Source organism: Salvelinus namaycush, chromosome 2 (assembly GCF_016432855.1).
Source record: "Salvelinus namaycush isolate Seneca chromosome 2, SaNama_1.0, whole genome shotgun sequence".
Taxonomy (NCBI): domain Eukaryota; kingdom Metazoa; phylum Chordata; class Actinopteri; order Salmoniformes; family Salmonidae; genus Salvelinus; species Salvelinus namaycush.
The window spans coordinates 29,216,563-29,504,920 of record NC_052308.1 but is presented as its reverse complement, the minus strand read 5'-3'; the positions used below and the strand labels follow the sequence as shown (position 1 = coordinate 29,504,920).

Sequence of the window (288,358 nt, the reverse complement as noted above, 5' to 3'; positions counted from 1 at the left end):
GCTGCAGCTGGTGAGCACACATACAGTACACACACACACACACACACACACACACACACACACACACACACACACACACACACACACACACACACACACACACACACACACACACACACACACACACACACACACACACACACACACACACACACTTTATCCAATTACCTCCCCCCTCACTCTCCTTTAGTTTCTGACCAAATGTAACCTTTCAGTGAAAAGGGTGGGATCCATCCTCTGTAACATGAACTGGTCCTAGATCAGTGACCCTCTAGTCAGTAGGAGCTAGTCAAATGCCAGGGTTCACTGGATTTAATGGGCTTCAGAATGATAGGCTGGGATTTCACCTCCCTCCTTTCCTCCTCTTCCCTTCCTCCTTCCCTTCCCCTTGGTCTCTCTCCTTCTCGCTCTCTCTCTCTCTCTCTCTCTCACACACACTATTCCTGAACCACAATCTCTCTCATCCCTCTCTGCCTATAACCCACATCCTGTCCTTCTCTACTTCCTCCTCCATCTCTCCCCCTTATTTAGCCCAACTGAATGTGTTCTGTTGGCATGTTGTCTCGTCTCAGGGTGGCACTGTGATTGGCAGTGCCCGCTGTATGGACTTCAAAGAGAAGTGGGGGCGTCTGAAGGCCGCCTGCAACTTGGTCAAACTGGGCATCACCAACCTGTGTGTGATCGGTGGTGACGGTAGCTTGACTGGTGCTAACCAGTTCCGTACAGAGTGGAGCGAGCTGCTGGCTGACCTGACCAAACAGGGTGAGATACCTAGGCCACCAACAAGACTACATTACCCAGTACCCTTCACTCCAAAGCACCCAACTTCCAGAAAACATAATGTAACCCACTACACTTATGTAACCCTCCCAGTCACTTTTTAGATTATCCTAAGAGGGGGGATTAGGTCATTATTCATTATGATCTTAAGGCCAAAAATGATCCTAGATCAGCACTACTACTCCAAGACAATTTGTGAATACAGGCCCAAGCATCTGTATGGTCTTTGAAATATGTGACTCCTTACACTGTACTTTAATGCCTCCTTGTGGACCCAAGTCATATAGGCAAAGTAATTTATCCAAAGCAACTTAGTGCTTGCATACAGTTTGATATGTCTGGCCCCAGCAGGAATTGAACCCACAACCCCAGCGTTGCAAGGGCCATGCTCTATCAACTGAGTCACATAGGACTACAAGTAGTGCATTAAATGTGAGAGCTGACTGCTAGTTTGTGTGTCCACCACCAGGTAAGATCACGGCGGAGGAGGCTAAGCGTTCTTCTCACCTCAACATCGTGGGCATGGTGGGCTCTATAGACAACGACTTCTGTGGCACTGACATGACCATTGGCACTGACTCCGCCCTGCACCGCATCATAGAGGTGGTGGACGCCATAACGACTACTGCACAGAGGTACACACACACAGACATACACACACCAATATTAAGTCATTTGTAAGCATCAGTAAATCCTGATTTTTGGGGGGTTTCTTCAGTTTTTCACATATTTCTGTTGACAGTCACCAGAGGACCTTTATCCTGGAGGTGATGGGCAGACACTGCGGGTGAGTGCCTGACTGTGTGTGTGTGCATGCATCTGTGCGCACGTGTGTCTGTGCGTGCTTGTGTATGTATTAACATTGCTGTCTGTCCTCACAGCTACCTGGCCCTGGTGACTGCTCTGGCCTGCGGTGCTGACTGGGTGTTCATCCCAGAGATGCCCCCAGAGGACAACTGGGAGGAACATCTGTGCAAAAGACTGATTGCGGTACCACACCTCCTCTCCTGCTCCCTCTATCCCTCCATCCTTCTATCCCTTCTCCACCTCTTCTGATTGAGCCTCTCTATCTCTTTGTCCCTCTCCCTGGTTTTCTCTCTCTCTTCCTCATATAATAACACACGAAACAACGTTCTCTCCCCGTCTCTCTCTCAGCAAAGGGAGCGTGGTTCCCGTCTGAACGTCATCATCATGGCAGAGGGAGCCCAGGACCGTAAGCAGAAACCCATCACCTGTGACCAAGTCAAAAATGTGAGCGATGGCATTACACAGTCAATAGAAGTTGTCCCTAACCACTGAAACAGGCAGTGTCCCAAACGGCACCCTATTCCCCCAGCCAGAGTCCGATATGTTTCATCCCCCTAATGTTAAAGGTTATAAGGGGCTAGGGTAATATCACATTTGATCAATCGTCTAGCTCTGATCCGACAGAGGACTGATGCTGTAATCTCTCTGTGTCACTCTGTACAGCTGGTATCCAAGAAACTTGGCTTTGACACCCGTTCCACCATCCTGGGACACGTACAGAGAGGTGGCACCCCCTCTGCTTTCGACAGGATCTTGGTAATCCATCTGTCTGTCACCACTTTGTGTCTGTCAATCCGTCTGTCTGTGGCTGGTATTGTTTTTACTCTGTTGTCTACTCTTTCTTGACCTTCAGGGTCATTTACATAACGCCTATAATGTTCCTGCTATGATAATCGATCCTTCATTCATTCATTCATTCATTCTCTCCCTCCATACCCCAGGGTAGCAGGATGGGTGTGGAGGCTGTGATGGCTCTGTTGGAGGCCACCCCAGAAACCCCAGCCTGTGTTGTCAGTCTTTCTGGGAACATGGCCATCAGGCTGCCGCTCATGGAGTGTGTCCAAGTTGTGAGCTATACACCTATGCCACATCAAACTGCATTATTTCCTCTCTTATTGCTGAGAAAGCATATTATCGACATCGTCTTTTAAAATGTCTTCCTCTCTCTATTTTCCCCCCCTCTCTCACTCACTCTCTCAGACTAAAGATGTGACCTTAGCCATGGCTGAGGGGAGATTTGAAGATGCTGTGAATCTCAGGGGAAAGTGAGCCTTTATTTTGCCTATTTTTTTTCCTTCTTCATTTGGACTAAGTAGTGATATGAAAACCATTGGTCATTTTCTTGTTTGTAGGAGCTTTCAGAATAACTGGAACACATACAAAATGCTGGCTCACGTGACCCCTCCAGAAGTGAAGGTGAGTAACTGTATCATTTTCATCAGGTTATTTTTCTTGGTCTGATATTTGGGCAACCTGGTTGCACATTTGAAGGTGTTCTAGGGTTGCACCCAAAATACATCCTCTCTCTGTCTTGTTCTCCCCCTCTCAGAGCAACATCAATATTGCCATTGTAAATGTGGGCGCCCCCTGTGCTGGGATGAATGCAGCAGTGCGTTCAGCTGTCAGGGCTGGTCTCATCCAGGGACACCAGATGCTGGCTATATACGATGGCTTTGATGGCCTGGCTAACGGACAGGTGGGACATTCCACCAGGAAAGATGCCCCTGAGGATTTCTTGTAGTGGACAACTTGTATGTTATTTTACATCTGATCAGATGAATGGCATCATCAGGAGCATCAGTTCATTGCCAAGTTGAGCTCCATCTGCACAGCTCAACACAAATAACACACACACACACCATACTAATCTCTCTTTCCTCTTCCCCAGATTGAGCCTATCACTTGGGCTCAAGTGGGTGGATGGACTGGGAAGGGAGGGTCCAATCTCGGTACCAAGAGGTGAGACATCTCCACGGAGCACACGCACCAATGCTTAGGGCCAGGGAAAGCTCACAGTCGTGTGTTTAGGAGGAACCCAGGGTCCTACTAAGAACAAGAGAAACCTCTATTGACATTTAACTCTCAATGTTTCTCCTCTCTGGTGTGTAGACACCTGCCAGGTAAAAACATTGAGCAAATCAGCCTGAACATTGCCAAGTTCAACATCCATTCTCTGATCATCATCGGAGGCTTTGAGGTGAGGATCGAGGGGTTGGATCAGAGAGTATTCGGATGGTTCACTGGTCCACATATTAATTGAACATAAGCACAACAGTTGAAAAACAAGTATCATGAATATTGTCTTGTCTGTTGATGCCTAGTCCAGATATACATGGTATTGTGTGTCTCCTTGTCAGGCGTATCTGGGTGGTCTGGAGCTGGTAACAGCCAGGGAGAAGTACGAGGAGCTGTGTATCCCCATGGTGGTCATTCCCGCCACCGTCTCCAACAATGTTCCCGGATCAGACTTCAGCATCGGCGCTGACACCGCCCTCAACACCATCACCACGGTAAGACAAACACACATGCTGTACCCCACACACACACACACACACATTTTAAATACTTTATTTGAATCCACAAATGACATTACAGTCGAGAAGGATTCAAACATTTCAAAGGACAAAGATGTCTGGGTGGATATAAAAAGCACCTTCTCCATACAGCAAGGCTGGCCATGACCGCTGAAACAGAGCATTACCTTAGCTACTTTACCTTTGTCCTATGCAAGCCTGCATTCTGAAGGCCACGTCCAGTCAGCCTATGTACATGGGCGAGACTCCCAAATATCAGCACCACAAGTTTGCACTGATAACTAAGGCTGTTCAGGCGTGACACATGGAGATGGTATTTCAGCAACTTAGCAACAAAAGGTCTGCTCCATGTAGGAGTCAAAAGAGCAACCCACTTCCAAAATATGCACCTCCCTCCGGCCTTCCCCACAACAACAATATCTGGCATATTTGGGATACAAGAAAACGTCTCATTATCAAACTAGACCGCTCTGAAAGGAGAAAGTTTGTGGGATACACACACTTTTATCTTTTAGTAGACACTCTTATCCAGAGCAATTAGGGTTAAGTGCCTTTCTCAAGGACACATTAACAGATTTTTTACCAAGTCGCTCTGGGATTCGAACCAGTGACCTTTTTGTTACTAGCCCAACACTCTTAACTGCTATGCTAACTGCTAGGCTACCTGCCTAACATATGACAATACCCAGACACACATCCCTCCTCATACTAGCCTTTCTTTCTGTCAGACTTGCGACAGGATCAAGCAGTCTGCTGCTGGCACCAAGAGGAGAGTGTTCATCATTGAGACCATGGGGGGATACTGCGGCTACCTGGCAACCATGGCTGGCTTGTCATCTGGGGCTGACGCTGCCTACATTTATGAAGAGCCTTTCCATATCCGTGACCTGGAGGTCAGGGGGCACACTGACAGAATAACAAAGATGGATGGATTCTGTGTTATATTTCAAGCACCATAAATATGGACATTGGGATGTTGAATCATTTGTTGTATTGTTTTGTTGCAGCTGAACGTGGTGCATCTGATAGAAAAGATGAGGACCTCAGTGAAGAGAGGTCTCATTCTCAGGTAGATGTGCTCTCCTCAAAAACACATCCTGTCTGATATCCCTCAGACATTATTGTTCTCTTGTTTCTCTTGTTACCGCAAATCCTCCTCCTGCCCACAGGAACTCTAATGCCAACGACAACTACACCACACAGTTCCTCTACAACCTGTACTCAGAGGAGGGCAAGGGCACGTTCGACTGCAGGATGAACATCCTGGGACACATGCAGCAGGTCTGATGGACACTTCTTCTAACTGTTTAATGGGCTTAACTCTAAACCTGTAGTAATATGAGGAATCAATTCATCTATATATTCATATGGAAATACATCTCTCTAACTATCTCTCTTTCTCTTTGCTCACCACCAGGGTGGAACCCCCACTCCCTTCGACAGGAATTTTGGCACCAAGATGGGAGCCAAGTCTGTCCTGTGGCTGACTGACAAACTGAAGGAGTGCTACAGACACGGTGAGGATCATTTGGTATTTTATTAGGATCCCCATTGCAAAAGCAGCAGCTACTCTTCCTTGGGTCCACACAAAACATGAAACATGACATAATACAGAACACTAATAGACAAGAACAGCTCAAGGACATAACTACATCAATTAAAAAATAAAGGCACATATAGCCTACATATCAATACCAAAACATACACACAAACTCTTTAGGTCTAATAGAGGAGAGGCGTTGTGCCCTGAGGTGTTGCTTTATCTGTTTTTTGAAACCAGGTTTGCTGTTCAATTGAGCAATATGAGATTAAACGGATTTCCATGCAATAATGGCTACATATAATACTGTACGCTTTCTTGAATTTGTTTTGGATTTGGGGGACTGTGAAAAGACCCCTGGTGGCATGTCTGGTGGGGTGAGTGTGTGTGTCAGAGCTGTGTGTATGTTGACTATGCAAACAATTTGGGATTTTCAACACATTCATGTTTCTTATAAAAAGAAGTGATGCAGTCAGTCTCTCCTCAACTCTTAGCCAAGAGAGACTGGCATGCATAGTATTTATATCAGCCCTCTGATTACAATGAAGAGCAAGACGTGCCACTCTGTTCTGGGCCAGCTGCAGCTTAACTAGGTCTTTCCTTGCAGCACTCGACCACACAACTGGACAATAATCAAGATAAGACAAAACTAGAGCCTGCATCTCCCCATCTTTACAACCATTGAATCTATATGTTTTGACCATGACCGTTTACAATCTAAGGTAACGCCAAGTAATTTAGTCTTCTCAACTTGTTCAGCAGACACACCATTCATAACCAAATTCAGCTGAGGTCTAGAACTTAGGGAATGCTTTGTACAAAATACAATGCTCTTAATTTTAGAGATGTTCAGGACCAGTTTATGACTGGCCACCCATTTCAAAACAGACTGCAACTCTTTGTTAAGGTTTTCAGTGACTTCATTAGCTATGGTTGCTGATGCGTATATGGTTGAATCAGCATCATACATGGACACACATGCTTTGTTTAATGCCAGTGGTAGGTCATTGGTAAAAATAGAAAAAAGTAGCGGGCCGAGAGAGCTGCCCTGCGGTACACCACCGTTTACGTGTTTGACATTAGAGAAGCTTCCATTAAAGAAAACCCTTTGAGTTCTATTATATAGATAGCTTTGAATCCACGATAAGGTAGAGGTTGAAAAGCCATAACACATACGTTTTTTCAACAACAGGCTATGGTCAATAATATCAAAGGCTCCACTGAAATCTAACAGTCCAGCTCCCACAATCTTCTCATTATCAATTTCTTTCAATCATCAGTCATTTGTGTCAGTGCAGTACATGTTGAGTGCCTTCTTTTATAAGCATGCTGAAAGTCTGTTGGTAATTTGTTTACAGATAGCATTGTATTTGGTCAAACACAGTTCTTTCCAACAGTTTGCTAAGAGCTGGCAGCAAGCTTATAGGTCTGCTGTTAGAACCAGTAAAGGCCACTTTACCACTCTTGGGTAGCGGAATTAATTTGGAGGACAAATACTTTCCTCTAGGCTCAGATTAAAGATATGACAGATAGGAGTGGCTATAGAGTCAGCTACCATCCTCAGTAGCTATCCATCTAAGTTGTCAATGCCAGGAGGTTTGTCATTATTGATCGTTTCCAATAATTTTCCACCTCTCCCGCACTAACTTTACAAAATTAATGTTTATCAATAATTGGAAGAAGTAATTTAATAAATGCATCAAGTGCAGCGTCTGGATGCTCCTTATTAATCACATCAGACAAACAAATATTTTTAACATCATCCACATAAGAGTCACAGTAAAATATTTTGTATGATCTCTTGTACACTATTTTCAAATCAAATCAAAGTTTATTTGTCACGTGCGCTGAATACAACAGGTGTAGACCTTACAGTGAAATGCTTACTTACAGGCTCTAACCAATAGTGCAAAAAAGGAGTTAGGTGAACAATAGGTAAGTAAAGAAATAAAACAACAGTAAAAAGACAGGCTATATACAGTAGCGAGGCAATAAAAGTAGCGAGGCTACATACAGACACCGGTTAGTCAGGCTGATTGAGGTAGTATGTACATGTAGATATGGTTAAAGTGACTATGCATATATGATGAACAGAGAGTAGCAGTAGCGTAAAAGAGGGGTTGGTGGGTAGCGGGACACAATGCAGATAGCCCGGTTAGCCAATGTGCGGGAGCACTGGTCGGTCGGCCCAATTGAGGTAGTATGTACATGAATGTATAGTTAAAGTGACTGCATATATGATAAACAGAGAGTAGCAGCAGCGTAAAAATAGGGGTTGGGAGCGACACACAATGCAAATAGTCCGGGTAGCCATTTGATTACCTGTTCAGGAGTCTTATGGCTTGGGGGTAAAAACTGTTGAGAATCCTTTTTGTCCTAGACTTGGCACTCCGGTACGGCTTGCCATGCAGTAGTAGAGAGAACAGTCTATGACTGGGGTGGCTGGGGTCTTTGACAATTTTTAGGGCCTTCCTCTGACACCGCCTGGTGTAGAGGTCCTGGATGGCAGGCAGCTTAGCCCCAGTGATGTCTTGGGCTGTACGCATTACCCTCTGTAGTGCCTTGCGGTCGGAGGCCAAGCAATTGCCGTACCAGGCAGTGATGCAACCAGTCAGGATGCTCTCGATGTTGCAGCTGTAGAACCTTTTGAGGATCTGAGGACCCATGCCAAATCTTTTTAGTTTCCCGAGGCGGAATAGGCTTTGTCGTGCCCTCTTCACGACCGTGTTGGTGTGTTTGGACCACATGTTGTTGATGTGGACACCAAGGAACTTGAAGCTCTCAACCTGCTCCACTGCAGCCCCGTCGATGAGAATGGGGGCGTGCTCGGTCTTCCTTTTCCTGTCGTCCATAATCATCTCCTTAGTCTTGGTTACGTTGAGGGATAGGTTGTTATTCTGGCACCACCCGGCCAGGTCTCTGACCTCCTCCTTATAGGCTGTCTCGTCGTTGTCGGTGATCAGGTCTACCACTGTTGTGTCGTCTGCAAACTTATTGATGGTGTTGGAGTCGTGCCTGGCCATGCAGTTGTGGGTGAACAGGGAGTACAGGAGGGGACTGAGCACGCACCCCTGTGGAGCTCCAGTGTTGAGGATCAGCGTGGCAGATGTATTGCTACCTACTCTCACCACCTGGGGGCGGCCCGTCAGGAAGTCCAGGATCCAGTTGCAGAGGGAGGTGTTTAGTCCCAGGATCCTTAGCTTGGTGATGAGCTTTGAGGGTACTATGGTGTTGAACGCTGAGCTGTAGCCAATGAATAGCATTCTCACATAAGTGTTCCTTTTGTCCAGGTGGGAAAGGGCAGTGTGGAGTGGAACAGAGATTGCATCATCTGTGGATCTGTTTGGGCGGTATGCAAATTGGACTGGGTCTAGGGTTTCTAGGATAATGGTGTTGTGAACCATTACCAACCTTTCAAAGCACTTCATTGCTAGGCCCAGCTTTTGGAACTTTGGCTTTCCTGGATATAGCCACAATTTTGTGATCACTGTATCCAATGGGTACAGCTTTAGAACAAAGTTCTACAGTATTAGTAAAAATGTGATCGATACATGTGGATGATCTTGTCCCTGTAGTGTTTGTAAAACGCACTGGTAGGCTTATTACTAACCTGAACCAGATTACAGGCACTGATTACAGTGAGAAGCTTCCTCTTGAGCGGACAGCTTGATGAAAACCAATGAATATTCAGGTCCCAACAAACTTTTCAAAACAACAAACCAAGCTCTCCCTTGTTCAACATGAAGTGGTTCCACACTCCGTCTGGAACCAAATGTCTTTAAGCTGATGGAAATTACTTAATTCCTTCAATCACCTCGAGCAAATTACTGTCTCCGGGGGATGATGATGTAGACAATTACATTGATGGAAGCCACAATATATCTGCAATATTAAAGCTGATCTAACCCCTAAAAATACATTTTTCAAAAAGCGAATAACTCTTCCTTGCTCTCATCAACAAGCACAATGTCTTCATAACTTGCTCTCTATAATGCATCTACATGGATTCATGACCTTCTGTGCCCACTACCCTTGGCCTGGTCCTTGATAGGTGTTTTATCTAACTCCTCTGACTATTGTTGTCCTGCTATAAGAGATGAGCTGGATAAAGTCCATACAGACAGGTCTAGGACCAGCCAGGCTACTGCCCTCCTATGTTGATGCTAGCCCTCTTTGTGTCCCCAGGTCGTATCTTTGCTAACACATCAGATTCTGCCTGTGTGCTGGGCATGAAAAGGAGATCCCTGATCTTCCAACCCCTGGAGTCCCTCAAGGAAGACACTGACTTTGAGTAAGTCCTAATCCTCCCTCTGTTTCCACACCTCCTTCTCTTTCTCTCCTCCTCTCTTTCTCTCCTTCTCTCTTGTTTGTGACTCTTCATCGTATGTTCCACATTGAGTTCAACTGTGTTTTAATGATGAGCAGTGGTAGGTAAGTGCTGTTGTTTGTATGTGTCAATCCAATCAGAACCATTGAACCAGCCCAGGTTCCTTCTATCATTTATCTTATTATTCTTCCTCTGTTTCCTGTTTTCTTTCTCTGATCCCACTCTTATGCTCCTCCTCCTTCACACTCCCCCCTTCTACCACCCTTTCCCACTCCATCCTTCTCTCCTCCCTCCACAGGCACCGTATCCCAAAGACTGAGTGGTGGCTGAAGCTGAGGCCCATTCTGAAGATCCTGGCCAGGTATGAAGCTGTGGAAATAGACACCTCTGAGGCGGCTGCCATGGAGCACATCATCAAGAAGACAGGCGAAATCAAGGGGGGCAAAATGTAAACAAACCAAATAAACACACACAACCTCACATAAACACATACATACACACCCTTAGTCTTGCACCTAGACCCGCCCGCACCTATGAGAAGAAAGGAACCTGAGGATCTGTCTTTTTCAGCCATCTATTTCCTGTGTTTGAGGGGTGCAAAATCCACTTGTCACTTAAATCTGGCTGGATTGATTGCTTTCATTTTAATCCTGTGACTCTTTCATACTCTTGCTTGTGCCAGTCGTTTTTACCCGTTAACGTTACGCCCGTGGAAATGTTTGTAATGACCTGTCAAACACATCCCGGTAATGGCTGAAAGGGGCTCAATGGAAAACATTGTATTTCCATTGTATCTATAAGAACGCTAAACTTTGTCTGAGATTAAACGCATAGTCTCGACACTTGCATCACAAGAAAGAGAAGAAAGATAACTTTATTCTGATGGGTGTACATTTTGTGCGGCGCTGAACAAAGTTATAATTTAATAGATTTGAAAAGTTTACAAAAGAGATGCGCTAAAATGAAAGCAATTTCCGAAAAGGAACACTCGGATTATAGTAATACTATGTCTGATCTCGCAAACTATGTAAAGTATTTATAGATAGGTGTAATCTGTTCTAAGACATATTGAAATTTGACAATAAATGTAATACCTGAATTCCCACCAAAATCCCTGAACTCCATTATTTGTCCTTGCCAGTAAAATGTTTTATGTGCTATAATTCAGTCAATATATAATGGATACATTTTCTTCAAAAAGTTTGGAGTATCTTCAACCATTGTCCAACTGTTGCATTTATTGGAATTGTTTTTAAAACCTTTTAACAATTTTGTTAGTAACTAGTAGTTAGTTGCTAGGAACAGTCAACCATTCAGTCAACTGATGGGTGTAATATATCAGTACAGTACCAGTGGTTATGAGGAAAAGACTGTACATACAGTTTGTTGTGTGGAGCTTTGAACTATTCTACATCACAGAAGTTATTCTACATCATTCTGCAGCTGGCAACCCTTAAACAATACTGTGCAGATCTCTCAGCAAAGTCAGAGTCTAACACTTATCTGAAAACCACAAACACCCACAGTGTTCTGTTTCCTGTGTCTGGTGTATTGCCTTCTCCCCTGTTTGTATGGCAGAACAGTTTAGACATTAATACTTCTTTCTTCCATTGAAACTAAACTAGGACATGTAATAAAACGTTCTGTTTAGTTTTCTGGACTATTTAAGATTTGACGTGATGAAAGATCATTTTGAAATGTACTATGTTTATTGAAAATAAAAATATTGACTGTTTAGTGTTAAAAGGGTATCAACGTATTGCAAAGAAAATGTAACTCATTTTGTGGTGCTTTTTACAACAATAACTTCATTATCGTTTTTTAAATTATGCCTAATAGGCTGACTATGTATAGCCTACCCCAATAATAAAGTTGTTATGCATTTAGTAATTTAACAAATACAAAATGTAAAAAATGATTCACGGCTAGATGGTCCTACGCTGATTGGAAACAGATGATGACTGACAGAAGAAATGAAGATTGTAAGTCGCTCTGGATAAGAGCCTCTGCTAAATTACTCAATTGTAAAATGTCAAAATGTAGACCGTGGCACCTACTGCAAGTTCCCCTGGTTTCTGTTGTATGAATCATGACAGCTCAACCATGACCATTTCCCTATTTACTCTTTCTCCCTTAGTTACAAATGTTGCTGAGTGTACCAAAGGAGTGTGTGTACACAATAGTATGCCCTCTTTGGGGGGAATTCAGACCAGAGTTACACGCACGTAAATGGAAATAAATTCCTTTTTATACCTCTTTTCTTTCTAGGGGAGAGTGGGGTCTGTTGAGCCATTTTTTACATTCAGCATCACTCTGTCAAGGGAAATATGGTATTCTTTCTAACAAAGATATCTGCATATATTGCAGGATGTTGTGTATCCCTGGAAATAATCAGAATTGATGTAAACATTACAGTTTTGAAAACATAGCTTGTCCAAAAAAAGTGGTCTCTTGGCGCAACTTACCCTGGGTAAATTGATCCTCAGGACAAGGTGAGTTAAGCCACCTACAAATTTCTGTGCTGAATGAAATATTACCACTACCTTTTTAAAACTATCTTTATTTCCCACACACTATTCAACACAATCGCTGTCTTTTAATCATTTTAAGCACATTTTAGCACAGCACCAATGACATTATCTCTCCACCCAAACTAAAATCAAAATGGTGCATATAGCTATATCTGCAGTAACACCTAAAAAACACTACTTTTTTAAAGACTTTATAATGGGCCACGCTGTGTTGCTACATCATATCCCAGCAATAATGCTTTGCATTACGCCTGGGAAGAAAACATTTACATTTGCTTAACTTACCCCAAGGCAAACATTTTGACTATATTAGCCCACACAGCTACAAGGATGCACTTTCATGCTAGGTTTAGGACATTGAAGCTTATAGAGACACCAGCTGTTAAAATTATCTACTTTGGTTTAGATACAAGCATCATGAAACCTCTAACACAATAGATTATTTTACTCGGGCCTAACTTCCTTACCACTCTTCAGACTCCATGAAATTATGACCTCTTCCTAAATATTTGGTCAAATGATACATTTTGTGTATGGTTTGCTAGAAACAAGGGTGGCTCAACATACCCCAGTCTCCCATATGCATATTCTGACCTTGAATTTGAAGGGGGGCTGAACTTCCTGATTTAGCCTCAGTTTCAATTCTCCTCATTACGAAATGCAACTGAGAATGATTTGGGTTTTGGAGGCGTGCTTTGGTGTGGGTGTCTCTTGTGTGTGTTTGAATGTGGGAAGTGTTTGTACTTTCACTCTGCCAAAACAGTACACAGTTACAGTCTAACCAGGTTTTGTGTCTGGAAGTAGCCTAGACTAGCAAGCTAGCCAACTTCTTTTGCCAATTAGCTTCAGCTGGTTGGTGTGAGACTGTGGAAAAATTGGTTTGACTTTGGATAAGCCTATGTGTGGGGCTAGTTACAGTTTTTCTCAATTGCTAAAACACAATTTCTGAAACCTTGTGCCATTTCCTGAAAACATTAAACACAAAACCTCATCTTCAAGCACTATTTACATAACCTCTGACTCCTCTCGCAAAAGGAAACATTCGCCTTAAAACAGTTTTACCTGTGTTCAAAATCAAACACTGCTCTCAAATCATAAACAAAGTGATCAAAATGATATACACTCTCAAGCAGTCAGTAAACAATACACCGAAAAATTGAAAACAAATTGTTCAAAACATACAATTCTCAGGGAGAAGTACATTTTTTATCTAAAAAAATATTCATATTTTTCCGTCATTGTCTTTTGATGAACGAAAACATGTTCTATCATAGTAGCTCAAAATTTATCAGAAATTACTACTCTGCTTTGCTCTTTGCAATTTTGTTTTTTGTTCTTCCTCCTCCTTGTACCCCTATTTTTACAGTACTGTACCCTGCATCTCACAAACGTGTCCTTTGTCTCTGTGATACTGTAATTCTTGTTCTTTGTTGATATGAACCTGCAACCAGTCAAAATCTATTGAGCAGTCAGTACTGTTAATAAATGGAAAGCACAATGTTCAGGGCCATACAATTTGTCCATTGTACAGTATACAGCCTACAATGCACTGTACTACAGTATACAATGCTAAAAGGGACACAAATCAAAGGAGTAAACATGTGATCGATGTGCTTCTTCTTGTCTTTGGGCTGGGTCAGGCCAGAGCACATCGTCGACATCACAAGCAATATTGTCCCTCCAGAGGCAACGGGGGAAGAAGCCTCTTGTGTGCCGTATCCAGCCCTGACATGATTCCTCACCTATATCACCACAAGCTAAATCCATGGCTTGCAGCAGATTTACTCTGGTGTAGGGTTGTCTATCATACACTTTCCATCTCCAAGAGGAGAAAAACTCCTCAATCGGATTCAGGAAAGGCGAGTATGGAGGGAGGTACAAGTTCATAAACTGCCCATTGATGTTAAACCATTCCCTTACCTGAGCAGCTCGGTGGAAACTGACATTGTCCCACACTATCACATAGGTGGGAATGGGATTCTCATTTAGCTCTTGACCCTGCTGCTCTTGAACCTGCTGCTCAAATAAAATATCTCTTAGATTGGCAATAAATCTTAGAAGGTGCTAGGTGTTATATGGCCCGAGTGTAACATGGTGATGTAGAACACCATGGTGGCTGATAGCAGCACAGATTGTGACATTGCCACCTCATTGACCAGGGACTTCAACAATGGCCCGCTGTCCAATCATGTTTCGGCCTCTCCTTCTCCTCTTTGTTAGATTGAAGCCTGCTTCATCGACAAAGATGAACTCATGGGGTCTGTCCAAGGATTCCAAGTCAAATACCGTCTGTGTAGAAATACAATATACTGTATGTAGGATTTTTTAAGTCGTACAGAGACAGTGCTATACTGTAGAGTACAATTAGGCTTCTGATTCACATACATTGTATGTACTGAAGAGTAATGTCATTCACATAGTATGTGTTAGTACTGTAGACAATCTGGATTACAGTAAATGTTTCTGAATGTACACTTACTTGCACATACTGAGCTCGCAGTTCTTTCACCCTTGGTGAGTTGCGCTCAAAAGGTACTCTGTATACTTGTTTCATTCGCATCCTGTTACGATGGAGGACACGGTCAAATGTGAAATGCTCACACTGTCGATTCCCTGGAAGTGTGTGTTGTCTTGTATCACTCGTTCCTGGATTTCTCTGAGGCGTATTGCATTATCTTGAAGGACCATGCCAACTATAACGGCCTCTTGCTCCCGAGTGAATATAGCTGTCCTTCCACCTGCATGTGGCAGCCTTGCAATTCTACAAAAAGTAGTTGTGCAGTTACAAAACATATTCATGCAGTACAATACATAGTGATTAACTTTACAAATGTCTATTGAAACATCTGCATATAGTGTAGTACAGTAAATTTGCAATTACAAAAATACAGTAGTATACTGTACCTGTTCTCTTCTCTGAATGTCCTTACTATGGTGGACACAGAAAATCAGCTCAAATTGGGTTGCACTCTAAGTCCTGCTTCCCTCATTGTCAGTCCATGGACAAGAACATGGTCTATAACTGTTGCTCGAATTTCATCAGATATTCCCACTCTTTGTCTTCCTCGCATACGCACTCGTCCTCTCACATTGTTTCTTCTATCCATTCTCAGACTTTCTCCTTCCCACCCTCAACAACCTGTTTGCTCTCTGAACTGGCTTATATTGGTTGTGTCGCATCATTTGAAACAGGTTAAATCAATTTTGAGTGGTTGTGTTCAATCAATGACATGTGTTCTCTATTTGTATTTGATTGTTGCCACTTGTGTTTACCAGTATGGATGAGATGTGCATTAGAGTGCAGAATGTGTTTTGAGAATGAGAATGTGTTTAGAGTTTTGCTGAAAAGTCTAAGTGAGGTCTGCAAATTGTGTTTAACCATGTGAAATGGTTTAAGGTATTGACAACAGACTGCATAATTAGCTAAATGAGTCCAGGCAACTGAGAACTGAGCCAATGGGTTTTAGTGTTTTAGCAATTGAGAAAAACTGTAAAAAATTACACAATGTAAATGTGACAATATTTTCATGTTGCACACCTTTTAGTTGTCTCATTAAATGCTTTTAATATGTGTACATGCATTTCTAAAATGTATGGTTGGTTTGAGGTTTTTAAGTAATTGAAATGTGGAGCTATTGACATTTTAAAATTATATTGTGTAATTTACTGATGGTTCCTAACTAGCCCCATAGAGAAATCGAATGTCAAACCAAATTGACCGTGGGCATTATGATCTGGTCGCATGCAGCTGCGCTCTGGATTGATGATTACTTGGGTGCTGCCAGCTGTGGGCAGGCTTGAAAACCCAGAAAACTGTTACAATACCCTTCATTCCATGACATACACATTTTTCATAATTATCACCAAATCTCTGTTTTGGACCAGACTGACTTTATGACCAAAATGATACTATTTACACTTTGTAGTACATGTTGACACTAAAATAAATGTTTGTGACTCATATCGATGCCACATAGACTGTTTTCAAAACAAGAAGTTGCTTATTACGTTCAGTTGCTCTTAAAGCATGGGAAAACGCCAGTGCCAGCCAAATACACGTTTGGGATGGAGACTTAGCCACAGGAAGTGGGGGTGCTGAGGGTGCTGCACCCCCTTAAAAATCGGAATAAATGTATTTAAATATCTATAATTTTATTTGAGGATTTTTTTATTTTTTTTACAAAAGTAGTGCACTGAGCCTTTACTATACCTGTATTAACAGACCGATATAGCCTTCTGTAGCTTGGGCAAAACATTTTACAGATTTTTTTCAGTAATTATCAGTTGGAGGGACGTTCAGGCGCACATTTCCTAAGGTCACAAAGGGGCCGTAAAGTCTGAATCGGCCCCTTTGTGACCAAAGGCTGTCACCCAGCCAGTCAGACTGTCACGTTCCTGACCTGTTTTCTGTTGTTTGGTATGTGTTTAATTGGTCAGGGCGTGAGTTTTGGGTGGGTAGTCTATGTTATGTGTTTTCTATGTTGGGTTAATGGGTTGCCTGGTATGGCTCTCAATTAGAGGCAGGTGTTTGGCGTTTCCTCTGATTGAGAGTCATATTAAGGTAGGTTGTTTCACATTGTTTGTTGTGGGTGGTTGTCTCCTGTGTCTGTGTTATGTTACGCCACATGGGACTGTTTCGGTTTTGTTTGTTCGGTTTATGTAGTCTGTTCCTGTTTTCATGCGTTATACGTAAGTTCTTATGTTCAGGTGCGTCTACGTCGTTTGTAGTTAATCAAGTATAGTTCGTTTTGTGTCTTGTTTAAATAAATAATATGTCATCATACCTCGCTGCACATTGGTCTTCCGATCCCTCTCTCCTCTCCTCGTCCGAGGAGGAGGAAGAGCTAGAAAGCCGTTACACAGACAAGCTGCAATATTTGATCTGCGGTCTGTAGTTTGTGTTAATCAACGCCTGACCCATTTCAGACACCAGCCAACTTCCTTCCCAGAACATCTGCAGCGTGTTTATGAGAGAGAGAGAGAGAGAGAGAGAGAGAGAGAGAGAGAGAGAGAGAGAGAGAGAGAGAGAGAGAGAGAGAGAGAGAGAGAGAGAGAGAGAGAGAGAGAGAATATCTTTAATGAAGCCCTAAAGACAAGTTCTAAGCAGGCCTTGAAATGTATGTGTAATGTATGTACAGTAGCTGGATGAACATTGGGTGTACAGTAGCTGGATGAACATTGGGTGTACAGTAGCTGGATGAACGTTGGGTGTACAGTAGCTATGGATGAGAAAGCAAGTGTTTGTAAGCGTAAGAGTGATATTCAAATCACTACAATTACTTATTGAGATCATAACAATATTAGAAGCTCCAGGGAACGTTTCTCAATTAGAAATAAGGTTTGGTTTAGCTTTGAGTTTCATTTCTCACATTAAGGAGACGGGAGAAAGCCTCTGGTTTCAAACCAGTGGCTCAAAATTAGTTAGTGATTATTTTTCTCGTTTTCAAGAGGATCGACTTAGAAAACATGAGACAATGAACATTGTGGGGTGTGTGGTTGACAACGTGTGAGAACTCAAGGGGAAGTGGCCTGTCTGCTGTGTTCTGTGCTCGCCTCCTGCTCCCTGTCTTCTCACGACGCTCTCTTGACTTTCTCTTTCTAGAAGAAGACCCTCATTCACTCTGTCTATCGCTCACTCCGTTTATATCCTCAGGCAATGGTTGGGATCTTTATATTAGGGACCTTTCTCTTGTACTGTGTGGGACAGAACCAAATTCAAGGTAAGTGCATTCCCATCTACAACTACTAGTCAAGAACCAAATTCAAGGTAAGTGCATTCCCATCTACAACTACTAGTCAGGGTTGGGCGTATCTCATTTTAATAGAGGAATTGACTTGAAATTCTTATTCAATAATTAGAAAGTGTAATTTATTTCCAATGGTGATTTTGAAATCGTTGAGTAAGAATTCACTTCTGGAATTGACAAGCATTGACCCCAACCCTGGTACTGGTACCTGGCACAAGGCAGACATGGGTAATGGCAGGTCCGTTATGAGAGCAGTATTTCCCCTATATTAATTTAGCAAACCAAAGGCGAAATTGCCACGGGGAACAGGCCCTTGCTTTAACGGTCGACTTTGGGCACGAAAACAGTCCAACTTTCAAACAGAAATGGGTTGGGCCTTTGGTGGTTCATCAATGTGTCTTTCTGGTCATGCACGCCACAACCAACGTAGCTAGTTCGTTAGCTAAGATAGCCACTTGTAGCTAGCCAGTAACTCCTCCAGTATGTGTTGACGTCATTTCACAGGATTGGTTTTTGGACGGAAGCTGTAGAGATTGTTAAGAAACACAGGAGGTTGGTGGCACTAATTGGGGTGAACGGGCTTGTGGTAATGACTGGAGCGGAATTAGTGGAATGGTAACAAAAAAAATTGGGGGGGGGCCTTCCACTTATACTTCCATTTATACTTTCAAAATCCCCCTCTACATCCACCTCAACATACCCCTCAAGAGAGGCATAATAGAACTGCAGGAAATGTGTTTTAAAATGTCAAAAAAAAAATCCGGAGGGGGTACCACCTGGATCCACCGTCTACTGTTCATCCCCCCCAATATGTACGCCACAATTTCGTCCTTGTAGCAGACCCTCCTAGACCTCTGCTGTGAATTTCTGCCTGAGAGAGTCAGGGATCATTACTAATGTCACTGTTGTGTTTGATGTGTCAGGGGTCCCCCAAGGATGTGTGTCCCAGCCCTCATGTTCAGCTTGCCTGAGGAGCCCTGGATGTGCCTGGTGCAAACACAAGGTCAGCTTTATCATGCATCATCTGGCTTGCTGCTGCTGCCTCATTTCTTTGTTTCAAACTGTTGCATGTTTTATCCTTGAGTGTTGCTATACTTTGGACTTGATTGCTTTGTGAGTTGGCTTCTCTGTGGACAACACGTGGGACGACGGCATTAGGCCATTCACACTGTAGGAGCTACTTACAACAATAGGATCAAATACAATTATTTGTCACATGCGTCGTAAACAACAGGTGTAGACTAACAGTGAAATGCTTACTTACGGGTTCTTCCCAACAATACAGAGAGGAAAAAAAGAGAAATAGAAACTCTCATCTACGGGCTTCATTAAAGATGTGCTCGCTCTGTCTCTCTCTCTCTCTCTCTCTCGCTCTCTCTCTCTCTTTCTCACATAAACACGCTGCAGATGTTCTGGGAAGGAAGTTGGCTGGTGTCTGAAATGGGTCAGACGTTGATTAACACAAACTACAGACCGCAGATCAAATATTGCAGCTTGTCTGACTGGCTGGGTGACAGCCTTTGGTCACAAAGGGGCCGATTCAGACTTTACGGCCCCTTTGTGACCTTAGGAAATGTGCGCCTGAATGTCCCTCCAACTGATAATTACTGAAAAAAATCTGTAAAATGTTTTGCCCAAGCTACAGAAGGCTATATCGGTCCGCTAATACAGGTATAGTAAAGGCTCAGTGCACTACTTTTGTAAAAAAATAAAAATAAAATCCTCAAATAAAATTATAGATATTTAAATACATTTATTCCGATTTTTAAGGGGGTGCAGCACCCTCAGCACCCCCACTTCCTGTGGCTAAGTCTCCATCCCAAACGTGTATTTGGCTGGCACTGGCGTTTTCCCATGCTTTAAGAGCAACTGAACGTAATAAGCAACTTCTTGTTTTGAAAACAGTCTATGTGGCATCGATATGAGTCACAAACATTTATTTTAGTGTCAACATGTACTACAAAGTGTAAATAGTATCATTCTGGTCCAAAATAGAGATTTGGTGATAATTAGGAAAAATGTGTATGTCATGGAATGAAGGGTATTGTAACAGTTTTCTGGGTTTTCAAGCCTGCCCACAGCTGGCAGCACCCAAGTAATCATCAATCCAGAGCGCAGCTGCATGCGACCAGATCATAATGCCCACGGTCAATTTGGTTTGACATTCGATTTCTCTATGGGGCTAGTTAGGAACCATCAGTAAATTACACAATATAATTTTAAAATGTCAATAGCTCCACATTTCAATTACTTAACCTCAAACCAACCATACATTTTAGAAATGCATGTACACATATTGAAAGCATTTAATGAGACAACTAAAAGGTGTGCAACATGAAAATATTGTCACATTTACATTGTGTAATTTATTACAGTTTTTCTCAATTGCTAAAACACTAAAACCCATTGGCTCAGTTCTCAGTTGCCTGGACTCATTTAGCTAATTATGCAGTCTGTTGTCAGTACCTTAAACCATTTCACATGGTAAAACACAATCTGCAGATCTCACTTAGACTTTTCAGCAAAACTCTAAACACATTCTCATTCTCAAAACACATTCTGCACTCTAATGCACATGTCATCCATATTGGTAAACACAAGTGGCAACAATCAAATACAAATAGAGAACACATGTCATTGATAGAACACAACCACTCAAAATTGATTTAACCTGTTTCAAATGATGCGACACAACCAATATAAGCCAGTTCAGAGAGCAAACAGGTTGAGGGTGGGAAGGAGAAAGTCTGAGAATGGATAGAAGAAACAATGTGAGAGGACGAGTGCGTATGCGAGGTGGGCGACGAGGAGGAGGAAGAGGAAGACAAAGAGTTTCAATTTCTCTTTTTTTCCCTCTCTAACAAGCTAGCTAGCTAACGAACAAGCTAGCTAACTAACAAGCTAGCTAGCTAACAAGCTTGTGTGTGCAGTGCGGCACCATAATTAAAATAAAAACACGTCTTAGCTTTTTGTAGTTAATAAATCCATTGTGAAATGTGAAAACTATAGTATCCTTAACTAGCATTGAAAATATAATCTATCGTTCTCTAATTAAAAATCTCTCTCCCTAATTTCTGAATCACACCTGTAATGTCAGTAGTTACAGTAGACTATGCCCTCGGAGGGAGGGGAGGGACAGGTAGCCTACACACACACGCACTGGGAAAGATTTTCAGCTGGCAGGCAGACACTGGAATAAGTTTATGAGTGACAGTGAGGTCTTTGTGTAGGCAATTTGTTGCATATTTTGTGGGACTATAAAAAAATGACCGGAACGTAAAATTACTTTTCTGATCCAGAACAGTATATATCACTTTTGTTTTCATTTCTGATTCTATTCCTACAAAAATGTCATAATTTTCAGGTTTTCTTTCTGTTCCCTGAACTGGCTCCAACCCCTGGCTATAACTGTTAGAATATCTTTTGTTTCTAGATCCTCAACCATTTATACTAGTGTCAAATTACAGACGTATGGCACTGCATAGGTTCTTCACCATAGCACTACTCATTAAACAAAGTGTAGTGGCTAGGTTCTAAGATACCAAAAGGCCACTTCTATAGACCAGACCTGGGTTCAAATACTATTTCAAATATCTCAATTACTTTCACATACCTTTTGAAGTAAATATTCAGATATTTTTTATTTGAAAAAACAAGTAGTTGAATATTATAATGTATTTGGAAATACACTTGGAAAGTTTTTGAAAATACTCAAATACACTGACTCAAATACACTCCCATGCATTTAACCCAGGTTTTTGAAAATAGAATTTGAAATAAGTATTTGAAAATACTCTCAATTACAATTTGGTAGACTATTTGTTTTTTACAAATAATCATTCCAAATACTCAAATAAAAGTACTTGTTGTGGGTTGTGTATTTGAACATTCTCAGTGTTTTTATATACATACAGTGGCAAGAAAAAGTATGTGAACCCTTTGGAATTACCTGGATTTCTGCATAAATTGGTCATCAAATTTGATCTGATCTTCATCGAAGTCACAACAGTAGACAAACATAGTGTGCTTAAACTAATAACACACAAATTATTGTATTTTTATTGTCTATATTGAATACATCATTTAAACATTCACAGTGGTGGTTGGAAAAAGTATGTGAACACCTAGGCTAATGACTTCTCCAAAAGCTAATTGGAGTCAGGAGTCAGCTAACCTGGAGTCCAATCAATGAGACGAGATTGGAGATGTTGGTTAGAGTTGCCTTGCCCTATAAAAAACACACACAAAAGTTTGCTATTCACAAGAATCGTTGCCTGATGTGAACCATGCCTCAAACAAAAGAGATCTCAGAAGACCTAAGATTAAGAATTGTTGACTTGCATAAAGCTGGAAAGGGTTACAAAAGTATCTCTAAAAGCCTTGATGTTCATCAGTCCACGGTAAGACAAATTGTCTATAAATGGAGAAAGTTCAGCACTGTTGCTACTCTCCCTAGGGGTGGCCGTCCAGCAAAGATGACTGCAAGAGCACAGTGCAGAATGTTCAATGAGGTTAAGAACAATCCTAGAGTGTCAGCTAAAGACTTACAGAAATCTCTGGAACATGCTAACATCTCTGTTGACAAGTCTACGATACGTAAAACACTCAACAAGAATGGTGTTCATGGGAGGACACAAAAAAAAACATTCCTGAACATCTGAAGTTTGCAAAAGTGCACCTGGCTGTTCCACAGTGCTACTGGCAACATATTATGTGGACAGATGAAACTATAGTTGAGTTGTTTTGGAAGGAACACACAACACTGTGTGGAGAAAAAAAGGCTCAGCACATCAACATCAAAATCTCATCCCAACTGTAAAGTATGGTGGAGGGAGCATCACTGTTTGGGGCTGCTTTGCTGCCTCAGGGCCTGGACAGCTTGCTATCATCGACGGAAAAATTAATTCCCAAGTTTATCAAGACGTTTTGCAGGAGAATGCTAATTCTATCTGTCCGCCAATTGAAGCTCAACAGAAGTTGGGTGATGCAACAGGACAACGACCCAAAACACAGAAGTAAATCAATTACAGAATGGCTTCAACAGAAGAAAATACACCTTCTGGAGTGGCCCAGTCAGAGTCCTGACCTCAACCCAATTAAGGTGCTGTGACATGACCTCAAGAGAGCAGTTCACACCAGACATCCCAAGAATATTGCTGAACTGAAACAGTTTTGTAAAGAGGAATGGTCCAACATTCCTCCTGACTGTTGTGCAGGTCTGATCCGCAACTACAGAAAACGTTTATTTGAGGTTATTGCTGCCAAAGGAGGGTCAACCAGTTACTAAAGGGTTCACATACTTTTCCCACCCTGCACTGTGAATGTTTACACGGTGTGTTCAATAAAGACATGAAATGTATTATTGTTTGTGTGTTATTAGTTGAAGCAGACTGTGTTTGTCTATTGTTGTGACATAGATGAAGATCAGATCAAATTTGATGACCAATTAATGCAGAAATCCAGGTATTTCCAAAGGGTTCACATACTTTTTCTTGCCACTGTATATATATTTTTTTATGATTAGATTATATAATTTAAAAGTATGCATTACGGTGTCTGTAATAGAATAAATGTGTCATTAACTAATGTAGAGATTAATAAATGCATTTCTATAACTTCCCCCAAAAGAATTACAATGGAGGAAGAGTACCAAGATGGCTGCACGGTGGCTTCAATGCATAATTGATTTGAACCCAGGTCTGCTATAGCTGCTTTTAAAAAGACTGGTTCCAACACGTTTTCCCCATTTAAAGACTTAAGAGAGTTATTGTTCTAGTTGCAATTAAAATGTAATTTATTACTCACCAAAAGGTCCAGGTTTGTCAAACAGATTCCAGTTGATGAATGGTAAAACAAAGCAATAGATTCTGGGTGTTCTAAACAGATTCCAGATGATATTGATGAAGTCAAAAATGTATAATGCACAAAGGTAAAAAGGATGAAAAAAAGATATACATGAATGATTAAGTAAATGGTTCCAACGGTTGAAAACGGTATGTCTTTTGCGTCTTCTATACAGATTTGTAACAACTTTTCCAATTAAAAAATACTAATCTCAAAACTAGACATTTAGCAGATATAGTCTGCAAGGCTTTATAGTCTCAAGGCCTTGATTATACATATCATAGGTTCTGGTCCTCTTTTTAAATCATTTTGATTTTTTTTCACCACTTTTTCAGAAGAATTGCCATAACATAAGCTTTTTTTATGGTATACACAAATAAATACAGGTGCCTTAAAGTGTTGGTCCCGTGTTTCATGAGCTGAAATAAAAGATCCCAGAAATTTTCCATACTCACAAAAATATTTTTTATCTCATAATTGGTGCACAAATGTGTTTACATCCCTATTAGTGATCATTTATTCTTTGCCAAGATAGTCCATCCACCTGACAGGTGTGGCATATCAAGAAGCTAATTAAATAGCATGATCATTACACAGGTGCACCTTGTGCTGGGGACAATAAAAGCTCACACTCAAATGTGCAGTTTTGTCACAATGCCACGAGGTCTCACATTTTGATGGATTGTGCAATTTCTGACTGCATGCTGACTGCAGGAATATCCACCAGAGCTCTTGCCAGATAATTTTATGTTAATTTCTCTACCATAAGCCACCTTCAATGTTATTTTAGAGAATTTATCAGTACGTCCAACCGGCCTCATAACCGCAGACCCCGTGTATAGAGTCGTGTGGGTGAGCGGTTTGCTGATGTCAACATTGTGAACAGAGTGCCCCATGGTGGCGGTGGGGTTATGGTGTGGTTAGGCATAGGCTACGGAAAACCAACACAATTGCATTTTATCAATGGCAATTTGAATGCACAGAGATACCATGATGAAATCCTGAGGCCCATTGTCGCGCCATTCATCCGCCGCCATCACCTCATGTTTCAGCATGATAATGCACAGCTCCATATCACAATACTTGGAAGCTGAAAATGTCCCAGTTCTTCCATAGCCTGCATACTTACCAGACATGTCCCCCATTGAGCATGTTTGGAATGCTCTGGATCGACATGTACGACAGCATGTTCCAGTTCCCGCCAATATCCAGCAACTTCGCACAGCCATTGAAACCGAACATTCCACAGACCACAATCAACAGCCTGATCAACTCTATGTGAAGGAAATGTGTCGCGCTGCATGAGGCAAATGGTTGTCACACCAGATACTGACTTATTTTCTGATCCATGCCCCTACTTTTTAGTAGGGGCATGGAGGTATCTGTGACCAACAGATGCATATCTGTATTCCAAGTCATGTGAAATCTGTAGATTAAGGCCTGATGAACTGATTTCAATCGACTGATTTCCTTATATGAACTGTAACACTGTAAAATCCTTGAAATTGTTGCATGTTGGATTTATATTTTGGTTCAGTGTACATACAGTGCATTTGGAAAGTATTCAGACCCCTTGACTTTTTCCACATTTTGTTACGTTACCGCCTTATTCTAAAATTGATTAAATTATTTGTTTCCCTCATCAATCTACACACAATGCCCTATAATGACAAAGCAAAAACCAGTTTTTTAGACATTTCTGCAAATGTACGGTATAAAAATAAAAAATAAAAAAATATCACATTTACATAAATATTCAGACCCTTTACTCAGTGCTTTGTTGAAGCACCTTTGGCAGTGATTACAGCCTCGAGTCTTCTTGGGTATGACCCTGCAAGCTTTGCACACCTGTATTTGAGCAGTTTCTCCCATTCTTCTCTGCAGACCCTCTCAAGCTCTATTAGGTTGGATGGGGAGCATCGCTGCACAGCTTTCTGTACTTTGCTCCATTCGTCTTTCCCTCGATCCTGATTAGTCTCCCAGTCCCTGCCGCTGAAAAACATCCCCACAACATGATGCTGCCACCACCTTGCTTCACTGCAGGAATGGTGCCAGGTTTCCTCCAGACGTGACGCTTGGCATTCAGGCCAAAGTGTTCAGTCTTGGTTTCATCAGACCAGAGAATCTTGTTTATCATGGTCTGAGAGTCCTATAGGTGCCTTTTGACAAACTCCAAGTGGGCTGTCATTCGTCTTTTACTGGAGTGGCTTCCGTCTGGCCACTCTACCATAAAGGCCTGATAGGTGGGGTGCTGCAGAGATGGTTGTCCTTCTGGAATGTTCTCCCATCTCCACAGAGGAACTCTGGAACTCTGTCAGAGTGACCATCGGGTTCTTGGTCACCTCCCTGACCAATGCCCTTCTCCCCCGATTGCTCAGTTTGGCCGGGCGTCCAGCTCTAGGAAGAGTTTTGGTGGTTCCAATCTTCTTCCATTTAAGAATGAAGGAGGCCGCTGTGGTCTTGGGGACCTTCAATGCTGCAGAAAAGGTTTGGTACCCTTCCCCAGATCTGTGCCTCGACACAATCCTGTCTCAGAGCTCTATGGACAATTCCTTCTACCTCATAGCTTGGTTTTTTCTCTGACATGCAGTGTCAACTGTGGGACCTTATATAGACAGCTGTGTGCCTTTCCAAATCATGTCCAGTCAATTGAATTTACAAAAGGTGGACTCTAATCAAGTTGTAGAAACAGCTCAAGTATGATCAATGGAAACAGGATGCACCTGAGCTCAATTTCTAGTCTCATAGCAAAGGGTCTGAATACTTGTGTAAATAAGGTATTTCTGTTTTTATTTTTAATAAATTAGCAAACATATCTAAAAACCTGTTTTCACTTTGTCAGTATGGGGTATTGTGTGTAGATTAATGAGGGGGAAAAAGGTAATTAATCAATTTTAGAATAAGGCTGTAACGTATCAAAATGTGGATAAGGGAAGGGGTCTGAGTACTGTATACCAACATGAAAACCTCCATGGAAGAGGTATTTCACACAAAAATTCCAAACTTGCCACATTTTATTGATAGCTATCAAGTAGTTTACTGACTTTGGGTGTCATAGACCAGAAAAAATATGTCAGTTTACTCATCCAGAGCTAAGCTTTAACAACATTGCTTGGTATCCATAGGATATAGTGTATTTTTCATTTCAGAGAACTATCGCTTTAACAAATGTGTGATGAACATGAATTAATATATTTGATGTGTTTAGAAAGAAGGAAGGGTATTCTCTTTATTTAATCATTAAATGTCTGTACTTAGCTATTGAAATTGAAATAATTTGAACATTCTGTGATAGAACCTTATGTCTGAACCCAGATTGACATTTCAGAGCCATAAGGTTCTATCTGCGATTGCACGGCCTAAAAAAACGTATGTCCAAATGTCTTAAGATTTTGATACTCTGTACTTTTGGTACCTAAAGGTAAGGACCTTAATGGGTTATGAAAGAAGAATTCACTCCAAAACCTCTGAGATCTGGGATATCAAAGCTCAATATCTCAGAACTATGCTTTGCGCAGTCAGAACCTTATAGTCCCATGGTCTCGAATCATCAATCATGTATCACTATCATTGATCCTTCATTTGACATCAGAAAGTATGACAGACTTTATCTCACGCTTATGTTGCTTAGATTTTTGAAAATTATCAGTGAGGCTCTTGCTCACAATTAAAAACGGTTTTATTGATTCAAGCTAATATTTCAAGTCAGCTATCAAATCCCACTGGGCACAGGTGTCAGTTCATCATCTATTTCACGTTGTTTCACGTAATTTCATTGAAATGAATGGAAACAACATTGAATCAACCAGTGTGTGCCCAGTGGATTGTCTTAATCAGAATCAGTAAACACACTGTCTTGCTTGGGTGCTCATGTCTTACACAACATGTGTGTGTTCTCTATCCTGCTCTCAGTTTGGGGTTGATAATTGAATGGTGTATTGTGCTGTTGCAGCGCTTTGTGGTTTCCTAAGCTAGTCGTGCTACTGATGTCAGACTCACTTCCGTCTTTCTATTCTATTTCCACATGCATTTCCTGTTAATTTCTGTGGTATATTTTTTGGGTCAAGATATTAGTGATACCTTCAAATGTTTGTTGGCTTTGACTTTAACTCTGTCATTTCTCCCTGCAACCAAACCCCTCTTCCCCAAAGCAACAGTCTAATCTATAGGTCCTATCTATAATAATGACATGTCCTATGTATCTTTAAAGATAATAATTATACAGAGATATACCCCAACATGTTGGATTGACAGCAGGCAGTCCCACATGATAATCTCGCACCCCACGTGTGAGTCAGTGTTTTATTTTCTCTATCCTTAGTCCGACACACTGAACTAAGACCATAATACACATCCTCCTGACAGGACTTCCTGAAGTCTGGAGAGTCCAGTGAGCGGAGGTGTGACACTGCTGAGTCTCTGAGGACCAGGCGTTGTGAGCAGATGGACATCATCAACCCCCGATTAGATCCAGTCTTTCTGAAGAATAATGATCTCAGCAGCAACCCAGGCAATGTGGTCCAGCTTAAGCCACAAAACCTCCTCTTCAAACTCAGAGTTGGTGAGAGTTATATACTCTTCCTAAAAGGAAGTATTTCTCAGAATACAAACAGGGACAGGTCTGAAATCTGAAATTCAAACAGGCACAGGTGTGAAATCTGAAATACAAACAGGGACAGGTCTGAAATCTGAAATACAAACAGGGACAGGTCTGAAATCTGAAATTCAAACAGGGACAGGTCTGAAATCTGAAATACAAACAGGGACTGGTCTGAAATCTGAAATACAAACAGGCACAGGTCTGAAATCTGAAATTCAAATAGGGACAGGTCTGAAATCTGAAATACAAATAGGGACAGGTTTGAAATCTGAAATTCAAACAGGAACAGATCTGAAATCTGAAATACAAATAGGGACAGGTTTGAAATCTGAAATTCAAACAGGGACAGGTCTGAAATCTGAAATTCAAACAGGGACAGGTCTGAAATCTGAAATACAAATAGGGACAGGTCTGAAATCTGAAATACAAATAGGGACAGGTTTGAAATCTGAAATTCAAACAGGGACTGGTCTGAAATCTGACATTTGTGGTGGTGCTTTATAGATTATTTTTGAAGCCGTGCAAAGTAATAGAAGTAACGACGTCATGTAAAGTATTGTAGTGATGCATGTATTTGCAGTTGATAACTGTTCTAGCTGACCCGTTTGTTTCAGGAGTCCCTCAGACCTTCAATGTGTCATTCAAGAGAGCCGAGGGCTACCCCATAGACCTGTACTACCTGATGGACCTGTCCTTCTCCATGAAGGACGACCTGGACACCATCAAGAACCTAGGCCAGGACATCCTCTCTGCGCTGAAAAAAGTCACCCAGAAGGTCCGCATAGGTGAGTGCTGAGGAGACAGACTTATGCAGAAGATAGGATTTCATGTCAGGATTTCAATCAACTGTGTGTAGTCATCCGACTGTGCCACCTCTCCTCATCCTGTCCATCTCTATCCCTCTCCTCTCTCCGCTGTCAGGCTTCGGCTCATTTGTAGACAAGGTGGCTCTGCCATACGTCAGCCAGGTGAAAGCCAAGAAGAATAACCCCTGTCCCAACCGCCTGAACATCTGTCAACCTGCCTTCAGCTTCCAAAATGTTCTGAGACTCACAGAAGACGTGGACAAGTTCAAGACCAGGGTCAGCGACCAGATCATCTCTGGAAACCTGGACTCCCCCGAGGCAGGCTTTGACGCAATCATGCAGGCAGCTGTCTGCCAGGTAGTGTCATACATAACCAAACACAGTCACCTCCACTTTATAGATTGGAGGCAAGGATGTCTAGAACATCCATATTTCTTTTTCTATGGGTTTTTCCTTCTTTCTCTCTCTCTTTACTCTCCCTCTCTTACTTGCCTCACACCATCTCTGTCACTCTGTGTCTCTCTTTTTCCTTCCAGAGTGTGATTGGTTGGAACAATGTCACCCGGATCCTGGTCTACACGTCAGATGACACCTTCCACATTGCCGGGGATGGCAGGCTGGCTGGTATATTCGAGCCTCATGACGGCATGTGCCATCTCAATGACACTGGCTTCTACGATGGCACTAAATATGTGAGTTATCAAGAGAGGAGAAGGGTGATCAACACTTAGAAGACGTGAGTTTGTTTCAGTGATAGAGGCTAACATTTATTGCAGGAGAACTGGTGTACTACAACATCTTTCTGTGGTTATTTACTCCACTTCCTGTATGTGTCTCAGGACTACCCGTCGGTTGGCCAGCTTGCCAGCGTCCTGGCAACCAATAACATCCAGCTCATCTTTGCTGTCACCGAGGACAGTGTTGCTGCCTACAAGGTCAGAACTGACAGGAGAGGTTGTTTGTAAGAGCAGATCACAAAATGTCACAAAATGTTTAAAGGCCCAATGCAGGCAAAAACATGATTTCTCTGTGTTTCTATATATTTCCACCCTATGAGGTTGGAATAATACTGTGAAAATGATAATAATACCCTTTTAGTGTAAGAGCTGTTTTAAAGACCATCTGAAATTTCAGGCTGTTTTGGTGGGATGAAGTTTTGGCCTGCCTGGTGACATGAGTTAATAGACCAATAAGAAAGAGAGTTCCAAACCTTTCTGCCAATAACAGCTAGTTTTAATTTTTCCATTCCCCACTAAGACCACTTCCACAGTCCCAGCAAAATTCTTGCTTGAGAAACTTCTGTTTGCTAAGAAGTTATTTTTGTTTCTTTTTTACCATTTTAATTGAAAACATTCACAGTATGGTACCAAGAAATGCTTTGATATTCAGATAAAAACAGCTGCCTTGGACCTTCAACCTCAGTATTTATACCTCCTCCCATCTCTCTCTATTGTGCCCATACCTAAACACACACACACACACACACACACACACACACACACACACACACACACACACACACACACACACACACACACACACACACACACACACACACACACACACACACACACACACACACACACACACACTTCTCTAGGCATTGAGTAAACTAATCCCTCAGTCAGTGGTGGGAGTCCTGAAGAACGACTCCAGCAACGTGGTCCTGCTCATTTCAGAGGCCTACAGTGTGAGTATCTCAAGCTTAGAATACAGTTAACAAGCTACTGCAAAATGGCGAATGGCTGCAATGACCAAAAAAGAGGACAGCTTTATTTGAAACAGAGATACTGAAGCTGGAAATAAAAGCATGTCTGTGGTTATGCTCATGAGTCACACTGCAGACTAAAAGGGTAGAACTAGCTCTCATACGTATTTTCATTGGAAACCATGGCATCATGATTACCTACTGATGTATATAGTGTGTGCTGTGCTCTCACAGGTCTAAAAATAGGCTGTGGCAAATTATGTCTAAATCTTCCTAGTGGGGACTTCAAAGGTTTCATACATGATAGACCTACATTTCTCTAGATAGGAGTATGTTAAAAGTAGAGAAATATATATTACTTTTGCAAATGCATTACTTACAATCAAAAGTGGCTTTGCAATGAAATGCCATTTATTAGACACATAGACGTACATGTAACATCATCAGCTGTTCTATCTAGTAATGCATATCTATTCACAGAACCTGTCCTCCACCATCTTACTGGAGCACCATGAAGCTCCCTCAGGTCTGGACGTGACCTACAGATCCCACTGCACCCCTGAAAAAGGGGACAACACCCCGTGGCAGAGGAGGGGCGAGTGCATGAACGTCAAGCTCAACCAGCAGGTCTGGCACAAAGCAGGGGCGGGGGAAGAGATCATAATGTGAATAAGAACAGCAAAGCTCATGTCTTCAAAGGATTTAGTCATGTAACTTGGACTTATAGAACAATTTGTTGTGTATTATCCCCTCCCTTGCTCCCAGGTCAACTTCACGGTAAGCCTGAACATCTCAACATGTCTGAAGGAGAAGCAGACGTTTTCCCTAAAACTGCAGGGCATCAGCGAGACTCTGAAGGTCTCTGTGGAAACCCTGTGTGACTGTGACTGCCAAGACAGAGAAGAGCAGTCCTCACACTGCAATGAAATTGGAACGCTCACCTGCGGCATCTGCAGGCAAGTCCTAAAATTCTGACTAGAACTCACAGCACCTCCTGTTTGGTGAGATAGAGAACTGTGCTTACAAACTGCACAGAGTAAGGGAAACAGCTGCTGTCTGCAGTCTGACTGTTACCACAGAGCAGTAAACTAGTTTCTGTAGTCAAAGAAATGTATCAAAGATATACTGTATGTTATCAAAACTTCAGGGGATTCAACCCAATTGTTCTCCAGAGAAAGTGAATACAGAGAAAGTGATTAAAGTGTTGTTTAGATACTGATGAGTAGGAATAGGAGTCTTCCCTGATCACGTAACCTGACCAGAAACAACTCCTGGCCCAAAATAGGCTATAAGTATCAGAATTTCCCCTGTTTTTTTGTTGTTTTTCCCTGGCTTTTCATAGTTTTTGTAAAATACTATGCCCTTTAGCTGTGATGAGGGTCACCTGGGTCAGAGGTGTGAGTGTGAGCGGCCTAAGGACATGACCTCTGCCGACTCTATGGCCGCAACATGTCGCCAAGACAACTCCTCGCAGCTGTGCAGCGGGCATGGGAGCTGTGAGTGTGGCATGTGTACGTGTCAGGGCATCCACCGCGGCAATTTTTGCCAATGTGATGACAACAGCTGTGCCCGCCACAACAACATGCTCTGCGGTGGTGAGTAAACTCAAACAGTTAGTTCCTGCCATGCATTTTGATTGGCTGAAGAATGTGTTCCTTAGTTGTATTTTATTGCAGCCCATTTTTCAGCCGTGTAATGTCTTCTGCAGGTAATGGGCAGTGTGACTGTGGAACATGTAAGTGTAATGACAACTACACAGGCTCTGCATGTGACTGTTCCAAACTCACCGACCAGTGCAGGACTGTTGGGAAGCTGTGCAATGGCCAGGGAACATGCCAGTGTAACCAGTGCCAGTGCAACAAACACTTCTTTGGCATAAACTGCTCAAAGATTGCCAACGCATGCCCAAAATTCCTGTGAGTACAAGACAATAACTTAAAGTGAGTTTGGATTGAGCTTCCAGGTTGACAAAGCTTAGGTCTTAAATAGTGACCGTACAGCAACAGTTTACTTTTGCTACAATAATGCAGTGTGTGTGGGGGGTTGGTTCTTCTATCCTTGTGGGGACCTAAAATCCCCAAAGTCCCCACAAGGATAGTAAAACAAGGAAAATTCTCCCTCGTGGGGATATTTCCCACATCCACGTGAGGACAAAGGCTATTTTAAGATCAGGGGTTAGGGTTAGGATTAGAATTAGGGTTTGGGTTAGGGTAAGGGTTAGGAGTTAGGTTTAGGATTTGGGTTAGGGTTACGGGTTAAGGTTAGGTTTGGGGTTTAAGGTCAAGGTTATGGTAAGGGTAAGGATTAGGGTTAGGTTTCGGGTTAGGGGTTAGGGAAAACATTATTTTGAATATAAATTAATTTTAGGTCCCCACGAGGATAGAACAACAAAAGTTGTGTGTGTACCTTCAGTATGTCTGTTAACCTGTCTTTATGTTCAGGGACTGTGTGACATGTGAATTGGAGAAAAAGAAGAGTAGCAGCCTAAAGAGTAACTGCAGCCAACTCTGTGGCTCAGTCAAGCTCACTTGGATGAAGGGACCCCAGGAGTTCCCCTGCAGTAAAGACACCATCTCCTACAAAGTGGAGCTGTTGCCTGATGGCAACATCCTGATCTTCTACGCAGATCTGCCTCGTGAGACCTTCAATTTATCTCTAATCGTCATCCTTTATTTTCATTTTATGTCCTAATGTTTTCACTTCTTCGGATCTCAATGCTCATTGTAGCAATTTATAATATTACTAGCGTTTAGGCTCACCTAAAAAAGACTATTCCTATGACGTATTTGTTCTGCCCTATACTGCTATAGTTGTTTGATAAAATGTTGTTAACATTAGACAAAAAGTTTGTTCAATATTTGAAGCTGGGGCCCAGTCAGGTCACATGTTCTACTACAAACGCTTCCTCTCCACATTCCTGGCAGGCTCTATTGACAAGACTTACGTGATCATCGGCAGCTCTGTGTCCAGCATCATCTTCATTGGCATCGCAGTGATCCTCATCAGCAGGCTTATGCTAGAGCTCCACTACCGGAGAGAGTATGACAGCTTCCTCAAAGCAAAGGAGGCCGAAGTCTGGCAAGATGTGAGAGAAAGATCAGCACACACATGACAATGAATCACCATGACGTGAGATAGGCTAAATGTCCCTGCAATAACTGGTTGCTTGTCATAACCAAATAACTTTCTATTATTCTGTTTCATAGTTTTTTATATGAATTTCATCATTATTTGTGTGAATGTGTTTGGTCTTCTTATGGTTGTTTTGTATTGATTTTAAAGAAAATAATCAACTTAATGAGTCTTTAATGCAAGATTTATAAGGTTAGGTGTTGAAATTGATTGTAGATAACATGATGCTCCCTCTGTACTAAACTTCTCTCTTGTTTGGTTCTTTTGTGTTTCAGACAAAAAATCCCTTGTTCCAGGATGCCACGACCGTGGTTATGAACCCCATGCACATTCAAGAGGACTGATCCAAACCATTAGACTCTAAAGCCAACAAACACTTCACTTCCAGAAAACCTGTGATCTACTGTAATAAGTGAAAGCCAGACCATACTGTATGCCGATCATAACTTCAGGGAACCGCAAGAACCGTCTGTTGCTAAGAGGATCAAAGACTTTGTCATGAGAACATTACATTCTATTTCCCTGTATTTCAAGGCCAATACGTATTTCAGATATGATTCGCAGCACGTTTATTCCCATACTCACTTATTGGTTCTCCTCAATTTGATTGCTTCCTCTTGTTGTACAGAAGTAGTAGTGAGACCACTCCACTCTCTCTCAACTTTCAGTCTTTTTCTCATGATGAAGTCCCCCATCTCCTTATGTCCTCCTTCTCCTCTGCATTTGTCTGTTTATTTAAACATTTGATTGTTAAAATGTTCTGAAGTTGGTATGAATTATTAAGTCTTGTGAAGGGTCATTCCTTTTTAGTCTGTGTTTATAGTTTGTGTTGCATCATATTCCGTTTTTCTTAATGAATTATTTTCGAATTATTATCAGCTGAATTATATTTCAAATGATTTTCTGTACAGTGTATTAATTAAGTAGGCCTATGTGAGCACTGTGTGATTGAAATGATATAGTACCGTTTTTAATAATATCAATTATGATAAAGTAATTTGTAGTGTAATAAAGGAGGAAAAAACATGAACCAGACGGATGTCAAAATTATTATTTAACTAAGATTAGTCTCTTGTCAGACTCTACACCGTCTATGAGAAAAAAGTGTTAAAGCACTGTGCTGGACAATTGGCTGGTGTTTTTACAGACATTTTCCAATCCTCACTCGACCAGCAACACGTGCCAGTATTGTGGAAAAACTCAATAATTATACCCATTCCTAAAGCATCTAATCCCTCTGTGCTGAATGACTACCGCCCTGTCGCCTTGACATCCTTAGTAATGAAATGCTTTGAGAAAGTTGTGAAAGTCATATTCTCAGTGTCACCCAGAAGCTTCTCGACCCATTTCAGTTTGCCTATCAGCCTAGCACAGGAGTTGATGATGCCATTCGTACCCTCCTTAACATGGTCTATAGACATCTAGAGGGTGCCAAATCCCACGTCAGGGTTCAGTTTGTTGACTTTTCTTCTGCCTTCAACACAATCCAGCCTTACATTCTGGCACAGAGACTCATTCGGGACTTCTCCTTAGATGGGGGGCTGGTTGGACTTCCTGAGCCAACGCTCACAGCGAGTCAAAATAGGTCCCCACGTGTCGGATACACGCAATACCAACACAGGCTCTCCTCAGGGATGTGTTTTGTCCCCACTCCTGTACATCTTGTACACTAATAGTTGTACTAGTTCCCATACTGACAGACACCTCGTTAAGTTCGCTGATGACACTGCCTTGATCAGCCTGTTGCATGATGACGAGGAACATCATGGCCCGGTCCTAGATGACTTTGTAGAGTTGTGTGAGGAATCACACTTGGTCCTCAATACCAACAAGACGAAAGAGATGTGCATAGACTTCAGAAAGCGTACAACACCTACCTCTGCAACATCAATCAGAGGTCAGAATATAGAAATTGTAGAGGAATACAAATATCTGGGTGTCAGGTATGCGTAAATGGCTGTAAGGGAGTCAGGTGCAGGAGAGCAGATGTTGGGTAGCCAACGGAGCTTTTTATTTAGGCGAACCAAAAGCACACGGCAAAGTGAACACGAAATAACAATACTGGTTAACATAACCCAGCGCAACAGACTAATGTGCGCATAACATGAAACAGAATAATCAATACCACACAAAGACATGGGGGGAAACAGACAATACACAACACATAATGAGGTTAATGAGAACCAGGTGTGTGGGAAAACAAGACAAGACAAATGGAAAATGAAAAATGGATCGGCGATGGCTAGAAGAACGGCGACGTCGACCGCCAAGCACCGCCCGAACAAGGAGAGGCATCGACTTCGGCAGAAGTCGTGACACTGGGTGTCCTTTTGGACAATAAGCTTCAGTAGAGTAAATGTACAGACCTGATCTACAAAAAGAGCCAACAGAGACTGTACTTTCTCAAAAAGCTGGGATCTTTTAATGTAGACTGTACTATATTGACTCTGTTTTACAAATCTTTTATTGAGAGTATTTTAACTTTTTGTATTGTTTGTTGGTTTGGCAATGCCACTGTCAGCCAGAGAAATATGTTGAGAAGGATTATTACCACAGCAAGCAAGGTACTTGGAGTCAAACAGTTAGCCCTGGATGAGATCTTTAAGGTCAGGGCCCTCCGTAAGGCTCACAAAATCCTTTTAGACCCAAGCCACCCCCTGTACCTGGACTTTGAACTACTCCCCTCTGGGCGCAGGTATAGGGCACCCCTCAGCAGGAAAAACAGAACTAGACAATCATTTGTGCCAGGTGTGATATCCCTCCTAAATAGCTCAGGCTAATGTTCCTATCGACTCCGTAAGGCCAGCAGGCTAGTCTTTTTTTTTTAAAGTGTTTTATTTCTTTCTTTATTATTATTATTATTTTTTTTTATGTTTTATTGTTATGTAACTTATATGAAAGTTGTATTGTCAATTTTGTTTTGTATTTAAACGCCACTTTAAATGTGTACATATCATTGCAACAAAATTTCCCCATGGGGACAATAAAGTCAGTAAGTAAGTAAGTAAGTATGAGAATGATCTAAACAATTGATCGCTGTGTTACATAAAGGAGGAAAAAACATGAACCAGACAGATGTCAACATTTTTATTAAACTAAGATTAGTCTCTCGTCAGACTCCACAGCGCGTATGAGAATGACCTAAACAATTTATCTGTCTGTTACATAGACTGTATACAGTATTTAAAATTCTGCTGCTACTGCTGGGTATTTTGGACATGAAAATACATTTCTATATGAACTATATATATATGAACTCTATATGAAGATTTCTATATGAACTCTGTCGCTACCTTGCTCTCCAACCACTGTGCATGAATTGTGAAGAAGTTCAGCAACTTGTGTGCAGTTGAAGTTGCTAAAATATTTTTCGGCCCTCATCCACTGAGGTATATGAACGCCCTCGTCAGGATTTATGAAGGAGGCTTTTATAATGAGGGAGTTTGAATGTTAATCTGTGCTGCTCGGTCTTATTGTCAACAACGCAGCATGGTGCATCATTCAGAAACATACAACTCTTTTCCATAAAGTATACTGTATGTTCACATTTTCAAAATAGGTTTCTTTGGAAAGGCAGATAAAGCGTGTACATGTACAATATAACATTTTGTTTTACAATTGTTTCTTTTTTGGGGGACATTGTGTGTGTGTGTGAGCACACTTAGGGAGAAGGGTGGAGAATTGGGACGTAGCCCACGTGTGCTCTCTCAACCACCTCTACGCCCAGATCTATACTGAAGGCTACAGCAATATTACAATATAACGACTATTCCACGGCATGAATTAAAATGGAATTATATTCATATTGTAGTCCCATCCTCCCCCACTGAGTTCTTGTATGTGACATTTTGTTTGCTGCAAGTCAAGCTTTTGTTTACATACCAGTAAATATTGTGTATTGTCAACAGTGGGGACAGTGGGGACAGTACCAGAGACTCCGAAAGGGAGCTGATCTATGATATGGACTGGAATAAGTCTAATTTATTTTCATTTTCCTGTCGTGATATTTGAAGTTTACAAACGTTATTTTTTGGAAGAAAATACTTTTCTATATAAGTTAATTTGCTCCAGACCTGACAGTGTGCCTTTCAACTAATCTATTTTGTGTTCCAACCCTCAGGAAACGATGAGAAGGTAGTGGTTCCGCTGACCACCGGCATTGTTGTGTGCGGGCAGCCCCAGCATCTTCTCTAGCAGATGCTGCTCCCTCCTGTCTTTCAGCTGCTGCTGACCAAGCTACCCACCATCAAACATGTGACGATTCTCTCCCATGGGTGCAAGGTTCCATTTAAGGACCATTGACCCCTATTGTTTTCACTATATATTCTACCTCTTGGTGATGTCATTCGGACAGACAATGTCAACTTTCACTGCTATGCAGACGACAAAAAGCTGTACATTTTGATGAAACATGGTAAATTCCCAAAAAGCCCGTGTTTCAGACAATAGGAAGTGGATGGCGACAAATGTTTAACTTTTAAACTAACATAAAACAGAGATGCTAGTTTTAAGTCCCAAGAAACAAAGAGATCTGCTGTTTGATCTGACAATATATCTTGATGGTTGTACAGTCGTCTCAAATAAAACTGTGAAGGATCTCGGCGTTACTCTGGACCCTGATCTCTCTTTTGACGAACATATCATGAATATTTCAAGGGCAGCTTTTTTCCATCTTCGTAACATTGCAAAAATCTGAAACGTTTTGTACAAAAATTATGCAGAAAAGTTCATCCATGCTTCTAGTCACTTCTAGATTAGACTACCACAATGCTCTACTCTCCGGCTACCTGGATAAACTACTAAATAAACTTCAGTTAGTGCTAAATACAGCTGCTAGAATCTTGACTAGAACCCCCAAAAGAAATCATATTACTCCAGTGCTAGCTACTCTACACTCTAGGGTTCTTTTCAAGGTTTTTCTGCTAACCTACAAAGCATTACATGGACTCGCTCCTACCTATCTCTCTGATTTGTTCCTGCCGTACATACCTACACGTACGCTACGGTCACAAGAGGCAGGCCTCCTTTTTGTTCAGTAGAATTTCTAAGCAACCAGCTGGAGGCAGGGCTTTCTCCTATAGAGAAACATTTTTATGGAATGATCTGCCTATCCATGTGAGAGACGTAGACTCGGTCTCTTCAGTAGGTCCTATGATTGAGTGTAGTCTGGCCCAGGGGTGTGAAGATGAATGGCAAGGCACTGGAGTGACAAACCGCCCTTGCTATCTCTGCCTGGCCAGCTCCCCTCTCTCCACTGGGATTCTCTGCCTCTGACCCTATTATTGGGGCTGAGTCACTGGCTTACTAGTGCTCTTTCATGCCGTTCCTAGGAGGGGTGCATCACGTTGTGCCAGGCTTTTTTCGTTATACTCGACTTGAGTGGGTTGAGTCACTGACGTGATCTTCCTATCCGGTCGGGCGGAGGAAATCTTCGTGGGCTATAGTCGGCCTTGTCTCAGGGTAGTAAATTGGTGGTCTGTTGATATCCCTCTAGTGATGTGGGGGCTGTGCTTTGGCAAAGTGGGTGGGGTTATATCCTGCCTGGTTGGCCCTGTCCGGGGGTATTGTCGGACAGAGCCACAGAGCCATAGGCAACATGGGCAGCCGCCTTGGGCGGCATCTTGCCGGGGGCAGCACGGGGTGCCCGCACAAAAAAAAATTGGAATGGTGATAATTGCGTGATTGTTTTTTTATCACTCATTTGCACGTCACGTCAATGATATCATGTCACCGCGTGGGACTGTGAGTCAATTAACCTAGTCGGAGTGGGCGCCCTGATTCTAGTTTGTGAGCTAGGCAGGCTACTGCCTGGGATGGTCTCCCACTCAGAAGTACGAGATGGGGAGGGGGCCGGGGGTAGGATGACCTCAGGTCTCCCCACTGGAAGCCCGAGATAGGGGGAGCAGGGGAATCTATCAAAAAGCGCACCTCTAACTTTGTACAGTACTAATGCAATTAGTAAAATCAGTCACACTACGAAATGCTACCAATAAAACACAGTTCATTCATAGTACTGTGAATATATAGTTCCACAGACATATTGTTGCATTTTTTTCTAGTTTATGCGAAATCGTGAAGAATAATATAAACTATTGGTTGACAGTGTTGGGGGACGAGTAATGTATTGATGCTCCAGTGCCAAATCAACACAAATTTGTTTCTATTTGTCTTTGTTAATTCTTTTTGATATTTATGAGTCTTATTTTTGTATATATTATTATATTTATATAGTTTAAAATGTTCTGATTATTTATTTGTGTTGTTCCAAATGTCTGAATAAAAATGACAGTTAGTGCAGAATGGTGCTAACTCTGGCGGGGGTTCACCCAGGGAGCCATACAAGCTAGAACCATCACTGGCCGGGGGGCTAGGGTCAGTCTTTCCTATCTGGTGAAATTCTCCTGTCTTATCTGGTGTCCTGTGGGAACTTTACTATGCTTCCTCTAATTCTCCGATCTCTCTCTCAATCCCCCCCCCCCCCCCCTTCTCCTGGAAGACCTGAGCCAGAGGACAATACCTCAGGACTACCTGGCCTGATGACTCCTGGCTGTCCCCATCCCCAGTTTCCTCTGTTTTGCCCTTGGCTATGGAACCCTGATCTGTTCACCAGACATGCTACCTTGTCATGCTGCGGCTCCAGTTTCAACTGTTCTGCCTGCGGCTATGGAACCCTGACCTGCTCACCGGACGTGATACCTTGTCCCGGCCCTGCTGTTTTCGACCCTCTCCCTCTCTCTTTCTCTATCTCTCTCTTCCTCCCTCTTTCTCTCGCTACCCACCTGCTGTCTCAACCTCTGAATGCTCGGCTATGAAAAGCCAAATTACTTTTACTCCTGAGGTGCTGACCTGTTACACCCCTCTACAACCATTGTGATTATTATTTTACTCTACTGGTCATCTATGAACGTTTGAACATCTTTGCCACGCCCTGGCCTTAGTATTCTTTGTTTTCTTTATGTTTTTTAGTTAGGTCAGGGTGTGACATGGGGAATGTATGTGTTTTGTAGTGTCTATGGGGTGTTGTATGTGTATGGGGCAGAGTAGAGTATAGTTGTCTAGTTATGTCTATGGCTGCCTAGATTGGTTCTCAATCAGAGACAGCTGTCATTCATTGTCTCTGATTGGGAGCCATATTTAAGGCAGCCATAGGCAGTAGGCTTTTGTGGGTAGTTGTCTATGTCTATGTTCTATGTTGCATGTGTGCACTTAGTTCAGGTTTAGCTTCACGATCGTTTATTTTGTTCATTTTGTAAGTGGTTGTTTTTCCCTTCATTAAAGAAGATGTATTTTTCACGCACTGCGCCTTGGTCCTCTCTTTCTCAAGAAGACGATCGTGACAATCTTGAAGAACGATCTGGCCTTAATGGCCATGTACTCTTATAATCTCCACCCCGCACAGCCAGAAGAGGACTATTTTATTTCAGTTGATCTTTCACTCTACTTTGGCAAAATCCCCCCAAAAAATCAAGCACTGTATCCTATTTTTCTGTTGTACCGAAATGTTTGGTTGCACAGTTGTCACCCCTCAGAACATGGTTCCTCTCTAGGTTTCTTCCTAGGTTCCTGCCTTTCATGGGAGTTTTTCCTAGCCACCATACATCTACATCTGCATTGCTGCTGTTTTGGGGTTTTAGGATGGGTTTCTGTATAAGGACTTTGTGACATCTGCTGAAAAAGCCTTTATAGATGCATTTGATTTGATTTTGATTTGGACTTGCACCAAAATGGCTGAAAAATGCATTGGTGCTGTGATGGAAAATGCTATATTGGTGCTTTTCTATTTTATACATCTGTGTGTTCTATGTTTGTGCTTTTCTAATAACAGTTTTCTGTGTTCATGGAAGTGACTGATTGAATGAATCCTCTCTATCAGTGTCTGTAATTTTGCAGTACGCACAGAACCTTTTTTGTTCACCTTCATTTAACCAGGTAAGCTAGTTGAGAACATGTTCTCATTTACAACTGCGACCTGGCCAAGATAAAGCAAAACAGTGTGACACAAACAACAACACAGAGTTACACATGGAATAAACAAGCGTACAGTCAATAACACTGTCACGATCGTCGTATGGTGGAAGAGAGGAGGACCAAAGCGCAGCGTGGTTAGAATACATTCTTCTATTTATTGAAGACGAAAACGAAGAACACTAAACAAACTAATCAAAACAATAAACGACAAACGTGAAGCTATATAAACAATGTGCAAACATGCAACATAGACATAGACAATAACCCACCAACTACCCAATGAATATGGCTGCCTAAATATGGTTCCCAATCAGAGACAACGATAGACAGCTGTCTCTAATTGAGAACCAATCCAGGCAACCATAGACATACATACACCTAGACTAGACACTGCCCCATAAACATACAAAACCCCTAGACAATACAAAACACATACATCCCCCATGTCACACCCTGACCTAACTAAAATAATAAAGAAAACAAAGATAACTAAGGCCAGGGCGTGACAAACACATTAGAAAAAAAGAAAGTCTATATACAGTGTGTGCAAATGGTGTGAGGAGGTAAGGCAATAAATAGGCCATAGTAGCAAGTAATTACAATTTATCAGACCTTGTTTAGAGAAAAGGATAACTCAGTTTCAAGGTCTCAGCTTAGAGAGAAGAAGCCCCGTGAGGTATTGGTCTGTCACATGCATATGAAGCAAACGTTAATGATGAATTCATTATGAATATGCTAAATCATGCAAATATGACTTGTCTGCAGTATATAAGAGAACTAAACAGGACTGCCCCGTTAGAGCTTCTGATAGACGTTCACTATGGTGCATTAAGTTTGTTTGAACCTCTCTAGCGCGCTGACAATAAACAATGATTCATTTAAGATTGACTTTGAGTGTCCCTGTGTAAGAATTTCCATGACAATGCCCTAAACTGGGGGCGGCAGGTAGCCTAGAGGTTAGAACGTTGGGCCAGTAACCGAAAGTTGCTGGATCGAATCCCCGAGCCGGCAAGGTAAAAATCTGTCATTCTGCCCCTGAGCACATGTTCCCCAGGTGCCGAAGACATGGATGTCGATTATGGCAGCCCCCCGCACCTCTCTGATTCAGAGGGGTTGGGTTAAATGTGGAAGACACATTTCAGTTGAATGCATTCAGTTGTACAACTAACTAGGTATACTTCTTTCCTTAAACCCTTTCATTGACTTAAGAGCAATGGTATAATCATGGCTGGAGGCAGTTCCACCATATTCCTTACACCATCAGTCCATTCATTTTAATATTTTTAAGCCCATGAGAGTGATTGTATGAGAGCTTACTTCGACTTAGGGCTCAAGGCATTAGACTGACCTCTTCTGGAATAGCTGTGCCAATAGTGTTTAGTCTAGTTCAGGATTTCCCAAACTCAGTCCTGCCTGTCTAGTTCAGTGTTCCTAATTCTTGGTCCTAATGGGAAACAGTGTGTTAATTGTCATCCCAACCTGTGCTCTAACTACTTAATAAGTGAATTAATGCTTGGAGCGTACAGTTATTGCAAACAATAAAAAAGTAGGGTATTTGAATTGTGACTAGTGCAATTGACACAAGCTGTACATAATCAGTTTTAGGCTTCCACACATGTTAACCATTGCATAATATGCACTACTTTTTCGCAGGTGGTTCCAGCTGATGACCTGTCTCCATAGCTGAGAGAAACTGAGGAGGAATAACACTTTGTCCCCAATACTGCTACTAATGTTTCTAACTAAATGTTTCTACTGATGAAGAAGAAAAGGGCAGACTTATCCCTTGTTGCTAAACTATGTTCAGTCAAATTGACAGTGCCACTTTGTTACCAGAAACTAGTCACATGTTCAATAAGGTATTCTGCAAATAGAATTACAATACAAAAATGTTCTTGCTCCTCAGTGAAGTTCTGCCAATCGTATGTTGGAAACCATTATCAAGGAAACCTAGTGGAATACTTTGTGTGAATTGTAACATGTTTCTTGAACACCAGTGATTCTAAGGACAAGTATAACTGTATGGCAATGTCTCTATCACAGGTCGCTAATAAAATAATGTGTTAATTGTGCAGACTGATTGCTATGGCATGGGCATGACAAATCAATGAACTAATTAAACACTGTTAATGACTATTATGCCTCAACTTCCAGTCGTCATTGGCAAGGAAGAAGTCAATATGCAGTATAGCAATACCTATGGCTAGCAGCTTTCACAGTATTGAGTCAAGCAACAGCTTTACTGTTTCAGAAAATATGATGTCACAGTGCTGGAGGGCCAAGCAGGAAGGTGGCCTTCCTATCTCCTGATCCCCTGCCGATGCACACTGGCAGAGATGACAACCAACACTATTTGTAAAGACTGTCTCACCAAGGATGAATACTAAGACTGTAAAGGCCAAAGGTGTCCTTCTCCCTCTCTCACACACACACAAAATCACTGTGTGCAAAAAAAAGTATTTTAATGTGTTCAACCAGAATGATTGCAGTAGGTTATGTCCATCTTCTCAAAACAAATGCAATCAACACATACCCAGAGCATTAATATAACTCCCTCATTTAAACTACAGTACCTCCTATGGATTCAGGCAGTTACCACAGCCCCGAAGTCAACATTTGCAATATTGTAAAAATGTATTAAAACAAAAAAGTGATTTAAAGAGGATAAATTGAAGAAATGGGCGGGGTTTATGCCTTTGTGGCTGTGGTAACTAGTCAGGTAGGGACCAATCACAATGGGAATGCAAAGCTTAATGTGATTGGTCAATGACAAATCTGTAGACGTTATACTGAATTTACATTCATTGAACTACATTACCCAGCGAGACTTCCGTAAGTATGCGGATGTGCAATCTGATTGGCTAGATACTTATTTTAAAATACAGTGCGCGAGTTTTCGCCTTTAAGTGTTGTGGTTGTCATTTGACTTTTTTTTAAAAACTTTTTGAGATAAATGTTATATGTAATATTTTAGCCACTCGTTAGAGCTGTCAAAGCAAAGGAAGTAGTACAAGACAAGAGGATAAATTGTCGGTTTAACGTGGTAAGTAGCTAACGTTAGCTAGCTTGCTAACGTTACGGTTAACTGAGCTGCAAAACTAGCTAACGTTATTCACTAGCGAAAATATGCATTCATTTGTTTTGCAGATATGAAAATGAAGTGCTTAAAGGTTGACGAATACATCAAACGGACAGCTTGTCCAAAAGAGACAAGAGTTCTACATGAAGAATTAGAGGTGAGTGTGTTTTAGCTAACGTTAGGACAAGTGGCAAACTAGCTAACGTTAACTGTTAATTTTAGCTAGTTTACTAACCACTGTAGCTAGTTAATCTTTGCAGATGACCTTGCCCTGTAGTGTGGCTACTAGCTAGCGCCTGCTTGGTCTCAGTGGACTCCGTCATGATCCGTAATCTCTCATCAGTTAAATTTAGTTAGTTTGGTAGGTGTAAAATATCCACCTAGCAATGTTCTGACTATGGATAATAAATGCCTCGTTTGTGGCCAAAAGTTTTATTACATAATTTGTCCTGTATTTCCTACAGATTTACATGAGAAATGGACCTGGGCCACAAGGTCGAACATTGTATGACCGAGTTATCAGGGCCTGTAACCACCAACTTGGAGTTGGTTCCCCGAACAGTGACCATATTGCTGGACTCATAAAGCTGGTGGAGCTTGCACTCAGAGGGTATGACATCTCAGGGGAGCTCGGTGTGCAAAGCACCCCTTTGTATATGGAGAAAATCACCTTTCACGTACTCAAGAAACTGGCCTCCTTGGGAGTGTACCATCCATGTAACTACTTGGGAAGCCTACTCTACCAGAGGTTGGCTCCAGCTCCACAGGTAAAGGATGGATGATAGAGTATTAGTACATTACTTCCTATTATAGTAACTGTAGTCTGCTGTGTTTACATCATCTGTGATTGTCTTCTCAATTTCTTGTTGAATGTGTCTCCCTTCCTCTTGTGTGCCCCATAGACAGAAGACTACTGTGTGCTTGTACGCAGCTGCTTTGCTGTACTGTGGAATGGACTGTCTGCAGCACAAGACGGCACCTGCCTAAACCCCAGGGACAAATTCTGCTGCCAGTTGCAAGCCCTGAGCTTCCTGCTGCTGCTGGACAGGGAGAGAACCTCACCCCCCTCCTGCTTCAAAACCCCCATATACTTGGAAGACGCCCTGACTGAGTTTGAGAAGGGCTGTGGGACCCTGACTAAGGAGGATGCCTCCTTGATCTTGGAGGAGACCCATCGTCATCTCCTGTCCCCCTGGGCTGGGGGACGGGGTGGGGATGGGCAGCCTTCGGGCCGGCCCTGCCTCTCTACACTCTGTGAGGTGGTGCTGATCACCTCAAAGCTTCTGTCTAAGGCAGGTTTCTGGAGCCTGGCTGCAGGGCTGGCGGGTGGAGCCCTGGGAAAGATCAGGAACTCTACAGACGGCCTCAGCCCAGCTCTGGTGCTTGGCAGGCTGGCAGTAGACATCCACCGTTCCATGAGCTCCGGAGAGGAGAGTGCACAGGCTTTTACAGAGTGTGCCCGGACCCTCCGGTCTCTCCCTAACACCCTTGGGGACCGGGAGGCCCATGTGATCCTAGAGGGGTGCAGTCTGGTGGTATGGGCAGTGGAGGCAGGGCAGAGCAAGGGGCTAAGTGGAGCTGTGCTCCTGGCCTGGTTCTCATTTCTGGAAGAGCATCAGGAACTTATGCAGAAGAGATTACAGAAGGTTAGTGTCATTCACTCATCATTGACCAGAAAAAACATTAGGGAACATCTTTGCTGTCAATTATGTTTGACAAATGTTACAGTGTGTGTGTCACCCCGGACAGGACTTGGGATCACAGTCTGAGGAGAGCCGACTTCAGCAGTCCCTATGCTTCAGCATGTACCAAGGCTTTGTGTTTTCTTATGAGAGCATGCTGGCCTCACAGGTAAGGAGGGTTTCACCCCAAACTATTTTTTTCCTGAAGTTACAGAGAAGTGTTGTTTCAGTAGCTGCTAGTCATTGGGTGTTCACATTTAACTCGGGTCTCGGGTTTAGCCCTCGTCTGTCAGTGTAGCTAGTAAAGATATTTAGATTTGACATGTGCATTATTTGACTGTTAACACAATATATTAAATAATGTATTGTAGCTGGAAAATACTGAGACACTGGACAGAGTACTGCTGTACTGCCAGGCAACAGCTGGCCGGATGATGAATGAGCTACGCAAGCTGCCCAGTGACAACATCCTCATTAAAGCAGGTATACTAACTGATAGCTCTGATTTCTCATTTTTACAGGCTTCTCACCAGAGTGCACTGCAAACGTTGTGTTAACCATTAATTGCTCACCATATCGTTGTATGCTCTTGTGAGTTTGTGCCTTTGACATTAAATCTACGTTATCGATTATTATTATAATATTCTCCCTCTTGCTTCCCTATCTCACTTTGTGTCCCTTCATCTCCGCAGTGACCGCGGTCAGTAACCTGGTGTGTGGTCTTTATAACCGTCGGCTATACGACCAAGCCTTCACCCTGGTGGAGATCCTGTGCCAGGAGCTATGCAAGAACTGCCCCCCCTCTCTGTCTGTGGACAGGGTAAGATACCCACCCGCTATCTAATTGGTTCACTGTGTGTGTAAAGTGTTGGTCCCATGTTTCGTGAGCTGAAATAAAAGATCCCAGAAATGTTCCATGCAAACAAAAGGATTATTTCTCTCAAATTTTGTACACAAATTTGATTACGTCCCTGTTAGTGAGCATTTTTCCTTTGCCAAGATAATCCATCCACCTGACAGGTGTGTTATATCAAGAAGCTGATTAAACCGCATGATCATTACACAGGTGCACCTTGTGCTGGGGACAATAAAAGCCCACTCTAAAATGTGCAGTTGTCACCCAACACAATGCCACAGATGTCTCACGTTTGAGTGAGTGTGCGATTGGCATGTTGCCTGCAGGAATGTCCACCAGAGCAGTTACCAGAGAATGTAATGTACATTTCTCTACCATAAGCCACCTACATTGTTTTAGAGAATTTTGCAGTACGTCCAACCAGCCTCACAGACCACGTGTAACCACGCCAGCCCAGGACCTCCACATCTGGCTTCTTAACCTGCGGGATCGTCTGAGACCAGCCACCCGGACAGCTGTTAAATCTGAGGAGTTTTTCTGTCTGGAATAAAGCCCTTTTGTCGGGGAAAAACTCATTCAGATTGTCTGGCTCCCAAGTGGGTGGGCCTATGCCGACCCAGGGCTACACCCCTGCCCAGTCATGTGAAATCCATAGATTAGGGCCTAATATATTTTATTTCAATTGACAGATTTTCCTTATATGAACTAACTCAGTAAAATAGTTGAAACTGTTGTGTTTTTGTTCAGTATAGTTTTTGGTGAGTGGATGGCTTTCATGTAAAGCAGCTTGGAGAATTGCAAAAAGTGCTATAAAAAGCACTAATTATTACAAATGTAATTTGTTTCTATTATGTAATCTGAATAGTCATCTATTTTCCCTTTAGTTGAGCCGGGCCTTCATGCTGGCGGTGCAGAGCTCGAGGCGTGGTAGTCATCTGGAGCGGGCGCTGGACTGGGTCATCCTGTGGCTGCAGACCCTGGGGCCGGGGGAGCGGCTCACTCAGCACATGACTGAACCTGTGTCCCTGTGGGTCAGGACCAAGGCTGACGCTGCCCGGGCTGGTCAGGAGGACACACGCCTCAGGTAGGCGACACTCGGAGACGTGACCGAGCCATAAGCTCTCGTCTTCACATCAGAATTTCCTCATCCTTCACGGGGCTGCTGCTAAATAGCATAACCGCTTTTGCATTTTCTATGCATATATGAGCTTAAGTTGAAGGCTTTTTCTGCCATTGCCACACAATTTAAAAACAAATATTATTTGTCTTACTTAAAAACATGCATTTTCCTCTTTCTGGGTACTCTGACAAGGATGGATATATATATCTCTCTCAAACTACCGGTCAAAAGTTTTAGAACCTGCTCATTCAAGGGTTTTTCTTTATTTTTACTATTTTCTACATTGTAGAATAATAGTAAAGATGTCAAAACTATGAAATAAGATATGGAATCATGTAGCAACCATAAGTATTAAACAAATCAAAATATATTTTAGATTCTTCAAAGTAGCCACCCTTTGCCTTGACAGCTTTGCACACTCTTGGCATTCTCTCAACCAGCTTCACCTGGAATGCTTTTCCAACAGTCTTGGAGTTCCCAGATGCTGAGCACTTGTTGGCTGCTTTTCCTTCACTATGCAGTCCAACTCATCCCAAACCTTCTCAATTCGTTTGAGGTCAGGTGATTTTTGGAGGCCAGGTCATCTGATGCAACACTCCATCAGCCTCCTTCTTGGTAGCCCTTACACAGCCTGGAGGTGTGTTGGGTCATTGTCCTGTTGAAAAACAAATGATGGTCCCACTAAGCGCAAACAAGATGGGATGGCATATAGCTGCAGAATGCTGTGGTAGCCATGCTGATTAAGTGTGCTTTGAATTCTAAGTAAATCAGACAGTGTCATCAGCAAAGCACTGTCACACCTCCATGTTTCACGGTGGGAACCACACATGCGGAGATCATCCTTTCACTTACTGCATCTTACAAGGACACGGTGGTTAGAACCAAAAATCTCAAATTTACCTGTCTATTTATGGAAAAATCACCCTGATTTAACTCTTTAGTCATATCACAGTTTACCTATTTGCTTATGGGTTTGCCTACACCTAGTGACCTGCTTTTTAAATTATATGAACAAAAAATATTCAATTTTATTTGGAACTGCAAGCCAGAGACAATTAAGGGCCTATTCATATAACGAATATGAATTCGGAGGGCAGAAATTATTAAAGCGTTAGACCTCTCACTAAAGGCATCAGTCATACAAAAGGTATACTTAAATCCAAACTGGTTCTCTAGTAAATTGGTAGGAATGTCTCATCCTATGTTCAAGAATGGCCCTTTCCCTTTATTCAGATTACACCTGCTCACTTTCGGTTGTTTTGGAAAGGAAATAATCTCCAAAATATCGATATTTTTTTAAACAAGCCTTAGAAAGTTGGTTGCAATTTCAGTTTAATCCACCTGAAAAGACTGAACAAATAATATAACAAATATTGTGGTTAAACTCAAATATACTAATATATATATATTTTTTTCTTATTTTTCAAAAAAATGTTTAAAACGGTATAATCTTAGTGAATGATATCATAAATCGGAATTGGTGGTGTTATGTCACATGCAGCTAACGCCGACATATGGAAATGTCTGCTCTACTCAAAATTACAACCAATTAATTGCAGCATTACCACAAAAATGGAAGAGGCAAGTAGAAGGGGGGAAAAGTCTGTCGGCCCAGTATTAAAGGACATAAATGGTTAAATAAAAGTGTGATAAATAAAAACATACCAATTTCATTTAAGGACCAAAAAACTGACAGCTGTGTCATATAAATTGCAAAATAGTTGGGAAGAGATTTTCGATGTACCCATTCCATGGCACATGGTTTATGAATTGATACGCAAAACAACGTCAGATTCAAAACTTAGAATTACAATTTTCAATTTCCTATACAGAATTCTTGCAACCAATAGAATGTGTTATATATATATATATATATATATCTGCAGATTTTGCTGTGAGGCAGAGTCATTGGATCATTTATTTTGGTATTGTCCATATGTAGCTTGTTTTTGGTCACAGGTCTAGGAATGGCTGAAGAATTGCAACATTTGCATAGAACTAACGCTGCAGATAGCAATACTGGGTGATTTGAAAAGCCATAGTCAATAAATCAATAATATAATAATTATTTTGTTTTGCTAATCTATTTTTAATTTACAATCTGTAGAAGCTATGAGAATAGAAAGGTTTAGTACTTTTGTGAAGCATCACAGCACAGTTAAATATATATATGGCAAATAGAAATCCAAAATGGATGATGAGAGAGAGGTGGAAGAGGTTGAATGGAGCTGAAGGGTGGGACTAATAACAAGATAACCAATGTAAAACATACGGGGTCTGTAAAATGTATATAGGTTCAGAAATTTTGTGAAATAGCACAGTTACAAATAGAAATCAAACTGGATGGACATCAGAAATAGAGGAAGGACTAAAAATAAACAAAATATAACTATTTTAAAATAGCTTGTGTCTGTAAAATGTGTATAAGATGTAGAAGCCTAAGTGTTTATTAGTTTTACTCCAATTGGGGGAAGGGTGGTAGGGTTTGCGGGGAATAATAAAGGTATATTCTTAAAGTATGTATATTTATATAGGTATGTGTGTGAATGTATGGATATACACTGCTCAAAAAATAAAGGGAACACTAAAATAACACATCCTAGATCTGAATGAATGAAATATTCTTATTAAATACTTTTTTCTTTACATTGTTGAATGTGCTGACAACAAAATCACACAAAAATTATCAGTGGAAATCAAATTTATCAACCCATGGAGGTCTGGATTTGGAGTCACACTCAAAATTAAAGTGGAAAACCACACTACAGGCTGATCCAACTTTGATGTAATGTCCTTAAAACAAGTCAAAATGAGGCTCAGTAGTGTGTGTGGCCTCCACGTGCCTGTATGACCTCCCTACAACGCCTGGGCATGCTCCTGATGAGGTGGCGGATGGTCTCCTGAGGGATCTCCTCCCAGACCTGGACTAAAGCATCCGCCAACTCCTGGACAGTCTGGTGCAACGTGGCGTTGGTGGATGGAGCGAGACATGATGTCCCAGATGTGCTCAATTGGATTCAGGTCTGGGGAACGGGCGGGCCAGTCCATAGCATCAATGCCTTCCTCTTGCAGGAACTGCTGACACACTCCAGCCACATGAGGTCTAGCATTGTCTTGCATTAGGAGGAACCCAGGGCCAACCGCACCAGCATATGGTCTCACAAGGGGTCTGAGGATCTCATCTCGGTACCTAATGGCAGTCAGGCTACCTCTGGCGAGCACATGGAGGGCTGTGCGGCCCCCCAAAGAAATGCCACCCCACACCATGACTGACCCACCGCCAAACCGGTCATGCTGGAGGATGTTGCAGGCAGCAGAACGTTCTCCACGGCGTCTCCAGACTCTGTCACGTCTGTCACATGTGCGTGTGAACCTGCTTTCATCTGTGAAGAGCACAGGGCGCCAGTGGCGAATTTGCCAATCTTGGTGTTCTCTGGCAAATGCCAAACGTCCTGCACGGTGTTGGGCTGTAAGCACAACCCCCACCTGTGGACGTCGGGCCCTCATACCACCCTCATGGAGTCTGTTTCTGACCGTTTGAGCAGACACATGCACATTTGTGGCCTGCTGGAGGTCATTTTGCAGGGCTCTGGCAGTGCTCCTCCTGCTCCTCCTTGCACAAAGGCAATGTGAAGTTTCAGTTTTTTTAATTTAATACATTTGCCCAAAATTATTACCTGTTTTCGCTTTGACCTTTATGTGGTATTGTGTATAGATTGTGAGAAACAAAACTATTTAGTCAATTTTAGATTAAGGCTGTAACGTAATGAAATAGTCAAGGGGCCTGAATACTTTCCGAATGCGCTGTATACCGGTACACGCTTTCAGACTCCAAAACAATTTCTACACAATGTTTTCAGCTTAGGGAAGCCTGATGAGGATAATTTACTTGCGAATGTTTGATAAACTCCTCTTTACCCCTTAAGAGACCCCATTAGAGTATGACTGTCCCTGTGCTGTTGTGTTGTCAGAACCCTGCGTGATGGCTTTGGGCCTGACGTCCCTGACGAGGGGGTGATGCTGTACCTGTTGGAGGAGGAGCTGCGTGCCTACAGGGAGGTGGCAGGGGACAGCACTCAGGAGCGCTACAACACCCTGTGTGACTTGCTGGACATCTGCCACGAGGACAGCCACCACTCACACCTGCGTGCCGTCTACCTGTGTGAGATGGCCCAAGTGGTGTGCTTCCAGGACTTCAGTGAACAGACAGACTGGTAGGACAATGGACGCTCTACTGTGGAATGGCAATACTACCGTAACTTATTCTGATTCAGATGGATTGATAGGAAACAAATACTACTCAACTGTGGAATGCCAATGCTATTAATATAACTTATACTGACGTGCTTTAGTAGTTCTTCAGCAGTTTATTTTTATTGCGTTGCCGTGGCAGCTCTGCCGTTGATTTTACCCACGAGGCCCTGAGACTGCTGGAGGAGGAGTCAGAGACGGAGGAGAATGCTGATAGGCTGAAGGACGACAAGGCCCATGCCTCTCTGTGGCTGTATGTCTGCACCCTGGAGAAGAACCTGCAGGAGGTGGGTGGTAATGTGTTTGAAGAGATTTCATTTCTCATTATAATTGGCATCTAGATTTCACCCCTTTACATTTTAATCTTAAATTTGACATTGAAATTGCTAGCCTTTGTTTCTTGTATATTCTCAGTTAAACAGATTACTTGTGGTTCTAGATGTTTTGATAGCCTGTGTATTGATTCGCTGCCATTTTTATATGAACCACTCTTCCCTTGACCAGGCCATAGATAAGGAGAAGAGGCTGCAGAATGTGCGGCAGCAGGCAGGGGGCGACACCAACCCTGTGGAGACCAATGACCTAGATTACGAGGAGAAGCAGCAGGACAGCAACCTGGTGTACGAGGGCCTGCGTTTCAATCTTGCTGCTGAGAGCAGTAAGGACCTTCTTTCACTTCCCAATCATCCTTGTCCAGTAGAGCTCATTTAGATTGACGTTCACTGTATTCTTTATATTGAAAGTATTTGGCTCATACAACCTGCAGTTAGAATCCACCACATGTGCGTATGGTGGATTCCACTTCCCATAGTTGTCATTGTATCAGTCTATATGGTGGGTTGACCACTGCTGTTTCCCTCCATTCCTTTTTCTCACTCGGTAACGAGTGAATAACTGAGTGTGTTTATGTGTGTGTGTTTCTCTACTCAGAGTTGAGCCAACCTCTTGACAAGGCTCTGGGGGAGTGGGCCTCTCTACTGCAGAGGAATGAGCTGCCCTCTGTAAAGAACCCTAAACAGACCTGCACCTCCATCGCCCTCACTGCTGCCCTCTACAAACTCATGGGCAAGGTAACACTAACACCTGAAGCTTCTACACACTAGTTCTTGACAGGGCTAGTATTTACTTCCTAGTATCTACTTCCTATTCCAGCCCATATGACTGGCCCTACATATATCCATCTTCCAGTGTTTTCCATTAACGCCAGCCGTCGGCTAATCAGCCTGTTACATACTCATTTTCAGCTGGCTACTTTTTCCACTTCATATTAACTAGGCTACCTCCCTCCCTCAGAACAACCTGGCCATGGCTTCTACTAAGCGTTCCACAGTGATGCTGGCCCATGTTGACTCCAATGCTGGCTGGATGTCCTTTTGGTGGTAGACCATTCTTGATACACATTGAAAACTGTTGAGTGTGAAAAACCCAGTGGTGTTGCGGTTCTTGACACACTCAAACCGGTGCGCTTGCCACCTACTGCCATACTGTTTAAAGGAACTTAAATATTTTGTCTTGCCCATTCACCCTCTGAATGGCACACATACACAATCCATGTCTCAAGGCTTACAAATCCTTCTTTAACCTGTCTCATTCCCTTCATCTACACTGATTTTGAAGTGGATTTAATGAGTGACATCAATAAGGGATCATAGCTTTCACCTGGTCAGTCTGTCACGGAAAGAGTAGGTGTTCCTAATGTTTTGTGCACTGTGTAATACTTCAGTCTGATATCATTTGAAATGTTTTCAGTTCAACATTGAATTTACTTTTCAAGATAATGTAGGCTATTTGTCATTTTTTCCGGTTTTAATATGTAATTTGAAGAACACATGTGGCAGTTCATATCTTGAAGTAAACTGTAAATAAGACTTTAATCTCACGAGAAAGGTTTGTCATCTCACTATGAAAATCATCCTGATCATATAGGCCTAGACCCAGAAGCCACCAAAATAGAGCTCCTTCGGCCAAATAGGTTTACCTCTGGGGGCGCCTGGCTGGCTACTTTTTCTATTTGACTGGCTACTCTATGTAATTGTGGAAAACACTTATCTTCCTCTCCTAGCCTCTGCAGGCCCTGGAGGCCTACCAGTTGGCTTCTGGCCTTTCCCGTCGCCTTGGTGATGCTCAAGGCCATGCCTCCTCCCTGTGCCACTCTGCCAGGCTGCTGCTGGAGCTGGGTGCCCCTGAAATGGCACAGGTAACCCACCTGCTGATTACATGTTTACGTTTGAAATTGTAAGCAGTCAGGAACGTCATGTAGTGAATGTTACCCTTAGATACTGTGCTCCTTTGTAATGTGTATGTTTGTTGTTTTTAACATTTCAATACTGTGTGTTTTAGGCCCAGCTGGAGGAAGCAGAGAATTGTCTGACCCCCGATCCCAACACTGGGGGCACCTCCCTTCTCTCTGTGCTGGCCAAACTGCTGAGGGCTCAGCTCTGCTACAGCAAAGGACAGGTAACACACACAGTATTAGCCACATTGCAGAGGGAGCTCACAAAGCGACAGCACAAGTGTTGCTACCATCTGAGTCTACCCTAACCCTTTTTTGTCATGAGTCATCCGTTAACTCTATCCCCTTCTCTCTATCTCCACAGGTGGCACAGGGTGTGCCTTACCTATGTGAGGTTCTGAAAGAGGTGGGAGAGCAAAGGCACTCTAAGAGCTGGTACCTGCTGCGTGCCCGGGCACTACAGACCAGTAGTGCCTACCTGAGCCTGGACACAGCCGCACTGCCACCGGCACTGCGCCAACGCATCACCCAACATGGTCTGCACCCTTTACTACTCTAGACCCTTCAAACTCTGGACCTCAAAGCCAGTTCCACTGCATTTGTTCATTGTTCCCTTCTAATCAGGGCTGATTTAGACCTGGGACACCAGATGTGTGTGCAATTATCACGTAAAACAAAAAACAGCAGGCTCTGGACCTCGTAGCGTCTAGACTGATAGATGTCATGTTTCATTTGTAAATGTCACAGTTCTTTGTGTGTTATTGAAGTATTTCCTTGATAAATGTAAGGCTAAGGGCACTATGTTTAGCCGTTTGTCATGTTAGTGTGTGACCCCGCACATTGACTCGGTACCGGAACCCCTTGTATATAGCCTCGTTATTATGTCATTTTATTGTTGCTTTATATTTTCTTAACTCTATTTCTCAAACTGCATTTTTGGTTAAGGGCTTGTAAGTAAACATTTCACGGTAAGGTCTACCTACACCTGTTGTATTTGGCGCCTGTGACAAATATAATAGGATTGGATTTGACTGTGTTGCAGGGCTGAAGACCCCAGACACTGCCCTGTATGAGAGCCTGAAGCTTCTGTGTAGTCTGCTGGTGACTCTGGTGGGAAACGGCCTGTATGGAGCCTGCAGCAGCACTGACACACGCTTCATAGACCAAGGTACTGTACGGCTGGCCGCTTCCACTTGTTCTGAAGGGTTAAATATATTTTTCAGTGGGCCTCGAGCTTTTGATAGTTGCCTAGATTTAATGTTTTTAATGGTGAACGAGCGTTGCGCTTTTTCAAAGATTATCACATTTTTGGGGGGTTGCACCTTGACTTGCGTTGATTGTGTTCCCTCCACTTCTTGCCATCAGTGGCCTTATAGCCGTTTTGGTGTCAAATCAACATGACCCAGATAAAGCTGTAAGACTGGTCTACTCGTGTCTTTGTACTTTTCCCACACGCCCACCATAACCTACCATGTCAGCCCCCATCTGAGGTAGATGCTATTCTATCATCTTTGACCTTCGACCCTCCCCTCCTAGGTGATAATCTGGTGTTGAAGTGGCAGCTGCTGTCTGAGCTGCTGGGCTGTTCTGTGAGAATGGTGTCGGTGAGGAGCAGCAGTGGAGCCGTCCACGAGGCCAAGCTCCAGTGTCTGGAGGCCCTCAAACTGGCCACCAAGCTGCAAACCCTCAGCCAGTAAGTGTCTGTCTCTGCTTCCTCCACTACAGGAGGAGTTCCCAAAAGTTCTAAGAAATAATTTTGAGGCCTATCCATGTTGTCATTTTATTTTTAAATCATCACTGTATGTCTAATAAATCAATGTTTGTTTATTTAGTGTCAATAACTCTAAAATGTTTTTTTAGTAATTTATTTCCCTGAGCCTCCAATATTGATCGTGTAGGCGTTAGGAAACAAATCTGAAGATATTTCCATACTCAGCCCTAATTGGTTTATAAGATGGTGTAGAGCCCACCGCCTTACCCAGACAAACAGTCATTGATCTATTATCAGATCATGATGTGGGCCATATGTTCCATCCCACCTGAACAGGCTAAAATTCCAGGAATTTTTTCAAACAGCTCTTACACAAAAAGGCATTATTGTCATTTTCATAATTTCAGTGTTATTTTGACCTCTTGTATGTGCATAATATACAATACATTTTGGGTGTTTCAGAAACTCATATTGTGTGTGTTTGTAGGTGTGCCGAGCTGCTGGTGATAAAGGCTGAGCTGGAGCTGATGAAGGGGGAGAGGGAGGAGTGTGGCTTTGACTTGGACAAAGTCAGGAACCTGCTGGAACTCTGCACCGGTACAACTTTACTTACATATTCCAATGACTGGATTATACATAATGTTGGTTGAAGCATTTGAGTCTTGCTGCCATTCTTTGTAACAATACCACTGTCAACCCTCTTCTGGACTCCTCTAGACTTTACTAATGGGGCGCAGAAGGCGGAGGTGAGGATCCAACCGAGGAAAGGTCGTCCGGCTCCGAAGCCAGAGTCTCCCCTTCCCAGTGGTGAGGAGGACTGTAAGGCCTTCCTGAGCACCCGCTGGTTCCCCAAGGAGCCCATCGAGCGGGACCTGGCGAGCTCCCCTCCACTCAAAGCCAGGACCCAGCGCTGGCTCTCTTCCCTGGGCCATGTGGCCGACTGCCAATGCCCCTGCTGCTCCGAGCCCAGCCTGGGTCGGGTGACTGCTCGTTGGGCCACCACACAGGCCGACCTGGCCCTCCAGCTAAGCCCCACTGAGGTTCGAGCCAGTCGTAACCTCCACCTGGCCGCTCTGGCCCGCTGCAAGAGCATCACTGTCAAGATGGCCACCAAACTGACCAAGCTCTTTCCCCTCAAGACCCTCCCACCCAAACCCTGTTTGCTCCAGGACCTGGTGGCACGGGTGTACCTGCGCATTGCCATGTCGGGTCTGGAGCTAAGGATGGGGAAGGCTGCAGGTACCTGGAAAGTCCTAGAGGCTGGTTTGGCGTTCGTGGCCTCCAAGCCCTCTCCGGAGCTGGGGCCCTTGAGGGCCAGGCTGCTGGGAGCCAAAGCCCAGGTCTCCTGTCTGGCCCTGGCCACCCAGAGAGACTGCCCACCTGAGGAGCTTTTTTCTGCAGCCTGGGCCTGGAACCCTCCACCCAAAGGAGCTGTGGAGGTGGACCACAAGCCTAAAACACTACCCCCACCTCCAACCCCGCTTAAGAAGTCCAAAGACCCAGTGGTCACAGCTGCTAAAGCTAAAGACACCAAGAAGACCAAAGACCACATCCCCAAGATCAAAGTGAGTTTCTCCTCCACCCAGGGCCAAATGTCTCTGGTCCCCAAAACACCTGTGGTGGTCAAACAATCCAGGGCCAAGTCGTCTGTGGGGGAGCTCAAATCATTTGATTTCAACACAGAGGTGCCCACAGTGGCATGCACTCCCGTCCAGAGGGTCAAGGCTCCCTCTGCCAGGCGAGGAGCAGCCAAGGTCGCCGCTAATCTGCCCTTCCAGGTCTATGAGGAGCTGTCACCGTCTCAGGATAAACCACAGCCTGTACCTGCAGCCCCCAAACGCACCAAGAAGTCTCGCTTTAAGGTACAAATAGGGGACAGGCTGCAAGACCAGATTATTCGTATCTATAGTTATAATGAATGGATTGTATGCACGGATGAAAATTGGTATGGTGATTTACTTATTAGTGTGGGTGTTGGCCATAGATGGTGCAGCCAGGTAATAATTTTTGTCTCCTGGTATAGGTGGAGTTCAGTGATGAGAGTGACACTGAATCCAACCCCAAAGTGGAGCTCAAAGAGAAACCTGTGGTCTCCAAAAAGCGCATCACCTCCACCAGGGCACTCCGTGCCCCAAAAGAAGTCTCAGCCCCTGACCCCCTTGCAGAGAAGGCCCCTCCTAAGAGGGGCAGGAAGAAGGGCACTGCCGTCCCCCTCTCCTGCACCTCCTCTGAGGACGAGCTGGTCGCCTCTGTGTCGTCCTCCTCCCAGTCTGCCCCGGCCAGGAGAGGCAGACCCAGAAGACAACAGCCTGGGACAGGGGGACACAGTGAGGTGCCAGAGAGGATGAGGACCATTGAAGAGGAGATGGATGGACTTAATATGGACTCCAGTATCGAGGAGCTAAGGGCGTCAGACACTGAGACTGAGGAGACTGGTGCAGCCAGTAAGAGTATTTCATGTTGCTCGTATAGTCCATAGACTAGAACTGCCTGCCTTCGCATGCAGTGGGCATCCAGGTCAAGCTCTAAGGAATGGGGTCTTGTATTATACTGTAATTCAATAACTTTTTAACCAATGGTATTTTGCTTATTCTCTGTCTACAGGCATGGTGTTGGACGGCCCAGACACAGACTTTGAGGTCCTGAGGAGAGACTTGTGTGGTGATAGAGAGCGAGACTGTCTGTCTGAGCTGAGGCGTGAGGGTCACCCAGGGGGGGCCCTGCAAGCCCAGGCCCACCTCCCTCACTCCAACACTGGGCCTGGTGAGGCTGCTGGCAGCACCTTCTACAGTGACAATTAACATGGTTTTAGGGTGAATAGGAGTGCTCAGTTTGAACCTAACCCACTTTCCCTCGTTCTCCTCTCTCTGTTCTCTCCATAGACGGTCTCTCTGTGGAGGCAGTGCAGTCTTTGCTTCGCTCTGCCTGGTTGGCCCTGCAGCATTTCCCCCCGCCCACCCTCTACCCCAGCCTCTGTGGCCTGCTGGCCCTGTCGCTGGGGCAAAAGGATTCTGTCACCACGGCGATGCTCCACGTCCAATCCCTGGGTGTGACCTCCCGCCATCACATGACACGGCACCTGGCCAATCGCCTCAAGTAAGTCATCATACTTTCTCTGGGTCAGGCTGAAAACAACCCCTTGGTTACCCCTACTAAATTCACAGATCTGAATGAACTGGATACATGTAGGTCTAAACCTATAGGAGGCTAGGTGGAGAAATCAACATGTTGCTTACATCATTCTGTCTCCCCCCCTTCAATCCTGTGTGCTTAAAGATGAAATGATTCCTTTGCTGTGTCCCTCCTGTAGAAAGCTGAAGAAGAGTTCGTCTGAGCTGGCAGACAGACTGGGTTCTCTGAGTCTAGAGGAGCCCTCGAGCCAGACTGGGAGCCCTATAGAACAGAGGCTGTCCCAGCTGGAGAAAATCTTCTCCTTCCCCACAGCTGAGCCCTCTGTCTTTCCACAGCAACACTGCCAACAGTTCATCACACAACTGCAAGACCTCCCCACCGGTACCACTGGCAGATTTCAATGTTTTATTGTGTCAAGAAAAATATATAGTTAATTTATTTCAGTTAACCCTGATAACCAATGTTATTTAACTCAGGATTTTGTGATGGAAATTAAATTGTATTTTGAAAAGTGGCAATATAATCCCCATTAGGATTTTTTCATGCTGGAAGAGTAAATGTAATTGACCATAACCCTGAAGTCCACAGCCTGTGGATTAGGTGGACTGCAATGGATGTATGGTGTTTTTCTAGTGGCAACAGTGATGTGGTGATACTTTCTGTCCCCTCTTTAGGGGTGACTGTGTGTGTGCTGTCTGTGCTGGGGGTGCACCCAGGGGAAATTGGGGACACCGTCCTGCTGTCCCGGCTGGAGAGGGACTCCGATCCCGTCACCGTCCGCATCCCCACGGCCCAGCGAGAGGTTGGGTACCCGCCCACCCCCCAAGCACACATATTTCTATTATCCTTGTATTCTCTCGCACTCTATTTCTCTCTCTCTCCTCTCGCTCTCTAAACCTTTTCTAATTTTCTCAACCTGGGTTCCTACACAGTATATTTAAACGCATGCATTGTGAGTGACTTCTGTCTTCCCTGTGTATCATCAGCACCCTATGAGCTGGCTGGTGCAGGAGATGGACAGTGTTCAGAAGGAGCAGAAGGCTGTGAGCTGTGTGTCGGAGAAGGCCAAGTGGTGGGAGGGGAGGAGGGCCCTGGACGCACGCATGGAAGTAAGACTGGTGGGAAGGAAAGTACATCTGGGTTTGGGTGAAAAGAGATCACGTAAAATGAGAGGTTATGTTGCTGCAAGAAGCATATTCATTCCAAAACATATGTTGAAGGAAAGCTTATACTGTAGGTAAGATTGAAGGTGGTTATGATAAATAAAGTAAATGCAAAATGGTGTGGTATTGATTACAACATCTCTTTATGGTAATGAGAGTATTTTGGTATGTCCCTAAACATCCCTTTTTGTCACTCTCCCTCACTTTCTCTCGCTTTCCTCAGAGGCTGCTGGAGGAGATGGAGGGGTTGCTGGGCTGCTGGCGGGGGCTCCTCCTACCCTTGACCTCTGACCCTGAGCTGTCTGTCCAGGCCAAGCACCTCCAGAAAACCCTCACTGCCTGGGGGGCACAGACCTCGGAGGAGATGCTGAAGGTGCTGCTTCAAAATGCCTTCCCATGTATATCATAGATATCACATTTGTCTATAAAGCCCTTTTTATAACAGCAGTTGTCACATTGCTTTTACCATAACCAGGCCATGACTCCAAAGAGCATACAGAGGCACATTGGCCAGGAAGTACAAAAATAACTTATTTTAACCCTGTGTGTTCCAGGCTGTGCTGTCTGCCTCTCCTCTGCTTTCCCAGTCCCAGCTGCAGTGGTTTGCCCAGGGAGTGTGTGTAGATCAGGGGAAGCAGTGTGTGGACCTTCTGCAGACCGCTGCGGCTGTACTGGCAGAGAGGCCCGAGCCCGAAGGCCACGTGGTGCTCATCTTGGACAAGGTTGGTTTCTCTCGCACTAGTCTTGCACACAAACACTTTCTCCCCACTCTATCCAACACTCAAATCGACTCTAGTGTGCCTAGCAAGATCAACGTACAAAGCAAAACAATGCACACTCTTTGTGTAGAGGAGGATTGGGGAGAGTCTTGCATAACGTGAACACATTGCCTGTGAGTGTGACTATTGTGGTAAAGCCAGGTGTAATGTCGGTCTTGTCCCCTCCTGCAGTACCTCCAGAAGTTGCCATGGGAGAGCATCTCCTGCCTCAGGCCTTGCTCTGTCACCCGCATGCCCTCTCTACACTCACTCATGGGCCATTGTGCTCTAAAAGAGGTCAGACCACAAACCCATTTGGCCCAAATTTATTCCACAAAGATTAGTTGTTAAAGTTTAATACTGATGTCTGCATGTCTCTCCTGGCCCTCAGTCTGACCCGGGTTGTGTCCTGAATGGAGGTGTGGACCCTAAGCAGGTGTTCTACGTGCTTAACCCTGACGCCAACCTGGGAGACACAGAGGAGCGTTTCAAACAGTCGTTCACCAGGTGAGTGCAGCACCAACAGCACTGTTTGAGGGCTTTAATTGTCTTCCTCATCTGGCCTTTAGAATTTGATGAATCTCTGACTCTCGCTCTGTCTGTCCTAAGTGAACAACATTGGCAGGGTGTGTGCGGTGTGGCTCCTGACCCAGATCAACTGCAGGATGCAGTAACTGCCAAAGACCTCTACATGTGAGTCTAGAAGGAAGTGAAGTGTCCTGTTACGGAGAAGAGATATTAGTTATCGTTCACCTGTATGACAGCCAAGCATACCCTACCAACATGCCTTTAGGCTTAGTTGTCAATGAATTGCCTTATTACACAAACAAATGTAGTTTAACATGAAGCTTGACTGTCTTTAGTGTGTGTTGTCCACTTGTCTTGCATTATGCTAGCTGTGAGATGCTTTGAATTGGTGTCACAATTCACCAGATCTTACTTCACTTGTTTCTGATTACTTGGGTGCTGAGGAGTCTGGCTCACATGCCTCTCACTGTCTCTGTAGTTATGTGGGTCATGGGGCGGGAGCGCGGTTCCTGGATGGGCAGAGGATCCTGAAGAAGGAGATGAGAGCTGCCTCCCTGCTCTTTGGTTGCAGCAGCGCTGCTCTGGCTGTACGAGGGGAGCTGGAGGGGACAGGAATCATCCTCAACTACCTCATGGCTGGCTGGTAAGACTGGTGCACATACCTGTAAAGATTGAGACACCATGCTTTCATCTTTTTCTTTCTTCAGAAATCAATGCAAATGTTAGATGCTGTAAGGGCATTTCATGTGTTCTGTTTTACTGCCATACATTGACTAAAAGTCCTAGATTAACTTGCCTGTCTGTTTGATTTTTGCCTGTGTGATTTTGACATGTATATCATGCCTATCTGTCTCTTCTCTGGCCTACAGCCCATTGATTCTGGGGAATCTGTGGGATGTGACAGACCGGGACATTGACCGCTTCACCAAGGCTCTGCTGGAGTCCTGGCTCTCTGCAGGTCCTGGGGCTTCACTCCTGGACCACATGGCCCTGTCCCGCCAGGCCACACACCTCAAACACCTCATAGGGGCAGCACCCGTGGTCTACGGCCTCCCCATCCATCTGCGCTAGGATAAGAGGACATCTCGCCTAACACACACAAAGCCATTGATCCCCAACACATGAGTTGGATATGATTTTAAACTTGTCTGTATTATCTGCTTCACAGGGCTGCTGCCTTAAATGTCAACTAATGTTGGTGGTCCTTTGTTTTTTTTAATATATTTTGGATATGGTGAATCGTTTTAGATATATATTAATTAATGCATTGTGTACATGAATGTATTAAGTCATGCTTGTCAATAAAATTAAGTATTTGCCAAACAATCCCTGTGCTTTGGTGTTGAACGGAATTGCATTTCTGCTCCCGCTCAGTAGGGGGCAGTATGTCACATCTGCGCCTTTGCAATGGAAAGGGCGTTTTCTCAACCTGGAAATACTTGTACTGGAAGGGTCATTTCTCACATTTTCTAACATGGCGGTGAATCTGACAGAGCTTTCTCTTCCTCAGTTGGAGGGACTAAAGACTCAACTTGAGCAGGTAACACGGTGATAATGATTCTTTCTAGTCGTAGTTGAAATGTAACCTCAAACTGGGGACATTTTCTATTAGCCCAAGTGTTTGCTTGTCCCAGCCCAGCTGATTAGCTTCCTAGCTAACCAGTCATGCCATCTGAGTTACGTTCGCGGTTCCATATGTAGCTTTTTTGTCGTGCTTAATTTGAGCAGGATCCGGCATCTCTCCGTTTTGGACTGTTTTGTACGTCTCACTTTTTGCAATGTAAGAATTATAATGCGATCAAAGTTAATTCGAGTACGTTATTTGTTAATTATCCTGCACCAACTAAAAAACGTACAATTTCATCTCGGGCCTAATATTCTGAGAGTTGATTCGGTTTGGGCCGGCCCGGGTTTCTGGTTTGCGCAACATTGTAACCTATGTTTGAGACCAACGCGTGGCTGTGTGAGAAGCGCGCCAGTATAACATAACTAGAGTTTGATTTTTTTTTAAATATATGTATATATATCTGCACTGATGGACATGAGTTGCACTTCATTTACAGTGAAATCGGAAAGTATTCACGTTACAGCCTTATTATAAAATGGATCAAATAAAAGCTAACTCAATCTACACACAATACCCCATAATGACAATGCGAAAAAGTTTAGGGAAAAAAAGAAACCTTATTTACATAAAGCATTCAGACCCTTTGCTAACTCGGGTGTATCCTATTTCCATTGATCATCCTTGAACTGTTTCTACAACTTGTTTGGAGTCCACATGTGGTATATTCAATTGATTGGACATGATTCGGAAAGGCACACATGTCTATATAGGGTCCCACAGTTGACAGTGCATGTTAGCGCAGAAACCAAGCCATGAGGATGAAGGAATTGTCCGTAGAGCTCCAAGACAGGATTGTGTCAAGGCACAGATCTGGGGACGGGTACCAAAACATTTCAACATTGAAGGTCCCCAAGAACACACTGGCCTCCATCGTTCTTAAATGGAAGAAGTTTGGAACCACCAAGACTCTTCCTAGAGCTGACCAAACTGAGCAATCGGGGGAGAAGGGCCTTGGTCCGGGAGGTGACCTAGATCCCAATGTTCACTCATCTGGTCTGATAAAACCAAGATTGAACTCTGGCCTGGATGCCAAGTGTGACATCTGGCAGAAACCTGGAACCATCCCTACGTGAAGCATGGCGGTGGCAGCATAATGCTGTGGGGATGTTTTTCAGCAGCAGGGATTGGGAGACTAGTCAGGATTGAGGGAAAGATGAACAGAGCAAAGTACAGAGATCCTTTATGAAAACCTGCTCCAGAGTGCTCAGGAACTTAGTCTGGAGCGAAGGTTCACCTTCCAACAGGACAACGACCCTAAGCACACAGCCAAGACAACGCAGGGGTGGCTTCGGGACAAGTCTCTGAATGTCCTTGAGCCAGAGCCCGGACTTGAATCCGATCAAATACAGGTAAGCCAAGCTTGTAGCATCATACTTGAGTCTGTAATCGCTGCCAAAGGTGCATCAACAAAGTACTGAGTAAAGGGTCTGAATACTTATGTAAATGTTTTATTTAAATTTTTTATATTTTTATACATTTGCACACATTTCTAGAAACCTGTTTTTGCTTCGGCGTTATGGGGTATTGTGTGTAAATGAGTGGGGGGAAAAAACAATTTAAACTTCTTAGGGCTGCAATCCCGTTAACGGGATCGATATGACAACAGCCAGTGAAAGTGCAGGGTGCCAAATTCAAACAGAAATCTCATAATTAAAATACCACAAGCATACAAGTATTTCACACCATTTTAAAGATACTTCTTGTTAATCCCACCACAGTGTCCGATTTCAAAAAGGCTTTACAGCGAAAGCACCACAAACGATTATGTTAGGTCACTGCAAAATCACAGAAAAACACCGCCATTTTTCCAGCCAAAGACAGGAGTCGCAGAAATAGAGATAAAATTAATCACTAACCTTTGATGATTTTCATCAGATGACACTCATAGGACTTCATGTTACACAATACATATATGTTTTGTAAGATAAAGTTCATATTTATATCCAAAAACCTCAGTTTACATTGGCGCCATGTTCAGAAATGCCTCCAAAATATCCTGAGAAATTGCAGAGAGCCACATCAAATAACATAAATACTCATCATAAATTTTGATGAAAGATACATGTTTTACATAGAATTAAAGATACACTTGTTCTTAATGCAACCGCTGTGTCAGATTTCAAAAAAGCTTTACGGCAAAAGCACAATATTCAATAATCTGAGAACAGCGTTCAGCCACAAAAGGAAGCCATACAGTTAGTTACCTGCCAAATTGTGGAGTCAACAAAAGTTATAAATAGCATTATAAATCTTCACTTACCTTTGCTGATCTTCGTCGGAATGCATTCCCATGACTCCCACTTCCACAAGAAATTTTCGTTTTGTTCGGTAATGTCCATCATTTATGTCCAAATAGCTATTTTTGTTAGCGTGTTTGGTAAACAAATCCAAAGTCAGGAAGCGCGTTCACTAAAAGCAGACGAAATGTCAAGAAGTTCTGTAACAGTCAGTAGAAACATGTCAAACGATGTATTGAATCAATCTAGGATGTTTAACATAAATCTTCAATAAAGTTCCAACCGGAGAATTCCATTGTCTTCAGAAGTGCGATGGAACAGAGCTCCCTCTCATGTGAACACGCATGGTCAGGTCATGGTAGACCTTACTCATTCCCGTCTCCTTCGGCCCCACTTCACAGTAGAAGCATCAGACAAGGTTCTACAGACTGTTGACATCTAGTAGAAGCCGTAGGAAGTGCAAACTGACCCATATCCCACTGTGTATTCGATAGGTGATGAGTTGAAAACCTACAAACCTCAGATTTCCCACTTCCTGGTTGGATTTTTTTCTCATGTTTTTGCCTGCCATATGAGTTATGTTATACTCACAGACATCATTCAAACAGTTTTAGAAACTTCAGAGTGTTTTCTATCCAATACTAATAATAATATGCATATATTAGCAACTGGGACTGAGGAGCAGGCAGTTTACTCTGGGCACCTTTTCATCCAAGCTACTCAATACTGCCCCTGCAGCCACAAGAAGTTAATCAATTTTCGAATAAGGCTGTAACGTAACAAAATGTGGAAAAAGTCAAGGGGCCTGGATACTTTGCGTATACACTGTATTTTCTTATAGTATCATACCCGCGCAAAGAGTCCTGGAGGAGCTGCAACACCCTTGATTAATTGAAATACATTTGCCAAGTTATAGGCTACTGCTGTGTTCAGAAATAAATAAAATAATTCAGAATAGCCTACTATACCATGAGAAGGCCTATAATTTAGCCACAAAGGATCAATAGCTTCTTTTAAAAAAATAGCCTAGTTGTGAATTGTAGCCCAATAACAAGGTATAGCCTACAGTCAGGAACGCGTGGCAAATCTGTCAGTGAAAAAAAAAACATGCATACAACAGGCCTTTCGCAGTATTTCAAATACAATCAAGGGGGAAAATGTTGGAAAGTAAATGGCTCCTGCAGAAAAGAGAAGACCATCCATGTTGTAGGCTACCAAAATATTTGATCAACTTCCAAATATTGTTTTACAAAAGAGGGAGGCTTTTGGCACCAAGGTATCGGCCATCACCAGCAAGTGAGCTGCGCATCATTGGGCGAGTCAGTGAAACTGGAAAGCATTTTTAGGACTAATTTCCTCCTTACATCGTAGCCTACAATATGTCTCCACACACCTAGACCAAGGCTATTGATGGATTCAAGACACGGTAGTTTTTATTGATCTCATTTTGTCAGTGTCAAAGTAGCCTGCCATTTCAATTATTTGTGTGGTATTAAAAAAGATTATACCAAAGTCTCCAGTCATGTAAAATGACGTAAAATTGCTTGAAATGTGTTTATAAAAAAGCTAGATTTTTCCTGGACCCTAGCCTACTTAAAATGTTCCCAATGTGTGTAAATTCTGTAAGTGCCTCTGCTCTATGCCACTACGCAAATGCGATGATATGCATGCAATACTTTATTATAGGTCTTATCTTAAGGTCTTATTTTTTTCGTGCGTTCCGGTACTTCAGAACTCCCCCAGGTCACCCCCCTCTCTCGCTCACTTTTTGTTCCGGTACGTCCCGATTTACAAATTAAGCACTGCCTACTAGCAAATACTAGCCTGCCTTTCCATTGGTTTTATGTAGTGCCTGCCACATTTTACGAGAAGTGTTCATAATGTAAATAAGTTGTCTCCATTTATTGCCAGCATGCTTGCTACTCTGGTAGCCAGTTTGCAGCACAACGCTTGCTAATAATCATGTTTTGGAACGCTGTCAACTAGTGTCCATTCATTAGGAAACAAACTTAGCATGATCTCAGCTTCCACATTTTGGTCGTTTATTTCAGGCCAGTATTCGTATAAGCATTCAATGCAATATATTTGGGCCAGGCATACTTAGTTCATCAATGGTCATTAACAAAATTACTGCAAAGAATATGTCTGGTGTCTGTCTGATAAGTTGGATCATCAACTGGTTCTTCCATGTTTTTCAGGAGACAGAGTTTTTGACCTCCTCTATAGGTCAGCTCAAAGTTGTCCAGACGAAATATGTAGAAGCTAAGGACAGTTTAAGTGTCCTCAACAAAAACAATGCAGGTGAGCTGCTCAAACTACCTTGGTTTGTAATGGACTTTTTTTGTACCTTTATATGCATTGTATGCTTTTGTTTTGTATGGAAGCTTTTACAGATACAAAAATAAATTGATTGGAATTATCTTTGCAGATCTCACGCCACATTAGTGTTTGAAAGTATGATACACTTAAATTAACTTACATTTTACCTTTATTTTTTCCGTTCCTCCTTTTAGGAAAAGAATTGCTGGTGCCCCTCACAAGCTCTGTATCCTTATGTTACTGATCGGAGATGCCAAAAAACAAGGGTTTCATTAGACTTTTTCATTACTCTACAAACATACCAGGAAACACATTTTCTCACATTCAACATACTTGATGACTAATTTGATTGATTGATTGTGCATTGTTAAATACAGTATTTAATGTAAATGGGACCACAGCACCTTCTCTGCCATTATATTGTTGCAACCTTAACACAGTGTTTCTTAATCCTAGTCCTGGGGACCTGAATGTGGTGCATATTTTAGTTTTTTCTTTAACACTACACACCTGATTCAAATAAAAATCTTATTATCAAGTCATTGGTACTGGGTCTGAGTGGAATCAGGTGTATATTGTATCATTTGAACCCCTTTGGTTCCCCAGGACCAGGATTAAGAAACTGCACTTAACCCACTACCTAGTCCCGCTGTGGCGATGCTTTCCATTAACTGTAAAGCATAGCCCGATACATTTACATAGAAAAAAAACTAGAAGTCCCTTGTCTGTCACAAATGTTGAATAAAATTATATTTGAACTTACTCTGCCGACTGTCCGTGGGGTTGATCCTTCAGTGGGCTGAAATGTTTGTCAAAATATCCACAGGAAAATATTATTAAACAGACTTCAAAACGTGGGTCTCTGTGTGTGGCAATCAAGATTTGTTTGCTCGTGATCGTGACCTAAAGCACGTGCACAAGACGAAAGTACATGCATGCGATGCATGCAAGCTAACCGAAGTCTTGCAGGTGTTTACATGGTTTTGCTCATGTGCCAGGTGATGGATATTTTAACGGCAGTACCAGCACTCTAAAAAGTTGGGTAAATAATACTTTCCTGTGAAAATTGTATACAATTTGGACCCACTGAAACCAACCACACAGACAACCAGTAGAGTAAGTTCAAATGTAATTTTATTTAACATTCTGGCTTGTAAAGAACTTTAACTGTATACCATGAGTTGGTATCACCGTCTGACTTTTCTTAGGAAACCCAATACCAAACGACCTCGTCAAGATGTTTGGGACCTCTTGGTGTAACAGTTAAGGTGTTGACTTGACAGTCGCTGGAACCAGGTCCCGTTCGTGGCTACGCTCCGAATTCACTACATTTGTGTCAGAAGTGGGATGGTGCCTGTGAGGCCATTGGGGAGACGTGTATACATGAGGGACTTGGTATAGAGAAGCGTGTGGACATGCTCTCCTGAAGTTTGGGGGTAGTGTAGCGACCTTAACCCAACACTTAATGACCTCGTCAAGAGGTTTTGATTTCTTGGCATAGCTGTTAAGGTGTTGGCTTGACAGTTTCTGGACCAGTGTTCGAGTCTTTGGGGGGTGCCTACCCCCAGAATTCGCTATAATATCTTCAGTATGCTTTAATTTAATAGTATTGTTGTTGAAGTTTCCTGTTGTGTTCTTTAACATCACTTGCTATTAGATGTACGTCCCTGGAACACTTAATGACGTGGAACATGTCTTAGTGGATGTGGGGACAGGATACTACGTTGAAAAGGTGGGCAGAAAAGTAATTGATAACAAATTGATAATATCCTTCATTGTACAGTCGACTCATGATTTGCACTTTGGGTATGTATTCCGTTTATAGTTTTCCAGTCCCAATTCAATTTTGTTCCATTTAATTGCTCTGTCTGGGCAAGGTTATCTTCCAACTTAGTGTACGCTGACATGTCCCAACCCTTTGCATTTATCAGGGTTGTGTTCATGAAGGCACACTGTAGCAATGGAAAATGAAAACAATAATTTCTTATTGAGCAAATTCTGAATGATACTACCTAAAGTTTCGCTCTGTTTTGTGCTGTTTTTTTCTCTCTCAGTTTTCGCACCTACTGAACACAACCCATTAGTCAGTCGACTATTTGATTAAACACTTCTGTTCCATATACAGTAGATTCAGTGGTGGAAAAAGTACTCAATTGTCATAAAAGTCAAAAGTATTGGGTTTTAAATATATTTAAGTATCAAAAGTAAATATAATGGATAAAATATACTTAAGTATTAAAAGTATAAATAATTTCAAATTCCTTATATTAAGCAAACCAGACGGCACCATTTTCTTATTTTTTAAATTTACGGATAGTCAGGGGCACACCAACACTTAGACATCATTTTTTAAATTAAGCATTTGTGTTAAGCGAGTCTGCTAGATCAGAGGCAGTAGGGATGACCAGGGATGTTATCTTGATAAGTGTGTGAATTGGATCCTTGTCCTGCTAAGCATTCAAAATATAATGAGTACTTTTGAGTGTCATGGAAAATGTATGGAGTATAAAGTACATTATTTTCTTTAGGAATGTAGTGAAGTAAAAGTTGTCAAATCGTAAAGTACAGATGCCAAAAAAAACTACTTAAGTAGTATTTTTACTTAAGTACTTAACACCACTAAGTACATTTTAATTGCATGTTAGTACAAATATTTGGAAATCTCTGAGTTTGAGCCTTATTTGAAATATCTCTGCAGAATGTCAATGATACAAAGGAGTTTTTCAAGCGCAAAATAGACTTCCTCACCAAGCAGATAGAGAAGATTCAGCCGGCTCTGCAGGAGAAATATGGCATGAAACAAGGTAACACACACAAGTTTGTATTATATTAAGTATTTATGTTAAATGCAATAAAACCGCTTGTATAGTTTATGTTGGTAATTCCTTCCTGTCTTTGTTCTGTTTTCTAGCTGTGATTGAGGTGATGAACATTAAGATCCAACAGCTTCAGAGTCAACAGGCGTCACAGTCAGGGACCACCAAAGCCTAATCAGTTGAAGATGGGGCTTACACCAGTCTGCTTTGGTTCTTCATGATTGGGGGGGTTGAGTTACTGAAAACAAATTCTGCATGAACTGTTAATGGGTTGAGCCGAGATAAAACTGGGCGAAAGACAAAAATGTACTCTATAACGCAGAACCTAAATTTGTGCCAACACTACAATGGTGAAAGGCAGCCAATGTTAATGTTGTAACAAACTCCTGGAAAATTTGAGTCTTTATTTTGATTCAGTTTATGTTCATTAGCCGGGTTGCTTAATATAACTGAAATGTAGGTATTTATTTGTGTACCTTATGTTCTGTGTAGTGGTTTTTGATGCTTGTGTTGCTATAACAATAGTGCATTTGAATAATAAAATAGGCTCCTCTGGTAATTTTCTCAGATTATAATTTCTGATGACATGAAGTCTGCAACAGATGTTTTGAATGGAGAAGAATATTTGTGCCCTCTTATATTACACACGTGTCTTTCAGATTTTGCTCAATGACTGGTTTACTGAAACCGTGCTTAATTTGCAACGCATGAGCTTTTTTTGAACCTTTATTATAAAGCATTGAAGGCATATCATCGCATTTGCGTTGTGTCATAGAGCAGTAGAGTAGAGGCACTTACAGAAGTTGCGAAAATTGTAGCCTAGGGTCCGGGAAAAATCTTGGCTTTTATAAACTAATTTCATGCAATTCTACATCATTTTACACGAATGAAGATGTGTAATTTTTTTTTAATACCACACAAATAATTGAAATGCCAGGCTACTTTGACACTGAGAATCTGAGATCAATAAAAACGACCTTGTCTTGAATCCGTCAATAGCCTAGGTGTGTGGAGACATATTGTAGGCTACGATGTAAGGAGGAAATTATAGTCCTAAAAATGATTTCCAGTTTCATTGACTCGCACAATGATGCGCAGCTCACCCGCTGGTGATGGCCGATAGGCTTTTGGCACAAAGGTATCTCTTTTGTAAAACAATATTTGGAAGTTGATCAAATATTTTGGTAGCCTATAGCATAGTCATCTCTTCAGCAGGAGCCATTTGCTTTCCAACCTGTGTTTTCTCGATTGTATTTGAAAAATTGTGAAAGGCCTGTTTTGTCTGCATGCAGATTTGCACTGACAGATTTGTATCAATTATAGGCCTTCGCATGGTGTAATATGATATTCTGAATGATTTCATTTATTTCTGAACAGACAGCAGTAATTCTATAACTTTGGGAAATGTATTTCAATTTACCATGGGTGCTGCAGCTCCTCCAGAACCCTTCGAGTGGCTATGCAACGCTGGAGAGATGAGAGTTGCAGGCTCATGTCGATCAGAGCGGGTAGAGACATTTTTTATGATATCTCATTCTACTGTGAGAGATACTGGCGCGCTTCTCACACAGCCACCACCAAGCACTGGTCTCAAACAAAGGTTACAATGTTGCGCTAACCATAAACCCGGGCCGGCCCGACCCGAATCAACTTTTAGAATATCAGGACCGGGCTGAAAATCTACTTTTTCACATTACGTTTTTTTGTGGGGGCAGGAGATTTAACGAGGAAGCAACTCGAATTAACTTTGATCGCTTTTATTGTAATTTTTACATTGCAAAAAGTTACAATTATTTTTCATGCCTCGAGAGGTACCGGATAGGGGGTGTAATTTAACAATAGGTTCTAGAACAAAACAGTCCAAAAACAGGTGCTGGATCCAGTTCCGGCATGATCCTGCTCAAATTAAGCAGTATACACCTCAGTGGGGGTCCCATGCAGCTGGAGGTTTTGGCACACCATGGGATTGTTGTATGGTCGTTTTTTAAATGCATTTCATTTTAGGATTTGAGCAAATAGTAAAGATACGTTTCATGTTCCAGCAGTGTACTGTAAAATGGAACCTGGTGCGCGTTCTGCAAGACGCACCGTTTTAGAACGTTCAGATGGAAAGAGGCTATGTAGAACAAACATGCCTCTGACGTCGAATAATAACGAATCACATTCGGCTCTGTTCGTGGTTTTATCTGAAACGTTTCGTAACTGAACATTGCCCTGGAAGCGGAAGTGTGTGGTCCACGTGGTGCTGTTTTTGAGTTAATTCATTTCTGGCATGAACAATGGAGCAATGAAAAATAATATAAATCAAGATTAGAAGTTAAAAACCTAGTCTAACCTAAATCAGGTAGCTAGTTTATTAGTCCGTGTTTTCTTGACTATACATTTATTGTATAAAATATCAAATAATTTGCATTACAAACACTTAGCTACGCTAGCTTGAGTGAATCGACTCAGAGTTGCCTGCATGAAAAGTACAGTAAATACCAATATGATCAAGGAAAACAGATGGAACATACCCCCAAATGCCCCTGCGTGCATGGAGAAGCATTTGGACTCGGTGCAGTACAGGGAAGGTAAGCAAAGTCACAGCTAGTGAGTGATGCCTGCCTTGTGTGATAACGTAGGTCCAGACACCTGGCATGTAGAAAGAGCTAGCTAGGTACCGTAGCACGTGGTGGTGTCGCGGGAATACTGTTGTATAAACCAGATATTAGATAGCTTATCACATACGTCTGAGTATATATGGAGCTTGCATCATTAACAGCAAAAATTACTGTGCCCCTGGCCCTAGCCTGATAAGATAGCTAGCTGCTAAAACGAACTTGTCACTTCGAAGAGATGTTGCCCGTGTCCTTTAGCTAGCTATCTAGCTAGCCACCTAAAGTATAATCTAACAATTGGAGCTAGCTATGCGTTGATTGTAAAATTACCTGTCAAAAGACACACCATGGCGTTAAGCAAGTTAGAATGGTAGATTCCCTAAAAAGAGAAGAGCAAGCTAGTCACCTAGCTAGCTAACTTGGCTACAACTGTCAATTAAGACGTCACTGGCTTCCAGGATACAGGCCGTGTTTCTGCAGGGACTCAAAAATGTTATTTTCTGGGACCCAATCATATGGCACTTTAGCACAAGACCTCAGATGATTCAGCTATTGACATTTCTCTATTTTCTTCCCCTAGATGGCACCCTGTTGCTGGGGGCCTCCAGTTTGACGGGCAGATGCTGGCTTGGCTCCATCTGGGTCTACAGTGACCCCAAGCAGTCTCCCAACGAGGGCTTCTGCAAGGCTGGTGTGCAGACAGAGGCTGGGGTCACAGAGGCAAAGTGGGCTTCAGAGAGGGGCGTCCTAGTTGCATCTGACTCTGGTAAATAGGAATGACCGTTGTCGTTACTCATGTATATCATATTCAGCTGTAAATAAGGCTGTTCAACCACAGAGGGAAATATCTGTTAAAGCACAATGATTACATTTAATTCAGGCCACATTATCACTTAGATTACTTGGTATACAACAGTGTGGGTGCAATGGGGTTTGACTGGTGTCTTGGTGTTGTAGGTGCTATTGAGCTGTGGGAGCTAGCGGAGGATGAGAGTCTGCTGGTGAATCGGTTCACTAAACTCGAACATGATCACATCGTCACCAGCGTGAGCCCTGCTGGGTCAAACCACGCCGTCAGCGGCAGTATGGACTGCCGGTCAGTGGGGGGCATTCTCTGATTGTGTTTGTGTGTGTCACGCACATCTTGTATTTTGGATTTGATGACATAACAGACCCTAGGCCCTCAGTGTGACCAGCCTGGCTGTGAGTCTGTTTTAACAGCTGCAGGTTATGGAGTGTTTTGCAGCCTAGTATACATTTCTTAGTAAAGATTTAATATAATTTTGTATGCTGTGAACGGCCTATGTCTTGCTCAGTTCTTTCTCTTTTCTACATGCTGCAGAATCAAAGTCTGGGACCTTAGTCAGGGGGAAGTGGTCAGCACGTATAACGGTAAGGAAACTCTATATCTCTATCTTGAGCTGCACAGTGACTCCACTCTTAAAGTGTCAGTTGCAGTGTTTCTCATGTTTTACATAGCCTGTCTAGTTAATCGTTAGTGCAAACAATTGCAGAAGGTTTTGTAACTAAAACAAGTTTCTATTGGACAAATTCAGGTAGGTCCCTAGGTTCCGTTTTAAGAAACGTTTTGCTCCAGAATCGGTATAATTCATACATTCCTGATCTGTCTCATGTTCCACAGCTCACTCTAAGCCAGTCACTTGTGTGTCCTGCAATCCATCCGATGACTCCCTCTTCCTCTCATGTGGCCAGGTAAGAGCCAAGACTGATTGGAGGGTTGTCTGTTTTAATCACTTGTTCAGATTGGAATGTGTGGCTTGTATATTGTGTGCTGTGCTATATGAAGCTAGATACAGTAGTAGGTTGTAACTTACTGTACAAAGGAGAACCTTGTAACAGTATGAAACTGTTAGTACACAGTCTCTAATTTCTCCATTCCCCTTCCCTCAGGATGGCCGTCTGTTGCTTTGGGACAGGAGGAAACCCACCAAACCAGCTTCTAGATTAGGTGAGTAGAACCGGTCTGAACTGCACAGCCAGCGAGGCAGAAGGGTTTTTCTAAGCCAAGATGCATGGACTTTTCAGTTGCCAATTGATTGACACCTGTGATGTTAATCTTGGATTGTCAGTGGGTCTTGTAGTTTTTCAGTATTGGCTAACGAGTGTCGTTTTTAAGGCTGTCTTTGATTCTGTTGTTGAAGTGTACGTCCACGAGTAAAGCAATATTATACAATTAAATTCTGATATCCGCATGTCAGGTCACTGCAGTAGAAACTCATTAACATGTCCTTGATAATCAATGAGGCTTGTTTCTATATTTCCTAAGAAACTTTTCCAGCAATCCTAGTCATTTTAATAAAGCTGTGTTAAGACAATAATTGTGTACATTTTGTAAACATCCACACCTCAAACGTTTCCTGACTTCTGCAGCACACCAAAGTACCCATTCACTCTGTTCAAAGTACACATGCATTGCATGTGAATAGTCTATTTTTGAAAGCATGTACATAGTCAGGTGTGGACAACCATGTTGTTCAGTCAGTGCATGTTGCTCTGCTAGGTGCTTTCCCAGCTAACTTTGGAGATTTGATCTTGTCTCAGAGGTAGAGCCCAGCTGTTGCCCTACCTCAGTGGCCTGGCATCCCCACCACAGTACCACAATTGCCTACGGTAAGGACTAGCACTACATTTACTGTAATACATAGTGGTCCAACCACGTCATTGTTCTAAAAGATCAATCTTCCAGGCTTCAATGATCGATATTTGTTGATGATTGTGTTGGGTCAGGTGACGAGCTAGGACGCGTGACTCTGAAAGATTTTCAGGGCACAGAGCCTGCCCAGACGCAGAGCACCCACAGCCGTAGGGTCTCCAGCCTAGCCTTCTCCTCACACAGGTAAGCACCTGCTCACCTCACACACATCTATAACAGTAAGTGGTTTGTCAGACTGAGCTAACACAATGATCTCTTACCTTCCACCACAGTGCCCCCTTGCTAGCCTCCATCAGTGATGACTGCTCCGTTGCTGTGATGAACTCGGAGCTTAAGGAAACGTGAGTCTCAATATCTATGGGCTTTTGTTCACAATCTCCCTAGCTGATCCTTTTGGCTTGTCAACTCAGTCCTATTAAATAAAATAGTCCACCATTCACCACTTAATAAGGTGGCTCTGCTCTTCCTGTCCAGGTTGAGAGACAGGAGGCACCAGGACTTTGTTCGGGGTGTCTGCTGGGCCCCTGGTGGTTCTGACACACTGACCACCGTGGGCTGGGACCACCAGGTCCTCCACCACATCACGGGACAGGATGGACCCGCCACTGGTGACTCCACGTCCCCACCGTAGACCCACCACCCAGCCTGGGTCAGGGGATAGGGGAAAAGTGGTTGTGGAAGTATGGGGTTTTGTTGGAGGGGGGGAGGATTTAATGGGTTGGCATGAGGGTAGAAGTTGTCAATACCCACCACACTGGAACAGAGAACAGGGCAGTGTACTGATGGTTTCCCCCAATCCTAGTCTCAAAGTACCCATGTTCATGCAGGTTTTCTTTCCAACAGATTTATAAATCAATTCTGTGTTAAGGTAGAGTCAGCAATGTACCAAGTCAATCAGGACATTTTCTGCCACCAACTAAGAGTAAAGCTAAACATTTCAGCTTTTTTCGTCCTGCAGCTATCACGTTGAGGCAGCACATGCGCATTTGTCTTGTGGCAGCAAAGTCTTGCGCTGCAGACTTGTGGTTCATCCTGTTGCTCGTAGCGATGTCATACGCTGAGTCTCAGTTCTAGGTGTATTAGCCACTTGTAGGACATTACCTGTGGTGTACAGTTGTTTGTTCTTGGGGAAATTAACTAAGAGATGGATTGGGGTAGTTATCATGTGGGTTACTTGAAGACTTGGGTTTGGGAATGCTGCCAAAGGAAATGGGAATCTTTAATCTAACGAACTCATCTGATCACGTTTATAGTCCAACCCCATGTAACCTTTGTTTACCCACCTAGGGTGCTGTATTACGTGGCATGTAAGCCAGTCTGAGAAGTGTGAGCCACTGGCTCTTTGGATAACAAGATTATGTGGGTGAATTGGATTTACTAGTCAATTATACTGTGGCGCATTCTGATATAACACTGGTCTGGAGTAACCTGGTTCAAGTTGTGACCACACAATCAATGGCATGAGCAATTTGTTTTCCAAATGAATGAAGAATTTATGTACATTTGAAAAGTCTGTAAATCTTCACTGCAGGGCTTGTTTGTACCAGTGCTTCCATTCCATATTCTCCCTCGTCCTTGGCAGTTTCTTTTGTTTAATGTTCTCATTTCTCTCACATGTGTACCAGAAACAGAAAGCACTGTCCTTAACGGTTTTCGTCCACACAAAGGCGTTCCTTGGATTGTATGTACAGTACATGTCTGGTGGTGCTTTTTGGAAGTCGGAGGAGTACAACTTAACTGACATAATCAACTTTTTCCATTCTTCAATAAAGTTTGTGTCTGAATACTGTATATTCACGAGTTGATTTTGCTTTTCCAAACACATGAATCTCACTACTTTTAGTGTTCAGTAGGACATTTTTCTCAGACAATTTGGTGGAAACAATTCATGACTTTAAAAATAGATTTTATTACATAACCCAAAAAAATAACCAAAGGAGTGGTCTGTGCCCTGGTATATTTTGCATAATTTTATGTTACAATGAGAAATCCAACAGACCACCACATAAGACAATCCAGGGTAATTATAGTTTCAATCGTTAATGAATGTGGTGTTTTTTTTTTTGCTAAAACATTCTAAAAGAACATGACAACGTTACCAAAATTAGGTGGCCATGTCCACTTACACTCCAGTCAGGAGACATGAACACTATTCTTCCTCTAATGTCATTTACCAACCCTGAAGTTTTCTTCACATCCAGTATTTGACGCATCATGGTTTTAATTAGATTACATTTGGATGGAGATATAATGAGCAGCTTTAATAATGACTGACGCAATAGCTAGACTTCAGCACAAATGTAAAAGTACATTTTTAATGTCCTTATGTGGCAAATGCCTGACAACTGTTTTGCTTTTATTTAGTGATCCATTGTATGGAACAAGTTTAGTACAGTCAACTATATACAGTATGTGTCTTCTAAATGTATTCTAGTAGGCTACATTTCAATTCCGTTTATGCTGTTAACATATACAGTATGTACAGGTACTGTGGCACTCACAACCTATAAGCAAAACAATTTCTACATCCTTTTATAGTAACGTCAAGACATTTATATAAACATCCTTTTGATGCACGCATTCTGTATATGTTAAGACCGGCAATTTACAGCTGCTAGTTTGAAAGCAGATGTTTTTAAATCTATTAGGTCAGCCTAAGATAAAATAAGGCAATGTATACTATCACACACTGATTAAACTGCAGCAGTCAAAGATACTGTTGAACAGGGTACTCAAAATCATTGGAGAAAGCCAGGAACCCCTCAGTGACGTCTATAAATAAATATAAAATCGTGAGGAAGAAGTGGGAACAAATAGCCTTGGACATTACGCACACACTCAATGACCAGTATAGCCACCAGACATAGATCTCTGGCATATAAATCTAAGAGGGCAGCTTCTAGTTTTGTGCCAACATCCATAAAACTCCTCAACTCTTGTAGTTCTTGTTTTTATTTGTATCTACAGTACCAGTCAAATGTTTGGACACCTATTCATTCCAGGGTCTTTATTTGTACTATTTTCTACATTGTAGAATAATAGTGAAGACAAAACTATGAAATAACACATGGAATCATGTAGTAACCAAAAACGTGTTCAACAAATCATAATATACTTAATTGCATTCCAGGTGACTACCTCATGAAGCTGGTTGAGAGAATGCCAAGAGTGTGCAAAGCTGTCATCAAGGAAAAGGCTGGCTACTTTGAAGAATCTAAAATATATTTTGATTTGTTTAACACTTCTTTGGTTACTACATGATTCTATATGTGTTATTTCATAGTTTTGATGCCTTCACTATTATTCTACAATGTAGAAAATAGTCAAATAAATAAACTCTTGAATGAGTAGGTGTCCAAACTTTTGACTGGTACTGTATGTGTATATATGCCTGTGATTGCATAGATTGCTCCTAATCTATTACACTGTACATGTTTTTGTGTTCTATTTTGCTATTTTGTTATTTGTCTTGTACAGACCCGTCACCACACATATAGTTCCCTCTCAGGAAATAAAAGTTATTTTAATTGATTTGAATGAAATTGTATGTGTGGTATAATTTGGAGTTGGCTTCTCATGATGAGACCCCTTTGCTGACAACAGTTATTGGTTGTTTGGTTCCGGGTCGTACCATGAAAGTCATGCCATACGCCTGCTTTGACTGTGGCCCATTGCTAGAAAGTAGAGGAAGAAAAAATGATTAGTTAAACACTTATCATGTTGTTCTTGTCACATTCATCAATACTTTTTAATACATCTAGCTAGCATCATTCTTTACTGTGAGTCAAAACATGCAATTAGAGACACTCCTAGATAAAACAAAATTATACCAAACTAGTCACAACACCCTAAGCTTAAACAATAAAGTTGTACAATTTTGTGAAAAACTCTAACAGATAAAGTAAAGAGAGCAAGGCCTACCTGATGGGTACTTTTGATGGAGCTGACAAACCCTGAGAATTCATGGCCATTTTAGTCTCCAGCTCCTTCATGTCCAGGCCTTGTGTTTTGGCTGACAGGGTGGCATTCTTGCTCTTCGCGGTGATAACAGGGGTCTTCGGGGTGACCCTGGGAACAACAGGGACCATGGTCTCCTCCGACAAGGGAGAACCCCAGTCATCAGAGTCTGTCTTCATGGCCAGCATTTTGTTGTCCATTTTGTGGTCCATTTCCAGCATCTTCTTCTGCAGGATGGTCAGGAGCGTGGCCTGGCTGGCTGAGAGGGAGGAGGGCGCCTGGGTGGGAGGTGGCTTGGGTGTGGTCTGAACAGGTAGCTTGGGTTTGACCTCCATGACGGGAGACAGGAGTTTGGGAGGGCTTGGGGGTTTGGGTTTTGGAGGAGGGGGGGGCGCAGGGGAGGGAGTTTTGACAGGAATGATAAGGCCGGCAGTGGGGGGCAGGACTGGAAGGACACGGGTGGGAATGGGGTCCAGGACCTTCTTCGGGGGAGGGTCAGGTGGAGGCGAGCTGGGGGGAGACTCCACGACATCATCATGGTCATCGAATTCGGGAGGGGGAGGGAGTAATGGCAAGCATAGGTCCTCCCTGTTCTCTTCATTCCTGACAAGGCTAAAGGGGGAAGGAATCCTCTGCTCTCCACTTTGTTTCTCCACAGCCAGGAGCCCCTGAAATACTGGATTTACAATTGGCCTCTTTTCCACCACTGACTCAATGATCTGGGGTTTTGCTGGAGTCTGGATCACCACTGGGGGCTGCACTGGGACCACAGACTGTGGATTATCTTGTGAGGTCACAGAAGTGAATGAGGTGTACCTGGGGACGATGGTGAAAGAATTGGGATTGGATTCGCTGTGCTGGATGCTGGTGGATGGCTCATTACTCTTTGTGCTGTTTTCGTGTGACAAAGTGGACCTGTGCTTCTCTCGCTCTTTAGCCGCCATGAGAAGAGCCAGGGGGGAAGTGGCAGGACCCTCCCTCGTCCCAGTGACCGCACTGAACTTTAGGTTGCGCAGTTTACGATCCAGCATAGGACTGAACTTGCGACTCCGGTTTGGAGACACTTCGTGTTTGACCTGGCTAGCCTCTATGGTTACAGGGGCAGTGATCACCTGAAGCGTTGGTGATGCTTTAGTGGGGGTTTTGGCAGGTTTGTTGATAGCCTGCTGTGCTAATAAAGGCAACGGCTCCACTTTCACTTCCTCCCGAGTCTCAGGTGGGGTGGGTTGGCCTTGAAGGGTGGCTTGAAAATTATCCTTTAACTCCTTCAGGTCTTGCTCCAGCAGCATACCCGAGCTGTTTCTCCGGGCTGGCTTAACTGGCGGTGCCACAGAGGGGGCTGTCCCATTGACCTGGACATGGATGGAGTCAGTAGACCCAGGGTCATGCAGCATTAGGATCTGCTTGTGCCTATTTTCACCTTCCACCTGCCTATCTAGAATGCCGGTCTTAGGAACACTGTAGAGCTTAGCTGTGTTCTGGGGGTTGAAGCTGGAGGGTCTAGGGTTCTGTACAGGGGGTGCTGGGGCTAGAACCTGGGGGAGTTCACACATAATGGGGATGGAGGACAGCCTCATTGGCTTTGTAGGCGGTGTCTTCAGGGCTTTCAGAGCAGCTTGCCTCATGTCTGTAGGGGGCTGTGGAGGGGCAAACTTTGGGGGCTCTGTGATATCAGGGACAGTGGTTGGTGGTGGTGTAGAACTGGACAAAGAGGAACTAGAAGCACTGGAGGAAGTTGACGGGGGCTTCGGAGGGGCCATAGGTGGAAGTTTCATGGAGGTGAAAACATTCTTGTCCCCTTCAGAGGGGGCAACTGATGGTGGTTTTGATGGTGGTTTTGATGGGGGTTTTGGAGGGGGCATGGAGGGAGGCAGAATGGAGTCGAGGTCACCCAAGAAATCTGGTGGGGGAGGGTTGAATATGGGTGGAGGGGGTGGGGGGGCCATCGAAGGTGGAGGTGGAATAAATATCTCTCCATCCACCAAATCAGGTACAGATATAGCAGATCCATTGGACAACCGTTCGCCGTTTACTATAAAGAGAGAACAACCATCAGAGACACAAGTACAACTATACTGAACAAAAATAAAAACGCAACATGCACAAACTTCAAAGATTTTACTGTTACAGTTCATATAAGGCAATCAGTCAATGAAAATAAATGCATTAGGCCCTAATCTATGGATTTCACATGACTGGGCAGGGGTGCAGCCATGGGTGGGCCTGGGAGGGCATATGCCCACCCACTTGGCAGCCAGGCCCACCCACTGGGGAGACCTGGCTGCCAAGGCCCAGCCAATCAGAATGAGTTTTTCCCCACAAAAGGGCTTTATTACAGACATAAATACTCCTCAGTATGGAAGATTTCTGGGATTTTTTTATTTCAGCTCATGAAACATGGGAACAACACTTTACATGTTGCGTTCATATTTTTGTTCAGTGTATTTTATTATTGTTATAACTTATTGTTGAAGTAAATTATTTAACTTTTAGTTATGGTGAAACTGATTAAATTACATCTGATCTGTACCCTCCCGCTCTGCAAACATGTTTGTGAATGGCTGCTTGGATGCTTTCTAAAGTGTTATTGTCCAAGACCTTAGACAAACATTTACCTGCTCTATATATTTCAGCCTTTACGAAAACAGAGTTGCTTTGAATTTGTGATGAACTGTGATCAACTAGATCTGTCTAAAACCAGCACGAAGGCTTAAATTCACAGGAGTGTAAATGATTTAGCTACACAGCTTAACTCCGGTATACACAGGACAGAGACCCTCACCTGCCCCGTTGATCTTTGGTCTGTTGAAAGGGGGGAGGACAGGAACTTTGGGCGTTGGTACATTAAACCCTTGTACAACATCAGAGGAGGACTGTGGGAAATAATGACAAAAGACATCAGACTGTTGACGTTTCACTCTGATGTCAGGCTGTAGAGATTGTAAGTGGAACTGAATGTGAAAGAAAGGGAATGGATTGGAGAGCAGAGATATCCCACTGGGCAAAAACTGGTTGAATCAACGTTGTTTCCACATCATTTCAACCCAACAATTCTATGTGATGACGTTGAATCAACGTGGAAAACTGATTGGATTTGCAAAAAGTCATCAATGTAAGGGAATTTAGGTTAGAAGTTGGGTGAAAGAAAGTCCAATGACAGGGTGAAATCTTTGGTTGATTTCACATTGAATTGACGTTCGTTGACAACTCAACTAAATGTAAATCTAACACTCAGGAAACAAACTGGTACGTCAGTGTACGCAAGTGGTGTCAACTGCCAAAGACAGAGGAATGCCAGGCACATTCAATCTGAAGGGCTTTTCATAAAACAAATGTTTTTACTCTAATCATAGTCTGGGCTTCCCAGCAAATGGTGTCCTTTTCTATAATGGAAAAATCCTCATTGTGCAGATTGAGGCTACAGGATCTCTTACATAGTCTCATAGCCCACTGAGCACCCCCACCTGTAATGATTCAACAATAATGTCCTCCATTGGTATACTGTATCTAACCCCTTTCCAGACACTAGCTGCAGCTTACTGGCCCAGTTTGGGCCATTTTCAGAACATTGCTGCCACTGTCATGCCTCATCCAAAGACAGGGTGTAGTGTGGGCAAGGCACAGGCAACACTCCCATCTCTTCATTGTCATGGCTCATCCAAAGACAGGGTGTAGTGTGGGCAAGGCACATGCAACACTCCCATCTCTTCATTGTCATGGCTCATCCACAGGCAGGGCGTAGTGTGGGCAAGGCACATGCAACACTCCCATCGTTTCACCTAAGCAAACATTAAGTGGGTATGACTACCTCTGAGAAAAAGGGCTGTGCCGTCATGTTGCTGCCTGCTTGTGTGACTGACTGTTCTCATCACAGCCTAAACACCTCTAGACATAAACACAGACTGTTTTGACACAACACAAGCCCTACAGACAGAACAGAGAAATGCCCTTCCAAAGCTGATAGACTGGTCAGAATCACCCTACATACAGTAGGGACTGAAAGTCACTCCTTAGGACCTAACCACACCTTGACCAGTGTAATTACCCAATACTGGGCCTGAGGGCCTCCAATCTAGCAAAACAATCCAAAGTAAGGTTCACCCATGTAACTATAAACTGTAATCAACTTACTGCCCTTGGCCTTATGGTCAGGCCACAATCACTTGGTTTGTTTATATAGAACTTTCACATGGTACACGCTATATCCAAAATACAGAGGACACATCAATAACTTTCATTCAGCTGTGGGAATATTAAGTCATTCGTGGAAAAGGTTCAGGTGTGGTCCATTCTCAAGAACCCTCAGTTACACTGTATCTTTAAAACAGCTAATGTGAACGGAATGCCTGCCTTATTTAATGCCTTAAATATGTCATGAATGCAGACTTCATAGGGGCAGGCAGCTCCTTGCAACGGCACAAACATTTTACAAGAAGCGAAGGGTGTGGCATTCAATGCGGTTTCTGATCCGCCTTCATTTCTTCTTTCTTTCCGTGACTCACTGGTGAAAGTCAAAGCAGTCAATCCGAGCAGTCAGTCAGAGCAGTCCAACCCCGTGCTGCTGGGTGTGCCACATCTAATACATGCCAGAGGAGCAGTCACATAGGACACTCCCCTTTCTGAGGTAGGCTTTCATACCTACAACAAAATGACAACGTAAAAAATTCAGATACGGCTGGTCTTTTCTGGATCTACTACAGGGACACCATCTTGAATAGAAGGCAAATGAGCTTGGCGCCATATGCCAGGTCCCAGACTGTACAATACCCAAGATTGTGTAAACCAAAGGTGACATTCTTATAGTAACTGTGTCCCCATGAGAATGTCTAAGTAAATAGGGTGTGAATTTCTGAGGACAAACTCTACAGAAATGACTTGAGAGGACTGGGTAAACACCCAAACAAATTGCATGCATCCATGTCACATGGATAGCCTACTTGCAAATACATATGGGTTACTCCTTCTGTTATACATATGAATAGCCTGTGCAAGTGAAACCTGCCGGTTAGAAAAATATGCTTTCAAAGTGACAGGGTGTGAGTGATGGATGGGTCTGACTCTGCAGTGGTCACACAGAGATTAATGATTACAGGAACACCCTTCATGAGGCAATGCAGATTCTCTTTCAGGCACTACAAAGACCTTTTTAAGAAAGAATTCACAATTTAGCAGACAGTTATGCAAATGTAGAGATGTAATATGGGGCCTTCTGCATTCGCAAGAAGACAAGCCCGGAAACAAGTTCCATGTGATAATCATCTTGAAGTGTTAGAGAACAACAACTAGAAGATTGACAAAGCTTGATCAGTCTCAACAAAAGATGCAACACCGTCTTGAGTGTTGGAATGTAGATTTGAAAGCTATTAATATTTCCGCACATCATGCAGAGTTACTGGAACTTACCGTGAAGTGCTTTACTGTGGGTCTGTTCCTTACTTTGGCAGTGCCTGATTCAGGAATGGCTGATGAATCCAACACCAGCTCAACATTGTCTGGGAAAAAAACAAACACACAACCCACCACTTTAGTCTACAGTATAGATAAAAAACCAACCAGTCTACCATTCAGCTGATCAGCACAGCTCTGGAAGGAGATGCAGTCTGGTGACTGCAGAGTTTAGTAATTTGGCATGTGCATAATAACAGGTTAAGGCATTTTGTCTGCAGTTCTCAGAATTACTGACAAACTATTATGTAATGCTATGCTGTTTACTCTGTCGAGGGGATTTCTCTTGTTGACAGCAAAATAGCATTTAGGTTACAACTATTCAAGCTTACAACTATTCAAAGCAGTTAAATGATTGATTCTAATCAACAGAAGAGGTTGTCACCTTATTGCTCAAACACTGAAGCCTAAAATCATGTAGTTCCATAGAGTACAGAATACAGTGCTTCTCACATCATCCATGAATCCCTATTTACCAATGGAATGTCAGGTAGGACATAGAAGTGTGGTGCAACATTCATAACAATCCCAGGGGTCATGAGTCATGAGTGTTTACAGTTCATCAACACTGACCTCAGGTTATTCAAGATATGGTAATTGGGCAGAGGTGGGATTGAGGCATATAGAATGGGTCTATATAAAAGATTACGTGTGAAACACACTCATTTGGACATTAGGCCACTCACCACCTGATTGATTTTCAAGTGAAATGTGACTTTGCCAGAGATGGTCTATATTGTTTGTAGATAAAGGAAAAAACATATCTGTATCTACACAAAACACATTAGCGGTAAATGGGTTTGTGTGGAGTAACTCTTGTGATTCTGTATGGCTCAGTCAGCCATTCCAATGTTAGGCATGTCACTGTCAAATAACTAACTGATGAGAGAAATGTCATAAAGCGACTGCAGTCAGTGAGACACTGGTCATGCTCTGCTCTCACTTCAAGCACTGAGACTCAGACTGATATGACTATGAACAAAACATTATACAGCCCTTCAAAACAAGTATGGAAACAACAGCCAGTGTATAAAGTGTTTTGGCATCTACAGTTACATTTCCCAATGGGGCATAATAGGCATTTTCCTATTGAACACCTGCATAATGTAAAAATACAAATATCCCATCCAGTGGCATGTTTGCACTTCGCAACCAACCACCTCTCCATTGTTAGAGGTCTCATATGAACAGATCAGCAAAGTTTTCAGAACTCTATGGGGTTTATTCATATTTATGTTTTAATTAGTCCCAACTCCCCAAAGCCTGGGAAACCCTTATGTCAGGCAGTCGTGTTCTCCTTTGAGTATAACGACTCTGGCTCAAAATGATACGGTATTTGATCAGGGACCAGTCTGTTTTAACATCTCAATAGCATACCTACTGGTAATAATATGTATAATGTTGTAATAATTTTTGATACAGACATGTTTTAAAATAATCGCAAGGAAAAAACGTAATTCCTATTCATGTGTGCATTTAGGACACATCTTTTCACCCACTTATCTGTCACAATAACAATTGCAAAGATCGGGACAGTCGTCAAAGAAAGACTGTTGATCACATGATAAATTAATAATTAAATTGTTAGTTTTATATAATTGCTTAATATATGACAATAAACACTTACCCATCTCCTTGACTTTAATATTGGTGTCGAAAAGAGATTGGTTCTTTCGACCCAAAAAAAACGTTGACTTTTTCATTTTGATGTCCTATTGGTCGGCCTATTATCCAAAAGAATCGTTAACACATGATGTTAAGCAGGAGCTTCCATAGACAGGCGTAAAAAACGTATTAATATATTAATTCGGCTTAACGACAGGTGTATTACTGAATCCTCAATGATTCTGTGAAAACTTCGAGGGAGAGAAAATGGCCACCGCCCCCTCTCCTATGCCTCCCTATTTTGTAAACCGACAGGTAAGGCAGAGAGAGAACAAACACATCATGCCCCAACCCTGTGCCTCCCAGCCAGCACGCCAACAATGTTTGACAGCAACATTCCAATGTCATACAAATCTTTCCAACTGTCCTCTCACTTCCCCCTGTTATGTCTCATTGTGGGTGTTGATGTGCTTGTTCGATTTAGAAATAGTATGATTATTACTGTTAAAAGAACAGTGTGAGTCAGTTGCCCTCTTCAAGCCAAGGGCTGGTCATGATGAGCAGGTGTAAACCCCCATAGAGATACAGTTGGCTGTGTAACAAGGACCATGCTCTTCATTATAATCAAATTCGATTTATGCTGGCCATTAGCAGCCAAAACCCAACGTGTTTTACAATGGTGAGAGGCGAGTGTGTGAATTGAGGGCCAGAATTAGTGTAATGCAAGGGGTTTTCCTTGACCTGATCCTGTTGGTTTCCTGCTTAACTCCGTAGAACAGGTTCTGTCAGTTACTAATATTTTTTATTTTTTTTGTCCATGATTTGATTTCCCTCCCTTGGCCCATTGCTGAATCAGAGTAGTACGTGATTGGTCATGGTTTGGTCTCTTGGTAACACTGCCACAACACACAGTTGTTTTGCAGCCAGAGGAGGATGATGAACCAATGGAGGATGGCCCCCCCTCTGTCTGGTTCCTCTCAAGGTTTCTTTCTTCCAGGAATACTTTTTTTGGAAAGTTGGCACTGTGCTGCTGCTACACCCCATGGCACAAAAGCGTTGCTACATTTGTCCTCAGATATATGGTATAACATAGTCCAGGGGTTCTCAAACATTTTGGGGCCCAGGACCCCTTTTGTGATAGCAAATTCATCAGGGACCCGCTCATAATCAGAACAAACTCGAGTGTTACGTGGGGCGGAGCAGGTGAACCCAAGTGCAGACAGACGAGGAGACAGGGATAAAGTAACTAAGGTATTTATTGAAAAGCAGGGGGAGTTGGGGTGCAGGCCTGAGGCTGAGGCAAGGGGAGTAGGGGCAGGGTAAGCAGGTCTGGAGCAGAATCCAAGGAAGCAGTAGAGCGGGTTCCAGGGCAGGGAAGCAGGACTGACGAGACGAGGGACTGGAGACAGGGACCAGAGTCAGAGCAGACGGAACTGTAGCAGAGAGAAAAGCAGCGTCAGGCTAGGGTAAAAACAGGCACAACAGGATAACAACAGGACTTGACCCAAAGACTGACTGAGCAGAGGCTACGAACTGGCAGTGTGGAAGTGGCAGGGCTGAGTATTTGTAGAGGCCTTGATTGTGGAACAGGTTGCAGCTGGTGGGGATCTGCTCTGCCTCCAGCACACCTGTCTCCACTCACACAATCACATACACACAGAGATAGCGGGAGAGAGCACTGGGGGAGTGGCAGCAGGTTAGGAAGAGTTTTACTATGACTTTGCAGTGCATAGCCAGCCTGCCCTGGAAAGGAACATTTGAAAGGCCTACCTCTTGGCATCAGAAATAACATTTAGCAGTTTACAAGCTAATTTCCTGCAATTTTACACATTTTGTCATGGGACAGAGATATTTTTTGTTGTTGCAGCTTTAAAGCTAATATCTTGCAATTCTACACATTTTGACATGAGGCAGAGAGAAAAGGTTGCAGTTTTAAAGCTCAAGGGTAAACCCATTTGAATTCAATAACTTTTTGACAGCATCCCTTCTATTTTAAACAAAATTTCCCATACATGTTTGCCCATAGAAGAAGTGGTCAGAAAAGTAACTTTTTGGACCTGAATGTTTTTTCTCTCTGGTATGGTGGGGAATGCAAAATATGTTAACTTTTAACACCTTTATCAGGTGATAAAAGTGCTTAAAGTTGACCCATTTTGCAGACCAGAGACATCCATGCATTCGTCACTGTCACAATCGCCTAGAGTGGTGGGTGCAGAGTCAAATGCAGAGAGCAGAGGATACTGGGGGAAACCGACTTTATTAGGATTCCCAAAACGAACGCCCAAAACAACAGGCGAAAAACAAAATAAGAGACAGGTGCAACCAATAAGACCAAACAAACAGAAAAGGAAAAGGGGATCGGTGGTGGCTAGTAGGCCGGCGACGACGACCGCCGAGCGCCACCCGAACAGGCAGGGGAGCCACCTTCGGTGGGGGTCGTGACAGTACCCCCCTGACGCGCGGCTCCCGCAGCACACCGCCACCGGCCTCGAGGGCGACCCGGGGGGCGAGGCGCAGGGTGATCCGGGTGGAGGCGGTGGAAGTCCCTCAGTAGTGATGGGTCCAAAATGTCCCCCCACCGGTACCCAGCACCTCTCCTCCGGACCGTACCCCTCCCAGTCCACGAGGTACTGTAGGCTCCTCACCCGGCGTCTAGAGTCCAGAATAGAACGTACAGTGTACGCCGGGGACCCCTCGATGTCCAGAGGGGGCGGAGGGACCTCCTTCCTGCAGGGGACCAGACACCACCGGCCTAAGGAGAGACACATGAAACGAGGGGTTAATACGATAGTAAGGAGGAAGCTGTAACCTATAACACACCTCGTTTATCCTCCTCAGGACTTTAAATGGCACCACACACTGCGGCCCCAGCTTCCGGCAGGGCAGGCGGAGGGGCAGGTTTCGGGTCGAGAGCCAGACCCGGTCCCCCGGTGCGAACACGGGGGCCTCACTGCGGTGCTGGTCAGCGCTCCTCTTCCTCTTCTGCCACTAGCCACTAGTTTCAATGATTTCTGGACGGCTCTCCAGGTGTCCTTCGAGCGCTGCACCCATTCCTCCACCGCAGGAGCTTCGGTCTGGCTCTGATGCCATGGAGCCAGGACCGGCTGGTAGCCCAACACGCACTGGAACTTTGACATGTTAGTGGAGGAGTGGCGGAGGGAATTCTGAGCCACCTCCGCCCATGGGACGTACCTCGCCCATTCACCAGGCCCGTTCCGGCAATACGACCGCAGAAACCTACCCACATCCTGGTTCACTCTCTCCACCTGCCCATTACTCTCAGGGTGAAAACCCGAGGTCAGGCTGATTGAGACCCCCAGCCGTTCCATGAACGCCCTCCAAAATCTGGACGTGAACTGGGGACCCCGATCAGAAACGATGTCCTCAGGCACCCCGTAGTGCTGGAAGACATGGGTAAACAGAGCCTCCGCAGTCTGTAGGGCCGTAGGGAGACCGGGCAACGGGATGAGACGGCAGGACCAGGATCGTGGTGTTTCCCTGAGACGGGGGAAGGTCGGTGAGAAAATCCACCGACAAATGTGACCACGGCCGTTGTGGAACGGGGAGGGGCTGTAACTTCCCTCTAGGCAGGTGTCAATGAGACTTGCTCTGAGCGCACACCGAGCAGGAGGAGACATAAAACCTCACGTCCTTGACCAAAGAGGGCCACCAGTACCTCCCCCTAAGACTCTGCACTGTCCTCTCGATACCAGGATGACCCGAAGAGGGTAGTGTATGGGCCCATCGAATCAAACGATCACGGACACCAAGCGGCACGTACTGAATACCCGCTGGACACTGAGGGGGTGCAGGTTCCAACCGTAACGCCTGCTCGACCTCCGCGTCCACCTCCCATACCACCGGTGCTACCAGACATGAAGCTGGAAGGATGGGAGTAGGATCGAAGGACCGCTCCTCGGTGTCATAGAGACGGGACAGCGCGTCGGCCTTCGTATTAAGGGAGCCTGACCTATAGGAGATCTTGAAACGAAATCGGGTAAACAAAACATGGCCCACCTGGCCTGACGCGGATTCAATCTCCTCGCTGCCCGGATATACTCGAGATTACGATGGTCAGTCCAGATGAGGAAAGGGTGCTTGGCCCCCTCAAGCCAATGTCTCCACACCTTCAGAGCCTTGACCACAGCTAACAACTCCCGGTCCCCCACGTCATAGTTCCGCTCCGCCGGACCGAGCTTCCTCGAGAAGAAAGCGCAGGGGCGGAGCTTCGGTGGCGTGCCCGAGCGCTGTGATATGACGGCTCCCACCCCAGCCTCGGACGCGTCCACCTCCACTATGAACGCCAAAGAGGGGTCCGGATGAGCCAGCACGGGAGCGTCGGTGAACAGCTCCTTCAGGCGACTGAAGGCTCTGCCCGCCTCCGCTGACCAGCACAAGCGCACCGGCCCCCCCTTCAGCAGTGAGGTAATGGGAGCAGCCACCTGACCAAAACCCCGGATAAACCTCCGGTAGTAATTGGCAAACCCTAAAAACCGCTGCACCTTTACCGTGGTCGGAGTTGGCCAATTACGCACGGCTGTAACGTGGCCACACTCCATCACCACCCCAGAGGTGGAAATGCGATAACCCAGGAAGGAAACGGCTTGTTTGGAGAACACACATTTCTCAGCCTTGACGTACAGGTCATGCTCCAGCAGTCACCCAAGTACCCTACGCACCAGAGACACGTGCGCGGCGCGTGTGGCAGAGTAGATCAGTATATCATCGATATACACCACCACACCCTGCCCGTGCAGGTCTCTGAGAATCTCGTCTACGAAAGATTGGAAAACGGCTGGAGCATTCTTCAACCCATACGGCATGACGAGGTACTCATAATGGCCAGATGTGGTACTAAACGCGGTCTTCCACTCATCTCCCTCCCGGATAAGCACCAAATTATACGCATTCCTAAGGTCCAGTTTTGTGAAAAAACGCACCCTGTGAAATGATTCCACCACCGTGGCGATGAGAGGTAGCGGGTAACTAAACCCCACTGTGATGGAATTTAGACCTCTATAATCAATGCACGGATGCAGACCTCGAGGAGACGGGTGAGCTCGAGGAGACGGGTGACGTGGAGGGCCGAATGTACCCCTGTCCCAGAGATTCAGTGACATATGTCTCCATATTCACTGTCTCCTCCTGGGACAACGGCTACACGTGACTCCTGGGAAGTGCAGTGTTTACCAGGAGGTTTATCGCGCAATCCCCTCGTCGATGAGGTGGTAATTGGGTCGCCCTCTTCTTACAGAAGGCGATAGCCAAATCGGCATATTCAGAGGGAATGCGCACAGTGGAAACCTGGTCTGGACTCTCCACCGTCGTCGCACCGATGGAAACTCCTATGCACCTACCTGAACACTCCTCTGACCACCCTCAGAGAGCCCCCTGTCTCCATGAAATCTCAGGATTGTGATTAGCCAGCCAGGGAATCCCCAGCACCACTGGAAATGCAGGTGAATCAATAAGGAAGAGACTAATCCGCTCCTTATGATCCCCCTGCGTTACCATTTCCAGTGGAACCGTGGCCTCCCAGACCAGCCCTGACCCTAATGGTCGGCTATCTAAGGAGTGCACGGGGAAGGGTTGGTTTAGCGACACGAGGGGAATCCCTAGCCTTAACGCGAGCCCACGATCCATAAAGTTCCCAGCTGCGCCTGAATCGACTAGCGCCTTATGCTGTAGAGAGGGAGAAAACTCAGAGAAATAAATTAGTAGGAACATATGACCAACAGGAAGCTCTGGGTGAGTCTGGTGCTGACTCACCTGGGGTGAACGAGGAGTGTTCTGCCTGCCATCCCGACTCCCAGACGAGCTCCTCCAGCACCGATCGGCAGTGTGTCCTCTCCGACCACACCTGGTGCAGGAGGAGCCCCCTCCTCCGGTCCCCCTCGATGTGGCCCCCCCTAGCTCCATGGGGATTGGAGCGGGAGGGCCTGGAGGTGGAACCAACGGGGCCCGTTCTGTCCGGAACTCCAGCGCAAAGTTCTGCGCGCTCCTCATCTCCTGTCGCAGGTGAAACAGCCATTCACCCGCTGCTCGGCCTTCCGGTGGGTGGTCGAACACGGCCCGGAACCGGCGGGTGAACTCGGGGTAGTGATCCCTCGCAGAGTCTGGGCCATTCCACACTGCGTTGGCCCACTCCAGGGCTCGACCCGTCAGACAGGAGACGAGGACGCTCAGGCTCTCCTCCCCCGAGGGAGTCGGACGAATGGTAACCAGGTACAGCTCCAGCTGTAGTAAGAACCCCTGGCACCCAGCCGCCGTTCCATCGTACTCCCTGGGGAGCGCCAGACGCAGAGCACCGGATCCGGACGCCGTAGGAGGGGTAAGTGGTGCTGGCGGAAGAGGAGCTGGGGGTGAGGTAGGGAGGCCACTCCTCTCCCATCTGGTCCATTGCCGACCCTATACGGTGGAGAATGGCCGTATGATGGAGGACTCGCTCCTCCATGGATGGGAGAGGAGGTGCCGCTGCTCCTGCTGACTCCATTTAAGGTGCGGGATTCTGTCACAATCGCCTGGAGTGGTGGGTGCAGAGTCAAATTCAGAGAGCAGAGGATACTGGGGGAAACCAACTTTATTAGGATTCCCAAAACTAACGCCCAAAACAACAGGCGAAAAATCGTCAGAAAATAGTCCAACCCAACACAGGGCGCAAACGGAACACAACACGCACAACCTGACTAACAGAAAAACAATCCCGCACAAAAATAGGCGGGCCTAACAGGCTTAAATAGACATGAATCAAGAAACAAAATAAGAGACAGGTGCAACCAATAAGACCAAACAAACAGAAAAGGAAAAGGGGATCGGTGGCGGCTAGTAGACCGGCGACGACGACCGCCGAGTGCCGCCCGAACAGGCAGGGGAGCCACCTTCGGTGGGAGTCGTGACAGTCACTGGAAAAGATAAACGGTTTGATATCAGTTTAAATTCCCATTCAAGTAAACATTCTCTGATGTGTGAACCTCCAACCATTTTGTGGTACCATTTGAAAGTTGAATTTTCAATTTTATTTCCATTTTAGTTAATTTATCAGCCAAAACATGACACCCACCCTGTATTCAAGGGCGTGTTGTGTCTCAACCAAGGGCAGGCACAAAAAAAAAACTTAGATGATGTAAAATAGGCGCTAAGCTACAAAATATGTGCATATGAAACAAATTGGTGTTACGCGTTTTTAGATCATTTACGTGGTGAAAAAATGTGAAAGAATTACTTTTTTTTTGTTGTTGAAATTATCAAATAGTTTGAGAACCCTGTGTGTAAGCTTTTAAATGATATACATCTCAACCATTTATCTTTTCCAGTGATTAAGACATGGTTGTCTCATGGTAAGGTATGCAAAGTGGGTCAACTTTGAGCACCTTTATCTCACTTTAAGTCACTGTCACCTGTACAGTCGGCAAATACTGCATATATGGAATGTTTTGTTCAAATCAAAAGGGGTGCTGTCAAAAAATATTTGAATTGTATTTACCCTTAAATTACATTGCATTTATGTTTAAAAATGGGGAATAGAAGAAGTATTGAGTTGATAACTGGATAATTGGTGGAGTACTGTGAATACCAATATTCCTATGAGCCCAGGCCCATGTTTCCCAGGGTTAAGAACATACATTGTAGAATAATTGAAAAATAGGGATAGGACTGTAGAGAATCAAAGGACCATGAATGTAATAAGACACCTTAGGTGCTGGCTGGCTAGTAGCAACCACTATGGAATGTCCGGTCAGAACAAGGGTCCGTATTGACCCTGTCCTGGGTCCAGATCTGGTCCGCGGTCCGCCAGTTAAGTATAGGGGGGGCTATACCATTCCACCAGAGGGTCTCCCACTTCCCATGTTTAGATCAGGCAGACAGGCAAGTAGACAGGTAAACAGACACACAGACAGACCGACAGACAGGCGGACATAAACCAAAATAGATTACATTCAGTCCAGTGAATCGGTAACATTGTTTGATTGTTTGGTTATTTCCATAAATCCCATTATGGCAATTACTGTACCTAAGACTGCAGAGACATGTGGCCCAGGTAAGCAGACTAATGCACAAACACATGTATATGAAAACGGGTAAAGTAGATTATCAGTGTCTAGAGACACACATGGGTATGAATTCTGAACATCAATTTATGAATTTACAACCAATAGGATGTTGCCTGATCACTTGTAAGTAGGGTTACAAAGCTACCGGTAATTTACCAGTGTTACCAGAATCTTCAGTAATTTTAGTAAATAACAGGTACTGTAATATATGACAACTTTGGTAATTCATACTTGAATAACTTTTAAAAAATGTATTAGTGTATAGTATTCATTTTTTATATCTGTATATTTTGACCATAAGTTTCAAGTGGATAGATTATATGGTTCAAGATATAATAGCCTAATTAATGAAAAAAGCATCCAATCAATTTCATTTAACCAGGCAAGTCACTTAAGAACAAATTCTTATTTACAATGACTGCCTACCCCGACCAAACCCTAACGACGCTGGGCCACCCCATGGGACTCCCAATCACGGCCGGTTGTGATACAGCCTGGAATCGAACCACGGTCTGTAGTGACGTCTCTAGCACTGAGATGCAGTGCCTTGGACCGCTGCGCCACTCAGGAGCCCAATAATGGCATTCATGCTGAAACCTTTCTATTAAACACCAATGGTATTTATTAAGTTGATGGTTTATATTTAGGATAATGTTTTACAGCTTTATCATTATATTGTTTATTTTAAAACCATCTTATTTGATTATTGTGTATATATATGACATATGATGAGGCCACACAGAGCGCCAGAGAAAATTACAGACACCTGTGATAATCTGAAGTACCCAAATAGGCCTCTAGATGTCATCTGATAAAATTCCCCAAAAACCTTGAGCGTTACCAAAGTTCTGGTAGTTTACTAGTAAACTTGGAATGTTTCCTGTAAAATATCCCCCCTTTGCAACCCTACTTGCAAGACTCCTGAGAATCTCAGGAATGTGCAGAAACACATTATATATATTTTTGGCCCTCTAGGTAAACTTAATTTCTCTTGTGAGAGAGACAGTGCAGTCAATTAGTAGGGACTGTCTGCAGCACCTTCTTATGGTTGTCTTGGAGACAAGAACTGGACTGGTAAGTCCTGTTTCTATGTCCGCAATGGGAAGTCACCATGTCGACCGATGCTGAGACATTTTTTAGAATGTGCTGGAAGGCTCTACCCATGCTCCCCCAGCTCTGAGAGCACAGCTATGTGTAGTCTATCCAGGAAGACATGAAACACTGGATCAGCTGCAGCGCCAGCAGCAGTACATGTCAAGAGTGCCTTGAATGTTTCTGGACATACTTTGAATTACTTAATCCTAGTGGTGTAAAGTAACTAATTAAAATTACTTTGAAGTCGTTTTTTTCTGTACTTTACTTTACTGTTAATTTAGCACTTTTTCCTCCACTGCTCAATGCAAAGGACATGTTCCCAGAAACAAAACAAAGCCAAACAATATGACAGATTTATGCCTATAATAAAGTAATATTCTATAAATCAGATTCTGACAGATTGCAGTACAGTATAGTTTGACAATTGTGAGTAATGGTCTTTGTGGACGTCAGATCTTATAGAATCTTCTGGATACAGTGAAAGGGGAATTCATTGAAATAATCAATTATATGAACACCAGACATTATTAAAATTTCTGTGTTATGGTTGAAATTTCCTGCACCTATAAAGCCTGTTTATATTGGTCATAACACAATACATCCCTATCTGTGATGACGGAAGGGAGTTTGTGATATGGCATGATGACTTCTGCATTCTTACTGATTATCAACAAGTCCTTTGGAGGTTGACTCTGAGGCCTCATTAGCTATATGCAGGGCCACCAGGAGGCAGTCTCTGTTTGTGGGGGGAAAAAGAATGGGAAGTTGAGGCTAGACGCCCATCACGGTCTCTGCTCAGTCCAGTCACCGTTCAGCCACTTTCTCCCACCGTGATGGAGCTGACACCAGATGGAGGAGCCTTAAAGAGGTCTCAGGTAACTCAACAACTGTTGTAGACTTACAGCTGAATGGTTCACTTAGGGCTGAATGAGAGGATCTTGAGAGGGGGATTTGTGGGGGAGACAGACCAATAACACAAACACTTTAAGGCTTACTGAAATACTGGGCTGGTCAGTCGTCTCACTGACGTATTCTGTATTATGTAGAAGACTAATGTTGTCTGTCAACAGTTGGACACCCATATCTAAAATGTCAAATGTACTGTATCTTAACTACATTCTTATCAGCATTTCACAGCAATAATGGATCATATCCTGAAATATTTTAGGATAGCCATACCCTCCCCACATTCTGATCAATATAATCAATATAAATCCATACTGGATATGTAGCTATTTAAAAAAAATAGTTGTGCCTTTGATCCTCTCAGGTTCTGAGGAACCCACTGAAGACTCTGGTGCCTGTCAACGCCAGCAGGAGCAGAGTGGTGGTTAAGCAGATGGAGCTCCTGGTCTTCTCCTGGCGGCAACGACAGCATGGGAGGGCTCTGCTGCCCCCCATGACCCACCCAGGCCATCCCACCAAACCATTCAGTGGTCCCCGCTGCAGCCCGGAGCCCCTGCCTCAGCTCAACGTGGGCTCGAACTCCCTGATACCCTTTTACACAGTGGTGAAGCCCACCTGCGGCTACCACTTCTCCAGGGAGACGGACCACAAGCACCGGCACATCGGCATCCCTGCCAGCAACCCAGTCATGTGGAGGAGCTGCTATGCATTGGCCTCACAATAAACATGCAGTATAGCCTAAAGCTGCCCTGTATAGACTAACAAAGTTAAACGTTTATATCATGAGTGATAAGAATATTAATTGTTATAACTGATATTAAAATGTAGCATACAAGACCTTATACAACCCCTTGATGCTCTGTCATTGTGACATTTGGGCAGTGTGTTTAAATAGCCTGGTCTCCTAGACTAGTAAACGTAAAACCATTATGTTACATTTGGTATGGTTACATTAAACAGATGGTTACTTAATTTTAATTCAAAAATTCAAGTAGGGTTGTTGGTCGGGGTGGATGAGTGGGCATATAACACGAATGTCTAGCAACTCAAAGGTTGTGAGTTTGGACAACTTTAGAATTTAGTACTTTTTAGCTTCTTCCCCTAACGTTAACCCTAACTCCTAGCCTAGCTAACGTTAGCCATCTAGCTAACGTTACCTACCTGGCTAAAATTCGTAACATACTGTACGTTTTGCAAATTCGTAATATATATTACGAATTGTTATTCGTAACATATCATACGAAATTGGTGATGTACATCTGTAAATCTAAAAATGTATGCATACTATATGGAACGTAACATTTTATGGTGTGTCTCAGATTTACTTACAGAATAATACGAAATCCTCTGAGACCAGGTTGGTCGAAACAGATCTCATTTGGCAGTTCCCACATTCCCATTCCCAAAAGGCCTTTTCACACTGCATTGTTCTTAGCCCCAGGCAGGCTATCTTAGCCCCAGGCTAAGACTGGCCCTGGGGTAGCTTATCCTCTGTTCACACAGGCATTTGTTTTGACACAACACAATGCCACGAATGTCTCAAGTTTTGAGGGAGCATGCAATTGGCATGCTGACTGCAGCAATGTCCACTAGAGCTGTTGCCAGAGAATTTCATGTTAATTTCTGTACCATAAGCCGCCTCCAAAGTCGTTTTAGAGAATTTTGCAATACGTCCAAACCGGCCTCACAACCGCAGACCACATGTAATCACTCATCAAAACATTAGAACACAGGGATAGAACGTCTGGAATAGTGGAACTGGTGGAATGTTGGGGGTAACCACGCTAGCCCGGACCTCCGGATCTGGCAACAGCGGGATCGTCTGAGTCCAGCCATCGGACAACTGATGAAAATGTGGATTTTCACAACTAAAGAATTTCTGCACAAACTGTCAGAAACCGTATCAGAGAAGCCCATCTGCATGCTCGTTGTCATCACCAGGATCTGCTCACCTTCGATGGCCAGTGGCCACTGGCACACTGAAGAAGTGTTCTCTTCACTGATGAATCCCGCAAGGATCTGTACACAATTCCCGTAAGCTGAAAATGTCCCAGTTCTTCCATGGCCTGCATACTCACCAGACATATCACCCATTGAGCATGTTTGGGATGCTCTGGATTGACGTGTACGACAGCGCGTTTCAGTTCCCGCCAACATCCAGAGGCTTTTTTTCACGCCCCCAATAGAAAACGTCCTCCCACGCCAAGGGGTGTATGACGATATCCGGTTGTCGTCTGTAGTCTCGAAATTCGAACATCGAGTTTACCCAGTCACTGCTCAATTTGCCATGAGTGATGTGGCTAATATCGTTTACGAACATTCCCAGATGAAGAGATCTAAACTTGATAAGGATACAAGTTCTTCCACAAACAATATATATTCAACTATCAATGTAAGTTAGTACTTGAAGCGACCAGTTGAGCTAACTAGCCAATTTAGCTAGCAAGCTAACAGTAGCTAAGACATTACCAAATTGGTTAGAGCTAACGTTACTTATTAGAGGGCTTGCTTTTGCATCACAAATCACCTAGCAACTGCATCAGACGCCATGTTGGAAGACCAAAGTCAGTCTGTTGGAAGCCCTTCAACTGTTCACATGGCTGGCAGGGTTTTGCTACCACTGGAAAATGTGGAAACATTTACCATTATAGTAATTCATTTTTCTAAGGACCCAGAAAACGGAGGCAGTGGGAGAACCTATTCTAGTAAGTAAATATATTTTGAAAATTATAAAAAAAATATATGTATTATTAACTAGCTAGCTTGCAAGCTATACAGAAACTTAGTGTGCTGCCTCAGGCTAACTAAAATGAGCTGCTATGAAATGTTCGTCTAGTTAGCTAACTTTACACACTGTATAGTTAATTAAATATCACCAGCTTGCTAACTTCATATTATCTAGTTAGCCAGCTATCTTGAGTATGTATCGTTGTAACTCTAAATGCATTTGTGGCTAGATACCTAGCTAACAGTAACAGCCAATCGAAGAGGGTGAAAGGATTCGCTAGCAGTTCCAGCTGTCGGAGAAGGGAGAGTAGGCTACTCTGGATAGGGCAGGTACCTTTGTGGGAGGACATTTTGAAAATATTATCCAGTTACAGTCCCTAGCGAGAAAACTATAAGGACAGAGATATATAGCAACATAATATTCCGTGTTTTCTAAGTAAAGTATAATGTAGCCTGTTTCTTTGTGATGTTTTCTGTCCTCAGATACAGAGAGATGTAAAACCCTGTCTGCAGATGAAGAGGTCCCAATGACTGTCCCGAGAGAATAAGGGTACATCCTTGTATACCATGGATTATAAGTGTACCTATGTAAGCATATTTTGTGAACAAAAATACAGTTTTAAAGTCACACACAATGTATAAACCTATTACAACTGGAGCCGGCCAACCCTGTAAAAACAATACCAGTAGACAATGTATTTGGGGCAAATTAATATACTGGATTTTGTACATGCCTTGTGCTGACATGAAATAGTTCAGTGCAAATCCAACCCTTGTAATCTAGGTGGTGAAATATCTGGAAGCAGGAAATTATGGGATCATTATCTTAAAACATAAACGCAACTACTACCACCAAGTTCAATGTCAGATACATTTCTACCAGGTCTGAGTGGCACTTGGCGGTGATAATGAAGATGGTTTGCCTAAGACTACCACAACAATTACATTGTCTATGCTAAATGTGTTTAAATTGTAAAATAAATAAAATAGTTGGGCTATAAAAACTACTTTTTATTCAATGAGGCTAGGCAAAGCAGAGATTACAACATACTTTTAATTTCACCCATACAACAATATAGCCAATTTACAGTACAGTACAGTATGTTTACCATATCATAAACAATAGTTGTTCACACGTTCCAAATTACATTTTATATATACGGTTTAAGGGGGCACCTTTGTCATGACGACAAGGTGCTGCACTCAAATGGCACAACATAATCATTCAGATAGTCCAAAGCACAGCATATGACAACCATCTTGTAAAACTGAGGGATGCCTCCTTTTCATTTCTGGAAAAGGATGAAGTAGTAGAAGTAGAAGCTGATGCTTCTGTAGCATTGCTCATTTTCACAGTGGGATTCCAGTCGACATGGGTGTCTTGATAGGTCAGCTGGTGAACCTACAGTAGTACATAAACAAATGAAAAGCACTCCTGATGTTAAATATCACTTCTTCAGGTCACCTGTACCATCAGTGCACTTAAGTGTTTGGTTGTGTTTAATTCATTCAGGTGTTTTAGTGTCATATAAAGATGAAATCTATTGTTGGGCTGGAACAACCAATAGTCAACACAGCAGGTTGTCCTATCCCATTGAGGCCTTTGTCCTATGTCCATATATTTTCCCTCTTATGAATAAAATGTTCAACAAATTCTCATTTGGTTATTATGTGAATATATGATAACCACTGGAGTTTTTTGGACAATAATGTCCTCCAGGCTATATGGACGTCATATTGTACAATTTGCGTCTCCCATTTTCATGGTCATGGCTAGAAGGGATCCAGCTTTTGTCAAATTAAGTAATATTTGACATTTCGTAGCAGTAGAATTTACACAGCAGGTTAGGAGAATTAACTTTGCTGGTTAGGAGAATTAGGTTCGGAAAAGGGTTAGGGTTGGCTAAAATGCACCCCCAGAAAGACTTTTGATCTTAATTTAACACAAACTGGATCCCTTCTAGCCAGGTCCACTTTTCAGCCTAGATTGGTTGCATTCAAGGAAAGGTTGTTTTTATTGATCTGTTGTCAGTGTCAGAAGAGTAGGCCTAGGCTACTATCGTATTAAAAGAAAGCATCTGTTAATGTCTCCGGTCATATAAAGTGTAGTAGATTTGCATTAAATGTTTATCAAAGGCCACATTTTTCCTGTGCAAAGCAAAGAAACATCTCTGATATAGCTTATGCCATTACGTGCTTATTAATAGCCTAAACTATCACTATCCAATGTACTCATCACATTAGGAATAGTAGCCTTACATTTGTCTGCACATGCGATGATAGGCATGCAATCCATTTCTATGGTAAAAAATATATATAATCTCGTGACACATGCAAATGTTGGTTAATTTACTGTTGTTGTCAACACCTGGTTAGCATAACAGCTAAACTAAACTCGAACTCGATCAGACTTGACTTACCAGTGATGAAATGATCGTAGCAGACCCTGTACTGACAGCTGTCTGGGTTCAGGTCTTGACTGGCAAACTTGTTTCTTCTTCTTTTCTGACAGTTCTTGAGTCTTCTCATATCACCTATGGTGTTTCATGATTGGGGGGAATCTGTAAACATATTTTTACCCCGTTGTCTTTCCTGCCTTGTTAGAGCAGCCAAATACTCCACGGAAAATGACCGATAGATAGAATTAAAACAATTTTGCTGTTATCGTGTAGTTTTGGGGTATCCACACGGCTGTATTTGTCAGAAGAATTAATGCAACATGGCCACCAGGAGGCGTCATACGTCACCTGCAAGGCCTCTATATTTGTCACACTTATTAGCTAGCTAACTAATTAACGTTAACTATTTGTCCAGCCACTGTAATCTATTATTTGTTTCTAGCTAGACAAATCTCAGTAACGTTAAGAGTAGCAATGGTAACTTACTAGTATACATCAATTGATTGTTGTCAACATTCTTCTTTCTTGCTCTGTTCTTGTGAATGTGCAGTGTCAAACATAGTAGACCAGGAGGCAGTGGTAGTAAGGGCAAGGTGTCACAGGTCAATGAGGAAGAATGAGGAGCCCCATTATAAACAGTAGTAGTGTTGCTGCGGATGCAGTTTACCTGTATTTTGTTCATATGTTCAAAATAATCAAACTCGTGTCAGTTCTCATGTCCCTGGACATGCAGTAGGCCTAGTTACTTTGTTATTACTGATCTGAAGCTGGATAACATTAAAATGTAGTATAGTAAACTTTTATTACAGTTGGTCAGTTCCGTTTTAATGTGAGAATTGAAGAGAAGGAACCATGACCTTGCTGCTGCAGATGTCATACACTGTTCTTGAACAACTATGTGATACATTTTTTTCACTACATTGCAAGCACCCAAGGAACCCCTCATCGTAAACCACTTCTGTTCATGTGCAGCTAGGAGAGCTTTGTGCAATCTGGTGCCTCTACTCTTCCAGACTGCACAATACACCACAATGGGGTTGAAGACCGTGCCGCCACCATTGCCTTGCACAGGGGTACTGCAGTCGTGGCACAGGCCAAGTTTTGAAATTGAGATCATTTTTCATTTTGTCATAGAGAAGACACATTTAGCATTTTTGTAAACTCATATTACTGCACGTCATTCTACATTCATCCTGAATCTTTCTTTATAATTTTTTTGACCAGAGCCCACTGATGAAATGCTTGTGAGGAAGCCAAGGACATCAGGCAGGAGTGGCATAAAATCCACTCTTTACCAAGCAATCCCTGGTGAGTTACAATTGTCTTTAAACAAGTTGGCATCCCCAGGCTGTCCCCATTACGCTCACACGTTGCCTTCACTCGTGTTTAAATTTATTGAGCTAAAGTTTTACAATCTTGGCTAACATTCATTTCTTGTCTATGCTTCTTTTTTTTGTGTTTCAGGGACCCTTCCTGACATGACAGTGCTGTCTGCTGGACCAAGTTTGAGGAGCATGAGACCACAGCCTGCCATTGCCAAGGTATTGCATGGATTGGAAGAAATTACTCTGGTTGACTCTCTAAATTTGGTCCAGTGCTGTCATGTCAGTGTCCCCTTACTGTCACCAGAGATTCTAAAGCATTCAATTGCTCCTGCTTTCCCCCAACTCCCAGTAAAAGAAACGGTAATTTAAACTTTGTCCCTACTTGCACTCAGTTTTACCACATGGAGAGCTTAAAGGTGTCACCATCATTGTCATCTGCTATTGAGAATGGCACAGTCGAGCAGTGTGCCCGTCCACTATGGAAGAAATTATGAAACCACGTGTGACTGCTACCCGGTTTAGTGAGGCATGCCACGTGCGTGGGCTGTCATCTCGCCATGGCCTAGCCATGAGAATGCTTAAAGGTGAGCGGCAAAACGAAACTATGAGAAAGGGGCTTGAGCCAGAGGTTCTATAGAACTACTCTGAATTGTTTAATGTCTCGGTCAAACCTCGTGGTTTCGTTGTGAACCCAGATGCACCCCATCTTGGGGCATGCCCTGATGGGAAAGTTTATGACCCTTCTGCAGCGCCACCCTTCGGACTTGCCGAGATCAAGTGCCCTGATGTTGAGTGTAACTGATGCGAAGCACATTAACTTTGTCAATGGCCCGGCCAAGCTCAATCACAGCCACAAATATCACTGGCAAGTCCAGGGCCAACTGGCTGTAACCAGTTTAGATTGATGCAACTTTGTTACAAGCACTAGAAGTGATATTACAGTAGAGAGAGTTGAGAGATGATGCTTTGATAGCAGAGATGAGAGAAACTTTACTTCTACACCTACATGGATGTGTACTTTAAGATGTAGTATAGCAGGTGAGCCAATCCCACTTGGCAGGCCACTGTAACATTGTTGCCCAAGGCAATGTACATGTAATGTATTTAACTAATCAAAATTGTATGTAGAGTAAATTGTTTTAATGAATTAATTGTGTGATGTTTGTCTATCCCGTGTGGCTCAGTTGGTTGAACATGACATTTGCAATGCTAGGATTGTGGGTTTGATTCCCACAGGGGACCAGTACGACGTGAAAGTACGGAAATGTATGCACTCACTACTGGAAGTCACTCTGGATAAGAGCATCTGCTAAATTACTAAAATGTAAATGTAAGCAACATTGCAATAGAATAAATTAAAATCTTCAAATTAAAAAAGGATGTTCTCTAATAGATTAATGCATTATGCAAACAATAAATCCCAAAACACCCATCTTATTCATAAAAAAGATTTATCAATACATATCCAATATACAAATTATCCCAAATTCATATCTTGTCGAATAGATCAATTTATAATAATCACACAAAAAAACATATGTACACGTAGGTATAAAGCCGTTATTTATAATGACCTAATTAATTGAACTTAAATCAATCATTGATTTGTATTGTGCCTTGCCTTGCTTGAGCATGTTTTCACACTTGCTTATCACCCTTGAGATCCAGAGGGCCCTGGTAGTTCATTAAGCAGCCGTTCGTCCACAGTTGATTGACAGAGCCTGCCAGAATGATTGGGAGAATCATGTCCCAGATATGGTACCTCTTCACCCTCCTAATGGCTCTTTCCACTAGCACTCCCAGACGTGAAATGGCTTGCGTTCACTCTGTGTCCTTCCATGTTAGCAGTTGCTCTTTTGATTGAGGGAAGGATGAGTGTTGCCCCCACATCTGACAGCATCCTATTTATGATGTACCCCTTGTCTGCTGTGCATCCATCACCAGGCTCAAACAGCTTGAGGATTCCAGAGAGACAAGTGATCTCCTGATCAGAGATGGATCCAGTGAAAAGCTTGGTGCAATCCAAATCAGGCCCTTAATGAAGGTGGTGTGGTTTTTGTAAGATGAAAAAGTCTCCGACTGTAATGTCAGAGAGGAGAGGTTGGCACATCTCAGCTCTGTGCAGTCCATGATAACTCTGACCTCTGAACAGAACACCTTGAACTTGCCAGGCATGGTAGCCTGCACCTGCTTCCTGGACACAGCCCAAGACAAGATATAGGTAGTTGGTCCAGGTTATTTTAACGTAGCTCACTGTAGGGACACACACCAAAGATGTACGCCAACACCTTCTCCTTCAGCCCAGCTGCTACTCGACAGCAGTAAAGAAAAAACTTGTCAATGAGTGGGAGCTTTCTGTTGGGGCTTGGTGTTGCGCTTCCCATTCCAGCCTTCTGGGCCTAGATTAACCTGGAGGCAGAGGGGGCAATGGACTCCCAGAACATCATCAAGACCTCTGAGTGGAACCGGGTATAGAACCTGACGTCCTCATTGGGTGCACAGAATCTTTGGAGCTGGAGATGGTGAACAGAGAGCTGTTGGGCTTGGGGCTCTAGCTCCTTGATTCAGTCCAGTGCAGCATCCAACACACCTATAGAAAAGAAAGGGGTAATTTATGTGGCAAAATTGTGCTATTATTCAGTTTGATTCTCAGTATCATGACACAGTAAACAATCTCTTACTTAGTTTAGGTCTCAGGACATATGTAATCAATCAAGTATGTTATGGTAGTGCTAAGAAATGTTGGTTCAAGGAACTAACGGGAGGGTGGCTTAAGTTGGAGAGCAGAGTGGGAAAACAGAGAGCATGCAAGCTGGCTAGCGAGTTAATAGTTTTGTTATTGTTATTTCAAAAGCTGATTACAGGTAATGCAATACCTGAACTATAGCAACGGTTTGCAAAACTACAACTTGAAGGATATTGTCTACAATCCACTTTGAGAGAGGCTTTCCCTGTATCTCCAAAGCACACAAACAGCTGATCAGAGTAATGGATCCCCTGAGTCCGCTCCACGTACTCGTTTAGGGATCTCACAGGACACAGAGTGCGTACATCAACATGAGCCCCAGAAGGCATGGAGGTGGATAAGGCTGTTGGCACCATTTCCCTGTTCGCAGGACCTTTGGTAGGAAGGCGGGATTAGGCCGCAGGGTAACGCTCGCCTTACCCGGCCCTAAATGATAACATTCATTACTAACAGGCAAAGCATGGAGCTCGCCAACCCTCTTGGTAGAGGCGATGGCCACCAGAAACGCTGTCTTAAGAGAGAGATGTTTCAAGTCTATTGGTTGGAAGGGAGGTCTGGATAGTACTCCCAAGAACCAGATTCAAATCACATTTGGGAACTGAGGGTGCTCTTGAGGGTTGTAATCAACGGACTCCCTTAAGAAACCCGGCCATGAGCGGGTGGCTGCCAAGCGGCCCATCCTGCTCTTCATCATGACATGCTGAAATGGCTGCTACATATACCTTATGTATGGATGCAGCCCTGCCAGTATCGAACAAAGACCTAAAGAACTGGAACAAAGATCTTATGCCACAAGATTCTGGTGCAACCCCCTGCTCCGCACACCGCTGGCAGAACACGTCACCTCGTGTCATAGGTTGACGTGGTGGAGGGGGCCCTGGCACTCTGTAAGATGTTAACAACAGAGGGCTTAAGATCTAAACTAGACCATTTTCCCTGTTCAGCAGCCAGGCCCACAGCTGCAGGCGGAGGGATTCGGATGCCACAATGTGCCCTCCGCCTGTGACAATAGGCCCGGCCTCCGAGGTAGTTCCAATGCTGTTCCCGCTAGGAGTGACAGTATTGTGCTGATCTTGTGGTGTCTCGGCCATCTCGGGGCAATCAGAAGGACCATGTGGCTCGCTTCCCTGATTCTGTTCAAAGTTGCTGGAATCAGCGGGATCGGGGGGGAAGGCATATAGCCTCTTTCTCAGCCACTCGTGGGCAAAGGCTTCTAGACTGAGTGGTCCGGGGGGGGTTGGATATCAAGAACCAGAGGGGGCACTGTGGGTTCCTCTCTGAGCCAAACAGATCCACCTCCGCTTCCCCAAAGATTCCCCACATGCAACTCACTATTCTGGGATGTAGTCGCCACTCCCCTTCCGGAGGGCCTTCCTTGGACAGTATGTCCACCGTAATGTGTTCAGAATCCCTGGGAGGTGTACAACTCTTAGTGAGGCCAGATTCTGTAGACACAACAGAAGGGTATGTGCCATCTGGTGGAGGTGGATGGAACCCAGAACCCCTTGGTGGTTTATGTACTCTACCACTGTGGTGCTGTCTGTCTGATCCAGCACAATGTTTGTCCCCCAGTTGTGGGAGAAAGTTGAACAGAGTTAGTTGAACTGATCTCAACTCCAGCATGTTAATGTGGAGTTTGGACCAGCTGGGGCTCCATGTCCCACTGGCCGCCCTCCCCCACAATACTGCTCCCCAGCCTGTCAAGGAGGCGTCTGTTTGAACCAGTTCCCTCCGATGGAATCTGCCCAGGTATATCCCACCTGAAAGGAAATCCAGGGATCACCATCTTGCCAATGCTTGAGTACATTCCTTGGACACATACAGGTGACAATACCTGTGTTCTATGGATATCAGAATATATTAGGGAAAATCCATTCACAATCCCCAAAAATGTATGGATGTAAGGAGCCAAACTCAACCGACACCTTGAGTATGTTGACATGCACACAAATAATTTGATATTAAACTGATTATGGCAATAGGCAGATTTTGCAATAGTCATGTCAACACCTTACTCTGCTGATCTTAATGGGCGTAAGATAAAAATTGAAGTAAGCATAGGCCGATTAAAACAGCTGGTTTTCTGAGCAATCTTCAGAATTATTAGAACATGTAAACACCTTAATCGGCGTTCTAGCGGTGCATTTGATCTGCACATGTGCTAGCACCAGCCGAGCAAGCCTCCGTCTTTAGCACAACTATTTTAACTAGAGTATATTATATAATGTTAAAGACATACATGTTGCCATATACAGTACATATGAACCTGTTAGCCATTGATAAATGTTTTGGAGCCTTTTTGTAAAAAGGTGTTTAATTTTTTTGTGAGTATCCTGCTTCCATATTAGTCCATCCGTGCCATCAATGAAGTAAAGTATGAGAAGTCAGCCGAGGACTTTACCAACATGGTGTTTGACAAGATCGACATCAATGGAGATGGTAAGATTCCTCGCCTCAATGTACAGGTTCCACATTGTATTAGTGCCACAGTGTTTACTTTTCATGACTTTCATGTAGATATGGTCTATGTGCCTATCAATAAGGTGTGTGTGTCTGTCAGGTGAGCTGTCCCTGGAGGAGTTCATGGAGGCATCCAGACTTATGTCAAGTATTAACGAGAGAGAGAGATGTTTATTTATTTTCCCTTTTGTACTTTAAATATTTGCATATCATTACAACACTGTATATAGACATACTATGACATTTTAGATGTCTTTATTCTTTTGGAACTTTTGTAAGTGTAATGTTTACTGTACATTTTTTATTGTTTATTTCACTTGCTTTGGCAATGTAGACATATGTTTCCCATGCCAATAAAGCTCTTTAATTGAATTGAGAGAAAGGATCCATTGATTAGACAAAGATCACCTACAGCAAGTAAAGTAACGCATTAGGGGTCTGGCTCTTTCTGTAGGCCTTCTTGCAATGTTGAAAACTTGGCCCAGAGAGAGCAAGGGATAACCAAAATGTATACCAATCATATTAGTATATTTGAACATTTTTGTCTGTTTCATGAGCTGAACCCGTTATCCTACATGGGCGTATCCAAATGTTGCATACAGTAATGACTTCCTCAGTTGTCACCACAACTTTTGTAAAAGTGGGGTACTCATCCATGTCCAATTGAAGTGCACTTGCTTGTATAGATGGTTAGTATGTGTAGCACTGCTTTACCAATCAGAAGTAAATAACTAATATTACATTTTGTCTATGAACAAGCATATCATATGTGTGTATGATACATCTGTTTGTACAATTCTGTTGTCTGGAGTGATTGCATTCATGAGGTATTCTCTGATTCTACCTCTGAAATTAAACAGACATACTGTGTGAGTGGCTTCAGTGACTTGACTTCATCATTAATCTAGATAAAATGTGTTTGCATAGTCTATAGATGGTTTTCATGTTTTTAAGTAGCCTATTTCTTAATAGAAACACAATCCAATATTTGGTTCCTGTGCTTCACTTTGCCCCTGTTTTTCGGTGAGATTACACTTGTATTTCTTTCCCCTTTCTGTATCACCATCTCAAATTCTAAAGTACACAATAGACGTGGTTTGGCGGCCCACCTCAATTGCCTATGATGTCAGTGAAATGTTTTGGCCCTGAACAATCTGTTCCTTGTTTGGACATTTCAATGCGTTACAGAGAGACAGGAGCTTTGAGACTGTGCAGAGCAACATCAAAAACATGGGATGTCCCTCACCTGCCACCTACCCTGAAATATGAAGAAATGTAGCCTATCAGTCATTGGTTGAGACCACTGTAATGACATCTAAAGCTAAATTGCAAAATACCAAAAAAGTGTATTGTATAGACTTCACATATTTGAATAAAGTAAATAACACTTTTCAATTGAATGGCAAAATGTGTTCTTTGTTAATAATGCCTTTTCAGTTGAATTTTCAATTGACAATCAGTCTTAAAAGCTTAATCTTGAAAACTCTCTCTCTCACACACACACACACACTTGGGCTATCTGATCTCACTGGCCTATAAATAAATGCACACGTAAGGAATCTGGGAAACTTCAGGGAAGTCCTCAAGACAAGAGCGCCTCGTGCGGTGAAGAGTTCTCGCACGCACACATTGGGAAAAGGCCCGTGGGCAGTTTCTGGGTGTGACTGCACCATTAACAAGTATGTATAGTAGAAATTATCATAATGTACTTGTTACAATGACAGTGTAAATGCGTAAAAGACGCACAGCGTGTGCTAAATTAACATATTTTAATTAGGCTATAATAAAATGACTGACTGCGCTCCAAACTGCTTATTTCAAATTGCTTATGAAAACAAACATAATTACAGCATTTTACAGCATAATAGTCTTCATGGTTTTTATATGGCTAATTTATTATTATTTATTTATTATTCTAACAAATATTGTGAGTCATTTGGTCATCATGGTCACAAGAAGGCTTCACCGAAAGTAAGCTGGAGTTTTTTCACAAGCTGGAAAGGTGTGCCGGGTGCCAAGAATGAAACGTCTGTGACGTCACAGCTCTACCTGAGTTTCGGGAAGGGAGTCGAAAAGGGGTGGCCTGAACTGATGGGACAAGATTATCAGAATTGTTCTCGCATGATAAGAAGTATACGTGAGTCATACAGTCTACTTTTACCTGGGTTGCTAAGGACATACAAATTCCAACGTTTTGGAGAATAATATTTCCCTGAAATTGATTGAGGTTCTACTTTCTCCCGGATAGAAAGTAGCCTACTTCCTGGTCACATTCAACTGCAGGTACGTTTCGCAGCGGTCGCCTACATTTAGTTACTTTGCAACCTTGAAATAGTTTAAAAATCGTAACTAGGTGGTTATTAGAAATCATTACTAAAAATTTATCCGTGAAAAGTAGCCTATTTACTGGTCTTTCATATGTTGCTCAAATTTACAGTAAGAGCGAGCGAGGGGTTGGTTGCAACTAAGCATCAACAAAAGTCAAAGGTTTATCACAACAAAAGTCAGTAAAGTCATTGCTTGGTGGGGAACATGTCATTTTATGGTTATGATTTTGGGGTAAATTAATGTAGCAACATTGGACATGGCTTTATTTCCATACTCAACAGACCTGTGAAACATGTCCTGCAGATACACCAGGTGTATCATAAAACCAACCATAATTATGTACTTAGTGGCCCAAGTCTGTTTGGAATCTTGACAGCCATGTAATCTTGGTCATCATGTGCGTGCCTGCCTAAATCAAGATGTGCCAGCTACATCATGCCCATACAGCTCACTGTTTTCTTAGTGCAGTGCTTTTATTAGAACTGTTTACGTTTTGAAATATCTTGGTCAGGATATCCATAGAAGTATACCATATGGATAGTAGATATCTAACCCTCCCATAGTGGCCCCCTCCCCAGACTGTAAGCATGGCGGTGACCCCGCGGCGTGTTCGGCTCAAGCCCTGGCTAGTGGCCCAGGTGGACAGTGGGCTCTACCCAGGTCTGGTGTGGATCGATCGGGACAACAAGCGCTTCAGGGTTCCCTGGAAACACGCTACGCGTCACACCCCCCAGCATGAGGAAGAGAACACCATCTTTAAGGTTAGTAAAGCAGATATCTGTTACAGCTTGTGAAACAATACATGTAGGTCAGTGGTCACCAACCTTTTCTGAGCTGAGATCACTTTCTGAGTCAAAATGCAGGCTGAGATCTACTGCTCAGAATAAAATAAAAAAGTAAAATATGACTTAAAAATGTATTCTTCATCTGTCCCTTCTCTCCTTGTATCAGGCCTGGGCAGTGGAGACGGGAAAGTTCCAGGAGGGTATTGATGACCCTGACCCTGCCAAGTGGAAAGCCCAGCTCCGCTGTGCCCTCAACAAGAGCAGAGAGTTCAACCTTGTCTACGATGGCACCAAAGAAGTCCCCATGAACCCCCTGAAGATCTACGATGTCTGTGACATCCCACAGCCCCTCAGTAACCCAGGTAAATGTCCATGGATGACATACAAATACAGTACCAGTCAAAAGTTTGGACACATCTACTCATATTTATACTATTTTATACATTGTAGAATAATAGTGAAGACATCAAAACTATGAAATAACACATATGGAATCATGTAGTAACCTAAAAAGTGTTAAACAAATCAAAATATATTTTAGATTTGACATTCTTCAAAGTAGCCACCCTTTTGCCTTGATGACAGCTTTGCACACTTTTGGCATTCTCTCAACCAGCTTCATGAGGTAGTCACCTGGAATGCATTTCAATTAACAGGTGTGCCTTCTTAAAAGTTTGTTTCTGGAATTTATTTCCTTCTTAATGCGTTTGAGCCAATCAGTTGTGTTGTGACAAGGTATGGTTGTTATACAGAAGATAGCCCTATTTGGTAAAAGACCCAAGTCCATATTATGGCTAGAACAGCTCAAATAAGCAAAGACAAACGACAGTCCATCATTACTTTAAGACATGAAGGTCAGTCAATACGGAAAATGTCAAGAACTTTTGAAAGTTTCTTCAAGTGCAGTAGCAAAAACCATCAAGCCCTATGGTGAAACTGGCTCTCATGAGGACCGCCACAAGAAAGGAAGTCGCAAAGTTACCTCTGCTACCTCATGAAGCTCCTTGATAGAATGCAAAGGGTGGCTACTTTGAAGAATCTCAAATATAAAATAGATTTTGATTTGTTTAACACTTTTTTTGGTTACTACATGATTCCATATGTGTTATTTCATACTTTTAATGTCTTCACTATTATTCTACAATGTAGAAAATAATAAAGAAAAACCTTTGAATGAGTAGTTGTGTCCAAAATTTTGACTTTAATTGACTTTACTTTTTTTTTAAAGTACAGTTTAACAACAATGATGTTTGTCAATTTTATGCATTTTTAAAAAACATGTTATTTAACTAGGCAAGTCAGTTAAGAGCAAATTATTATTTACAATGAGGGCCAATGGTAGCAGCAATAAGCTTAGTTTGGGATTTGGAATCCCTTGCTCTCTTTTCATTTTCTCTTCATCTCTCTCACATCAGGATCCTCAGACTCTGGGTCCTGGACGCCGAATGACTGTGATGAAGATGAACCAGATACTCCAGAGCCCCTTCCTCCTTATCCAACATCCAATGGTTAGTCATGTCAATTATCGCTTATCTCTCTCATTTGTCCCTCACTAATACTGTTTTTCTGTGATGTTTACCATGTCATTTGTCCTAAACCACACAACAGTTCAGATCTAGCATCCAGATAATGTTTTCCAGTTTGCCTGGTCCAAAAACAACTGCCTAGTGCCCTTTTGTCTGACTTACCCCCTGTTTTGATATCAATATCCCTGTATTGTTTTTGTCATGTCATCTAATCATGCTTTGTTTTCCCCTGTAACGACCAGGCACCAGCCCCACTCTAATGTGGTCTCCTCCGGGGTCAGTATCGCCCCTCCACCCCCCATCAGTTAAAGTGTGGCCCAAAGAGGAGGTTAAGCTGTGGCCAAAAGAGGAGCCTTTGGATGTGGAGATGCAGCCCTCCCCTGAGGAGATGGCGCCCCCTCCTCCACTTGACATGCCTTCCCCTCACATGCCTGACATGATGTTCGCCTCACCAGAGATGTGGATCAGCTCCTTGCCCAGTGAGTACACTACTACACACAAACTCCTCCATTAGATAAATATAGGACTGCATACATTGATTGTATATAGTATTACAGGAGTTTACCAATACAGACTAACTAATGAGAGTACCTCTCTTATTGAATCTTCTTGTGTTTCTTTGTCTCTCTCTCTTTCTCCCTCAGTGACAGACCTGGAGGTGCAGTTCCAGTACCGGGGTAAGGAGGTGTGTCCAGCCATGACCGTCAGTAATCCCCAGGGCTGCAGGCTGTTTTACGGGGACCTGGGCCCCATGGTCAACCAGGAGGAGCTGTTTGGCCCTATCAGCCTGGAGCAGCTGAGGTTCCCCTCTACCGAGCACATCGCCAACGACAAGCAGAGGGTCTTCACCAACCGCCTGCTGGACGTCATGGACCGAGGCCTCATCCTGGAGGTCAGTGGCCATGACATCTATGCCGTCCGCCTCTGCCAGTGCAAGGTGTACTGGTCAGGCCCCTGTGCACCCAACCCCAATGCACCCAACCTCATAGAGAGGCAGAGGAAGGTTAAGCTGTTCTGTCTGGAGTCGTTTCTCAGCGGTAAGTACTGACTCCGATCCTACTGACCATTTTAGCATAGATAGACTCTAACCTTCCTACAGCAACAATGTTTTATACCACTCTTCTCAAAGCTTCTTGCTTATCGATATTTATATATTCTATTAGGCTGGGCCCTTAGGAGGTAGTGTGATAATAGGGCATGCACTGAGTGTACAAAACATTAGGAACACCTGTTCTTTCCCTGACAGACTTACCAGGTGAAAGCTATGAAGCCTTATTGATGTCACTTGTTAAAACCACGTCAATCAGTGTAGATGAAGGGGAGGAGACAGATTAAAGAAGTATTTTTAAGCCTTGAGACAATTGAGACAATGATTGTGTATGTGTGTCATTTAGAGGGTAAATGGGCAAGACAAAATATTTAAGTGCCTTTGAACAGGGTATGGTATTAGGTGCCAGGCACACTGGTTGGAGTGTGTCAAGAACTGCAACGCTGCTGGCTTTTTCATGCTCAACAGTTTCCTGTGTGTATCAAGAATGGTCCACCACCCAAAGGACATCCAGCCAACTTGACACAACTGTGGGAAGCATTGGAGTCAACAAGGGCCAGCATCCCTGTGGAACACTTTCAACACCTTGTATAGTCCATGCCCTGACGAATTGAGGCTGTTCTGAGGGCAAAAGGGGGAGGCAACTCAATATTAGGAAGGTGTTCTTAATGTTTTATACCCTCGGTCTATGCTGTGAGACTCATATGATTGTGATTGTTTGTGTTTGATGTGTGCAGGTGTAATAGCCCATCAGAGGGGCCAGTCGGCCAGTCTTCCTCAGTTCGACATCAACCTGTGCTTTGGAGAGGAGTGGCCTGACAGCAGACCCAGGGAGAGGAAGCTTATCATGGTGCAGGTATGAGACCTTCTTTGTATCAAGATGTTTCATGTAATGATTCATATAAAGTTAATGAAACATTTGTTTTTCATTATTTTCAAATTTGTGTTTTGCTGTTGAGTTCCTTCACTGTAACTGACTTGTTTTTGGCCCTCTGCTCCCCTCCAGATCATCCCTGTGGTAGCACGTATGATCACTGAGATGTTCTCAGGTGACTGCATGCGCTCCTTCGACAGCGGCAGCGTGCGCCTGCAGATCTCCATCCCGGACATCAAGGACAACATCGTTACCCACCTGAAGCAGCTGTACCGCCTGCTGCAGACCCACCAGGGCCAGGAGGGCTGGCCTCAGGCTCTGCCCCTGGGGGCTGGCACGAGCCTGCCCCAGGCCCTGCACGCCCAGTGAAGCTACCCAGTCCACCATGGCCCTACCAGGCCAGTCAGTCTCATACACAGCTCTGTCTGGACACTGTCTCCTTACTGCTGCCTCTACTGCTGGGTCATGTGGGGACCTGTAGTCAGCAAGCTAGTACTTATGTTTTATAGAGGCGTGTTAATCCGAAGGAAAAGGGAGAGGGATTGCTTCAATTGAGCCTTTTTCTGTTCTTTTGCTATTATGTTCTCTGAGAGGAGCCATGTATATATTGTGGTAAATGCTGCTAACTACTACTGTGGCAGGCAGTAAAACATGGTGTGATAGTGTCTGTCTGCAGTTGTAAAGCCCTGTGGCCTCAATATGGACAGAACTAGAGGAGCATTGGATGGCATTATGAGCAAAAGTCCTGTCAGCTGCAAGGCAACATTGAACATAGTCAATGAGTTACAGGCATAACCCTTGACCCCATGTTACACAATACCAGTCAGTGATCAAGCTGTGTCCTGGTCCTTGTTGTTCATGTCATTTTGTCTACTACCTTTTTTTAACCCATGAAGAATATGTTTGAGTGCTACAGCTAGATATTTATATATATTTTTTCTTTTGGAGAAACAACATGCAAGTGGTTAATCCATTATGTGAACTTTTATGATACACACTTTAATAGTTATCTTTCCTTTTTATTGGTTATTATACATTTGTATCTCATCATGACTGCTGAGATCCATTCTAACTGTTCCTGCAAGATATGTGAACAGTATCCTATACCCTTTACTTGTTTGTTTATGCTAATACTAAGATCAGGTAAAGGTAGATGATTCGGTGAACCAAATGGATTGTTTATTTTCTGATAGACCTTATCACCATATATAGCCTCCATTTATAATTTTATGGCATTTAAACCATTTGTTTTGGTCCATGAAATTAGTATAAGTGGTGTCGCTGCACTTTTGGGAGTAAATGGAGCTTAATGCTTAGATAGGATTTCATTTTTCAATATTTTTTTTTGTTCTAATGATTTGTATTTAATTTTTTATTTAAAAAAAAAATGCCCATAACTAGGCAAGTGATCTTTTTATTTTATTTTTAAAAAATTATGAAGCGAATCAGCAATGAAATATATTCAGTAATGAAAAAGGGTTTAATTCAAATTGACAAAAAGTTATACCTGCAAGTGTTTTATTCACTGGTATTTTATGTCAGTTTTACTGTCTAGTTATAAATGTGGTTGTGTGTCAACTATACTGAGGCCATATGTATTTGATTATTATGAAAGGATGAAACACGTACAGTGAGGGAAAAAAGTATTTGATCCCCTGCTGATTTTGTACGTTTGCCCACTGACAAAGAAATGATCAGTCTATAATTTTAATGGTAGGTTTATTTGAACAGTGAGAGACAGAATAACAACAACAAAAATCCAGAAAAATGCATGTCAAAAATGTTATAAATTGATTTGCATTTTAATGAGGGAAATAAGTATTTGACCCCTCTGCAAAACATGACTTAGTACTTGGTGGCGCAACCCTTGTTGGAAATCACAGAGGTCAGTTGGCCACCAAGTTTGCACACATCTCAGGAGGGATTTTGTCCCACTCCTTTTTGCAGATCTTCTCCAAGTCATTGAGGTTTCGAGGCTGACGTTTGGCAACTCGAACCTTCAGCTCCCTCCACAGATTTTCTATGGGATTAAGGTCTGGAGACTGGCTAGGCCACTCCAGGACCTTAATGTGCTTCTTCTTGAGCCACTCCTTTGTTGCCTTTGCCGTGTGTTTTGGGTCATTGTCATGCTGGAATACCCATCCATGACCCATTTTCAATGCCCTGGCTGAGGGAAGGAGGTTCTCACCCAAGATTTGACAGTACATGGCCCTGTCCATCATCCCTTTGATGTGGTGAAGTTGTCCTGTCCCCTTAGCAGAAAAACACCCCCAAAGCATAATGTTTCCATCTCCATGTTTGACGGTGGGGATGGAGTTCTTGGGGTCATAGGCAGCATTCCTCCTCCTCCAAACACGGCGAGTTGAGTTGATGCCAAAGAGCTCCATTTTGGTCTCATCTGACCACAACACTTTCACCCAGTTGTCCTCTGAATCATTCAGATGTTCATTGGCAAACTTCAGACGGGCATGTATATGTGCTTTCTTGAGCAGGGGGACCTTGCGGGCGCTGCAGGATTTCAGTCCTTCACGGCGTAGTGTGTTACCAATTGTTTTCTTGGTGACTATGGTCCCAGCTGCCTTGAGATCATTGACAAGATCCTCCCGTGTAGTTCTGGGCTGATTCCTCACCGTTCTCATGATCATTGCAACTCCACGAGGTGAGATCTTGCATGGAGCCCCAGGCCGAGGGAGATTGACAGTTCTTTTGTGTTTCTTCCATTTTGCGAATAATCGCACCAACTGTTGTCACCTTCTCACCAAGCTGCTTGGCGATGGTCTTGTAGCCCATTCCAGCCTTGTGTAGGTCTACAATCTTGTCCCTGACATCCTTGGAGAGCTCTTTGGTCTTGGCCATGGTGGAGAGTTTGGAATCTGATTGATTGATTGCTTCTGTGGACAGGTGTCTTTTATACAGGTGACAAACTGAGATTAGGAGCACTCCCTTTAAGAGTGTGCTCCTAATCTCAGCTCGTTACCTGTATAAAAGACACCTGTATAAAAGACACCTAAACCTACCATAAAAATTATAGACTGATCATTGCTTTGTCAGTGGGCAAATGTACAAAATCAGCAGGGGATCAAATACTTTTTTCCCTCACTGCATGCATGAACATGATGCAGTAACCATAAAATGCATTAGAAATACAAATTTACTTCAAGATTACATTTTCAATGGATGATACATATCCTTCGCTATAATGTTGACTGAGCTATACAGAAAACATTAAAGTAAAATGCAATAAACATATTTCCCAAAACCCTCAGAGCAAGTTCTTCAGAGTGTTGTCCAGTTCCCAGGTCTTGTCATATGGGCCTATAGCAATGCTGAGGTAATGTCATAGAGATACTTTTCTGTGTGTTCTTGTAGTACTTGGTAAAGGTCTCACAGCTGTTTCCTTCTTGTGGGGATATCGGCCAATAACAACGTCAAAATGGCTGCCACCGTGACTACCAGGAATAGAGACAGCAGGATAAACCAGGGACAACAGCGTCTCTTGTTGGAAAAAAAGAAAGATTCCATCAGTATCAAGATAATATAGGACTAAAATCAAGCAGAGCCAATAAACATGTTGGAGACATACAGCATGAAGACAGTGGGGACAAACATTTACATAAATGCTACGATGGTGCTCTGGGTTTGACATGACTAAGATGAGAAAGTGAATTGTAGACATATTCGGACCTCTCCTATGGATGTTGGTTTCCATCATGCTTTGCTTCATGTTGCTGTTGTGTGACATAGCTGGATGAAACTGCTCATCTAAGGGATGCTCTAGTGATGAGTTTAACACATTTATAGACCAATAAATATCATGGTTAAAATAGAAGTTGAAACTCCTTTACCTACTACTACAGTAACACAATCCAACTGTTTTTTTCTGCGAGTGGGTGTGTAATATACTACACCTATGGAGTCCTGTTGCCGTCCTTTGACAATCTCCTGCTGTTTCTTGGTGTCTTCCTGCTGCTGTCTCCATGTGTCTTGTGTCCTGCAGGTGTGCAGGTTGTGCTCTAGAAGGCTGATGTTGAGGTGGAGCTCAGCCTCAGTGTGTTGGTGCTGCAGCAGCTGGCTCTTCAGAGTGGCCTCCTGTCCTATCACTCCCTGGATGGATGCACAGGGAAATACATGATGGTACTGTATGTAGATATCTTATGTCACTCTAACAACAGGTCAGTGCTGTGTGTGTGCGTGCGTGGGGGATTCTCATGAAACCAGTTTTAACCATGTCAGTAGCAAATTGAGTTACAAAACAATGATGCATCTGCAAAAATCAACTAACATTCTAAAGACTAAGATGCCTAGTTTATGGCGCAGTGTCTTATTTTAAATATATGGTACATTTTCGCCTAAATTTCGTAAATTTTCACTCCAAATTATCATTACCGAAATGTGTCCGGATTCAATTCTCGTGTAATTTTATACAATTTTACTTTAGAGAAACCCAGCTTATTTGAATAAAACACAAAAAGTGTGTCCATAAATCATAAAAAGGCTATACTAATTTAACTTTAATATTAAACTATTATATAGTAGTTTTAACTATAGTAACATTAAACTGTAATATTTATTACGTAAAAACACAGTGTTTGTGAACATTTGTCATCACCATAACACTTTTTCAAGTTCCTGTAAAAACTCCAAATAGTTTATAAATTCACCCATGATGAATCATCTAGAGCAGGGGTTCCCAAACATTTTCAATCAGGCAATGGGAATATCCCGCGCCCCCCATGTCTATTTCCATGGGCACAATTAATGTTTTTCCAGGTTTTAAAGCTTATTTCCTGCAATTCTACATATTTTGTTATGAGGTGCAGAGAACATTTAGCAATTTTAAAGCTAATTCTCTTGCAATTCTATACATTTTGCCATGTCTAATGTGTATTTATGTGATATTTGAGTGACTCAAACATTGTAACATAATCTGTGGGCTAAAAAACATTAGCTGACATGGGTTATAAAATGACAAGAGGAAAACTGATGATGCACTACCAAATTTCAAAATTGCACCTTGTGCATTCTGCTATTACAACATCGTTTTTTTGTGGGGGTGCGCCGCCCCCTCCCGACCCCTCTTGGCGCATCCCACAGTTTGGGTACCACTGATCTAGAGGAGTAGTTATTAGATGAGCACAAGATAATTTAATATCTTCCCTTATATGCCTTCAGAATGAGGTTCTTATACTCAAACACCCCCGTTACCCCATTTGACCTTCTCATTACCGAAATGGCTAAAAAGCCCAAATTGGAAAAAAGTCAGAGGACCATAACCTTACAACCATGGTAGCATGAATAGGCTTCAGTGATGGGGTCAATTTTTTGCTGACTCATAATGTCTGTCTCATATTATTTGCAGATTAAACTAAGGGCCTCTCATTACTAAAACACACATTTCTCAATATCATGTTATTTTCAGGTCCATTTCGGTAATGAGAACCATAATATCGGTAATGATATTCGCTCATTCTAATGTATAGTCAATGGGTATGCTATGCTGGGAATTTATTTACTAGGATAAGTAATCTATAACTTTTTAAACATCAGTTATTTGATTAAGCAGGATTTGTCAAGAAATAGTAAATCCCATTTAATTTACTTAAAGCCATAATTTGGAGTTTGTTTCAGCAAAGAGCAACCTCGCCATCCCCCATTTTGACATGTGTACCTGTTTTCACACTTACCTGTAATGGTGTTTGATATCCGAAGACAGCTTTTGGTTCTTATCTGACATATTTAGATACTTTATAGGCATATATTATTGTGTTATGTCATTTGCTCATTCAATCCAGAAATACATGTAAATATATATGTATATATATGTGTGAGTGTGTGTACCTCGAGCTGGCTCTGTAATAGGTTTATATTGTCTATGTTCTGCACCAGAGACTTCCTCATCTGGGTGCATTTGATCCTCTCCTCCTCATAGCGCTCTCTCCACTGTGATGACTGAACCTGTGCTGTCTGCAGTGCCATCTGGGGACACACAAAATACACATGCTGTGAAACTCCTAAGATGTCCCTTCTTATTCATTCGAAACTCTAAGAATCTCTTATTTCTCAAATTGAGTCACATAAATGTAATTAATCATTGACTGTAATAGAACACAGTGCTATTTTGTGTGATCCAGAATGCAGCCCTGTCTGACCCCTTACCTCCAGGCTGTGAGCCCTGTCCTGGGCCTTGTTCGTCTGGTCAGTGACCCTCTGGAGTGCGGCTACAGCCATCTCCTCCACCTCCTGCCTCTGCTGCTCTGACTGTAGCAGCAGCATCTTGGTTCCATCCCTAGACAGCCTCTGAGAGAAACAGAGGACGAGTCAGCAAAATTATGATTGCTCTATGTGATTTCAGCCTGGTGGTGATTTTGTATGAGCATCCATATACTGTAAGTCATAGGTACAGACGATGTTCCTGAACACACCTGTCCACAGATCTTCAGCTGTGACTCTAGTGCCCCAGTCTTTCCCTTCATCTTGTCCTCTTTACAACAGATCTGTGAGGGTAGAGAAAGATGAGACGTGTGAGAGAGAGGAAACATAGTGACAGTCAGGTAGAAAGACCGAAAAGCAGATAGCAACTAGTAGACGGTGGCAAACGCCTCCTGTGCCATTTAATTTCTCTCTGTACATTTCTCGTGTTTCTCTCTCAGCTTCTCAGTGACACGATGCAGGGTAGACCACTAGCTCCTCCAGTAGAATAATGTTGGAAACGCTGTGAACTCGTCTCTGAAACCACAGCCTGTCTTAAACTAGATCACTGAACCAAACACAGTATTACCTAATTTAGAGAAGTGATGGACCAGACACCTTAAGGACCCTATGTCACAACACAACAGTTTCCCAGAACATTAACCTACTGTCCAAACTTTATGGCAGTCCCTTCATGAAACAGAGTATGGTACAGAAATACAGTAATTCAATGTGCATACATGAGTATGATTGAGAGATGTGCAAAGGTAGAGGGACATTTGTGGACATCACATCAGTGTATAAGAGATCCAGGTCCTAACCTTCCAGACATTGTCCTGTGAGAGCAGTATAGTAGAGGTGGTGTGCTGTAGTAGAGACAGCTTCTGTTTCAGAGAATCTTCTCGACACAGAGCCTCCTATGGAAAGAGATACACCATAATACAAGTGAGGTTGAGGTTCGGACTAAAAGGCATGTCTCAATTATATGGATTATCATTCTAGATTCAAATATGTTAGCTTCTTTGCATTAGTCTAAGGAGTCAGCAGCGCAGGATTCCACACCTGTAGATACTCTGCAAGTTGAAGGAGGTCCTAGATAGAGGACGGAGAGCGAGACAGAGAGAGAGTGAGGGCGTTTTCACAATAAGCATAAAGTATATTCCCAACGTGGAGCAAGGAGGGACATCATATACAGTATATTGTTATTATGGGTGGTGAACCATGTATGTCTCACACACCCACAAGAGTTCAAATATCATAACATCAACTGTACGTTGCTATGCAACACAACTGATAGTGATGTCTTTTGTCAGAATGATAATGTAGATGGAAACTGTGACTCATTGCTGTGGCTCATATTTGAATGAGAAAAATACATTGAAATCTAGTACAGAGATCTAGTACATCAGAGTTACTTACTGCCTCATTCACGGTGATATAGCCATGCCTGTGAATGATAGGGAGTGGGGGTCAGAGGTCAAAGTGTTATACATGACAGATAAGCAGTTCAACAGATCAGTGGCTTCATGTAAAGGTCAGTCGCTTACTGTACTTACTCTGTCTGACAGAAAGCATTCCTCTGGTGGAGCTGATTGCTTACTAGGCCACTCTTCTCCTGTTGAACTACTGACAGGGAGAGAGGAAGATAATGAAGTTCACCAACAAACTCAAAGCCAAAAAAGTATGTTGAAATTGAAATACCAAAATAAGAGTTCTGTATTTGACCTCTATCTCTGATATCCATACACTTCCTTAGTGTAGGTTTCTGTGAAGTGTGAGAGAATGTCTGTGAGAAGCCAGAGTGATGCTGCCCTGTTTTGTTTTGCCCTCCTCTCCCTTGTGGTGGTGAGGTGATCCACGATGCCTCATGAAACAGTTTTCCAACTGTGACACGCCTTTTTTGTGTTTGACAAAACCGAATATTCCAGTATTTGTGTATAACAGACATATAATAACACAGTCATACGGGTAATGTGTATTATTATGTCATACGGGTAATGTGTATTATTATGTCATACAGGTAATGCGTATTATTATGTCATACAGGTCATGTGTATTACTTTGTCATACAGGTAATGTGTATTATTATGTCATACAGGTAATGTGTATTATTATGTCATACGGGTAATGTGTATTATTATGTCATACGGGTAATGTGTATTATTATGTCATACAGGTAATGTGTATTATTATGTCATACAGGTAATGTGTATTACTTTGTCATACAGGTAATGTGTAATATGTCATATGGGTAATGTGTATTATTATGTCATAAAGGTAATGTGTATTATTATGTCATACAGGTAATGTGTATTATTATGTCACACGGGTAATGTATATATTACATCTTTGTAATACATCTTTTCATTATGTCACACGGGCAATGTGTATTATTATGTCATACAGGTCATGTGTTTACCTTCCTGATGGAGTGTACGTCTGGCCAGGTGATCCCCAGTTCCTCTGCTGATATAAGGGACTGTCTGTGGATAAGAGGCACTCTCTGCCTGTTGGTCCTCATTGTGACTTTGGTCTCCTTATTTGACTCCTTTTCATCTGCCTGAGGAGTGGCAGCCTGGACAAACTGTCTCCTTCTGTGGAACTCCATCTGTCTTTTATGCTGCATTTCACTCTTCCAGACGGCCTCCAGCTTGTGTCCTGGGCTGCGACATGTCGTCACATTGTTGCGATCGCTCAAGAACTCATGTTTTGCTGCCCGTTGTTCCAGCTTTTGGTCATAACTCTCCATCTGAGGTCGTCTCCGCCTGAGGTCTTTTTGTATATCCATTTTGGTAGCTGAACTTTAACTGCAGGATTCAGAATAAGACATTAGTATTAGTCCATCAGGTTCTTCAAAGATAGCATGATTGGTTATGGGTGTGTCAAAATAGGATGCAGTGCATTCAGCTTTGAGCTGAGATAAGTTAAGAAAGCAAGCATGACTTTCGGCATTAATTAAATTAAAGAAATGAAGTCTGACCTTCAAACACCTGCGGTATGAAGTCCTACTTTATGTATGTGAAGCTTCGCCATAATCAGAAACTAGCTGTAGTGTACGAGAAGCCTGCTAAGAAGCCTGCTGACTCAAAGCTGAGAGACGGATCACTAACAACATAAGGAAACACCAGGAGGCAGATACATGATGTATCATGATTGGGGTGGGCATTCTATGTTGTGTTCTATGTTGTCTAGTTCTATGTGTTTGGCTGGGTGTGGTTCTCAATCAGAGGCAGCTGTCTATAGTTGTCTCTGATTGAGAACCATACTTAGGTAGCCTTTTTTCACCTGTGTTGTGGGTAGTTGTGCACAGCCGGGAGAGTATCGCCGTCCTAAAGAGGAGCTGGAGGCAGCTAAAGTGGAGAGGCGACGCTACGAGGAGTTGGCTCGAGGAAATGTGCACGAGAGGCAGCCCCAGAATTTTTTTGGGGGGGGCACACGAGGAGATTGGCGGAGTCAGGTAGGAGACCTGAGCCAACTCCCCGTGCTTACCGTGGCGAGCGTCGTACTGGTCAGGCACCGTGTTATGCGGTGGTGCGCACGGTGTCTCCAGTACGTGTTCTTAGAGTGGGCAACGAGCCAGGATGCAGTGTGCCAGCCTTGCTCTCCAGACCTCTAGTACATCTCTACGGCCCAGGATATCCTGCGCCGGCTCTGCGCACTGTGTCTCCAGTGCGTCTGCACAGCCCAGTGCGTCCTGTGCCTGCGCCCCGCACGTGCAGGGCCAAAGTCACCATCCAGCCAGGACGGGTTGTGCAGGCTCTTTGCTTGAGATCTCCAGTGCGCCTCCACGGCCCAGTGTATCCAGTGCCTCGGCTAAGGACAAGGCCTCCTGCATGTCTCCCCAGCCTGGTGAGTCCTGTGCCTGTGCTAAGCCCTAACCCTCCTGCCTTCTCCCAGAGCCAGGCCTCCTGTGTGTCTCTCCACTCAAGTGGTGATCCATGGCACGAAGCCTCCAGTGATGATCCATGGCACAAAGCCTCCAGTGATGATCCATGGCACGAAGCCTCCAGTGATGATCCATGGTAAGAAGCCTCCAGTGAGGGTCCATGGCACGAAGCCTCCAGTGATGATCCATGGCACGAAGCCTCCAGTGATGATCCATGGCACGAAGCCTCCAGTGAGGAGTTATGGCACGAGGCCTCCAACGAAGGCCATCAGTCCGGAGCCTCCAGCGACGCCCTTCAGTCCGGAGCCTCCAGCGACACCCTCTAGTCCGGAACCTCCAGCGTCGCCCTCTAGTCCGGAGCCTCCAGCGACGCCCTTCAGTCCGGAGCCTCCAGCGACACCCTCTAGTCCGGAGCCTCTAGCGACGCCCTCTAGTCCGGAGCCTCCAGCGACGCCGTCTAGTCCGGAGCCTCCAGCGACGGGCTTCAGTCCGGAGCTGCCAGAGTCGCCCTCCTGTCCGGAGCTGCCAGAGTCGCCCTCCTGTCCGGAGCTGCCAGAGTCGCCCTCCTGTCCGGAGCTGCCAGAGTCGCCCTCCTGTCCGGAGCTGCCAGAGTCGCCCTCCTGTCCGGAGCTGCCAGAGTCGCCCTCCTGTCCGGAGCTGCCAGAGTCGCCCTCCTGTCCGGAGCTGCCAGAGTCGCCCTCCTGTCTGGGGCCCGCTGCGAGGGTCCCCAGTCCGGGATCAGCGGCAAGGGTCCCCGCTCCAGAGGCGCCACCTAAGTGGGTCAAGACTAAGGTGGAGCGGGGTCCACGTCCCGCACCAGAGCCGCCACCGCGGATAGATGCCCACCCAGACCCTCCCCTATAGGCTTAGGGGGAGGGGGGGGGGGGGGGGGGGGGGTACTGTCACGCCCTGACCTTAGAGATCCTCTTTATGTCTCTATTTTGGTTGGTCAGGGCGTGAGTTGGGGTGGGCATTCTATGTTGTGTTCTTTGTTGTCTAGCTCTATGTGTTTGGCCGGGTGTGGTTCTCAATCAGAGGCAGCTGTCTATCGTTGTCTCTGATTGAGAACCATACTTAGGTAGCCTTTTCCCACCTGTGTTTGTGGGTAGTTGTTTTCTGTTTTGTGTCTGCACCAGACAGGACTGTTTGTTTCGTTCACTCTCTTTGTTGTTTTTTTGTTGTTTCAGTGTTCAGTTTATTTATTAAATTTAAAATGAACACTTACCACGCTGCGCTTTGGTCTCCTCCCTTAGACGAGCGTTACACATGACCAAAATCACAAAACATTTCCTCCACAGATGAAGCCTTGTGAGTGTGATCATAGGAGTAGCAAAAACAAACCTGAACACATTCAATGAAGCTAGCAGCCTATTGTCTCTCTATCGCGTCTCAACGTCTGTCTTCTTTGAATTCACTAACTGTTACTTCTGACTCTCTTTCATAACAGGAAATGAGAGAAACCACACTGCTGTTCCTCTATAATGACCCCCCACATTGCATCCTCACACTGACATCACACATGGGAAAAGCATAAGAGAAGTAACAGTGGTAGGAAACTCACATTTTGAGATGTGGTGTGGGAGAGTTGTAGGTCTGCAGAATGTAGTGGTACTGTGGCTAGTGATAAACCCAAGCTTATAGTGTGCCACAAGGTATTTGTTTAGAATATGTACAAACTTTGAGCCACATTTCACATTTCCAGGTTGTTCTCAACTGACTCTGATGTACAGTGCATTTGGAAAGTATTCATATCCCTTGACCTTTTCCACATTTATTGTAAAATTGATAAAAAACAAAATAATCATCATTAATCTACACACAATACCCCATAATGGCAAAGCAAAAATAGCTTTTGAGAAATTTTTGCAAATGGATAAAAAATTGAAAACTGAAATCTGTCCCGAAGCCACTCCTGTGTTGTCTTGGCTGTGTGCTTATGGTTATTGTCCTGTTGGAAGGTGAACCTTCCCCTCGGTCTGAGGTCCCAGTCTGAGGTCCTGAGCGCTCTGGAGCAGGTTTTCATCAAGGATCTCTCTGTACTTTGCTCCGTTCATCTTTCCCTCGATCCTGACTAGTCTCCCGGTCCCTGCCGCTGAAAAACATCCCCACAGCATGATGCTGCCAACACCATACTTCACCGTAGGGATGGTGCCAGGTTTCCTCCAGACGTGACACTTGGCATTCAGGCGTTCAATCTTGGTTTCATCTTGTTTTTCATGGTCTGAGAGTTCTTTAGGTGCCTTTTGTCATACTCCAAGTGGGCTGTCATGTGCCTTTTACTAGGAGTGACTTCCGTCTGGCCACTCTACCATAAAGGCCTGATTGGTGGAGTGCTGCAGAGATGGTTGTCCTTCTGAAAGGTTCTCCCTTCTCCACAGAGGAACTCTGGAGCTCTGTCCCGATTGCTCAGTTTGGACGGGCGGCCTGCTCCAGGAAGAGTTTTGATGGTTCCAAACTTCTTCCATTTAAGAATGTTGGAGGCCACTGTGTTCTTGGGGACCTTCAATGCTGCAGAAATATTTTGGTACCCTACCCCAGATCTGTTGCTTGACACAATCCTTTCTCAGAGCTCTACGAACAATTCCCTTTACCTCATGGCTTGGTTTTTGCTCTGACATGTCCTGACATGTCCTGTCAACCGTGGGACCTTATATAGACAGATGTGTGCCTTTCCAAATCATGTCCAATCAATTGAATTTACCGCAGGTGGACTCCAATCAAGTTGTAGAAACATCTCAAGGATGATCAATGGAAACAGGATTCACCTGAGCTCAATTTCGAGTCACATAGCAAAGGTCTGAATACTTATGTAAATAAGGTATTTCAGTTTTTTATTTGTAATAAATATGTAAACAGTTATACAACCCTGTTTTTTGCTTTGTCATTATGGGGTATTGTGCATAGATTGACGAGGCAACATTTTTATTTAATATATTTTAGAATAAGGCTGTAACGTAACAAAATGTGGAAAAATTGAATGAGTCTGAATACTTTCCGAATGTATTGTAGCTATCATACTGACAACAGATTGACAACAGGAGTGATTTACAGGACTTTGTATGGGAGGGTCCAGGATCCCTCCTTGACAGAGACCTTTGCTCTGTGGGGATGCCGTCCTGAGTACCAGGCACACCCACAACCCTTGCCCTGGACCTGAGTATAAATGACTACGATTTTGGCATCTTCTCCCATAAGGAATTTGACACTCAGTTGAACAGTAACACCCTTATTGGATGCTTTCAATCCTATGGATCAATGCACTTTTGAATCTGGACTTTGCCCCTGTCTTTTATGAGGAAGTCTTGGTAGTATTTGTTCAGAGTTCCGCAATAGAAACCCCAGGCCTGGAATATGAACGGTATCTGGAGAAGAGAGAAATAGATTTATCCATAAATAACACAAAAAATACATTGCCGGACACAACAGGTAAGGTACCTCGAACATAGGTAGGCCTATGTTTTTTCAGTGTACTTCCTGCTGAGAGGTTGATCGGCTAATGTTTACATGATGAAAATGGCAATGAGTGTTTTCCAGTGTTACATAAAAGCTAGTAGTCTGAAAAGTAAAGTCTTTGAGCTGAATTTAGAATTCTATTACTGACTTTATTACAAGACTGACTTTTGTTATTATTGTGTGTTATTCATTAGAGGGAGACACTGGTTAACCCGACAAATAGGAAACAGAGCTGTACATTTTTATTAAATATATGGTGCTGATTGAAACATTTTGTTTTAATATAGCTGAACTTGGGTATGAGTATCTCAAATACTTATTTCTACAGCGTATAGGGTCCTTTCCCCTGCTGTAAGTTTAATTATTTCTAAACTATGTAGCTAGCCCTAATAAAGATTGAAATTGATGACAGAAAAATATGATGTGTTGCTTGCTGTCAATCCATAGTTTAACCATGATAAATCATCCTCTGATATTTGGCACTGATTAATTGTTCAATCATTGACTTTACTTAATACAATAGCAACATTTTCAGCTGCTTGTGTTGCTCTTGTTTCAACCGGTGGGGCAGATGGGAAATGTAATGGAGTTTTGTTGTTTACATTGTTCATGTGTGTTTGCACATCTCAATCATATAAATGAAGGTATCACAGAAGTTCAAAGAGCCTTGAGGTTTCTGGTTTCAAGTTGTTGTCCTTTGGGAAAAATTGCAATAGGGCAGAACTAATATACTGTAAATGACTAAACATGATTTAGGCTATGACTAAGTAAATAAGCAAACAGGAAACCGTTCACCCAGAGGCGGCGCTCCTAGTTGCCGGAGACTTTAATGCAGGGAAACTTAAATCAGTTTTACCTCATTTCTAGCTGCATGTTAAATGTGCAACCAGAGGGAAAACAACTCTAGATCACCTTTACTCCACACACAGAGACGCGTACAAAGCTCTCCCTCACCCTCCATTTGGCAAATCTGACCATAATTCTATTCTCCTGATTCCTGCTTACAAGCAAACATTAAATCAGGAAGCACCAGTGACTCACTCTATTAAAAAGTGGTCAGATGAAGCAGATGCTAAACTACAGGACTGTTTTGCTAGCACAGACTGGAAAATGTTCCGGGATTCTTCCGATGGCATTGAGGAGTACACCACATCAGTCACTGGTTTCGTCAATAAGTGCATCGAGGACGTTGTCCCCACAGTGACTGTACGTACATACCCCAACCAGAAGCCATGGATTACAGGCAACATTCGCACTGAGCTAAAGGGTAGAGCTGCCGCCTTTAAGGTGCGAGACTCTAACCCGGAAGCTGATAACAAATCCTGCTATGCCCTCCGACGAACCATCAAACAGGCAAAGAACCAATACAGGACTAAGATTGAATCGTACTACACCGGCTCCGACACTCGTCGGATATGGAAGGGCCTGCAAACTATTACAGACTACAAAGGGAAGCACAGCCACGAGCTGCCCAGTGACACGAGGCTACCATATGAGCTAAATCACTTCTATGCTCACTTCAAGGCAAGCAACACTGAGGCATACATTACATTTTACATACATTTTAGTCATTTAGCAGACGCTCTTATCCAGAGCGACTTACAGTAGAGTGCATACATTTTATTACATTTTACATACTGAGACAAGGATATCCCTACCGGCCAAACCCTCCCTAACCCGGACGACGCTATGCCAATTGTGCGTCGCCCCACGGACCTCCCGGTTGCGGCCGGCTGCGACAGAGCCTGGGCGCGAACCCAGCCCAGCCTGGGCGCGAACCCAGAGACTCTGGTGGCGCAGCTAGCACTGCGATGCAGTGCCCTAGACCACTGCGCCACCCGGGAGGAGAGCATTAGCTGATCCGGACGACTGTGTGATCACGCTTTCTGTAGCTGACGTGAGTAAGACCTTTAAACAGGTCAACATTCACAAGGCCGCTGGGCCAGACGGATTACCAGGATGTGTGCTCAAGGCATGTGCTGACCAACTGGCAGGTGTCTTCACTGACATTTTCAACATGTCCCTGATTGAGTCTGTAGTACCAACATGTTTTAAACAGACCACCATAGTCCCTGTACCCAAGAACACTAAGGTAACCTGCCTAAATGACTACAAACCCGTAGCACTCACGGTCGTAGCCATGAAGTGCTTTGAAAGGCTGGTCATTGCTCACTTCAACACCATTATCCCAGAAACCCTAGACTCACTCCAATTTGTATACCGCTCAAACAGATTCACAGATGATGCAATCTCTATTGCACTGTACACTGCCCTTTCCCACCTGGACAAAAGGAACAGCTATGTGAGAATGCTATTCATTGACTACAGCTCAGTGTTCAACACCATAGTGCCCTAAAAGCTCATCACTTATCTAAGGATCCTGGGACTCTGCAACTGGATCCTGGACTTCCTGACGGGCTGCCCCCAGGTGATGAGGGTAGGTAACAACACATCTGCCACTCTGATCCTCAACACTGGAGCCCCTCAGGGGTGCATGCTCTGTCCCCTCCTGTACTCCCTGTTCACCCACGACTGCATGGCCAGCGACGACTCCAACACCATCATTATCCCTCAACGTAATCAAGACAAAGGAGATGATTGTGGACTACAGGAAAAGGAGGACCGAGCACGCCCCCATTCTCACCCCCATTCTCATCACACGTCAAAACCTATTCCCCCTCAGTAGATTGAAAATATTTGTCATGGGTCCTCAGATCCTCAGAAGGTTCTACAGCTGCAACATCGAGAGCATCCTGACTGGTTGCATCACTGCCTGGTACGGCAACTGCTCGGTCTCCAACCGCAAGGCGCTACAGAGGTTGTGCGTATGGCCCAGTACATCACTGGGGCTAAGCTGCCTGCCATTCAAAACCTCTATACCAGGCGGTGTCAGAGGAAGGCTCTAAAAATTGTCAAAGACCCCAGCCACCCCAGTCACAGACTGTCCTCTCTGCTACCGCAACAGCTTTTACCCTCAAGCCATAAGACTCCTGAACAGGTAGTCTATTGGCTACTGTCGGGTTCACCTTGGGGTCATAATAGGGGCTGTACCGAATGTTTGATGTATTATAATAATTGATTATGCTTATGTTGTATTAATAGAAGGGGAAGGGTTATAAGACCCCTCCCTCCTTACATTTATAAGGTCATAGACTACAGATGAACAATATATATATTCATTATAAGGTTTAATATTGTTCCACAGTCTTTTCTAGTCTCTGCCTCTTATAAAGGAACGGTCTGAGAGATGTGTGACTGAGAAAGAACCGTGCAGGGGAGTGAAAGAGATAAGAGACTAGTCAGACATTCCACTATAAATCAACTTGGAGAATGGACATTTACTGCTGAGCCTTTAGATAACACTGAAACTCTTGTTTGTATTGCTGTGTATGCATGGGCTTGGTCTCATGAGTAGAAGGTAATGACGTAGGCCGTGACATAACTTAGGCTGGACTTCGGGCTTAATAAAATAACTTGGACCTTTGACTATTGTGCAGAACTTACTCGGAAACATGCGTGCTATGTTCCTGTTGTCAACTTCTGTTTGCAATTGCATTAATAAAGGTTTTTGATTGATTGATTTAAAGATATTGTCTGAATGCTAATTTCACCATGAGCCAATGATTGACAAGGAACAAGGAACGAACCCCAACACTACCCGGACTATTTGCATTGTGTTTGACTACAGTCCACTATACAGCCTTTTATAACATAATGACTGATTAAGCACAGGGTTTCTGAGGTGTGATGACTAAGAGGTTTGTCGTCATGGTTCAGCTCAGCTCTGGACACTAATGTTACTCATTCATAGCTAGGGTTGCAAAGGGAGGGAATATTACTGGAAACCTTTGTTACCAAACTTTGGTAACTTTCAAGGTTTTTATTTGATCAGATGACATCTAGTGGCCTTTTTGGGTACTTCAGATTATTACAGGTGTCCGCAATTATCTCTGGCCCTCGGTGTGGTCTCATCACATGTAAAATATATAAAATAATCAAATAATATGATAGAAAAAAGGTATAATAATAGAATGACAAAGCTGTCAAACATCCAAAATATAAACCATCAAATTAGTGAATACTATTGGTGTTTAATATGAGGGTTTCAGCATGAAATATCCATTATATATATTTTTTCCACACTTTTTTTGTTGTTGCTACGTTAGTATGTCTTTGTTGTAAATATTTTAGCGCCAAACTGATGGCAGTTGTGAAAAAAGTCAATCATTGGAGAGTAAATAATGCCATTGTTGATTAGATACTTTTTTCATTAATGCTAAAATAACTGAAGATTCCTGTAACTTTAGTCAATTAAACAGTAGCTTTGCAACCCTATTCATAACACATCCTGTATAATAACTACTGAATAGAATCATAATATTAACAACAATGGCAGGTGATTGTTGTTATGTTACTGTATCACTGGCCAATAAGGTAGGTGAAGTACCAGTTGCGTTGGCAGCAGTAGTTATCACTGTATTATGCTCTTGTGGTTGATGTTTGTGCCAAAATATTCTTGTGTGTTTTCTGTATCTCTGTCTCCTTATGTTACAGGTGTGTGACCCAGGGGTTCCAGGATGTACAGGAGTGACAGTCCCTATGGCTTGGACTCTAGCAGTTACGCAGGATCTGTCCAGTCCGTCCAGTCCAAGTAGGTGTTCTCTAGAGCTTGCACTGTAGCTATAACCTATTTTTATGGGTTTCTTTCTTGTTTACTCTTGAATATTTAGTCTCTGAAATCAAATCTATATTATGCTATTTTCTCTATTTTCTTGTGGCAGTGGCTATTCAGTGGAAGATCGGTTATCACAGATATCAAATTTGTCCAGACCAAGTGCCAAGTCAATATACAGTAAGTAAAGAGAAAAACATAATTGACCTAGAGCAGTTGAAACTGATTACCTAAAGCATTGTTTGTTATAGGTGAATGTTTTGTGAAACGCAACTATGCATACGATGTTAATCATCCCATGTGCCCCATCAGTGCAGAGGAAGGAGTATGCGGACTCTATCGCCAAGATGATGAACAAATTCCAGTACAGAGTAGAGGTATTGTTTTGGTTAATCCAATATAATGATTGTACTATGCTAATCATTTAGCATTGATAATGGTCTGCGTTTGATCACAATAGCTATGCAGTTATTTCTGTGATTCCAAATGCATGTATAACCCCTGTGTATGTCTGTTCTCCAGCATCTGTTCACCTGTGACCTGGATGGTGAGGAGGTGCGTGATGTGAATGACTGTGTTGAGAGGCTGAATATACTGGATGGGATGGGCCGGGTGTGGGGGCAGGACATGGTCCTGGAGGTGCGGGATGGGAAACTGCTGCTAACAGACATCGAGACTAAGGTTGGTGCACACACTTTATACTTGACAATAAAACATTGGGTGAGCATAGCTATACCCACAGTTTACTAACATACATTGAGTGTTGTAGATTAGAGAAAGATCATACAGGAGGTGTCATTACATTTGATTGTGTTACGAAGTGGGATTAAAATGGATTTAATTGTCATTTTTTACCCAAGACACTCTGTAATGTCAAAGTGGAAGAAATATTCTATATTTAAAAAAAGAAAATGAATTAAGGATTCACCCCCGAGTCAATACATGTTAGAATCACCTTTGGCAGCGATAACAGCTGTGAGTCTTCTTGGGTAAGTCTCTAAGAGCTTTACACACATGGATTGTGCAACATTGTGCAACACTTGTGATAAAGTGTTCAATGTCATGTTGAACACATGGCCAATAAAAGCGTTCTCGTGCTAAGTTCAACACGCTTTCTGTTCCTAGATGGGCCATTTTAGTGTGAAAGTACCTGTTAAATTAGTGTTATGTATTGACTTGGTACAACAATTTGTGTCCTTTTTGTTGTTTTCCTTTGTAATAATCCCTCTGGTGAGATATGGAGTCTGTTCCACTCTTGCAGTAACTGTTTGATTTCGCATCACTCTTGTTGTCAGTCTGTTGGTTTAGGCTTAGTCCTTTGCCTTTATCGTTCCAAGATTCCAGATACAGCTGCATCCTTTAACTGAGCCTGCATGAGATCGTGTGGAGACCGCCGGTCTGTAACTGTTCCCCCACACCTTGACAGCTCCTCTTGCACTAATGGCCTTAGTGTGACCGCGGACATCCAAGTTAAACAGTCATGCTGTTGTGCCTGAACATTACTGAGTGTTGCTTTTACCATCTCAGGTGAGTGTTTCTCGGTGCATTCTTCCATGTAATGCTCAGCATGCAAAGGAGAGCGTGACAGAAAGTCTGTGTCAATGTTTACCTTTCCAGGACGATACTTCAGTGTGAGATTGAAGTCTGACAGCTCCGCCACCCAGCGATGACCGGTGGCATTCAGTCTCGCTGTAGTTAGTACATATGTCAAGGGGCTATTATCCCTGTACACTGTCACAGAGCGAGCATAAAATAGGTCATCTCGGAACCGCTCAGTCGCTGCCCATTTTAGGGCCAAGAATTCCAGTAAAGGGGATAGTTTCTCTCTGCTTGTGTGATAGTGCAGGAGCCATATCCAATGAATCAGGTTGCCACTTTGTCGTTGGTATAACACACCTCCCAATCCCTCTTCAGAGGCATCAACGTGCAGGATAAAAGGGTCCTTGAAATCTGGGTAAGCAAGCACAGGTGGATTAGTCAACACACTCACCAAGTGTTCTAATGCTCTCTGGTGGGCATCCTCCCATATAACTTTCTGGTGGGGCAGAGCCTGTCCCGACTGCATAGCTATCTAGGTCATTCGCTTCCCGGATGCTGGGGTCTCCGACTTCACTGCTAGTAAGTCATAGAGACATTTTGCATGTTGTGAGAAGTTCTTACTTTTAGCCCATGTAGTACCCTAGAAACCCCAGTAGTTTCACATGTTTCCCAGTTATTGCACTGCTACAATTTATTTAGTATCCATTCTGTAACCTTTAGTATAAATAATTTTTCCTAAATAATGGACTTCATTCTTGAATAGGTCACACTTATCAGCCCTGAGTTTAATACCCCATTGATTTTGCTGCCTGAGTACGTAAAGGACATCTTCCACATGTTGAAGAAAATAACAGAAAATAAGCACATCATCCAAATATGGAATACATATCTCTTATACCCTCTAAACTTTCCTCCATGCTTCGTTGGAAGACAGAGGGACTGTTTGATAAGCCAAAGGGAATTCTGTTCCATTGACATAAGGCCCAAGGAGCAGTGTATTTTCTGGACTCCTCTCCCACAAGGCCTTGGTGGTATGCCTATCCTTTAAAACTGTAAACCATAAGTTTCCTCCTAAACCATCAAGTATTTCCTGTATACGGGGTATGGAATGCCTGTCTAGAACAGTCTTCTTGTTCAATCCCCTGTAATCAACACAAAGTCTTAAACACCCATCCTTTTCCGTACACAGACCAGAGGTGATGGTAATGATGAAGTTGACAAGGGGCGTGGCACACCATTGAACCTCTTTGCCACTGGTATGTTATCAGTCAAGGTTATCGGCATTTGGAGATGTTCAATGCACCCTATGTCCATGTCACCTTAGGCAAAAATGGCTTATTCCTATCTGAGCATCTGTCTGACTAATTCTTGTTGTTCTTGGCTCAAGTGCTGTACATTTACAGGTGGGTCCCACCACTCTATATGACTGGTGTCAGGGCCAGGCTCCAGTGGGGATCTGTCATGAGTCTGTGCTACAGTAACCTTTTCTCCACTGGGCACAGGAACTGGGTGACACGCTACCACTCTCTGTAATGTTCCTATCACTGTTTGTCATGTTTGGTAGTATTCACTACTGCAATGTCAACTTTTCAAGATGGGCATTTTGATGTTTTCACGACTTGACTTTGTAGGTCCAGGCCCCAGGTCACTCTCACGTCCGGTTCAAATAACACAATTTCATCATTGAAGGGGGCCTCTCTTGGGATACAGGGACGAATCCATTTTGTTTGTCCACCTGGAATGACAATGTCACGTCTGCATGCTGTAAGCAAGCATTTCTCTGTGTACATTCCTCTGAGTGCTGATGCAGATTGAGTAGAGTCTTTTCTTTGCCCTGTCCTAGCTTAAGTGCATTTCTTAGCATCTTTACTGTATACATCAGCTCAGAGGGCTCATTGTTACTTTTTGTTCTTACTATTTCTTCAATATGGGAACCCTCAAATATTTTCCTGCAATGACATCAGCTTTGGGATCAAGCAAACTAAAAAAAATGTCCATCCAACCCAGAAAGGGAATTTCAGTGCCATTGGCTACTCTCAAATCTGGTTTCTCTGTATTGTATTCTCTGAGGTTCTCTCTCCCTTTGCACTGCAGCCTCTGCAACACTGGATGGAACTAGATGTATCTGAGGTCACTCCCCGTTCCATGGTTGTGACCCCCAGACGTTGGCTGTGCGTTGCTCCTGATTCTACACCCTACTGCCCAATGCCTATCACTGCCACATTTGTAGCAATGCTGGCAAGTCTGTTGACCAGTCCATAACAACTTTTGCATTTTCTTTTCTCTCTGTTGGTTGTATTTGATTTTCTGTTGGAGCGATTTCTGTTGAACTGTCACCCTGGCCCTGTACTGACTGTGCTAATGATGCTACCTGACAGGTCAGTTCTTTGATTGCTTCATTGCTCGCATCAATTTTACTCAGGAGGGGATTGTATTTATTTTGTTTTCGGACTGTGGTCTGTGGGGGCTCTCCCTGTGCACATTCCTCCCGGTTATCCTCACTTTGTACTGCATTAACTCTGTTGGGTGTGAACTTACGTGAAATCCTGGCCTTTGCATGCCTTTTTCATTGCCCTTGGCAATTTGCATTTTCTCAAGCAACAGTTCATCACTGGTGTTAATATTCTGGAGATGCATGCTCATCTCTGCCCTGATGTTACCATTTGTTAATCAAATAACAATGGCCTGCAGGCATTGGCTCTTGACTAACTGTGCCATATTTCAGTCCTGACTGGGCACGAGCTAAGGCTAATAACACTTTCTGTCTCATGTCGAAGACTCGGACTAGGAAGTCCAAGGCAGACTCTCCCCGCTCTTGTGTTGCTTTAGTCAACTTCTGATACATTTCAGTAGCATCCTTCTCTGCATAATGTGTCCTCAAGATGTGCCCTAGAGTGTAGAGTGTCATGTCTGTTTTTCCCTCCAGATAACTCCTCATCTTAAGCCCTGGGCTCACAGCTTTGATTACTGCTTCTATCATTTCTAATTCACTGTATCCTTTTCTCAGTCCATTTTCAATCTGATGTTCTAGGCTGTTGAAGCTGAGCTGAGGAGGCCCTCCCACCTCTTTTCGTCCTGCCGCAGCTCCTTTCTCTCCGCTGGGTTCACTGTCCATTTGCGTCATTGGCACTGACTGGCTGGAACTTGTAGGCAGACTTTTCGCAACATCCTCCGAGTCCGATATTCCTTTGATTTCTTCTTTCGGTTGAAGCTACCAAGACATTCCCTCATCCTCTGATTCCATTAAATCCTCATTCTCACAGTAATCCTCAATCAGTTTGCGCAGTGATGTGCAATGGCTCTTTCCTTTTACTTCAGAGTCATCTACACCTCCTATTCCAGAACAACAATTGTCTTCAGTTAAAGCCCATAAACTCTGTTCGATTTTATCCAACAACGTTTCCCTCACGTGGCAACAACAACAATGCAGGCAATGGCAAGATAGCTCAAATCCGTTTGGTGGTTAGCCAGCTAACGTTAGCTGGCTAGCTACTCTCCCAACGTCTCTCACTCGTTGTCCGTTCAAAGAATATGGGCCGGTGCTAACATGAAAATAAATCTCAGCAGTGCCTCCAAATGTATTCCCTTTCTATGAGATTATAATATTTTCTTCTTTATTTCCCATGGGCTTCATCCGAGTACCCCCTAGTGGCTGGAATACAACCATATTAAGCCCTTTACACTTAGCCCCATGCCATTTATTTTATCCCATTTATTTTTTTATCCCCAGTCTTTGCCAATGTCAAGCATATCCATACCATGATGTAGCCACCATCACTGAGGCAGTTACTCAGTGATGTGTTTGTTGTGTTGGATTTGCACCAAACATAACATTTTGCATTTAGGTCAAAACGTTTTATTTTTGCAGTACAAGTGCCTTGGTAGCATATTTTGGAATAGTTTTATTCTGTATATTTGCATTATTCTTGAATCTTTCCACTCTGCCATTTAGGTCATACTTTCCTCCCATTACAGCCAATGAACTCCGTAGCTGTTTTAAAATCACCAATGGCCTCATGGTGACATCCCTGAACTGTTTCCTTCTTGTCCTGCAGCTCAGTTCAGAAGGTTGACTGTATCTTTGATGTGTCTGAGGGGGTTTAATACATCCTCCACAGCATAATTATTAACTTGACCATGCTTAAAGTGATATTCAATGTCTGATATATTTATTGTTACCCATCTACCAATCACTGCCCTTCTTTATGAGGCTTTGAAAATCACCCTGGTCTTTGTAGTTGAATCTGTGCTTTAAATTCAATACTTGAATGAGGGACCTTACAGATGCTGTATGTATGGGGGACAGAGGAAGGGGTAGTCATTCAAAAATCATGTCAACCCCTATTATTTCACACAGTGACTCCATGTAACTTATTATGTGATTTGTTTAGGAACATTTTACTCCTGAACTAAGGGCTGTAGTATTTAATCTGTAATGCTGAACCATTACAGATTCCGCAATAGATATAAAAGGTAATTTTATGATTGAGCCGACATGCAGCTTTTACTGTAAATGTAGTCTACTCTTAAGCGGAAGCGTTGCCTTTAAATTTTAATCACGCTGTAACGCTGAACTTCCGCGTTGTGCATTGAATAGAGCCCTAATTTAGTCTTGCCTAAACAAAGGGGGGAATGCTTATGCAACTACTATATTTGAGTTATTTAGTTATTGTAAATTTGTACACGTATGTGTAACTTTCTTTTCACTTTGACATTATGGAGTATTTTGCGTAGATCAATGACAAAAAAAATCACAAATCTAATTCAATCCCACTTTATAACGCAACAAAATGTGAAGAAATCCAAGGGGGTTTTGATTCCTGACCTACTATTTTCTCTCCCTCTCCCCCTCTCCCCTCTTCCTGTGTGGGGTTCAGGAGGAGCTGGAGTCCCTGGCTCTGAGCAGCATCATGGAGCTGAAGGCTGTGATGGACAGCTGTGTGTACAACTCCCTGCTGACCGCGACCGTCAAGGACCGCAGCAAGAGGACCACCAGTGTCTTCATGTTCCAGTGTGAGGACCTCAGGGTGAGGAGACTGTTATGCATCCCTGAACCTGTCTCCAGACTGTATTAGGACCATTATGTTTCAAAATGGCTGTGCAAATGGATGTTAGTGATTTATTTCAGGCCGATTTCATAAAACGGGACCTAGAGAGAGTGCTCCCTCACCAGAGAGATGAAGTTAGCAATCACAGCAACAACAGGTAACAACAAAACAGTCCAAAACAACAACAGTGCATTTAAAACGGTGTAGCTTACCTTAGTATGTGCTCATTTTCTTTGGGTAAACCTCTTTTTATCTCTAGCAGGAGCAATCTGGAAGTTATGGCTGGCCATCAAATTGTTAGGAATCTTCAGAATGCTGTCCCACCACCTGAGCAGAGAGAATGGACTCCTCCCAAAGATCCCTCAGCTCAATGGAGCGCTCCGGACTATGGTAAACCAATGGCATACTCCAACCCAAAGTAGTTATAGGAAACCATTGATCAAGAGGACTAAGGTTGTAACTTGTGAGGTCAGAAGGGCTTGCCTAGATCACTGTAAAAAAAACTCAAGGGTTTGTTTCCTGTGTTAATGACAGATAAATAGCTTTAGTCAAGGTTTGGTCAAATATATTGAAAACAATAAATACTGTATTTATAAATCTGTGGGAAGTGGGAAACCAACCTGTTTCACCCCTATGTGTTCAATAGATGAAGATCCTACACCTGTACCTACGCCTACACCGCCCATGCCCAGAGAAGAGCCCCTGCCTCCCAGGAAGGAAACACCAGTTCAGCACCTCTTCATGGAGGAGGAGCCTGAGCCTGAGCCAGCCCCTGTCTCTCCTCCACGCCCATACACAGAGACTGATAGGAATGTGGTCAGTGCTCTGCCTCTATCATTATATTATTAATGTTAGCAGTACTGTGGATGATAGCTTAAAGGGGCAATCAGCAGTTGAAACAATAACAATGCATTTGTCCTGCCACTGTTCCTGTAAAAAGCTGATGGATGGGGCGGGAGAAATGTAACCACTCTCAAATTCATAGACAGAGCTGTGGATGCAAGGACTGTCCATCCGTGATATCAAAATAATAGTTTTAAGCATGTTTTGAGGCTATACAGTGTTTGTTTACATCTATTTTGTTTAAAAACATTGGTGTAACAAGCTTATATTATGGGTCCTGAAGGGGTGTGGCAGTTGAACTAAGCTCATGAGGCATTTATAAATGATATTCTTCAAGAATCAATGGATATATATATCATGAATTTATAAGTCCAGAAATTGATGTAGCAACTGCAAATTTGCCCTTTAAGGTGAATGTAGTGGTTTGCATATGGATATTGTTTATCATGTTCTCTGTTTTTCTACAGGACATCGTGAATCATGTTTTCAATGACATTGAGATCTTTATGGGCCAAGTCGCTGCTGCAGCAGCCAAAGCCGAGAAGAAAAAAAAGAAAATGAAGAAGAACAAGGATAAAGGTGCGTGTTTCTCCTTATTCCAAAGAAGGCTACACCAGTGGTTCAATTGAGCCAGAGCTACCGTATGGGTATAAAGTTAAAGGTATGATAAACCAAAGTAAGGAACTCCCACATTTTGTAACAAAGCAGAGGGCTCCGTATAGCTCCGCAATGACATGATTGGTTGACTGTAGGTGGGGGCGGTATGTTGGGGGCGGGAGGTCCTGTATAAACCCAAATCAACTGCTCTGCTCTGTGAAGCACAAGAAGTATGAATACACTGATTTCTGCAGACACCGGATTGACCATGCAGAGCCTTTCATTTGGAATAACCTTAACATTTATCTTGCCTCCCCCACCTGAACCCCTGGGGATATCCCATATTCAGGTGCAAGATGGCAGTAGCAGTGGGGAAACTGATCTGAGGTTTTTGTATTTTGATGCCATTTGTTTTTTTGTTTAATTTCCAAGGCATTAAAGGCATGCCACCAGCAGAGGAATTTGAAACCTGTCTCCAGAAAATCAAATGCGGGTTCAACCTTCTGGTGTGTATCAAAATATCTCAGCTATTTTGCTTGTTGTGTTGTACACTCATGATGTAATACATGCTAGTCATTTAATCTGAGAGCTTAATCAAGTACCTTTGGTCTGTTCACTGTGACAGGGGGAGCTCAATGGAAAGATTAGTAATCCCAGTGCCCCGGAATTCGTCCACTGCCTCTTCTCCACCCTGGCATTTGTAAGTTACTCCTACTGCTTACTCCATCTTTGTTTTCTACGCAGCTCTTGACCCACCCATGAACCTTTTTCAACGTTGTGTTTTGAACCAGCCTAAAATAATTGACAGTACATGATACATCTTCCTATCAATGAGTTCAGAAGGCTTGTTTCCCACCCGTAGTGGCAAGTGCTGCTGTAGAATCAACTGCTAAAACAGTTCAAACTCAGTTACCTGACCACCTACCGCTACCCCCTCCCTTCTCCTCCAGGTGGTGTCCCACAGCCCTGAGGAGCTGCCCCCCACCATCGTGGCGCCCCTGCTGAAGCCTGAGTGTATCCGTCTGCTGAGTGAGGAGGCCACTCCTGAGGAGGACCAGCTGTGGCAGTCGCTGGGAGACGCCTGGAACGTCCCCAGGTGGGACACATGCATCACACCACTCATCAATGGGTATCTGGGAATGGGGAGTTACTGTCAGTCAGTGGTGCTCTGTGTACTTCCATACATTTTGACAAGGGCTCCCTGTATCCCTGATGTCTTAACAGTACAAAATGGCCAGAGGATGATGAGGACATCCCTACCTACACTCTGGAGTTCTATGATGGTTGGCAGCCCCTGGAGTTGACCCACTCTCTCCCAGGGAGAGAGCCTGAGAGAAGGCAGCAGAGTCAGAAACAGATTCAGAGTCAGAGTCCACGCTCCACCCCTGAAAAGGTATTTGTCCAGTGAGCTGCATCTTATAGTTCTGTACCGGCTGGGTAATTTCAATAAGGTTTTTTCAATAAGTTCTTCCAAACTTTTCCACTGTAGAGATCGGCCCCATTCAAGCCTCCACCATCACGGTATGCATTATCAAAGTATTATATACAATTTAAAAGCCATGTAATGATTATGTATATATGCTGGTCTGTGTGCGTCTATAGATCTATGTATGTGTTTTCAGTCCAGATGAGCCAAACCCCAGTTACATGCGTGTGATGTATGACTTCACTGCAAGGAACAACAGAGAGCTGAGCATCTCCAAGGGAGAGGTGGTTCAGGTGAGCCTACTCAACACTACTACATGTTAACAGCACTTTGAAGTCTGTCTGCCCGCCCGCCCAACAGGAGGTTTTGACAGAAGAGTGTGTACAGTATGTGCTCTGTGCATCCACAGCTACTGGACACGTCAAAGAAATGGTGGCGAGTAAGGAGCGACAGAGGAGAGGAGGGCTTCATACCCAACAATGTACTTGAGTCACAGGACAAGGAGCAGGAAAAGCAGGCAAGATACCCCAACACTCAGCAAAACTTCATACTGTACAGCCTGCTGTGTGTTATTATGCTGTGTATGCTCCATGGGTATGGTGTTTACTGTATGAGTATGTCATTATAAAGACCTTATCCCCCCTGTCAGGAAACCAGTGGTCCTCCCTCCCTAACCAAGAGGTCCAAGCCTGACCAAGTGAAGGCCTGGCTGGAGTATAAGGGCTTCAGTAAAATGTAAGAGCACTCAAACTCAAACTCCCAATCACAATAGCTATAGCTTAGTGATCACTGTAGGCATACATGTAATTTACAACTACTGTAGTCAATCACAAGTGAGTATGAGAAATGACAGGATAAGTATTCTCTTTTCCCAGATTTGTAAAAATGTCTCCTTCACTTTCTCTCCTTCCCTCCCTCTCTCTGTCTATCAGCACGGTGCGCTGTCTGGGTGTGCTGAGTGGCTCTATGCTCCTGGGGATGACGAGAGAAGAGCTGAAGATAGTATGTCCTGAGGAGGGGGGGCGGGTCTTCTTCCAGCTCCAGAACATCAAGTCTGCCATGGCTGTAAGTCCCACACCACCCTGGCTTTAACTGTACAACTGTTGATTTATATTCTTGTACATGATGGGTAACAAGCTGATTTCTAAATCCCAGTCCTATTCCTGACCTTTGTTTTTTTCTTTCCACTCCAGCTTGCCAGTGAGGTAAGGCCCATAGAGCCTTAGGAGGGGAGGAGACGGGAGGACCAGAGAGTCACAAATGTGTCGGGACTTTAAGTTTTATCCCTTTTCGCTGTGCAATAGAAAGATTCTGATTATAACTACTGAAAACACAGAGTAAGCTGAGTTTATTTAAAAGTATGTAGCGTGGAAGTATCAAAGCTCTATATTTTTTTGTTTCATTTAATAATCCAATATTTAAAGAAAGAGTCTATATATATATTCTGTGACAGCAGTTAACTTCAATACTATATTTAACCATATGTATTCTATAAAACCAGTGTTGATGCTACTTGATTCTATGATTGATCTTGAGGATTTTATTAAAGTCACCATTTCTACATGCATAAATTAATGTTAAGTGTTACAATACTTTTTCTGTATAGTATCGTGTTGTTGATGTAATGTAATCAATTGACATATATTTTACTTCGGTAGTGCTATGTATGGACACTTCAATGAGTAAATCACATTATATCAAATCAAGTCTGTCTCTATAATCTAAGCATGTATCTCAATGTTGGAACTGTCTATCCACATACAGTACAGTACCAGTCAAAAGTTTGGACACACCTACTCATTCCAGGGTTTTTCTTTATTTTTACCATTCTCTACATTGTAGAATAACAGTGAAGACATCAAAACTATTAAATAACACATATGGAATCATGTAGTAACCAAAAAAGTGTTAAACAAATCAAAATATATTCAAAAGTGAATTTGTGGAATTTCTTTCCTTCTTCATGCGTTTGAGCAAGGTAGGTGTTATATACAGAAGATAACCCTATTTGGTAAAAGACCAAGTCCATATTATGGCAAGAACAGCTCAAATAAGCAAAGAGAAATGACAGTCCATCATTACTTTAAGACATAAAGGGCAGTAGCAAAAACCATCAAGCGATATGATGAAACTGGCTATCAGGAGGACCGCCACAGGAAAGGAAGACCCAGAGTTACCTCTGCTGCAGAGGATACGTTCATTAGAATTAACTGCACCTCAGATTACAGCCCAAATAAATGCTTCACAGAGTTCAAGTAACAGACACATCTCAACATCAGCTGTTGAGAGGAGACTGCGTGAATCAGGCCTTCATGGTCGAATTGCAGCAAAATAAAACACTACTAAAGGACACCAATAATAAGAAGAGACTTGCTTGGGCCAAGAAACATGAGCAATGACCGGTGGAAATCTGTCCTTTTGTCTGATGAGTCCAAATTTGAGATTTTTGGTTCCAACCACCGTGTCTTTATGAGACGCAGAGTAGGTGAACAGATGATTTCTGAATGTGTGGTTCCCACCATGAAGCATGGAGGAGGTGTGATGGTGTGGGAGTGCTTTGCTAGTGACTGTCTCTGATTTATTTAGAATTCAAGGCACACTTAGCCAGCATGGCTACCACAGCATTCTGCAGTGATACGCCATCCCATCTGGTTTGCGCTTAGTGGGATTATCATTTGTTTTTCAACAGGACAATGACCCAACACACCTCCAAGCTGTAAAAGGGCTATTTGACCAAGGATAGTGATGGAGTGCTGCATTAGATAACTTGGCCTCCACAATCACCCGACCTCAACCCAATTGAGATCGTTTGGGATGAGTTGGACCGCAGAGTGAAGGATAAGCAGCCAACAAGTGCTCAGCATATGTTGGAACTCCTTCAAGACTGTTGGAAAAGCATTCCTCATGAAGCTGGTTGAGACAATGCCAAAAGTATGCAAAGCTGTCATCAAGGCAAAGGGTAGCTACTTTGAAGAATCTAAAATATATTTTGATTTGTTTAACACTTTTTTAGGTTGCTACATGATTCCATATGTGTTATTTCATCGTTTTGATGTCTTCACTATTATTCTACAATGTAGAACATAGTAAAAATAAAGAAAAACCCTTGAATGAGTAGGCGTGTCCACATTTTTGACCGGTACTGTAAATCAACTATATTAGTTGACTAAATTAGTCAATAAGCTTACTCCTTAAAGAAAAAAATGTATGACACCAGACAACACATTAGATGAATAAACATGCTTTATTTCAATCATCAGACATTATACCATAGAGTCTGTAAAACATTGGCATTCATTTAAAGCCATGATAGTGACTACAGTACACTAAGGGCTCTATTCAATCCACGTCGCAGAAGTTCAGCGTTACAGCGCGATTGAAATGTAAAGGTAATGTTCCTGTGTAAGCGGAGACTGCATTCACAGTAAACACTGCATATGTCAGCTGACCTTTACATTGCTATCGCGCAATCTGTAACACTTCAGCAATACAGATTGAACAGAGGCCTAACTCCAACAAATTAAAAAGACAATGAAAACCACGTCAATAATATAAAAAACATGCAGATAACCTTTCATGTAAAAACATGAAAATATCTAATAAAGAAAACATGAATTGAGCACAAAATAATCACAAGTGAAAATCGAATTGTTTGAATTCAACATTATGAAGTGAAAAGAATACTATTTCTTCAAGGAGAAAATCGATTGAACAAAGAACTAAACTCGCAGTGTGATGATTGACTGATTAACTGGTTTGTGTTCTGTGATGACAACACAGTGTCTATTACTATTACCCAAGACTCTTTGCACTACTGAAACCCGTTGCAAGAGAACAGCATTTTGGACTCAAAACGGCATTGAACTTTTGTGTGTTCTTTCGATTGGGACAGAATTACATATGTCTGTCTTTAGTGAAGTTTGAGAATACAACGTATGGTCTCTGAGTTATGGTATGCTACAGTAGAACCAATAGGTTCCCTAGCATTGTATTTTATAAACAAACAAAGGAACTAAACTGATTGTACAGATTGAGACCAACGACAGGAGTTGGTGAGGTTTGAAAGAACAGATATGTGAACTCTGATGGACAATCTTTAATGGATGGATGGAAATGAAAAGGTAAGGTCAACTGAACTGGAAACTGTGTCGTTGAGTCCCTTAGTGAGCCATACCTGGACCTGAAAATGGATGTCTGATCCTTTATCAACAATTACACACATCCTACTCCACATACGGAGACATAAACCCTTAAATTATACATGTATCCTCTAATTCCCTGCAAAATACTATTTTAAAGAATCAAATCAAAAGCTGTAGTAAATGGTTGTTGTTGTTTTAAAAGCCTTGTTTGTATCAGTCTATGTCCAGTCTATGGCTGTATGTTTGTGGGAAGGATTACAATGTCTGAGTGGGTGTTTTGGTGGGAATGTATAGCCAGATTACATAGGCAGCTCTGGTTGAGATAAATGGCAGGGATGGATACCCAATATGGCTCTTGGTACTACCATTTCTGAAGACTCTTCCAAATTACCCTGGTTAACTTGATCACCTTCCCTCGATACTCTATTGAGAGAGCTACATGCTAAATTAAACCGAGTTCAACAGTCCTAACACAACAATCAACCAGAAAAACAAACAATGAAAATATCAAATAAGAAAAGAATATACATGGTTCTTTGTAGCTCAGTTGGTAGAGAATGGCGCTTGTAAGGCCAGGGTAGCGGGTCTGATTCCTGTGACCACCCATATGTAAAATGTAAGCACACATGACTGACCTTAAGTCACTTTGGATAAAAGTCCAATTGTAAAATTCTGTGAAAGTCAAGGCCAATAATTATGATAACAAATTAAATCTTTCAGCTTTAATAACCACAGTTTATAATGATCTACAGCAACGAAACAAAGTTTGCAATCTAAATATTGATATACTCTTTATATAAACTGTTTATCTCTATAGCCTTTAAAAAAATACACTTTATATATTAAATTCAACTCTGAGGCTCACCCTATGTCCAACACATGCCACCCCTTCACAGTGAAACACCTCACTGTTGAGGAGCTACAGATCAGCCTCCCAGGATTGAGATTAATGCATACAATTTCTCCTAAATTATCTGGTTTCTCAAACATTTAGTGTCTATTCAATCAGATCCGCTTTAGCCGACATCCGCATGGCTGTTGTTTGACCGGTGTCGGAACTGCGTTAGAGCTGTCAAATCCACAAGCAGCTCTTGGCATTATTGCTAAAGCGGACATTGCCATTGGCTGCACGGAGTCGCATGAAGAGAAATCCCATGCAGCCTTGTTTATAAGTTAGAACACTGGAATGTGAGATGTAATCTACACCTTGATTAGGCTGATAGAAATCCTCATTATTTCAATCAATGATTTTCTATTTGTGCGTCATTATTTCTATATATACTACACTTTCTCGTTCTGAACTTCTTAACGTGAGTGGGACGAGTGTGGCTTCTTGACAATGATAAAGAGCATCTGCTCACCGATTTGACAGCTCCAACGCAGTTCCACCTCCGACGCCAAAACATCAGCTATGCGGGTGTCGGCTATTGCCGGTTAACACTTGATCTGCTTGAATCTAGGCCTTACTGTATATATCACGCTTCGATCTTACGTTTTTAAAATGGCCTGGTAGATATGGTATGCAATGCATGGTGAACATTTACAACTAGGGCCCACTTATTCCACTGGAACAGTCTTGGCATCTAATAGGAGTGTACAATTAGAACAGTTATAACAATATCCAAGATGAATGCCCACAGTTTGAATCGGGCATAGAAGAGGCTCTTTGTCTTTGGGCAAGATAATGGGGATAGGTGTGTACTTGTTTTGGTGACCATGACAACCATGGTGGTGGGGGTGAGCTCATTTGTTCCCGATGACAACCATGCAAACGTGTCCCTGCACGGTTTGAGCATTGCCATAGGGATGACAAGCTGAATGAGTTTGTTTTGCAGAACTCAAACTAACAACAATCATTGACTGCACACATACTTCATACATGACAGTCGTTCAGCTTACTTGGCTTCTCATGTGTTGCTTTTTCACATTACATCTCACTTTAAACAGCTTTTCAGCCACTCCTGTTGCATGGCTCCATGCAGGCATTCACAACATAAGATGCACGGTGGAAATGCAGCCAAAGCAGAGCATTGGTAAAACGGCTTCTTCCACTTCACTGGAAGGTCTGGGTAGGTAAGGGAGAAGGTACTTTAACATGCAGCATGGTTTCAGTCCCAATGGCATCATCTTGATGTTAGTTCAGCAAAAATGCTAATGCATGAAGAGAACAGATGCTGTGGTTGTTGTTGTTGGTGATGAGGACTGAGGCGTTGCAGCAGAGCATGAGAACAGCTTAGACTGTGACAGGCTAGCTAGTGCCTAAAGTTCAAATCAAAAGGCACTGGTAAGTCTGGTATGGAGCATACAGGGCACTGCATACAATGAACTAATAACCAACATAGTGGGTCCAGAGGCCCGTCCCTGGGGTCTGTCCTGGTCTCTTTAGAGGACCAAGGGGTGTGTGAGGGGTGGGAGTGGGACATACACACACAATGGGGGGTTTGGAGGGTCCATATCCAAGAACATGGTGACTGTTGAGGTAATGGTAGGGGGGCATGGGAGCCCCACTGGCTTGGACGCTGCTGTATTCATTCTTCTTGACTTGTGCTTGGAAAACATGTTGTGGTTGATTGGCTCCATCATTCACATCTCTCAGCATCCACTCTACCACAGACAGATATATCCTTTAGATATATATATATATATATACCCTGTACACATCATGCATCTGTACTGGAATAGTATACATCTACTCTTTTTGGCTGCATATTCTATAACTAATGTGATTCTTTTTTTTCTGCAGCTAAAAATAACATCTATCTTAATGTTAATTGAATGGAATGTTTGCAGTAGACCAGTCAGGCGCACAGCTCCATGTCCTGAGGGCTGCTGCAGTGTCTCTGCTGGATGTCCTGCTTGCTTTTTAGTTCAGAGCTGATTTAGATCACGGAGACTAGCTGAGAGGACTCCTTTAGCTATTAAAGCACTAGAAACTTCCTGAAGCCAGAGACAGATGAAAGCCAGCAGATACCCAGCAGCACACACAAACTGGAATTGTGCACAACTTCTGCTTCTAGACCACGCAGATTTGGTCCTTTGTTTGTTTTTTAAACTCAGTACGTCCGTACTTTAGAAAAGTGTTACCATGGTTTCCATGCATCTCTAAGTTACATGCGACTGTTCCTATCAGTGCGGAACAGGTGTTGTTGGAACAATGTAGTGTGGAACCTATGCATTGTGTCGTGAGGTAAGACAACCCATGGATAATACACTCATAATATTGCTGCTAAGTTGTATCTGCTTTCCTACTTCAAAAGTTATAACCATTATGAAAATATTACACTAGATGTTAATACTACACTAGATGTTCATATTACATTAGATGTTAATGTTACACTAGATGTTCATATTACACTAGATGTTCATGTTACACTAGATGTTCATATTACACTAGATGTTCATGTTACACTAGATGTTCATATTACACTAGATGTTAATGTTACACTAGATGTTCATATTACACTAGATGTTAATGTTACACTAGATGTTCATATTACACTAGATGTTCATGTTACACTAGATGTTCATATTACACTAGATGTTCATGTTACACTAGATGTTCATGTTACTCTAGATGTTCATGTTACACTAGATGTTAATATTACACTAGATGTTAAGGTTACACTAGATTTTAAGGTTAATGCAGCATGACTGTGTGATGGAAGATAAGCAGCTTTTAGGACAGGAAAACTGTGCAATAAGTGTGTGTGTGTGTGTGTGTGTGTGTTATATCAGTGATGGGTACAAACACGTCATCAAATCACAGGCTTAACTGTGGGATCTTCCATCCCATGCAGGGTCACATGACAAAGCAAAGGAAATCATTTGGGGTGTGAATGTATGGAGGGTCAGGAGATAAAAGTGACAGAGGAAGTGACAGAGGAACAGATCGAAGATCAGAAAATCTCCTCCAATATGAAATAAAACCTATCCAGGGAGCAATAGAGGAGTTGATTGATTTAGCGTCCTTCTGCCCCGACGGGAGCCATGGAGAGGGTGTCCTCCTCGTCGATGTTGTCCAGCTCCTTGGTGCGCACAGCGTGGGTAATGAGGTTGAGCTCCTCCAGCAGGGTCTCACTGCGGTATGCCACGCGGATGTCCGGGACGTTGGTACGACGGATATCGTTGCTCTCTGGGCCCTCTTTGCTATATTTGGGCCCCAGCCAGTAACTCTTTGCCTGGAGACAAGAAAGAACATCAGAGCAGAGCACTTGGCACAAAATGGCTGCGGATGAGAGGAGAGGAAGCAGATACCTTGTGGGAGAAGCCGCTCATAAGGACGCTGTTCCTGGCCAGCTCACACATGTCACAGGAGCTGAGCTTCCACACCTGTGTGGCGATGCTGTACTCCTCCATCAGGGGCTCCTGAGGACAAACACACACAAAAGACAAAAAAACATTCAATGAATTGTACTGATTGACTGTACTGACTCACCATTGCAGTTGTAGTGCAAATGGTTTTGCCTGTGTGTGTGTGTGTGTGTGTGTGTGTGTGTGTGTGTGTGTGTGTGTGTCTTGACAGCGCTCCCCTGTGCACTGACCTTGGTGAAGTGGAACTGTAGGGGGTCGTCAGTGGACAGAGAGACCATGAGGCCTCTGGACAGATACTCAGGCAGGGGGTTGCGGTGGTAGCTGAGGAACAGGCTGTTGTTGCTCAGGGGGGACATGGCAATGCCAATCTGAGCCAGGTAGTACAGGTACTGCAGCACTGGTGCCTGGGGACATGAGGAGGAAAGAGATGCCATATGATATAGTCTATCTTGTTAAATGCACAACTGCAGTATTCAAGGGGAAAGTGTCTCATTGTTCTCCTGAATTCTCTTAAATTTGCAACTGAAGTAACCTGGTGAGCAAAGTCCCAAAACCAAGACATCATTTAATAAATCAACCAATCAAACCTTCAGAGGTCACCTATGAACTGAACTCTACTATCTGTCAGTAGTTTTGGGAGACGACGTGTGTGCTGACTGACCTTCCTGAGAAGCAGCCCGTGGGAGATGTTCTCTGAAAGCATGAAACCCGACACCAGGTGGTGGACAGGCCCCGCCTCCCCGCAGTGAGGGCGCAGCACAAACGTGTGGAAGCCACGCCTCCTGCATGTCACAAGCAAACACATATTAGCTTCATAAAGCATATTCATAAACAATCCTTAATGTTTTCATGCGATTCATTCATCATTTATGATATTAAAGGTCCAATGCAGCCGTTTTTATTTCAATATCAAATAATTTCTGGGTAACAATTAAGAACCTCACTGTGATTATTTTCATGGTAAAAAATAAACCAAAATAGCTTTTTAGCAAAGAGCAATTTCTCAAGCAAGAATTTTGCTAGGGCTGTCAGAGTGGGGAGGAGAAAACTGAAAGCTAGTGTCACACCCTGACCATAGATTGCTTTGTATGTTTCTATGTTTTGTTTGGTCAGGGTGTGATGTGGGTGGGCATTCTATGTTGTATGTCTAGGTTGTCTGTTTCTATGTGTTTGGCCAAGTATGGTTCTCATTCAGAGGCAGGTGTCAGTCGTTGTCTCTGATTGGGAGCCATATTTAGGTAGCCTGTTTTTCTTTGTGTTTTGTGGGTGGTTGTATCCTGTGTTAGTGTTTTCACCATACGGGACTGTTTCGGGTTGTTTGTACTTTTGTTATTTTCGTTCAGTGTTCGTTTTGATTTATTAAATTATCATTATGGACACTTACCACGCTGCGCATTGGTCCTCCGATCCTTCCTACTACTCCTCGTCAGACGAAGAGGACGAAACCCGTTACAGCTAGCTGTTATTGTTATTGGCAGAGAGGTTTGGAACTCTGTTTCTTATTGGTCTATTAATTAATTTACCGCCTGGTGATGTCACCAGGCAGATCAAAACTCCATCACACCAAACAAGCTGAAATTTCAGGCGGCCTTTTCAAGCAGTTCTGACAATAAAAAGGTATTATCATAATTTCCACAATTGTACAGTATTATTCCAACCTCATAGCGTGTATATATACTGAACAAAAATATAAACGCAACATGTAACAATTTTTATGATTTTACTGAGTTACAGTTCATATAAGGAAATCAATCAATTGAAATGAATTAATTAGACCCTAATCTATGGATTTCACATGACTGGGCAGGGGCGCATCCATGGGTGGGCCTGGGAGGGCATAAGCCCACCCACTTGGGAGCCAGGCCCAGCCATTCAGAATGAGTTTTTCCCCACAAAAAGGTTTTATTACAGACAGAAATACTCCTCAGTTTCATCAGCTGTCTGGGTGGCTGGTCTCAGACGATCCCGCTGGTGAAGAAGCTAGATGTAGAGGTCCTGGGCTGACGCGGTTACACGTGGTCTGCGGTTGTGAGGCCGGTTGGGCATACTGCCAAATTCTTTAAAACGACGTTGGAGGCGGCTTATGGTAGGGAAATTAACATTAAATTCTCTGGCTAAAGCTCTGGTGGACATTCCTGCAGTCAGCATGCCAATTGCACGCTCCCAAAAAACTTTAGATATCTGTGGCATTGTGTTGTGTGACAAAACTGCACATTTTAGAGTGGCCTTTTATTGTCCCCAGCACAATGTGCACCTGTGTAATGATCATGCTGTTTAATCAGCTTGTTGATATGCCATACCTGTCAGGTGGATGGATTATCTTGGCAAAGGAGAAAAGCTCACTAACAGGGATGTAAACAAATTTGTGCACAAAATTTGAGAGAAATAAGCTTTTTGTGCATATGGAAAATTTCTGGGTTCTTTTATTTTGTGTCATGAAACATGGGACCAACACTTTACATGTTGTGTTAAAATTTTTGTTCAGTGTACACTACCGTTCAAAGTTTGGGGTCACTTAGAAATGTCCTTGTTTTATTTTCACTTAGAAATGTCCTTGAAAGAAAATGAATTTTTTTGTCCATTAAAATAACATCAAATTGATTAGAAACAGTGTCGACATTGTTAATGCTGTAAATGACTATTGTAGCTGGAAACGGCAGATTTTTAAAGGAATATCTACATAGGCGTACAGAGGCCCATTATCAGCAACCATCACTCTGTGTTCCAATGGCACGTTGTGTTAGCTAATCCAAGTTTAGCATTTTAAAAGGCTAATTGATCATTAGAAAACCCTTTTGCAATTATGTTAGCACAGCTGAAAACTGTTGTCCTCATTAAAGAAGCAATAAAACTGTCATTTTTTAGACTAGTTGAGTATCTGGAGCATCAGCATTTGTGGGTTTGATTAAAGGCTCAAAATGGCCAGAAACAAAGACCTGTATTCTGAAACTCGTCAGTCTATTCTTATTCTGAGAAATGAAGGTTATTCCATGCGAGAAATTGTCAAGAAACTGCAGATCTGGTACAACGCTGTGTACTACTCCCTTCACAGAACAGCGCAAACTGGCTCCAACCAGAATAAAAAGAGGAGTGGGAGGACCCGGTGCACAACTGAGCAAGAGGACAAGTACATTAGAGTGTCTAGTTTGAGAAACAGATGCCTCACAAGTCCTCAACTGGCAGCTTCATTAAATAGTACCCGCAAAACACCAGTCTCAACAGTGAAGCGGCAACTCCGGGATGCTGGCCTTCTAGGCAGAGTTCCTGTGTTCTTTTGCCCATCTGAATCTTTTATTTTTAGTGGCCAGTCTGAGATTTTTCTTTGCAACTATGCCTACAAGGCCAGCATCCTTGCCATTGGAACACAGGAGTGATGGTTGCTGATAATGGGCCTCTCTGTACGCCTATGTAGATATTCCATAAAAAATCTGCCGTTTCCAGCTACAATAGTCATTTACAACATTAACAATGTCTACAATGTATTTTTGATCAATTTGATGTTATTTTAGTGGACAAAAAATGTGCTTGTCTTTCAAAAACAAGGACATTTCTAAGTGATCCCAAACTTTTGAACTGTAGTGTATATATAAAACACGTGAAAATCTAGTTTTTGACTGCACTGGGCCTTTATTTATTTTTATAGTCGTCTTTGTGCTGAGGTTCGTTACGCAGCCTGGTACCTGCGCAGGTGGTTGAGCACGGCCATGTTGGCGTAGGTGTAGTAGAGGTAGTAGGAGTAGGGAGGGTTGTCCTCCTCTGTCCAGTTGGCTGGCAGGGGGCTGTCCATATTGAAGATGTGGTGCTCCGGCTTGGACTCGTCATCCACACTGTCAAAGCCCACCACCTGACAACATACAGTGATACAACAATAAGTTAAGGTAAAACAGTGCCTGTAGTGTATGAATGAGGTGGGGCCCTAAGTTCTTTCTGACCGGAAGAAAATGTATCTTAAGTGTCACATAAGTGGATGTTAGGTGTAGGTAAAGGGAGAATCCTACTGTGTGGACTGTAGTGCTGTGTGAGTGACTCACATGCTGGAGGAAGAGGTGCAGCTCAGGGTGGCTGCGGGGGTTAATGGTGACCTCAAACAGAGGCATGAAGATGTTCTCCATCATCTCCTGGAAGTTAGCCAGCTGCTTCTTGGTGCAGTACACATCACTGCAGTCAGAGGAGGGTTAATCATATGGAAGATTATTATCATTCACATTCATTCATTCAAAGATAATACTTGTCACAAATAGAAGGAGAGGTTTACGTCCAAGACAAGCAGATAAAAGGTAGATGTGTATAACTGCTTTGTTGATGCTGTAGTAGGTAGAGGTACTACTCACAAAAGGCGGGGCACTTGGATGAGCCAGCGCACGTTGTCAGAGTAGACTTGGTGTTTGACGGCCCACTGGGCCAGCTTGTCCCACTCGTCCCGGGAGCGGCCGTAGATGGACAGACGCAGCTCCACATTCTGGTACTTACTCTCCTCTAGGTCAGCCATCACCTCCTGATGGAGCATCAACAACAACAACGCATTAGAGACATCAATATCATTGTATTAATGTCTGTGAATTAAAACTCAAGGCCACATTTTCTCTTAATATCAATGTGCATAACTATGTGGGGTGAACTAACACATAAGCACCACTGTTTGTATGGCTGTTTAAGGTAGCACGGGATGGTTTCAGACCTTGATCATGTGGCCAAAGTATTTGCCCTCGATGTGGTTGTCTGTCTTGATGAAGATCTCTCTCAGGATGGATTCTCCGATGGGGTTGTATTTGGCATTGAACTTGTCGAAGCGATGGAACGTGTTGCGGTCCTGAGAACAGATTGGTACCGTAAGTGTCACCTCTCTTCTTCCCCCAATTCTCCTACCCCTCCCTCTTTAAACAATTCTCCTACCCCTCCCCTCTCCCCCTGCTCCTCACCGCGTGCATGTCCAGTGTGTCCACACTCAGGTCAAAGGCGGTCAGGTTCATGCTCTCAAACACCTCCATGAGGGTCTGTCCCCGCCCGTGCTCCATGTGGACTATCTCCCCAGGGTACTTCTTCATGGCCCGCTTGATAAAGCGCAGCAGGTGCTTCTGGTTCATACAAGATGAGGCATGGATGTGGGTGTCCACCTGGGGGCAGAGGGAGAGACAGGGTCAACAACAATGAGATGTTGAGGATGGATGCCAGAAAGACAAAACAAAAAACCTGAGTTAGTTAGCACTTAGCAGTGGTGTATCTTCATTGCTCACATGGTCACTACACCAAGGAAAAAGTGGGAGACTACTTCTAGATATATTTCACTCCAACAATGTGGAGTGACTAACTGATATTGAACACTTTGCAGGTTTTATAGAGATGTTGTAGATCAAGAAGCTGTTGGATGCTGTAGTGTTGTGAACGGTTGTTGTGTCAGTGTTGTTGTGTGTCACCTTGCGGATGTTGTAGAAGTCACGGTGAGGAACCTTCTTCTGGGCTGCCAGCTCCTTCATCTCGTTCAGCAGGATGTGCATCTGGAACTTAGAGCTCAGGTATTGCAGCCGGCGGTAGCAGAACGACTTTCTGCACACACACACACACACACACACACACACACACACACACACACACACACACACACACACACACACACACACACACACACACACACACACACACACACACACACACAGAGTACTAATGAGACAACAGATGTGATTAATGTTAACTGTAAGGCCAGTAACCAGTAACACTCACACTGGTCCGTTAATAATGAGAGCCATCATGACATTCATGTCAGCGATGTACTCCTTCAGGTCTGGGTAAGGCAGGTCCAACTCTGTACTCCTGGAAATGATGGAGAATTTCCGTTACACACTCTCTCTTACACACACGTAGAAGCAGACTACCCCATCACACACTTCACACCAAAAACTGAAAACAAGCAGACTCAAACACAAACCCACTTCTCCATGGGGCTCTTCTTGGTGTAGACATGCATGACCCCATCCACCATCTTACAGCTGTACCCTGTGTCTGCAGGCATGTTCTTGGTGTCCTGGTTTTCATAGGGGTGAGTCTCTGAGACAGGGGGGTGGACTGGAGCATCTGTGGGAGACAGCGGGGAAGGGAGAAAAGTTCACCATACTATTATACATCACAAGGTCATTTTCATTCACAAGTTCACAAAGTAACTCAATTGCTAAAGAAGATGGGGGCAGAAACCCTACAGCTATGCCCTGTGTGTCTCAGTTTGTGTCATACCCAACGTGTCAGGTGTGTGAGTATGTCATACCTGCATCAACAGGGGTCTCAGGGATCTCCTCATAGATGCGTAGGTCCAGGGGTTTCTCTCCCAGCTCTCCCAGCTCTCGGGCAGTGGTCTTACAGAAGTTCTGAATGGACAGAGCGATGTACTTCTCCCTGATGAACAGGGCCTTCACCACACATTTAGCTGCATCCACCAGGTCTGTGAAGGGCACCTGATCAGGGCAGAACGGTACAAGTCAGGCATAGTCTACAGTGATTAGGCATCCACAGGCACTGTCAAGAGTGTGGCTGAGTGGGTAACAATTTCACAACTCTAGACTGCATGCTGTCCCCACTGGAGACCGGGGTTCACTACCCGGTCCAGGCTCTCATTTCTGAACTGCTTCCTCTGTATTTCCAACTGTCTAAATAAATACATCCAAGCACTACCAATAGACTTGTTGACTGAATTGGTTAACCTTCCATAGTAAGCATGTTGCAAACTGAGAGACCAACCAACTAGTACTTGGAATGAAAAACCACTGCATCATAAAACACTGATCAGGATGGACTGTGACTGGATTTATTCTATCAAGTTGTTTAGTCAGCAGCTCTCACCCCACACTTCTCCTCCCCTGATATTGAGACACGCTGGTACTCTCGCTCCATCGGTAATACTCTCTCCTTCATCCAGCCATCATCCGTCCTGTCCACACCACCCAGCTCATTCATAAACCTACAGGGAGAGAGAAGGGGTAAAGATTAGGAAAGGAGAGAGCATGGGGCAGGAAGATAACCTTTGCCCTAGCACCAGAGAGAGAGAAGGAGATATGCTGGCGGCATGCTACAACACCGACATCCTTGTCAGATAGGCTACGTCTGCTATACAGATATAGCCTTACAGGAGGCGGCTAATTCACCAATTGTTTTCCGCGTCATCACTCAATAGAATTTTGAAAGATTACCTTATAAAGTCATTCGCAGTACTTTATTAAAGTGTAATAGACCACTGAGATGTTATTGAAGAAATAAGTTGTTTGAGGTGCAGGACTGAATAACAGCCCTGCACCTCAGAGGGGTTCCCGAGTGGCGCAGTGGTCTAAGACACTGCATCTCAGTGCAAGAGGTGTCGCTACAGTACCTGGTTCAAATCCAGGCTGCATCACATCCAGCCTTGATTGGGAGTCCCATAGGGCGGCGAACAATTGGCACAGCCTCGTCCGGGGTAGGCCGCCATTGTAAATAAGAATTTGTTCTAAACTGACTTGCCTAGTCAAATAAAGGTTAAATAAATAAATAAATAAAATGACTCAACATCACCTGTGATGACTATACCTCACATCACCAGTAGGGGGCAGCACACAGGGAACTCAAATTTTGCTAATGGAGTTGGAGTGGAACATTCTCAATATATAATAAAATGATACATTTAAAATTAAACTCTTCTGCAAATGAGCGCCAAGGACTGTACATACGTACAGGTAAAAACTTGACCTTATGCATTCACAAGATTGTTAGGAAAAGGCAAAAGATAGAGAGAGAGAGAGAGAGACTGAAAGTACAGCTCACTCACTCTAGGTCGGCAGCACTGTCAATTTTCATGAACTCCTGTTTGATGCGGAGCAGGATCTCTGGCTCAAGCCTGGCGTGGTGCGGAGCGCATGGCGGCAAGGCGAGGTCAGAGGGGTACAGGTGAGATAAAGCACAAGGAAAGGGGGGGGCACACATATACACATTTAAACACATAAGCACAGAAGAACAGACAGAGAGGATGCAAATACAGTTACACAAACAAAGAGAACAACAGTAACGCACATGACACACACAAAGGGGATCAGGGTGTAAAGGGTGATCAGATGAAATGGGACAAACAGAGAAACATGATCAGTTAGCAGTGGTACAGACAGTATACCTTGATTGGTCACATGACCCTGCTGCGGTGAGTGGAGCAAGGATTCCGTAGGGTGTCAGATCCCCCCTGAGATTGGCTCAGTGGAACAGGCCATCACACCCCATCAACCCAGACAGAACCCCCCCCCCCCTCTCCTGTGGGTGGAACAGGCTGGAACACCAGGATGTGAATGCTACTGACTGACTCCATTAGCTGTTTGCTTATGTTAGTTAGCTGGCCTGCTTAAAAGCGACATGATGGAAGCTGTTGAGGGTGCTTGTGTGCCTGTGGGTATATGGAGGGTGTTTGGGTGTGTACGGGGGAGTTGTGTTGGTGTGTATGTGAGTGTGCATGTCTGCTGCTGTGTGTGTGTGTGTGTGTCCCTACTTGATGTCCTGGCTGATCTGCCTCTCCAGGCGTTGGCGTCTCTCCTCCAGCTGCTCGATGGGGCTGTCCTCAGGGAACTCATAAGGAGCGGTGCGCATCTCACTCTCCGTCAGGCTACGAGTGAACAGCTCCTGAGAGATACACAGAGTCAAATAAACATTAGAACACACACACACATTACACACACAGGAAGAGTTTACTTAACATTACAATACACAAACTTACATAAACAACATGAACATTTAACACCCACAAACATCCAACACATGCAGTCGCACGCACGCACGCACGCACGCAAACACACACACACACACACACACACACACACACACACACACACACACACACACACACACACACACACACACACACACACACACACACACACACACACACACACACACACATTTGGAAAGTGCTTGACAGTGGTGGAAAAAGTACCCAATTGTCATACTTTAGTAAAAGTGAAGATACCTTAATAGAACATGACTCAAGTAAAAGTAAATGTCACCCAGTAAAACCCTACTTGATTAAGATTCTAAAAGTATTCGGTTTTAAATATACTTAAGTATCAAAAGGAAATGTAATAGTAAAAGTATAAATAACTTCAAATTCAAACCAGACAGCACCATATTTTATTTATTTAAAAAAAATCACGGATAGCCAGCGGCACACTTCAACACTCCAACATAATTTACGAACGAAGCATGTGTTTAGTGAGTCCGCCAAATCAGAGCCAGTAGGGATGACCAGGGATGTTCTCTTGATAAGTGTGTGAATCGCACCATTTTCCTGTCCTGCTAAGCATTCAAAATGTAATGAATACTTTTGGGTGTCAGGGAAAATTTATGGAGTAAAAAATACATAATTTTCTTTAGGAATGTAGTTTAGTAAACGTTGTTAAAAATATAAATACTAAAGTAAAGTACAGATACCCCAAAAAACTACTTAAGTAGTACTTCAAAGTATTTTTACTGAAGTACTTTACACCACTGTTGACAACACTGTGTCCCTGTGCTCTCACCTCGGCGATCTCCTTGTACTTTCCGTCCATGGATGTACGCAGGTTGATGGGGAAGTGTTTGAGTGTGTGAGTGATGGGCGTCCCAGGGAGGGAGCGCTGAGGATTCAGGGGCTTGGACTGCCCTGCTACACCACGCAGATCTAGATGGAGGGAGAGCGATGGAGAGGAAGATAGAAAGAGAGAGGCAGTGTTATACAACAAATAATAAACGTTCCAAAAAATAAAAAAAACAAAGTTAAACAACAGGGAGGGAGAGACAGAGTGAGTTGTTATTGGGTGGATTTGCAACATTCAGAGCGAACATTTAAACACGGTCTGATATTTCACAGCCACAACTCTTGCGCCATCACCTCCAACATGGGACTACACCAGTATACTCCACTCCGGCCCTCTTCTCTCTCAACTACAGCCTTGTCTCTCAGCAGCAGTTTTGTGCTCTGCATACAGCACAGAGGAGCTTCCCTACAGTATGACAACTTCAGTGGTGTGTTAGTCTCTCCACAGCACTGCTGGCCCTTTGAGCTGTGTCTCTGTTGGCTGCCCACTGCATTGTGTGTCAGGCAGCAGCAGCAGGAGGAGTGGTATGTGTGTGTGTGTGTGTGTGGCACTAGTCTCTGTGGTATATAGCACACCCTAAGGGTCATTCAGATGGATGCTCAATAACAAGATAAATGTTGTCAGACGCCAGACACCCGTTGCCATGAAGACCTGGTCTGGAGAGAGGGGAGGAGAGGTTGGGGGAGGAGCACAATAACAGAACCGTCCCCTGAGACGGACGCTGCTGGGTGAGAGAGTACACACTACACTGGCAGGCAGGCAGAGAACAAAGACCCCACTGTGTATGTCCCATTGAAAACAAAGAGAGAGCGAGAGAGAGATGGGGGATTAGTAACCAAAAGATGAGTGATGAGCTCAAGAGCCACGTGATAGTTTGCTAAACTGTGTGTGTGTGTGTGTGTGTTTTCAGAGAATGCTGCTTTGGCATGATGATCCCATTAGGCCTTTACACTGGAGGGGACCTCTGAGATGCAGAGGGTTACATTTTAAGACAGACAAGCCCTGTAAATTAGTGTGTCCCACAGCATGCTCTGCTATGCCTAATCACCCCATGAAAGATGCCAGAGCAACTGGACTCATCACAAACACAGACATACAGACTCCGGCCTCCATTACAATGACTGTCCATTCATGTCAGTATCATCACCACCACACTACAGTCATATGTGCTCCGTAAAACACAGTACTCATTGAATAAGGCAAAACACAAACAGTACCATCGCTCCATGTATCATTAATACAACGGTCTCATTCAGTAGTGCTAAGCATGGCCACTATGTCATCATCAGCACAGTCAGATTCACCCTATGCACATTACATTTATTCAATGATAATAAACTATATTCTATCAAAAATACTAGTGTCATCATGATGTTCTCTCCAATGGATTTCCCACAGTGAAGCATAGCAGTAGCCTACTGACGTTACAAGCGTGATTCAGAAGATAGGGAGTGAGATTTTTAATTCGAGAAGAATGGATTCACTTTTTCAATGCTAGTTAGGCATACTATAGTTATCACATTTCACATTGGATTTATTAAATACAAAAAGGTAAGACGTGTTGTTAATTCTGGTGCCGTTCTGCACACACAAGCTTGTCAGCTAGCTAGCTTCCCTGGTCCAACGTTAAGCCAACTCTGAAGTTCAAAGACATTCAAAGTTTATCCATAGAAGCTGCTCCTCCGTAGGTATTATTCTATGGGACTATTTCAGATAATACATGTCATCACATGCATCTCATCACAGAACTAGGCCTACTGGGAGACTAAAGCAAAGCAACCCACTGACATCTACAGAAACTGAAAGCCTTCAACTATGCTGCTAGACTTCTGGGGGAAAGCAACATGTCTAAGTAGGCAGATTTAGACAGGACTGCAGTGGTTGATGGTACTACCACCTCAGCACACTTGATTGTACTACCTCCCCTAAATGAGATTTGCTATTATATTTGTAATTTCTGGGACTTTATTTTGTATATTTTTTTCAACATCAGTTTATAGGCCCACCTTGACCTTTGTCACAGTGCTGCATTGGCAATCAAAGCACAGAGGAGGACACAGAAACAAAGACACACTCTCATACACTCCATTATCCCCTGCGTAGCCTCCATGTAATCCCCCCCCCCCCCCGGATCCTGTCCTTCCCTCCACCACAGACACCTCTTAATCCAGCACCCCCAAACCCATTTAGCTTCAGTGACCTCAGAGGGGAAACGCAACACTTCACAACACCACAGGCAGACAGGCCCATTGTCAGTGTTTACTGCAGGCTCTCTCATACGAACAACACTAGGTCGGCAGTGTATTCGGAAAGTATTCAGACCCCTTTACTTTTTCCACATTTTGCTACGTTATAGCCTTATTATAAAACAGATGTAAAAAATAATAATAATAATAAAAAAAAAAAAATGCCCTCATCAATCTACACAGTACCCCATACTGACGAAGTAAAAACAATTTTTAATACATTTAATACATGTATTAAATATAAAAAACGTAAATATTAAATTTACATAAGTATTCTTCCCTGCAGATCCTCTCAAGCTCTGTCAAGTTGGATGGGGAGCGTTGCTGCACAGCTATTTTCAGGTCTCTCCAGTGATGCTTGATCGGTTCAAGTCCGGGCTCTGGCTGGGCCACTCAAGGACATTGAGACTTGTCTCGAAGCCATTCCTACTTTGTCTTGGCCGTTGTCCGGAGCGCTCTGGACCAGGTTATCATCAAGAATCTCTCTGTACTTTGCTCTGTTAATCTTTCCCTCGATCCTGATTAGTCTCCCAGTCCCTGCCGCTGAAAAACATGATGCTGCCACCACCATGCTTCACTGTAGGGATAGTGCCATGTTTCCTCCAGACATGACGCTTGGCATTCAGGCCAAATAATTAAATATTGGTTTCATCAGACCAGATAATCTTGTCTCTCATGGTCAGAGCCCTTTAGGTGCCTTTTGGCAAACTCCGAGCGGGCTGTCATGTGCCTTTAACTGAGGAGTGGCTTCCATCAGGCCACTCTACCATAAAAGCCTGATCGGTGGAGTGCTGCAGAGATGGATGACCTTCTGGAAGGTTCTTCCATCTCCACAGAGGAACTCTGGAGCGCTGACAGAGTGACCATCGGATTGTCGGTCACCTCCGTGACCAAGGCCCTTCTCCCCCGATTTCTCAGTTTGGCCAGCCGGCCAGCTCTAGGAAAAGTCTTGATGGTTCCAAACTTCTTCCATTAAAGCAGTGCTTCTCAATTATTTTCTGTTACGCCCCCCCTAGGAAGAAGTAAACATTTCACGCCCCCCAACTCTCCGCCGCGACTGTAAATAGTATCATTTGTCTATAAAATTGTTATAAGTACACCTCTGCATAACATTGTATCCTTATTAACATTAAAGAAAACAAAAAAAGAAAAAAGAAAGAAATATAGATCAACTTACAACAAAGAATAACTTTATTACCATTGTTTTTTAGTCTGTAACAGAAAAGACTTAAAGTGCATTAATTTGCCTGAAATTTAAAAAAAATTCAATCCTTATTTAAACTGTTTTTTTTTGTTGACCATTTGATACTGAAAAATAAAATGAAATATAATCAATAAATAATAATACGTTCAAATTGATCAGCAACATTAACTCAGGAGCACAATATATGAAACACTTTGACCTATAAAACAAAAATGAATAAAACAATTTGTGCTGATTTTTAAAAATCAAAATGAGGAAGTCAGGATTAATGGCTACAATGAGCACGTTTTGCAGAGCACAGCTTTTCGAAGCGGGGTTTGAAGCATGATACTGCAACTCTCAGCTCCTGCTCAATGTTTAGCTGGGACCTGTACTTGGTCTTCAGTGCAGCAACAGCAGAGAAGCCAGTCTCACAAAGATAAGATGTTGCAAAAGGAAGAAGAATGTCCATGGCCCTCTGCCCTAAGAGTGGATACCGCCTCTCTACATTCAGCCACAATTCACTCAGTGTCTGTGATGTGAACCTCAGTCTCAATGTGGAGTCAGACGTCATATCAATGAACTGGTCCTCCTCTGCAGAGCTGAAACCAGTTGGAGCTGGTGCATTGAAAGGATCTCTCATCCAGTCATATTGGGAACTGTTTTCAGGGAAGTACTTTTTAAAGAATCCCATCAGTGATGAAATATGCTCCTTAATATATGGAATCACTGAGGTGGCATCATAGTCAGTAGTGTCAACAAATTCATGCAGGTTCTCGAATGAATCAATATTTCCTTCATCAAGTCGCCTGCCCCACATTGCAAGCTTTCGAGTGAAAGAGCTGATCTTGTCTGTGACCTGAGGGAGGTGTTTATCTTTCCCTTGAAGCTGTAGATTTAGTTCATTTAGCTTTCCAAGTATGTCACTCAGGTAGGCCAGTTTTGCCAGGAAGTTCTCATCACAAAATTTTTCTGCGAGGTCATACTTGTGCTCCTGCTCCGAAAACATTCTTATCTGCTCTCTGAGCTCAAAAACTCGGGACAAGACTTTTCCTCGTGACAGCCACCTTGCTTCACTGAGAAACAGCACAGCTTGATGTTCAGCTCCCATCTCCTCACAGATAGCAGAGAAGACTCTTGTTTTTAGTGGTCTGGTCTTTATAAAATTGACTACACCTACAATGTCAGTCATAACCTCACTTAATTCAGAGGAAAGGTGCCTTGATGCCAGTGCTTCTCTGTGTATAACACAGTGTGTCAGCTCAACATTAGGTGAGGCCTTCTTGATGAGTGCCCGAAGTCCTTTTCTCATCCCTGCCATGGTCTGTGCACAATCACTGCAAACACCAATGCAGTTCTCCCACTTTAGCCCATTCTCAGTCAGGAAGCAGTCCAGCATTTTGAATAGCTCTTCAGCTGTGGCTCTGTCTCTGACATATTTACAAAAAAGTAGATCCTCACACTGGGAGTTTGTCATGTCAAAACATAAGCGATAAACAAACAGTCTTTGTTGCTGTCAGTTGCTTCATCGAACTGTAAGGCAAAACGTTTGTCTTTGAGTTTATCTACCAGCAGTTCTTTAAGATCGTTAGCAATGTCATTTATACGTCTGGCGACGGTGTCATTGGACAGAGGGATAGCTTTTATTTTTGCAGCACTTGCGTCATCCAGCATGACAGAGACCATGATATGATGCTAACAGTGCTCGCTGGTTTACTGAAGTAGCATTCACAAAGCGGGACTATTGTTGGCAATATTCGGCACGTTTTCGCTGAAAAAACTCAAGCAGCTTATCTTATCTTAACTAAGTGACGCCTTAATTTATTTGGCTTCATGCTGTCCGCTGCCAACATTTTTAGACACAGTAAACATACCGGTCTTTCCTCGTCTCCCACCGTAGTCACAGTGAAGCCAAGCGCTACATACGCTTCGTCATATTTCCTCGTCTTAGCTTTCGGGAGACTTACGTTTGTCTCATTATCTCCGTCTTTCTTTTCATCCCTGTTAAATATTTTTCCATGGTGTCTCTTAAGGGTTTGTTATCTGCACTTCATATCTCCTGCTCTGTGCTGTGTGCTCTTGTTCGGTACAAAAAAAACCTACTCCACGCGGCAAAAAAAGTATGTTACCCGGGGTCACCCCCCCCCCCGGCATCGCTCCGAGCCACCCCAGGGAGGCGCGCCCCACTATATGAGAAGGACTGCATTAAAGAATGATGGAGGCCACTGTGTTCTTTGGGACCTTCAATGCTGCAGACATTTTTTGGTACCCTTCCCCAGATCTGTGCCTCTACACAATCCTGTCTCAGAGCTCTACGGACAATTCCTTCGACCTCATGGCTTAGTTGCTGCTCTGACATGCACTGTCAACTGTGGGACCTCATTTAGAAAGGTGTGTGCCGCAGGTGGACTCAAGTTGTAGAACCATCTCAAGGATGATCAACGGAAACAGGATGCACATAAGCTCAAAACTTCCGACTTCCGGCTTTTTTATGGTGGTTTGGAGCAGTGGCTTCTTCCTTGCTGAGCGGCCTTCAGGTTATGTCGATATAGGACACGTTTTACTGTGGATATAGATACCTTTGTACTGGTTTATTCCAGCATCTTCACAAGGTCCTTTGCTGTTGTTCTGGGATTGATTTGCCCTTTCGCACCAAAGTACATTCATCTCTAGGAGACCGTCTTCTTCCTGAGTGGTATGACGGCTGCGTGGTCCCATGGTGTTTATACTTGCGTACTATTGTTTGTACAGATGAACGTGGTACCTTCAGTCGTTTGGAAATTGCTCCCAATGATGAACCAGACTTGTGGAGGTCTACAAATTATTTTCTGAGGTCTTGGCTGATTTCTTTTGATTTTCCAATAATTTGAAGCAAAGAGGCACTGAGTTTGAAGGTAGGTCTTGAAATACATCCACAGGTACACCTCCAATTGACTCAAATTATGTCAATTAGCCTATCAGAAGCTTCTAAAGCCATGACATAATTTTCTGGAATTTTCCGAGCGGTTTAAAAGGCACAGTCAACTTAGTGTATGTAAACTTCTGACCCACTAGAATTGTGATACAGTGAATTATAAGTGAAATAATCTGTCTGTAAACAATTGTTGGAAAAATTACTTGTGTCATGCACAAAGTAGATGTCCTAACCGACTTGCCAAAACTATAGTTTGTTAACAAGAAATTTGTGGAGTGGTTGAAAAACAAGTTTTTATGACTCCAACCTAAGTGTATGTAAACTTTCGACTTCAACTGTAGGTGGACTGTTTCCTGTCAGTTAGATATGAAATGTTACCTCCTTAAATCCATAATGCAATAATTTTGTCAAAATTATTTGATGATCCACTAAATCAAATGGGGCACTGAAATCTAAAAATAGTGCACCCACAAACCTGCCATTATCTATTAAGCCATTGGTCAGTCATGTCAACCAATGCAGTGTTAATGGACTGTTTTTTGAGATAAGCATGCTGATTGGCTGTGATCAGATCATTATTGTCCATATACTCTCATATTTGTCTACTCACAATACCCTCCAATATCTTACTGAGTGAAGGGAGTAGACTGATTGGTTGACTATTGGCAGGAGTAATGAGTTCTTTTCTGTCTTTCGGGATTGAACAAAGTTCAGCATGTTTCCATACATTTGGTAATTTCCCCTTTTCCAGTGATCAATTAAATATGTATTTCAGAGGAGCTGCAAATCGGGGAAGCAGCATAGCTGTCACGATCGTCTTGATGAGGAAGAGTGGACCAAGGCGCAGCGTGATACAAATACATCTTATTTTATTAGAGAAGACGAAACGAACACTTTTACAAATACTAAACAAAACAACAGTGAAGCTACAAACGAAAGTGCATACACAAGCTACTAACGTTAGACATAGACAATTACCCACAATAGCCTAATGCCTATGGCTGCCTTAAATATGGCTCCCAATCAGAGACAATGAAAGACAGCTGTCTCTGATTGAGAACCATTCAGGCAACCATAGACTTACCTAGACACCTACACTAAACACAAACCCCATAACCTCTACAAAACCCCCTATACAATACAACCACCCAAGACGAGACAAATACACACAAACATCCCCCCTGTCACACCCTGACCTAACCAAAATATTACCGGAAACAAAGAATACTAAGGCCAGGGCGTGACAATAGCGAAGTAAAAAATTGTCCATTAGCTCATAACATTTAGATTTGCCATTGTGTAATGACTTCAATAGGTTTAACACCTCTACTACCACCAGTTTATTTTGCTCATAATATGATCACCAATCCATTGGACAATAGCTTGTTTGGAAGAATGGGTGTTTACATTATCTCTAAGTAAATTACTTTTCTTTGTAAAAAAAAAAAAAAAAAAGGCAATATCAGCTGGTTTTGTTATTGTTCTCCCATCAACCTCCACACTCGATGGGCATTATGAGATAGATGTACCAAGATAGATGTACAGTATTCCATAAATGTATTGAATCATTTTTACAATCAATAAAAGCATTTTTGTAAAATAGTTTTTTTCTTACGATTTGATATAACTGCATAATTACATAGTGTTCTATAATTCTGTTAATCAATTTTTTGTTTATATTTGGCTGCTAAGACTTTTGTCATATTTCTTTGAGAAAATGCCTCACCCAGTTCATCTTCAACCATGGTGATGGACAAGCCCCAACTGTACTCTTTATTGCTGGGGCATGATGGTCCATTACCCCAGTGAGCAAATCAATAAAACATTCTGTAGCGTGATTTAAATCATCCTCTAGATAAATCAGCTCCCAGGGTACAGCAGCCAAATAATTTTGAAATTGCTTATGATTAAATGTTTTAAAATGTCTCTTGACCACAATCCTTGGGGGTTTCTTTGGAACCTTAGTGTTCATGGTTATGGTCACAATACTATGGTCTGTCCCCCCACTAGCATTGATCTGGCTTTTAAGCATTACAATGGTATATTACAGGAGATCAGATCAATGCACGTACAGTGCCTTGCAAAAGTATTCACCCCCCTTGGCGTTTTTCCTATTTTGTTGCATTACAACCTGCCATTTAAATGGATTTTCATTTGGATTTCATGTAATGGACATACACAAAATAGTCAAAATTGGTGAAGTGAAATAAAAAAAAATACTTGTTTCAAAAAATTATACTAAATAAAAAAACAGAAAAGTGGTGCGTGCAAATGTATTCACCCCTTCTGCTATGAAGCCCCTAAATAAGATATGGGGCAACCAATTACCTTCAGAAGTCACATAATTAGTTAATTAAATCCACCTGTGTGCAATCTAAGTGTCACATGATCTGTCACATGATCTCAGTATATATATATATACACCTCTTCTGAAAGGCCCCAGAGTCTGCAACACCACTAAGCAAGGGGCACCACCAAGCAAGCGGCACTATAAAAGCCAAGGAGCTCTGCAAACAGGTCAGGGACAACGTTGTGAGAAGTACAGATCAGGGTTGGGTTATAAAAAAATATCTGAAACTTTGAACATCCCCCGGAGCACCACTAAATCCATTATTAAAAAATGGAAAGAATATGGCACCACAGCAAACCTGCCAAGAGAGGGCCGACCACCAAAACTCACGGACCAGGCAAAGAGGGCATTAATCAGAGGCAACAAAGAGACCAAAGATAACCCTGAAGGAGCTGCAAAGCTCCACAGCGGCTATTGGAGTATCTGTCCATAGGACCACTTGAAGCCGTACACTCCACAGAACTGGGCTTTACAGAAGAGTGTCCAGAAAAAAATAACCAAACATGTTTGGTGTTCGCCAAAAGGCATACGGGAGACTCCCCAAACATATGGAAGAAGGTACTCTGGTCAGATGAGACTAAAATTGAGCTTTTTGGCCATCAAGGAAAACGCTATGTCTGGCGCAAACCCAACACCTCTCATCACCCCAAGTATAACATCCCCACAGTGAAGCATGGTGGTGGCAGCATCATCCTGTGGAGATGTTTTTCCATCGGCAGGGACTGGGACACTGGTCAGAATTGAAGGAATGATGGATGGCGCTAAATACAGGGAAATTCTTGAGGTTAACCTGTTTCAGTCTTCCAGAGATTTGAGACTGGGACGGAGGTTCAGCAGGGCAATGACCCTAAGCATACTGCTAAAGCAACACTCGAGTGGTTTAAGAGGAAACATTTAAATGTCATTGAATGGCCTAGTCAAAGCCCAGACCTCAATCCAATTGAGAATCTGTGGTATGACTTAAAGATTGCTGTACACCAGCAGAACCCATCCAACTTGAAGGAGCTGGAGAAGTTTTGCCTTGAAGAATGGGCAAAAATCCCAGTGGCTAATTGTGCCCAGTTTATAGAGATTTTCCCAAAGAGACTTGCAGCTGTAATTGCTGCAAAAGGTGGCTCTACAAAGTATTGATTTTGAGTGGGTGAATAGTTATGCAAGCTCAAGTTCTGTTTTTTTGTCTTATTTCGAGTTTGTTTCACAATAAAACAATATTTTGCATCTTCAAAGTGGTAGGCATGTTGTGTAAATCAAATGATACAAACCGCCCCAAAAATACATTTTAATTCCAGGTTGTAAGGTAACAAAATAGGAAAAATGTCAAGGGGGGTGAATACTTTCGCAAACCACTGTATCAGAACGGTGACCGAACCTAGTTGATGATCTAGTAGTGTCCTTAACCATTTGTTTCAAACCACAGCTCTCGGCAAATCTCATTAATTTAGTTCTACTTGAATTATTATGATCCTTCCAATTTATATTAAAATCACCCAAGATAAATAGATCTCTGTTACTATCTGTGGCCTGGTCAAACCCCGTGCATAAGTCATCCAGATAGGACACCTTAGAACTAGGAGGTCTATACACACATCCTACCAATATGGGTGCCTGGAGAGGCAGATGTACTTGAGCCAATAGTGCCTCTACTTGACATACAGTTGAAGTCGGAAGTTTAAATACAGTTAAGTTGGAGTCCTTAAAACTTGTTTTTCAACCACTCCACAAATTTCTTGTTAACAAACTATAGTTTTGGAAAGTCGGTTAGGATATCTACTTTGTGCATGACACAAGTCATTTTTCCAACAATTGTTTACAGACAGATTATTTCACTTATAATTCACTGTATCAATTCCAGTGGGTCAGAAGTTTACATACACTAAGTTGACTGTGCCTTTGCACAGCTTGGAAAATTCCAGAAAATGACGTCATGGCTTTAGAAGCTTCTGATAGGCTAATTGACATAATTTGAGACAATTGGAGGTGTACCTGTGGATGTATTTCAAGGCCTACCTTGAAATACAAATTTCCAAATGCCTGAAGGTACCACGTTCATCTGTACAAACAATAGTACGCAAGTATACACACCATGGGACCACGCAGCCGTCATACCGCTCAGGAAGGAGACGCATTCTGTCTCCTAGAGATGAACGTACTTTTGTGCAAAAAGTGCAAATCAATCCCAGAACAACAGCAAAGGACCTTGTGAAGATGCTGGAATAAACCAGTACAAAGGTATCTATATCCACAGTAAAACATATAACCTGAAAGCTACTCAGCAAGGAAGAAGCCACTGCTCCAAACCACCATAAAAAAGCCAGACTAGTTTGCAACTGCACATGGGGACAAAGATCATACTTTTTAGAGAGATGTCCTCTGGTCTGATGAAACAGAAATAGAACTGTTAGGCCATAATGACCATCATTATGTTTGGAGAAAAAAGGGGGACGCTTGCAAGCCGAAGAACACCATCCCAACCGTGAAGCACGTGGTGGCAGCATCATGTTGTGGGGGTGCTTTGCTGCAGGAGGGACTGGTGCACTTCACAAAATAGATGGTATCATGAGGGAGGAAAATTATGTGGATATATTGAAGCAACATCTCAAGACATCAGTCAGGAAGTTAAAGCTTGGTCGCAAATGGGTCTTCCAAATGGACAATGACCCCAAGCATACTTCCAAAGTTGTGACAAAATGGCCTAAGGACAACAAAGTCAAGGTATTGGAGTGGCCATTACAAAGCCCTGACCTCAATCCCATAGAAAATTTGTGGGCAGAATTGAAAAAGCATGTGCGAGCCATGAGGCCTACAAACCTAACTCAGTTACACCAGCACTGTCAGGAGGAATGGGCCAAAATTCACCCAGCTTATTGTGGGAAGCTTGTGGAAGGCTACCCGAAACATTTGACCCAAAGGCAATGCTACCAAATACTAATTGAGTGTATGTAAACTTCTGACCCACTGGGAATTTTTACTACGATTAAACATCAGAAACTGTGAAAAACTGAGTTTAACTTCTTATGGCTGCAGTCCCGTTAACTGGATCGATATGACAACAGCCAGTCGAAGTGCAGGGCGCCAAATTCAAAAAACAGAAATCTCAAAATTAAAATTCCTCAGACATTCATGTGTCTTATATCATTTTAAAGGTAATCTTGTTGTTAATCCCACCAAAGTGTCCGATTTCAAATAGGCTTTTCAGCGAAAGCACTACAAACGATTATGTTAGGTCACCACAAAACCACAATAATCACAGCCATTTTTTCCAGCTAAAGATAGCTTCACAAAAACCAGTATAAAGATAAAATTAATCACTAACCTTCGATTATTTTCATCAGATGACACTCATAGGACTTCATGTTACACAATACATGCATGTTTTATTTGATTAAATTCATATTTATATAAAAAAATCTGAGTTTACATTGAGGCGACTAGATTCATTAGTGGCAAAAACATCAAGTGATTTTGCATAGCCACATCGTTTCAACAGAAATACTCATAAATATAGATGATAATACAAGTTATACACATGGAATTATAGATATACCTCTCCTTAATGCAACCGCTTTGTCAGATTACAAAAAAACTTTACGGAAAAAGAAACCCACGCTATAATCTGAGACGGCGCTCAAAAGAAAAACACCACAGCCGCAAAGATGGCGTCAACATAAACAAGAAAATATATGATAAATATTCCCTTACCTTTGATGATCTACACCAGAAAGCACACCAGGAATCCCAGGTCCACAATAAATGTTTGTTTTGTTCGAAAAAATCCGTTATTTATGTCCAAATACCTTCTTTTGTTAGCGCGTCTGGTTTACATATCCAAACGCTAATTCTGGTCAGCGTTATATCGGACAAAAACTTCAAAAAGTGATATTACCGGTCGAAGAAACATTTCAAACTAAGTACACAATCAATCATTAGGATGTTTTTAACATATAGCTTCAATAAAGTTCCAACCGGAGTATTCCTTCTTGTCTTCGTGAGCAATGGAACGTAAGTGACTTCCACGAGGAAAAAGCATGATCAGAAAATGGCTGCTTGATGGACACCTGACTGATTCTGCTATCATTCTCTCCCACAACATCATAGAAGTCTCATTATAATTTCTATTGATGGTTGACATCTAGTGGAACCCCTAGGCAGTGCAACATCATTAATAGCTCAAGGGGATTTCTTTAGGGACTCTGGTGAATACATACAAGCTCAGATTTCTGACTTCCTGTTTTGATTTCAACTCAGGATTTTGCCTGCCAATATGAGTTCTGTTAATCTCACAGACATAATTCAAACAGTTTTAGAAACTTTAGAGTGTTTTCTATCCAATACTAATAATAATATGCAAATATTAGCAACTATGACTGAGGAGCAGGCCGTTTGATATGGGCACCTTTCATCCAAGCTACTCAATACTGCCCCTTCAGCCATAAGAAGTTAAATGTTTTTGGCTGAAGTGTATGTAAACTTCTGACTTCAACTGTGCATTAAGGTCATCTCTCCTCTTAAAAGGTATACGAGTCTGAATGTACAATGCTACACCACCATTCCTATTCATGTCCCTTCACAGTAGACTATATCCATGAATGTTAATTTGCCCATCATTAACAGATGCATCCAAATACGTTTTGGTTAAAGCTAAAATATGAATATTATTTGTGTTGACCAAGTTAAAAACCTAATGTATACATTAACCTGAGCTATATGCAGCTCTTTCCTTGTCAATTGAATATCAATAGAGCATGTATTAGTTATAGTTGAAGTTGTCATAATACACTACAACACACAAACTGAGATTTGAACATTGGATTAACTTCTAGTTCCTCCCAAACCCGGATCCGGGAGCATCCCCATCAGTAAAAAAGCTGACTAGCATAGCCTAGCATAGCGCCACAAGTAAATACTAGCATCTAAATATCATTAAATCACAAGTCCAAGACACCAGATGAAAGATACACATCTTGTGAATCCAGCCATCATTTCTGATTTTTAAAATGTTTTACAGGGAAGACACAATATGTAAATCTATTAGCTAACCACGTTAGCAAAAGACACCACTTTCTTACTCCACCATTTTTTTACTCCATCAGTAGCTATCACAAATTCGACCAAATAAAGATATAAATAGCCACTAACCAAGAAACAACTTCATCAGATGACAGTCTGATAACATATTTATTGTATAGCATATGTTTTGTTAGAAAAATGTGCATATTTCAGGTATAAATCATAGTTTACCATTGCAGCCACCATCACAACTCTCACCAAAGCGACTAGAATAACTACAGAGAGCAACGTGTATTACCTAATTACTCATCATAAAACATTTCTTAAAAATACACAGCGTACAGCAATTGAAAGACACAGATCTTGTGAATCCAGACAATATTTCAGATTTTCTAAGTGTTTTACAGCGAAAACACAATATAGCGTTATATTAGCATACCACAATAGCAAACATCACAACAGCATTGATTCAAGCCAAACATAGCGATTACGTATAAACCACCTAAAGATATTAATTTTTTCACTAACCTTCTCAGAATTCTTCAGATGACAGTCCTATAACATCATATTACACAATGCATATAGAGTTTGTTCGAAAATGTGCATATTTAGCAGCACAAATCGTGGTTATACAATGAGAAAAGTAGCCAAGCTGCAAAGAAAATGTCAGGAGAAATCTTGGGAAAGGCACCTATTCTAATCGAAAACTATTCATAAACTTGACTAAAAAATACAAGTTGGACAGCAAATGAAAGATAAATTAGTTCTTAATGCAATCGCTGGGTTAGATTTTTAAAATTAACGTTACTGCGCAATACAGCGTGCGCTAAAGCGAGACCGCCCCATAATTCATGGCGGAATTATTATTTAACATTTGTCAACATAAGTACGAATTAACAGCATAAAGACTGCTTACTATTAGTTGAGCTTCCATCAGAATCTTGGGCAAGGTGTCCTTTCTCCAGAACAATCGTCTTTGGGTTGAAAGATGTCCTCTTGTCCGGTCGAAATAGCCGCTAATGTTAGCCACCAACTGGAGAGGTGTCCAACTCGTGAAAGCGCATGACAAAGAAATCCCAGAAAATCGCAATAAACTGCTATAAGTCGGTTTAAATTAACTACCTTATGATGTCTTTAACACCTATAACGAATAAAAACATGACCGGAGATATAGAACTACTAAAACGAAAGCGTTTGCAGGACGCCATTGTGATGTCTTCTTGCGCCAGGCGCACCGTTGAAAAGGACGGTACTTCCGTTCCACGGTCTTATATAAGGTCCCAGATTGCGCAATCCACTCCATTCAAATTCTCCCCGCTTACTGACATCTAGAGGAAGACGTATGCAGTGCATGTAGCCCGATGGCTTACATGGGGACTTATAAACTGACCTCAGAACAGGGACCTCGATTTCTGAAATCTCACTCCCTGACAGGAAATGTGCTGCAGAATGAGTTCTGTTTCACTCAGAAAAATAATTCAAACGGTTTTAGAAACTAGAGAGTGTTTTCTATCCAATAGTAATAATAATATGCATATTGTACGAGCAAGAATTGAGTACGAGGCAGTTTAATTTGGGAACTCATTTTTACAAAGTCGAAATGGCTCAAGAGGTTAAAATAGCCAAGGAGTTACTCTAGAGCAGTGGTTTTTATAGTCCCGTACCCCTTCAAACATTCGACCTCCAGCGCGTACCCCCTCTAGCACCAGGGTCAGCACACTCTCAAATGTTGTTTTTGCCATCATTGTAAGCCTGTCACACACACACACTATACGATACATTTATTAAACACACGCATCACTAGCTTGTATGTTTCAAAACATCTCCTGCTATGAGTGTATTCTGGCCCAGGGGTGTGAAGGTGAATGGAAAGGCACTGGAGCGACGAACCACCCTTGCTGCCTCTGCCTGGCCGGTTCCCTTCTTTCCACTGGGATTCTTTGCCTCTAACCCTATTACGGGGGCTGAGTAACAGGATTACTGGTGCTCTTCCATGCTGTCCCTAGGAGGGGTGCGTCACTTGAGTGGGTTGAGTCTAGAGGTCTGTCACGATCGTCTTGATGAGGAAGAGTGGACCAAGGCGCAGCGTGAGAGAAATACATCTTCTTTTATTTAGAGAAGACGAAACACGAAAAAAAAACGAACACTTTTACAAAACAACAAACGACCGTGAAGCTACAAACGTAAGTGCATACACAAGCTACAAACGTTAAACATAGACAATTACCCACAACAGCCCAATGCCTATGGCTGCCTTAAATATGGCTCCCAATCAGAGACAATGAATGACAGCTGTCTCTGATTGAGAACCATTCAGGCAACCATAGACATACCTAGACACCTACACTCAACACAAACCCATACACTCTAACAAAACCCCCTAGACACTACAACCACCCAAGACAAGACAAAAACACAAACATCCCCCCTGTCACACCCTGACCTAACCAAAATATTACAGAAAATAAAGATAACTAAGGCCAGGGCGTGACAAGGTCGGCCGATTAATCGGCAAGGCCGATAAATTAGGGCCGATTTCAAGTGTTCATAACAATCGGTATTCAGCATTTTTGGACGCCGATTATGGCCAATTACATTGCACTCCACGAGGAGACTGTGTGGCAGGCTGACCACCTGTTACGTGAGTGCAGCAAGGAGGCAAGGTAAGATGCTAGCTAGCATTAAACTTATCTTATAAAAAACAATCAATCTTAACATAATCACTAGTTAACTACACATGGTTGATGATATTACTAGTTTAACTAGCTTGTCCTGCGTTGCAAATAATCAATGCGGTGCCTGTTAATTTATCATCGAATCACAGCCTACTTCGCCAAACGGGTGATAATTTAACAAGCGCATTCACGAAAAAAGCACTTTCGTTGCACCAATGTACCTAAACATAAACATCAATGCCTTTCTTAAAATCAATACACAAGTATATTTTTTTAAACCTGCATATTTAGTTAAAATAAATTAATGTTAGCATGCTATATTAACTAGGGAAATTGTGTCACTTCTCTGCGTTCTGTGCAAGCAGAGTCAGGGTATATGCAGCAGTTTGGGCCGCCTGGCTCGTTGCGAACTGTGTGAAGACCATTTCTTCCTAACAAAGACCACAATTAATTTGCCAGAATTTTACGTAATTATGACATAACATTGATGGTAGTGCAACATAACAGCAATATTTAGACTTATGGATGCCACCCGTTCGATAAAATACGGAACGGTTCCGTATTTCACTGAAAGAATAAACATTTTGTTTTCGAAATGATAGTTTCCGGATTTGACCATATTATTGACCTAAGGCTCGCATTTCTGTGTGTTATTATATTATAATTAAGTCTATGATTTGATATTTGATAGAGCAGACTGACTGAGCGGTGGTAGGCAGCAGCAGGCTCGTAAGCATTCATTCAAACAGTACTTTCCTGCGTTTGCCAGCAGCTCTTCGCAATGCTTGAAGCACAGCGCTGTTTATGATTTCAAGCCTATCAACTCCCGAGACTAGACTACCAATACTATAGTGCCAATAAGAACATCCAATAGTCAAAGGTATATGAAATACAAATGGTATAGAGAGAAATAGTCCTATAATTCCTATAATAACTACAACCTAAAACTTCTTAACCTTAACCTTCTTAACCGTAATATTTATCGAACAAAAAGAACATTTATTGTGTAACTGGGAGTCTCGTGAGTGCAAACATCCGAAGATTATCTAAGGTAAGCGATTCATTTTATTGCTTTTCTGACTTTCGTGACCATGCTAATTTGGGGCTAGCTGTTGTAGCATTGAAAGCTACACTCACAAGAGCTTGGATTTCTTTCGCTGTAAAATATATTTTCAAAATCTGACACGATAGGTGGATTAACAACAGCTAAACTGTGTTTTGGTATATTTCACTTGTGATTGCATGATTATAAATATTTTTAGTAATATTTTTGCATTTGGCGCCCTGCAATTCTAGCGGTGGTTTAGGAAAGTGATCCCGTAAAAGGGATCCATAGCGCAGAGAAGTTAACTGGGAATATTGAAGACTCGTGTTAAAAGGAACCACCAGCTTTCATATGTTCTCATGTTCTGAGCAAGGAACTTAAACGTAAGCTTTTTTACATGGCACATATTGCACTTTTACTTTCTTCTGCAACACTGTGTTTTTGCATTATTTAAACCAAATTGAACATGTTTCATTATTTATTTGAGACTAAATTGATTTTATTTATGTATTATATTAAGTTAAAATAAAAGTATTGTTGTAATTGTCATTATTACAAATATATACTGTATATAAAATCGTTATCAGCCTTTTTGGTCCTCCAATAATCGGTATGGGTATCGGCGTTGAAAAATCATAATCGGTCGACGTCTAGTTGAGTCTCTGACATAATCTTCCTTTTCGGCTTGGCGCCCCCCTCGGGTTTGTGCCGTGGGGGAAATCTTTGTGGGCTATACTCGGCCTGTCTCAGGGTAGTAAGTTGGTGGTTGAAGATATCCCTCTAGTGGTGTGGGGGCTGTGCTTTGACAAAGTGGGTGGGGTTATATCCTGCCTGGTTGGCCCTGTCCGGGGAAATAGTCGGACAGGGCCACAGTGTCTCCCGACCACTCCTGTCTCAGCCTCCAGTATTTATGCTGCAGTAGTTTGTGTCAGGGGGCTAGGGTCAGTCTGTTATATCTGGAGTATTTATCCTGTCTTATCTGGTGTCCTGTGTGAATTTAAGTATGCTCCATCTAATTCTCTCTCTCTCTCTTTCTCTTCTCTCGGTGGACCTGAGCCCTAGGACCATGCCTCAGGACTACCTGGCCTGATGACTCCTTGCTGTCCCCAGTCCACCTGGCCGTGCTTCTGCTCCAGTTTCAACTGTTCTGCCTGCGGCTATGGAACCCTGACCTGTTCACCGGACGTGCTACCTTGTCCTAGCCACTCGGTAGCTCACCATATAAGACTCTTCTAGCCCCTTCTTATTAATGGTATCTGTTGCTTTTATACATGTCTTACTACTTGAAAGTCATCTTAATTCTCGCTCAAAAAACTCCTGTGGCTTATTTTTCAAATTGGCATGTTTAGTTTCTAAATGTATGTGCAAGAGTGAAGGTTTCATCGAGTTGTGAGATAGTACTTTTGCACATGTAACACACTGTGGCTGAGGAAAGGCACAACTCCCAATATAAGTGAACCCCAAATCAATGTAGTTCTCATCATATTTGCGCCTCTTTGATGGTCCAAAGTCCCTGTCTGTTGTTCGGTGCTTTCACGGGTAAGAGGGCAGTAGCTCTTCGGCTGCATCAGATTCACAACGGTCAGTGTCCATGCTAGCTGGGCTAACAACACATGTATAATTACTGATGCTAGAATTGGATGTGCTCGTGGAAGCAGAACAACTTGTGTCGTCGACAGGTGCAGGTATAGTACTGCTGGAAGTAGCAGTATTACCAGTAGAGCTGGTATGTGTCTCTATGGACGTGGGCCTTACTTTTATAACCATTTATCAATTTTCGAGCAAATGGAATGAGCAGCAGCTACGTTTGGTAACATACAGATCGTTAGTGGAATTCCCGCGAGAGAGTAACGGTTAATGTGATTGGATGTTAATTATTTGACTAGGCTACCTGTATTTGACATTGCGCTGTTATTTCGCTGCCACATTGAAAGTCACTGAGCTCTTCCGTAAGGCCATTCTACTGGCAATGTTTGTCTATGGATATTGCTTGGCTGTGTGTTCAATTTTATACACCTGTCAGCAATGGGTGTGGCTGAAATAGCCAAATCCACTAATTTGAAGGGGTGTCCACATACTTTTGTATATATAGTGTATATTATCTCAGCTGTAAAACAAAACATGGCAATCTGATTCGTACTAAAGTCACCAAAAAGAGCCTGAATTCCTCAAGCTTTCCTGCTACAATATGGACTATTTTCTACAGCGTTAGGAAAGACCCTGAAGGCTGTTCAGGTAAAAAGGACCAGTGATGAATGGCTGAGTTAGCCACCATTGGACCTCTCACATTTCTGCACATGCCACCAACATGTCCTCTCTTTACGTATTTTTTCTTCATTGGATCGGATAGAGAGGTATAGAGACGAAAGGTAGAAAAGTGTGCTGAAAGACCAATGGGCTGGATTCAAACCCGTGCTAGGTAGACAATCATAACTAGGAGGATTGTGGTAAACAAACATCAAATGTTTTGTCATTTACATTTCTTGTTATTCAAGTTTGGGGCTACATCACTAGCCATAGGCTGTGACATCACACACACTGACAGTTTGAACTGCCTGTAAAAGTGAACGTTTTAAACTGTGCTGAATGGAGGACTTTTGAAAGGTCATTGCAACTTTACTCAAGTCACAAATATCAGCTGTCATCACACACAGGCAAAATTCTCTCTTAGGAGATCTACCCCCTCACCAAAACACATACAGCCCTATGGAGTCACACACAGCGTCACCCCAGCCAAGAGACTGTGAGATCGGCAATACTAGCGACAGACCGGCCCGGCAGTTTCCTGCGCTATCGACTGATGGTGCCTCCATGTGTGTTGTGTTTTCGATGTGTATGTGTGTACATCCCGCTCCTGTCTCAGAAGTAGTGGAGCAAGGTACAATATAGAAACTGACTCCACCACACAACTAGCACACTAACAACATGGCCATGTTATCCACTAAGGATAAGATAGCAGGCTAGATCATCACTCTGAGGGAACATAAACACAAGACTCATCTCTCTTGGTGTGGTTGCAGTTACAGTACCTCACGGTCGTGGTGGAGGTGCGGTGGGCTTGCGTGAGCTGCTGTGGGATGCTGGGACATGCCACCAGGCCCGGGACAGGACGGCTGCTGCTCCCTCCCCCACCGACACAGAAGACGTGGAGAGAGAGTGATGACAGAGAGAGCCACAGAGTGCTCTCAACCTCACATATGCAGCAGCAGCGAGATTCACTGTGTCTTCTCTAGCTCTCTGATCCTCTTATCACGGTCTCTTTTTCCCACTCGGTCACGTTTTGCACTGAGTATGTTTTTCCTCTGCTTCCCCCCTCCTCTCTGTCTCTGGTGTCTGTGCTGCTTCCTGGATTAGGCCGGTTTTCTGTACACGAACAGCACAAGCTTCAGGCTCCAGGATTTAAATACCTCCGACACTGGTCTAGATCGTTCCACGTGGCGTAAAGGGGTGGAAGGCGGGCTGCACCACTTCATTGTGCTGTAAAATGGAGAAGGATGGGTTTCTCGCACCACTCCCTCTCTCCTCCTCTTCAGTTTTCATCTCCCTCCCCATTCTCATCACAGCATTACCGCATGCTGTGTGTTCATATGTAGCCTAAATTATATGAAAGTAGTTTGTTTCTTTGTGTTCTTTACATTCATGAGTATTTGGTTTAGTCTGCATGAATAGAAAGTAGCCTATAGTGCCTGAATGTGCACATAGCTTATATTTAAGATTCTGCAAATGTGAACAGTGAACACCTTTTAGAATTTCTATATACAGTACCAGTCAAAAGTTTGGACACACCTACTCATTCAAGGCTTTTCTTTATTTTTTACTATTTTCTACATTGCAGAATAATAGTAAAGATATCAACACTATGAAATAGCACACATGGACTCATGTAGTAACCAAAAAAGTGTTAAACAAATCAAAATATGTTTTATATTTGAGATTCTTCAAAGTAGCTACCCTTTGCCTTTATGACAGCTTTTTCTCCTTCTGAATGCGTTTGAGCCAATTAGATGTGCTGTGACAAGGTAGGGGCGGTATACAGAAGATAGCCCTATTTGGTAAAAGTCCATATTATGGCAAGAACAGCTCAAATAAGCAAAGAGAAATGACAGACCATCATTACTTTAAGACATGAAGGTCAGTCAATATGGAACCTTTGAAGAACTTTGAAAGTTTCTTCAAGTACAGTCGCAAAAACCATCAAGCGCTATGATGAAACTGGCTCTCACGAGGACCACCACAGGAAAGGAAGACCCAGAGTTACCTCTGCTGCAGAGGATAAGTTCATTAGAGTTAACTGCACCTCAGATTGCAGCCCGAATAAATGCTTCACAGAGTTCAAGTAACAGACACATCTCAACATCAACTGTTCAGAGGAGACTGCGTGAATCAGGACTTCATGGTCGAATTGCTGAAAAGAAACCACTACTAAAGGACACCAATAAGATGAAGAGCCTTGCTTGCTTGGGCCATGAAACACGAGCGGTGGAAATCTATCCTTTGGTCTGATGAGTCCAAATGTCTGATGAGTCCGCCGTGTCTTTCTGAGACGCAGAGTAAGTGAACAGATTATCTCTGCATATGTGGTTCCCACCGTGAAGCATGGAGGAGGAGGAGGTGTGATTGTGTGGGAGTGCTTTGCTGGTGACACTGTCGATGATGTATTTAGAATTCAAGGCACACTTAACCAGCATGGCTACCAAAGCATTCTGCAGCAATACGCCATCCCATCTGGTTTGTGTTTAGTGGGACTATCATTTATTTTAATCAAGACTATGACCCAAAACACAACTCCAGGGTGTGTAAGGGCTATTTGACCAAGGAGAGTTATGCATCAGATGACCTGGCCTCTACAATCCCCTGACCTCAACCCAAATGAGATGGTTTGGGATGAGTTGGACCGCAGAGTGAAGGAAAAGCAGCCAACAAGTGCTCAGCATATGTGGGAACTCCTTCAAGACAGTTGGAAAAGCATTCCTCATGTAGCTGGCTGAGAGAATGCAAAGATGTGCAAAGCTGTCATCAAGGCAAAGGGTGGCTACTTTGAAGAATCTAAAATCTAATATATATATTGATTTGTTTAACATATTTCTGGTTACTACATGATTCCATATGTGTTATTTCATAGTTTTGATGTCGTCACTATTATTCTACAAGGTTGAAAATAGTAAAAATAAAGAAAAAACCTTGAATGAGTAGGTGTGTCCAAACCTTTGACTGGTACTGTAGCTTACTCTACACAGTGGGCTACTGTATATGTGATAGGAGTGAGTACACTAGATTAGCATTTATGAATTAGTACCATACAGTATGTAACCTATCTTCCATGACAGCAGACAGCCCTCTGCTCTAATGCAGCCTGTAAGGAAACAGGCAGGAAGGCAGGGGGAAGAGGGTATTTCTTGCTTCCTTCCTCACATGACTGCTGTTAAAGGGAAGACTGTTTCAGGCTGGGTCATCCCTCCCTAGAACACTGCTGGAACTCTGTAGGAGTCTTTCTATTCTCACCCCTTTATTCTTTGACCTGTCTTTAGGCAAGGCTAAGAGTAGAAGCATGTAGTGAATCTTGTTAGAATGAGAAACTAAGGACTAAGTGACGGGAGTGAAAATGACAACAGAGGGAAATTCCACTCATAGCAGAGAAGGAAGACACAAGGTCACACACACACCAGGGTCTCTATTTAACAGCTTTTGGCCGATTAAAAAAATGAAAAGCCGATAAATAAAACTGTAGCAGGCCAAAATCTGATCGCAAAAGAATGCTTTTTATTCATTGATGGAAATACCAGTCGATGTAAATATAATTGACCGTCATGCTTATCGGTCTATAGGTTAATTTGCTGAATTTAGTGGAATTAAAATGGCCTGTGTGTATTTTCATTAGTCATCATGTAGCTTATTTATCCAACACAACTATCACACGCGCACAGCATACAGAGACGATTTTGATCAGGATTTCTCCTGCAGCTCCTCAGCTGGTTGCTGCTGGAGGAAAACATGCTTTTATAAGCCCATTCATTGCGTAAGAATTGTAAATGCAATCGCATGTTAAAAACTGTTTTGGTGCACGATTGAAAAGAGCTGCTATTTTTTTTCTCAACTGGTAATTGAAGCGCACTTCCTATTCCCTATTCAAGTGCAGGCAACAGGCTATCAGTGTGTCACCCACCACTTTACAATGTGAGCTGGAGGCAGTATCCATTCTGAAAACATCCATTTTGAAACCGATCCTAGTTGTTGCATCTTTAGATTCCCTTCTTTCTATGTTTCTACCAGAGATTTTCATCTCTGCCACATATGGAACCACTATCAGGTGCGCTGTTTTGAATGGTGTTTTCCCAGGTGTTGCATTTTGGCAAATGTTTGAAAATGAAGTTTTATTGGCTGCTTCATTACATGAGTTGCATGTACTGTTAAGATGCATTACCATAATCTAAATGTGATTCCTGTCATTCTGAGCACCATGGGTGGGCCCCCTAATGCACGTGTGTCAAGCTCATTCCATGGAGGGCCAAGTGTCTGCAGGTTTTTGCTCCTCCCTTGTACTTGATTGATGAATTAAGGTCACTAATTAGTAAGGAACTCCCCACACCTGGTTGTCTAGGGCTTAATTGAATATAAAAAACAAAAACCTGCAGACACTATGCCCTCCAGGGAATGAGTTTGACACCCCTGCCCTACACACACACACACACTCCCCAGATAAGCATATAGACATAAGCAGATAGACACAGGCACAGACCAGACACCCAACACGTCTAGACTAGGGTCTGGGGTTCCAGACAGTTCCTGTTTTTTGTGCAAAACCTGCAAGTATAAATACATATAATTGCACAAGAGTTGAGCTAACCTACAATAACTGGCTTGAGTCATGTTCTGTCCTGCCAGAACCCAAACACTTACTGTTTCCTCCAGGTCTATGTCACACTGACACACACTGAAGCACTGAATCATGTCGTCGTAAAACGACATCCCTAAAAGGCAGTGACTGGCCTTTCCAAGTGAAATCATAGCATTACAAGGTACTGTTTTTTCAGTTCTTCTGGGGGTAACACAGGTAGGGTGACCCAAATCTGGCTTGTGTTATGTAATGCAATATAAATCTGATTACTGGGAGATTGGTTTCACACTGGTTGCTAAGTCAACCGATTACTCAATTTTATTGAATTACTCTTGATACAAGAGAAAAACATTGTCTGAGAAAAACATTTTATGAGCTATAACACACTACGAGATAGGACATTGAGGGCTTGATGATTATCATCTGTGTGAAGATCTGACAAAGTTGACAGTACTAGAAATTGTCCTTTTTCTAAACTAAAACATGATACTTCACCCAACCCCTTCACAACCCTCCACTGAAATCCGTACTCCAGAATGCACCAGATGTTAACTGAAAAAGAAAGTTGACCTAGATATGCCTTTCCTCAAACTTTCAGACACGCACGCACGCACGCACGCACGCACGCACGCACGCACGCACGCACGCACGCACGCACGCACGCACGCACGCACGCACGCACGCACGCACGCACGCACGCACGCACGCACGCACGCACGCACGCACGCACGCACGCACGCACGCACGCACGCACGCACGCACGCACGCACACACACACACACACACACACACACACACACACACACACACACACACACACACACACACAAACACTGTACTGGTCTTCCAAACTTTCCCATGACGCACATCCTCGGCACGTGACATTGAGAGCCCACAGGATACAATACGCCCCTCTCACTGTGTGGTTAGGGGGCGTAACTTGTGATGCAATAGAGCTGGGCCAACAAAACCACATCTCCATAAATCCAGAAAATGCGCCATAGCAGAAGGAAACAGTATTTACGTTTAGGCTAAATTCCCAAAGAGAGTAAGCACTAGCAAGCAAAGCATCCCATCTCATCCCACTGAAAATAAACATGCTCAAAGAGAGTAACTTCATGATGGTTGAGTGATAGGGCAGGCCTTTAGTGGCTGGATTTCATGAAGATAGTATACACAGGGCATGTTAGTTGTTAGTTTTAGTGTCACTGTTGACATTAGGCCTACATAATGTCACATTTCTGAGAGTAATAACTCAAAAGAGAGAGGCAGAGACAAGGAACAGAGTACAAAGAGAGAAAAAGCAAAAATAACAGTGAGGAGGATAGCAAAGGCAATATCATTAAGAAAAAATGGAAAGAGAGTGAGTGAAATGAAAGAAAGGAAGAGTGAGAAACAGAGGAGAAAACCTCCTGCTCTGGGTCTTGTTCACTTATTGATAAGCCAATCAGTATGGACAGGGGGGATGGGGCCTTGCGCAACAGAGAAACGACGGAGGGCTTGCCTGACAGAAACTCTTCACTTCTGTTCTACACATGAAATATTGAAATGACTCCTTGCCAAGGTGTGCCTGTCAAGAGCCTTCAGCTTTTTTGAAGACAGGATTTCAAAACATTTAACAGTAGTATCCAACTGTGGGCTCCCGAGTGGCAGGAGTGGTCTATGACACTGCATTTCAGTGCAAGAGGCATCGCTGCAGTAGCTGGATCGAATCCAGGTTGCATCACATCCGGCCGTGATTGGGAGTCCCATAGGGCGGCGCACAGTTGGCCCAGCGTCGTCCCGGTTTGGCCGGGGTAGGCCGTCATTGTAAATAAGAATTTGTTCTTAACTGACTTGCCAAGTTAAATAAAGGGTAAATAAAATATATAAAACTGTATAGGCTACTATGGTCTTATGTTACTCCCAATGCTTCTATGATCAAACCTGAAATTAAAGTAAGTCGTGAGTAGGGCTGTGGCGATCATGACATTTTGACAGCCAGTTATTGTCATGCAAAAGATTGTCAGTCTCACAGTAATTGACCGCAATTTATATAGACACGTTTAGCATCTCCAGGCCTCCACATATACACGCTGCTGATGCGCGCCTTTGAAACATCTACATTTTAAAAAGTATAATAAATTAATTGAATATACAACATCACAATACATCCATTATTTATTTTAGGCAGGTCTAGATGGCAGAAGTGTATGTGCAAAGTGTTGGACTGACCCAATGAACCATTGCATTTATGTTCAACATTTTGTATCAAGACTACCCAAATGTCCCTAATTGGTTTATTAATAACTTGTCAAGTTCATAACTGTGCTATCTCCTCAAACAATAGCATTGTATTATTTTACTGTAATAGCTACTGTAAATTGGACAGTGCAGTTAGATTAACAAGAATTGAAGCTTTCTGCCAATATCAGATATGTCTATGTCCTAGGAAATGTTCTGTTACTTACAACCTCATGCTAATCGCATTAGCCTACATTAGCTCAACCGTCCCGTGGGGGACCTACCAATCCTGTAGAGTTAACTGCCTTGTTCAGGGGCAGAACGTCAGATTTTTTTACCTTGTCAGCTCGGGGATTACGATCCAGCAACCTTTCGGTTACTGGCCCAACGCTCTAACCACTAGGCTACCTGCCGCCCCACATGCTGTTCATGTGATCATATTTGTGACTCGTTTCAGGAAACTAGGCATATGTCGTGCGTCACTACTTCACAGGAGAGGTATTTGTACATAAAAAACGTTTTGCATCAAAATTATTTTTTTGGCAGAAATGACTTCTGGAACATGTCAACGTTCATGTGCCTTAATAACAAATGTGTATGCTGTCTGTAAATACAACAAAAATTGTTAAATTACAAGCCTAGTTGGTTTAGCCACAGAAAAAGACAGCAACGTTTCCACTAGACATGGTTGGCTGACATAATGGATGGGCTGGACATGCCGAGAGAGGAGTTTGTATTGGTCTGCCATATAGAGGGCTTCTGTCTATTTGAGCTGGTCAGTCTGTGTTGGTAATCCTGTCGAATGCAGCTTTTTTTATGTATTGTGTAGTGGAGCTACATAAGTGTTACTCTCCACTTTCTGGAGGATCGAGTTTTGAAATCAGTGGAATTAGAGTATGATAGCTAAAGAGATAGAGAAAACACCTGTCTCTGGATTACATCTTCAAACTAAGAACAACCGTGGCATGGCATCTGTGACAGGGAGACGCATCCATCAAGCATGATGACGTATAAACGTAAGATAGTCTAGCTAGCTACATTTTCAGATATTACACATTTCTAATTTTGACAGAAAGTGGTTTCATTTCAAGCTAAAGTTTACTGTTAGCTAGCTAGCTAACTTTAGCTGGCTGGCTCCCTAGGTAATGTTACGTGTATGACGTTATTATTCGTATCCCAGAGCCGTTTGCTTTGCTAGTTAGAGCCTAATGTTAGCTAGCTAACATTGAACCTGGTTGGTTAGCTCCCAGCAGATTCATGCAGGGTAGTAACGACATGATTTGGCACTATGTTCAATGTTGTTAAACTAGTTAACGTTAGCTGGCTGGCTCATTAATAACTAACGTTACCTGACGTGTGTGACCTTACACGTTGTTTACCTAGCTAGGTTAATTGTTTATCTAGCTAGCTAGCTACATGTCTTAAGCTAGTGTACAACACCCGTTGAATATAGCTGGTGTCAGTAAACATCGGCAAAAAAGCGCAATGAAATTGTTGCCAGCAGAGCTGGTAAGGCTGTTTTCATGTTATCCAGAGGTAAGCAAATCATCGGCCAGAGCGTCAAGTGTGCGCTCTGAACACTCCGAGAGCAAAACGAGATGGGTGGGGATAAAGTTAAGAGGTTGTGAATGATGCTGAATGGGTGTAGATAAAGAGGAGCTCTTCACTAGATAGCAAAATATTCAAAGGCTATTTTCTCAAAATATTAGTTTACAAGTTAATCAACTTCCAAATCAGAATTTACTTTCCCATTGTTCCTCAAAAATGCAGTGTATAATATACCATTTTGTAGATCTAAGTCTCTACATCTATCCAATATAAAAAACACCATTTCAAATTTTGCTACATAAGTCCAAATCCAGGTGGCGTCACAGATACATCTCACCATCAACTGTTCAGAGAAGACTGCGTGAATCAGGCCTTCATGGTTGAATTGCTGCAAAGAAACCACTACTAAAGGACACCAAAAATAAGAAGAGACTTGCTTGGGCCAAGAAACACGAACAATGGACATTAGACCTGTGGAAATCTGTCCTTTGGTCTGATGAGTTCAAATTTGAGATTTTTGGTTCCAACCGCCCTGTCTTTGTGAGACGCAGAGTAGGTGAACGGATGATCTCCGCATGTGTGGTTCCCACCGTGAAGAATTGAGGAGGAGAAGTGATGGTGCTTTGCTGGTGACACTGTCTGGGATTTATTTAGAAATCAAGGCACACTTAACCAGCATGGCTATCACAGCATTCTGCAGCGATACGCCATCCCATCTGGTTTGCGCTTAGTGAGACTATAATTTATTATTCAACAGGATAATGACCCAACACACACCTTGAGGCTGTGTAAGGGCTATTTGACCAAGGAGAGTGATGGAGTGCTGCATCAGATGACCTGGACCCCAGAGTGAAGGAAAGACAGCCAACAAGTGCTCAGCATATGTGGGAACACCTTCAAGACTGTTGGAAAAGCATTCCTCATGAAGCTGATTGAGAGAATACCAAGAGTGTGCAAAGCTGTCATCAAGGCAAAGGGTGGCTACTTTGAAGAATCTAAAATATGTTTAACACTTTTTTGGTGACTACATGATTCCATTCCTAACTGACCTAAGACAGGGAATTTTTACTAGGATTAAATGTACGGAATTGTGAAAAACTGAGTTTAACTGTATTTGGCAAAAGTGTATGTAAACTTCCGACTTCAACTATATATATTGATTTGTTTAACATATTTTAGCTTACTACATGATTCCATATGTGTTATTTCATAGTTTGATGTCGTCACTATTATTCTACAATGTTGAAAATAGTAAAAATAAAGAAAAACCCTTGAATGAGTAGGTGTGTCCAAACTTTTGACTGATACTGTATATACACACAAAAAGTATGTGAACACCCCTTCAAATTAGTGGATTTGGCTTAAGCCACACCCGTTGCTGACAGGTGTATAGAATCGAGCACACATTCATGCAATCTCTATAGACAAACACTGACAGTAGAATGGCCTCACGGAAGAGCTCAGTGACTTTTTACGTGGCATCGTCATAGGATGCAACCTTTCAAACAAGTCCGTTCGTCAAATTTCTGCCCTGCTAGAGCTGGGTCAACTGTAAGTGCTGTTATTGTGAAGTGGAAACTTCTAGGAGCAACAACGGCTCAGCCGCGTAGTGGTAGGCCACACAAGCTCACAGAACGGGATCGCCGAATGCTGAAGAGTGTAGCGCCAGAAAATGGTCTGTCCTCGGTTGCAACACTCCCAACTACCTCTGGAAGCAACGTCAGCACAGGAACTGTTCATTGGGAGCTTCATGAAATGGGTTTCCATGGCCGAGCAGCCGCACACAAGCCTAAGATCACAATGCGCAATGCAAAGCGTCGGCTGGAGTGGTGTAAAGCTCGCCGCCATTGGACTATGGAGCAGTGGAAACGCGTTCTCTGGAATGATGAATCGCGCTTCACCATCTGGCAGGCCAATGGACGAATCTGGGTTTGGCGGATACCAGGAGAACGCTACCTACCCAAATGCGTAGTGCCAAGAGTAAATTTTGGTGGAGGAATTAATGGTCTGGGGCTGTTTTTCATGGTTTGGGCTAGGCCCCTTAATTCCAGTTTGGGAAATCTAAATGCTACAGCATACAATGACATTCTAGACTATTCTATCCTTCCAACTTTGTGGCAACAGTTTGGGAAAGGCCCTTCGCTGTTTCAGCATGACAATTCCCTCGTGCACTAAGCGAGGAAGCAAGGAAAATGGTTTGTCGGGATCGGTGTGGAAGAACTTGACTGGTCTGCAGAGCCCTGACCTCAACCTCATTGAACACCTTTGGGATGAATTGGAACACTGACTGCAAGTCAGGCCTAATCGCCCAACATTTGTGCCTGACCTCACTAATACTCTTGTGGCTGAATGGAAGCAAGTCCCCGCAGCAATGTTCCAACATCTAGTGGAAAGCCTTCCTATAAGATTGGAGGCTGTTATAGCAGCAAAGGGGGGGGACCAACTCCATATTCATGCCCATGACTTTGGAATGAGATGTTCAACTAGCAGGTGTCCACATACTTTTGATCATGTAGTGTACATACATTGCCTTCAGAAAGTAGTCACACTCCTTGATTTTTTCCCTACATTTTGTTGTGTTACAAAGTGTCATTTAAAATTGATTTAATTGTATTTTTTGTCAACAATCTACACAAAATACTCTAATGTCCAAGTGGAAGAACATTTTGTACAAAATTCATAAAAAATAAAACACTAATATATCTTGATTAGATAAGTATCAACCGCCTGAGTCAATACATGTTAGAATCACCATTGGCAGCGATTACAGCTGTGAGTCTTTCTGGGTAAGTCTAAAGTTTTGCACACATGTATTGTATAATATATACAATTCAAGTTGGTTGCTGATCATTGCTAGACAGCCATTTTCAAGTCTTGCCATATACTTTCAAGCTGATGTAGGTCAAAACTGTAACTAGGCCCCTGAGGGGGGCCTAAATGTTCCTGAGGAACATTTAATGTCGTCTTGGTAAGCAACTCCAGTGTATATTTGGTCGAGGGTTTCCGTTAGCCGGTAATAGCTGGCTTTTGTCCGAAAATAAATAAATAGAAAAGCCGATAAATAAAATTGACGTGATCCAATTGTCCGGGAGAAGACAAAAAACTCCCATTGCGAAATAATGCTTAGCCTATTTAGCCTATTCATTGATGGAAACACCAGTGGATGTAAATACATTTGACTGGTCATGCTTATCGGTCTATAAGATAATTTAGCATAATTTAGTGGAATCAAAAATGGCGCCTGTGTACAGTACATTGCCTGCTGATTATCTAGGCTATGTTTCAACTTGTCAATATTCAAATTATTTTCTAACAAGTTGTATTTTCTAACAACAGTTTGAATTGAGGTGTGTTCCGCCTCCTTATTAATTCACATAGAAGTAGCCCATTTCACTGTTGCGGACAATTTATGTTCAAGGCTTTACTGAGCAGGACAAAACTTCTCTCTCCGACGAGAGCCCAAGCACTTCCCCAGTGTTTCCCCAGATCAAGTATATAGACAGTTGCACACTCTTGCACAAACTTTTTCTCCCTGGCACATTTTCTGGCTGGCGCTCGCATTGCCTTCATTGTTGTTCTCTTTACAAATATTAACTTGTGCATTCCTATTAAGTGCATTATTTTCTGTATATCGTGTTGTCGTTTCTATTGTAGCATTTCGTATGCATGTACGGAACATAATGTATTTACTGTTTTATTCACAGGTTTTCAAGTACTGATGACAAATCAGGCATTCTGATTCTTGCATACAGTGCATTCGGAAAGTATTCATCACATTTTGTTACGATACAGCCTTATCATTCTGTCAGGAGAGGATGCCTGGTTATTCTTTAAAAGTGCTTTGCTCACCATCTTAAATAAGCATGCCCCATTCAAAAAAAATTGAACCAGGAACAGATATAGCCCTTGGTTCACTCCAGACCTGACTGCCCTTGACCAGCACAAAAACATCCTGTGGCGTACTGCATTATCATAGAATAGCCCCCGCGATATGAAACTTTTCAGGGAAGTTAGGAACCAATATACACAGGCAGTTAGGAAAGCTAAGGCTAGCTTTTTCAAACAGAAATGTGCATCCTGTAGCACAAACTCCAAAAAGTTCTGGGACACTGTAAAGTCCATGGAGAATAAGAGCACCTCCTCCCAGCTGCCCACGCACTGAGGCTAGGAAACACTGTCACCACCAATAAATCCACGATAATTGACCATTTCAATTAGCATTTTTCTATGGCTGGCCATGCTTTCCACCTGGCTACCCCTACCCCGGTCAACAGCCCTGATACAGTGAATTATAAGTGAAATAATCTGTCTGTAAACAATTGTTGGAAAAATGACTTGTGTCATGCACGAAGTAGATGTTCTAACCGACTTGCCAAGACTATAGTTTGTTAAGAAATTTGTGGAGTGGTTGAAAAACAAGTTTTAATGACTCCAACCTAAATGTATGTAATCTCCCTCACTAACTTTAATATATATTGTATATATTGTGAATTGTTCAAACCTCTGAAAAACATTTATATTAAAAAATATATTACTTTTAGGCCATATCACCCAGCCCTACCTCAAACTTGTAATTACTAGTGGGAAACTCGTCTCTCATCCTAAGCACCCACTTCTCCCACACGGTGACCTCTGACATCACCTATTATGGAAATGGCTTGTACAACAGCATTTTCGGCAGTTAAATGCAAAAACAAAAGATGATCTATTCACGTGTTTTTTTTTAGCTCTATAATTTGTTTACAAGCATGATAGCTGTACTTTTAGTTTACAGATTGTTCACCATTAGCCAATCAGCATTTCTAAACGATTTCAAATCACATCAATGCATCCTGGGTTTGAGCAAGATGGTGCCCACAGACATGGCAGCTCTGCTTCTAGCTCTTAAGCACAAGCATTTCACTTCACCCACAATAACATCTGCTAAATATGTGTATGTGAATAGGGCTGTTACGGTGACTGTATTACCGCCACACCGGCGGTCACAAGTCATGAAGGCAGTCAAATTCCACATGGCCGTTTAGTTACGGTAATTAGGCTTCTCCAAGCTCTGATGCTGCTGACGGCCAAATTTGCTAACTGCCTGGTACTCCACACTCTATTGTCCCTCTAATCACTCTGACATCAAAGCAAATGTAATTAAAAATCGAATCAAACACTTAATGAGAGCCCATGAGCTCATGTTGCGCAACATTTCTATAGGCTATGCAATTGCGTGAGAAATCAAAGTGTTGGCTTCTATTAAAAAGAGGAGGATCCTATCAGCTTTCTATAGGCTAGGCCTATTATATTTATATCTCAACTTTCCTAATATTAAGCACATTGCTTCGCATTACAACAGGAGTATAGCCTACCTGGCTGGCATGAAAATGAACCACAGGAAAAGCGTCCTCCATTTGCTATTTAAGTGCATAGATGACATGTATTCCCCCCCCCGTTTCGAGACAGGTGCATGATAATGGTATATTCTAAATCAAAACAAATTTAACACATATTATTTAGTATATGTAAAGACAAGATTAAATTAAGAATAGTCTGATGGGTGACAATATTAGCCTATCACTTATGAATTATATATTGTCACTTGTGAATGATACCCAGTATAAGGCAAGAAACAATGCCTACCTTTTTTTGGGGACTTTTTCAAATCATAGTCCCACACCTCGTGTAGCCTAGCCCACCTTTTGATAAGGTTTGTATCACAACTAAAGTGGCCAAATAACCTCTTAAAATTAAGTACATTAATCTGCTTTACAATGGATGTAGAGCCTAACTTGAGTATCAACTTTGGGGAAGAACATTTTCACCATAGAAATGCACCTTTAGGGCCTCCCGGGTGGCGCAGTGGTCTAAGGCACTGCATCGCAGTGCTAGCTGTGCCACCAGAGACTCTGGGTTCGAGCCCAGGCTCTGTCGCAGCCGGCCGCGACCGGGAGGTCTATGGGACGACGCACAATTGGCCTAGTGTCGTCCGGGTTAGAGAGGGTTTGGCCGGTAGGGATATCCTTGTCTCATCGCGCACTTGTGACTCCTGTGGCGGGCCGGGCGCAGTGCACGCTGACCAGGTTGCTAGGTGTACGGTGTTTCCTCCTCCTCCGGGTTGGATGCGCACTGTGTTAAGAAGCAGTGCGGCTTGGTTGGGTTGTGTTTCGGGGGACGCATGGCTCTTGACCTTCGTCTCTCCGAAGCCCGTAGGTGAGTTGTAGCGATGAGACAAGACAGTAACTACTAATAATTGGATACCACGAAATTGGTTATTATAATTATAATAAATTATAATAAAAGCATTACATGCATAATCGCATTTGCGGCCACTTTTGAGAATGGTGTTTTCCCGCTAATGGATCATTTGCGCTTATAGCCTACTGCCTGATGCGCATTTGCTTGGCTTATAATGTGAATAAATAGCATAACAGTTTATCAACATTTTAAGCTAAATGTTCTGATCTGTTGCGTCAGCCTCAATATGTATATATATTTTTTTAATGCTAGTGGTTGTATTCATTTGAGATCTATCGCATTCCACAACTGTCCAGGCTATGTTTGGAACATTTCTTTCTCGCACAGAATAGGTCAACATTTGTACAATGGGGGATAGTAGATTGACATAGGCTAGTGCTTTTTCTGTTTGTTAGTCCTACTCATCTTGTTGGCTGATGTGTCTGTCTTCACTTGTAGCCTGTGAGAAAGTCCCGATCACGTGACGGAGAGCCATGTGAGTGAGAGGTGCTTCGGAGCACGCAGCACGCAGGGAGAATAAGAATTAAAAGTATTATATTCAGCCCAAGAGCACAACGGCCACTGGCCGCCTAAGGTATGGATTTTTTTAGGGGGCATTACAGACACACAAAGGGGATGCCGCTGGAAGATTCGAGCCATTATCAAGTGCTTGTCAAATTGTGATTGAGAGACTGATGAACGGTGTACAGCCTGCACAAAAAACTAAGCAGAGCTCATGCCTTTCATGCAACTTTTTTCAAATCATCATTAGAGTCGCATACGCAGCCTTAGAATTCATTCAAATTAAAACATATAGCCCAACATTTGTATGGCAACTAAAATTACATAAATAACTCTAAATTAAGCATATCAGAGTACCTGTTTCTTTGTTAACCACTCAACACAGAATAGCCGCATGTGTGCACTCCCTCAAAAACTTTGTGGAGAAAATATATTTTCTATTTTATTCAGCTTTGTTCAATTGCATTCTTCACACTATAAAATAATGCCATGGAATTATAAGCAAATCTTGTCTGCTAAATGAGTGTAGCCCACAGCCATATGGCATAGCCAGATCAGGACCTAACATAAGGACAACTCAGAGTATGCTAGTCTGTACTTCTGAAATAGACTACATTCTTTATACCTGTCTAAAATAAATAATGGATTTTTTTGTGAAGGTGTAGGCTATATTACATGGATTTAATAGACTTTTTAAAATGTAGATGTTCCAAAGGTCTGCATCAGTAGGCTATGTGTGGAAGCCAGGAGATGTTAAATGTGTTTATGTTTATTAACGGTCAATTACCGTGATTTCATGACCGACACAGTGACCAATAAAATTTCATTTGAACTGGTATTTACGACTTCACAACCGGTAAATTCCCACCTCCCACATGGTTACAAACGCAGCATTAGAGGGGAAACTTGAGAGGCCCAACATAAGAATCCGGTTACAAAAGACAATGCTGAACATTGTGAATGCTGAACATTGGAATGGCATTTAATTTTCCCGCTGTACCGAAACCGAACTGTGACCCCAAAACCGCAATACATAGCAAACCATGGGTTTGGTGAACCGTTACACCCCTACCATCTACGCTTCCCCTAAAATCACACGCTTACTGTCCCAGGCTACCCAAGAGTCCCTGCTCCTCTTCTCCCTCCCAATCTCTTATGATCCAGCCCTCACTCCACCACTCACCAGCCGCTCTGCTAATCAGCCCAGCTCTCACAGCATCTGAATATAGCAAAGAGAGAGCCCAGCCCAGTGTCACATTACACATAACGTACACTGCGCTATAGCTCTTACCTCAGGATATTAAACCATTCAGCTCAGCCGGCCACCTTGAGCTGGTGGCAGGGTCATTCCTGAGTGTGTCTGAGATCAGAGAGAGGGGCTGTAAACAACTCCTTATCTCGACTAGGAGGGCTAAGAGAGGTGTCCCTTGACCCCCATCTAACCCCCCAACCCACCCGTCCCTCTGTGGTCTTTCAGAGCCTCTCCAATGATGGATGGTATTTATGAGGCAGCTCAGTCTTGGCAGCACTGGTTGGGCACTGATTTAGAGGCTGTGCTGTTGGCAGATAGTATAGTACAGCAGTATAGGGACACAAACACACATTGGAAGGTGACACAAACAGGAAACAACACCTATGTTTTTAATTGTCACTCATGTACCGTAAATATACACATTCACAGAGTCCTGACCTGTATTATAGAGAATCTGACTCTCCACACAGAGTTGGTATCTGATATATGACCCTGACCACAACTGCCCTTGGCTTGCAGGAATGTTCAGTTTACTCAGTGAGCTGAGTGAGGAGCAGTAAACTTGATATCCCACCCCTGTGTGAGTCAGTGTGCACGAGTGAGTGAATAGGTGGAAAAGTGATTGAGTAAGTGAGTTGATGTACAGGACATTGTCAGTTGACAAATGTCCCAATTCTATTGTAAACTTCTATTGTGAGGGGGTAAATGGGTCATTCCATGAAAAGGGTGTCTTTTGTGTCCCTTTGATATTTTAAGTAGAAATTATGCACCAATATTGAATTTGAATGAAATGAAGTGCCTTTTAATTTATACCACATCGAGAATTGAATAAATCCGATTTTTTATATAAATAAAGGCTTGCTAAAGTGCCAAAATTCAGCATTTCGTCAACACTGTGTCAACTCTAGGAAGATTTCAACCAACTTATTCAAATAAATCCTTGAAGTTTCACCATAATTGTAAAAGTCTAGTTATTTTGACAAAGTCATTTCTGAAGATTACAAAACATTATGGACACCTGCTCTTTCCATGACATAGACTGACCAGGTGATTCCAGGTTTAAAGCTATGTCCCCTTATTGATGTCACTTGTTTAATCCACTTCAAATCAGTGTAGATGAAAGGGAGGAGACAGGTTAAAGAAGTATTTTTAAGCCTTGAGACAATTGAGACATGGATTGTATATGTGTCCCATTCAGAGGGTGACTGGGCAAGACAAAATACTTATGTGCCTTTAAATGGGGTATGGTAGTAGGTGCCAGGCACACCGGTTTGTGTCAAGAACTGCATTGCTGGTGGGTTTTTCACGCTCAACAGTTTCCTGTGTGATCAAGAATGGTCCACCACCCAAAGGACATCCAGCCAACTTGACACAACTGTGGGAAGCATTGGAGTTAACATGGGCCAGCATCCCTGTGGAGCGCTCTCGACACCTTGTAGAGTCCATGCCCTGACGAATTGAGGCTGTTCTGAGGGCAAAAGGGGGTTTCAGATCCGACTAGGCGAGAGAAATTGTTTGCCATGTTTTGTGTTTTGGTAAGGGCTCAGAGCGATGTCACACACTAAAGAAGGCTCAACCAATCACTCAAGGGGTTCATGAATATTTGTGCCACAATACCATTCAAGTCATTGGACCGATAAGCATTTTTCGCACATCATGTCCAAATCATACATAAGTATATACAATTGATTGTGAAGTTTAACAAAGCCACTTATAGATGATTTGAACATGCACAAAGGATCAGTCCCATGACAACAAACACATGGATGATGTCAAGCCAGGGCCAACTATATTACACTTCAAGATTCAATCATAAAAGAACGTAACATAGATAGCCTATGTGTTGCTTTGTTAGGAAAAATATATAATAATGTTTGTCCTACCTTATCTCTTTGTGGAAGACCCTTTGTCACAACAGCACTGCTCCAACAGTGAGAGACAGAAAGTTCTAGATAGCTAGGGTAAGAAACTGCACAAACTAAACTGTTAAGTCACAACGAAAACTGCGCTACAGTGCCTCTCCGTGGCAATAAGAAACTGTCACTTATTATGTCACTTTTCAACAGGAGTGGAAAACACACGCGTGCAGTTACACAAACTGGCATATATGCAGAGGAGTTAAAAGTGGGAGTCACTCCCTGATTCTCCAATCACGTTTTTATCCTTCCTTTCTTACTGAGATAGGAGAGAGGGGCACATCCTTGTAGTAGGTCAAAGTCCATGGGGTGATAAACAAGCTGTTATACTGTACGGTACACTACAGTATGGAAACCAGAGGGCCAGGGCGAGGAGAAAGGGACACCAACAGCTCTACTGATAACCAAGGGTTTGCTTAGTGATGGTTAGTTAGGCTAACACTAATCATTCTCACCTACCATAAACTGGTCATCACTATAAGCCTAACAAAAATGAGGTGTTGGGACGTTATGTAACAACAACAGATTTGAATATTTAAAACCATAGTATTATGAGAATTAGGCTAGCGTGTTTTTAATGTGAACATTAAAACAATGGAACAAGAGATGACAAAAGCAAAAACCATCCAAATAAAAATCCAAATTTGATCCCACAGCTGCTTTTAAAAAGCTGGAAGTGTATGACAACAGGGGGAGAGTAATGATATGCTGGATGGTGTTTTTCCCCCAGCCCCCTGGGGAAATACTGTAGGACCTTATTCGGAAAGTATTCAGACCCCTTCCATTTTTCTACATTTTGTTACATTACAGCCTTATTCCTCATCAATCTGCACACAATACCCCATAATGACAAAGCGAAAATAGGTTTTTAGAAATCTTTGCAAATGTATTACCTTATTTACATAAGTAGTCAGACCCTTTGCTATGAGACTCAAAATTGAGCTCAGGTACATCCTGTTTCCATTGATCATCCTTGAGAAGTTTCTACAACTTGATTGGAGTCCACCTGTGGTAAATTAAATTCATTGGATATGATTTGGAAAGGTACACACCTGTCTTTATAAGGTCCCACATTTGACAGTGCATGTCAGAGCAAAAACCAAGCCATTAGGTCGAAGGAATTGTCCGTAGCACTCCTAGACAGGATTGTGTCAAGGCACAGATCTGGGGAATGCAGCATTGAAGGTCCCCAAGAACACAGTGGCCTTCATCATTCTTAAATGGAAGAAGTTTGGAACCACCAAGACTCTTCCTAAAGATGGCCGCCCGGCAAAACTGAGCAATTGGGGAAGGGTCTTGTTCAGAGAGGTGACCAAGAACCCAATGGTCACTCTGACAGAGCTCCAGAGTTCCTCTGTGGAGATGGGAGAACGTTCCAGAATAACAACAAACTCTGCAGCACTCCACCAATCTAGCCACTCCTCAGTAAAAGGTACATGACAGCCCGCTTTGAGTTTGCCAAAAGGCACCTAAATTACTCTGACCATGAGAAACAAGATGATCTGGTCTGATGAAACCAAGATGTAACTTTTTGGCCTGAATGCCAAGCGTCATGTCTGGAGGAAACCTGGCACCATCCCTACGGTGAAGCATGGTGTTGGCAGCATCATGCTGTGGGGATATTCTTCAGTGGCAGGGACTGGGAGACTAGTCAGGATCAAGGGAAAGATGAACAGAGCAAAGTGCAGCTAGATCCTTAATGAAAACCTGCTCCAGAGCACTCTGGGGCGAAGGTTCACCTTCCAACAAGACAACGCAGGAGTGGCTTCGGGACAAGTCTGTGAATGTCCCTGAGTGGCCAAGCCAGAGCCCGGACTTGAACCTGATCGAACATCTCTTGAGAGACCCAAAAATAGCTGTGCAGCGACGCTCCCCATCCAACCTGACAGAGATTGAGAGGATCTGCAGAGAAGAATGAGAGAAACACCCCAAATACAAGTGTGCCAAGCTTGTAGTGGTATACCCAAGAAGACTCAAGGTGGTAATCGCTGCCAAAGGTGCTTCAACAAAGTACTGAGTGAAGTGTCTGAATACTTGTGTCAATGTGATATCAGTTTTATATTTAATAAATTTGCAATAATTTCTAAAAACCTGTATTTGAATTGTCATTATGGGGTACTGTGTGTAGATTGCTAAGGGAAAAAAGCAATTTAATCAATTTTAGAATAAGGCTATAACGTAACAATATGTGGAAAAAGTCAAAGGGTCTGAATACTTTCCGAATGCACTGTAAATCACTTCATACAGTATATTTATTGGTTGAATGCAGAAATCTGCTGGCGTCATATGCTGCAGTGGTCTGATGAGGCCCCATTGGAAGGCAGCTGCATTCAGGCAGTATGTAGGCTAGGGATTCATGAGACATAGAAAAACTAAATGTAAACAGAAGAAGGGCTTTACCATCAGAACAAATCTTATCCAATAATATAGGCCTAACTACAAAAAAACATGTGTACGCCTGTGAATATTTGTATCAAACAAAAAAGCACTTAAATAATGCCATCTTGCAAAGCATAATAGGGGGGCCAGAGTGTGGCCTATAAAGTAACATTCTGTGTGTTTTCCACAACAATCAATTGGCACCTAAAACTGTTTCAGGTCCAACTGCATGAGTGCATCCTTTATTGTAGTAATTTGGCAGTTAAGATCTCCCTAACTAGATGCTGTGTGTGCCTCCCTTCACCATGACAGTTATTTGGTGTGTGAAGCTCTAAAATGGGTGGATGTGCCTCCTATGGCAGAGGGTGGGAAAGGGCTCAGCCAAGCGGCTAATCGAGGGGACTTAAATGACTGCACTGGAGGAGAGAGCTCTAAGTTATTTATTACTGCAGCAGAGACAGGCTACCTCAGCACAGTGCGCACACACACACACCACAGCCTGAGTTTCCTTGTGAGTTACTGCCTCTGTGATCCACTGGCCTGGCTGCATCTCTCCAGCCATTCAACATTCATGCTGGCTAATAGGATGGTACATTCAGAGGCTGCTGAAAATAGATGCTCTGGTGACAACAGCACACACACAGCAGTATGAGTTGTTAGTTGTTTAACTGGGCAGGGTTCTTGGCACAGAGTTTCTGTGTAGGCTACTGTAAGTGCTGGCTTAGTGCTGACTTCACTCTTTATGTTGTGCGAAGTTAAACAGGCTTCACTGCTTTAAAATGCCTACCAAGTACTGATCAATTTGAAACTTAACATATGAAATTTCCCTCAATAACAATGAAGTTGGTGTCATGTACTGTAGGCTTAGGCGGTATACCATATACAGTATCCCGGGGAATTTTGAAATACCGACGGTATGATTTTCAATACTGTCAACAACAAAAAATAAAACGATACATTTTTAGTTTGGGGCGCCCTAAAGCTAACTTATCTTAGATTAGTTAACTATCTATGATGTGCCAAATAAATTATCTCCAGCTCAGGGCTCCAGCAATGCATTTGGTTTGATTACTTGCTAACTAAGTGGATAGCTTTTAAGATTAAGCTTCTTGGTTACAGCAGACAATCAATCCCCTCCTGGATCAAGAACCCTTCTACCTAAATTAGTTTTGTGCGTCAATTATTAGACTTTTTTAATCCTTTTTAAAAAATATTTGTGAAAAAATAGCACCCCTTGTGTACACTGCCGGAAATACTATATACTCCGGTATAGTACAGGAAAGGTATTTATTTATATTTAACCGTTATTTAACTAGGCAAGTCAGTTAAGAACAAATTCTTATTTACAATGACGGCCTACCCCGGCCAAACCCGGTCGACACTGGGCCAATTGTGTGCCGCCCTATGGGACTCCCAATCCCGGCCGGATGTGATACAGCCTGGATTCGAACCAGGGACTGTAGTGACACCTCTTGCACTGAGATGCAGTGCCTTAGACCGCTGCACCACTCAGGAGCCCATGAAGCAGTGTGTCTGCTGCAGTCATTTAAGATGTGGCGCTGCGCTATGGCAAAATCATTGCCGCCACGCACCCACAATATGGAACACTATCAAATATTTCAACCGAGGCACATTTTCAAGATGCTACAACAGTCCACATTTACTTTTCCTCTGCAAACAAAACAAGTAATGACTAGAAAAATCTGACTACCCCATAGTAGAATACTTTATCTAAAATATTCCTCTCGAAGCGCATTCAAGTAAAGAGTGCCATAGGGAGGGAAACATACATTCTGACAAGCAGTTAATGCACAGAAGTTATTGCATTCATGGGGACAACAGCAGTTTTAATGGTCTTTGTTAAAAAGAGCGGGATCCCAGCTTTCCATTATTTATTTTTAAACTCCTAAATATGCGTAAACTGCACCATTTTCAAACCCTGAGTTTTTAGCAGTGGCATGGTTAATAAGCACTTTACCGCTTTGCAATTCGCTGTGAGTGCATAGCGGAGAGTGGAGCTAAATCTAACACGTCAATTGTAGGGTAACTTATGTTAAAACACGACCATACTTCAGAATCTTTTTGGGGTAGTGACTTACATTTTTTGGACATTTTTAGTTGAGCAAGAGTAGTGGCAACCAAAGTGTTGGAGGAAAAAATTATGACATGAAGTGGTTACTGTGAGAAGTACAGGCAGGGGGCGTGTTACCCAGGTGGCGGTTTACACCAAGTTACCCTAACAGGTAGGCCAACATTATATTCACTGTGTTTATGCAATTTTTGGGGAACATAAAATGTACCAATAGGATGCTCACTAGTTAAAAGATCACATTTGGGATCTAGATAATGATTAGCCCAATAGGCTACATGCAGATAGACAACCCCATGCTTCAGTGTATTTATTTATAGCAACTATGCTGCATCAGTTGGGCTACAAGTGATAATGCTTATTGATAATAGTGTACCTGATAATATGGACCATGCATAGGCTATATGCATGGTCCAAAATGTTAAAATACATTTTACAAATAATTTGACCAATTGGGCTCATTTCTGGAGGTGAAAATTATATTTTAGACAGCGCCAGCTTAATGTTATTAGAGGTTCAAGCAGCAATGCTGCTTCACCTTTATTTAACCAGGTAGGCCAGTTGAGAACAAGTTCTCATTTACAACTGCGACCTGGCCAAGATAAAGCAAAGCAGTGCGACACACACAACAACACAGAGTTACACATGGAATAAACAAACGTACAGTCAATAACACAATAGAAAAAATCTATATACAGTGAGTGCAAATGAGGTAAGATTAGGGAGGTAAGGCAATAAATATGCTGTAGTGGCGAAGTAATTACGATTTAGCAATTAAACACTGGAGTGATAGATGCGCAGAAGAGGAATGTGCAAGTAGAGATACTGGGGGGGAAAGGAGAAAAAAAAAATATAATAATAAGATATGGGGATGAGGTAGTTGGATGGGCTATTTAAAGATGGGCTAAGTACAGGTGCAGTGATCTGTGAGCTGCTCTGACAGCTGATGCTTAAAGTTAGTGAGGGAGATATGAGTCTCCAGCTTCAGTGATTTTTGCAATTCGTTCCAGTCATTGGCAGCAGAGAACAGGAAGGAAAGGCAGCCAAAGGAGGAATAGGCTTTGGGGGTGACCAGCGAATTTAATCTAGGTAGTGCCTTCAGATTCTGAGAAAATGAACAACTAAGGAATTATTTTCACTTCTCTCATTGACTTCTCAAACCCCAAACTGGTCTGCTTGGTCTGTTTCGCAAGTGTTCCTGGAAGTCTTGTGATGTTGCCCCTCTGTGGCCACACAAACTCTGTGGCCACACCCTTTCAAGCAAATGCCATGCCAATTGGCCATATGGTGGCGCAATAACAAGTGATTGAAAATGCAAACTTTGAAAGCTCACATCTCACTACTCGTTATATTTTCATATCTTGCTATGATTTGTTCTACCTTTGTCATTATTACCTTAGGCCTATCATGTTTTTAGGTTATTCACAAACAACTTAAAACATTCTGAGAACTTCATTGTTTGATCAGGAAGTAGCGCGGTGGGAGAAAGCCAGCATGCATAAAAACTGAAGTCGTATTCATATAAAATGGAGAGAAAATACAAAATTAGACACCGGCGTGTCCGGTCTAAAAAAATCCTAAATGGGCTTTGGCTATATGGCCCAGATTCTTTTGACATTGAGAGGGAAAAAAATCGAACATATTTTCTCACAGGATATTTTGCGCTTCTTTGGTGAAAATCTTAGCTCTGTCTACATTGTCACACATTCTGCAAACTGTTTATAACATATGTATTGAAATAGGTTATGCAGGCTATAGCAAAGGAATAGGCCACTTGGCATGGCCCTGCTGTGGGATGCCCAGTCAGCTCTTTACTGCAATGTGCCAAGCTCGTTGAAATAGGCTATGCATTGTCTGTCATATCACGATGTCACCATCGACGATGGCTGCCAATCATCTTCGATATCCAATACTATCGTAATATCACCCAACCCTACTTGGTACACATGTTCCAAACGCTGTCAAAATTGGTCCAAAATACATTAAAAGCATATTGCATGATCTGTTCGATGTGGAGTTCTGATATTTGGCAAGCATGGTAAGTAGTACAGAAGTAGCTCATCCTAGGGCAATGTGTGGAATTTGTCCTGATGGTGGCGCTATGGGGCCAAAGCTTGAAGCTCAGCATGGCTGCTTGCAGCTATATTTTTCATTCATTTTGGAGTAGAATGTCTGAGCTTCTCAGTTCTTCTACATAAAAATTCCCCTGTGTGTGTGACATAGCATGGCTTGGCCAAACAGCCAAAGGGGCCATTGTCATGGTGAGGGCTGTGATGAAATATAGGAAATAAATGAGCCCTATTGCTGTGCCCTATCCAAGCCCACTGGGGGAGGTATGGAGGGGCTGGAAGTTGTGCTATCCCATTTCCAGCCAGGCTGTCCTCTAATAAACCGTACTGGCCACACAGAGAGGAGTGAGTGATTCAATTTGACATGAGTTTTGACAGATGCAAAACTTGACTATTGCTTACTTATCTGTGCTCCTCACTTACAAGGTCATAACAAACGTTTTCAGCTGATACTATCTTTCACAGTTCCAAAGGCCAAAACTGAAATGGGGAAAATACACTATACGATCAAAAGCATGTGGACACATGCTTGTCAAATATCTCAAATATATTGTTTTTGTTTTGTTGAAGAAGCAGAGGTGAGGAGCTTCATGGTAAAACAAATTGCAGTACCGCAGGACGTTGGTGGCTCCTTAATTAGGGAGAACAGGCTCGTGGTAATGGCTGGAACAGAATTAGTGGAATTGTATCAAATACATGTGTTTGATGCCATTCCATTCACTCCGTTCTAGCCAGTATTATGAGCCATTCTCCCCTCAGCAGCCTCCACTGTGCAGTACATTTTCTGCTGTTCGATAGCGCAAGCAATGATATCCGAGGGAAAAAAACAGAGTTTGTTGTTTGCAGTAACTTCTTTGTTGTTGTAATATTGCATGGCAGTTTCACCAAGAAGGATTCTGGCTTTAAAGCTCTGATAAAGGAAAATGTTGTTGACCTCCTGCTATAGATCAAAATGTTTAGCTATTGGTGAATTAACAACCTTGATTAGACAATTAGAAACAATCAAACAAACCATATTCCATGATTAACCATGCATTTACTAAGCATGGTTGCTTTCAAATGGGAGAAAAATGTAGAAAGAAAAAAATCCCTTTTACAGTCCAACATCCTCTTCACACAGTCAGTGAAATAAAGGACAATTGAAAGTGCATGCAAAGCTCCCATTAGAACATAGGCCTAATCAACAAATGAATCCCCCCAAAAACTGGACTACCAGAGAAAGAAAATTCATATTTCCAGTTTTTCTTTATCTTTCCCATTCTACTGTAGTAACATTGAGTGCCTTCACACTACTGCACTAGCATATGTCCGTTCGACTCCAAATGCGAATCAACACCCCCCACTCCTCCCGTTTAACCCCCGCTTTCCCTTACTCCCCTCTCTGGGACCCCACTGCACCCGCACCCCTCCACTCACCAGGGCTGGTGGTGCTCTGCAGACTCCCCCTCTTGCGCAGTGGGGATTTGGACTTTCCTTGGCCCTCGCTGGAGGAGGATGACATCTTGCTGCCTGTGCTCCTGTGACAGACGAAGCAGAGTGAGGCAGAGCTGCAGAACAGCCGGCAGAGGCAGAGAGGCGCAGCTGTGACGCTAGCGCTAGCTTTAACATTAGGGGGACTTTTGTTTGCAGCTGGATGGCAGGGCCCATGCAGGGCCTGTGGAAACCCATCTGCAGGGCTGGCTCCTCCCCCCGCATAGCCCCAGCCCCAGGTCAGCAGTCAGGCAACACGGGGCCCGGACACAACGCAGCCCAAGGCTTCGCCCTGCCACGCTGGGCCCCATCCTCCTCGGTTGCCCCAGCAACCGTGGAACGAGCTGCCGAGAGCCAATGCAGAGAAAGACAACGGTGGAGGAGGGCATTGCAGTTCAGCGTTTTCAGCGCAGTAAAAGTGTGATAGGCAGCAGGCCCTGAGTGAGACACACAACTACACCACAGCAAACATGGTACAGGACAGCAGCACCAACGAGAGCACACGACAGAATGTTTTTCAGGTCTTCTAAAAATAGAAATTGATGACAAATATCTTAGATCGGCAGTGCTCGACTTGGGCCGAAGCGGAGTTCAGGCACTTCTAATTTTTGGGGAATTGTGTACTGGCTCATCTATAAAACAAAGTAGCCTATCGCTGTCCTAGTTTTCACACACCGAGATAATAAAGTTTGATCAAAGCGGAATGAAGGCGGGATCTGCATTGAATAGCAATAAAGAGTGGGCATTCATCAGCCTGAATAAGCATGATGCGCTGTTCCAAGTTGTCAAATGAGGGTTTGTAAAGGTCATGAAAAGTTATGGAAATTAGTTTCATATTTTTTTGTCAATGTAATTCATGAAGGCACACTTAAATATTATCAATCACTTAAAAATCTACATATCAGCCATCATCGGAATGACACTTCAGTGTGCGTCGGTGTGTGCTGCGTGTGTGCCAGTGCGAGTGTGCCGTTGCCTGAGGAGAGAGCGTGACATTTCAGCAGCAGGTATAAGATAATGACAGACAGACTAACTAGATCACCAATTCAAAATAAAACTTGCGAGCAGTGGTGGAAAAAGTACCCAACTGTCATACTTGAGCAAAAGTAAAGATACCTTAATAGAAAATGACTAAAGTAAAAGTGAAAGTCACCCAGTAAAATTCTACTTGAGTAAAAGTCTAAAAGCATTTGGTTTTAAATATACTTAAGTATCATAAGTAAATGTTATTGCTAAAATATACTTAAGTTTCAAAAGTAAAAGTACAAGTATAAACAATAAAAAAAAAATACTTATATTAAGCAAACAAGACCTGATCATTTTCAACAACAAAAATATTTATAGTAAATTATTATATAATTTTTTTACCCCCTTTTTCTCCCCAATTTCGTGGTATCCGATTGGTAGTTACAATCTTGTCTCATTGCTGCAACTCCCGTATGGACTCGGGAGAGGCGAAGGTCGAGAGCCGCGCGTCCTCCAAAACACAACCCAACCAAGCCGCACTGCTTCTTGACACAATGCCCACTTAACCAGGAAGACAGCCGCATCAATGTGTCGGAGGAAACACCGTACACCTGGTGACCGTGTCAGCGTGCACTGTGCCCGGCCTACCACAGGAGTTGCTAGAGCGCGATGGGCCAAGGACATCCCTGCCGGCCAAACCCTCCCCTAACCCGGACAACGCTGGGCCAATTGTGTGCCGGCCCATGGGTCTCCCGGTCGTGGCTGGCTGCGACAGATCCTGGGCTCAAACCCAGAATCTCTAGTGGCACAGCTAGCACGGCAATGCAGTGCCTTAGACCAGTGCGCCAGTCGGGAGGCCCCATAATAAAGTAAATTACAGACACCCCAAAAAACTACTTAAGTAGTACTTTCAAGTATTTTTACTGAAGTACTTTACACCACTGCTTGCGAGATAACTGACACAAGTTAACTATCTAACTAAGCATTAATGTTGTTGTCGCCTTTTCACCGGCACTGTAGATAGCCTAAATACATATGCATCGTTGGAAAACTGGGATTACCCTCTATTAAACAGTAGCCATGCATTTGAGACAACGTAAAAAAATATTCTAAGAATAGCCTAATCGACAAATAACTTGCTGTGCATAGATCTCCCCTGAAATATGATTATTTGAGCCTTATATATAAACATGTCTAGATAGGTTAGATACCTTGCTTTGAAGTAACCTATCTACCTTATCCATTTGATCCCTGATTCATTGAAAGAGGGAATCATTTCATAAAACCAAAAGTAATTGGTTGTAATTGTGCAAGATTTTATATCAAGTCTGGCAACCATCCTCCAAGATAGCTACAGGGTGTGGAGGCTTTTGTTCAAGCCCTGGTCTAACCACATTGTAGCCTAAACATCATGTGCTCATCAGGACATTTATAAGCAGACTTGGGTGCTTCAAAAGCCAAGCCTGGACACCCAGGAGCTCTCCAGATTGAGGGTAGACCACATGTTGACAACATGTGACTAACAGTACAGGTCTACTTTGTGGAGGGTCAAGGGCACAACAGCAGATGGTAGGTCCAGACAGCAGCCTAAATAGGACCAGACAGCAGCCTTGCAGTGTCAATAATGCTTACCTTGTCATGTAGGCTATAATAATAGTAATGAAAATGTGGTTAAAAGTCATAGAAAAGTAATGGAAAATGTGTATGAACCCTTAACAGGTCTCTATTAGGGCTGGGCAATATGGCCAAAAAAATCACATCAGGGTATTTTAAAACAATTGGACGGTATGACGGTATTTTATGTTTTTGAATAATAAAAAAAGTTATACATTTGCTTTATGAGTAGTGTGGGACTCTAGGGTGGCAACACAAACAGTGATTTCAGAAAGTATTCAGACCCCTCCCCTTTTTCCACATGTTGTTACATTACAGCCTTATTCTAAAATTGATTAAATACATGTTTTTCCTCAATCTGCACACAATATCCCATAATGACGAAGCAAAAATAAGTTTTTAGAAATCTTTGCACATTTATTACAAAATTTAAAACAGAAATACCTTATTTACAAGTATTTAGACCCTTTGCTATGAGACTCAAAATTGAGCTCAGATACATCCTGTTTCCATTGATTATCCTTGAGATGTTTCTACAACTTGATCGGAGTCCACCTGTGGTAAATTCAATTGATTGGATATGATTTGGAAAGGCACACATGTTTATATAAGGTCCCACAGTTGACAGTGCACGTCAGAGCAAAAACCAAGCCATGAGGTGGAAAAAATTGTCCGTAGAGCTCTGAGACAGGATTGTGTCGAGGCACAGATCTGGGGAAGGGTACCAAAAAATGTCTGCAGCATTGAAGGTCCCCAAGAACACAGTGGCCTCCATCATTCTTAAATGGAAGAGGTCTGGAACCACCAAAACTCTTCCTAGAATTTGCCGCCAGCCCAAACTGAGCAATCGGGGGAGAAGGGCCTTGGTCAGGGAGGTGACCAAGGACCCGATGGTCACTCTGACAGAGCTCCAGAGTTCCTCTGGGGAGATGGGAGAACTTTCCAGAAGGACAACCATCTCTGCAGCACTCCACCAATCAGGCATTTATGGTAGAGTGGCCAGACGCAAGCCACTTCTCAGTAAAAGGTACATGATAGCCCGCTTGGAGTTTGCTAAAAGGCACCTAAAGGACTTTTTGCCCTGAATGCCAAGCGGCACGTCTAGAGAAAACCTGGCACCATCCCTACGGTGAAGCATGGTGTTGGCAGCATCATGTTGTGGGGATGTTTTTCAGCGGCAGGGACGGGGAGACTAGTTAGAATCAAGGGAAAGATGAACAGTGCAAAGTACAGATAGATCCTTGATGAAAACCTGCTCCAGAGCACTCAGGATCTCAGACTGGGGGGGAAGGTTCACCTTCCAACAGGACAACGACCTTAAGCACACAGCCAAGACAACGCAGGAGTGGCTTTGGGACAAGTCTCTGAATGTCCTTGAGTGGCCCAGCCAGAGCCTGAACTTGAACCAGATCAAACATTTCTGGAGAGACCCGAAAATAGCTGTACAGCAACGCTCCCCATCAAACCTGACAGAGCTTGAGAGGATCTGCAGAAAAGAATCGGAGAAACTCCCCAAATACATGTGTGCCAAGCTTGTAGAGTCATACCGAAGAAGATTCAAGGCAGTAATCGCTGCCAAAGGTGCTTCAACAAAGTACTGTGTGAAGGGTCTGCATACATATGTAAATATAATATAATCACCATTGGGTATTGAGTGTAGATTGATGAGGGAAAAAAACAATTATTACATTTTTGAATAAGGCTGTAAAGTAACAACACTTGGAAAAATGAAAGGACTCTGAATGCTTTCCTAATGCACTGTACATTCTAAGTGATTTCAATTAGTCTTTCTCCATTCTGAATTTTTATATTGTTCAATTCAACCCAAAATAATTTTCAGTATTTTTATTCATTTCTGCATTCCCTGCAACCATTTCAGATAATTTCCACACTTCCACATTGGGCTGCACGATATGGGCAAATAATCTAGGCCTTATTTTTAACCAACTGTTGCAATTGCGATTTGACTTGCAATTTAGAGCAAAACACTTGGGTGAACTGTTGGAATCATGGAAATATAATTATTATTCTAATTCTATAGTTAGAATATAATAGTGGGCACTTTGAGTACATTGTTGATTGACATGACAACGAATGAAAATGCCAGGGAGGAGTTGTGGAAGTGTAGGAACCAAAGTGTTGATAACGGTTTCCTAGGTGACCCTATAATCTTTGGCTACATTGAATGTTTTCTCTTAACTACTTCATGTAGCAAACATATTCTTGCTTCACAAACTGATTTAGAAGATACTATTGCACAAACAACATGCTGATTTAGGTCTACTACATCACTGGTATTATCAGGCTGTATAGCTAATTACGTTTGCTCTGACTCAGTACATTTATTAGCTAGCTATAGTTAGCTAACGCACTTTTGTACATTGCGCTGTAACATACAATTGACCTTATTTTAGCGGCCAAAAAACGTAATACGAATACCATTGTAAAGCACAATTTCTCCCCTTTCCAGCAAAATCAATGACGAGCCCTTCATGCTGCCCGTCTCTGCATGATTCAAGAAGGCAATGAGCTCCGTCTGGGCTTTTTAAAAATGGCGGGTGGGGAAGCAAAACCTACTGCGTGATAGAGAAAGAAGGAGATAAACCATGTGGGAAACTAATATTTTCACCCGACCTGTCCAACTTATCACATATAAAATGTTATATATAGAGTCTATATAATGTGTCATTACATACCTATTTGAAGGTTTGTGTTGATTTTAAATCAGGTTTTTAGGGCGAAGCTAAAGTTATCTTCAAAAGTAAACAGCGGCTGTCATGGCTTTTGAGTCATGATGGCTTGCAGTGATGAACGCATTCAGTTGTACAATTGACTAGATATCCCCCTTACCCTGTCCCTGTCCCTTTCTTGTTTTTAATCTGCGAGAGAAGTGCACACCTGGTGGAGAGAGGCTGTATGACACAGAATGGGTTGCATTATGCGTACTGTACGTTACGTCATGACACGTCACAATTTAACGGGGTCCGATTTTCAACTTTCTCCAATACTATCGGGCCATTACCATGTCAATCAACGCTTGAATAGAATCCCAGATTTTGATGTCGCTACAGTCCCATTAGTTTTCATTGCAGCCTCATTAGTGCTTAGCACCAGCGGCTAACACTTAGCGGCTAACAAGATTTACGCCCAACTTGCTAAGAAAATAAAAACTAGCTGTTTGCAGATGTAAGAAACACAAAATGAAACTATAAAAATTGACATTACACACTAGAGGTCGACCGATTATGATTTTTCAACGCCGATACCGATTATCGGAGGACCAAAAAAAGCCGATACCGATTAATCGGCCGATTTTTTGTATTTGTAATAATGACAGTTACAACAATACTGAATGAACACTTATTTTAACTTAATATAATACATCAATAAAATCTATTTAGCCTCAAATAAATAATGAAACATGTTCAATTTGGTTTAAATAATACAAAAACAAAGTGTTGGAGAAGAAAGTAAAAGTGCAATATGTGCCATGTAAAAAAGCTAACGTTTAAGTTCCTTGCTCAGAACATGAGAACATATGAAAGCTGGTGGTTCCTTTTAACATGAGTCTTCAATATTCCCAGGTAGGAAGTTTTAGGTTGTAGTTATTATAGGAATTATAGGACTATTTCTCTCTATACCATTTGTATTTCATTAACCTTTGACTATTGGATGTTCTTATAGGCACTTTAGTATTGCCAGTGTAACAGTATAGCTTCCATCCCTCTCCTCGCTCCTACCTGGGCTCGAACCAGGAACACAACGACAACAGCCACCCTCGAAGCAGCGTTACCCATGCAGAGCAAGGGGAACAACTACTCCAAGTCTCAGAGCGAGTGACGTTTGAAACGCTATTAGCGCGCACCCCGCTAACTAGCTAGCCATTTCACATCGGTTACACCAACCTAATCTCGGGAGATGATAGGCTTGAAGCACAGCGAAGAGCTTCTGGCAAAACGCAGGAAATTGCTGTTTGAATGAATGCTTACGAGCCTGCTGCTGCCTACCACCGCTCAGTCAGACTGCTCTATCAAATCATAGACTTAGTTATAGCATAATAACACACAGAAATACGATCCTTTGGTCATTAATATGGTCGAATCCGGAAACTATCATCTCGAAAACAAGACGTTTATTCTTTCAGTGAAATACGGAACCGTTCCGTATTTTATCTAACGGGTGGCATCCATAAGTCTAAATATTCCTGTTACATTGCACAACCTTCAATGTTATGTCATAATTACGTAGAATTCTGGCAAATTAGGCGGCCCAAACTGTTGCATATACACTGACTCTGCGTGCAATGAACGCAAGAGAAGTGACACAATTTCACCTGGTTAATATTGCCTGCTAACCTGGATTTCTTTTAGCTAATTATGCAGGTTTAAAAATATATACGTCTGTGTATTGATTTTAAGAAAGGCATTGATGTTTATGGTTAGGTACACATTGGAGCAACGATACGCACCGCATCGATTATATGCAACGCAGGACTCGCTAGATAAACTAGTAATATCATCAACCATGTGTAGTTATCTAGTGATTATGATTGATTGATTGTTTTTTATAAGATAAGTTTAATGCTAGCTAGCAACTTACCTTGGCTTCTACTGCATTCGCGTAACAGGCAGGCTCCTCGTGGAGTGCAATGTAATCAGGTGGTTAGAGCGTTGGACTAGTTAACTGTAAGGTTGCAAGATTGAATCCCCCGAGCTGACAAGGTAAAAATCTGTCGTTCTGTCCCTGAACGAGGCAGTTAACCCACCGTTCCTAGGCCGTCATTGAAAATAAGAATGTGTTCTTAACTGACTTGCCTAGTTAAAGAAAGATTAAATAAAGGTGTAAAAAAATAAAAAATACGGCCTAATCGGTGTCCAAAAATACCGGTTTCCGATTGTTATGAAAACTTGAAATAGGCCCTAATTAATCGGCCATTCCGATTAATCGGTCGACCTCTAATCAGTTTGACCATGAAGTCCTCACTCACGCAGTCTCTTCTGAACAGTTAATGTTGAGATATGTCTGTGACTTGAACTCTGTGAAGCATTTATTTGGGCTGCAATTTCAAAGACTGGTAACTCCAATGAACTTATCCTCTGCAGCAGAGGTAACTCTGGGTCTTCCTTTCCTGTGGCGGTCCTCATGAGAGCCAGTTTCATCATAGCGCTTGATGCGACTGCACGTTAAGAAACTTTCAAAGTCCTTGAAATGTTCCGTATTGACTGACCTTGATGTCTTAAAGTAATGATGGACTGTCGTTACTCTTTGCTTATTTGAGCTGTTCTTTCCATAATATGGACTTGGTCTTTTACCAAATAGGGCTATCTTCTGTATACCACCCCTACCTTGTCACAACACAACTGATTGGCTCAAACGCATTAAGAAGGAAAGAAATGCTACAAATGAACTTTTAACAAGGCACACCTGTTAATTGAAATTCATTCCAGGTGACTACCTCATGAAGCTGGTTGAGAGAATGCCAAGCGTGTGCAAAGTTGTCATTAAGGCAAAGGTTGGCTACTTCGATTTGTTTAACACTTTTTTGGTTTCTGCGTGATTCCATATGTGTTATTTCATAGTTTTGATGTCTTCACTGTTATTTTACAATGTAGAAAATTGTAATCCCCTCTCATTCCCTCCTCCTTTATAGCAGAAGCATCAAACAAGGTTCTAAAGACTATTGACATCTAGTGGAAGCCTTAGGAAGTGCAATATGACTCCATTTCCACTGTATCTTGGATAGGCAAAGAGTTGAAAAACTACAAACCTCAGATTTCCCACTTCCTGGTTGGATTTTTTCTCAGGTTTTTGCCTGCCATATGAGTTCTGTTATACTCACAGACATCATTCAAACCGTTTTAGAAACATCAGAGTGTTTGCTATCCAAATCTACTAATTATATGCATATTCTAGCTTTTAGGACTGAGTAGCAGGCAGTTTACTCTGGGCACCTTTTTATCAAAGCTACTCAATACTGCCCCCCTGTCCCAAAGAAGTTAAGAACACATTCTTATTTTTAATGACGGCCTAGGAACGGTGGGTTAACTGCCTTGTTCAGGGGCAGAATGACAGATTTTTACCTTGTCAGCTCGGGGATTCGTTTTTGCCATCTTCCGGTTACTAGTCCAACGCTCTAACCACCTGCCTTACATTGCACTCCACGAGGAGCCTGCGTGGCAGGCTGACTACCTGTTACGCGAGGGCAGCAAGAAGCCAAGGTAAGTTGCCAGCTAGCATTAAACGTATCTTATAAAAACAATCAATCTTAACATAATCACTAGTTAACTACACATGGTTGATGATATTACTAGTTTATCTAGCGTGTCTTGCGTTGCATATAATCGATGCGCCTCATTTCCGGATTCGACCATTTTATTGACCAAAGGCTCGTATTTCTGTGTGTTATTATGTTATAGTTAAGTCTATGATTTGATAGAGCAGTCTGACTGAGCGATGGTAGGCAGCAGCAGGCTCATAAGCATTCATTCAAACAGCACTTTCGTGCGTTTGCCAGCAGCTATTGTGCTGTTTATGACTTCAAGCCTATCAACTCCCGAGATTAGACTGCTGTAACCGATGTGAAATGGCTAGCTAGTTAGCAGGGTGCGCGCTAATAGCGTTTCAAACGTGACTCGCTCTGAGACTTGGAGTAGTTGTTCCCCTTGCGCTTAGTGGGACTATCATTTGTTTTTCAACAGGACAATTGCCCAACACACCTCCAGGCTAGATTGAGAGTGATGGAGTACTGCATCAGATGACCTGCCTCCACAATCACCCGACCTCAACCCAATTGAGATGGTTTGGGATGAGTTGGACCGCAGAGTGAAGGAAAAGCAGCCAACAAGAGCTCAGTATATGTGGGAACTCCTTCAAGACTGTTGGAAAAGCATTCCAGGTGAAAATGGTTGAGAGAATGCCAAGAGTGTGCAAATATGTCGTCAAGGCAAAGGGTGGCTACTTTGAAGAATCTCAAATATAACATTTTATTTTGATTTGTTTAACACAGGATTAATGTGTTATTTCATAGTTTTGATGTCTTCACTATTATTCTACAATGTAGAAAATAGTAAAAAATAAAGAAAACCCCTGGAATGAGTAGATGAGTCCAAACTTTTGACTGGTACTGAATATAAATCTTTCAACCATTTTATATCCTAAAAATGAGGAATAAACAACGGCTTTGATTTCTGGTCAAACAGATAGAAAAGGAATCTTAGACAACATCTACCAGAAAAAATCTTAAAAGGTATTAGAAATACATTAAAAAACAATAACGTTGAAGATAAGATCGGTGCCAATAATATCTAATTATTTTCCTTCTGTAAGTTTAACAAATATTGCCTTGTGCCTTGTAATTCCGTTACCAAAAACCCACACATATTTAAGATACAGTATTCGACTAAAAGTATGTGGACACCTGCACGTCGAACATAACATTTGAAAATCATGGGCATTAATATGGAGTTGGTCCCCACCTTTGCTGCTATAACAGCCTCCACTCCTCTGGGAAGGCTTTCCACTAGATGTCAGTGCATTGCTGCGGGGACATGCTTACATTCAGCCACAAGAGCATTAGTGAGGTCGGCGCTGTTGTTGGGCGATTGGCCTGACTCGCTGTCGGTGTTCCATTTCATGCCAAAGGTGTTCAATGGACTTGAGGTCAGGAATCTGTGCAGGCCAGTCAAGTTCTTCCACACCGATCTAGACAAACTATTTCTGTATGTACCTCGCTTTGTGCACAGGGGCATTGTCTTGCAGAAACAGGGAAGTGTCTTCCTCAAACTGTTGCCAAAACGTTGAAAGCACAGAATAGTCTAGAATGTCATTGTATGCTGTAGCGTTAAGATTTCCCTTCACTGGAACTAAGGGGCCTAGCCCGAACTATGAAAAACAGCCCCAGACCATTATTCCATTATTCGTCCGTCAAACTGCCAGATAGTGAAGCGTGATTCATCACTCCAGAGAATGCGTTTCCACTGCTCCAGAGTCCAACGGTGGCGAGTTTTACACTACTCCAGCCTACGCTTGGCATTGGGTATGGTGATCTTAGGCTTGTGTGCAGCTACTTGGCCATGGAAACCCATTTCATGAAGCTCCGGACGAACAGTACTTCTGCTGATGTTGCTTCCAGAGGCAGTTTGGAACTCGGTAGTGTTGCAACTGAGGACAGACGATTTTTACGCACTACGGGCTTCAGCACTCGTCAATTCCGTTCTGTGAGCTTGTGTGGCCTACCACTTCGCAGCTGAGCCGTTGTTGCTCCTAAACATTTCCACTTCACAATAACAGCACTTTCAGTTGCAGAAATTTGGGAAGAAATTTGACAAACTGACTTGTTGGAAAGTTGGCATCCTATGGCGGTGCCACATTGAAAGTAACTGAGCTCTTCAGTAAGGCCATTCCACTGCCAATGTTTGTCTATGGATATTGCATGGCTGTGTGCGCAATTGTATACACCTGTCAGCAACGGGTGTGGCTGAAATAGCCAAATCCACTCATTTGAAGGGGTATCCACATACACTGTATATACAGTCGTGGCCAAAAGTTTTGAGAATGACACTTGCCAGTTGGTCCACGCATGCTTTGAGTACACTTCCTGGTAATCCGTCTGGCCCCATGGCTTTGTGAATGTTGACCTGTTTAAAGATCTTGCTCACATTGGCTACCGACAGCATTATCACACAGTCGTCTGGAACAGCTGGTGCTCTCATACATGCTTCAGTGTTGATTGCCTCAAAGCGAGCATAAAAGGCATTTAGCTTGTCTGGTAGGCTCACGTCACTGGGCAGCTCGCGGCTGGGTTTCCCTTTGTAGTCCGTAATAGTTTTCAAGCCCTGCCACATTCGACGAGCGTCAGAGCCGGTGTAGTAGGATACAATCTTAATCCTGGTAAATAGACGGCAACGAATTGTCACGCCCTGGCCTTAGTTATCTTTGTTTTCTTTATTATTTTAGTTAGGTCAGGGTGTGACATGGGGAATGTATGTGTTTTTGTAGTGTCTAGGGGTGTTGTATGTGTATGGGGCAGTGTCTAGTGTAGTTGTCTAGGTAAGTCTATGGTTGCCTGAAGGGTTCTCAATCAGAGACAGCTGTCATTCATTGTCTCTGATTGGGAGCCATATTTAAGGCAGCCATAGGCATTAGGTTAATGTGGGTAATTGTCTATGTTGTACGTTTGATGCTTGTGTATGCACTTACGTCATTAGCTTCACGGTTGTTTGTTGTTTTGTTTAGTTTGTAAGTGTTTAGTTCGTGGTTCATCTTCGTCTAATAAAAGAAGATGTATTTTTCTCACGCTGCGCCTTGGTCCACTCTCTCACCTCAAGACGACCGTGACAGAATTACCCACCAGAATCGGACCAAGCAGCGAGAATCAAGGCAGCAACAGCGAACACAGGACTATAGGAATTGGGAGGAAATTCTGGACCGCGAAGTACCAGGAGAATATAACCGCCCCAAAGCTGAGCTGGAGCCAGCGAAAGCAGAGAGGCGGCGTTTTGAGGAGCTAGCACGGAAGCAGGAGAAGGATCTGGGCTATAATACCTGGGAGGAGATCGACAGATGGGCGATCGACCCAAGGAGAGTACCGGAGCCCGCCTGGGATTCGATGGAGCAATGTGCGGAGGGATACCGGCGAATGGAGGCAGCACGACGACGCGGTAGGAAGCCTGTGAGTCAAGCCCAAAAATTTCTTGGGGGAGGGCTAAAGGGTCGTGTGGCGAAGTCAGGTAGGAGACCTGCGCCAACTTCCCGATCTTACCGTGGAGAGCGAGAGTACGGGCAGACACCGTGTTACGCAGTAGAGCGCATGGTGTCTCCTGTACGTGTGCATAGCCCGGTGCGGTACATACCAGCTCCTCGTATCTGCCGGGCTAGATTGAGTATTGAGCCGGATGTCATGAAGCCGGCCCAACGCATCTGGCCACCAGTGCGTCTCCTCGGGCCGGCATACATGGCACCAGCCTTACGCATGGTGTCCCCGGTTCGCCTACATAGCCCAGTGCGGGTTATTCCACCTCCCCGCACTGGTCGGGCTACGGGGAGCATACAACCAGGTAAGGTTGGGCAGGCTCAGTGCTCAAGGGAGCCAGTACGCCTGCACGGTCCGGTATTTCCGGCGCCACCTCCCCGCCCCAGCCCAGTACCACCAGTGCCTACACCACGCACCAGGCTTCCTGTGCGTCTCCAGAGCCCTGTTCCTCCTCCACGCACTCTCCCTGTGGTGCGTGTCTCCAGCCCAGTGCCTCCAGTTCCGGCACCACGCATCAAGCCTCCTGTGCGTCTCCAGAGCCCTGTACGCACTGTTCCTTCTCCCCGTACTCGCCCTGATGTGCGTGCCCTCAGCCCGGTACCACCAGTTCCGGTACCACGCACCAGGCCTATAGTACGCCTTGAGAGTCCAGTGTGCCCTGTTGTTGTTCCCCGCACTAGCCTGATGGTGCGTGTCCTTAGCCAGGTACCTCCAGTTCCGGTACCACGCACCAGGCCTACAGTGCGTCTCAGCCGGCCAGAGTCTGCCGTCTGCCCAGCGGCGCCTGAACTGCCCGTCTGCCCAGCGGCGCCTGAACTACCCGTCTGCCCAACGCCGTCTGAACTGCCCGTCTGCCCAACGGCGCCTGAACTTCCCGTCTGCCCAACGCCGTCTGAACTGTCCGTCTGCCAAGCGCCGCATGAACTGCCCGTCTGTACTGAGCCTTCAAAGCCGCCCGTCTGTACTGAGCCTGCAAAGCCGCCCGTCTGCCATGAGCCTTCAGAGCCGTCCGCCAGACAGGAGCCGCTAGAGCCGTCCGCCAGACAGGAGCCGTCCGCCAGACAGGAGCCGCTAGAGCCGTCCGTCAGACAGGAGCAGCCAGAGCCTTCCGCCAGACAGGAGCAGCCAGAGCCTTCCGCAAGACAGGAACAGCCAGAGCCTTCCGCCAGACAGGATCAGCCAGAGCCGTCCGCCAGCCAGGATCAGCCAGAGCCGTCCGCCAGCCATGACCAGCCAGAGCCGTCAGCCAGCCATGACCAGCCAGAGCCGTCAGCCAGCCATGACCAGCCAGAGCCGTCAGCCAGCCATGACCAGCCAGAGCCGTCAGCCAGCCATGACCAGCCAGAGCCGTCAGCCAGCCATGACCAGCCAGAGCCGTCAGCCAGCCAGGATCCGCCAGAGCCGTCATCCAGCCAGGATCCGCCAGAGCCGTCATCCAGCCAGGATCCGCCAGAGCCGTCATCCAGCCAGGATCCGCCAGAGCCAGCCAGCCAGGATCCGCCAGAGCCAGCCAGCCAGGATCCGCCAGAGCCAGCCAGCCAGGATCCGCCAGAGCCAGCCAGCCAGGATCCGCCATCCAGTCCGGTGCTGCCCCTCAGTCCGGAGCTGCCCCTCAGTCCGGAGCTGCCCCTCATTCCGGTGTTGCCCCTCATTCCGGTGTTGCCCCTTAGTCCAGTGGGGTTAATTTGGAGGGTGGCCATTTGGAGGAGGCTACCAAAGCGGGTATTGACAATGGTGGAGTGGGGGCCACGTCCCGCACCCGAGCCGCCGCCATGATGGGGCCCACCCCGGACCCTCCCCTTTCTGTGTCAGGTTTTGCGGCCGGAGTCCGCATCTTTGGGGGGGGGGGGGGGTACTGTCACGCCCTGGCCTTAGTTATCTTTGTTTTCTTTATTATTTTTGTTAGGTCAGGGTGTGACATGGGGAATGTATGTGTTTTTGTAGTGTCTAGGGGTGTTGTATGTGTATGGGGCAGTGTCTAGTGTAGTTGTCTAGGTAAGTCTATGGTTGCCTGAAGGGTTCTCAATCAGAGACAGCTGTCATTCATTGTCTCTGATTGGGAGCCATATTTAAGGCAGCCATAGGCATTAGGTTAATGTGGGTAATTGTCTATGTTGTACGTTTGATGCTTGTGTATGCCTTTACGTCATTAGCTTCACGGTTGTTTGTTGTTTTGTTTAGTTTGTAAGTGTTTAGTTCGTGGTTCATCTTCGTCTAATAAAAGAAGATGTATTTTTCTCACGCTGCGCCTTGGTCCACTCTCTACAGTCGTGGCCAAAAGTTTTGAGAATGACACAAACATAAATTTTTACAAAGTCTGCTGCCTCAGTTTGTATGATGGCAATTTGCATATACTCCAGAATGTTATGAAAAGTGATCAGTTGAATTGCAAAGTCCCTCTTTGCCATGCAAATGAACTGAATCCCCAAAAAACATTTCCACTGCATTTCAGCCCTGCCACAAAAGAACCAGCTGACATCATGTCAGTGATTCTCTTGGTAACACAGGTGTGAGTGTTGACGAGGACAAGGCTGGAGATAACTCTGTCATGCTGATTGAGTTCGAATAACAGACTGGAAGCTTCAAAAGGAGGGTCGTGCTTGGAATCATTGTTCTTCCTCTGTCAAACATGGTTACCTGCAAGGAAACACATGCCGTCATCATTGCTTTGCACAAAAAAGGCTTCACAGGCAAGATATTGCTGCCAGTAAGATTGCACCTAAATCAACCATTTATCGGATCATCAAGAACTTCAAGGAGAGCGGTTCAATTGTTGTGAAGAAGACTTCAGGGCGCCCAAGAAAGTCCAGCAAGCACCAGGACCGTCTCCTAAAGTTCATTCAGCTGCAGGATCGGGGCACCACCAGTACAGAGCTTGCTCAGGAATGGCAGCAGGCAAGTGTGAGTGCATCTGCACGCACAGTGAGGCGAAGACTTTTGGAGGATGGCCTGGTGTCAAGAAGGGCAGCAAAGAAGCCACTTATCTCCAGAAAAAAACATCAGGGACAGACTGATATTCTGCAAAAGGTACAGGGATTGGACTGCTGAGGACTAGGGTAGTCATTTTCTCTGATGAATCCCCTTTCAAATTGTTTGGGGCATCCGGAAAAAAGTTTGTCCGGAGAAGACAAGGTGAGCGCTACCATCAGTCCTGTGTCATGCCAACAGTAAAGCATCCTGAGACCATTCATATGTGGGGTTGCTTCTCAGCCAAGGGAGTGGGCTCACTCACAATTTTGCCTTAGAACATAGCCATGAATAAAGAATGGTACCAAACATCCTACGAGAGCAACTTCTCCCAACCATCCAGGAACAGTTTGGTGACGAACAATATCTTTTCCAGCATGATGGAGCACCTTGCCATAAGGCAAAAGTGATAACTAGGTGGCTCGGGGAACAAAACATCGATATTTGGGTCCATGGCCAGGAAACTCCCCAGACCTTAATCCCATTGAGAACTTGTGGTCAATCCTCAAGAGATGGGTGGACAAACAAAACCCACAAATTCTGACAAACTCCAAGCATTGATTATGCAAGAATGGGCTGCCATCAGTCACCATGGGGTCCAGAAGTTAATTGAGAGCATGCCAGGGTGGATTGCAGAGGTCTTGAAAAAGAAGGGTCAACACTGCAAATATTGACTCTTTGCATCAACTTCATGTAATTGTCAATAAAAGCCTTTGACACTTATGAAATGCTTATAATTATACTTCAGTATTCCATAGTAACATCTGACAAAAATATCTAAAGACACTGAAGCAGCAAACTTTGTGAAAATTAATATTTGTGTCATTCTCAAAACTTTTGGCCACGACTGTACACAAGAATCTACTTTACTGCACTGTACTCTACTGTGCTGTAGTGTGATGTCCAAACTGGTGAAATATAGGCGTCTATTATTGTTTCAGATTTGGTCTGCTCTGGACTAACCAAATGTGGTCTTGTTCGGGGGTGGAGCTCATTACAATAATAGCCAGTGTGTAGAAAAATACCCAAATATGCAAAAGAAGTATATAGTATATTTCTACCTTTGTCTGCCTATTCAGGATACATAATCATGAAGAGAATGATATTCATATCCATAATTATGCATTCCTGTTTAGTACAGATCAAGGATCCATGATATAAATCCACTTCACTTACTGAAGTTCAATAACAAAATAAAAAGATTCAAACTTAAGGTGTCATGTCATAGCTGACACCCTATTCTTTCTGCAGACATCTTGGAAAACATGGTTGAATAAAAAACGAAATGGATATTTTATCGTATTTCTGTAACCAAACTTTGCATCTGCACAGTTCTTCGAGATATTGTGTTTTTGTGAAAACTTCTGTGTAAATTGTTCAAAGTAGTCCTTGTGCATAGAGTACGGTTTGTTAAACTTTGAAATCAATATTGAAAAGGCTAATCACTGACAACAGGCTGCAATTAAAGATAGCACTGCTGTGGATAGTAGCCGTCTTACGGGCTCCTGCATTTCGCTACACCCACAAAAACATCTGCTAAATATGTGTATGCAACCAATAAAATGTTATTCGATTTTATTGACCAAATCTGTTGTTAATTTAAAAAATATATATATTGACTGATATGCACTTTTTTTTTATTTTTTATTTTATTTATTTTTTTACATAATGTTTCCGCCACTGAAAACAGCTACTAGATATCAGAACATTTCTATTTCAACGAGTCGACAGCTCTGGACGTTCTGCTTACTCCGAACCAGGCCCTAATCTCCAGGATGTGAAAGAGGAAGCGGCGGTGAAAGAGAGGCAGGCAAGGCGGTATCCTGAGCGTTAATGCAGGACTATGTGGCACTCGACTGATGTGGCAGGGCTTGCAAACTATCACGGATTACAAAGGCGTGAGCTTCCCAGTGAGGCGTGAGCTTCCCAATGACTCAAGCTTGACAGACAAGCTAAATTCCTTCTATGCTCGCTTCGAGGCAAGGAACAATTAACCATGCATGAGAGCGCCAGCTGTTATGGATGACTGTGTGATCTCGCTCTCCATAGCCGATGTGAGTAAGACCTTTAAACAGGTTCAGATTCGCAAGGCTGTGGGGCCAGATGGAATACCAGGACGAGTACTCAGAGCATGCGCTAACCAGCTAGCAAGTGTCTTCATTGATATTTTCAACCTATCCCTGACCCGGTCTGTAATACAAACTTGTTTCAAGCAGACCACCATAGTCCCTGTGCCCAAGAATGCTAAGGTACCGGCCTAAATGACTATCGCCCTCTAGCACTCACATCTGTAGCCATGAAATGTTGTGAAAGGCTGGTCATGGCTCACATCAACACCATCATCCCAGACACGCTTGGCCCACTCCAATTCGCATACAGCCCCAACAGATCCACAGATGACACAATCTCTATTGCACTCTACACTGCCCTCTCCCACCTGGACAAGAGTATGTGAGAATGCTGTTTATTGACTACAGCTCAGCATTCAACATCATAGTCCCCTCCAAGCTCATTACTAAGCTCAGGAACCTGAGACTGAACACCTCCCTCTGCAACTGGATCCTGGGGCCTCATTTATCAATATTGCGTAAATACTATTCTAAAATACTTACGAACGGAATTCAGAATGTTCTTACGCATAGTAAAAGTGTGATTTATCAAACATTCTTACGAGCATCATACGCACACAGGTAGGACATAACCATTGATAAACACCAATTGAAATAATCCTCATTGCTCGTGCACGACCTTGGCTATTTGTATTTCGAAAAGGCCATTTTCCTGCAGTCAGTGACCAAAAGCACCCTCTAGTGGCCTCATAGGTGGAAGGTTATTAATATTTTTCATAATTCATCAACATAAATCTGATGTTTCTATGTCAAACGGGCCCTCAGTCAGCCAAATCCCCTGTTGAGATCTTATCAGCCTCTCCCCTTCAACACAAGGTCATAAATCACCAGCTGTCAGCAGGGTCATATATCACCAGCTGCCCATTACTCCTCAGTCTCCCTGACACCTACTGTACATGTCAAAAGCTCAACAAAACTGAGAACCTCAACTCTGAGAACTCCTATTCCAATACAAATACAAAATTGACAACTTTAAAAGTAAAAAAAAAAAAAACATCCTGCTCACATCAGTCATAGAAACCCATGCACATGCAATTTGGTCACAACAATACAGTTTCCAATAAACCACCAGCCTTTGACCTTTCCAACAATGTATAACGTCCTATTCGGTTTAAGTATTACAACATAGCAAGTATGCTTCTACACCTGCATTGCTTGCTGTTTGGGGTTTTAGGCTGGGTTTCTGTACAGCACTTCGAGATATTAGCTGATGTACGAAGGGCTATATAAAATAAACTTGAAGTATGCGTATCTCTCCCTATGTAGTGATTTAGCGACTAACACTTGCTTGCAAGGCACACGTGAGCTACTGGCGCGCTGTGTTTTGTATCGATCTGGTAAACAATCCGATAGGTCTTTGTCATTCAACAGCATCACATTCCGTATATCCTGATGTTATTTGAGTCACATATACATAGAAACCACTGCCTATCACACACCGAAATGCTTTGACCCCCGGAAGTTGCTGTTCAGCGCATAGGCTTGTTTTGATGGAAGGCGCATTCGAGCAAGCAAGGGAAGGAACGGTAACATAAGACACATTATAATGCGAACAAAATGTTTAGATTGAAATATATTACATAACACTGACATGTAGAATATGGAATCCTGTCAACAGTGTTAATAAAAAATTTCAGTCACGGAAAATGTATAACTTTATCACCGGGGAAACTTGAAATCAGAGATGCTAGTCTACCAAGAGACTCAACTAGCGGTTCCATTACTTCCTGTAATTCGCGCTGCTCAATGAAAGTTCAGAGAGAAGTAAATGGAAAATGGTCACATTCTACAGGAAGTAACCTTATTTTGAGTCAAAGTTGAGTATCTTGTCTTTCTATTTAGTCTAGTGTGCACAAGTCAGGGAATCTATCGACTACTTTCTATTCCATGTCCACTTTCATAAGTGATATAAACAGCAAAGTAAATCACTAAAGAACATGTTTATTTTGGCCTGTTCAATGTGAATTGTTCAACAGCATAACCAGTTTGATGTTTCTTTAATTGAAAACATTGTTGTGATAATGTTTGGTTTATCTGTCTTAAGGCTGGCTAAGGCTAGCACAGTCATGGACGTTACCCTGAACATATTGTTTAGACCTATACTGGATTTATGGATTTGTTTTTTGCTTTTTGAATAATTCCTTTTTTATATTTTACACCAGGAATGATGATGAACCCCTGCTCGGATGAAACCTCTTTCCTAGATGAAACAATTGATCAGTCACTCTCCCCATCCTCACCTACAGGTACTCCTGGCTGATTGAGTTAGTGCTGTATAGCCTATTTTTCAATCAATGCAAACACACCACTATTTGGGATATCTAGTTAATTCAAATGGTATACTGACTCGCAAATCCTGAACATGCAGCAAAGCAATTGTCATCCCACAGGGACCCTGTTTATTGTCTGCAGGCTATTTAGGACATAAAAAATATATTTTTTATTTAGCCTTTATTTAATTACGAACAAATTATTATTTACAATATGGCCTACCCTGGCCAAACCCTCCCCTAACCCGGAAGATGATGGGCCAATTTTGCGCCGCCCTATGGGACTCCCGATCACGGCCGGTTGTGATAAAGCCCGGGATCGAACTAGGGTCTGTAGTGACACCTCTAGCACTGCAGTGCCGTAGACCGCTGCACCACTCGGGAGCTATACTAGACATTTACACAATTGCATTTATTTCAACATCCAGAAGTATCTGTACAGCCCCATTACTGTGACATGAACCCAGGCCTGACTTTTGATCTGTATTTGTTGAGTATCTGTTTGAGTAAAGCCTGAACAAAGCCTGTGTTCAGAACTGCTACCAATAAATATATTTGATTTGTTTTTATAGAATAGATTTGCATGACTTGTGCATTGACACCTCTCCACTAGATGGATTGATGAACTTGTTAATGGTGATATAGGTTAATGGTGATATAGGTTGATGTTCAAGGGGTCACAGAGTGCCAAGCCTCCTCACTGCTGATTGGTCAGTTCAGTGGAGCGAGATCCTTATCTCGGCTCCTGGGCTGATGGAGAGGAGGAAGGGTAGTTGAGTGAGCTGGGGACTTTTATGGCCCTGCCTCTGGGAGCCGGTCAGCTTGTGATATGATGAGAGACAGTGAGAGAGGGCCTACCTGTAAGATATTTTGTGAATAGTGCTATAAACGTACTTCTATTTGAAGTGTTTTTTGTCCATTCATGTACCTAATCTCAAACACTCATGAAAACAAAACCCCAAAAATGATACACTAAAGAATATGAATTTGATCATAAAAATGATATTTGATAAGTTATATGCATGAATGAAAGAGAGATTTGTGTGCACAGTAGGGGATTCCTAGGCCTTATGGATAAACGTCTATAAAGATAAATTAGTAGAAGATATCTGCTCCGTTTTTGGGGAACATGTTGACAAGATGTTTGGGAATCACTGGAGGGGAATATTGACCAACTGAGCATCTCTGAATAGTTACCTCAGAGTACAGCTCAATAAACACACTAGGCGTTTTGTTATATTTCAGTCTACTGTGATGTATATAAAGTGTAATATTGTGATGCAAACTCAAAATGAATACATTTAAACTCTATATCTGACATGGCACAGATGTTTCTTTTTTTAAAGCCCATAACCATGTATGTGAGGTGTACACTTTTATTTCAAAGTAGATTTGTTAAGACTACCAAGAAATGCTCTGTGTGATTTCAAGCTAAATTTAGCTTGAAGTGAAACCACTTTCTGTCAAAATTAGAAACGTGTAATATCTGAAAATGTAGCTAGCTAACGCTACACTATCTTACCTGTATACATCAACATGCATCATGAACGCATCTCCCTGTCAGGAATGCCATACCACGGTTGCCCTTAGTTTGAAGATGTAGGTGTTTTCTCCATCTCTTTAGCTATCATACTCTAATTCCACTGATTTCAAAACTCGATCCTCTAGAAAGTGGAGAGCAACACTTATGCAGCTCCACTACACAATACTTTTAAAAAGCCGCGTTCGACAGGACTCCTAACAAAGACCGACGAGCTCAAATAGACAGACCAATCCAAACTCCTTTCTCTGCTTGTTCAGACTACTCATTATCTCAGTCAACCACGGCTAGTGGGAAGGTTGCTCGCTTTTGCTGTGGCTTAACCAACAAGGCTTGTATTTTAACTATTGTACTCGTATTTACAGATGGCATACAAGTTTGTTATTAAGGCACATGAAAGTTCACATGTTCGAGAAGGCATTTCTGCCCCAAAAAATGTTTACATTCAAACGTCTCTCCTGTGAAGTCGTGACTTGTGACATACGCCTAGTTTCCTGAATCGGGTCACATTTAGGCCAACATTGCTGTTCTGCAGAATGAATGAGCCGTGCATTTCACCTGGCCACCATATTCAGCAGCGTCCTTTGCACATCATATGTGACCGACCAGCTTGATACGGTCTTATGTAGCAAAATTTGAAATTGTGTTTTTTACATTGGATAAAAGTAGAGACTCAGAGCTAGAAAACGGCATATCATACACTATAGTTGAGGAACAATGGGAAAGTAATTATGCTTTGAAAGTTGATAAACTTGTAACCTCACTTTTGAGAAAATGGCTTTTGAAAGTGTTGGTACACCTACTGGAGAGCTCTTCTTTGTCTATACCCCTTCAGCATCATTCACACCATCTTAAGCATTAGCCCCACCTATCTCTTTAAGGGTTGATCTGAGCATTCTGTCCTAACAACAGCAGTCAAGCACCCAAGCTAACTAGCTAACATTGGCTAGCTTACTTCCAGACACAAATGAGAGAACAGCTCACTCTGAACATTTTACTCGCCCTAACAGAGCTGGTTAGGCTGTTTTTTTTTATGTTATCTAGAGCGTTGGTGACTGAAACTGTGCTGCTGGCAACAATTTCCGTTTTTTTGCCAACGTTTACTGACACAGGCCATATTCAACGGGTGTTGAGTGTTCGTAAATTGGTCAGTTATTCTGTGCTCTGGCACACTCAGACGAGAGTGCTCTAAAATTGGAGTAGATAGCCAGAAAAATTTAGCAGCTACGTCTATCAACAGTTGTCACAGTGACATCATTAACATTCTATTGAAATGGTAACTTGCATAGTGGAGTCTTTTGTAAAGACATGTACAGTTGAAGTCAGAAGTTTACATACACCTTAGCCAAATACATTTAAACTCCGTTTCTCACAATTCCTAACATTTAATCAGAGTACAAATACCCTGTCTTAGGTCAGTTAGGATCACCACTTTATTTTTAAAAAAGTGAAATGTCAGAATAATAGTAGGGAGAATGATTTATTTCAGCTTTTATTTATTTCATCACATTCCCAGTGTGTCAGAAGTTTACATACACTCAATTAGTATTTGGTAGCATTGCCTTTAAATTGTTTAACTAGGGTCAAACGTTTCGGGTAGCCTTCCACAAGCTTCCCACAATAGGTTGGGTGAATTTTGTCCCATTCCTCATGACAGAGCTGGTGTAACTGAGTCAGGTTTGTAGGCCTCATGGCTCGCACATGCTTTTCAGTTCTGCGCACAACTTTTCTATAGGATTGAGGTCAGGACTTGTGGTGGCCACTCCAATATCTTGACTTTGTTGTCCTTAAGCCATTTTGCTACAACTTTGGAAGTATGCTTGGGCTCATTGTCCATTTGGAAGACCCATTTGCGGCCAAGCATTAACTTCCTGACTGATATCTTGAGATGGTGCTTCAATATATCTACATCATTTTCCCTCCTCATGATGCCATCTATTTTGTGAAGTGCACCAGTCCCTCCTGCAGCAAAGCACCCCCACAACATGATGCTGCGACCCCTGTGCTTTACGGTTGGGATGGTGTTCTTCGGCTTGCAAGCCTAACCCTTTTTCCTCCAAACATAACGATGGTCATTATGGCCAAACAGTTCTATTTCTGTTTCATCAGACCAGAGGACATTTCTCCAAAAAGTACAATCTTTGTCCCCATGTGCAGTTGCAAACTGTAATCTGGCTTTTTTTATGGAGGTTTTGGAGCAGTGGCTTCATCCTTGCTGAGCAGCCTTTCAGGTTATGTCGATATAGGACTTGTTTTACTGTGGATATAGATACTTTTGTACCTGTTTCCTCCAGCATCTTCACAAGGTCCTCTGCTGTTGTTCTGGGTTTGAGTTGCACCTTTTGCACAAAAGCACATTCATTTCTAGGAGACAGAACGCGTCTCCTTCCTGAGCGGTATGATGGCTGCGTGGTCCCATGGTGTTTATACTTGCGTACTATTGTTTGTACAGAAGAACGTGGTACCTTCATGCATTTGGAAATTACTCCCAAGGATGCAATCTGGTTTCAGAGCTGGTCATGGGTGCACCTCAGCCATACTTAAGGTCCTAAACGATATCATAACCGCCATTGATAAGAGACATTACTGTGCAGCCGTATTCATCGACCTGGCCAAGGCATTCGACTCTGTCAATCACCACATTCTTATCGGCAGACTCAACAGCCTTGGTTTCTCAAATGATTGCCTCGCCTGGTTCACCAACTACTTCTCTGATAGAGTTCAGTGTGTCAAATCGGAGGGCCTGTTGTACAGACCGCTGGCAGTCTCTATGGGGGTGCCACAGGGTTCAATTCTCGGGCCGACTCTCTTCTCTGTATACATCAATGATGTCCCTCTTGCTGATGGTGATTCTCTGATCCACCTCTACGCAAACGACACCATTCTGTATACCTCTGGCCCTTCTTTGGACACTGTGTTAACTAACCTCCAGATGAGCTTCAATGCCATACATCTCTCCTTCCATGGCATCCAACTGCTCTTAAATGCAAGTAAAACTAAATGCATGCTCTTCAACCGATCTCTGCCCGCCCGTCCAGCATCACTACTCTGGACGGTTCTGACTTAGACTATGTGGAAAACTACAAATACCTAGGTGTCTGGTTAGACTGTAAACTCTCCTTCCAGACTCACATTAAGCATCTCCAATCCAAAATTAAATCTAGAATCGGCTTCCTATTTCGCAACAAAGCATCCTTCACTCATGCTGCCAAACATACCCTCGTAAAACTGACTATCCAACCGATCCTCGACTTCGGCGATGTCATTTATAAAATAGCCTCCAACACTCTACTCAACAAATTGGATACAGTCTATCACAGTGCCATCCGTTTTGTCACCAAAACCCCATATACTACCCACCACTGCGACCTGTACGCTCTCGTTGGCTGGCCCTCGCTTCATACTCATCGCCAAACCCACTGGCTCCAGGTCATCTACAAGTCTCTGCTAGGTAAAGCCCCACCTTATCTCAGCTCACTGGTCACCATAACAGCACCCACCCGTAGCACGCGCTCCAGCAAGTATATCTCACTGGTCACCCCCAAAGCCAATTCTTACTTTGGCTGCCTTTCCTTACAGTTCTCTGCTGCCAATGACTGGAACGAACAGCAAAAATCACTGAAGCTGGAGACTCATATCTCCCTCACTAGTTTTAAGCACCAGCTGTCAGAGCAGCTCACAGATCACTGCACCTGTACATAGCCCATCTGTAAATAGCCCATCCAACTACCTCATCCCCATACTATATTTATTTATTTATCTTGCTCCTTTGCACCCCAGTATCTCTACTTGCACATTCATCTTCTGGCCAAATTATTGCCTTACCTCCCTTATCCTACCCCATTTGCGCATGCTGTATATATACTTTTTCTACTGTATTATTGACTGTATGTTTGTTTATTCCATGTGTAACTCTGTGTTGCTGTATGTGTCGAACTGCTTTGCTTTATCTTGGCCAGGTCGCAGATGCAAATGAGAACTTGTTCTCAACTAGCCTACCTGGTTAAGGTCTACAATTTTTTTCTGAGGGCTTGGCTGATTTCTTTTGATTTTCCCATGACGTCAAGCAAAGAGACACTGAGTTTGAAGGTAAGCCTTGAAATACATCCACAGGTACACCTCCAATTGACTCAAATGATTAGCCTATCAGAAGCTTCTAAAGCCATGACATAATTTTCTGGAATTTTCCAAGCTGTTTAAAGGCACAGTCAACTTGGTGTGTGTAAACTTCTGACCCACTGGAATTGTGATACAGTGAATTATAAGTGAAATAATCTGTCTGTAAACAATTGTAGGAAAAATGACTTGTGTCAATCACAAAGTAGATGTCGTAACCGACTTGCCAAAACTATAGTTTGTTAACGAGAAATTTGTGGAGTGGTTGAAAAACGAGTTTTAATGACTCCAACCTAAGTGTATGTAAACTTCCGACTTCAACTGTGGCTAGCTAGCTAGCTAGCTAAACAATGAACCATAATCCCAACTCATGACGTTACTACCCTGCATGAATCTGCAGGTAGCTAACCAACCAGGTTCAATGTTAGCTAGCTAACATTAGGCTATAACTAGCAAAGCAAATGGCTCTGAGATACGAATAATATTACTACACAGATCATACATGTAACGTTAGCTAGCGAGCCGTACACTAACTTGAAATGAAAATGACTTTCTGACAAAATTAGAAATGTGTAATATCTGAAAATGTAGTTAGCGAGACTATCTTACCCATATACATGGATGGACGCTTCTCCCTCTCTGTCACGGATGCCATGGTTGCCCTTAGTTTTAAGCTGTAACCCGGAGACAGGTGTTTTTTCCATCTCCTTACCTATCATACTCTAATTCCACTGATTTCCAAACTCGATCCTCCAGAAAGTGGAGAGCAACACTTATGCAGTTCTGCTACGCAATATATTTTTTAAAGCTGCGTTACGACAGGATTACCTACACATACTGACCAGCTCAAATAGACCGAAGCATGCTAGATGGCAGACCAATCCGAACTCAACTCTCGACATGTCCAGCCCCCTCATTGTCTCAGCCAATCATGGCTAGCGGGAAGGTTGCTTCCTTTTTCTGTGGTTAAAACAACTAGGCTCGTAATTTAACTATTGCATTGGTATTTACAGATGGCATACAAGTGTGTCATTAACTTCTTATGGCTGAAGGGGCAGTATTGAGTAGCTTGGATGAAAGGTGCCCATTGTAAACGGCCAGCTCCTCAGTCTCAGTTGCTAATATATGCATATTATTATTAGTATTGGATAGAAAACACTCTAAAGTTTCTAAAACTGTTTGAATTAAGTCTGTGAGATTAACAGAACTCATATGGCAGGCAAAAACCTGAGAAGTTCCACTTCCTGTTTGGATTTTTTCTGGGGGTGCCATATTTTCAACCAAGCTCTTATTGAAAATACAGAGAGATATTGATGGGTTTTCACTTCCTACGGCTTCCACTAGATGTCAACAGTCAATAGAACTAAGTCTGATGACTCTAATGTGAAGGGGGGTCGAAGGAGACAGAATTTAGTAATCACCGCCATGAGGTGACCATGCATTCAACACACGCGTTCACGTGAGAGGCAGCTCCGTTCCATCTCTCAATTGAAGTCGATTTAATTCTCCGGTTGGAACGTTATTCAAGATGTATGTTAACAACATTCTAAAGATTGATTCAGTACATCGTTTGCCATGTTTCTACTGACTGTAACGGAACGTTTGGACATTTCGTCACGTTATAGTGGTCGCGCTTTGAGACTTTGGTTAGGGTATTTGGTAAACAATTCGAAAGTAGCTAATTTGACATAAATAACGGACATGAATGAACAAATCAAGCATTTATTGTGGACCTGGGAATCCTAGGACTGCATTCTGATAAATTCATCAAAGGTAAGGAAACATTTATCATGTATTTTCTGGTTTCTGTTGAGTCCAACATGGTGGCTAATTTGGCTAATCATCTGAGCTCCGTCTCAGATTATTGCATGGTTTAATTCTATGTGTATTACTTGTATTATCATTTATATTTATGTTGAGTATTTCTGTTGAAACGATGTGGCTATGCAAAGTCACTTGATGTTTTTGCAACTAGTGAATCTAACCCCTCAATGTAAACTCAGATTTGTTGATATAAATATGAACTTAATCAAACAAAACATGCATGTATTGTGTAACATGAAGTCCTATGAGTGTCATCTGATGAAAATAATCGAAGGTTAGTGATTAATTTTATTTCTATTCTGGTTTTTGTGAAAGCTATCTTTAGCTGGAAAAAATGGCTGTGGTTATTGTGGTTTTGTGGTGACCTAACATAATCGTTTGTAGTGCTTTCGCTGAAAAGCCTATTTGAAATCGGACACTTTGGTGGGATTAACAACAAGATTACCTTTAACAATGATATAAGACACATGAATGTCTGAGGAATTTTAATTATGAGATTTCTGTTTTTTGAATTTGGCGCCCTGCACTTCGACTGGCTGTTGTCATATCGATCCCGTTAACGGGACTGCAGCCATAAGAAGTTTAAGGCACATGAAAGTTCACATGTTCCGGAAGGCATTTCTGCCAAAAAAAACGCACTTTGATAAAAAAAAAAAAAGGCTCTCCTGTGAAGTAATGACGTGCGACATAAGCTTGCACATTAAGTGTGGAAGCCTTTTCTGCTCACATAGTTGAGTGCTTTTTGGGATGGTGCTTTTAAGGCGATGTGGGTGCCGTCTATTGCTCTGTTCCTTATTTGGGAACCCATTAATGGTATCATGGCAAAGAAACCACTCTTGACTTCAACCTGTTGTGAGACGGTGTATGGAAATTGTATGTGTTACTGTTCGCTTTGCTGATGACGCGCCTCTAATTGAACAAATTACTGTACTTTATAACTAATGTACTGGTGTGGTCAAATTATGATATATCTTGTCAAGATATGTTGTATGAATTCACAATGTAAATACAATAAAATAGAAAAATTATTGAATTATTACTCTCACAATTTCAAAAATGTTCAACATATACTTTCCCCATTCTACACTTGAGAAGCAGTTCCCGTATTCCACCACTTGGCACTGTGTGTACGCATGGTCATGGCTGTGCATACATTTACGCACACGCTCAAGCAAACGTTCATATTGATAAATCTCACACTTTGCGTGCAAATAATCCCATGTATGGTTTACGTACAGATTTGTGCCTACGCATTATTGATAAATGAGGCCCCTGGATTTCCTGACTGTGCCACCCCCAGGCTGTGAGGATAGACAACAACCCATCTGCCATGCTGACCCTCAACACGGGGGCTTCTCAAGGGTATGTGCTGTTAGGTTCGAATGACACTATGAAAGACTAACCAAGTTAATTCTTCCCAGAAGATCAATACAGCTGCATTAGACAAAATATTTTCCACCAACAAGTATATATACTCCAATTTAGATGCACTCCTCCTTCTCTCCAACCCTTACATCTTTTATGGTTCGACAGGAAGATGAAGTGATGGGGTAATAAACCGTTCCTTCTCCCTTAAGGTGACCTGACCTCAACCCACTTGATGCCTAATCCAAAGCTCTCTGCCCTTATCAATGCCTGCCATATGTGATCGCTTCCCTGCCCAACTCACGGCTGTCATGGTGCCTGGTACCAGACTGTGTCTCCTCTCCTCCCAGAGGATCCCTCCCATAGGATCCCTGATGGCTAACAATAACATATCCTGACATAATGTAAACATTATACATTACCCTCTCTCCCTTAGTGACATGAATAAGTATATTTCATATTCTCGGAACCCAACAGTGCTTAGTCCCCTCCTGTACCCCCTGTTCACCCTCAACTGCGTGACCGCGCATGACTCCAATGACATCATTATTAAGTTTGCTGACAACACAATGGTGGTAGGCCTGATCACCGACGACAATTTTCCATTAGTGCCAGCTGTCGGTACCAGGTGTTGAACTGACTGAATAAAGTTGATCCCTTATATCCCTTAAAACATGCAACGCGGCTATACACTAAAAGTATATAGCCAAAAGTATGTGGACACCCCTATAAATTAGTGGATTTGGCCATTGCTGACAGGTGTATAAAATTGAGCACACCGCCATGCAATCTCCATAGACAAACATTGGCAGTAGAATGGCCTATACTGAAGAGCTCAGCGACTTTCAACGTGGCACCGTCATAGGATGCCACCTTTTCAACAAATCAGTCCCTGGTTCGGGTCTCCCTTGTTGACATTGTGGGAGTTCTGTCGACGTGCCCTTGAGCAGGGCGTAGAACCTGGAGTCTGTTAGATGACTAAATGTAATTTAAATGTTGAGCGGCTTCACTGCAAGTAGATTGTATGTTTTAATATTCAATCAAATAAAATAAATAAAGAATAATATAAAATACAACACTGCCTCTTTGAGACAAAAAAAGCTCTTTACCGGACTAGCTTTTCAAAGACGTCTAGAAATTTACATTTTTTGTGCTTTTGTAGGAAGCAATCACTCCCCTATTGTTGACTATAATTATCTATAACTGGGCTAGTAACTCACTAACTAGCAAAGGATATGTGCACGTGGTTACATGCAGCTCTCGCTTTGATCTCAAAACAAGCACATCTACAGTACTCATGCTGTAAACACAGCCCAGATCAAAGTAAATGGCACAGATCCATATATGGCAAGTCTATTTGTATATAGGCCTACTGCAGCTCTGATTGGTTATTGTCACTTCCTTGAGCACAGGGACTATGGTGGTCTAATTGAAACATGTAGGATTTACAGACTCGGTCAGGGAGAGGTTGAAAATGTCAGTGAAGACACTTGCCAGTTGGTCCACGCATGCTTTGAGTACACATCCTGGTAATCCGTCTGGCCCTATGGCTTTGTGAATGTTGACCTGTTTAAAGATCTTGCTCACATTGGCTACCGACAGCGTTATCACACAGTTGTCTGGAACAGCTGGTGCTCTCATGCATCTTCAGTGTTGATTGCCTAAAAGCGAGCATAAAAAGGCATTTAGCTCGTCTGGTAGGCTCACGTCACTGGGCAGCTCGCGGCTGGGTTTCCCTTTGTAGTCCGTAATAGTTTTCAAGCCCTGCCACATTCGACGAGCGTCAGAGCCAGTGTAGTAGGATTCAATCTTAATCCTGTTTTGACGCTTTGCCTGTTTGATTGTTCGTCTGAGGGCGTAGCAGGATTTCTTATAATTGTCCAGATTAGTGTCCCGTTTCTTGTAAGCAGCAGCTCTAGCCTTTAGCTCAATGCGGATGTTGCCTGTAATCCATGGCTTCTGGTTGGGATATATATGTACGGTCACTGTGGGGACGACGCCATCGATGCACATTTTGATAAAGACGATGACTGAGATTGTATACTCCTCAATAGCATTGGATGAATCCCGGAACATATTCCAGTCTGTGCTAGCAAAACAGCTAGTTGAGTGCGGTCTTAGTGCCAGCATCGGGTTGTTGTGGTAAATAGACGGCTACGAATAATATAGATGAGAACTCTCTTGGTAGATAGTGTGATCTACAGCTTATCATAAGGTACTCTACCTCAGGCGAGCAACACCTTAAGACTTCTTTAATATTAGACATCGAGCACCAGCTGTTATTGACAAATAGACACACACAACCGCCCCTCGTCTTACCAGACGTAGCTTCTCTGTCCTGCCGATGAATGGAAAATCCTGCCAGCTCTATATTATCTGTGTCTTCGTTCAGCCACGACTCAGTGAAACATAAGATATTACAGTTTTTAATGTCCCGTTGGTAGGATAGTCTTGATCGTATATCATCCATTTTGTCTTCCAATAATTGCACGTTGGCCAATAGAACGGATGGTAGTGGAGGTTTACTCACTCGCCTACGAATTCTCAGAAGGCAGCCCGACCACCGACCCCTTTTACTCTGTCTTTTCTTCACGCAAATGACAGGGATTTGGGCAAGTTCCCGAGAAAGCAGTATATCCTTCGCTTCAGACTCGTTCAAGAAAAAATCTTTGTCCAGTTCGAGGTGAGTAATCGCTGTTCTGATGTCCAGAAGTTATTTTCTGTCATAAGAGATGGTAGCAGCAACATTATGTACAAAATAAGTTACAAACAACGCAAAAAAATGAACAAAATAGCACACTTGGTTAGGAGCCTGTAAAACGGCAGCCATCCCCTCCGGCACCATTTTCATTTATGACTCCTCATCCTTAGGAGTTGGGTGCAAATGAAAAGGTGCCTCACAACTGCACTCGCTCCTTCAAAAAAGTTTTGTGTTCAAAACACTCCTGCTCCATGAACAGCTTTTGTTTCTTCCAGTTATTGTGGCATCCCCTTACCGAACATAAAATCCTCATTTTGCGTGAATCCATTTAAATAATTAGCTTTTTATTTTACTGAGCTGATGGTCAGTCTCAGCTGAGAGAAAGAGCAGCAGACTGAAGGTCCGCTTCTCAACACCTCTCTTCTCTCCCTTACCTCCAAAAAGAGAGACTGTCTTCCTGCTGATGGCGAAACTCGAGTCGCACCACATTATTTCTGCCTCATGAACAGTGAAATATTTCTCTATATTAAAAAAGACCCTAGCCGCTAATAATAACAACAACGCAAGCCTATCGATACACTTTCTTACTCATTCATTACTGTTGCAGTGCTTGTTGTGGAATGCATTCGTGATCGACCGGTTGATGAGCACTGCTCTAGAAAGTGGAGTGAAGTTCAATCTTGTGCTTCTCTCTGTGGGCTGATATTTCTTCTGTGCGCAGCAGTCTCAGGGTTACTGCGCGCCCGAGCACGCATGTAGCTTTGAGGGAACATTGATGAAGAGCCTCATTCTGGTCCAAATAATTAAGGTCTTCACAGAATCCAGGCATAAAAACGGAATTCAACAATATTCAAAAATGTATTGACCTTAGTAGGGAATCAACTAGATGTATTGAACATTTATAAATTTGCCAAAGTTTATCATAAGACATGAACAGGATGCATCAGCGATTTGATTAACAGCAACTTTCTGAAGTGGCAACGAGAATTCCCCTGTCTGTGTGTGTGCAGTGCACGAGTCTACCACTTTGTGTATCCGTTAGCGATGATGCTAATGAAAACAGTTTTCTGGTAGATGGAAAGGCTTCCCCAAAAACCTTCTCAATTAAATGTTAACTACAAAGTAGCTTAGCTTAGCTTATGTGCACTACAAAAACACTGCTAAACAACAGCCTCTTGCTAGGTGCACACTTGAATTAAAAGGGTAACTTTTTCGCAGAAACCTGTCTGATTCACACCCATCTCAGTGAAATAATCCATTGCGGAGGTCACGTGGATGGCACAGTCCAAGAAGAAGGGGAGTGTGGCTAAAATAAACATTGCAAGTCTCTTTCCAGAATGCGCTCTCTACCGCTAAATGTTTTTATTTGTTGGCTTTATGTAGGCTATTTTGACATAGCTGGCAATGGTAATAGCAGTTACTTTTTAGGTTTGTATCGTTTTCATTTAGATTTGGATAGAATTTTGATTAACCACATGACAATGATTTTGAGATAAAGACGTTATTATAAATTATATGAAACTGTTCCACAAAAATGTGCATATGAAAACCATTACTGGCATGCAGATTGATAGAAATTGAAAGATACACTTGCATTCCATATGAGAAAGGTTGCCGATTGCTCGTGTAGCCTATTACTGGCAACTTCAGGAGAGTAATGGCAGAATATGCGAAAGCCAGCAGGAGCAGGAGGCATATGGTTGGGGATCTGGATCTCTGGCTTCCTTCAGTCATTTGTGTCTTATTTCATCAAACAGCATCAGACAAGCATATAGTTGTGTCTATATATTGAAAAATACACGTTTAAAAATGTTGATTGGTCGACAGAACAGACGACTCTTTCGGTCAACCAAGATTTTCTTTAGTCGGGGACAGCCCTAATGTGGTTTAAGCATTGTTGTGGACTTAGAAAAGCAACAAAATTGAATGTTCTATTAAAAGTGTGATTTTGAGAGTGAAAACCCTAAAAATCGGAAAAACTGAAACCTGGAAAAATAAAACCTTTAATCGATTTTTCAAGATACTGTGGGCTATTTACTTCCTTTTTCTGTGTTAATAAAATACATAATTTGAACAAACATCATTGTGGCAATTCATATCAGTCAAACTGTAAATAAGATTTTAATCTCAACAGAAGACGTTAAATGTTAAAAAAGGTTTAATGTTCTCTTAGGAAATAGTCCTGATCATATACTGTAGGCCTCGACCTAGACAATACCCAAAACAACTAACAATACACTGAATTCATAAATGTTCTGTAATTTAAAATTGTGAAGTAATGTCTTTCTACCACAACAAATTTGTCCAATCTGGGAGGTAAACTCAATAAACTATTCAATAATTTCGCTGTGTATTTCAGATTGAATCAAGGAATTAGAATGTACCACCAAAATAGAGCTCCATCTGCAAAAAAAATTCAACAGGACTGAGGGTGCCTGGCTGGCTAATTTTTCTATTTGGCTGGCTACCCTATGTACTTGTGGAAAACACTTCTATAGAGAGAAGGTCATTGACCTGGCAACTCTCCCTCAACAAGACATAGAAGCTGATTGTGGACAACAGGAAATGGAGGGCACACCCCCATCCACCTCGACAGGGCTGTAGTGGAGCGGATCGAGAGCTTCAAGTTCCTTGGTGTCCACATCACTTAGGAATTAACATGGTCCAGACACACCAACACAGTCGTGAAGAAGGCACGACAATACCTCTTCCCCCTCAGGAGGCTTAAAAGATTTGGCATGGGCCCTCAGATCCTCAAAAAAGTTATACAGCTGAACCATTGAGAGCATCTTGACGGGCTGCATCAACACTTGGTATGGCAACTGCTTGACAAACGACCGTAAGGCGTTACAGAGGGTAGTGCGCACTGGGCCGAGCTCCCTGCCATCCAGGATCTCTATACCATGTGGTGTCAGAGGAAGGCCCCAAAAATGTGACATAAAATTGTATACAATTTGATAGATACCTCAATTACCTCGTACCCCTGTACATCGACTCGTTACTGGTACTCCATCGACTCTGTACTTTTTACTCGTTGCTGTTATTATTTATTCATTATGTATTTACTAGGGATGTCAAAGTTATAGCTAGCTAGCAACCTGGTAACTTGACCAGTGTTTAGGCTATACACAAATTTGGATGGCACAAGAAGAACTGAAATGGAATAGGCTACTCAAAGATGCTTCAAATGTAGGCTGCATATGCAAGAGTGGGGTGTTTATGATGGAAGCTACAATCTATCTGCAATATTAAAGCTGATCTATCCCCTAAAAAATACAAATAAAAGAGTTGGGTGTGTATGATTGTGTGTGTGTGTGTGTGTGTGTGTGAGAGCGGGTGTAAGTGAGAGAGAGAGAAGGTGTGGGAGGGAGGGAGAGGGTGTAGGCCTATGTGTGTAAAGTTATCTGAACAGTACATATAGTTACATTGTTTTCATAACATTGTTGGACAAGTTTAAAAGTTATTTGTATCCATAGAGCTAGCTCTTGGCACACTCATTTAGAACACCTGAACCTTTAACAGTACTTAAAGCTGTGTGTGTGTGTGTGTGTGTGTGTGTGTGTGTGTGTGTGTGTGTGTGTGTGTGTGTGTGTGTGTGTGTGTGTGTGTGTGTGTGTATACAAGTGTTAAACTTCAAGAACATTGATAGGAGGGAGTAGGCCTACTTAAACATTAGGAGCATTTACAGCTATGTTACAGTGACTTTTGTGTTGTTTATGGTGAAAATGCTATTAAAACATTCTGATGTAAATAACTTTGTGTTTCTGTCCCTTACAATCAAAGCATAGTATACCTGTAACTCAATGTACTGCTTTTTAAATAAAAAAATATTTCTTTAGGGCTAAATTTGAGCAAATATTTTTGGGGGATTAATAATAATGTTTTACTGTCACATACACCGGATAGGTGCAGTGAAATGTGTTGTTTTATAAGGTCAGCCATGCCATTAAATCTTCATTATTATAATTATTTGACAGCCTTAGTATTTATTCCTCGTGCCATAATTTATTTATATTTTGTATCTATATCTTTAACTCTGCAATGTTGGAAAAGGACAGTAAAGTAAGCATTTCACTGTTAGTCTACACCTGCTGCTTACGAAGCATGTGACAAATAAAATTTGATTTGATTTGGAACTGAGGTAATGAGACACTGAGGGAATACTAAGTAAAGACCACCATCTAGTGGTAAGAAGACACAACTACATCAAAGGACAAAACGTTCTTCAGTGAAAATCAGTATCCCAGACATGTTCACCAACTTTCATGCAAGGTTTACCTCTGATAGACATGTTGGACTTGACACGCAAGTGCTGACACCTAAACTAATGCACACAATTCATCAGATTTGTATAAATGTATGTGACAATCAATAATTTAACTTTCAATACAGTCACTTGTCAATACAGCTGTAAAATATATATAAAAATATCATTCAGACTGTGTGGCAACTGCCAACACAGTAAAAGGGTGGTTTCAGTGGAGGACAAAAACAACTACTGCAGGCTGTCTGCAACATTCCAATAAATCTGACCCTTTTTTTAAAAGGACTGACTTCTCGCAGTCTACACCACTAAAAATTGAGGCCTACATTTTTTCCCCGGGGAATTTTTTTTTTACCAAAAAAGCCAAGTCTATGACAGGTAACCAAGACAAATGATGGCAACGCAATCTTACAGCCCTTACCGCAAGAATGGGAGGATTGTTGTTGGGAAATTACACAGGTTCTTACTCATTCTTCTGTGCTTTTGTTTCAGGCTCTGCCGGCCAGGCTTCCTTCCTGGACACCCTAGCAGTAAAAATGAGACCAGACTGCTGGCTCTTTTTGTTTTTTTTCTGCAAAGCTCAGGGTATTACAGATTTGTTTGCAGAGTTGCAGATTTGTTTGCAGAGTTTGCACACCCCCTCACCCTTCAATCACTCCTCCCCGAAAATGATCCTCCTCACCCTGAGTCAGTCATGTAAAATTACAGCCCCCCTTTTCCTGAAAATAAGTGAATTTCACCTCCCTTGTACCAGTGACATAACACTGAGGCCTAGAGATGATAGACAGACTGAGTGCAAAGTCGGCAGTGTTTTTCCACTGTCAGGCCACTGTTACACCAGCGTTTGAGCTAAACGTTCAATTTGAGTTACTACTGTCATTGTGTATCAGTGTACATATCCATGCATAACAGTCTAGTCACTACAAGAAAATCAACTCTCGTAAAAATCCTCAATTACTGATATGGGTGCACTGCAGTAATGCTTTTACTGAAACAATGCAACTTCAATATGTGATGGCTTGGTACTGCTGAAGTCAAATACTGACAGTATAGAAATGCTACAATCATGTAATAAACCAACTGTTCTGCGCTGTCCAGGTAGCTAAGTGTGCCACACATTTGATTTACAAGCAACGTTAACAGCTTCTGTTCTGTCCAATGTGGCTCTCTAGATCTTTTACATTTATAAGCTAACTTAGCTACTACTGTACTCATGAAAATAACGAACTGTGTATTTTACATTGTTTAGCTAGCCACAATACATTAAGTCACATACCAAATAACTCAGAGGATTGGTCATGAAAGTTCTGACATCAACACGTGGTTAGAAAAACACTGGTTTAGCTAGCTATCTACTTACCACCTGCCATTGTTGCGACCTCAGTCTTAGCTCGAAGAGGTGATACAGATAGTCGCAGTAGCTTGCCTTGCACTAGGAAACAACTGGTAACCTTACTGTAGCTGACAGTTGTTGTTTTTCTCAGACGTCTCGAGTACAGCCTTCTAACAACTTCTCACTGGTAACTAGCTTGCTAGCGAGCTAGTTTTGTTAGCTCCAACTGACCAGTCATAAGAGAATGTGGAAATATTCCAGAAATGTGAATTTATTGTCTAGCTATAGACACATCTATTTTCTTGAGTAAATATATTTCCCCCACCGAATGTATATCTCATATCATCAGCTAGCTATGTTAACTAAACAATAAGATGTGTGTTTTTGTTTGTTTCGTGTGTGACTGAAGACTGCACACATTACCATTTGGCTGCACTTTTGACCGGGAAATGTATTAGCGGTTTTGACGTCATGTAAAACAAATTTAAAAAATCACATACAGAAAAAAGTGGAGAAAGTTTTAAAGGGGCCGTGTTAATTAGTTGTGCACAGGTCAGAAGTCAAGTAGTCCTACTAGTAGTCCATGGCTTTAAAACAAAAATTCTGATACATTTTAAACTTTGTTTGACAAGTGGTTCTGAAAGGTTATGACATTAACTTTCAAATTTTATATAATACAGTGCATTCGGGAAGTATTCAGACCCCTATACCTTTTCCACATTTTGTTACATTACAGCCTTATTCTAAAATAGATTAAATCGTTTTTTCCCTCACATTTACCTAAGTATTCCGACTCTTTACTCAGTACTTTGTTGAAGCACCTTTGGCAGCGATTACACCCACGAGTCTTCTTGGGTATGATGCTACTAGCTTGGCACACCTGTATTTGGGGAGTTTCTCCCATTCTTCTCTGCAGATCCTCTCAAGCTCTGTCAGGTCTCTCCAGAGATGTTTGATCAGGTTCAAGTTCGGGCTCTGGCTGGGCCACTCAAGGACATTCAGAGACTTGTCCCGAAGCCCCTCCTGCGTTGGCCGGGGGGGCTTTTCTTGAATCATCGTGCTCTAGCGACTGCTTGTGGCGGGCCAGGCGCCTGCAGGCTGACCTGTGTTGTAAGTTGAACGGTGTTTCCTCCGACACATTGGTACGGCTGGCTTACGGGTTAAGCGGGCAGGTGTTAAGAAGCGCGGTTTTGCGGGTCATGTCTCATGTCGCATGACTCGACCTTCGCACCCTGAGGCCGTTGAGTAGTTGCAACGATGAGACAAGATCGAAATTGGGGAGAAAAAGGGGTAAAAAAAAAGAATAAATAAAAGAATAAGGCTGTAATGTAAAAACATGTGGAAAAAGTGAAGTGGTCTGAATACTTTCCAAATGTATAATCAATTTTGATAACATCAGCTACAACTATATTTAAAAAATTATCCATATTGTGCCATTGACATTAGAATGTTGGAAGCTTAGCCATAAAATGCCATGTAATGGAGCAGCTGTTTTTGGATTGTAACTTTGGTGATAGAGGCACCAGATTTCACACAAACAGCTAGAACAGAGCTTTAAAAAGATTTGTAGATACAGGGCCATCACAGAATTCACTCATTAACCCACAGAAGACTTTCCCAATATGCCTGCCAAACACCTCAATGGGGACTTGGACAATTTCGCATGACCATACCTGTATAAAATATAATTGCAGTATGCCCCAAACTATCTTAAAATGTTCATAGTGGGCCTCCCGAGTGGCACAGTGGTCTAAGGCACTGCATCACAGTGCTACCTGTGCCAATAGAGATTCTGGGTTTGAGTCCAGGCTCTGTCGCAGCCAGCCGCGACCGGGAGACCCATGGGGCGGCGCACAAGTAGCCCAGCGTCATCCAGGTTAGGGGAGGGTTTGGCCGGCATAGATGTTCTTGTCCCATCGCGCACTAGCGACTCCTGTGGCGGGCCGGGTGCAGTGCACGCTGACACGGTCGCCAGGTGTACGGTGTTTCCTCTGACACATTGGTGTGGCTGGCTTCCGGGTTAAGTGGGCATTGTGTCAAGAAGCAGTGCTTCTTGGTTGGGTTGCGTTTCGGAGGACGCAAGGCTCTCAACCTTCGCCTCTCCCGAGTCCGTACGGGAGTTGCAGCAATGAGAAAAGACTGTAACTACCAATTGGATACCCGGAAATTGGGGAGACAACGGGTTAAAAAAAAAGGACAAGAAAAAGGACAAGAAAGGACAAGAAAAACTTAAGAGAAGAAAAAAAAAATCATAGTGGTGTAGAATACACAACCACGAGTCAGGTGTGCCAGATATAAAGCTGCCAATGGATGACATCGCTGCACCTCAATCCACCTCAGATGAACAGTAATTCATATTGCACAGAATGAGGCCAGAATCCTGAGGCTAGAATAGTAAGAAAGTTTATTCATCCACTCTTCCTCACTCACTTAAAGGCTCTGTAATACTTTCCCAGGCATTTCTCCCACTCAGACAAGTAGGGCAGAAAGACACACACAAAATATTGTCTATTTATAGTCTATATATGTTGTAGCCTGCACATAGTGACACACTTTTTTTAGTTTTTTTGGTTAAAGAGTTGGATGAGATGTGAATGAACATATTTAAAACTTGTCTAGAGTGTCCACCTCAGTCACTCTCAGATTAACTCAAGTAGTTCATACTGAACAGTGTCCTGGGGACAGTTGGATGTGCATTTATCCAATCACCCTCTTACTTCCTACTTACTTTCAAGGGTCTGACTGGCCGACTAGTCACTCAGGTGAGCAGAGAGGGAAGAGCTATTCTGAAAGAGGGGTGGACTAGTATCATTACACTTGTTCCCTGCTACTGTACCACCAGCACTGCACACCCCAGCACCTCTCAACCAGCGCCCCTCTCACAGTAAGTGGCCATCTGCTGGCCTAAGCTGTGGCCCAAGATTTAACAGGGGCCTCTGGATAATCTTGTCAACAGATCAGCTACACCAGGCCAATCCCATGATAAAGTAGGTAGCATATAGTCAAAGATCGAAGGGTCAGAATTAGAAAGGGACAACGGAATTGGAGGATGCCCTAATTAGCAACCCAGTTCTAGCCATGAGACCAATCTCTCTTTCTTTTTTTCTCTTTCACTGCACGTTGGGCAATCTCATAGTATCTGGAAGGGCCAATGTCTGGCTTTTTGTCTTCATTCAGCACTGTTAGTGCCACCTACCTAGTTGGTTAACCACAACTACAGTGCCACTCCATTTGAGTTTGTTCACATAAAGGATGCAACGCTATATCAGGTGTATGAAGCATTTTTACATTAGAATGACCTTTGTTACTCTGTTACAACCAAGCCCGGTCAAACAGTAGCTAACTGTTCATGGCCCTTTTGTTTTGTCGCAGACATACAAAGTTCTTGGGGATAAAAATTGCTGACAAAATATATCTATAAAGAACAGATCTTTCAATTAGGCACATGCAAGCACAGAAGGCACTGTGCACAGAAGGCACACTGCTGAGTACAGTAAATCTCTGTGCTGACCCATGACACAGTTTTCTGAGATCAGTGAAATCTCCCTCTGTTCACATTGTCTCTCTCCTCATCTGAGTGTAAAAGGCCAGTGACGTATGATTTATTGTAAGTGGTAGAGCTTGACCAGAAAGGCAACACTGTTGTTTAATGCCTTCTATCCTCAATGGATCACTCAGCCCGTGCCAGGAAACGAGACCTGATGCCTGTTAAACTCTCCATCCTTCACCAGCATAGTCACAAAGCTAAGGTCTTACATTGTAGAAATGCCTTATGATCACATGGCCTTCACATTCAAATCCCAAAGTGACAAATAATGTATTTTCATGGCTCAGATTTGCATGCCAATTGTCACTGGCCATAGAACAAAAAGAACACATGACACCATCTATTTTTGAGTCATACTTGACAGAAGCTGGGCGAGCTAAATTGTGCAAGAGGAAGTCAACTTGGAACATCCATATGTTCTCTATTTCTAATCCACCCATCTCTTTCTAAATCCAATGGAGTTTGCCATTTTTAACCTTCACTTTTGCCCTCTGCTTCATCCTAATTGGATCTAACGGTTCCCATGGGAACGCCAGAAAAAGCCCTACCCAATCCCAACCTGACGGCAAGATGTCAGGTTTAGCGTAGGGGAATTAGGGAGGGCTAACACCAGAGAGTACAGCTTCCCTTAGTCCCCAAGCAGTGATTGTCTGACTGTGTGTCAGTATACATCTCCGGTGTCCTCTTCCTCCAGTCACCAACCACGGACTGAGGCCAGGATCCCCTGTTCCCAGCCCCCACCTCTGCCTCCCTCTGTCCCTGTCTCCCAGTGCACCCCTCAGACGCCGGGAGCGGCCGGCCGCATTTCCGTACCACACAGGATCTTGGCTTGAAAGAGTGATAAAAAAAAGTAAAAAATGGGAGCCGGAGGAAGTGTCGAAGACAAGGCATTAGCCGCAAAGTCCAAGGAGCTGGAAAAGCAGCTGGCGGAGGATGCGGACAAAGAAGCCAAGACAGTCAAGCTTCTGCTGCTTGGTAAGGAGCTGTTGGGCTTGTGGGGCTTCTTCTGAAAGTGCAGAAAAGTAGAATGGGACCCTCAACTGGCTTATGGTCTGTTAGCATATAAACCTGAACAGTGTCTGATGCAAACGCTTAGGATGAGCATAATCTTCTTAAAAAAACGGGAAAAAGATATTGGTTGGAGATGAGAAAGTATGCAACTACAGTATGTGCCCTGTTCTTGGAGAAATAGTCACACCGCTTTTTTTTTTGTCAAAGTTGGGGGGCATTGTATTGGAAATTTCACAGCAATAAAAGTTACAAATACTTTAAGTTTACATCATGTAAACATTTGAGGTTTTGCGATGAGGCAGCCATACCAACCTGTATGAGCTTAAGCATCATCCATAGCAAACCTTTATGAGCATAAGCATAATATAAGATTTACATTGGTTACACTAATGACAAAAGTTGTGAATATTCACTGGTGAAGTTGACATAGTTGTTGTGAATTCTTTAATACTTTGATATGGTCACTTGATTGGAGCTCTTTTCTCAAGTCATTCTGGAACATTTTCAGTAGCTAAATAGAGGCTCTTGTGGAAACACCTCTGAAATTTTCAGAATTTGGATAAATGTAATATGCTTTTCCATTTGTGTAACACTTCCAGACTTGTGGAAACTTGCCAATGCTGAAATGGTACATTCAAAAACGGGCTTAACCTATTAGGACTATTCAATCAGGACTCTAGTGTTGATCCTGATATTGTATCTAAGTCTCAGGTATATATGAAAAGAGCTTAACAGTAAAAGTTATTAAAGTAGTTCATAATCTGTTATATACTGTATTGGTGTTCTGTCTTTGCACATTTACTATATTTGCACATTCAACGTGACCCATGTCACTATAACACAGTCTGGATGCAAACAGATAAACATGTCAAGCTGAAAGTAGCTTACATTAAATCAGATAAGCCCAAGAGTGACTGCTGCTGTTACGTTACCTCAAGACTGAGATGAGAAATCGTAGGGCTTGTGAGGTCAGAGGTGTAAAAAAAACACCATAGTAAAAGGCAATACCATTTCTATTGACTGAAACAACAAGTTCTCTCATACTGACATTATCTGTATGACAGTCGTTACTGGGTGTATGGGATAATTTAATGTTTCTCAGCAGCAATAAAGTTAATAGCTGAGTAAGTTCCCCTGAAATGGAACGTGTTGATTCATAACTAGGCTACTAGAAGGAAAGTTGTAAGTCTATTTCTATATTAGGGACATCAAAATACATTTTGATTCTGAGAAAGGTCTGGAAAGTGTAAAATGTGGAGCACTACCTAGCAGGGAATCAGATTAGTGTTAATGTTTGGTTCTGAAAAGATTGGAAGAGCCCTATGTTGTCTTCATAGGTTATGAAACCAGGCTTATATATTTATATATTTCTGTATAAGTGGCCAAGGTTATGAATGTTGACATATCAGATGCATTTTTTCAATACAGTATGTAAAACAATGAGCCGTAGATACGTGTCATGAGCCCTGGTTATAAATAGCTTTGTGAGAGTTCAGGGGCAGGATTTAGTAAGCTTTTCTCATAGGATCATAGTAACCCAATTATGCTTTCTTTCCTGCCACTTAGACTCCCTGTAATCATTTCTCTAGCACTGGGTTACAACATGGCCCCACCTTGCAAAATGCATCATCAAATGCTAATTAGTAACGTCACATCTACAAAATAGCTTCCAATACTCTACTCAGCAAACTGGATGCAGTTTATCACAGTGCCATCCGTTTTGTTACTAAAGCACCTTATACGACCCACCACTGCGACCTGTATGCCCTAGTCGGCTGGCCCTCGCTACATGTTCGTCGTCAGACCCACTGGCTCCAGGTCATCTACAAGGCTATGCTAGGTAAAGTGCCGCCTTATCTCAGTTCACTGGTCACGATGGCTACACCCACCCGTAGCACGCGCTCCAGCAGGTGTATCTCACTGATCATCCCTAAAGCCAAAACCTCATTTGGCCGCCTTTCCTTCCAGTTCTCTGCTGCCTGCGACTGGAACGAATTGCAAAAATCTCTGAAGTTGGAGACTTTTATCTCCCTCAACAACTTTAAACATCTGCTATCTGAGCAGCTAACCGATCGCTGCAGCTGTACATAGTCCATCGGTATATAGCCGACCCAATTTACCTACCTCACTACCTCACCTCACCATACTGCTTTTATTTATTTACTTTTCTGCTCTTTTGCACACCAGTATCTCTACTTGCACATGATCATCTGATGATTTATCACTCCAGTGTTAATCTGCTAAATTGTAATTATTCGATTTATTGCCTACCTCCTCATGCCTTTTGCACACATTGTATATAGATTCTCTTTTTTTCTACCATGTTATTGACTTGTTTATTGTTTACTCCATGTGTAACTCTGTGTTGTTGTCTGTTCACACTGCTATGCTTTATCTTGGCCAGGTCGCAGTTGCAAATGAGAACTTGTTCTCAACTAGCCTACCTGGTTAAATAAAGGTGAAATAAATAAATAAATAAAAAACAGAGACAAAAAGTAAGGGCCAAGCTAATTGACAAGGGCCAAATAGATCAATACTGTAATTCTGAGGAGCCAAATACAACAAGTACCAAGTCACTAAAAGGTTGCAGACTATAGAGTCAACAGAGGACTACCAGAGAAACTCAGTTGGGTCAACCATCAGAGTAACCAGAGCAAGCAGCAACAAAAGCTCATTAGGATAAATTACAGGAGCCAATTACTATCTGGGCCATAGATCATGCATTTACAATAATGGAGCCAGAACATCCACCTGAGTTTACAACAGATCAAAGATGCAGATGTTACATCCTGTACACCATAACCCCTGTCTACACCCCTCACTAACAGTAAATAGGGGCCATGGTCCACATTTTAAACTGAGCCAATGAGATACAGTGGCAGCTGAAGCAATTGGTCAAATATTGACACATTGCAAAAGTGAAGTCCTGTGAAATGGCTGACCCACAATACAGTTGGCAGTACTGCAACCATAACATTGTGAGTTGAGGCTCTGTAGACGTAAAATAGCAATGTAATGCCATCAATCCTCATGTCTCCTGTTGCTCCTGCAGAACACAACACAGATGCAACACAGCCAACTCTCTGGCAGAACTATGGAGTAACAATTACTAAACACAAAGTTGTTCTGTATTTTGAATGACATGTATGTGAAACATCTCTATTACTTTTGTCATATTCAACAACATTTGCTGTCAGAGCTTAGTGTATGATGTGTGTCTTGGGTGCAAGAACATTGACTACTCAACTCTTGCTTAAAAAGAAAGCAATTGAACATTGCCTTGGCAGAAGGACATTTTCTGTAGCTCCATGGGTGAGCCACTTTATCTGATACACGGTGCCATCTTCTGGCTCTAAGCTGAAGTTGAGAGATGCTTCAGGTATCAATGACAGATTAGTATTTACACTATTATTAGGCCAACAGTTTATTTCTGTCAGCCCATTATAGTCTTTTCTTTCATCGGGAGGTAGGGATTCAAGAGTTAGGTATGAGTTTAAACTAGGTCTCTGTTTATCTAAAGCAGTTTTAAAACGAAATTGGTGGTGAAGTTTTTTACAGGATGAAAATATATTTGGCTTTTTGGGAAACATGGAACCTCACGAGACCATCAAAACAACTGTGATATCAGAGAGGCAATTGCTTACAGCCATTTGGCACAAATAAAGCATGGATTAGTGGAGACGTGTTGCAGAGACAGCCCACTAAGCACGGACCGACACTACGTCTTTTGGACATCTTGTTTTGGTCCTGTCCGGACCGGCGGTCTTTTACTTGCGTGGTCCGAACAGCCTTGATTTCAACGTCGGACTGGACCGAATCTTAACCAAGTTTCACAAGTTTGGACAACACAGTACAGTAGAGCACAGTACATTACAGTACAATACATAACATCTAAGTATAGTGTACAGTACAATATAGCACAGCAGAGCACAGTACATTACAGAACAGAAAATAAAAGTACAGTACAGTAGAGCACAGTAGAGTGAAGTACAGTAAAGTTCAGTACAGAACAGCAAGGTACAGTATAATGCACTCTACTCTAATGTACTCTACTGAATTAAACTGTACTGCACTGTGCCCTATTCTACCGTACTCTACTGAATAAAACTACTGTCCTGTACCATACTGTACGCTACTGTACTGAACTTTGCTGTACTGGGTTGTTCAAACTTCTGAAACATGACCTAAACATCTATCTGTTCAGATTTCACATTTGTATTTGTTTGGGTGCAGAGTTTATTAGAATAATACCCAGCAAGGTCAGCAAGTGTTTGTTTTTACATTTACATTTTGGCCATTCAGCAGACGCTCTTATGCAGAGTGCATTCAACCAAGGTAGATAAACAACAACATATCACAATCATAGCGACAACAAAAAAGATCTGTAACTGTTGCTGAGAATGTTATTGTAGTTGAAGTGGTCTGTTGGATAATTCTGTAGGTTGGACTACTTTGAACTAGCCTGGCTGACTTGACCCATGTCACTCACAGCGCAGGAAGAGTTGTGACACACATTAACATTTGGTAATGCAATATTTGTTCAGAAAATCTGTGACGGGTTTAATTGGTTCTCTTCAACAAAAAAAGTGTTTTTTTGTTGAAAATCCAACTGTTGTAATAGAAGGGGGTGGAGCTCAGGGGCTGTGTGTGACTGAGCAAGTGGGTGTTTGTGAGAAAGACAAAGGAGAGCCAATCAGTAAAAGCACAGACACCTTTCATTATCGACACATTGTGCTGACAACATCAAAAGAGCCATTCAAGACTCTGAAGTCAGGAGGACTTTGAGAGTAAGGTCTTAGCCAGACTAACTTTGAACATCGTCGTTGCCAGTTTTAAAGCTTTTGATCTTCAGTTGGCTCCTCTTTCCTTTATGGATTTAAAAAAAGTTATTGTGATATAATGCTCACTTCATTGTGCAGTGGAAATTTGTCCATAGAATCAATGACCAAAAAATACGTAATTTCACATCTGTAAATTATGTATTTTCAACTTTCATTCAGAACCAAACATGAACCTGATTTCAACATCCAGAAAATATGTATTTTCAAAGTCCGGAAAATACAGTACCAGTCAATGATTTGGACACATCTACTCATTCAAGGGCTATACATTTATTTTTTACTATTTCCTACATTGTAAATAATAGTGAAGACATCAAAACTATGAAATAACACATACAGAATCATGTAGTAACCAAAAAAAGTGTTAAACAAATCCAAATATATTTTAGATTTTAGATTCTTCAAAGTAGCCACCCTTTGCACACTATTGGCATTCTCTCAACCAGCTTCATGAGGAATGCTTTCCAACAGTCTTGAAGGAGTTCCCACATATGCTGAGCACTTGTTCCTTCACTCTGCGGTCCAACTTATACCAAACCATCTCAATTGGGTTGAGGTTGGGTGATTGTGGAGGCCAGGTCATCTGATGCAGCACTCCATCACTCTCCTTCTTGGTCAAATAGTCCTTACACAGCCTGGAGGAATGTGTTGGGTCATTTTCCTGTTGAAAAATAAATGATAGTCCCAGTAAGTGTAAACCAGATGGCATGGCGTATCGCAGCAGAATGCTGTGGGAGCCATGGTGGTTAAGTGTGCCTTGAATTCTAAATAAATCACAGACAGTGTCACAAGAAAAGCACCTCCACACCATCACACCTCCTCCTCAATGCTTCACGGTGGGAACCACACATGCGGAGATCATCCGTTCACCTACTCTGCGTCTCACAAAGACACGGCGGTTGGAACCAAAAATCTCAAATTTGAACTCATCAGACCAAAAGGACAGATTTCCACCGGTTAAATGTCCATTGTCCTTTAGTAGTGGTTTCATTGCAGCAATTCGACCATGAAGGCCTGATTCACACAGTCTCCTCTGAACAGTTCATGTTGAGATGTGTCTGTTACTTGAACTCTGTGAAAAATTAATTTGGTCTGCAATTTCTGAGGCTGGTAACTCTAATGAACTTATCCTCTGCAGCAGAGGTAACTCTGGGTCTTCCTTTCCTGTGGTGGTCCTCATGAGATCCAGTTTCATCATAGCACTTTATGGTTTTTGCGACTGCACTTGAAGAAACGTTCAAAGTTTCTGACATTTTCCGGATTGACTGAACTTCAAGTTTTAAAGTAATGCAGGTCTGTCGTTTCTCTTTGATTTTTTGAGCTGTTCTTGCCATAATATGGACTTGGTCTTTTACCAAATAGGGCTATATTCTGTATACCACCCCTACATTGGCACAACACAACTGATTGGCTCAAATGCAATAAGAAAGAAAGAAATTCCACAAATTAAATTTCAACAAGGCACACCTGTTAATTGAAATGCATTCCAAGTGACTACCTCATGAAGCTGGTTGAGAGAATGCCAAGAGTGTGCAAAGCTGTCATCAAGGCAAAGGGTGGCTTCCATATTCCATATGTGTTAATTCATAGTTGTGATGTCTTCACTATTATTCTACAATGTAGAAAATAGTACAAATAAAGAAAAACCCTGGAATGAGTAGGTGTGTCCAAACTTTTCAACTTTCATTCAGAACCGAAAATTAACCACCATTTCAACATCTGGAAAAAACATATTTTCACCTTTTATTTAAAGGATGGGCAACCAGCTGTTTTATTGTCACATACATTGGATAGGTGCAGTAAAATGTGTTGTTTTACAGGGTCAGCCATAGTAGTACGGCACCCCTGGAGCCTTGCTCAAAGGCACATAGACAGATTTTTCACCTCTCGTATTAAACCTTTCTGTTACTGTCCCAACTCTCTAACCGCTAGGCTACCTGCCGCCCTAATAGTAGAATACAGGTGCAATTTCGAAATTTGGTTGTGCATCAGAGTTTTCCTATTGTTTTGTCAGTCACTGACAGTCACTCAGTTAGCTAAACATTTTAGTCTAGCCGGCTATCTAGTTAGTCTAGCCGGCTCTCTAAACGTAGTAATCATGGTCGAATTACCGACCGGTGGGGCCTCATTGATTTTGTTAGTCACTTTCACTCAGATATAATATAAAAAACTGGAAAAATGTCTCTCCACCGTATGGCAACGTGTATAATTGCAAAAGAAATGCTGTAAAACTGCAAAAATACATCTCCGCCCCATGGCAAAATGTGTAGAATTGCAGGAAATTAACTCAATTTTGTCTCTACACTGTCAAGAGGAGGTCCACTAAAATGTTTTGCTCACAAGGTGGAGAGGTCAACAAAATTCCACTTAGTGCCCCCAAAAGGCTATAGGGCTGGCTCTGACTGCATGTGTGGGTATGAATGCGGGTACACAGACCCGCGATCCACTGCGGCTCCTCATGATGAGTTTTCCTGGAGGCCCCCACCCCCATCAAAGTTGCCTATCCTTTGTTCAGAACCTAAAATGTACCAAACTTCAACGTCTGGAAAATACGTCTTTTCAACATAATTTTGCCTACTGGGAGTCTTCTGGTTAACACCTTAAACCTTTACCTACACATGAGTAAGAGAAGAAGCAGCAACAGAGTGTAGAGGTAAACCAACCATCCTGCAGAAATTAAACAGTTGTGATAACTGACATGAGGTCAAGAAGACAGAGCAGTGACGTCTTTGCTTATCGGACAATCCTCTGAGAGGCTTTTCAACCCCAGGCCTTCTTACCCAAGGCCTCTCAAATCCCTCCATTTAGCCCTGAGCTAATAAGGTCACTGGCCTCTGCTAAACCATTGGGACAGATGTCAATCACATTAGCCATAAACCCTTTCATACGCCCAATTCAAAATAGTCAGGAATCTTAGATGGCCCCCTTGAGGTGGCGTGTGGAACAACAAATCAGCTCGTGGTGACAATCTTGTTTGATATAAACCCAGAGTGAAATTAGCTTACTGGTATTATTACATAAAAATTCACTGCTCATCTAAGTCTGCTCTATGGCCCAGAACTTGTTTACTCTATTCCTATTCCCCCCCACTAAGTGTGTTGTTACAGTTCATGCAGAGAAATGGGCCAAGCTGTTAGTGTAGTGTGTAATGGGAAATATCCTATAGGATATGCAATGGTACGAATGCAACAACAACATGCAAAAACAAAGCTAAACACAAAACAGAAGATCATGATAGAACGGATGTGAAAGAACTGTAACTGTCACTTTTGCAACACCACTGAATGCTTGTCATGTCGTGTGTCTAAAAGCACTGGATCTGTGGCAGTGGAGGGGATGGGCAACTGCTGAGGTTCCTCTTTCACTATGTGCCATCATTATACATCTCTTTGCTCATGCTATGTTTCGGCCCTTGGGTTCCCTTTAATCAACTACAGGGTGAATGATGATGATGTGTTTGTACATGGGAAAGCCCTTGTAACATATCTACTTCTTAATTTGTTTTACCAGGTGCTGGTGAGTCTGGGAAGAGCACAATTGTTAAGCAGATGAAGTGAGTATAACAAAACAAACGCATTGCATCTCTCATTCCTCCTCACTCACATGCAGGCAACCTTGTCCAAATACTGTAACATCACTCTAAAAGGTGTAAACTGGGTGTTCAACAAGATGGACTAAGTTAATAGCTCATAATCACAACAGAATTAACCATAATAGAATAGATTGTGGTGGCTACAATTGACATGTACCCTTACAGAACAAAACACTTGCTGCAACATGATAAGTACCAGTTCTTGCCACTAGTGATTGTTGGTATGTATTTATTTGGACAGTGAAGATAAACATTTAATTTGGCTCTATACTCCAGCATTTTGAATATATGAGGCGACAGTATAGGATTTCACCTTTTATTTTAGGGTATTTTCATACCTGTTTAGAAATGAATGCACTTTATGTATCGAGTCCCCACATTTGAAGGTGTCATAAGTATATACACAAAAGTATGTGGACACCCCTTCAAATGACTGAATTTGACTATTTCAGCCACACCTGTTGCTGACAGGTGTATAGGATCAAGCACACAGTCATGCAATCTCCATAGAAAACATTGGAAGTAGAATGGCCTTACTGAAGAGCTCAGTTACTTTCAACACGGCACCGTCATAGGATGCCACCTTTCCAACAAGTCAGTTCGTAAAATGTATGCCCTGCTAGAGCTGCCACGGTCAACTGTAAGTGCTGTTATTGTGAAGTGGAAACGTCTAGGAGCAACAACGGGAAGTGGAAGTGAAGTGAAGTGGTAGGCCACAGAAGCTCACAGAACGGGACCGCAGAGTGCTGAAGCGTGTAAAAATCATCTGCAACACTCACTACAGAGTTCCAAACTGCCTCTCGACACAACGTTAGCACAAGAACTGTTCGTCGGGAGCTTAATGAAATGGGTTTCCATGGCCGAGGAGCTGCACACAAGCCTGAGATCACCATGCGCAAAGCCAAGCGTAGGCTGGAGTTGTGTAAAACTCGCCGCCATTGGACTCTGGAGCAGTGGAAACGCGTTCTCTGGAGTGATGAATCCCGCATCACCATCTTGCAGTCCGACAAACAGATCTTGGTTTGGCAGATGCCAGGAGACCGCTACCTGCCTGAATGCATAGTGCCAACTGTAAAGTTAGGTGGAGGAGGAATAATGGTCTGAGGCTGTTTTTCATGGTTTGGGGTAGGCCTCTTAGACTTTCAGCATGACAATGCCCCTGTGCACAAAGTGAGGTCCATACAGAAATAGTTTGTCAAGATCGGTGTGGAAAAAACTTGACTGGCCTGCACAGAGCCCTGACCTCAACCTCATTGAACACCTTTGAGATTAATTGGAACAACGACTGCAAGCCAGGCCTAATCCCCCCATATCAGTGCCTGACCTCACTAATACTCTTGTGGCTGAAAGGAAGTAAGTCCCCGCAGAAATGTTCCAACGTCTAGTAGAAAAACCTTCCCAGAAGAGTGGAGGCTGTTGTTGCAGCAAAGGGGTGGGGACCAACTCCATATTAATGCCCATGATTTTGGAATGAGATGTTTGACCAGCTTTGGTCATGTAGTGTATTTGGACAAATTCACTTATAGTGTATTGCATTTAGTCAAAAGCTTAGCATTTGGTCCCATATTCCCAGCATGCAATGACTACATTAAGCTTGTGACTACAAACGTGCATTTGCAGTTTGTTTTGGCTGTGTGTCAGAGTTACAGATGCACAAAGATCATGCCCCCAAAACATACCTCTCGCCATTACCAATAACAGGGGAGGTTCATATTTTTGGTGGGGTATAATATTTATGCTTCTTTTTCACTCATCATTATTCACTCATCATTCATGATTGTGCGTAATCATGGTAGCATCTACATTAATGTAGAAATGTTTAGAAACATATTATATTCTTATTTACAATAAAAGTGACTCCAAAATAACACAATACATTTACCATTCATTGCTTTTGGGCACAACAATCCAAAACACAACCAAAACAAACTGCAAATGTATCCAACAAGTTTGTAAAGTCACAAGTTTCATGTAGTCAATATAAGTGAATTTGTCCAAATACCATTAAATGGGAGGGCTAGATACATAACATGCTTTCATTTCTATACTGTAAACCAGATGTATGAAACATACATGTATTTAAATACTCTCAATTAAAAAGTGACATTCTGTACTGTCACCTCATATAAAACATTTGATATCAAATCCAAAATGCTGGAGTAGAGCCAAATGAAAGGTTATCTTCACTGTCCGAATAAATAGGTAGGGGAGTGCATAATGTCAGTTGTATTTGAAACTGTAATTACAACCCAACTGTTTTCTTCCTCTTATGTTGGGTAGAATTCTCCATCAAGGTGGTTATACCAAAGAAGAACAATTGGAGTTCAGGGCGATCATCTATGGTAACATCCTGCAGTCTGCTCTGGCCATCATCAGAGGCATGGAGATGCTGTCCATTGACTTTGGATCACCAAAAGGATCTGTGAGTCCCACTCTGCATCTTTAACCCCTTCTGATCCTCCAAACAGACAATGACACACACTGATAGACATTGACACACCAGCAGAAGTTTCGGTAATTGCACGTTATTCAAATATAAAGAACAACAATACATTGTTAGCTTAGCTAATTAGCTACTTTAGAATGGAAGGAAATTGAAGTTTCATTAGCGGTAAAACTCACCATTTGACTTCATGGTGCAGGAAGACGGGCAGAAGCTGTCCAACCTGTCAGACTCCATTGAAGAGGGCTCCATGCCCCCTGAGCTGGCTGATGTCATCAAGAGGCTGTGGAGTGACAGTGGTGTCCAGGCCTCCTTCGAGAGAGCAGCCGAGTATCAGCTCAATGACTCTGCTGGCTAGTGAGTGTCACAGCAACTGTTATAGTCTGTTATGACAGTCATATCTTTGCTGGTACGTGTGAGAGTGATTATGTGGGTCTGGGGTGTGGATGTATGCTAAACTGAAATCTCGCTAAACAGCTACCTTGGAGAATTGGACAGAATCACAAAGTCTGATTACCTGCCCAATGAGCAGGACGTGCTGCGTTCTCGAGTCAAGACAACCGGTATCATCGAGGAGCAGTTCTCCTGCAAAGAGCTGCATTTCAGGTGAGGGAATGTTTGCCAAGCATGGGAGACCACAAGCGGCCAATAGTGGATCTCCCATACATCCTTGTAGCGTGTTAATTCCCTTTGATCTTGGGTTTGATTTTGCACAATCGTCGGTTAGGTCTGTACAGTCAGATGTTAACATCTCACTTCTTTAACCTCTCTTCTGACAGGATGTTTGATGTGGGCGGCCAGCGGTCGGAGAGAAAGAAGTGGATCCATTGTTTCGAGGGTGTAACCTGCATCATCTTCTGCGGAGCCCTCAGTGCTTATGACATGGTGCTCGTAGAGGACGATGAAGTGGTGGGTTTGGTTCTACAGTTGACCTCTGAAAGGTCCATTAGTTTGTAACAGTTGTGGCCCTTTATGTAGAAATGTTGTACTTTTGTACTGTTTACTTCCAGTTCTCTTTTTTATGCTGTGATCCGTTTGGTAAGATTGAAAGAGCATCATGATTTCTGATTCTAACTGAAGAGTATTTTCTACAGTCTGACTTTGAAGTAAACAATGGATTATTCAGTCACAAGGTTACAGAACTCTACTATCCCATCACATGTTAAAGTCCCTAAGGACATAGCTCAGATGACTAAACAATATGATTGCTTCACAGTACCACCACCCCAGTTCAAGCACAGAAGACATGTAGAGTTGTGTTTGTGTGATAGTCAAAGGCCCAAAATAGGAAGCAAGATCATATCTTGGTTTAGAGTAGTTATTATACTAATCCAGCTTGAGGGAGGATTGTAAAACAGAGATTGTTGGCACTTAACCTAACTTTTGTCCTCTTCTCCACAGAACCGTATGCATGAGTCTCTCCACTTGTTCAACAGTATCTGCAACCACAGGTTCTTCGCCACCACCTCCATTGTGCTCTTCCTCAACAAGAAGGATCTTTTTGAAGAGAAGATCAAAAAGGTCCACCTCAGCATCTGCTTCCCAGACTACGATGGTAAGAGTAACCACAAGTAAAAACAGCATAGTACGTATTAGTACTATTACATAGTATTTCCCACGAGCAGGAATGATGGAAATGTTCTGTCTCTTCTTCTGCAATATGACGTAGCGGCAAGATACTAAACAGAATAGGTACTGTCAATTTCATCACCTACAATTTTAAACAAATGAGAACCACTTCATAAGCTGCCCGGTTTCTCTACCACTAGGCCCCAACACATATGATGATGCCAGTGACTACATCAAGAAGCAGTTTGAGGAGCTGAACATGAAGAAGGGTGTCAAAGAAATCTATTCCCACTTGACCTGCGCAACGGATACAAAGAACGTCGAGATTGTTTTCGGAGCCGTGACAGACATCATTATCAAAGAGAACCTAAAATCTTGCGGTCTGTTCTAAGCAGATACACAAAGAGGTACAGTAGTTATTGCGTTGGTTCTTGAATTCCAAATCGACGCCTAGCCTGTACATAGACACTTCTACTAGATTTGGACAAATCAGATAATAGACTTTTCTCAGACTAGGTGAAATTTTCACCATGAAGGATACACCCATCCAATCTTTTCACATTTAAAGTGCCTCAAGGGTAGGTTAAATTTGGAATTCAGCATCTTATTCTTTTATGTTATTTTTTGCCTAAAAAAATGTAACTTTCTTCCTCAGATTGTATTTTTTCCCCTCATCCCTTCACTTGGATTCATGTTGAAGTTGAGCAGTAGGAACAGAAGGCACAACAGAAGGCTTTGTAATGTCATACGACTCTTCAATTCTACACTATCCCTTCCCTTCATTCCTAACTCCCAACACCCTAAATTATGAGTAATGAAGGCAAATTTAAAAAAACAGCCCCTAACTTACTCCAAAGGAAGAGAATACACATGTCCAACAAATCGAACAAAGATGGCAACATGTTCCTCGCGGAGACAATGTGAATGATGATGTAGATGGAAATGTGGATAAGAAGTCAGAAGAACAACCGAATGAACACGTTTGATATAGGTACTTTATTAGATATTCTGGGTTATTTCTGGCTCTTAAATGGTTTGTGTTGAGGAAAGTGTATAACGCTGCTCATGGAATCCAATTGATAAACTTATGAAAGGATACATTTTGAAGTGATCCATCTTACTCAACATGGTCAGAGTGAAGTCCTTTCCAGTAACATTGTTCTTGCCCAACGATTTATAATGTTTATATCTAGTTCTGTTTGGATATGCTTACTGTTTCGCACCAGATGTAACACAGTAAAAAGTTATTACGCTAATTTCAATCAGCAAGTTCAAATAGCTGGAATTTAAGAAAAAAGCACCATCAAAACAAGTTAGCAATGTATTTGTAAATAGGGGACCTTAAACATTAATACGTTATCAAAATGTTCAACATCAGTGACATGTTTAGTGATGTGCGTGTATATTCCATTTTGACTACTGACAAATGAACCTGTAACTGACCGGTCTTGTGAAAGACAAACATTCAAAATAAAAATGTATACATAGCAACTGCCATTTCTGCATGTCATCATTCTTTGTATTTTTTTTTACGAAGATATGTGATCTTTAGGTCATACAAAGTTGATTTACTGTTTAAAAGGAATACATTTTTTGAAAAGTGAGGTGAGCGAGAAAATAGAAATATGAACATGTAAAATAAAATTTCAACCCCTTGTAAAAACACTAAACGACCTTAATACAACACCTTACCAAGACATTTTTGCCTTTTTGTATGATGGTTTTGGAATTGACACTCAGTCAATTTGTTTGAGTCCTTGTCAGGGTCCCCCTCTAATGAACTACATTGATGTTAAGTTTTGTAGCCACATATTGAATGCTCGACTTGGACTGTTACCATTTAGGTGCAGCATACCTACAATACCATTGAACTAATATTCTATAAAGATAAACAAGAGCTCAAGCATTAGAACATTTGAGGTGCTGGTAAGTCAAGCACATGATCCAAAAGGAAGGCTACAGGCTATCTTTTTTCCTAAAATTACTGTTAGCGATTTACAAATGATTACTTTGATTCACAGGATCCGATTCACCACGCTTGAACCGAATCCCAAATACTACAAGGGTAAAGTGAATCGTTTAAAATAATAAATTCATATGAATCACATTTTTAACATTTATTTAACCTTTATTTAACTAGGCAAGTCAGTTAAGAACAAATTCTTATTTACAACGACGGCCTACCCCGGCCAAACCCGGACGACGCTGGGCTAATTGTGCGCCACCCTATGGGACTCCCAATCACGGCCGGATGTGATACAGCCTGGATTCGAACCAGGGACTGTAGTGACACGGTTAGCACTGAGATGCAGTGCCTTAGACCGCTGCGCCACTCGGGAGCCCAATTGTCCCCCACAAAAAGAATTGGGGGGAGAAATGTGAAACGGGGCATCTGTTAAACAATAAATCAACTTTGTTAGGCCTAAGACTTAAATGTGTGTTGTATGACATAACCCCCATTGTAGGTGGTGTTGTCAACCACTGACTCGTACAACCTTGTGGAGAGATATACAATGCAAACAAACATTTCTATGGTTTATAATGGTATAAGTCAAGTCTTTTACAATCTTATGATTGTAATTGACACTACTGAATAATTAAAAGACAAGTTTGGTCCACATTCAATTTTAATGCAAGAAGGAACATTCAGTGTGTTCAATTTAGACAACTGTTAAAATGTCCAAATAGCAATTGTTTTTTGCTTGCTTATTGTAGGTTACCTATGTATTTTTTAATGTTTTTTGTAACTTTCTACAGAAGCCCAGAGGACATATGAATAAAAATACAATTCCCTCCTTATGCCGAGATCATGACTTATGTATTTATCTCATGATTTCTACATAACAAAAGTTGTTTTGTCGAGATCACCAAAAGTAGCACACATCATCCATTCATATGTGCAGCTGCACGATAGCCACCTCATCAAGGAGCCCTGTGGCTGCGTTGATGGTAATGCGGAGCATTTATGCCCTGAACGCTGCCTGACAGGCAGCGGCGTCTCCCAGGCTGCGTGCCCCCCCGAAGACCACAGCCAATCTCATGCAAGGAACAACGCAACTAACTAGGCTAGTCTTGTGAGCTAGCTAGTTAGCTAGGTAGTCCTGTTAGCTAACTTGTTATCTTGCATAACTGATGTTATATTAAATTACCTTTTTTATAATTATACACATTTACAGTGAGCGATGTCCATTCCTGACAGGCTAATCAGATTCAATTTCAGCCTTAGAGGCTGATAAATCAGGATGCTGCCTTGTAGGCGGTTTCATATTTAAGGTTCCTTGCAGCCAGCCTACAAGGCAGCATCCTGACAGATCAGCCTCTGACACTACTACTGAATTTGATCGGCTGGCCAGGAATAGAGTGCACCCACTCTTGATCATATGCATAATGCACCAATTGCTAATTTGCCTGCAAGGAGCTTCACCTATGAAACAGAAGGCGTTTAACCTATGAAACAACCTACAAGGCAGCATCCTGATGTTTCAGACTGAGGCTACTATTGAATCTGATCAGCCTGTCAGGATTAGAGCTCACCGACTCTGTAAATGTTATTCATAAAACAAAGCGCCCCTTACAATTATACACATATCAGTTATGCAAGCTAACAACCAGCATAGATAACAAGACTACCTAGCTAACTCGCTCACAAGACTAGTCAGGTTAGCTGCATTGTTGCTTGCATGCGATTTGCTGTGGTCTTTGATGTGGCATACAGCCTGGGAGACAGCGGTGCCTGGGAGACAGCGGTGCCTGGGAGACAGCGGTGCCTGGGAGACAGCGGTGCCTGGGAGACAGCGGTGCCTGGGAGACAGCGGTGCCTGGGAGACAGCGGTGCCTGGGAGACAGCGGTGCCTGGGAGACAGCGGTGCCTGGGAGACAGCGGTGCCTGGGAGACAGCGGTGCCTGGGAGACAGCGGTGCCTGGGAGACAGCGGTGCCTGGGAGACAGCGGTGCCTGGGAGACAGCGGTGCCTGGGAGACAGCGGTGCCTGTCAGGCATCGTTCAGGGCTTGAATGCACCATGAGGGCTTAGCTGCTACATGAGCTTTTAGCTCAAGGTAACATAGCTTGATAACATTCTAACTTATAAACGGATAATGAGCTCAAAACACAAATGAAAGCATGAGGTTAGTATTAAATGCACCATCCCTTAGTGTAGCAATCAATAAAAACGTATGCGCTGATCCACCGTGGGCTCTGCCACCTCAGCCATACTGTCAATCACTACGTCTACGCCCATTTATATAGTTTCTCGTGATCTCAACAAAACAACTTTTGTGATCGACATAACAAGTTTTTATTTTATTTTTAATATTCATGTCCTCTGGACTTCCGTAACTTTCCCCAGGCCTTTGCTATAAAATAAGAAGATATTTTCAGTCAACTCACCTGGTAAAAAAAACAACATGTTTTCAAAAGGAGGGGCGTTTAAAATGGCTTCCAGGCAAATACTTTTAGTTTATATTAAGGCCATTGTCTTCAGCAAAAGGCCATAATAATCTTTATACAAAATAGTTATATCCAAAATAACATAATACAAGTTAAGGCAACCATTAAAAAAAGCTTTCTCTTTAAAAGTGGTTTTAAAACATCAAGTGATGTCTTACAGTCCGCTAAGAGCTAGTATAATACTTCAGTGTTATGTAACGATCTGAATGGTGATATATTAAAACAATCAGAATTCAGCACATTAAAATCCCCACGAGAATACTGATTAACACTAGTGGACACAATTCCACAACAACAATTTAGGTTGAGCAATGACCATTTACACTAAGTGTACAAAACACTAGGAACATCTACTCTTTCCATGACATAGACTGACCAGGTGAAAGCTATGATCGCTTATTGATCACTTGTTAAATCGACTTCAATTCAGTGTAGATGAAGGGGAGACAGGTTAAAGAAGGATTTTTAAGCCTTGAGACAATTGAGAAATGGATTGTGTATGTGTGCCATTCAGAGGATGAATGGGCAAGACAAAATATTTAAGTGCCTTTGAACAGAATATGGTAGTAGTGTGCCAAGAACTGCAACACTGCTTGGTTTTTCACACTCAACAGTTTCCCATGTGTATCAAGAATGGTCCACCACTTAAAGGACATCCAGCCAACTTGACACAATTGTGGAAGTATTGGAGTCAACATGGGCCAGCATCCATGTGGAACACCTTGTAGAGTCCATACCTCAACAAATTGAGGCTATTCCGAGGGCAAAAGGGGGTGCAACTCAATATTAGGAAGGTGCTCCTAATGTTTTGTACCCTCAGTACATACAGTTATAAAGATAAGTTATCAAAACTCAGAAAATGCATAATAGTTGTGATCCCTTATTCAACATTTACAATGTAATTAATACATTTGAACCCTTTACAGTGAATGCTGAAAGCCTAAAAAGTGCAGAATGTTTTAAAGACATTTTACAGAAATTTGGCAGTAACAGTCAAAAACATTTGGCAAATCCAACACTCACAACTTCTATTCCACTTTAAAAATCAGTCCATAGCTAAGGAATCCATAACAGCAAAAAGATAGAAAACCAAAACCACATAAGTGCTCTATGTAATCTTGTTTTGAAATATCCAAGGATTCATCATACATTATGGCAACAGTTTATGGTCTAAAAACCCATCCTGTATATGGTCTAACTGTCAAAAAGGCAATGATTGATTTATACCTGTAAATGTGTGATTCCAACACACCAGCCCCTATGATGACAAGACAGATGATGTTGCAGGAGTCTCAGTACAAGCCAACCTCCTTCAGGTTGGCTTTTATGATGACGTCAGTGACAGAATCAAAGACAAACTGCACGTTCTTAGTGTCAGTAGCACAAGTGAAATGGGTGTAGATCTCCTTTGTATCCTTCCGCTTGTTCAAGTCCTCAAACTGACACTGAATGTAGGTTGACGCCTCTTTGAATTCGTTTGAACCTAGAGCAGAGGGGAATATGTTTTCAATATCATTTATGGAATTATTCTCACAAGGACATGCAATATATGTTTGACTTTTAATTAATACATTGCTTGAGCAAACTAGTCATTTCCTACTATAGACTAAACTTGCTAAACTCAAATATCCTGCTTCAGCAAAGTGTGCCATGAAGCTCCTCCCATATTGCACAAGCTAATATTTCATAATAGAGGTATAACTCATTACTCAGACATCCCAAACAAGAATCCACTGTGTGCAAATGCACTGCGGGTACTATACCAACAATCCCACAGGAAATTGTGCTTTGTGCTGTTTTATAGATGCTGATTCCTAAATATCCACCTGTATATCTCTAAAATGTCAAAGAATGTATTAGTAGCCCTTTACACTCGTACACAAATTGAAAATGGAATATTTGGGTACTGATAAGTACCTTAAAATTGGTACGCAGTGGCTGCACAGTAACACGCTAAACATGACGTCAGAGCTCAGACTCTTTGCTTCACAGTGCTGTATAGGTTTTGACTGACAGCCGTTGTGAACTTGAGCACCGTTGTGATTCATAATGGACCGTTTTTGGGTTGGATAAACAACAGTAATTGTGTGATAGCGGGGATGCGGGGATGTGTTCCAAACAAAAACTACAAGGGTGCTTGCGCTAGTTCCTCAACTGCATAGCTAGGATATCTTTAAAAAAGCACCTTTGCTGAAGACTCTTCTTTGAGTCATAAAAGTGCTTTGAAAATCAAATCAAATGTTATTTGTCACATGCACCGAATACAACAGGTGTAGACCTTACAGTGAAATGCTTACTTACAAGCCTTTAACAAACAATGTAGTTAAGAAAAGTGGTAAGTTAAAAATAGATAAGTTAAAAAAAGTATAAAATATTTAATGAGCAGCAGTAAAATAGCGAGGCTATATACAGGGGGAACCGGTACAGAGTCAATGTGCGGGGGCACCAGTTAGTCGGGGTAATACAGTTGAAGTCGGAAGTTTACATAGACTAAGGTTGGAGTCAATAAAACTCGTTTTTCAACCACTCCACAAACTTCTTGTTAACAAACTATAGTTTTGGCAAGTCGGTAAGGACATCTACTTTGTGATTGACACAAGTCATTTTTTCCAACAATTGTTTACAGACAGATTATTTCACTTATAATTCAATGTATCACAATTCCAGTGGGTCAGAAGTTCACATACACTAAGTTGACTGTGCCTTTAAACAGCTAGGAAAATGTTCAGAAAATGATGTCATGGCTTTAGAAGATTCTGATAGGGTAATTGACATCATTTGAGGTGTACCTGTGGATGCATTTCAAGGCCTACCTTCAAACTCAGTGCCTCTGATTGACATCATGAGAAAATCAAAAGAAAATCAGCCAAGACTTCAGAAAACAAAATGTAGACCTCCACAAGTCTGGTTGATCCTTGGGAGCAATTTCCAAACACCTGAAGGTACCACGTTCATCTGTACAAACACCATGGGACCACGCAGCCGTCATACTGCTCAGGAAGGAAACGCGTTCTGTTTCCTAGAAGTTAATGTACTTTGGTGCAAAAAGTGCAAATCAATCCCAGAACAGTAGCAAAGGACCTTGTGAAGATGCTGGAGGAAACAGGTACATAAGTATCTATATCCACAGTAAAACGAGTCCTATATCAACATAACCTGAAAGGCCGCTCAGCAAGGAAGAAGCCACTGCTCCAAAACCGCCATAAAAAAGCCAGACTACGGTTTGCAACTGCACATGGGAACAAAGATCATACTTTTTGGAGAAATGTCCTCTGGTCTGATGATACAAAAATAGAACTGTTTGCCCATTATGACCATCGTTATGTTTGGAGGAAAAAGGGGGAGGCTTGCAAGCCAAAGAACTGCTGCCACCATCCCAACCACGGGGGTGGCAGCATCATGTTGTGGGGGTGCTTTGCTGCAGGAAGGACTGGTGCACTTCACAAAATAGATGGCATCATGAGGGAGGAAAATTATGTGGATATATTGAAGCAACATCTCAAGACATCAGTCAGGAAGTTAAAGCTTGGTCGCAAATGGGTCTTCCAAATGAACAATGACCCCAAGCATACTTCCAAAGTTGTGGCAAAATGGCTTAAGGACAACAAAGTCAAGGTATTGGAGTGGCCATCAAAGTCCTGACCTCAATCCTATAGAAAATGTGTGGGCAGGACTGAAAAAGCATGTGCGAGCAAGGAGGCCTACAAACCTGACTCCGTTACACCAGCTCTGTCAGGAGGAATGGGACAAAATTCACCCAACTTATTGTGGGAAGCTTGTGGAAGGCTACCCGAAACGTTTGATCCAAGGCAATGCTGCCAAATACTAATTGAGTGTATGTAAACTTCTGACCCACTGGGAATGTGATGAGAGAAATTAAATCTGAAATAAATAATTCTCTACTATTATTCTGACAATTCACATTCTTAAAATAAAGGGGTGATCCTAACTGACCTAAGACAGGGAATTGTGAAAAACTGAGTTTAAATGTATTTGGCTAAGGTGTATGTAAATTTCCAACTAACTCTACCTACATGTACATACAGTTGATGTGACTATGCATGGATAATAAACAGAGTTGCAGCAGTGTAAAAGAGGGGGGGGGGGGGGCAATGCAAATAGTCTGGGTAGCCATTTGATTAGCTGTTCAGGAGTCTTATGGCTTGGGGGAAGAAGCATTTTGGAAATAGACTTGGCGCTCCGGTACCGCTTGCCGTGTGGTAGCAGAGAGAACAGTCTATGACTAGGGTGGCTGGAGTCTTTGACAATTTTTAGGGCCTTCCTCTGACACCGCCTGGTACAGAGGTCCTAGATGGCAGGAAGCTTGGCCCCAGTGATGTACTGGGCCGTACGCACTCTCCTCTGTAGTGCCTTGCAGTCGGAGGCCGAGCAGTTGCCATACCAGGCAGTGATGCAACCAGTCAAGATGCTCTCGATGGAGCAGCTGTAGAACCTTTTGAGGACCCATGACAAATTTCTTCAGTTTCCTGAGGGGGAATAGGGTTTGTCGTGCCCTCTTCACAACTGTCTTGGTGTGCTTGGACCAAGATAGCTTGTTGGTGATGTGGACACCAAGGAACTTGAAGAAGTGCTTAACCTGCTCCCCTACAGCCCTGTTAATGAGAATGGGGGAATGCTCGGGTCCTCCTTTTTCTGTAGTCCACAATCATCTCCTTTGTCATGATCAAACAGAGAGAGGTTGTTGTCCTGGCCAGGTCTCTGACCTCCTCTCTATAAGCTGTCTCGTCGTTGTCAGTGATCAGGCCTACCACTGCTGTGTCATCAGCAAACGTAATGCTGGTGTTGGGAGTTGTGCCTGGCCATGCAGTTATGAGTGAACAGGGAGTACAGGAGGGGACTGAGCACGCACCCCTGAGGGGCCCCCATGTTGAGGATCAGCGTGGTGGATGTGTTGTTACCTACCCTTACCACCTGGGGGCAGCCCGTCAGGAAGTCCAGAATCAAGTTGCAGAGGGAAGTGTTTAGTCCCAGGGTGTTAAGCTTAGTGATGAGCTTTGAGGGCACTATGGTGTTGAACGCTGAGCTGTAGTCAAAGAACAGCATTCTCACATAGGTGTTCCTTTTGTCCAGGTGGGAAAGTGCAGTGTAGAGTGCAATAGAGATTGCATCACCTGTAGATCTGTTGGGGCGCTATGCAAATTGGAGTGGGTCTAGGGTTTCTGGGCTGATAGTGTTGATGTGAGCCATGACCAGCTTTTCAAAGCACTCATGGCTACAGACATGAGTGCTACGGGTCGATAGTCATTTAGGCAGGTTACATTAGTGATCTTGGGCACAGGGGCTATGGTGATCTGCTTGAAACATGTTGGAATTACAGACTCAGACAGGGAGAGGTTGAAAATGTCAGTGAAGGCACTTGCCAGTTGGTCAGCGCATGCTCGGAGTACACGTTCTGGTAATCTGTCTGGCCCTGCGGCCTTGTGAATGTTGACGTGTTTAAAGGTCTTACTCACGTCTTCCAGAACAGCTGATGCGCTCATGCATGTTTCAGTGTTACTTGCCTCAAAGCGAGCATAGAAGTCATTTAGCTTGTCTGGTAGGCTCGTGTCACTGGGAAGCTCGCGGCTGTGCTTCCCTTTGTAGTCTGTAATAGTTTGCAAGCCCTGACACACCCGACGAGCGTCGGATCCGGTGTAGTTTGATTCGATCCTAGTCCTGTATTGACGCTTTGCCTGTTTGATGGTTCGTCGAAGGGCATAGCGGGATTTCTTATAAGCTTCCTGGTTCGAGTCCTGCTCCTGGAAAGCGGCAGCTCTACCCTCTAGCTCAGTGCGGATGTTGCCTGTAATCCATGGCTTCTGGTTGGGGTATGTGCGTACAGTCACTGTCGGGACAACTTCATCGATGCCCTTATTTACAAAGCCAGTGAATGATGTGGTGCACTCCTCAATGCCATCGGAAGATTTCAGGAACATATTCCAGTCTGTGCTAGCAAAAATAGTCCTGTAGCTTAGCATCTGCTTCATCTGACCACTTTTTTATTGACCGAGTCACTGGTGCTTCAGCTTTTGCTTGTAAGCAAGAACCTGGAATATAGAATTATGGTCAGATTTGCCAATTGGAGGGCGAGGGAGAGCTTTGTAAGCATCCCTGTGTGTTCAGTAAAGGTGGTCTAGAGTTTTTTCCCCTTTGGTTGCACATTTAACATGCTGGTAGAAATGAGGTAAAACGGATTTAAGTATCCCTGCGTTAAAGTCCCTGGCCACTAGGAGCGCCGCCTCTGGATGAGCGTTTCCTGTTAGCTTATGGCCGTATACAGCTCATTGAGTGCAATCTTAGTGCCAGCATCGGTTTGTGGTGGTAAATAGACAGCTACGAAGAATATAGATGAAAACTCTAGGTAGATAGTGTGGTCTACAGCTTATCATGAGATACTCTACCTCAGGTGAGCAAAATATACATAGACCGTCACCACCTGTCTTACCAGAGGCTGCTGTTCTATCCTGCCGATACAGTGTATAACCCACCAGCTGTATGTTATTCATGTCGTCTTTCAGCCACAACTCGAATGACTTAGGAACTGTGCACACTCTGGAGAGTTGTGTGGCCACTTGGACACACCAGTTAGTCCTCTCACTCAAACCATTGTATTTTTGTTTTGTGTTGCATCTACCCCACATTTTCCAGGAATATTCTTATCATGTTACTGAATGTACCCAGAGTATTTTCATTTTTCTTATCCACAAATACGGCAAAAAGCACAGAAAATGTATAATGCACATCAAATCAACAGCGGCTTGTTAGAATTCAGTCTTGTGTCAGGTGAACTGTTGTGTCCCTACCTTTAGTCTAATATTTTTTCCATAATCTACAAACTGTATCCTTTCAATTGTTTAAATGGTTGTCCATAGGCTTTTCATATTTCTTCTGTAAGAAACATTTAAATGTATCCCTATCCATACAGGCCAATTCCAATGAGTGTAAAGGGTTAAAGATGTACCGGAGTACTCTGGGTAGCAGATAGTGAGGGGGCTCTTGTGGATCTTGTCCTCAAACAGATCCTTCTTGTTGAGGAAGAGGATGACGGAGGTGCCTGTGAACCACTTGTTGTTGCAGATGGAGTCAAACAGCTTCATGCTCTCGTGCATTCGGTTCTGTGGAGAGATGAGCAGTGTTAGGGTCAGCGTGTGGGCAATCTCTTTTGATAAAGAGTATCATGTCATTACCACAGGACTATAGATCTAGAGTTTATGCCCTGTCCCACTCACCATCTCCTCATCCTCAGCCAACACCAGGTCATAGTCACTGAGCGCAACACAGAAGATGATGGCTGTGACTCCCTCGAAGCAGTGGATCCACTTCTTCCTCTCAGACCTCTGACCCCCCACATCAAACATCCTGCAGCCATGGAGATTCAGACAGAGAGAAATAACATGAGGAATTGAGAGAAGATAGAGGACATAAAAGGGAATGAGTGGGAGAGAGAAAGACAACACTTCTACAGTAAATTGTGGTCACTAGGGTGCTGTACAGACAGCTTTGCGATTTTCTACATTAGTGAATCACTAACTGTAGGGACAAAGGTCCTCAGTTATTATTAGTGTAAGTCGGCGCACGGAATGCTGTGTTAACAGCTTACTGACTTGAAGTAGAGGTCCTTGAATGTGAAGTGTGTCTCCACAATGCCGGTGGTCTTGACTCTGGTGCGCAGGACATCCTGCTGCGTGGGCACGTAGTTCTGCTGGGATATCCTGTCCAGGTCATTCAGGTAACTGAGGAGGAAGAGAAGGAAACTGACTTAACATAAATGACTTACATACACTACTACTTACCAATTGTTGGATAATGCCATTTCAAATTGATGAGCTAACATGTAATAGAAGTTCTGGTTTTGGATCAACCATGGATGTGAACAACAATGCAAGTGAACAAATTAAGCCAATATGGAGGAATACAAAGTAAATAAAGAAAATGATTCCCAAAACAAACAACTCAGAGTAATCATATGGGCGATTCTCACAAAACTGACACTTGACCCAAAAGAAATTGACAAAATAAACATTTTCCATAATTCCTCTTGGATCACTAAGATTAGGATCTGTATTTATCTATTTCATAATCATTGTTGTGTTTATTGAACATATATTATGCATTTTACCACAATTTCCACAACTACCTAAGCAAGAATTATCATTAAGTTCAAAAAAGTAAAACAAATCCCTTTCTAATAAGTTTTAACATTGCTAACTTAAATGAAAAGGCCTGAGTTAAACATGACACTTAACATGTATTTAGTAATTTCTCATAACACAAGCTTTTCTGAATTTTGTTTTTTTTTCTGTTATTTTTCTGTACACATATTTGGATAATATAACAAAAAGGCACACTATCAGATTAAACAAAAATGACTAAAAGTAAACATTTTATTTTTCCTAATATTGGTGCATTACAGTAAAGCAGGTTCGGGAGAATGCATGTTTCGGTAATGAGTGTTTCCTAGTTTAGCATTGAAAAACTGTACTGAGCTCTATTAGAGATTCAGTAATCCAAAACATCAAACTGTCATTTGTCAATCCCAAATGACCTGCATAAAACTAAAATCACTGATCTTAATGCAACTGACTAAATACCATTATTTTAGGATAAGTACTGTAATTACGTGCATGTATTTTCACAAGTCACTTCAGCATAAAAATGTGCCTTTTTAAAAAAGTAATTTAGGAATTTACAGGTAATATTGGTGTATTAGGACATGGATATGTGTGGTTCTAAGGTATTTTAGATGCATTTCTAAATTGAATGGGATTCTACAGGCAAATGGCACAACATGATATGCCTAAAGCTTCTAAAATACAGTTTCTTCAGAAAGTATTCACACCCCTTGTCTTTTTCCACATTTTGTTGTGTTACAAAGTGAGATGAAAATGAATTTAATTGTATTCTTAACGATTTACACCAAATACTCTCATGTCAAAGTGGAAGAATAAAACACTAACACAGTGCATTCGAAAAGTATTCAGACCCCTTAACCTTTTCCACTTTGTTACATTACAGCCTTATCCTAAAATTACTTTTTAAAATAAATAATCTTAATTTACACACAATACCACATAATGACAAAGAAAAACAGGTTTTTAGAAAAATGTTGAAATGTATTCAATAAAAACTGAAATATGACATTTACATAACTATTCAGACCCTTTACTCAGCAATTACAGCCTTGAGTATGATGCTACAAGCTTGGCACACCTGTATTTGGGGAGCATCTCCAGTTATTCTCTGCAGATCCTCTGAAGCTCTGTCAGGTTGGATGGGGAGCGTTGCTTCACAGCTATTTTCAGGGCTCTCCAGAGATGTTCGATCGGGTTTATTTCCTGGATCTGGCTGGGCCACTCAAGTACATTCAGAGACGTCCCGAAGCCTCTCCTGCGTTGTCTTGGCTGTGTGCTTAGGGTCGTTGTCCTGTTGGAAGGTAAACCTTCACCCCAGTCTGAGGTCCTAAGCACTCTGGAACAGGTTTTTGTCAAGGATCTCTCTGTACTTTGCTCCATTCATCTTTCCCTCGATCCTGACTATAATCCCAGTCCCTGCTGCTGAAAAGAATCCCCAAAGCATGATGTTGCCACCACCATGCTTCACCGTAGGGATGGTGCCAGGTTTCCTCCAGACGTGACACTTGGCATTCAGGCCAAAGAGTTCAATCTTGGTTTCATCAGACCAGAAAATCTTGTTTCTCATGGTCTGAGAGTCCTTTAGGTGCCTGCAGAAATGTTTTGGTACGCTTCCCCAGATCTGTTGACACAATCCTGTCTCGTAGCTCTACGGACAATTCCTTCGACCTCATGGCTTGGTTTTTGTTCTGACATGCACGGTCAACTGTGGGACCTTAAAATAGACAGGTGTGTGCCTTTCCAAATCATGTCCAATCAATATAAGTTGTAGAAACATCAAGGATTATCAATGGAAACAGGATGCATCTGAGCGCAATGTCGAATCTCACAGCAAAGGGTCTGAATACTTAAGTAAATAAGGTATTTGTTCATTTTTAATAGATTTGCAAAGATTTCTAAAAACCTGTTTTCGCTTTGGCATTATGGGGTATTGTGTGTAGATGGATATTAAAATGTATTCTTTTTTTAAATCACAAATTTTAGAATAAGGCTGTAACGTAACAAAATGTGGAAAAAGTCAAGGGGTCTGAACACTTTCGAAAGGAACTGTATCTTGATTAGATAAGTATTCAACCCCCTGAGTCAATACTTGTTAGAATCACCGTTGGCAGCAATTACAGCTGTGATTCTTTCTGGGTAAGTCTCGAGGAGCTTTCCACACCTGGATTGCGCAACATTTGCCCATTATTCTTTTCAAAATTATTCAAGCTCTGTCAAATTGGTTGTTCATCATTGCTAGACAACCATTTTCAGGTCTTGCCATAGATTTCAAGAAGATTTAAGTCAAAATTGTAACTCTGCCACTCAGGAACATTCACGGTCTTCTTGGTAAGCAACTTCAGTGTAGATATGGCCTTGTGTTTTAGACTATTGTCCTGCTGAAAGGTGAATTAATCTCCCAGTTTCTGGTGGAAATGTTTTTCTCTATGATTTTGTCTGTGCTTAGCCCCATTCAATTTATTTTTTTATCCTGAAAAACTTCCCTGTCCTTTACAATTACAAGCATACCCATAACATGATGCAACCACCACTATGCTTGGAAATATGGAAAGTGGTACACAGTAAGGTGTTGTATTGGATTTGCCCAAAACATAACACTTTGCATTCAAGACAAAAAGTGAATTGCTTTGCCACATTTTTGCAGTATTACTTTAGTGCCTTGTTGCAAACAGGATGCATGTTTTGGAATATGTTTTATTATGTACAGGCTTAAATTATTTTCACTCTGCCAATTAGGTTAGTATTGTGGAGTAACTACAATGTTGTTGATCTATTCTCAGTTCTCCAATCACTGCCATTAAACTCTAACTGTTTTAAAGTCACAATTGGTCTCACGGTGAAATCCCGGAGTGGTTTCCTTCCTCTCCGGATGCCTGTATTTTTGTAGTGACTGGATGTATTGATACACCATCCAAAGTGTAATTAATAACTTCACCATGCTCAAAGGAATATTCAATGTCTGCTTTATTATTTTTACCCATCTACCAATAGGTGCCCTTCTTTGCGAGGCATTGGAAAACCTCCCTGGTCATTTTGGTTGAATCTTTACTTGAAATTCACTCCTCAACTGAGGGACCTTAGAGATAATTGTATATGTCAGATAATTGTATATGTTGGGTACAGAGATGAGATAGTCATGTTGAACACTATTGCGCACAGAGTCCATGCAACTTATGTGACTTGTTATGCAAATTTTTACTCCTGAACTTACTTAGGCTTGTCATAACAAAGGAACATGTCAAAATGGGGGATGTCCTCCTTTAAGTACATTTATTTTTTTATTTAACTCGGCAGATCAGTTAAGAACAAATTCTTATTTACAATGACGACCTACCCCGGACGACGCTGGGCCAATTGTGCGCCGCCCTATGGGATTCTCAATCATGGCCGGATGTGATACAGCCTGGACGGCGGGTTGCGCTATGCGGAATCAAACTCCAGATTGTGGCTTTAAGTTAATTAAATGGTGTTTATACACCCATATTTCTTGACAACCCCTATTTAATCAAATAACTGATGTTTAACAAAAATGCTATACAATAGGTATAAGGAGTGGTCCTAGTAAATAAAGTTACCAGCACAGCAAACCCATTGACTATATGTTAGAATTAGCTTATTATAATTTGCTGAAATGAAAGATTTAATTCCCGAAACAGACCTAAAAATTATGCGGTAATGAGAAATGTGTGTTTCAGTAATTAGAGGCCAGTAGCTCAATCTGCAAGTAATAAGAGACGGCCACTACAATGAGCAAAAAAATGTTTGGACCACATTGCTGAAGCCCCATTCATGGCTCTATGTTGGTATGGTAAGTTTTCCCAATTTGAGCCTTTGTCATTTCAGTATGTCAAGTGTCATAAAGGGGGTGTTTGAGAATAAGATTCTCATTCTGAAGGCATATAAGTGAAGAAATTAAATGAACTTCTGTTCGTCTAAGGACTGCTCCTCTAGATGATGCATCATGGGTGAATAAAACGATTTTAAAAAATGATTGGAGTTTTTACAGCAACTTGAAAAAGTTAACACTCTTAACGTAATAAATATTATAGTTTAATGTAAACTTCAATTAGTATAAATGTTTTGATTTATGGACAACATATTTTCCATTTTATAGAAATTAGTTACATTTTACTTTAGAAAAACCTATTCAAATGACCCCGAGAGGCATTTCGATAATGAGAATTTGGGGTGAAAATGTACAAAATTCAGGTGCTAGTGAGTTCAGGACAGACAAAGCTGTAGGCTATTTGTGCAAGGGATAAGAAGTAATCAAGTATTTATTACATTTCCACTGGATCAGATCATTAAACCTTTCCCTTTCATGCCGAGTGGTTATCGAAGGGGAGAGAGCTGGAAATATTTGAGGAAATAGTCATTCACAACTGACTTTTTTTAAAGTCTGCTAAATGACCAAAAAATGTATAAATTGTCAAAACTCGTAAATAGAATGAAATAAACAAACTTTCACACGCGTGAGCGCTGCAATCGTGTGCACTCCGACAATGAATGGTAAACAACTAATAATATTGAATGCATTAAACAAAAATGACCATAACCAAACAAACATTGTAGATTAGAAATGATCGGAATTAACGGTAAATGTAGGCTACTACTGGTGATATATGTAATGAGGAATTGATAGACAGTAACAATCAAAGGGCAAACAATTCACACAATGAAGTTACAAAACAACAAATGCACACGAAATGGCGGGACAGAGAGCATTATGGAGAGAGACGTGCCTTGTGCATCTTAGCCACTCTCCCTTCTTGGACCATGGCATTCCAGCAGCCTCCTCAATGGATTAGTCCACTGAGACAGGCACAATTCAGACAGGTGTCCCCTGTGCAATAAAATATGTGTTAAATAATATATCTATATATATTACACACAGTACCAATCAACAGCTTAGACACACCTACTCATTTGTTTTTCTTTATTTTTACAAATGTTCTACATTATAGAATAGCGAAGACATCAACACTTTAAAATAACACATATGGAATCATGTAGTAACCCCAAAAAAGTGTTACACAAATCAAAATATATTTGAGATGCCACCCTTTGCCTTGATAGCTTTGCACAATCTTGGCATTCTCTCAACCAGCTTTATGAGGTAGTCACCTGGAATGCATTTCAATTAACAGGTGTGCCTTGTTAAAAGTTAATTTGTAGAATATCTTTCCTTCTTAATGCGTTTGAGCCAATCAGTTGTGACAAGGTAGGGGTGGTAATAGCCCAAGTCCATATTATGGCAAGAACAGCTCAAGACTGCGTGAGTCAGGCCTTCATGGTCAAATTGCTGCAAAGAAACCACTACTAAACGACACCAATAAGAAGAAGAGACTTGCTTGGGCCAAGAAACATGAACAACGGACATTAGACCGGTGGAAATCGGTCCTTTGGTCTGAGGAGTCCAAATTTTAGATTTTTGGTTCCAAAAAAGCTGGTTGAGAGAATGCCAAGAGTGTGTAAAGCTGTCATCAAGGCAAAGGGTGGCTACTTAGAAGAATCTCAAAAATAAAATGTATTTTGATTTGTTTAACACTTTTCTTTGCTTACTACATGATTCCATATGTGTTCGTTCACGGTTGTGATGTCTTCACTATTATTCTACAATGTAGAAAATAGTAAAAATAAAGAAAAACCCTTGAATGAGTAGATGTCCAAACTTTGACAGGTACTGTATATAAAACATATATAAAAAAATATGCATGTGCTGCCATCATTCTATTTCTATGTGTGCTGATGCTGCATCTTGCTTGCAGCCTTTTGTGTGCGCTCATTTGCTACAAATCAAAGTGTATTTGTCACGTGCGCAAAATACAACAGGTGTAGACCTTACAGTGAAATGCTTACTAACCAACAATGACATTTTTAAGTAAAAAATAGGTATTAGGTGAACAATAGATAAGTAAAGAAAAAAAAAAAAAATTAAACAGTAAAAAGAGTGAAAAATAACAGTAGCGAGGCTATATACAGGCACCGGTTAGTCGGGCTAATTGAGCAGAGAGTAGCAGTAGTGTAAAAGAGGGGTTGGCGGGTGGTGGGTGGCAGGACACAATGCATATAGTCTGGGTAGCCAATGTGCGGGGGCACTGGTTAGTCGGGCTAATTGAGGTAGTACGTATATGAATGTATGGATAAAGTGACTATGCATATATGATAAACAGAGAGTAGCAGCAGCGTAAAAGAGGGTTTGGGGGGGGGGACACAATGTAAATAGTCCGGGTAGCCATCTTATTAGCTGTTCAGGAGTCTTATGACTTGGAGGTAAAAGCTGTTGAGAAGTCTTTTGGTCCTAGACTTGGCGCTCCGGTATGGCTTGCCATGCGGTAGTAGAGAGAACAGTCTTTGACTGGGGTGGCTGGGGTCTTTGACAATTTTTAGGGCTTTCCTCTGACACTGTCTGGTGTAGAGGTTCTGGATGGCAGGCAGCTTAGCCCCAGTGATGTACTGGCCTTACGCACTACCCTCTGGTCGGAGGCCGAGCAGTTGCCTTACCAAGCAGTGATGCAACCAGTCAGGATGCTCTCGATGTTGCAGCTGTAGAAGTTTTTGAGGAACTGGCCTTACGCACTACCCTCTGGTCGGAGGCCGAGCAGTTGCCTTACCAAGCAGTGATGCAACCAGTCAGGATGCTCTCGATGTTGCAGCTGTAGAAGTTTTTGAGGATCTGAGGACCCATGCCAAATCTTTTTAGTTTCCTCAGGGGGAATAGGCTTTGTTGTGCCCTCTTCACAACTTACTTGATGTGTTTGGATCAAGATAGCTTGTTGGTGATGTGGACACCAAGGAACTTGAATCAAGGATGTGTTGTTAACTACCCTCACCACCTGGGTGCGGTCTGTCAGGAAGTGCAGGATCCAGTTGCAGAGGGAGGTGTTTAGTCCCAGGGTCCTTAGCTTAGTGATGAGCTTTGAGGGCACTATGGTGTTGAACGCTGAGCTGTAGTCAATGAATAGTATTCTCACGTAGGTGTTCCTTTTGTCCAGGTGGGAAAGGGCAGTGTGGAGTGCAATAGAGATTGCATCATCTGTGGATCTGTTTGAGCGGTATGCAAATTGGAGTGAGTGGGTCTAGGGTTTCTGGGATAATGGTGTTAATGTGAGCCATAACCAGCCTTTCAAAGTACTTCACGGCTACGGACATGAGTGCTACGGGTTGCCTTAGTGTTCTACAATTTAGGCAGGTTGCCTTAGTGTTCTACAACATCTTGCTTGTTTCAGCAAGGAGCAACAAAGTTTAGTCACGTTGTTAAAGTCCACGTTACCGCAGAAACGGACTCAACCACACGAATGCCCGGCCATCCTCTTTTCAGTCAGCTTTTTTTTTTAAATTAAACTTAACACTAGAACTGCTAAAGCAGTCATTTTGACTGCTTATTAATTAATTAAATGTATTACAGTCAAGCCTCCGTCCAATTAATTAAATTACTCAGTCAAGCCTCCGTCCTTGACTTTTCCTAAATAAAACACACTGCCGTTGTTAGAATCATAATAATCACATACAGAACTGGAGCTATAACAAGTTTTAGGAGGGCATGTCATTTGTTTTATAGTTTCCCCCCCCCATTGCCCTCCTCCTCCACCCATTCAACCAACATTGGAAGAACAAGCTACGGGCCGATTATCAGCACAAAATGTACTCAGAGAGCAGGCCCTACAGCTCAAGCAAAAAACATCAGCAAATCATGTAACATGATCGCTTCAGAGAGATCATGCGTTACCTCCGTTTTGATGACACAGAAACGAGAAATCTGAAAACAGACAAATTTGCCATGGTATCTGACGTTTGTACAGAACAGCATTGCAAACCAGGAGAGAAGATGCCTGTTGATGAACAATTGTTCACAACAAAAGCTTGTTGCTGCTTTACGCAGTACATTGCGAGTAAACCCGACAAGTTTGGAATTAACTTTTGGTTTGACGTGGACACCAAGTAAATGCCGAACGGCTTTCTTAGAATAAGGCCGAAACGTAACAAAATGTGGAAAAAGTCAAGGGGTACTTTCTGAATGCACTGTATATTAAATGTATTTATTACACTGTAATGACTGCTCGTTAGCCTCGATTCTAACACCAGCGATTCTAGTGTTAAACAGTTCTGGCGTTTATTTTTTCATGACGGTCTTCATCCATAACACGGTCATTGTGCCAGCCATACTCTTCACACACATTGTAATAGTGTATTGTTGTATTGTACATTTTATAAATGTAAATTTGAAGTAATGGAGCAATGTACATACTGTATGTATAATGCAATGTCTAGTTTGATGTACTATTTTATTTATGATGTAGACTATTGTTTAACTATGATGTATTGTTTTATTCCTGTTTGGACCCCAGGAAGATTAGCTGCTGCCTTGTCAGCAGCTAATGGGGATCCTAATAAATACTCAATCTACAGCCTGTTGATAGTACAGTAAATTTTTTGAAAAGCAAGCTCCCAACAGAGGCAGTGGAAAACAGAAAAACATTTCAATGTATACGAAATGAGTCCAGGCCGCAGCCTCCTGATTAACATGTCACATAAGACCTTAGGTACACGTTCGTTACACTTCTCCCTATTTCCAATGATTTTCTGGAACTCAAATATTATTTTCAGATCATCAGGCTTTCCCCAACCTTGGATGAATTACAGTCATTTGGATTACAGTCTCGCTTCTCATGTTTGAGGATAACCAATATTCCTCCTATCAGTCATAATGGTTCTCTAGTCGTTATAATATTTGATTCAAGTAGTGTTAGAGCAGAGATTTGTAATGCTCTTACTATGAGGCGGAGTCGTTTAGCTGGTACTCTCTAGACCTGCCAAAGCAGATCTGGACCCCTCCGTCCTGCCATAACCTCTTGATGACCCCAGCCAGTTCAGGGGTCATGACCCCTTCCTCTGCAGAGCTGGCCAAGGCAAAAAGCTGGCGGGCATCATCCTGGAGACACAGCAAAACAAAGAAAACCACAGTTACCAACAGGAAACAACAACGCTTGTCTATCGTGGAAACAGTATGACAACAGAAAAATGTCAATCCCAAATAGGGTTGGGCGGAATCCAGATTTCCATACCGTGCCTGTGCTGTCCCGGGATATATGGTATTACTGGTAGTGCACACAGGGGGCGCCATTCCCCCCCACAAAAATCATAATTTACCAGAATGCTAAGAAGTACTAAGGAATCCCCATAGTGGATGCTAGGTAAATGCCAACAAGCTCATGGAAACATTTACTATCAAGAAAACCCAGTATCTCAAAGCATCTCAAAACGTAGTTTGCAGCATGCACAAAATAAATATTAAACAGCAGGGATCTTAATCCAGCAGGGGATTGTCTCTGCTGCAGCTACCAAGAAGCTTGAGCTTGCAAGCTAACATTAGCCACTTAGCTAACATTAGCAAAACCCAACTGGGGACAAATTATTTGGCACAATTTGATAGTTAACTTAATAGTTATACGATATATAGCTGGGAAACAACAGTAGTGAATTTCATACAAGTGTAACTTGATCACCTCACTTAAGTTGCGCTACCAGAGTCACAGTACCCTTGCGAAGCACCCATTTTGCTCGTTGTGCTTCTTTGTAAACAAACATGTGACTGGCTCAAACAGATGTTTTGTGAAACTAGTACCAGTAAGCATAATAATGAAAAATAATCTAACAGGCAAAATGATTAACACGGTCTGCTTTATTCATTACCTAGTGCACAAGTTGACAGAAGGTATTTATTTAACAAAGTACTAATATTCAAATGTATATAAAAAAATTTTTTTAAAGAATCATACTGATGGTATTTCAAAATAGACCGGGATACTGTATACTGCCCAAACCTACTCCCAAATCAACATGTTCGGTGCAGAATCAGTTTAAGTGATTTACTTCACATGCTGACCATCCATGTTGTTCCTCGACTGTTGTCCTCTGCTACCGCATGGTAAGCGGTACCGATGCCCCAAGTTTAGAACAAACAGGATCCTGAAAAGCTTCTACCCCAAAGCCATAAGACTGCTAAATAGTTAACCAAATAGCTACCCAGACTAATCGGCATTGAGCCTTTTTTGCACTAACTTTTTGGACTCATCACATACACTGCTGCTACTGTTTACCATCTATCTATCTATCTATCTATCTATCTATCTATCTATCTATATATATATATATATATACACACATACATACACACATATCTACTTCGATTACCTCGTACCCCTGCATATCGACTCGGTACTGGTACTCATTGTATATAGCCAAGTTATCATTACTCATTGTGTATGTATTATTACGTGTTTTACTTTTCTATTATTTCTCTCTGCATTGTTGGGAAGGGCCCGTAAGTAAGCATTTCAATGTTAGTCCACACCTGTTTTTTTACGAAGCATGTGATGAATACAATTTGATTTGGAACAAAATGTCACGGCAGCCAGTAGATCATTCTGTACACTGTTCTTGTGAAGTATGTACTTCCTTGTAGTCATAACAACATAAATAGAAACAACACTTACTGTGGCATTTTACAAGGAAACAATAGTAAATGAATCTAACATAATCTATTAAACTAATTAAGAGCACTGGAATGTAAAAAAATCTTCAAGCTGACTCACTGATCGTGCTGTGTCCCCAAAGTCTATGCCCAGCCTGCCCATAGCTCTGATGATGGCAATGATGGACTGGATGGTGTTGCTGTAAACCACCACTCTGTACTGGCTGCACTCCTCCTGTGTGTACCCATCCTCATGGATAATTCTGGGGGCAGGAAGAGAAGGTTAACATGCGCATCTTACTGGTGCTTGCGGTCAACATCTAAGCTAGGCCTCGTGACATAGATAACATCATATCTCAACGGCTCATAGCTGATACAGCACTTCACATGGGTTCCTAATCGGTCAATAGGTTTAAACAGAATGCTAGTTTGTTATTTTCTTTTGGGTGTGCACAAAACAGTTGAAACATGTACTCACTTCATCTGCTTTACAATTGTGCTTTTCCCAGACTCCCCAGCACCTTGAAGTGGAATGTTTAGAGGCAAAGAAAGGAGACATAAGATCAGGAGAAGTTTCAAATCCTTAACTCTACTAAATGTGTAGAGATACAACAACAAACATGCACAGTCAGAGCTCAGAACCAGCTGATTCCATCTGTGACAGTTCTACAACCCCCTACTGTTTTGGGGCCTTTGCACATGCCCTGAGAATCTAGGGGAAAACATCAGGCTACATCATGAGCATGAACGCTAAAGTGTTTTTTTAATGCAGTCTGTGGAAGACTGAATTGTAATGACAGCTTTCATTTGAGTAAAGTACGTTCCACCATAACCATTGCCAGATAGCATCTATGAACGGGTAGGCTCATGACTAACTGTTTTAGCGCCTATTGACCATAGTATCTTCTGACTGGGGGTGTTTTGTTAAGAGCCCAGACGCTTGCTCTAAACATTATCACTTGCGGTATGTTTTTGGAAACACAAGGAGCATATTTTTAAAATTAGCGAGAAATCATTTTCAAAAAACAAAAAAAAGTTTAAAACATTGTGTTCCCACACGGCCATATCTCCATGTTACATCTCTTGTTTATGAAAGCCATAGGTGGCCACCTGCGATAATTAGCTCAAACAAATGTGCGCAAGCATAACTGGGGAGGAAGTGTAGTTCATCAACTGGCGGCACACAGCTTGTGGATCTGTGCAAAACTGCGTATATATATATATATATATTTTAAAGAGTATTTCTCGCTGATATGAACGATAAGGGGCAAAGCATAGGTCTCGAAAACCGGTTTGAAAGCGATGATTGACTTTTCAACATGTTAAAACACAGCGTCGGAATTGTAGTTCACATGGAGCCAAATGTGGCCGAATGTAACCTCAAACCCTAAATACAGAAGAGTTTAAGAGCTAGTCATGAGCCATACATAACAGTAATTCGATCAGTTAGACAGACACTCTCTCCAGATCTCATATAATGTATATACTAGCTGCGAATGTCAGTCACATATTAACACTCACCTAGAAGCAACAGTTTGACTTCACATGATGCCTTTTCGCCAGCTTCTCTCAGATTCCGATCAATATTTTTACTCCTCTCCATGGCAGCTTTATCTTCGGCACTTAGTGTGCAACCCATTTTGATCCCAGCAGGTAAACCCTATGAAAATGTCTCGCTTATAATCTACCTGGCTTTTGACAAGCTGTCCAAATGGAAAAAACGAAGGTGTTCAGTAAAAAGAAAGAATGTCATCCCTAATTCTACAAAATTGTATTGCTGTGTCTGTCAAGCGCTTGACGCAGAACTCTGTCAACTACGACACATTTTCAAACGAAATGTGTGCGACGACGAGCATGAGAAAAAAGGAAGGGAGAAAGGCGTTGGCCGGGAAACTAGCACGTTAACCATACAAATATTTGTTAGCTTTTTCTATGCACATGGAGGGAGCCGAATACTTTTGATAGAAGAGCAAGAAATTCAAAATTCATACGAAGAAATTAAGTAGTTAACATTAGTTACCACATTAACTTAATTGGCAAGCTAGAAACTTAACTTTATAACGTTACTACCTGTATGTTCTTTCCGCGTTGCGTTGGCTGTGTAAAGATTGAGCTAGATAAATAGCTACAATCTAAACACCCTATACAGTGACTCAAAATACTCACACACTTCTAAATACTATTGTCTGTTAACTGTTCTAAATTGTCTGGTCCTACAATAACGCAGAAGAGCAAAATATGTTTACTTTCAGAGCCACGTGACGCGGAAATTGAGGAAAATAATTGCCGGGCTGATGGGAAATGAAGTTCATATCTATCAGTAATTTAGTATAGTGATTCTCAACCAGGGGGTCTAGGAGAATTAGGAGTTTTCAGGGGTCCCTAAAAAATGGCTTAAAACTAACACATAGCACCCAACCCCTCTGTAGTATATACTGTAGTATTTACAGTTAACTATAGTATAAATACTGTAGTAAAATAACTGTAGTATATACTGTAGTAATTAGTGTAGTGTTTTTGCAGACTGTACTATACTGTAGTATTTACTGTAGTGTTTTTTGAGGACTGTAGTTTACTGTAGTATTTACTGTAGTGTTTTTTGAGGACTGTAGTATACTGTAGTATTTACTATAGTGTTTTTGTTTTCTAATCCTTGACATAGAAGTGGAGACTTTCTCCTTCAGGAAAACTTCTGTAGAAATACTAAAAGAGCACATTTTCCATAACCTGTAGGTAGGTAGGTAGGACTGGGGTCTGAATGGATAGTTCAGATCTACTCTTTTCTATAACCTGTAGGGAACACAATAAATGGTGTATACTTGGCATGTAGGTTTCTCACTTATGGGTGGAACAAACTATGATATGGGGGAGGAGAATGGGCAGGGCATATGAAAATTAAATACTGTAGTTTTTATTATAGTTTAAAAAGTGTGGTGTTTTTGTGGACTGTAGTGTTTTTGTATATATTACTGTAGTATTTACTACAGTGTTTTTTGTGCGGATAATGCTGTAGTATTTACTATAGTATTCTACAGTATACAGTTGAAGTCGGAAGTTTACATACACCTTAGCCAAATACATTTAAACTCTGTTTTTCACAATTCCTGACATTTAATCCTAGTAAAAATCCCCTGTTTTAGGTCAGTTAGGATCACCACTTTATTTTAAGAATGTGAAATGTCAGAATAATAGTAAAGAGAATGATTACATATCAATGATTACATATCACATAGAAGTTTACATATCCTCAATTAGTATTTGGTAGCATTACCTTTACATTGTTTAACGTGGGTCAAACGTTTCGGGTAGCCTTCCACAAGCTTCCCACAATAAGTTGGGTGAATTTTGGCACATTCCTCCTGACAGAGCTGGTGTAACTGAGTCAGGTTTGTAGGCCTCCTTGCTCGCACACGCTTTTTCAGTTCTGCCCACACATTTTCTATAGGATTGAGGTTAG

The 288,358-nt window shown here is 42.6% G+C and overlaps 12 protein-coding genes and 1 long non-coding RNA gene across 24 annotated transcripts in view; 9 read left to right on the top strand and 4 right to left on the bottom strand.

Annotated features, from left to right (window-relative positions):
* pfkmb (phosphofructokinase, muscle b) overlaps positions 1-10,440 on the top strand; it is a 15,335-nt gene extending 4,895 nt beyond the window's left edge. The window contains exons 3-22 of the mRNA XM_038964744.1: positions 1-10; positions 573-762; positions 1,250-1,415; positions 1,523-1,567; positions 1,662-1,770; positions 1,936-2,031; positions 2,251-2,343; positions 2,529-2,654; positions 2,788-2,852; positions 2,940-3,003; positions 3,137-3,283; positions 3,476-3,546; positions 3,697-3,784; positions 3,945-4,097; positions 4,850-5,014; positions 5,129-5,190; positions 5,291-5,402; positions 5,539-5,638; positions 9,847-9,952; positions 10,287-10,440. The exon at positions 1-10 is cut by the window's left edge and continues 68 nt beyond it. Coding sequence (XP_038820672.1) covers positions 1-10; positions 573-762; positions 1,250-1,415; positions 1,523-1,567; positions 1,662-1,770; positions 1,936-2,031; positions 2,251-2,343; positions 2,529-2,654; positions 2,788-2,852; positions 2,940-3,003; positions 3,137-3,283; positions 3,476-3,546; positions 3,697-3,784; positions 3,945-4,097; positions 4,850-5,014; positions 5,129-5,190; positions 5,291-5,402; positions 5,539-5,638; positions 9,847-9,952; positions 10,287-10,440 — 2,122 coding nt within the window. The remainder of the gene's footprint in view (positions 11-572; positions 763-1,249; positions 1,416-1,522; positions 1,568-1,661; positions 1,771-1,935; positions 2,032-2,250; positions 2,344-2,528; positions 2,655-2,787; positions 2,853-2,939; positions 3,004-3,136; positions 3,284-3,475; positions 3,547-3,696; positions 3,785-3,944; positions 4,098-4,849; positions 5,015-5,128; positions 5,191-5,290; positions 5,403-5,538; positions 5,639-9,846; positions 9,953-10,286) is intronic.
* Positions 10,441-18,019: 7,579 nt separating this feature from the next.
* Positions 18,020-35,380, top strand: itgb7 (integrin, beta 7). Its single transcript, XM_038969692.1, has 15 exons — positions 18,020-18,239; positions 19,190-19,269; positions 28,476-28,671; positions 29,325-29,495; positions 29,632-29,873; positions 30,053-30,208; positions 30,356-30,451; positions 31,117-31,206; positions 31,705-31,851; positions 31,990-32,180; positions 32,593-32,819; positions 32,933-33,140; positions 33,666-33,859; positions 34,149-34,309; positions 34,632-35,380. The coding sequence occupies exons 1-15, from the start codon at positions 18,176-18,178 to the stop codon at positions 34,698-34,700; spliced, it is 2,292 nt and encodes a 763-aa protein (XP_038825620.1). The 5' UTR covers positions 18,020-18,175; the 3' UTR covers positions 34,701-35,380.
* Positions 35,381-45,219: 9,839 nt separating this feature from the next.
* Positions 45,220-64,157, top strand: espl1 (extra spindle pole bodies like 1, separase). The gene is made up of 32 exons (XM_039010745.1): positions 45,220-45,367; positions 45,472-45,560; positions 45,868-46,170; positions 46,306-47,049; positions 47,153-47,254; positions 47,457-47,568; positions 47,778-47,905; positions 48,826-49,025; positions 53,033-53,275; positions 53,455-53,599; positions 53,817-53,970; positions 54,243-54,382; positions 55,375-55,509; positions 55,653-55,769; positions 55,910-56,081; positions 56,588-56,713; positions 57,082-57,238; positions 57,744-57,853; positions 57,974-59,118; positions 59,280-59,700; positions 59,861-60,019; positions 60,139-60,352; positions 60,567-60,769; positions 61,063-61,190; positions 61,375-61,497; positions 61,775-61,924; positions 62,106-62,273; positions 62,502-62,606; positions 62,701-62,816; positions 62,919-63,002; positions 63,316-63,480; positions 63,707-64,157. The coding sequence occupies exons 2-32, from the start codon at positions 45,474-45,476 to the stop codon at positions 63,906-63,908; spliced, it is 6,558 nt and encodes a 2,185-aa protein (XP_038866673.1). The 5' UTR covers positions 45,220-45,367; positions 45,472-45,473; the 3' UTR covers positions 63,909-64,157.
* A 132-nt stretch (positions 64,158-64,289) lies between these two features.
* Positions 64,290-72,395, top strand: pfdn5 (prefoldin 5). The gene is made up of 6 exons (XM_039010732.1): positions 64,290-64,377; positions 68,900-69,002; positions 69,215-69,246; positions 70,678-70,752; positions 71,719-71,824; positions 71,932-72,395. Exons 1-6 carry the CDS (start codon positions 64,312-64,314, stop codon positions 72,009-72,011), a joined length of 462 nt encoding a protein of 153 aa, XP_038866660.1. The 5' UTR covers positions 64,290-64,311; the 3' UTR covers positions 72,012-72,395.
* A 1,669-nt stretch (positions 72,396-74,064) lies between these two features.
* wdr77 (WD repeat domain 77) lies at positions 74,065-78,901 on the top strand. The gene is made up of 10 exons (XM_039010720.1): positions 74,065-74,409; positions 75,017-75,202; positions 75,394-75,532; positions 75,779-75,828; positions 76,079-76,149; positions 76,348-76,405; positions 76,999-77,067; positions 77,185-77,293; positions 77,383-77,451; positions 77,585-78,901. Exons 1-10 carry the CDS (start codon positions 74,301-74,303, stop codon positions 77,739-77,741), a joined length of 1,017 nt encoding a protein of 338 aa, XP_038866648.1. The 5' UTR covers positions 74,065-74,300; the 3' UTR covers positions 77,742-78,901.
* Positions 78,902-80,561: 1,660 nt separating this feature from the next.
* LOC120021090 (uncharacterized protein C6orf132 homolog) lies at positions 80,562-83,923 on the bottom strand. The gene is made up of 3 exons (XM_038964734.1): positions 83,850-83,923; positions 81,032-83,099; positions 80,562-80,784 (listed from the first exon to the last, which is right to left on the bottom strand). The coding sequence occupies exons 2-3, from the start codon at positions 83,011-83,013 to the stop codon at positions 80,685-80,687; spliced, it is 2,082 nt and encodes a 693-aa protein (XP_038820662.1). The 5' UTR covers positions 83,014-83,099; positions 83,850-83,923; the 3' UTR covers positions 80,562-80,684.
* Positions 83,924-100,411: 16,488 nt separating this feature from the next.
* LOC120061139 lies at positions 100,412-110,080 on the top strand. The gene is made up of 5 exons (XR_005478302.1): positions 100,412-100,874; positions 101,380-101,484; positions 104,520-104,603; positions 104,760-109,805; positions 109,927-110,080. It is a non-coding gene; the product is annotated as an uncharacterized LOC120061139 (long non-coding RNA).
* A 1,788-nt stretch (positions 110,081-111,868) lies between these two features.
* LOC120061127 (interferon regulatory factor 6-like) lies at positions 111,869-117,970 on the top strand. Of its 2 annotated transcripts, none has more exons than XM_039010699.1 (8): positions 111,869-112,109; positions 112,733-112,915; positions 113,106-113,301; positions 114,355-114,447; positions 114,708-114,944; positions 115,110-115,502; positions 116,251-116,369; positions 116,520-117,970. In XM_039010699.1, exons 2-8 carry the CDS (start codon positions 112,742-112,744, stop codon positions 116,754-116,756), a joined length of 1,449 nt encoding a protein of 482 aa, XP_038866627.1. In that variant the 5' UTR covers positions 111,869-112,109; positions 112,733-112,741; the 3' UTR covers positions 116,757-117,970. The 2 variants fall into 2 exon arrangements, with proteins under 2 accessions (XP_038866627.1, XP_038866618.1); XM_039010690.1 differs by having other exon boundaries at positions 111,870-112,109; positions 112,718-112,915.
* Positions 117,971-119,403: 1,433 nt separating this feature from the next.
* On the bottom strand, positions 119,404-125,364 carry LOC120021080 (TRAF3-interacting JNK-activating modulator-like). The gene is made up of 7 exons (XM_038964727.1): positions 124,996-125,364; positions 123,398-123,493; positions 122,810-122,881; positions 122,544-122,684; positions 122,226-122,363; positions 120,296-120,491; positions 119,404-119,882 (listed from the first exon to the last, which is right to left on the bottom strand). The coding sequence occupies exons 1-7, from the start codon at positions 125,362-125,364 to the stop codon at positions 119,725-119,727; spliced, it is 1,170 nt and encodes a 389-aa protein (XP_038820655.1). The 3' UTR covers positions 119,404-119,724.
* A 4,284-nt stretch (positions 125,365-129,648) lies between these two features.
* On the top strand, positions 129,649-145,746 carry LOC120061107 (epidermal growth factor receptor kinase substrate 8-like protein 3). Of its 3 annotated transcripts, none has more exons than XM_039010669.1 (20): positions 129,649-129,888; positions 134,470-134,566; positions 134,697-134,767; positions 134,900-134,964; positions 135,110-135,268; positions 141,004-141,153; positions 141,255-141,331; positions 141,437-141,564; positions 141,821-141,990; positions 142,485-142,596; positions 143,047-143,120; positions 143,240-143,314; positions 143,565-143,710; positions 143,839-144,007; positions 144,104-144,135; positions 144,237-144,333; positions 144,450-144,557; positions 144,690-144,775; positions 144,973-145,105; positions 145,234-145,746. In XM_039010669.1, exons 2-20 carry the CDS (start codon positions 134,493-134,495, stop codon positions 145,264-145,266), a joined length of 1,959 nt encoding a protein of 652 aa, XP_038866597.1. In that variant the 5' UTR covers positions 129,649-129,888; positions 134,470-134,492; the 3' UTR covers positions 145,267-145,746. The 3 variants fall into 3 exon arrangements, with proteins under 3 accessions (XP_038866597.1, XP_038866589.1, XP_038866606.1); XM_039010661.1 differs by having other exon boundaries at positions 141,434-141,564; XM_039010678.1 differs by lacking the exon at positions 144,104-144,135 and having other exon boundaries at positions 141,434-141,564; positions 144,217-144,333.
* Positions 145,747-149,318: 3,572 nt separating this feature from the next.
* LOC120061070 (AMP deaminase 2-like) lies at positions 149,319-245,260 on the bottom strand. 8 transcript variants are annotated; one of them, XM_039010597.1, is made up of 19 exons: positions 244,872-245,260; positions 207,951-208,051; positions 162,006-162,145; positions 160,982-161,112; positions 160,277-160,345; positions 159,322-159,439; positions 158,750-158,936; positions 158,421-158,562; positions 158,212-158,301; positions 157,908-158,037; positions 157,413-157,607; positions 157,172-157,303; positions 156,825-156,988; positions 156,525-156,651; positions 156,174-156,337; positions 153,155-153,275; positions 152,724-152,897; positions 152,437-152,547; positions 149,319-152,360 (listed from the first exon to the last, which is right to left on the bottom strand). In XM_039010597.1, the coding sequence occupies exons 2-19, from the start codon at positions 208,033-208,035 to the stop codon at positions 152,142-152,144; spliced, it is 2,499 nt and encodes an 832-aa protein (XP_038866525.1). In that variant the 5' UTR covers positions 208,036-208,051; positions 244,872-245,260; the 3' UTR covers positions 149,319-152,141. The 8 variants fall into 8 exon arrangements, with proteins under 8 accessions (XP_038866525.1, XP_038866516.1, XP_038866542.1 ...); XM_039010588.1 differs by lacking the exon at positions 244,872-245,260 and adding an exon at positions 243,933-244,768; XM_039010614.1 differs by lacking the exon at positions 207,951-208,051 and having other exon boundaries at positions 244,872-245,259.
* Positions 245,261-249,248: 3,988 nt separating this feature from the next.
* LOC120021069 (guanine nucleotide-binding protein G(t) subunit alpha-2-like) lies at positions 249,249-263,329 on the top strand. The gene is made up of 11 exons (XM_038964721.1): positions 249,249-249,366; positions 252,455-252,501; positions 252,818-252,887; positions 257,754-257,796; positions 260,116-260,257; positions 260,478-260,635; positions 260,756-260,884; positions 261,058-261,187; positions 261,680-261,833; positions 262,048-262,254; positions 262,503-263,329. Exons 1-10 carry the CDS (start codon positions 249,249-249,251, stop codon positions 262,236-262,238), a joined length of 1,182 nt encoding a protein of 393 aa, XP_038820649.1. The 3' UTR covers positions 262,239-262,254; positions 262,503-263,329.
* A 3,694-nt stretch (positions 263,330-267,023) lies between these two features.
* Positions 267,024-287,125, bottom strand: LOC120061057 (guanine nucleotide-binding protein G(i) subunit alpha-like). Of its 2 annotated transcripts, XM_039010568.1 has the most exons (9): positions 286,972-287,125; positions 286,423-286,604; positions 285,380-285,422; positions 285,023-285,164; positions 283,202-283,359; positions 273,900-274,028; positions 273,525-273,654; positions 273,257-273,410; positions 267,024-267,778 (listed from the first exon to the last, which is right to left on the bottom strand). In XM_039010568.1, exons 2-9 carry the CDS (start codon positions 286,538-286,540, stop codon positions 267,588-267,590), a joined length of 1,065 nt encoding a protein of 354 aa, XP_038866496.1. In that variant the 5' UTR covers positions 286,541-286,604; positions 286,972-287,125; the 3' UTR covers positions 267,024-267,587. The 2 variants fall into 2 exon arrangements, with proteins under 2 accessions (XP_038866496.1, XP_038866505.1); XM_039010577.1 differs by lacking the exon at positions 286,972-287,125 and having other exon boundaries at positions 286,423-286,951.
* Between the last annotated feature and the right edge of the window lie 1,233 nt (positions 287,126-288,358).

Excerpts from the sequence above, each read along its gene's own strand:
- itgb7 (XM_038969692.1), top strand. The coding sequence starts at position 18,176 with ATGGTTGGGATCTTTATATTAGGGACCTTTCTCTTGTACTGTGTGGGA. Across the intron at positions 29,496-29,631 it reads CACCCAGAAGGTCCGCATAG|GCTTCGGCTCATTTGTAGAC; the intron begins GTGAGTGCTGAG and ends CTCCGCTGTCAG. Across the intron at positions 33,860-34,148 it reads CTTCTACGCAGATCTGCCTC|GCTCTATTGACAAGACTTAC; the intron begins GTGAGACCTTCA and ends CATTCCTGGCAG.
- LOC120021090 (XM_038964734.1), bottom strand. The coding sequence starts at position 83,013 with ATGGCCCCCCCACCCCCTCCACCCATATTCAACCCTCCCCCACCAGAT. Across the intron at positions 80,785-81,031 it reads CCATCAAAAGTACCCATCAG|CAATGGGCCACAGTCAAAGC; the intron begins GTAGGCCTTGCT and ends TCTACTTTCTAG.
- LOC120021069 (XM_038964721.1), top strand. The coding sequence starts at position 249,249 with ATGGGAGCCGGAGGAAGTGTCGAAGACAAGGCATTAGCCGCAAAGTCC. Across the intron at positions 249,367-252,454 it reads AGTCAAGCTTCTGCTGCTTG|AACACAACACAGATGCAACA; the intron begins GTAAGGAGCTGT and ends TTGCTCCTGCAG. Across the intron at positions 257,797-260,115 it reads ACAATTGTTAAGCAGATGAA|AATTCTCCATCAAGGTGGTT; the intron begins GTGAGTATAACA and ends TATGTTGGGTAG.
- LOC120061127 (XM_039010699.1), top strand. The coding sequence starts at position 112,742 with ATGGCGGTGACCCCGCGGCGTGTTCGGCTCAAGCCCTGGCTAGTGGCC. Across the intron at positions 115,503-116,250 it reads TCTGGAGTCGTTTCTCAGCG|GTGTAATAGCCCATCAGAGG; the intron begins GTAAGTACTGAC and ends TGATGTGTGCAG. Across the intron at positions 116,370-116,519 it reads GGAAGCTTATCATGGTGCAG|ATCATCCCTGTGGTAGCACG; the intron begins GTATGAGACCTT and ends GCTCCCCTCCAG.
- LOC120061107 (XM_039010661.1), top strand. The coding sequence starts at position 134,493 with ATGTACAGGAGTGACAGTCCCTATGGCTTGGACTCTAGCAGTTACGCA. Across the intron at positions 143,711-143,838 it reads GACGCCTGGAACGTCCCCAG|TACAAAATGGCCAGAGGATG; the intron begins GTGGGACACATG and ends ATGTCTTAACAG. Across the intron at positions 145,106-145,233 it reads ACATCAAGTCTGCCATGGCT|CTTGCCAGTGAGGTAAGGCC; the intron begins GTAAGTCCCACA and ends TTTCCACTCCAG.
- wdr77 (XM_039010720.1), top strand. The coding sequence starts at position 74,301 with ATGAAAAGTACAGTAAATACCAATATGATCAAGGAAAACAGATGGAAC. Across the intron at positions 75,829-76,078 it reads AGTGGTCAGCACGTATAACG|CTCACTCTAAGCCAGTCACT; the intron begins GTAAGGAAACTC and ends CATGTTCCACAG. Across the intron at positions 76,406-76,998 it reads CAAACCAGCTTCTAGATTAG|AGGTAGAGCCCAGCTGTTGC; the intron begins GTGAGTAGAACC and ends ATCTTGTCTCAG.
- pfdn5 (XM_039010732.1), top strand. The coding sequence starts at position 64,312 with ATGGCGGTGAATCTGACAGAGCTTTCTCTTCCTCAGTTGGAGGGACTA. Across the intron at positions 69,003-69,214 it reads CCTCAACAAAAACAATGCAG|GAAAAGAATTGCTGGTGCCC; the intron begins GTGAGCTGCTCA and ends TCCTCCTTTTAG. Across the intron at positions 70,753-71,718 it reads CAGGATACTACGTTGAAAAG|AATGTCAATGATACAAAGGA; the intron begins GTGGGCAGAAAA and ends ATATCTCTGCAG.
- LOC120061057 (XM_039010568.1), bottom strand. The coding sequence starts at position 286,540 with ATGGGTTGCACACTAAGTGCCGAAGATAAAGCTGCCATGGAGAGGAGT. Across the intron at positions 283,360-285,022 it reads TTGGGGACACAGCACGATCA|GATGATGCCCGCCAGCTTTT; the intron begins GTGAGTCAGCTT and ends CTGTGTCTCCAG. Across the intron at positions 273,655-273,899 it reads TTCAAGGACCTCTACTTCAA|GATGTTTGATGTGGGGGGTC; the intron begins GTCAGTAAGCTG and ends CCATGGCTGCAG.
- LOC120021080 (XM_038964727.1), bottom strand. The coding sequence starts at position 125,364 with ATGGATATACAAAAAGACCTCAGGCGGAGACGACCTCAGATGGAGAGT. Across the intron at positions 122,882-123,397 it reads CACAGGACAATGTCTGGAAG|ATCTGTTGTAAAGAGGACAA; the intron begins GTTAGGACCTGG and ends CTACCCTCACAG. Across the intron at positions 122,364-122,543 it reads ACAGGGCTCACAGCCTGGAG|ATGGCACTGCAGACAGCACA; the intron begins GTAAGGGGTCAG and ends GTGTGTCCCCAG.
- LOC120061070 (XM_039010588.1), bottom strand. The coding sequence starts at position 243,982 with ATGAGTAAGAACCTGTGTAATTTCCCAACAACAATCCTCCCATTCTTG. Across the intron at positions 159,440-160,276 it reads GACAGTGCTGCCGACCTAGA|GTTTATGAATGAGCTGGGTG; the intron begins GTGAGTGAGCTG and ends CTCTCCCTGTAG. Across the intron at positions 158,937-159,321 it reads CAGGGGAGGAGAAGTGTGGG|GTGCCCTTCACAGACCTGGT; the intron begins GTGAGAGCTGCT and ends TGCCCTGATCAG.
- espl1 (XM_039010745.1), top strand. The coding sequence starts at position 45,474 with ATGAAAATGAAGTGCTTAAAGGTTGACGAATACATCAAACGGACAGCT. Across the intron at positions 46,171-46,305 it reads GGTTGGCTCCAGCTCCACAG|ACAGAAGACTACTGTGTGCT; the intron begins GTAAAGGATGGA and ends TGTGCCCCATAG. Across the intron at positions 56,082-56,587 it reads CCAACGCATCACCCAACATG|GGCTGAAGACCCCAGACACT; the intron begins GTCTGCACCCTT and ends ACTGTGTTGCAG.